At 44.7% G+C, this 220,000-nt stretch overlaps 6 protein-coding genes and 3 non-coding genes across 19 annotated transcripts in view; 3 read left to right on the forward strand and 6 right to left on the reverse strand.

The window, feature by feature from the left end:
* Positions 1 to 43,639: 43,639 nt before the first annotated feature.
* On the reverse strand, positions 43,640 to 65,883 carry LOC142467466 (PABIR family member 2-like). Of its 4 annotated transcripts, none has more exons than XM_075573184.1 (10): positions 65,362 to 65,883; positions 64,475 to 64,553; positions 62,389 to 62,445; positions 61,694 to 61,737; positions 61,341 to 61,395; positions 60,485 to 60,586; positions 59,838 to 59,926; positions 59,477 to 59,541; positions 58,096 to 58,192; positions 43,640 to 44,758 (listed from the first exon to the last, which is right to left on the reverse strand). In XM_075573184.1, the coding sequence occupies exons 1-10, from the start codon at positions 65,460 to 65,462 to the stop codon at positions 44,698 to 44,700; spliced, it is 750 nt and encodes a 249-aa protein (XP_075429299.1). In that variant the 5' UTR covers positions 65,463 to 65,883; the 3' UTR covers positions 43,640 to 44,697. The 4 variants fall into 4 exon arrangements, with proteins under 4 accessions (XP_075429299.1, XP_075429298.1, XP_075429297.1 ...); XM_075573183.1 differs by lacking the exon at positions 43,640 to 44,758 and adding an exon at positions 53,671 to 55,263 and having other exon boundaries at positions 59,477 to 59,538; positions 65,362 to 65,882; XM_075573182.1 differs by lacking the exon at positions 43,640 to 44,758 and adding an exon at positions 53,671 to 55,263 and having other exon boundaries at positions 65,362 to 65,882.
* LOC142467728 (small nucleolar RNA U109) lies at positions 59,048 to 59,192 on the reverse strand. Its single transcript, XR_012788501.1, has one exon. It is a non-coding gene; the product is annotated as a small nucleolar RNA U109 (small nucleolar RNA).
* LOC142467726 (small nucleolar RNA U109) lies at positions 60,156 to 60,299 on the reverse strand. The gene has a single exon (XR_012788499.1). It is a non-coding gene; the product is annotated as a small nucleolar RNA U109 (small nucleolar RNA).
* LOC142467727 (small nucleolar RNA U109) lies at positions 63,523 to 63,666 on the reverse strand. The gene has a single exon (XR_012788500.1). It is a non-coding gene; the product is annotated as a small nucleolar RNA U109 (small nucleolar RNA).
* Positions 65,884 to 80,346: 14,463 nt separating the features above from the next.
* Positions 80,347 to 97,259, forward strand: LOC142467467 (P2R1A-PPP2R2A-interacting phosphatase regulator 1-like). Of its 5 annotated transcripts, none has more exons than XM_075573188.1 (10): positions 80,349 to 80,842; positions 82,184 to 82,262; positions 91,371 to 91,427; positions 92,766 to 92,812; positions 92,898 to 92,952; positions 93,714 to 93,806; positions 94,803 to 94,891; positions 96,087 to 96,151; positions 96,301 to 96,397; positions 96,619 to 97,259. In XM_075573188.1, the coding sequence occupies exons 1-10, from the start codon at positions 80,742 to 80,744 to the stop codon at positions 96,764 to 96,766; spliced, it is 831 nt and encodes a 276-aa protein (XP_075429303.1). In that variant the 5' UTR covers positions 80,349 to 80,741; the 3' UTR covers positions 96,767 to 97,259. The 5 variants fall into 5 exon arrangements, with proteins under 5 accessions (XP_075429307.1, XP_075429303.1, XP_075429305.1 ...); XM_075573189.1 differs by having other exon boundaries at positions 80,350 to 80,842; positions 96,090 to 96,151; XM_075573192.1 differs by lacking the exon at positions 96,619 to 97,259 and having other exon boundaries at positions 80,347 to 80,842; positions 96,301 to 96,401.
* An 8,080-nt stretch (positions 97,260 to 105,339) lies between these two features.
* Positions 105,340 to 122,625, reverse strand: MOSPD1 (motile sperm domain containing 1). 3 transcript variants are annotated; one of them, XM_075573194.1, is made up of 7 exons: positions 122,447 to 122,625; positions 117,273 to 117,307; positions 113,847 to 114,104; positions 110,623 to 110,698; positions 109,479 to 109,702; positions 107,649 to 107,810; positions 105,340 to 105,682 (listed from the first exon to the last, which is right to left on the reverse strand). In XM_075573194.1, the coding sequence occupies exons 2-7, from the start codon at positions 117,292 to 117,294 to the stop codon at positions 105,651 to 105,653; spliced, it is 774 nt and encodes a 257-aa protein (XP_075429309.1). In that variant the 5' UTR covers positions 117,295 to 117,307; positions 122,447 to 122,625; the 3' UTR covers positions 105,340 to 105,650. The 3 variants fall into 3 exon arrangements, with proteins under 3 accessions (XP_075429309.1, XP_075429311.1, XP_075429312.1); XM_075573196.1 differs by lacking the exon at positions 122,447 to 122,625 and adding an exon at positions 118,229 to 118,323; XM_075573197.1 differs by lacking the exons at positions 117,273 to 117,307; positions 122,447 to 122,625 and adding an exon at positions 117,070 to 117,232.
* A 13,087-nt stretch (positions 122,626 to 135,712) lies between these two features.
* LOC142467470 (integrator complex subunit 6-like) lies at positions 135,713 to 175,871 on the forward strand. Of its 2 annotated transcripts, XR_012788399.1 has the most exons (19): positions 135,713 to 136,012; positions 136,247 to 136,324; positions 150,978 to 151,127; positions 153,190 to 153,279; positions 153,991 to 154,174; positions 156,015 to 156,143; positions 158,353 to 158,516; positions 158,958 to 159,110; positions 162,664 to 162,796; positions 163,336 to 163,430; positions 164,279 to 164,389; positions 165,107 to 165,322; positions 165,614 to 165,737; positions 167,273 to 167,415; positions 168,869 to 169,106; positions 171,638 to 172,039; positions 173,452 to 173,545; positions 175,053 to 175,412; positions 175,705 to 175,871. XR_012788399.1 is itself a non-coding variant. In XM_075573198.1 (18 exons), exons 1-18 carry the CDS (start codon positions 135,902 to 135,904, stop codon positions 175,150 to 175,152), a joined length of 2,715 nt encoding a protein of 904 aa, XP_075429313.1. In that variant the 5' UTR covers positions 135,713 to 135,901; the 3' UTR covers positions 175,153 to 175,871. The 2 variants fall into 2 exon arrangements, 1 of the variants encoding a protein (XP_075429313.1); XM_075573198.1 differs by having other exon boundaries at positions 175,053 to 175,871.
* A 5,891-nt stretch (positions 175,872 to 181,762) lies between these two features.
* On the reverse strand, positions 181,763 to 186,598 carry MMGT1 (membrane magnesium transporter 1). Its single transcript, XM_075573199.1, has 4 exons — positions 186,441 to 186,598; positions 184,977 to 185,029; positions 183,782 to 183,885; positions 181,763 to 182,193 (listed from the first exon to the last, which is right to left on the reverse strand). The coding sequence occupies exons 1-4, from the start codon at positions 186,517 to 186,519 to the stop codon at positions 182,031 to 182,033; spliced, it is 399 nt and encodes a 132-aa protein (XP_075429314.1). The 5' UTR covers positions 186,520 to 186,598; the 3' UTR covers positions 181,763 to 182,030.
* A 9,965-nt stretch (positions 186,599 to 196,563) lies between these two features.
* The window catches only part of SLC9A6 (solute carrier family 9 member A6), a 39,808-nt gene continuing 16,371 nt past the window's right edge, over positions 196,564 to 220,000 (forward strand). Inside the window, exons 1-10 of the mRNA XM_075573216.1 lie at positions 196,564 to 196,880; positions 203,420 to 203,619; positions 205,713 to 205,790; positions 206,560 to 206,636; positions 208,056 to 208,168; positions 214,055 to 214,160; positions 214,653 to 214,794; positions 217,146 to 217,251; positions 217,808 to 217,896; positions 218,499 to 218,612. Coding sequence (XP_075429331.1) covers positions 196,592 to 196,880; positions 203,420 to 203,619; positions 205,713 to 205,790; positions 206,560 to 206,636; positions 208,056 to 208,168; positions 214,055 to 214,160; positions 214,653 to 214,794; positions 217,146 to 217,251; positions 217,808 to 217,896; positions 218,499 to 218,612 — 1,314 coding nt within the window. The 5' untranslated portion in view covers positions 196,564 to 196,591. The remainder of the gene's footprint in view (positions 196,881 to 203,419; positions 203,620 to 205,712; positions 205,791 to 206,559; positions 206,637 to 208,055; positions 208,169 to 214,054; positions 214,161 to 214,652; positions 214,795 to 217,145; positions 217,252 to 217,807; positions 217,897 to 218,498; positions 218,613 to 220,000) is intronic.

A 220,000-nucleotide genomic window follows, 5' to 3' on the forward strand; every position in this document is an offset into this window, starting at 1 on the left:
AGGGAGCATGTGGGGGAGAAGCAGGTGAGGGAGCATGTGGGGGAGAAGCAGGTGAGGAGGAAGCATGTGGGGGAGAAGCAGGTGAGGAGGAAGCATGTGGGGGAGAAGCAGGTGAGGTGGGAGCATGTGGGGGAGAAGCAGGTGAGGAGGAAGCATGTGGGGGAGAAGCTGGTGAGGAAGGGAGCATGTGGGGGAGAAGCTGCTTTTCTCCTTACCTGGCTGTGGCAAAGGCCGAAGGGAACAGTAAATCATTCTGCGTCACAACAGAGAACATGTTAAATGAATGTAATATTTATTGATGTCAAATAGTTATACAAGCACATTTCCAGCACATATATGTAACTTGGATTTGGTCGGCATTTGCTATCAATAATAAAAGAACTATTGGCAAAACAGAGAACATATTTTTGTTGTTGCTGATCATTTATTAACCTGAGAAAGCTAGATCACACTGTGCGGGGCCTGCGTGTGTGATCTCGCCATGTCGTTTCAGAATGATGCAGGTCAGGGGGTAGCCAACTCCAGTACACAAGGACCGCCAACAGGTTAGGTTTTCAGGATATCCCTGCATCAGCACAGGTGGCTCAATCAGTGGCTCATTGAGCCACCTGTGCTGATGCAGGGATATCCGCAAACCCTGATCTGTTGGTGGCCCTTGTGGACTGGGGTTGACCAATCAACGTCTGAGCCACTGATTGAGCTACCTATGCTGAAGCAGGGATATCCTGAAAACCTTACCTGTTGGCATCCCTTGAGGACTGGAGTTGGCGACCGCTGATGTAGGTAGTGATGGAAAATGGTTGTATTTTATTACACGAATTGACATTTGATATTTTAGGAAAAAAGATCTTATACATCTTGATACAACGTGAAGTTTGGTATTAGGCATAGGGGCCTCATGCAGAGAGCAGCGCTTTTTAAAATTGGAGAGGGGTATAAAAAGTAGGTTTAATGGAGAGTTTTATTCTCCATATGCAGAAATGGGCGAAATCCGCTATTTTTAGCATTACTGCATGTGGAGAATTGTAAATGAGGAGATGCGCGCAGCTGAAAGGGAGAAAAAAAAATCGCGCATTTTTTTTTCTTCCCTATAGCCGGCGAGCTCCTGCTTCTTGCCAACTTTAGTTGGCGGAGAAAATTGGAGAAAATCGCGCCAAAAACAGCCGCTAGATGGCGAGCGCGCCTTTCTGAATTCGGATATTTTTCAGACTGGCGAGATGTAGGTTCTCGCCAGCCGCGCGGCGAGATTTTCAAATAGAAAAAAAAAATGGCGCTTTTTTCCTACCTCGCCATTTTCAGCTGTTTTTAGCGCGATTTTCTCTGGAAAATGGCGAGATTGTAAATAGCGCTGCTCTCTGCATGAGGCCCTTAGTGTTTTTATGGTATCATATTCCAAAATAAACACCGTGAGTGGGAGAGCAGAAAATAAGACAAGAAAATAAATATATAGTGTAGTACAGGGGTGGGCAATTATTTTGGCTGGGGGGACACTTCCTGAGCTTCGGTAAGTTTCACGGGACGTACACTTAATGTAGATTAAGTGTGTGGCCCCACATGTTCCCCTCCTCTCCAGCTTCTCCCCCACATGTTCACCTCCTCTCCAGCTTCTCCAACATACTCCCCTCCTCTCCAGCTTCCCCAACATGCTCCCCTCCACTCCAGCTTCTCCCCAGCATGCTCCCCTCCTCTCCAGCTTCTCTCCCACATGCTCCCCTCCTCTCCAGCTTCCCCAACATGCTCCCCTCCACTCCAGCTTCTCCCCAGCATGCTCCCCTCCTCTCCAGCTTCTCCAATATACTCCCCTCCTCTCCAGCTTCCCCAACATGCTCCCGTCCACTCCAGCTTCTCCCCAGCATGCTCCCCTCCTCTCCAGCTTCTCCAACATACTCCCCTCCTCTCCAGCTTCCCCAACATGCTCCCCTCCACTCCAGCTTCTCCCCAGCATGCTCCCCTCCTCTCCAGCTTCTCTCCCACATGCTCCCCTCCTCTCCAGCTTCCCCAACATGCTCCCCTCCACTCCAGCTTCTCCCCCAGCATGCTCCCCTCCTCTCCAGCTTCTCCAACATACTCCCCTCCTCTCCAGCTCCCCTCCCACATGCTCCCCTCCTCTCCAGCTTCCCCAACATGCTCCCCTCTACTCCAGCTTCTCCCCAGCATGCTCCCCTCCTCTCCAGCTTCTCTCCCACATGCTCCCCTCCTCTCCAGCTTACCCAACATTCTCCTCTCCACTCCAGCTTCTCCCCAGCATGCTCCCCTCCTCTCCAGCTTCTCCCCAGCATGCTCCCCTCCTCTCCAGCTTCTCCCCAACATGCTCCCCTCCACTCCAGATTCTCCCCAATATGCTCCTCTCTTCTCCAGCTTCTCCCCAACATGCTCCCCTCCACTCCAGCTTCTCCCTAATATGCTCCTCTCTTCAGCTTCTCCCCAACATGCTCCCCTCCACTCCAGCTTCTCCCCAATATGCTCCTCTCTTCTCCAGCTTCTCCCCAGCATGCTCCCCTCCTCTCCAGCTTCTCCCCAACATGCTCCCCTCCTCTCCAGCTTCTCCCCCACATGCTTCGCTCCTCACTAGCTACTCCCCCACATGCTCCCCTCCTTTCCAGCTTCTCCCCCACATGCTCCCTTCCTCGCCAGCTTCTCACCCACATGCTCCTCTCCTCTCCAGCTTCTCCCCCACATGTTCCCCTCCTTACCAGCTTCTCCCCTACATGCTCCCCTCCTCACCTACTTGTTCCCCACATGCTCCCCTTCTCACCAGCTTCTCCCCCACATGCTCTTCTCCTCTCCAGATTCTCCCCCACATGCTCCACTCCTCAGCAGCTTCTCCCCCACATGTTCCCCTCCTTACCAGCTTCTCCACCACATGCTCCCCTCCTGCTTCTCCCCAACATGCTCCCCTCCTCACATGCTTCTCTCCCACATGCTCCCCTTGTCACCAGCTTCTCTCCCACATGCTCCCCTTCTCACCAGCTTCTCCCCCACATGCTCTTCTCCTCTCCAGATTCTCCCCCACATGCTCCACTCCTCAGCAGCTTCTCCCCCACATGTTCCCCTCCTTACCAGCTTCTCCACCACATGCTCCCCTCCTGCTTCTCCCCAACATGCTCCCCTCCTCACATGCTTCTCTCCCACATGCTCCCCTTGTCACCAGCTTCTCCCCCACATGCTTCCCTCCTCACCAGATTTTCCCCACATGTTCTTCTCACCTGCATCTCCCCTACAACCTCTTCTCTTACTCCCTTCACTCTCCCCTCCTTCTTTCACTCTCCCACCCTCCTTTCTCTCCCTCTCCCCTCATTCTCTTTCCCATTTCACATCTCTTTCCCCCTTCTCTCTCCCCTCTTCCACCCTTCTCTCTCACTTATCTCTACCCCCCCCCTCCCATCTCGCTCTCACCCCTCATCTCAACCATTTCGGGGTCCTGTCTGAGGTGAGAGTGGTAATGTGGCAATTACAGAAGTTGCCGAAATTCCGTTGGGACCTAACTTCCATGTCAGGCCCCACCTAGGAGGGGGGTGGGCTGCCACAGCTCTCTCTTACCGCCACCACTGTCTCTTGTTGCTACCACCACTGTCTCTTGTTGCTACCACTGCTGTCTCTTTGTGCCACCGCTCTTACAGCTGAGGCGAGAGAGGATGGGCCGGAGAGAACGGTTCAGCGGGCCAGATGTGGGCTGAACTGTATTGTATCCAAACAGGATTTGGATCGAACCCACAACCTTTGTATTTGGATCGAACTGTATTTTGCCCACCCTTGGTGTAGTTTGAAGCTGAAATACTACATTACCCCCTTTTTAAATGTGTATTATGTGTATATGTAAAGCAATGTGATAATTCTACATTCTTACCTAAGCTGGCAATCGCTTGATGCTCCTGTTATAAATGTGTGAAAATCCCGATCGTGTGCCTAACATAATGGCTGCTTCAGTCAGCGTAATTCAGCAGCTACAATGTATCCTTATATTAGTATGGCAACATTATCTAATGTTGCAGTTTGCAGCTCAAACTGCTGGGAAATTTGGCAACAAATGATCACAAACAGGAAAGTGTTACAAAGATCTTGCACTGCTGGGGAGGTGCGCTAAACCTGCTATAGAAATCAAAGGATGCTCAGTGTGTTCAAACTCATTGAAAATGAAATTAAAGAGTTGAATAATTAAAATAAATGCAGTAAGTATTATCTAATACTACAGAACTGGTTTATTTTATATATATATGGTTTATTTTATATATATATATATATATATATATACGATTTCACATGTTTTACTGCTTTAAAATACATTGAAGGTTATGTGATAGTACACTCACTCACAAGTGTATGTCTCTGTGAAGATGTTGCACACACTGCATATCTCCTTTATCTTCTTATCAGCCTTGTTCCATAGATGCTCAAACAGAGATACAGACAGAAAAAATACCCTTATACGGTGGCACTCACAAACAAATATCTTTATTCTGTAGCGTGGAGAGCATTAACTTGTGAAGAACATCGACATGTATCCTTCTCAGTATCTACCTCACACCCTGGCTCTTACCCGCCTCTGATCTCATGCGCTCCTTCCAATAGCACCTCCTTCAAAGACCTCCCTATGCATTTCACGGATTCAGTCCTTCTTCAGGGGTCAGTAGTCACCTTATAAATACACCTTTGTCACCTCTCTTCACTGTGGTTTAGAGCCACAAAGCGGAGTAAGTTTGGGAGCATAACATGACATGAAGTAAAACAAGATTGTTCATTAAGTTCCCTGAGTTAATGTGGTATCTGCAAAGAAAATGATATCCCAAAACAATAGCAGGAAAACATTTCATTGGCATATGCTTAACCTCGCTTTATGTTAGGATAGTGTCGCGTTATCGTGACATTATGTCAGTCTTGCCATTAGTCCTTTCCAGACTCTAGGAGAATTGCAACGAGTTACAAAATCTCACAATGTCATGCTTAACCTTGAGTAAACACTGCAAAAGTCCTATTTGGGGTCTGGATGAGAGCAACATCAAGTTGGGGTGTGTTGTGAGAGTATCACTAATGTCCATTATAGTTAATTCTGTGCTCTTTTCAAGGAGCAGTCCAAGCAGGCACTTATTTTTTTATTGTACATAGGATTGAAGCAGGGGGTCTCCAGAGCTGAACCGCGTTAATTTGAGTTCCGGGGGACCCCCTGCTTCCCGAGATACTCACCTCCATATGGGGTGCCGTTAGCAGCTCCGGCTTGGGAGGCAAGGGGATATCGAAATGTCAGCTTAATTGTCCTGCGTCACGCAGGCCAATAGGTAGCCGTGATGCCATCCCTTGCAGCTTCCTACTGGGCCGCGTGACCAGGACCTTTAAACAGCACCGAGATCCCAGCACCCGCTACAGAGGTAAGTATCTTGGGATTATATGTTAACGTTCTGTTATTATGTTATTATGATACATTGTTATTCTTAACATGACGCTAAGTGAGGTTAATGTCCGTTAAGTAGCTTAACAGAGCTTTCTGGAACTGGGCCGACCTGAGAAATGTTTTTCGGTGGTCTCCTATTTGCACTCACTGCTGTGTATTACTGTACTTCCTCCTCACAGCAGCAAAAGATCCTCCTGACGAAGCATTGCTCTGAGGATCTAGGCTTGAATAATTTTTGTCTCCCTCTGTCGGTCTCGTCCCTTTTCCTTTAACTGAAATGATCCTACAAGTACAGTCCGCTGATCTGGAGAAAGTTATCATTATTTCACAAGCCTAAGATGGAATGCGTTGACTGAGAATGTCTGTACGTTTCCTAATTTTAAACCTATGACTTTCAGGATATACCTACGTCAGCACAGGTGGCTTAATCAGTGGCTCGACTGTGCCACTGATTGAGCCACCTGTGCAGAAGCAAGGATATCCTGAAAACCTGACCTGTTGATGGCCCTTGATGACTGCAGTTGCCCACCCCTGCTTTAAAGTGTGCTGTGGCAGAGGAGCTATCAAGCAGCTGGATTAGCTCGATGTTAGAGCTGCTGCCCTGAGTAGCGGAGGTTGTGGGTTCTGATCTTGCCTGGCCTGACATGCTGCAGCTGTTGCCCTCTTAAAGAACGGCGGCGTAAGCTGAGACTTCCCCCAGAAAAAGTCCTGCTGTGGTACACAACCCCACTGCACAAACACAGAAAAGGACATGAAAATAGTTCATCCTTAGCCCACAAATGAACCAAACCTGCACATAATGAAAGTTTGAGGTAGGTTCTGTTTCTTTGGGAGAAGTTTACCACCTTGTTCCAACTTCCGCTTTTCATATTTTTGATTCACAGCGCACGGCAGCGGCTTTCCTCTTCATTTGACACAAATCTGCCGAGTTTGACCGTGATTATGGTTAAAAAAAAATGATGACGAGTATGAACCTGGGAGTTAATTTTTAAAGAGCTGATGGGCCCACGGACGTGATGTTCTTCACCAAGGTTTCCGCTGCCAATATAAGTAGTAGTAGTAGTATGTCTTTATTTATATAGCGCTTCACAGTAGTAATACATGTTGTAATCATATAAATAACAAATAATATAAATAACAGGTCATGGGAATAAGTGCTTCAGACATAAGAGTAACATTAAGGAAGAGGAGTCCCTGCCCCGAGGAGCTTACAATCTAATCTATAAGTTACTGTACTTTAAGTTTGACGAGCACTGCCCAACAGTGTGTAGCAAAGTTAACCACATCAGATGCATACCCAAATAACAAAACATGTTTTTATACTCGGCATGTATCAGGAGACTGTAGACCAAGACTGGAAAAACCTGTGTAACCTGCTTATCTAAATGCATTTACAGAAGACAATAACAGAACATTGCAGTGATGTAAGCACAATCCTTAACAATAGTCTGCTAACAACGGAGTATCTGTTTGTGACTCATATTGAAGCCCTATTTCCTTCAGACGATGAGACAATCACCGTACTTTAGCAGAGGCTCCATGCTGTAAAACTAGAGCACAAAATAAAACGCTCCATATTTTTCAAAGCACAGAAGATCCGAGTTGAAAGCGATGGGTGAGGCGGGGGACCGTTAAGGTAAAGTCTTCTAGCTGCAAAATTGTGGCAGAACCAGTGCATAAAAACCACATCAGGTTTAAAAACAGCAATACGGGTTTTTTTTTTTTTTTTAACATTTTAACACAGGATTGAAGCAAAGGGTCTCCGCAGCTGAACCGCTTTCAGCTCTGGAGACCCCCTGCTTCCCGAGAGACGCACCTCTGTAGGTGCTGCCGGTATCTCTTTTCAGTTTTAAATGGCCCGGTCACGCGGGCCAATAGGAAGCTGCACCGGATGACATCACAGCTTCCTATTGGCCGAACGCGGGGGGAACATTTAAACGCCGCCATTAGGGTAGGCACACAGTTCACTGGCTGCAGATACCGGCAACCCCCTACGGAGGTCAGTATCTCTGGAAGCAGAGGGGTCCCCTGAGCGGAAATTAAAACAATTCAGCTCAGGAAACCCTCCCGTGATAATAAAAACAAAACAATAAATGAAACCTGTATTGCTGCGTAATTCACGGGCAATATTCCAATTGCTTTCACTGTTATTAAAACTGGAGCTGTTTTTGCGCTATTTGCACCAGGATTGCTCCAGGTTTGTAGCCTCCAGACTTTGGTAAGTAACCCCGGATTCACCAAATCTATGTTTGTTAATATGGTGAAGCAAAACAATCCTTTACGGTGAGTGAATGATAATGTGATTACATATAACACATACAGTACGTGCAAGGGCAATAAAGTCCCAATTAAGGTCAAAACGATTGGTTAATATGGTGGCTGTCTTTGAAACAGCAGTCCCCACTTTTTTTCCTTTACCTTACCTGAATAGAGGTGTCCCCCGGAGCTGATCCACTGACCCCTGACCTGTGGGGGCCCCTTTGGTTCCTGATGAGGTTGTAACTTTCTATTGACTGCTGGAGTTGGGCTAACCCCGGCGACAGGCCCTTCCCTAGGTTGTGTGCCGCCCTTAGGCCACGATTATAGTATGCGCCAGCGCGCATCCGTGCTCGCCCCCGAGTGTTGTGTGAACTTGGCTGCAGGAGATTGGGGAGGCGTGGCGGAAGCGTCACGAAGCTGGTTCGCCCTCATTGGTTGAACCGCTGACGTGACGCTGATGTCACGAGACCGCGCTTGAAAAGACAAATTTTTTGTCTTTTCAAAACGCGGCCCAGCGATCGAGCTCCGACGTGCGCAAGCACAAGGAGCGGCCGCATAGGGATTATGCCATTTGTGTTTGTCAAGCGTGCACCAGCACAGCACGCGGAGTATAATCTCAGCCTCACTAAGCTTTACACACTACATAAAGTTTAACAAGTGGACATAGAAGTAAGGTCGCGTTTATACTCCCGGCTACGGCGACAGCTGTGCGAATTCACGTCAAAGCAAGTCTATTTAATCTGTCGCGTGCGACTCCAATCTCTGAAGTCAATGAAAATTGATTTCTTTTCGGCAACTGCCGCGTGACGTCAGCAGCCACGTGAGCGGTTCAGCCAATGAGGGTGAACCGCTCATGGCCACGCCCCCCCGGTTGCTGTCTCTTGTCTCTAACACTACACACAATCGCTGCTGCAACGGCGACGGACGACGTCGTGCTGCCGCGTCGCCATACTGTAAGCGCGGGCTATTCGAACATGTAGTTGCAACCAACAAATTGTCAGGGCTGGGGTGGCCTGTTATTCCAAGTAGGACACTTATTTAAAATTGAAAGTCCCCTGGCAATGAGATGACAAGAGTGACAGTCATAATAAATCTAAGTGGGCATTGCTCATATTAGAGAAGACATTATATCAGTTATTAGAAATCAGTGCACGTAAATACGTGTCTGCTTTGTATATATAATAGTGACAACTGATAAATGCAAAAGAAATGTAGCTTTTGGGCCTGCCGATGGTAACCTCGCAGCTAAGATTACTTTTTTTTTCTCTTTTTCCGGAGACACCAGGTGTCTTGAAAGGGAAGTTGAGCAGCGCTGAGACGTGGGTGTGACAGCTATGTATCAGCATACCTATCTGCGACACAATCACGGGGAACCACATGTGCAAGAGATGTACGCCTTTCTCATACTTGAAATAGAGAGTTCATGTTACCTCTACAGATAAGTCGTTATGTTCTAAATAGTGAATGAAGAACATGGAACCCTTTACCAAGAAGCTCTGAGACCCAGCCAATGAGACACAGCAGTAAGAGGTTCTCCACCCAACAAAGGGACTTGTTCTATAGCCACCGAAGCGACCGATGGGGCCGTTTTCGGACGCAATCCCCCATTCATTGAGGAAATTCGGCCAAAAATGTCCCAATTGGCCGCCTCGGTGGATTTGACATATAACCGCTACATGTCCACAGCCAGTTTTGCCAGGAACATTACGCACGCCAGAACTGATTTAGAAATCGACGGGAAATTCTGCGACATAGAGATTAGAAAGATAAGGCACTCACTGTATATTTGTGATAGTTGTTCGGTTTGTGCCTGTAGGGTTAATTAAATAATGGTGCATCGCTAGCATTGTAAGGCTGCGCCCACGCTAGCGCTGAGCGCGCTTGGCATGCGGCGCTTGACGTCTTTACTTCTTTTAGTCGTTATCTTCACATCCCCGCTCACGCGGCGCGTGCATGTACGCTCTCCCAAGCTTGGTGCTTGGGGAGACAGTTACATTTGACTTTTGAGCGCAGAGCAGGGTCACATGACTGTTGTAGAACGCGTTGTCACTTTGGTTCACTGACATTTTTGTTAAAGCAGCAATACTACATTCTCTGACCTTTTTTTTTCTTTATTATTTTTTATATGTAAAGTCTGTGACAATGTATAATTCTATATTCTTTCCTAAACAGGCAATTGTTTGGTACTCCTGTTATAAATCTGTCAAAATCCTGATTGTGTGCCTAATGAAATGGCCGCCTTCTAACTTTGTGCTGCAGTCTGTGAAATGCTGCAGCTGATAAGTAACATTATATTACTAAGTATAACATTATTATTACAGCTTTGTCAGTAACAGTCTACTTTTTGGAACACAGCAACAGATGTTTGTGATACTTTGTTGCCAAAGGGCAGAGCTAAAAAAAAAAAAAGAGGTGGGTGTCAGAGCCTATTTCAAAAGAGAAAATGGGTGTGACTTTCTAAATGGTTGCTGTAGCAACCAAATGATGATTAGTACATTACAAAAATAATTAAAAAATGGCTTTAGGAGTTAAAAAAAAATGCAGACAGTATTATCTAATACTAACGAACTGATTTATTTAAAATAAACATGTAGGATGTTCCACGTTTTGCTGCTTTAAGCATCGCTATGCTCCAGTGGATGAGTTTGCTAAAGCAATACTGCTATACTCTATTCATGTCTAGACAGCAGAAGAGGTTTGTTACATGTTTTTGGAACTTATTTTTTATTTGTATTTCAAAAAACTTGGAAAGGATACTGAAAATAAAAAAGGGGGGGGGGAAGGGGGAAGGGGGTACCACAAAATACAACTGTGTCATATATATATATATATATATATATATATATATATATATATATATATATATATATATATATATATATATATATATATATATATATATATATACAGTATTCGACAAACCTATACATTTGCTCGCCCCGGGCGAGTGGATTTAACCCCCGGGCGAGTAAATATTGGCCCAAGCAGCACACGTTTGGTACTAGGTGGCGGTAGATTTTTTGGTGATTTGTCAACCACTGTATATATATATATATATATAATTACGCAATAACAAGAACCCGCATCGTAACGTAAGTCCGTTTCACTATCTCTCCCTGGCGTACCAGGGCTCCCATACTTTATGGACGATTACTGTTAAATATTCTTTTCCACGTGGGAGCCACGGGGGATCCGCCAGAGCTGGACCACGTTACTTTAGGATCCGGGCACACCATCTCCGGTTTCCGAGATACTTACAGGTGCAGTTACTGATGTCTCTGCTCCCTCCTGGAAAAGCCAAATCTTGCAGATAGATTGTTTTCCATGGACATTTTTTAAACAGCCACCCAGATGACGTTTCGGCGCCCAAATAATCTGCGGTACCCCAAAAGATTGGGTGGCCATTTTGAATTGTCAAAAGTGGGAGGGGAACACCTGTGAGTATCTCAGGAACGGTACCATAGAGCTAAAAATAACGCAATTAAGCTCTGGAGGACCACCTGGTTCCAATGCTGGCAATTTTCTTTACAGAATAGGGAATAATGTGTGTGTGTGCCATCCATTAATATGGAAGAAAACATCCGATTTGTTCTATTTTCTCAAGCAATCATGTCAAAAATTGTCTGAGAAAAACGATGAAGACGTGTTGCAATGCAGCTGGTGAAATCGGGCCCGTTCTGCAGGACATCATGACAAAGAGGCATTCAAGGACATTCAAGGACATTCAAGGACATTCAAGGACATTCAAGGACATTGTTGCTAAGCAGGGCTACACAATGAGACACCTTGCAGAACAGATTAGTAACGATGGCTCTTTACGGCAATGCTAATACCTAATATTACTATAAACCTCTGCTGTCTGCCTGTTGTTTTGATGGGTTATTGGCAGAGACAAAGAGGGGCAGGTACCATGTGAAATCAACGTGGTAGACGAGAAAGGGATAAAAGAGGCCCATAGTACTAGTAGTAATAGTACTAAGCAGTACTATTCCATTAGACACCTTACTGCGCTGTGACACCTTATGTCCCATTTATGTAAATGTTTGTAAGGTGACTTCTAGCACCGCTTAGTAAATACGCTCCAGAATCTTAGAACCCTAAACACTGCCAGACACTGCACACGTTTGTTAGGTTTCTAAATGATGTTGAATGCTATTATACTTGAACTACTGAAGTTGTACCCAGCATAGCATATGCTGATCTAGGAGATCTGAAAGGTTATTTGTATCGAAACCTGACTCTTTGTTTTGACCCCTCCCTTTAGTGCCTTGCTGTCTCTTGTTACCTTTTGCCCACCTTATTCTCTCCTACATCATGCGCTGCTCCTATTTGCACTCTCTCCTCCCCTCTCTTTGCACTCCCTGCTTTACTGTGTCTGCTCCCCTCTGTGCACACTACACTCCCTCCTCTCCTACTTCTCATCTGTCTCCTCCTCTCCTTGCTGTCTCTCTGTTTCCTCCTGTTACTCACCTTGCTTTCTCTCCTCCCCTCTCTTTGCACTCCCTCCTGCCTCACGTGCACATTGCTCCTCATTCCCTCCTCCTCTTCATCCTTCAGTCTCCTCTTCTTGCAGTCTCTTTGTCTCCTACTCTCCTTGCTATCTCTCTGTCTCCTCTCCCCTCCTTGCTGTCTCTCCTCTCCTCCCTCCTCCATCATTCCCTTCTCCTCTTTGCACTCTCTCCTCCCCTCTCTTTGCACTCCATGCCTTACTGTGTCTGTTCCTCTCTGTGCACACTACACTCACCCCTCTCATCTGTCTCTTCCTCTCCTTGCTGTCTCTCTGTTTCCTCCTACTACTAACCTTGCTGTCTCTCCTCCCCTCTCTTTACACTCTCTCCTGCCCCATGTGCACACTGCTCTCCATTCCATTCACAGAGGGGGAGGGATTTGCAGCCTCACTGGCTGTTCCTGGGTGAGTGACAGGCCATGCAGCCTCTCACAGAGGGATGTGCAGTCATCCTTAGAGTTTTATATATATATTATTATTATATATTGCCTTCTGCATAAGATAACTAACATTGAACTACAACCAGCATTCCAGCTCAGTAACTCTCCTTGTTGTTATTAACTAATGCCAAATTGGAGTATAACGTTTTGTTTTCGCTTTGCTCCTCCAGATCTCAGTCCCCAATTAGTCAGCAGCACTGCCCAAATTTGCTGTGTGTTAAGCTGCCTCTCCAGCAACACAGACAGGCAGATCTTAAAAAAATAATTTAAAAAAAAACAGATGCTGACAGGCTGATTGAAATGAACACAAGTCTCCTGAAAACCATATTTACCCGGGGAAAGTTTGCACCAAGATAAAGCCTAAATCTTTCTTCACCCATGCCAAGAATGTTTATATAGGATATGAAACCTTAGCAAACACTTTCACTACGCCTGTTAAACCATTTGGCAGCTGAATCCAAATAACTGCTGGTTTAAACATGCTATATTACCATTATATTCTTTACATGTTGTTTGCTAGCTCATTGATTGGTTATGGTCCAGTAAAATACAATACCTTAGCCATTAAGCATCTTTGAGATGATTGGTATACAGGTCCATATTTACTAAGCTGAATGGGCCATACAATGTCTGGGGGCTGGAAGGTGTCTTGTCACATAGCACCACTTAGTAAATCTGACCCAGAATCAGGAAATCACTTGATTTCATTGGTATCCCAGCACTGCCTGAAAGGAGAATGAAGTACTATGGTATTCAGCTCCGACTCCCTAGGCCAGGGGTGGCCAACTCCAGTTCTCAAGGGCCACCGACAGCTCCCGAAGACTGCACCACTGATTGAGCCACCTGCGCTGTAGCAGGGGTATCCGTAAAACCTGACATATCGGTGGCCCTTGAGGACTGGGGCTGGCCACTTTTGTCCTAGGTCCTAGAGAATGGACAGAGATCAGATGAGTGAATGTCAGTGTGTCAGCTCATGGGACATTCACGGAACAGTAATAGAGGCAGCAAAGCACTATGGGGGCTGGTGTATCAAGGCAAATGTGTGCAAAAGTGATGCAAATTGTGTAATTTTCATCTTGTGTGTTTATGCGTCAATGTTTCAAGGTAACTGTAATGGAGTCTTGTATTTTGGGAGGTGTAGTGGTGTCTGTATTTGGGGGGGGGGGTCGTGGTGTCTGCATTTGTGGGGGGTTGTGGTGTCTGAATTTGGGTTGGTGTAGGTGTCTGTATTTGGGGGTGGGGGTAGTGGTGTCTGTATTGGGGAGGTAATTATTTTGTGTGGGTGGGAATTGTGTGTGTGTGTGTGTGTGTCTGTGGCCAGGGAGGTGGGGGAAATGACTGTCAGGAGGGGGGTAATTGAGTGATAGTGGAGAGGGGTAGTGAGAGGAGAGAGGGGGAGTAAGAGAGGGAGGGGGCGGAGAGTGAGTGAGGAAGAAAGGGGAGAGAGAAATACAGGTGTGAAAGGGGAGGGCTCGCACGGTGCCTATACGGGGGTGGGCCTGACACCGTGGGGTGGGGGGTGCCGACAACAGGGGGGGTGAAGCACTGGTCCTGGGCCCTGGGAAATCTGTCAGTGGCCTTAATTCTGGTAGAGAGGGAGGCCAAAGGTCTGGTGCCTGAACAACGATTGTGAATTAAATACAGCACAGATTCTAAACGGAGCAACGGTAATGAGATTGTCCCCCTGAATTTGGGGAAGAAACTCCTGTGGGAGCAACGTAGCGGACGGATGTACATTCCCAGCACTCTCTGTGCTGACAGAGTAGATGATGTCTTGAGCACAAAGGCTGTGCTGATATCAAGACACCCGGAGGCCAGACCTATATTCCTGGACACAGAGGACCCAGGAACCTGCCAGAGGCGGGGCCCTCAAGGGAGCAGCAGGACTGCAACTCCTACATCTGAAGTTTGCCTGGAGAAACCGGAGACGCCGGACCAGTATACTCAGATAAGACTTTCATATACATTATGCCCTGATAGTATGTTATGTGTTTTGGACTGAGAACTGGCCTATCCAGCCAGTCAGATACCTAGGACCTGTACCGTTTATTTAGTCTCCCAAATGGAGTAGGCTTTCTTTTGTACGCTTTGCCTTGTTTAAAAGGGATAGGCTGAATAAAGCCATGTTTTAATTTCCCCATAACTGTCTCCTTGTGGGTACGTCTGCACCTGCCTCTTACAGGCGGCTATTAACTCATGCATGTCTGAAAATAATTTCTTACTTACTGCATATAAATAAACATTTATTAAAGTGAATCGATTCTGTTAACTCAGATATCATCATCCTTTGACTTCTGTCTAAGAGAAAATATTATAGAAATGAAGCAAAAAGAGTAGCAGTCCAAAACAGTGGTCAAGTGATTAGTATTTATTCATCCAAACTTTCGGTCCAACACAGCAGATCTTCCTCGAGGTGTTGTGTTGGACCGAAACATTGGATCAACAAATAATAAGTACTTGACCACTATTTTGAAATGCTACTGTTTTCGCTTCATTTCTATGGGATTTCACCACTGAGTTTCAGCACCCACAAGTATCTTTAATTTTTGAGGGGGGAACTACCATATGTGCAACCAGTTCAACTGCACCGGGACCCACCATCTTTGGGGACACATCCTCCACGCGTCGGAACACTGTCCCGGTACGTATTTTAGAAGCCGGAATAGTATTCCAGCATTTAGAAGGGCCCCACTCTCTCCACACCCCCTACCCGGACCCTACCTGCGGTGCGGGGACATACCCGGCGACACCTGAATACAATTTTAAAATGCTTGTTAACCAGAGACCATACCGATTCAACATACTTCCCCACAACTCCGAGAATAAGCAAATGATTGTTTCTTTGCAGAGGGCCTCCTATGTTCTCTAACTTATACACTTATAGTATAGTTAACAACGTATATTCATACGTATGGCCATCCTCTTAACGTTCCCTGTCTTTGTAAACCGTACTGTACCAAACTAGAGGGGGAAGACTAATTGAGCCTACCTGTGTCCGAACCAGTAAAGCAGGAGTGGCCAACTCCAGTCCTCAAGGGCCACCAACAGGGCAGGTATTAGGGATAACCCTGCTTCAGCACAGGTGGCTCAATCAGTGGCCCGCCTTCCTCTGCTGCCACCCTCCTCCTCCACCACCATTGCCACCCTACACATGTTTTTGGCCGCCCCCACATTTAGCAGCTCTAGGCCCCCGCCTAGTTTGCCTCGTTCTGAAACCGGCCCTGCCTGTATCAAATGTGAAAATCTCATGCTGCATGTTGGCAGGCACTTTGCTGGGGCAGCTAAAGCACCGTCGCTTAATCCGATACATCCCTTTAACGGTTATCGTTCTGAACTCATGGAAACTTTGTTTCCCAAATGGCCACGAACAGAAGAGAGGGCAGCACACAGCCTGGAGCTGCCAAGATACGCATTGTGCAGAATAAAAGAAAATCTTATCTTTCAGATTAGTGAAAAGGCCTTATAGTTTATATTGTGCAAGACCAACATTAATACTTTGTGTTGTTTTTTATGGGTATGACCCGATATGTTTAAAGTAATGGAAAAGGTTGTGTTAGATAATGATACTGGTTAATGGTTACAGCGTTGCCTTTTCACAGTGCTTGGTAACCGAGCCATGCTTACAGCACACCTTGCATTCCAATACAATGCTGCTCACCAATCCACGCCTTCTATTCGTGGAAATATATTTGTGGCTTTTCAACAAAAGGGACCAAGGAGTTGGCAACTTGGGTGTGTTATTGTGTGCAAAGTAAAAGAAAATGTGAACATTATTGTAATGAAAACACCGTGAAAATATTCAGTATTTTAATAAACTGGGGCACAAATCGTTAATGTGAGCGACAAGCTGTCTTAAAAATACAGAGAATTGGTTTTACAGCAGTTCAATCCATTGACCGTACCTTGTTTTTATGTGTTGTTTTTTTATAGGACTGAGGTTATCTCAGGCCAAGACCTGGCTTTAGGAATCTGGCGTCACGCTTCTTCTCTGACTGTCGCAGTGGAAATAAACGAAAAACCTCTTTTATGTATTGTAAAAAAGGGATTCCTGAAGGGGATCTGCAGAATACCAGGTGGTGTGGCCAGGAAGGTATATCAGAATACCAGAATGGTATAGTTATATCACCCTCTCTATCCACCTTTAAGACCAATCTTACAACACACCTCCTTAACGAAGCATATGTGTAGCTCTGTGGCTGATACTATACACCTCATATGTAGACCTTGGCCCCTTGCAGATGCACTTACCAAAACGCCCTCCTACTGTCTCAGTACATTCTTCCTACCTACCAATTAAATTGTAAGCTCTTCTGGGCAGGGACTCATTTTCCTAAATGTCACTTTTATGTTTGAAGCACTTCTTCCCATTATGTGTTATTTATATGATAATCAGGTGTATTACTGCTGTGAAGCGCTATGTACATTAATGGCGCTATGTACATAAAGATATACATACATACATATCATGGGTCTAACAATGATTTACGAGCATTACAGGTGGATCTTTGTAACATTTACGATCAGATGAATCAAATAATGCTTAACACTTCATGTTTATGTGGATGCAAAGGACAGCTATCCATTTGTCACTCAAACAGCACTAAAAGCACAACGTTTCATATGTACGCGTGAATGTTAATTATACAAACACAACCGTGAAGATGGCGTTCTTCTAAGTATTATAGGAATTGAAATATGGGATATTTTATATGTCCAGGCAGCTTTTTAAAGTTAATTTTTCCCCTTTAGCCATAAACATGTCACCCAGAGATTGGTGTGTGTGTGTGTGTGTGTGTGTGTGTGTGTGTGTGTGTGTGTGTGTGTGTGTGTGTGTGTGTGTGTGCGCGTGCATGTGTACATCTTGAAGATGGGCTTGTGTTGTTTTCAATGAAAGGAGTTTTAGGATAAAGACTCTGCAATTTAGTTATGAAATCCAAAATTCAACATAGAGGGGTGTGTTTCGTCAATTGCACACGTGGATTTCCATATTCTCAACTTCAAGCCCTCTCTGAAGTAATCTGATGCGGTGACGTAATTACACCTATTTTCCTCCCTTTTATTTGATGAAACTGTCTGCATTTATTGTACTCTATGTTTTTGTAATCTTTTTCCTTACAAAGCACTGTACTATTTTTTTGTATATTAAATCTAAACTTTATAAGTAAATCTTTGGGCTCTGATTGACCTATAAACACTTAGAAGAGAGTGATTATATTTTCTGCGGCATTTTTCTACAACAGATTTTTGCGTGTTAAGTGCATATTTTCTTTAGTAAACAGGGACCAAAGACTCTGCAAGTGATAACTTATAGCTCTTTAGTGGTGGCAGTGAGTAAAGAGATATATATATATATATATATAGATATATATATATATATATCTCTTTACTCACTGCCATATATATATATATATATATATATAGATATAGATATATACACTTAGTTAAGTTATGGTGGGTAAAAAAAGTGACAAAAACGCTCCTCAGTAAAGCATATAGCAAATGGAAATATTACTGTATGCTCATTTGCATGTCTTAGACAGGTCTGCAACCCCGCCTTTCACCATTATCACCCAGCACACAGCACTTCCACTGCAGCAAGGGATTCTGGGAAATGACATGCAAATGAGCACATGCGCAAAGCTGTGACCATGCAGCAAGCTTAAGCCTATAGGGAACCATGTTAATGGTTTTGAAGCAAAAGGTGGCACTGTGTGCTCATTTGCATGTCATTTCCCAGAATCCCTTGCTGCAGTGGAAGTGCTGGGTGATAATGGTGAAAGGTGGGGTTGCAGACGTGTCTAAGACATGCAAATGAGCATACAGTAATATTTTCATTTGCTATATATATATATATAATTAATTTGAGGGACCTTGCGTAGGTGAAAAATGTGTCCGCTAGATAGCTGTGTGCATTAACCCATGCCATATATACAAGTCACATGCTCACAGGTTTGCCATTCGTGACAATTATTATGGTCGCTGGTTGTGTGCATTATATTCTGTAAGACATCAAATAAAAATATCACTTGTGAGCACATTCATGTGTGTCAAGACAGGTCTGACTTACGCCATGATCTCTTTGCATACAATGCTTCCACTGCAGCAAGGGATTGTGGGTAATATTCTGTAAGACCGAATGTCAAGGGGTTTTTCGTTTTGCTTTTCGGCTGGTAAAAATGCTTCAATTGGAAACCAGCAGAAGAGCTGCAAGAAAAGTATAGGTTTGTGCTGTACTATTTAGACTTAAACTCACATATCACTTGTTCTGCATGGGAGCCCATATTTCCGTTGTTCTAGTAAGTGATGTGAAGTTGGTGGAACACGCGCTGTTGAGAGAGAGAGCCTCTATTGTCTTATTTTACATTATCTCCAGTACGGCGTTCTTGCGTCATGGATATTAATTATAGAATGAGTCAAATATTTAAAAAAAGGGAACAGCCGTTTTTGGGCAGCTACTAATTGTCATGCATAATAAATAAACCTAACCATATGTTAGTAATATATTTAAAAAAAAGAAAAAAAAAAAGAAGGGTTTGTGCCTTAAATACTTCCTCTATAAACCTGTTACCCTACACTTGGCATTGGTGTATGGGCATGCTTCACACTGGCAGGACTGGGTATCACTCTATCCCAGGGGTCTCCAAACTCGGTCCTCAAGAGCCGCCAACAGGCTGGCTTTTCTGGATATCCCTGCTTCAGCACAGGTGGCTCAATCAGTGGCTCAGTCTCTGACTGAGCCACTGATTGAGCCACCTGTGCTGAAGCAGGGATATCCATGAAAGCCCGCCTGTTGGCGGCTCTTGAGGACTGAGTTTGGAGGCCCCTGCCCTATCCAGTCAGGTGTAATAAACTAATTGAAAATGGGGATGTGCAAATTTTCGCTTAATTTTGCAAATCAGACACAATTTGCGAGGGGGGGAGGAGGGGAAGGTTACGCAATATATATATATATATATATATATATATATATATATTTCAAAACCAGTAGATTCACCATAAGGGTTTGCCTAGCATTAATGTCAATATGCAAGGTGCTGTGGCCCTGTATATACTGCCATTCACTGCAACGTTTGCGTAAAACTGAAATCATTATGTATGTAAATATATTCTCTTTCCCCTGCACCGACAAAATGAAGCATCATGTTATTTAGCCCTTTGAAATATTCCTCGTGGACTTTCTCAAGCATTAATAAGTGGATGTGGGTAGAGAAAATCTGAGAAATGCATTAATGATAAGCAAATAAAAATATCACTTGTGAGCACGTTCACATGTCTCCGACAGTTCGGCAACCCTGTCTTTCCCCATTATCTCTTAGTATACAATGTTTGCACTGCTGCCGGGGATTCTGGCTAGTGACATGCAAATGAGCATTCACGGTGTCACTTTTTTGCTTCTTGGCAATTTTAACATGGACCCCTATAAGCTTATGCCTGCCGTGTTACACAGCGTTTCAGCACAGCCTGGGTTAAAGAAGTGCAAAGCCAGTAACCCTACTCACAGACAGTTGTTTTTTTTGGGGGGGGGAGCCCAAGTGGGGCCTGTGTTCAAATTCCCATAGTGGCTTGGGTGCTCCTACTTGTGACTGCCTTTCCTGAGTCAGGCAAGTCCAGTTACTATCCCCGAAGCTCTTCAGCCATTGGGTCAAGAAGGTCTTCGGGGTCTTTGACGCCATCCTGCATCAGGAATCCGGACGCTCTCTTCTTTTCTTTCCTGCCGCCAAAAGGCCAGCAAGAAAGTCCAAGACTTTTGGCTTTCGGCCGAAGCCTAAATCACCCAGTTCTTTTACTCTCAGGGAGAGACGGCGACTAACCGCCAAAACGGGCAACCAAAACTGAAACATCCAAAACCCATTTGAAAGAAAAATAATCGCTGTGCAAGGGGGTGCACTGTTACAGGGATCATAACAGTGCACCAAATGCTCTGTGTCAGTGCATAAGCGCCCCGACCCAAAAAAAGAGCCGGGTGGGGTAAACATTTTTCGTGCCTCCTTAGCGCAAAGGCTCAGGGAGCGACGAAAGTGAGGACAATAAAGTCCATGGATTAACAAGTGTCCATGCTAGGAACGGTTTGAGGTGCCAGTGTGTAGCTATGCTCAGGGCTTCTTGCCCCCTTGGGTTCTTGCCCCCTTGGGGCTCTCCATGGCCGGCACCCTACTACCCAACCCCCAGCCCCTCTAGATTACAAGCTGGGGGGCACAGGCCACAACAAAAGCTCTCAGTCCCGCCTCTCGACCAGGCTAGAGGACCGCGTGTGTGCCAGTGCCCATCCTACCGCTGCCACGGGTAGGACGGACACAGACAGCTGGTTTGACTTTTTGGGATCTCTCCAGTGTGAGGCTGGTAATACTGGCTTGGGAATGTGACGTTGGAATAGGTTTCAACCCCACATTAAATAAGTTACAGAAAATAAAAAATACCCCTTGTGAGAATATTCACGCCTCAGACATGTCTGCAACCCTGCCCTTCCCTATTATCTCTTAGCATACGATGCTTCCTCTGCAGCCAGGGATTCTGGGAAATGACATGCAAATGAGCACCCAGTCTCACCTTTTGCTTCTTATCCATTTTAGCATGGCCCCCTATAAGCTTATGCATGCAGCATTACACAGCTTTTTCAGCACAGCCTGGGTTAAAGAAGTGCAGAGCTAGTAACCCTACTCATAGACAGCTAATAGAAGCTTTTGGGACTCTTCAGTGTGAGGCTAGTTTTAATGATAAGCAAATGCTATGTATATCATTGATTGAAATAAATATATCCAAACGTGTGCTGCCATGAGGTTTCCAATTCCTGATACTAGTCATTGTCACCTAAACAGAGGAGTTTACATATTTATTTTCTTTTGTCTCTTACTCTGACGATTCTTCCATCACGTATGTAACTAGGGTTGGCTTCTCCAAAAATACTGGACACAGTGGTGAAAGGTGCGACACAGACACGCACACACAGAAACACTCGGGACACACACACACCTCTCTCCACTCCATGCTGTTTCCTCCTCTCCTTGGCCCTTCCCTCAGGCTCCTGACACCATCTCTTGCTTGGCTGCAATAGTCTGCAGCAGCCAATCAGGATGGAGGAAGCTACCCTGCCCCCTAGCAACAGCCCTGCTCTTGCCATGCTCGGGTGAAATCCCGCGGCCCCTCCAAGCTGGTCAGGTTACTATGTCCAGAGAGGTCATATTGGACACATACATGTCCAGCATTCCCTCTAATTTTTTACTGGGCAGAGTGTCCAAATACAGGACAGTACGGTTCAATACCGGACACCTGGCAACCCTAACTGCTACGAAAACGCAATGAAGAAAAAAAAAAAAAAAACCCCTTGTAAACTGAAACAAAGACTGACCGTGCAATACAAGGACATTATACCTGACAGCTCCTGCGCTGCACACAGCACCTACAGCACCGCGGCTGTGATAGTACCTCACGGTAATTCCAATGTTGCCTGTAATCCTTCTAAGAAAGCATTTGGCATTTCACGGGCTCACCCACGCTACAGTAATAATATTTAAATGCTGCATCAGGTTGAACTTTGTAATCAGAAATATTTGCGTACAGAAATAAAAGGAGACTGTTTTGCTTGGCAAATGACATTCAGGTTTTTTTTTTCCCCCCCCTCCGCTCCTGACCACATCAGTGGAAGGAATTGTTCACTTTTAATCAATATGTCTGGTCTCAGATGACTAACTGCGATGAAAGAGACAGCACTTGTTTAGTATTCTTTTTTTAAGCCTCTAGCACTCGTGTTATCTTTGGCTTTTTTAGTGTAAAACTTAGTCAATCATTAGACACTAAGGATACCTTGTCAGGCTCAACCGAAGCACGGAAAAAAAATAGTTCAATAAATTTAATAAGACAAGTGTTATTTTTATCCCCTTCAAAGCATGCGTTGCATGTCCACCGGCATTGAAGTGGTTAGAACAGTAAGTGAATTGTGTTGCTGAGTAGGTAACACACCAAAAATAAAAATGACCACAATATTCAGTAAGCTGACGCGGTGCTATAGAAGCGTGCTATAAAGTAGCTCATTAGTCAAGTAGCAAACATTATTTTACTGCGTTTGTTTAAAGGTGTGTTGCTGGTAGCAGCCCGGTGGTTATAAGCAGGGCCCGACAAACTGGGCCAAAACCCACTCACCCCCCTCCCTAAAAGCCACTCGCCCACCTCAAAAAGTCACTTGGCCCCCCCTTCCCTCACGACACGTACCTGCAGCGGGGTCGGGTTGCGGGGTCCTGAAGGCGTCTCCCGGCCTTCTGCTGTCTTGCTGCCTTTAAAATCATGTTTTTCTCCTGCGGCACTTATCAAAATTGCTATGGCAACGGGACGTTGTGACGTCACGGCGTCACACAGTGTCCCTTTACCATGGCAACGCGGCGTGACGTCGCGCTGCCATTTTGAATGTGCTGCAGGAGAAAAACATGATTTTAAAAGATCAGGACGGAGAAGACCGGGGGACGCCGGGGGACACCGCTGCCGGTAAGCAGCGGCCACAATGCAGTTGCACCGGGCGACCGTGTTTGTCGAGCCCTGGTAGTAAGTAACCTTTAAACATGCATGAGATACCGGCCGCACCTTCTGCAGGTAAGTATCGCGGGAAGCAGGGGGTTCCCAGAGCTGAAATGTGTTCCCGTTCAATTGGTGTAGGGTCTGACAATTTTAGAATGACCATTTATCACTCTAAACAAACGTGATGTAGCCATGTTTTCTGCCTCGTAAGGCCGAGATTATAGTGGTTTTTGCGATGCGTGCAACGGCGCGCGCCGCCAAAACAAATACCTGTCTTCCGTTGTGTTGCTTATAGTTGGCGCGACTGCGACCAGGTGTAGGCGCGACGGGGGTGGCCGAATCCAGGAGAGACAAATTAATGTGTCTCTCCATGCGCTGGCCGCGTGACGTCAGCGTCACATGAAGCGGTTCAGCCAATGGACACTACCGGATTAAAATTCTCATTTACCTCTATATTTGGAGGGAGAATGATCACATTGGATCTGTCCAAACCCAACTACATGAAAAAGACCTGCTAACTTGGAAAGTGGGGAGGGACGAGCTTAAACCCTTGGGGGTAGGGTTAGGATCTGCTAATGGTCATGCCTTGATGTGGCTTGCAGGCTTATAACGCTTTGGCCAAAGGGTTTAACTAAATTACCCTTTAAAAAGAGAATACATAGGTATTTCACTGTGTATTTTTGTCATATTGGATGTAGCATTGGGCATTTCTGTCTTCTGTTGTATACATTTGACCACGCCCAGTAGCACTCCTGTTGACACATATACATATGTATATTATGCGGTATGTTTTGGGGTTTCCTGAGCTTGCAGGGATACTGTGTGTTTATAATATATAGACACATTATCGTACTTGCATTCTTAATACAGTCAAGATTATATACCATATTAGGTCAGACAAACATATCCTTTCACTTTAATCACAAAAAACCATAGTATAGTTTGTTACATGAACTTCATGACAGACTATCAGATGGATTCTTGATGTATTTCACATATTGATATGATCCATAATTTATACGTTTGTATGGCACATGTAATGAAAAGGTTAAGTCCTATACAGTCATTTGGGTATCACTTTAGATATCCTATTTGGCCCGGGCATTGGGTGGAAAAATTTTGGGGCGGCAAAAATTTCCGCCCCCATATGCTTCCGCTGCACTCTCGGGGCTACCGGACCTAATGGGAACGCACTTGCCTGTGTCGCCCGCCCTCCTGCTCCTTTGGAATCCCAGTGTCAAATGACGCTGAGGACGCCACACGGCATCTCGTTGCCATAGCAACGTGATGTTGCGACGTCAAATTACATCATGACGTCGCGTTTCCGTTTGTGACGCCCGGGGGCGTCATTAAGATGCTGCAATGCCAAAGAAGCACAAAGGCGGCAGCATGGAGGTGGCTAACACAGGTAAGTGCCCAGGCTTGTAGCTAATCCCAGAAATAACGCTATGATAATTAGGGTCTGGATGTGATAACGACAGGTTTTGAGGTGGCCTAATTATCGTAACGTTATTTTGCACGCACTAACAATCAGAGGTTTGTGGGTTTGCGATTATTAGGGTAACGGATAATTAGCATATGATTTGCATATGAGTAAGCAAGACACCCGTTAAAAATTAGCGGTGCGATAATTCTCTGGTAAACGTAAGGGCATCATAACCCTCATCGCGTTTGTGGACATGTGTTACGACTGTCGATACGTGAAATGGGGGTAAAATCCCGATAAAACATTTAACGGACCTCTGAAGATGTACCCCATATACCCCATACACAGGCTGAGAGATTCCAGCAGCTGCGTGTATGGTTGCTTGAAATGAGACAGAAACTAAGTAATGCAATGAGAACAAAAGCAGCACAATGAAATGTGTGACTCTGGCCAGTTTTTAAAGCAGCAGAACAGGCTGCATTGCATTTAAATTATTATCATTTTTTAACTACAGTTTTGAAGGGGGGGGGGGGGGGGGTCTCTGGAGCTGAACTGTGTTCGTTTCAGCTCCGGAGACCCACTGCGTCCAAAGTTACTTACCTCCGTATGGGGGGCTGGTATCCCTGTTAAGTTTAAATGTCCTGGTCATGCCAGCCAATAGGAAGCTGCAACGGATGACATCATAGCTTCCTATTGGCCCACGTGACGCAGGACATTTAAACGCGGCCATTATGTTAGGCACACAGTTCCCTGGCTGCATAAATACCGGCACCCTGTATGGCAGCCTGGGGGGCTCGGAGCTGCAGTTAACACAGTTCAGCTCCGAAGACCGCTCTGCTTCAACCCTGCGATTAAAAAAAAAAAACGCAATGCAGCCAATTCTGCTGCTTTAACTCTTTATAATTCCTATTGATTACGTAGAGATTCAAATAACACGTAGCTTCATGTTTAATTGCGTGAGGATCTCCTCCTCCGTCAAACCAATAACTTTCTTTGGTTGAGAGAATTTTCTTCATCACTTTTTGCTTCATACATGAAAATACAAGGCAAGCTCTCAAGGTTTGTTTGAGAATGAAGTCCCTGCCAACATACTCAACATACTCAATTTCACAAGGTGATTGTTAAAATTGAACGGCTGATTTAATTCAAGTGAACACTTCAATATTGTTTTTGGATGCTGAATATGTTTATGAAACGCCAACTCCCAAAACAGACACTTTACTTTTTCTACTGCTCAGTCTGCCCCGTGTGGGAGTATCAGCCCACGAAAGAACAGCAAACTCCCCATTTCTCTCTGCATATCGATGCACCAAAGGCTTGTGAAACCAGAGTGCAGTTTGTCTTCTAAAAACCACAACAGCAAGGGGGATGTTCTTGCCTTGAATATCTTTGAGTACTTATGAGCTAAATCAGAGGCGCGCAAACTTTCTCCGCTGCGCCCACTGCCTGCTCTCCCCCCCCCTGCTAGCGCCCCCTCTTTTGCCATGGCAACGTGACGTCACCCTGCGGCGCCATTTGATGACGCGTTGCCATGGCGATGCGTGCCGAAGACAAGGGTAAGGGACGTTGCAGAGGCCTCATGCTGTTTTTAACCCATTTAGTCACAACTTGTTGCAGCCGCCTCTACTAGTGGTGTTTCCTAAAGAAATAAAAAATATGCTTATTGAGGGTAGCGTGTTATAACCAGGTGCCATCTTACCTTCTCTCTCTGCTCCTCCTCTCTGGCATCCCTCCCATGTGACGACACGTTGCCGTGACAACGCGACGACATAACGTTACGACAATGTGATGTGACGTATCTCCGAGCTACGGGTTTGCCCGAAAAAATCTCCGGGCTGCGGCGCCAATGGCATCTCCCCAAGCAAATCCCGTCAACATGGCTCCCTGACGCCAAAGAGTGCCACGTTGTCATGACAACAGGACGCTATGTGAGGTCACTGCGCCACGCGGTGTCGGGTTGCCCCGACAACGGGATGCTACGGGACGTCCCGTGGCATCACATCGCCATGACAGCGGCGCGCACGTCGCCTCAGCACCATCACGCCTCAGCGCCATAAGACGTCACGTCGTCGTGGCAACGCAGCACCATTTGACGTCGCGGAGCCATGCCGACCGGGCCTTGCAGGGGGATATTCCACCGCCGCTGCCGGTAAGAGACATAAATATATAAACAAAATAAATAAATGTCAAAAAAATGTCATTGCAAAAAGTCTCTGGGTTAGCCTTCAATAGAAGGTGGCAACCATGCATCTCATCCCTGCACAGGGGTGTGCCAAGAAGTGTTTCTGTGCTACTAGTACTCAGGCTGTACTTGTAACGACAGCCACAGCAGTACAAAAGCAGCCCAGCACATTGCAGAATTTACTCGCACCACCTGTTTCCATGCCACTGGCTTGGCGATGGTATTTATATACTTTACAGGCTGGAAGATTTCGCTATGACAATAGGCGCGCTTGTTTGCTTTGTGTAGGGACCAAAAACAACCCCACAGGTGTGGGGTCAGGGCAGGACGTGTGCTCAACAGAGATCAGGAAATGGTGTTAACACCCTTCCACGGTTTCAGTGACATTAACGCTTCTATGCCCTACTTCCAGTTACCATCGCAGCTCATGTTCTGTACTGGCTGTCGGGCACATGTATGTCACATGTATGTCACTTGTTCACTGAGTGTTTTACATTTAGCGCAGATGCTCAAGGAGATAATAATTGCTATAGTGCAGGTGTGGTCAACTCCGGTCCGCAAGGGCCACCAACAGGTCAGGTTTTTAGGGTATCCCTGCTTCAGTCGGAGACTGAGCCACCTGTGCTACCGCAGGGATATCCTGAAAACCTGACCCGTTGGTGGCCCTTGAGGACTTGAGTTGGCCACCCTTGCTGTAGGGAGTTAAAAAAAAAACTAAAAGCACACTCCCTCAGTCCACTGTATATGTGTTTATAGTTGTGCGCCTTTACGGGGGGGGGGGGGTGAAGATGTCTGTATAAATGAATAAGCAAATTAGTGCTGTTCTGAAAAATTGGTACCTTAGTTACCAGATTATTATTATTATTATTTTTCCAACCTTACATTTTTTTTGGTAAGGAAGGGAAAAAGGAAATGACGCGGCGGTCACAGCTCCTCCAATCAGCCTCACGCAAGTGAAAAAATAAAAAACTTTATTAGTTATGCAACATGAACAACAGCAAGTGAACACTCTGACGCGTTTCGTCTGGGATCAGACTTTTGAAAAAGTCTGATCCCAGACGAAACGCGTCAGAGTGTTCACTTGCTGTTGTTCATGTTGCATAACTAATAAAGTTTTTTATTTTTTCACTTGCGTGAGGCTGATTGGAGGAGCTGTGACCGCCGCGTCATTTCCTTTTTCCCTTCCTTACCTGGCTTGTTACAAACGGCTGGAGCACGCCGACATCACCACGCCGACATCACCACGCAGCTGGACATCGTGCTGCATTATCCTCAGCTACATTGGCAGATCACGCAGGCAGATCGTGAGTACTGACCGCTGAACTTTTCACCGCTGGACACAGGGTGCAGGTGAGGTTGTATCGGACTGCATGGACTTACTTTTGGGCATTTCCTAGGAGGTGCCCAGCTGTACTTCTACCGAGTTATACCCCCCACCCTGTAGTAGTCTACAAATGGATGAAATTTATTGTTTATGTCTTAAGAAGTGATGTCTTCCTCCTCATGTTCTATGGACTGAAAAACAGCCTTGGTTTTAGTAGCCCCAGGGATACAAGGGGGTCATTCCCCAATATTTTTCTATTACATTTTTTTTGGCCCATGCCAAATGCATTCTCTGTGCTCTACTCTTCTCTATTCAAAACAAGAACTACAAGTCCCAGGATGCCTTGAATACAAGCTCTGCCTTGAACCTGCCTAAATTGACAGCGCTGCTTATTTGACCGTGTTTCCATCCTAATTATTGGTATGTGGAGAATACATGCTACTGTTGGCTTTTCACATCAAGTCTCCATGCACTTGTTAAGTGTTATGCCAAGGGGTTTAAGTAACTCCTATCATCTGAATTACAATATGTTTGTACAGGTGCTGTGGGGGAAAAAAGCCAGTACTGCATGAAGCTGTTGGGAGTTTAAACAGTCACCGGTAACCATATAATGCAACAAATAATACAACATGTATGTAAATATAAGATGCCTGTGATGTTGGGATAATTTAGAACTGGTGAGACATGCAAGCAATATTCTACATGTGTTTTTAATCAATCAGTTCTCTAGTATTAGATAATAGTTACTGCATTAAAAAAAAAACAATGATTCAACTCTTAATGACATTTTTAATGAGTTTATACATACTGAGCATCTTTTGATTTGTATAGCAGGCTTTGGCACACTTGCCCAGCAGTGCAATATCTTTGTTTGATCTTTTATATACTAAAGTCGCCAGGCTGGAAATTTGGTGCAAAACCAGTGCTAAAGAATTGCACAATAAGCAATTTGATAAATATGCCGTTTTTTCTGTATTGGTTTTACCCCAGTTTGCAGCCGGGAGATTTTAGTAGCTAAACCCCTGGGTTTCCACTCATGTAGATCTTGCAGATTAAATGAAGCAGACACAAAATGTGATTACTCTGATAGAAAAACACTGGAAAACTGAGACAGTATTGCTTCATGTAATCAGTCACCGCGATACAACGTTATCAGCTATTGTTTAATAGTGCAAACTCACATAGTTAACCATAAAAAAAAAAACAGTCTAACTGGCTTCCCTAAATAAATCTAACAATGCTAATAGCAAAGATTTGTCTTCTTTCATTTTCTTTTTAAATGAATTACAAGTTCAATTTCTCAGGGGCCTCTAAATGGGGAAGTGTTTGTCAACCAAGTGTAACAGGAATTCCCCCTACCCCAATCACAGATACAATGTATGTGAGGGGGAACCTATATGTTACCAGGTGTGGTGCGTATACCTGCAGGTTCACAGGAGGCCCGAGCCTCCGCTGATGGGAACCTGGGGTGAATCCTCTGGAACGATCTTCCTTACAGCGCCTCCACCTATGTAGGATTCTAGGAGTGTAGAATGTACCCCACACAGGACCCACATATATTAACCGCATACACCAAAGGTATATATAACTCAGGTTTACTATATGCAGATAACATCACACAATACACATGCATCTACCTCAATATCACCTTGTGACACTACTTCCCAGGGGTGATAACCCCACACCGTGTCCACAGTCCCCAATGTCATCCACTCCCACTTAGGAGTATATACCCTGGGCCCACCACCGTGTACCCCCACACCGTGTCCACAGTATACCCTTGTCCCGTGGTCAGCGCTGCCACTATGTGTGAGTACTCTGTTGGTGCACTTATAACGATACCTGCCCAGTGCGACGGCAACTGGGCTTTAAAAGATCTTCACAAAGGGTCCGCCGATCTCCTGCACGACGTCCTGGTTTCCCCCAGCGCGGGAATCCGTCAGGGGCGATCCCACCCTGGAGATAGTCCTGCTCTCTCAATGGAGTAGGCTTGAGCGCATGCCTCTTTGCGGGAAGCGCAGCATCCGCTGTGTCCCTAACTGCCAATATCACTAATGGGGCAGGATCCCTAACCTAGGGCCTGTCCCTGAAGCACAACAAGCTATACTGGGTGACTCAGGACCTCACTGGGGCCTAGGGGGGGCTGCTGGCTGGGGGGCTGCTGGCCTAATGCTAGCACTCACCTCCTACCACTAGCTCTTCCTGGTCTTGACTGACTAGCGTGGGCTGAGCGCGCGAAATGTATCTATCTCCTAGAGCAGGGAGATACTGCAGCAATATTGGCTCCCTGGTGTCAGGTGGGGCGCTCCTGAGGCTTATGGGACTTGTAGTCCCTGCTATAGCCTCCTTGCAATTGGCTGCCCTTCCGCGCATGTACTGCGCATGCGCGAACTAGCAGGGGCCTCCCGTCGCATCTTTACCCTGCGCATGCGCGAGGAATGAACATGGCAGCGCCCGGTGCTGTCGGGCCGCCGCAGAGCTTCCGGAGCACCGGAGCGCTCCCTGCTCGGCCCCCACCCTCCAGAAACTCCGGCGGGTCTGCCGCTTGGCCCCGGCAGCACTCACCATCGCTCCCGGCAGCGGAGGTAACGAGGGGGGGTCGCAGGGCACAAAGGAGCCCAGGTCTACACAAGCATCTTCATTTATCCCCACCCTGTCCTTATCAGAGAGCCAATAAAGATAAGGGGAGGGGGACACTGGCTGTACAAGCACTCGCTGATCACACAGTGACATCACACAGTGACATCACACAGTGACATCACACAGAAGGGAGGAGACAGAGGAAATCACACCCCTCCCAAGTCTCACTTTAATAAATACCTTACAAATACTCATACAGTAGATGTTGGATTTGGGTAACAAATGTATCACTACCCAGATGAAACCCCTTAAACATGGCACTGAAATGAATTCACTTTGGTCCTAGGAGGGATTGTCCCATATAAAGGCGGTTATCCCAAACTCCTTTTAACCTTCACTTTGGGAGCTCAACAATGCAAAGTTTTCTTGTTGTTGTGCGGTATTAACACTCTATTGGACTCCGCCCAGTTTTAGCATCGCGGGAGCACGCATTTAGCGCTTTTCGCGGTGCAATTTATCAACGGATCAAACCAGCTTGGTGTGTCGGGCGATCCTCCTGTCACTGCAGCATCCCAAAGTGCAGAGAAAAAGCCGTTGGCCAAGACAAACCCTGCAGGAAGGTTCCTCTGTGCAGACAGGTGGGGATTGGTTCAGGTTTCACAGTCTGCAGACTAATTTGAAAGCGCTCCGATGTGCCAAACTGATTCGGGAGAGTAATAAAAGCTGCTGCTGTGGTTGTTTAGCAGTAAAACTGTGAGATCATTTTTCTGTGTCTCTTGTGCAAATGAATTAATGCCAATGTTTACTCAGTCCAAGGCACCTGTCTCACGCACATGTCTGTTTTTTAATTTTTTTTGTTTAACTGGATCACTTTTCTCCGGCACTTAAAGCCCAAATTTGAATCTTTTTTTTTTTTTTTTTTTTACAATTTATGAAACCTTAGGCTGAGTTTATACAGGCTCCGCCCGTGCGGAGGCGTGCGCGTCCGTGACGTCACCCGCGTGAAGCGGTTGCATTTTTCGTATATGCTAGACGATAACGCTTTATTATGTTGTAGATGGATAGTGCCCTTTTTAAGTTGAGATCCCAGAAGAAGGCTGATGGAGTCCTGAATATCTTAGGGATAGGAAATATATATATATTTAGAATTCTATACCTTTCATTATATTTTTTTTCTATTGGTTAAGTGGGCTTTGCACACTTAAACATATACAATTCTTTCTGCTTCAGGACTACATTGCGAAACCCAACAGGATTAGTGAGTCAAAGCCTGCCGGAGACAATGTTCACACTAACGATAGTCTGGGTCTGACTGCAGCAACAGAGCGAACATTGTTCTGACCTATGAGTTGTCTGAATGCCAGTGTTGCAGTTTGCCACAAATATTCAAGATATTATGGATTCTACGCATCAGGCCATTCATGACTTAAGTCGAAAATAATCTACTGGTATGTCGCGTCATTCTCAAAAATTGCACTTAGCCTAATGCCTGGATGAAACAAAAGATGAGAGTGCAATGCGGTGCCCGCTCAATGTGCTGTGCCACACAGCTGGAAGCACGCAGGTAGTGTGGCGATACCCAGGAAAATACTGGCAGTTCATTGTTGAGCGTTGCCAGGAGGTGGCTGTGGAATCTTAACAGCAAGGTTTGGGATTTTGATGTGCCAAGGCCACGGAGAGGGGGCCTTTTATGTCAGACAGAAAGACTTCTGGTGTGACCGCAGGAGAGGCCGGAGAATTACAGAACGTTGACTCACGCAGCGTCTGCCCCATAAAGTCTGCAAAGGGGTTTTGAAGTTATGATAATGGGACAACCTCTTACAAGCGTTGTAATTATACCAAACAGGCTGTGAGCTACATACGGGACAGGCAGTAACTTTGCTAATCACTTATATTACATGACATTATACTTGATGATATTTTCCCAGCTGTGGATCTCTGTAAATTAAAATGGGTTACTGAGTTGTAGGGCCGGCCAGGGTAGAAAGGGCTGTGGAATAACAAAGCAGCAATGAGCCGTTCACACAAATGGCTTACAGTTTACGGGATCGCCTCTTTTTTTCATTGACTTGTCCCGGAAAGGTTTTGTCGGGACGCATCATTTTGCCGTATTTTAGCGTTTTGACGTGAAATGTCTGACCTTAAAATTATTGTAATTAAATCAGTCATAAAAACGTAATAGATTTATACGTGAGTGTAATAATTACCTTTTCCAATAGATGTTGCTTAATTAAATTATTAAAATGATAAAGTTAGGACACTGTCCGATCACCTCATAATACCATGACACCCGTCCCTATAGGCGTTACTTTAATACCATGACACCCGTCCCTATAGGCGTTACTTTAATACCATGACACCCGTCCCTATAGGCGTTACTTTTATACCATGACACCCACCCCTAAAGGTGTTACTTTTATACCATGACACCCACCCCTATAGGTGTTACTTTTATACCATGACACCCGCCCCTAAAGGTGTTACTTTTATACCATGACACCCGCCCCTAAAGGTGTTACTTTTATATCATGACACCCGTCCCTATAGGTGTTACTTTTATACCATGACACCCGCCCCTATAGGCGTTACTTTTATGCCATGACACCCACCCCTATAGGCGTTACTTTTATACCATGACACCCGCCCCTATAGGCGTTACTTTTATACCATGACACCCGTCCCTATAGGCGTTACTCAGTGTCTTTCCCTGAGCAGAGATGATGGAAACCAAAGAGTGTAGCGATCAAGTGGGAGACACCATTCATCTCGAAGCGTTTGCAAATCCTTCATCACTCATTATAATGTCGCACTTTCATACGGGATTTCGGCGTCCTGTATTATAAAAACTTAAACGGGGCAACCCTAACAATGAGCTGACGCCGAATCTCAGGACATTGCTCCAACTCAATCTCATCACGAGGCTCTGCAAAGGTCCATGGTCCATAGAAATTCAGCACTATTGTGGTAAAGCTTTCATGGCGATTAGAGTTAGGGAACAAGGACTAGGAAACCTCAGAAGTCTCCGGTTGACGATCCTCTTGGTGTCGTTGGTACATCAGGTTATGCTCACATGTGGTCTGTCTTTGAAGTGAAGCTACAATTCATAAGAGTGAGGCCGGTTCTATACTGCGCTCGTGCGCTACACCGTGTGCGCGCGCGGAAGTTTTAGTTGGCTGAGGTTAGTCAGCCATTCTATAATGGTGCCGCGCGCGCACAGCAGGGAGCGTGGAACCGGCCGACAGGGGGAAGATGAGAAAATAAAGAATTTGCGTCTCTACCGCCGCTGAAATGTGTATATGTGTGTGTGTCTGTGTGTGTGTGTGTCTCTGTGTGTGTGTGTGTCTGTGTGTGTGTATGTCTCTGTGTGTGTGTGTGTGTCTCTGTGTGTGTGTGTGTGTGTGTGTGTGTGTGTCTCTGTGTGTGTGTGTGTGTGTGTGTGTCTGTGTGTGTGTGTGTGTGTCTCTGTGTGTGTGTGTGTGTGTGTGTGTGTCTGTGTGTGTGTCTGTGTGTGTGTCTGTGTGTGTGTGTGTGTGTGTCTGTGTGTGTGTGTGTGTGTGTGTGTGTCTGTGTCTGTGTCTGTGTGTCTGTGTGTCTGTGTGTGTCTGTCTGTGTGTGTGTGTGTCTGTGTGTGTGTCTGTGTCTGTGTGTGTCTGTGTGTGTCTGTGTCTGTGTGTGTCTGTGTGTGTGTGTGTCTGTGTGTCTGTGTGTGTGTGTGTCTGTGTGTGTGTCTGTGTGTCTGTGTGTCTGTGTGTGTGTCTGTGTCTGTGTGTGTCTGTGTGTGTCTGTGTGTCTGTGTGTGTCAGTGTCTGTGTGTGTGTGTGTCTGTGTGTGTGTGTCTGTGTGTGTGTCTGTCTGTGTGTGTCTGTGTGTGTGTCTGTGTAATGTTAATAAAAAAATTAATTAAGTATTAATGAATTTATTTATTTCAAAACGTATTTAAACACATACATACACATGCATACACATGCATACAGTACCTCACTCGCGCACAGTATACAAACAAAAAGTGTGCGGCATGTGCACGCGCCTTCGCACAGGCACGCGCGCGTGCACGGTCGCACACACTATGTAACGTGCCTGAGACTGACATGTCTGCTAATGCTGGTCGGTTTTACAGATTGACCATCTTCTTCTCAAGAGGGAACGCGCGCTGACAGACGCTGTCCATGTACAAAGCTAGAAAAAGTACCGCGCTTCCTATTCTGGGTACAACGAGCAAAGTCATTACCAAGACAGAAAAAAAGGGAATATTTGACTGCTCTCAAATATGTGTATACGTAGTTAGTGATATTATCGAACGCCTTCTCTGGTCAGTGTCATTGTATTTAAGGAGGTTACTTATCAAATTTTTCCAGCTGCAAAACTGGGACAAAAATATGGCACCAGGTTTATCATTCCCATTTTGAACATTTCTAGTGCCGTATTTTTGCGACAGTTTTCAGCAATAACCCCCAATTATCAGGACAAACGCAGTGCACGCCTGGGGCAAAAAGAGAGGACAATCCTTTTCTTTAATGCATCTTGTGCAACCTTTCCCCCCCCTCGAGAATTAGTTACATAGTTACATAGTTACATAGTAGATGAAGTTGAAAAAAGACGTACGTCCATAAAGTTCAACCTATGCTAAATTTAGACGACTGATACTTTATCCTATATCCGTACTTACAGTATATTGATCCAGAGGAAGACAAACAAAAAACCCCAGTGAAATATCATCTAATGATATCTCATAAGGGGAAAAATAAATTCCTTCCTGACTCAAAGAATTGGCACATCCTTCCCATGTTTACTTATTTGGTATATCCCTGTATACATTTCCTTTCTAAAAAGATGTCCACCCTTTTTTTTTTAACATATCTATTGCATCTGCCATCACAGTCTCCATGGGTAATGAATTCCACATTTTAACTGCTCTTTCTGTGAAGCAGGGGTGCTCAACTCAACCTGAGCTGTTGGGGTTGGGAGGTTTTTTTTCAGTATATCCCTGCTTCAGCACAGGTGGCTCAATCAGAGGCTCAGTCTTCAACAGAGTTTGAATTAGAGGACCCTGGTTCAATTCCCAGTGTCAGCTCCTTGTGACCTTGTGCAAGTCACTTTATCTCCCTGTGTCTCAGGCACCAAAAATATAGATTGTAAGCTCACCTGGGCAGGGACTGTGTCTGTAACATTCCTGTGTGCTGCGTACCGCGCGCTATACTGTAATTGTGACGCGCTTTGTGTCCCATTGGGAGAAAAGCGCTATATGAAATAAAGTTATTGTTATTATAACAAGCAGTGAATGGCCATTTCCAACGAAAGGAAACAGCTGTGATTTTCTATCTCATGCTCTCATCCTTCTGTTATTGCTTACCATCTCGGACATTAGTCTCTCTAGATTTATACACGAGTCAGCAACTGATATAATGCAGTAATCATAATCACTCGTAAACATTACCTTCTCCAGGCATAACTACACCATCGCCAAACAATTCTTCCCTGGCCCAACTTAATGGATTTGGATTCGTAGACTGACCTTGTACTTTTCGTGGGTAGGGACAAGAAATGTTCGCACTGGCTATTTTTGCTCTGACCCGGCTAGAAATGTTTTCATATCAAGCTCTCATCGGCGAAGGTTATTTTTCCAAGCGTTTCATATCCTAAATCAACACTGAGCAGCCCATCTTTTTTACTGTTATTTTGCCTTGCAGTTTTCCACCCTTTTCTTGTAAATGACCTGATAGCAGAATAACCCACGCTCTTCGGAAAGAGTTTGCAGCGCTTTGCGGCATTCCCGAGATTAATGTATATGTTCTCATATGGCTCCAGCGTTTGCTATAAATCAAGAAGCTTAAGCATTAAAGATAACCATTTTCCAACAGTGTCACGGAAGTTTCCTTCTATTTAGCCATGGATATTTAGAATTAAATGTGCAGATAGATATAACCTGTGAGAGATTTATCTGCTGCTATCAAATAATGACAATGGATTTTTTTTTTTTTTTTTTAACATTTTGCCTTTTTTCTCTGATATAGGAAAATGTACACAGTGATCTCTTTTATACATTATATTCTTGGCAAATCAGCCAAAAAGGCAAAATAACATGTTTTCTTACAGAAAGGACCTCAGGGGACAGAAACCAGGAAACCCAGGGTAGTAACACTGTATCAGTGAGAGAACAATGGGCTGTACACAATGCTAAGCAGTATTGTGGACAGTGGTGGCTTCCTACTTTAGTAAGTCATGGAAACAAGAAAGCGTTCACTAAGCCTGCAGTCCCCTGTGACTTCAGCAGGCAGATTTCTTTGTGTGACCTTTTTAGCAATACCGTTCTTGTGTATTTTTACAGCGATCCCTTTTTCTTCTATCGTAGCTAAACCATCGATTCCCCCGGTACTGTCTAGTTTTGCCAGGTGTCCAGTATTGAACCGGACTGTCCTGTATTTGGACACTTTGTCCAGTAAACAATTATTTTGCAGACACTGTAAACTTGTCTTGTGTTTGCAGCACAAAAACAGCCATTTCACTCCAAACAAGCCAAAAGAATTCAAACTGCCATGTTGGCATAAAAATAGATTTATGGTGCAGGCTGGGATATCTTCATGAAATTTATGATCTAATGGTGTATATGACATTTGAAAACCGCAATCGCATTATTGTACAGCATAAGCAGACAAACAAACTCACAGGGAACTCACTAATGATATACAGGCATACCCCGGTTTAAGGACACTCACTTTAAGTACACTCGCGAGTAAGGACATATCGCCCAATAGGAAAATGGCAGCTCACGCATGCGCCTGTCAGCACGTCCTGAACAGCAGTTCCGGCTCCCTACCTGTACCGAAGCTGTGCGCAAGCGGGGAGACTATAGAGCCTGTTACAAATGCGTTATTTACATCAGTTATGCACGTATATGACGATTACAGTACAGTACATGCATCGATAAGTGGTGAAAAGGTTGTGTTTCACTTTAAGTACATACATGCTCCGGTCCCATTGCGTACGTTAATGCGGGGTATGCCTGTAGATCAGGCCTGTCCCAAGGCGGTAAGCAGGTAAGGCACTGCCCAGGGGCGGCAGGTCTTGGGGCGGCAAGAGGGAGAGAGTATTATAATACGTGCAGCACGGGGCTGAACCCCGTTAATTTCAGCTGAGATACTTACCTCCTTCGGGGGGTGACGGTATCTCCTGCTCAGGTTTAAAGCGCCCTGTCACATGGGCCAATAGGAAGCCGCATATGACATCACAGCTTCCTATTGGCTCATGTGATGGGACAGCTAACCCTAAGCAGGAGATACCGGCGCCCCTTACGGAGATAAGTATCTCAGGAAGCAGGGGGTCCCCGGAGCTGAAATGAATGGAGTTCAGCTCCGAAGACCCCCTGCTTCCTACCTAGGGGGGTATTTTTTTGGTAAAACATTTTTGTGGAAACATTTTTTTTGGGGGGGGGGGGGGGAGGGGCGGGAGGGATTGTTTTTGTTTTCTTTGGGGGAGGGCCTCCTTAATAGTGCTAACCTAATAGCCGCACCTACCCAAGGGACGGGCCTGGCACTACGGTTGTTAGTAGTGCATGTAAATGCAGAGAAAAGGTCACCTTTGCCCCCAAGTGCTGACTATTGGAGCGGGACACATAAAAACACTCTGAATAAATATAACTAGCGTATTAGGAATGTCAGCGCACAGCAAAGACGGTTAGCGCATTTGATGGTACGGAAGATGTAGTCATTAGTATTTCGTTGACGTTTATATGACTCCTTACCAGATTTCTGCCAGCGGAATCTCCAGCTTCTAATCAGTATTGTTCTTAACCTCGCTAGTAAAATGATGTATTGCTAAGCGTACTTTGCTTCAATTACCCAAATACCATATAGGAACAAAGGAGGCAGAGGGACTAGGGGGTTTGATACATTTTATTTGACCAACAAGTAGTTGACAAGCTTTCCAACCTCTCAGGGTTAGGGTTACCCAATGAAGGACCCTGAGAGGTTGGAAAGCCTCTCCAGGGGCCACCATGACATAGTGCCTGCGTCATGCGCAGGAAGAGCTGGGTTTTTTTCTGCGTAGACGGCATCCCGCTTTCCCGTGGCCGGCAGGATGCGATCTGCCCGGTGAGCAGAGCAGGACTCCTCCTCGTTCCGTTTTCCTGGAAAATGGCCGCCGCGGTCACGAGACCGCAATGTGCCGGAGAGGCCTTGGCACTTGGGTACCGCGACCCCTCCACCACTCAAAGGGTTAAATACCTCACCTCCAGCGTCCCCCAAATGAAATAAAAATAAGTCGGAATAATAGTACTGGCATTTTCCCAATGAACTCTTATACTATCCCTTCTTTTCGGCATCGTCCCCTGCTTTCCCTGGGGCGTCATCTAACGTAGGGAGTTGTTCAATAAACAGCGACAGTGTCCCAGCTGGCAAGATTGCAGCTTAACCCTTAAAGTGCCAGAATACCGTCTCTCAACCACGTGGTCGCCGGCTGTTGCGATCACGTGGTTCCCTCCGCCAGGGACCCGCGCAGAACGTGAGCGGAACCAGAGGGTGACTCCATTGACGTTCCCATCGACCTTCGTTTCTCCACCCTAGAAAATGTACATTTCATACGTGACGTGCCCCCGTCTGGTATGGGGACCCCCCGAGAGAACCCGTCCGCCCTTCGAAGGGTTAACGAATAACTTCTGCAGTCTGAATTCACGTGGGCCTCTTTACCATCCCACCAAGAAGTGGACTTCCAAGAAGCTGACGCAACAATATTTTCCTGCTTGTGATACATTTTGGTTTTGGGCAGTGGATGCCTGAGCTGACCAGTGAATACCATATTGCTGACATATGTGCACTGAGACCTACTGTGAAATAAATGACTAATATATTAGTCACAGAAATGCGCGGATTATATACACAGTATATCATCACATCGGTTCGTTGTTTTCAGTAAATCCTCAGATGCAACTTCCAGCGTACAGTGAGGCCATTCTGCGTGACGGGAATCGCGCTAAAATACACGCTTGAATTTGTTTTAGGAGAACAGAGGTGTTTCAGCGCAAGTTATTTAAAGTGCATGGGACGTGATTCAATAAATACATGATATAAGGGGTAAATGTAAAATGCGGGATGCCGCTCCAAAAAAACCTTCCCAGGGTCAAAAGGACCCAATGTAGGTCAGAACAGGAGCGTGGCTCTCGGGGGAAATACGTGGAGACAAAATAACCCAAAATAGTGCAGCACAGTACAGACGGTCCTCAGTTCTCCAACGGAATCCGCTCTGGGAAGTAGCGTTGGATAGTGACAGTGTTGTAACGTGAGTCCCATGTGAATCAGCGGTGGTGCGCGTCGGGTAAGGCATTTCGCCGTCGGAAAGTGGCCCCATAGGATTGCATTGTGACGCGTCGGATATGCCATCGTGAAATGAAATGACAGATAGCGAGGATCGTCTGTATATCCAAAAACTACAAAACCAGTCAACCAGCGTCAAGTGCACTCACACACGCCGAAATCTTTTCAGCATTAGGGGCCAATGGTGCATGCTCAGGTGATGAAGATGATGAATGGAACACAGGAAGCTACCTCCAGGGCAGGGGCAGATTTACCATTAGGCCCGGGCAAAAATTTGGTGGTGGCAGAATTTGTAGGCGGCGTGCGAGCCCGGCGCTTACGGATGCTCACGCGCAATCGCAGCCAATTGCACATGCACGGCCGGCAGTGTGGCGTCACGTTGCCATGGCATTGGGACGGTGTGGCGCTGTAAGAGAAGGGCGGCACCTATGGCGCCATTTTTTTTTTTAAATCCGCCACTGCTCCAGGGTATTTGTGTATGAAAAGAAAAAGATGCCAACACAGCGTAATCTTGTAAAATACTTTATATCGGCAGAAAAGGTCCAACCAATGAACTCACAAATTGTACATTGACAAAAAGCGCTGTGAGCTCACAGGCTCCAGCAACATGAGAACAATCAGTCCCCTTGCTTGGGTTCTAGGATTCGCTGGACTCTCACTCCAATCATACTCAGGGGATACAGGTTCCGCTGGAAGACACTCCCCAGGGGCTGCAACGATAAGAACGCCACCAGCCCCTTCTTTTCATGCCATAAATATTTTCCTAACCTTTGCCTGTACCATTCATCATCACCCGAACACCCTCCACTGGTCAGTAATTTGCGTGTGTGAGTGCCTTTGACGCTGGTTCACTGGTGTTGTCCTTTTTTGTTACACTGCACTATTTTGGGTTATTTTTTCTCTCCACATGTCTCCCGAGAGCTGCGTTCATGTTCTGTTGTATATTGTAAGTGTCTTTGACAGCAAATAAAAATACCACGAGAGCACATTCACGTCTCAGACAGGTCTGCAACCCTGCCCTTCCCCATTATCTCTTTGCATAAGTGCTTCCACCGCAGCTAGGGATTCTGGGTAATGATATGCACATGAGCACTCAGGGTGTCACTTTTTGCTTCTTGTCCATTCTAACATGGATCCCTATAAACGTATTACCTGCCGTATTACACAGATTGTTCAGCACAGCCTGGGTTAAAGAAGTGCAGAGCCACTAAACCTTCCCACACACAGCTGTTTTATTTGCTTTGATTGAATACACGTTTCCTAGAGGTCAGCCGTGAAAGAACGTGGCTGTATATTTTTAATAGTCACATATCAGTAGCAACACATAGTGTGGCCCAGATCCACAAAAGGGCGCTGATAACCCGCACGCTTTTATTCCCATGCAAATGAATGGGCCATGAGGCGTGCTAAAGTCTTGCACCCGTTTGGAGATCTGGGTCCATATCTGTACATGATTATTTAACCCTTTGTTCTAAATAACCACTGCATTTAAGCTGATATCTGCTATACATAATCGAATTGATGATACTTTTGCTGCAATAAAAGGCAACAAATGCTGTTCAGTGACAGGGTGCCAGGTGTCCGGTATTGAACCGGACTGTCCTGTATTTGGACACTCTGTCCAGTAAAAAATGAGAGGTAATACTGGACATGTAGGTGTATACTGGTATGACCTCTCTGGACATAGCGACCTGACCGGCTTGGGGGAGCTCTGGGATTTCCTCGAACAGGGAGAGAGCAGGGCTGTGGCTGGGCAGCTTCCTCCACCCTGATTGGCTGCTGCTGTGTAATGCAGCCAATCAGGAGGAGGGATCAGGAGCCTGAGGGTGGAGCCAAGGAGAGGAAGAAACAGCATGGAACAAAGAGGTAAGAGGGGTGTGCGTGTCTTGAGCGCACATATGTGTACCTTTTCGCCATTGCGTCCATTATTTTTGGAGACGCCACCTGGCAACCCTATCAGTGTATAAATTACATTGTTATTTATTGGAGTGAGAAAAAGATGGTTTCCTCCCTGAGTCCCCACCCTCCTGCTGATTGTAATTTCTGTACATTATACCAGGGAAGGAAAAAACAAGGGTGGGTACATTGCCTATGGATGGGAAGGGCAGGACCTACTCAACTTAAGGGAGGTGATAGGAAACTGCCATTGAAAGTGTATGTAAAACTGCTTGTCATCCCTTACACGTGTCATTGTCCTTGGTGCTAAGGACAGCGCCGTTTATATCAGCTTTGTGATGTGCATATATATCTATATTATGTTCCATGTGCTGTGTATCATTTCATAAGCCAACTGGAGAAAGAAAGGCAAATAAATTATATGGTTCCAGTAAGAATTTCAGCTAAAATACACAGAAATTGTGCAAAAATGCAATTCCCCTAACAGCTTGAATTGGAAAGTCAATATCATTTTCAAGTTAAATTCTACCAGTGAAAAGCTCCGCCCTTGGGTTCCTGCCACTGCGCTCAGCCTGCGTCCCACAGGAATCTAAACCAATTAAACCAATTCCCACTGACATACTGGGAGCCAGCTCTCTTCCAGACTTTACTCGAGCGCACTAACAGCAGTGTGTTGACAATGGCGAATTAACAATAAAGACGGAGAAGCAATATACAAGAGCAGGGGCGCTCAACTGCAGTCCTCAAGCCCCCCCTCCCCCCCAAACAGGTCAGGTTTTCAGGATATCCCAGCTTCAGCACAGGTGGCTCAATCAGAGGCTCAGTCTTCGACTGAGCCTCTGATTGAGCCACCTGTGCTGAAGCAGGGACTGATTGTGTCACCTGTGTTGAAGCAGGGATATCCTGAAAACCTGACCTGTTTGGGGGGAGGCTTGAGGACTGGAGTTGAGCATGCCTGCACAAGTACACTGATCCCTGTTGCTGTGAAGCTTGCAAGAACATACACCCTGACATGAATCGGCCCCAATGACACGTTTTAGTATAATGAAATGGGGAATGACGCCTATGTATCTTATGGATGAAAATGCTATAGATCTGTTCTCAAGCAATACGCTGAAAGCTTCCCCGAGCTGGGAAGAGGTTAAGAAAATTGTCTATACAATAATCCTCATCTCTCTACCCCATCTGTTTGCAGATACAGATAATAAAAATACCCTTTGTGAGCACATCCCCCACGTCTCTGCAATCCTGCCTTTCCCCATTATCTCTTAGCATACCATGCGCCCACTGCAGCCAGGGATTCTGGGTAATGACATGCAAATGAGCACACCTTTTGCTTCTAATCCATTTTAACATGGAACCCTGAAGCTTATGCCTGCTTATAAGCTTATCCTACAAAGAGCTTAAGGCTCGGGCCATGGTGCCTTCGCCCGTGCGGAGGGGTGCGCAGACGTGACGTCACCGGCTTGAAGTGGGTGCGTTTTTTCGGCCATGGTACGCGCGCCATACATGGGTGTGTCTAGGGGCGTGCCACATTGGGCGAACCGCTCTCGTGACCGGCCTGTCTTGCCAAGAAATCCACGCCGCATGGACGCGAACACTGCCTTAAGGCAGCCTGTTTGCTCAGCCGCACGGTCTGCGGTACCATGGCCCCAGCCTAACCCTGGTAGGGCCCCCCTGCTCCCCCTCCAGCCCTATACCCATTCACCAGAAGGAACACAACACCCAAAGTAGACACGAAGCAGCGAGGTGGTGGAGCAGGCCACATCGATGATTGATTTTAATATAATTAAACAACTTTATTTCAAACCAAAAGCAAAGATTAAACCCAGGGACCTCACCAGACGGAAAAAAAAAACCTAAACCGATCCCCCTGCCTCTCAGCCAAGAGTTCTTCAAAAGTTCCAGGGAGCGCCAGTGTTCACATCGACGTCATGAAAGAAACAATAGAAACAACATAGTGTGGTACAATTTCAACCAGATTAATTGTTGTTTAAGTGAAAAATAGTTCCACTCACACTTTTTAATAAAGCAGTACAGAGACACTCTTCTCGCTCTGAATAGAGCAACGGATCAGGAACTCCGCATATGAAACCCCTTTGATAGTGAATCCTTCCCATCCGGGGTTTGTGTACCCAGGAAAATAACGGAAAATGCTAATTGCGCAGAATATCTCGAATTGTATTAAAAAATAGAACAATAAAAACATATGGATGTGCACTCACATTTAGTACATAACATCAATTCGTGGTGCGAAATCCCGACTTTCCTCTGTACGTATTAGACCGGCGAAGCTCACTTCCGTGGCTCGGCTCTCGTCTACGTCACCGCCGGTTGGGTGAAGTTGAGGGCGGAAGAGCTGTGTGGACGGATCTCCGGCTGCCAGGACTTCGCGTCACGAATGAACGCCGATTCAACGCGTTTCGTCGGCACGACTTCTTCAGGGATCTTTCTTTGGTTCTCTCAGCCAAGAGACAGATTCAAGTTAAAGCCAAATAAAAACATTAGGCATTGCTTTTCAGACAAGTGTCTTTGGTAGACTGAGCCACCTGTGCTGAAGCAGGGATATTCTAAAAACCTGATCTGTTAGTGGGCCTGGAGGACTGAAGTTGCCCAGCCCTGGTCTAGGGACTTACCTATGACCAGAGCGCTAGGAAAACCCCATAGCTAATTATTCTACAAATGAACTAACGTTTTTAAATAAACCCAAATCGTTTCCTCCTTCAGGAACCAACAAAACTAAACGATCCAAAGAAAAGGCTCCTCGCCGGAGGAACTCTGGCAAAACTAAATCCCACTCTAACCCCTTAGAACCTAATCACAACTTTTACAAGGTCACAAAGCAACTCAAGGTGACGTCCAAAAGAACGATCGGCACCTCTTCTTTCAGTCCAGTGTATAAAAGAATGTCCCAACATCCAGATGTCCCTCGCAGCTGAACAGGGACCTATAACAACGAAAAGAAACCAAACACATCATAACAAGTCTAATCTGACATAAGAACTGAAGTGGTTTTTATAAACAGATGGGCCCAAGCCTGGTCCAGCCTCCTCTCTGGCAGTTCAAACATCTCTTGGCTTGAAACCCAAACGTACAATGCAAAAAAAGCTGCTAAAAACTGAGAGAGAGAGGGTGATAATTATAGGGTTGGCAGGTGTCCAGTATTGAACCGGACTGTCCTGTATTTGGACGCGATGTCCAGTAAATAATTAGAGATAATACTGGACAAGTATGTGCCACCTGGCAACCCTAGAGCTAAACCATTTCTATATGTTAAAATAGGATCACTTTGAAAATTTGAAACGGGCTCATTGTTTCTAATATAAATGTTTTATTGTCCGACAAAAGCTTTGGTTTGTAAATAAGTCATTAGGAATACTCCGTAGAAGCCCCTCACATCACTTAAGGAGTCCCCCGAAAAAAAAGACTCCAAAATTGACTTCATGTCTGCCAGACAGATTGTTTGATAATACTGCATAACAGTAGCCAAAATATGTACAATGACTGCAAAATGTACACTTCCTGTAGGTAACAGGAAGCAAATGAAAGCACCTCAAACATAGACGTGCTAAAAAAATAAACTCTCGGCCAACTGAAGACTTGAAGCTTCAGTATGTTGCCTTTTAAGAGGTCCTGAAATTCACAGAGAATAACCCGGTGGAGATATTCGTGATGTCATTGTTTTACAATTCCTTTGCTCAGAGACAACTGTCGATTGTGAACATGGCTGTCCAGAAACAAAGATATTAAGCATTCTTTGTGGGGTTGAAGTCTTTCGAGCCTCTGTATGAATTGTGTCAGGGGGTTGGAGATCGAATGCAGAGGTTGTCTGACTTGAGCAGAGGAAAGCAGGTAGTCTTCAAACATGAAGAAATGGCTGCCGTTCTGTGGTTGCACCTTGACTCCAGAGAACTGAAAACAGGCCCGACTCCTCCATTCTTTTTGTATTTGGGATTTTTTAAAAGCCCAAACTGCTTCAAACGGTTATTGCGGCCTTCAGTTTTATTTCAGCAGCCTTACAAAAGTTCAGGTTTTAGAACCTCCCAAAAGCGTACACTGAGTCTGGATCTGAACCTTCTGTAGACTCCTAAGGGACTATTGCACTGCATTCATCTTGACTCCTATCGGTTTTATATTTATGACATCTATGTTGAATCTTGTGCAGTGTCATATTGACAATAATTTGCCATTGAATTAGGCTGAACTGAAATCGTGATTCACTATCAAAGATGAAGCTCAATGTTCTATTGTTAATTATTTCAGTGCCTGTACTGAAGATATCAACTTTGCTGCTTCCAGATCTGCCTGCAAACCATTTCTGGTCCCTGTCACAACGGTTCCCAATCTTTTTTTATATTGCGCTCCCCCCTGCTAGCGAATATGTGTTCCGTGAACCTCAAACTAAGTCTTACTGCCTACTCATCAGATTATTGCTAACAAAAACATCTTAACTGATACCAGGCAGTATAGTCCTGAGCTGGTGGAGGGAGCACACGCTTATTAAGGCCCCAAAACTGCCCCTCGTTGTGTGCAGGCAGCATGGGTGGAATAGCGGTCCATCATTGCGGGAGTCAAAAAGAAGTCAAGTCACACCCCATAATGCCTTGATGCTGTAGAACCAAAGCATTGTGGGGAGCAACTTTGAAAGCTCCTGCTGTAACTGACAGCTATACCACCCACGCTTAAGGCTTGTCCAGGCTGAGTGCGAGCACACATGCATGCGATCAAACACATTGCAACAATGTGTTTGACCAGCATGCTTGCATGCCGTGAGCGCATGGCGCTCAGCTTTTTGGCAACACAAAGATTTTGCCACTCGCTGGCGCGTCTCGTGGGCCGTTCAGGCCAATGAGGGCGAACCAGCTCCGTGACATAGCCACACCCCCCCCCGACACACACGCAACTAGTTAGCCAGGAATCGCCCGGGCAACCTGAGCGCCTGACGCCACAGCGCTCGAGGCCAGCGCACACGGTTGCACCCTGGCTGCGGTCCAAGGTGCAGTTTGGGGCCTCACTATATGCACAGCCCATCCCGTGCTCAGGAACACCCTATACCGCCTGGAATCCATCATTACTTTGTTTTTTTTGGGGCTGCAAACAGCTCGGAGACAGTTCCCAAACCCCGTTGGGAATTACTGCTCTAGCAGAAAAGCGTTCAGTAAAATGTGAAAGATAAGTGATACCATTTTTTTCCACTTGTTATAGTGTGTACTGAAAATAGCATAGAAGTTATAGTGTGTTCACTTACCTGCCATAGTTATTTGTATGATAAGATCAGGAGGGGATGCTGCTCAGGTGTACTTTTCATTTTATGAATTCAAAATTAATTCCAATGACAAGCAAACAAACAATGTTCTTCTGCACAGTGTTGTATCAGCTGCAATGATTTCTTTATGCATTTAAAACAGATTATAATTCTGAACCCCCTAGACTGGGAGTATTAAACACCCCTAATTGCCTGTAAATACAGAGCTGTCTGGAACCTGTGTAATATCTTACTGGCAGATATTGTGCACATTATACGTCTGTGGATCCTATTTTTATACATGCAAATTTGCCAAGAGAAAATGTTTGCTTTGCCAATTGTCAGCAAACCTTTGCTCACTGCAAGGGACATGGAATTGAATCACTGGAGTCTGCAATTTTTTTTTTTAATTTTACAATGGGATATTAACTTTGTATATATCAATTTCTGGATTTTATGGTAGCAATTAATCTTTAGTGTTCGAAAATAATGAAGGCTCAGGATTTTTTTTATATATATATCCCTACACATCCTTGTCCCTTGTCTTGAATTTTCCACCACATGTGAATATTTGATTGTGAGTGCATATTTGACCAAGAAGTTGGATAACTTGGAATGCAATTTATATACTACAGCGGTTTTAGGATGACCCCGACACACACCTCAGTGACACATTTGTGACAACTTTAATAATATCTGCTGTGGTTTTTATATATATAACTAGCTGATATACCCGGCGTTGCCCGGGCGTGGAAGGGCAGGGGGCATGGAGTGGAAGGGGGGGGGGGGCAAAGGGCAGGGAGGGGGGGGGGGGCAAAGGGCAGGGAGGGGGGGGGGCAAAGGGCAGGGAGGGGGGGGGGGCAAAGGGCAGGGAGGGGGGGGCAAAGGGCAGGGAGGGGGGGACTCAATCCCCCCCCCACACACACACACACAATCCCCCCCCCACACACACACACACAATCCCCCCCACACACACACACACACACTCAATCCCCCCCACCCCACACCCCCCCCACTCAATCCCCCCACACACACACTCAATCACTCCCCCCCCACCACCACCACCAACACACACTTAATCAGTCCACAATTTCACCTGGGGGGGGCGACATGCTCCGATCCCCCAACCCCCCATGCTGCTGAAAACGGGAAGCAGACAGGAAGAGAAGGAGGGCTTGTCTGTGTGCAGAGAGAAGCCCCGCCCCCTCTGCAAGACAGACAGAAGCAGCAGCACGGATCTTCTGGCCCCGCCCCCTCTGCAAGACACAGACAGAAGCAGCAGCACGGATCTTCTGGCCCCGCCCCCTCTGCAGGCCCCGCCCCCTCTGCAGGCCCCGCCCCCTCTGCAAGACAGACAGAAGCAGCAGCACGGAGATTCTGGCCCCGCCCCCTCTGCAGGCCCCGCCCCCTCTGCAAGACAGACATAGAAGCAGCAGCACGGATCTTCTGGCCCCGCCCCCTCTGCAGGCCCCGCCCCCTCTGCAAGACAGACATAGAAGCAGCAGCAGAGCTTCTGGCCCCGCCCCCTCTGCAGGCCCCGCCCCCTCTGCAAGACACAGACATAGAAGCAGTAGCACGGAGCGCCCCCAGGTTTCCCTGCAAGCTGCTCGCGCCCCCCCTACATAATCGTGGGGGGCGCGCCCCTAGCTAATGTATGTAACATCCCCCCTACCGCGTGCGTGTGTGTGGCCCGTCACTCCGCCTCAGGCCAATGAGAGGTGTGCGGGGGCGGGAGGCCCAAGGTACAAATGAGATTTCCCCTAGGGACACCGGACATCCAGACAGGCATACAGTGCTTTCACTAATATAGTATATAAGATGAATACTCCTATGCACAGTAGGAGTTGTTACCGTGAGGCTAGGTCCCCAGTGTAGCCGATGGCGCGCACAAGTCCCTTACCTCCTCCCTGGCTGTCCGCAGTTCCCCGTCGCTTCCTGGCTCACTGCGACGCGTCAGCCAGCTGGGGCTACAACAGGATTGTGTTCCAGTGCAGCGACGCGTCACATGGTGTGCCAGGGAGCCAATCAGAGAGGTGGTTTGCTCCTGCCCCTCCCATCGCCATCCACTTTGAATCCTCTTCAGCCCGGTGATCTCTGATGCAGTGGCTTTTCCACAGCCCCTCGTACAGCATTTTCAGGTTTTTCATTTCGGGGAGGGGGGGGAAGCGAGCCGTGGGGGAGGGGAGCGAGCCGTGGGGGACTTTAGTTACTTTTTTTTTTTTTTTTTTAACAAAAGCCGTCATGTCCGTGCCCACCCGCCCTGTTTTGGCCACGCCCCCCACACCCGAGAACCCTGCCAGCAGACCGCAGTCTAGCACTGTGCACCCGCCGCCAGGCGCACGTAAAGCAGCCTCCAGCAGCACCTCAGGCTGCGGTCCCAGTACAGCCTGTGCGCACGGCGCGGCGTGCACTGTGCGTGTAAGCACCGCCCCTCAATGGGGCTGGGCCCACTACGCACGGCCACGCAGACGGTGCAGTCGCGCCGTGCTGCAGGGTTTTTCCCAACTCAATAAAATTGAGTTTACTCCTAGCGACGGAGGCGTGGCCACGCCCCCACCGGCAGTTCACCCAATGACGGCGAACCAGCGCGTGACGTAGTGGACACGCCCCCGCAAATCCCCGACCACGCCCCCTCCCGTCGCAAGATTCTCCTCACAGATCGCAGATCGCGGTTAGCACTGTGACACGCGCCGCCCCCCCCGCCGGGCGCGCGTGTCACAGACATTACTGGGACTGCAGCCTTAGCCTGATACAGCTTGTCAGCACTTCCAGTAATACATTGTTACCCAGCTCTACTTACAAAGGAAGTCTCCCTCTCATACAGTAATAGAATTGTATTTAACAGCCAGTAATGATCTGTGTGTGTGTGTGTAGCGTCAACACCAGATCTCGTTAGGAAACAACTTGCTTAGCTCCACAATGACATCTACAGGTACAGGTCTTTTGGCTAAAAGTTGCCTACTGTATGCAATGACAGAAATGTCAATAAACGACAATTTAAAAAAGGAAGGAAAATGAAGCATACTTTTGTGAGTTCGAGCGGGGAGAGAGGGGATTTGCAAACTATTATAAGTCGGGTATATAAAAATAAGTATTTCTCTACTAAAAAAACAATTTTAAGTATTGTATGACTGCATAAAGCAAGATTAAATATTTAAACATTACTAGTCTATTATGCATAATTCTTATGTCGTTTTAAATGTCATTTTACAAAACCCAATAAAAGAAATTCACACCAAAGAAAAGTAATTGTGACTTTCCTTTAATGGGAACTGCTTATAATAGGGTCATTGAGGTTTTATTTGTCATGGTATTGGAAAGGAAGCATCTCGTCAGGTACATACAGACACATTTATGGAGGTTCCGGTACAGGGTTATCGCACCTCTTCCGGTGTTAACTGCCGTTAACGTCATTGTGAGTTACCACCAGAACAGACGCAATAACCCGTACAGCACTTGATACATGTACCCCATACAATTCTAAATAATTTGTGAATAAACCTAAAATATGCATGTCATAGACCCTGAACATGTAGAGATAATTGAAAAAATATATAAAATCCCTCCCCCTTTTTTTTTTAAACGCTGCAAGTGTACAGAAAACACAGCCCAGTTAAACCTGTCCTTACATCCATCAAAAAGGATTTTTTCCAATAGGTTAGAAGAGGCCGGGTATAACTAACCACAGGCTGGTTCAACAGCGCTCAAAAGGGAACATGAAAAAATAATTACAGGTACATATTTTATACCATATAGACAACCCACATACAAGTGCCTAACACAGTTTCACTGCCAGGGGGTTCGCTTGGCAGCACAAGGTTAAATATATTTTGGTCTACAAGGCCGTTGCTAACTGTTCATGCAATGCTGGGTCAAAACAGTATTCTAAATAACACAATTCAAGTTGCAAGGTTAGTACACCTGAAATGTATTCATAACATATATAAATCAGGGTGAAGCACTGATCTTAAAAAACAAAAACAAATACTAAAAGAATAGTCACACAATGTTAAATATATCCAGCTATTTATTGTACAAGCAGAAAACTGCTCGAGAACAGATCTGTACATTCCCCCCCCCCCCCATCCCCCCCCCAAGTACACACAAACAATACAGAACAGTATACAGCTCGATTCCTTCACACGACACAACGGGTTGATATTTTACTATATACATTTATTCAAAAAGCAGGAGAAAGGCTATGAACATTACACATGTAAAAATAATGCAGATAAACAGCACTTGTTGCCCATAACTGTGGTTATGGAAAAAAGATGTTGCGAAAAGCGGTGCAGTTCTTGGTCACTTACACCTTAAACCAGCGGTGGCCAACTCCAGTCCTCAAGAGCCTATGTATTAGGGATATCCTTAAAACCTGACCTGTTGGTTGCTCTTGAGGACTGGAGTTGGCCACCCTGACCTTAAACGGTTAATAACCACTTGCTACTTCATTCTTTCACATCCTCCCCGATGACGCATTTCATTGTAAAATCATCCACTTAAATATCCCAAATAATTATTTTTTTTATACATTTTTTTTTGTTTTTTTAAATACAAAATAATATTTGCAGGGCTCACTAAAAAAAGGATGGCCACTACTTTCGAGCTACTTTATAAATGTGTGTTTCTAAATCAAAATCGCTGGATCATTCTTCCCTTTTCATCTGCGAGTTCGGTTAGGCCTCACACACAGCGGAAAAGGTTTGCAACCAGTGTGGTTAGTGGTAATCATACTCATGTAGTGCCTTAACCCTCAAATGTAGTCGTATGTTAAAATCGATATATCTCAAGCAAAACCGCAGCCATCATTTACAAATCGTGCCTTTGAAGGACACACGTTGCACGCAAGATTAAAGATTCAATAAGGCACTGCAGGAGTTAGCATTAAAGACTAGCAGGGAGAAGAATACTGGTGGCAATTCCATTGCAGTACATTTTCCTGCCACACGAGTAGCTATTAGGCGTAAGCTTGGGACAGTACATGCTGCATGACTGACTGCACACAGCAGTTCCATGTTGTAACATAGCTGAAAGCTACTATATACAGGTATGCGAATCGCACTTTCAGAAACTTCGGTTTCCATTTCTAAAGCTCTTAAAATACCTCCACACCTCACCTTTACAGATGTGTCAAATTGCAAAAAAGCACAAATAAAAAAACTATAGATTTGTATTTTTCTATACATAAAAATAAGAGATGCTGGGTATATATACACACAAGGTCACTAAGTGCAGGGGTGGGCAACTACAGTCCTCAAGGGCCACCAACAAAGTAAGGTTTTCAGGATATCCCCGCTTCAGCACAGGTGGCTCGCAGGCCAAGTCGAAGCCACCTGCGCTAAAGCAGGGATATCCTGACCTGTTGGTGGACCTGGAGGACTGCAGTTGCCCATCCCTGCACTAGTGCATTACATTTCTGACGTCTTCAAAAAGGCCCACACACCTTTACTGTGAAACAAAGCTTCAAGCGCGCGTGAAACAAAGCTTCAAGCGCGCGTGAAACCGCGTCACTTAAAGAAAACGAAATGAACAGTTGCAACTTTAAGCAGTCGGCGGCTGCGAAATGTGACAAATGCGCACACCAGTTGCATCACGACAGACGAAATCTGTGTAACGCGGAGATTATGCAGCGATTGTCACAAGGCCTTGTACTTCTGAACTACCACTTAACATAGACAACCATAAAAAGCGACAAAACATGCGTGGTACGCTGAAGTTCGGTATGAGAAGACGACGAGAGCGACGACGAACTCACGTGCTATGCAAGCCGCAGAACATTTTCGTTGTTTTGTTTTTTTTTAATCCGTAAATTACATCGCTTTTAATAATCGTGCGCAAGAACATTCAAATTTTCATAAATCGTAGGCCTCACAAGTAAGATAAGTCACAATGACGGTCGTACTTTTTTTGCCGCCTGTAGGCTTGGGGGGGGGGGAGGGAAGGGGGTTGAAGGGAAGCGGCCCTACTCCCTAGCGTAGTGACGTCACGACGGCAAGTGACACCATGTCATGGCAACGTGGCGTTGGGTCGCCATGACATGGCAGGAGGTGGCCCGCTCCGGAAAAGGTAAGACACTTCCTCTGCAAAAACTGCCACTAAAGACGACTCAACCTGATGGGAAATCCAACCCTGGAGTCACATATGGTTTAATAAGCGAGTCCGTATGGAAGACTGACATACTATATGTTGACCTTGCACGGTATATTGAAAGTACGTTATAGGACCTGCTGCTTGTGTGCGTTTTTTCGGCAGCAGGTGGTCAGCAGAATGTTCCAAGGGCAAAGTGTTCCATTGCATCTATCCTGCTCCTAATGGCTGAAAAGTGGGAGTGTCAGATAATGGTTACAATGAAAGGTTTTAGATTAAGGCCAGAACTTTTACCACCGCCCGTTTTGTGATAAATTACGTTCGGCGATACATAGCTTTCGAAAACTGTTACCTAGGCTACAGGTAGGGTGATAAATTCAGTATCTACCACGTGCATACATTGATTTATGCATACGTCATTGGCCCACAGCCGCTGCAGGTGGAAGCTGTAACCAATACGAGGAAGAGACAGGACTATTAGCGCTTCAGATTTTGCCAACAAGCAGCTGAGAAAATACACAAAAGGAGCAGTTCTTACCCGATTTTTTATTTTACCCGATTTTTTTTTTTTTACTAATAGGGTGCGAACCAAGGAGAAACAAAATGTCTGCCAAACCTCAGCCCATTAGGAAGCTGCATCATCATCGGTTGCGGCTTCCTATTGAATAGCCATTTAAATCCCCTTTAAAAACCAAGTATCTCTGGAACCAGGGCGTTCAAGAGCTGAAAATAGTGCAATCCAGCTCTGCATAGTGCAGTTCAGCCCTCTCCCCCCAAATCCTGTTAGGTTAGTTAGGATAGATTTCTCTTGAATGAGTGCGCCTCTCTCTTTGGATGCAAATAGTTTGCTCTTTTAAAAACTGAAAGTACAAAAACCAAAGAGACAAATTGCTTAATGCCTTAGCTGCCACCGAACGGCAATGCATTGCCGATCTTCTGGCAGGAATGGGGTGAAGCAATAGAAAGTGGAGGGGTGCCCTTTAAGACTACCTGTCTGATCACACATGGGCCAGCGCTCAGTGTTTCAGGATACACTAATAACAATCCAAGACACACAGGGGCCTATTCTAGATCCGTTGAGGCAACTGATCAAATGGGGGTATTGACTTCAATGTGGAATTTCAGCCGAAAAGGCCCTGTCGGCATCTATAGAACAAGCCATGGTGAGGATTTGGTTTTCTGGACATTAGCAGCCGATACGTGGAAAGTCAAATTCATAGTGACTTACTAAACCAGGGCTGGGCAACTCCAGCCCTCAAGGGTCACCAAACGGGTCAGGTTTTAAGGCTATCCCTGCTTCAGCGCAGGTAAAGTCTGAGCCATTTGTGCTGAAGCAGGGATATCCTTAAAACCTAACCTGTTGGTGGCCCTTGAGGACTGGAGTTGCCCACCCCTGTACTAAACTAAATCAAAGCCAGCAAACCCGACATCAAAAGACGGCAAATGCAAGTAAGATTTGCCACATGGAAAAGGAAGACATCTCTTATATGTTAGAGGGTGCGGGGCGGGGAAGAACTAACATATCCAACAGCACCAACAGAATTTCATGTTAACATTACAGCATAATCTATCTTTTTTTTTTACAATAAAACAAAATTTGATATGAAAAAGGAAATTACATTCTTAGTCCATGATTGTAGACATTATACAATTCTGGAAAACAAATAAATAGTACATAATTCAGTTTCAACGTCGACTTGCCACAAAAAAAATACCTGGAAAACGCAGGCAAAAAGTTGAGTTTCGCCGATGCGTTCATTGCGGCAGTACGCATATTACATCGAGATGTAATCAGACCATTTCCCGCTCCAGTGTTTAGGAGGCCTGCAACCGTCCTCCAGCACGGAGTAGTATTAAAAAAACAGCAAAAAAAAAAAGGAAGATATTTGGCCATTTTGCAACATGTATTTGTCCTTCCCACTCCCAAGGTCAGCTATTGGTGGAAAGCGATGACCCGCAGCGCCTGGAGTCACTTGGGTGACAGATCATCCAAGGAGATGAATGAAGAGCAGGAGTTGGAACACATCACTGGGGATTCGGTCATGGCGCTCCCTTTCGCCATGGAATCTGCGGAAGAGCCCACGCTGCTGCTGCTGCCGTCAAGGATATCCGAAGATAGGCTGCAAAAAAGGTACCAAGGAAGACAACTGATGTTCTGAAACTAGGAAGGCGAGCGACTAGGTCAGGGGTGGGCAACTCTAGTCCTCAAGGGCCCCTCTAACAGGTCAGGTTTTCAGGATATCCCAGCTCCAGCACAGGTGGCTCAATCAAAGACTGAGACACCTGTGCTGAAGCAGGGACTGATTTAGCTACCTGTGCTGAAGCAGGGAAATCCTTAAAACCTGACCTGTTGGTGACCCTTGGGGACCGAGTTGCCCACCCCTGCAGAAGACAGGTACTCAAACATTTCCTTTCCACCGACCACTTCAATCTTATTATTTTGGGGAACGACAAAGTCTCTTCAACAGTTTACATTAGGGGTGCGCAAAATGTGGGGCGCAACATTGTATGGGGGGGGGGGGCACGGCCCTTACAGAGGCCCGCATTCTTCCCCACAACATTTAAATGAAATGCCGGGGTAGTGCGCGATGCCTCCAAGTTCCCTTACCTTGTCTCCGGCGGCTTCTGGCGAACCGTCGTCACATGACATCAGAAACACCGGAGACAAGGTAAGGGGGTTGGGGTGGGCACGAGTGGGGGGCAGGCGGGGCAGACAAAAAAAGTTTGTGCAAACCTGGTTTACATAAAACAAATGCCAAACCGCCTGTGTGAGGTACGGCACATTATTTTCTCTGTAGACCGAAGTGCGAATCAAGTACGGAAAAGCAGCGACCTGGTCGTACAGCTAGAAAACTAGGAGCAGAGAATTGATTTACACTCCTGCTGATATCATTAACATTACTCTATGTATAAGTGGCTGAATACAGAGATTAGGCCATTTGGGTTTATTACTAACCATGTAAATACATTGTGATTGCTTAAAATGTGAGAAATATAAAATAAATATAAATAATGGGGAAGGGCAGTGTCGTAGAACGGTCAGGCGCGGGAGTGCGCGCACAAGCGGGATTTTTATTATCCACTGTACGGTGGAGGGCTTGTCACTTATTTACCCACGGTAACCCAAAATGTCGACAGAGCTCTGAGTAGGCTGCACTGGCTCTGCACTTCTTTAACCCCGCCTGTGCTGAAAAGCTGTGCATAAGCTCATAGGTGGCCATGTTAAAATGGATAAGAAGCAAAAGGTGACAGTGTGTGCTCATTTGCATGTCACTACCCAGAATCCCTGGCTGCAGTGAAAGCACGGTATGCTAAGAGATAATGGGGAAAGGCAGAGCTGCAGACATGTCTGAGACGTGAATGAGCTCACAAGTGAGATTTTTATTAGGAATATAAAATAAACAGCGTCATTTATTTTGATTGAAAGCCAAAAGCACCCAGTGAGCACCACCGGCACCCATAAAAAGGAGTCTACACTTGATTTCATTATACAAATTTCCAAAGGCGAAACAAATAAACACACCCCCTGGATCCCTGTACACCTGCAGCCTGCCAAAGCTGTCTGCTTATATAGCACACCCTTCCAACAACGCGTGTGTAATATTGGGAATATCAAGACAGCGGTTGTAATATTTCAACTTATTTGACCAGCACACACCACTAACACATACAACATAAACAGGGAGCCAAATATATGGTCAGTCGATCAAAACATCGCTTTCTGAAGAATACCCGGAACTATTAACAATTGGAATATTTCCACTAGGTGGCAGCAACAGCTGACCAGGCCAAGTTGGTTAATGTTTCACCATGGTTCCTCAAACACAGGATTCCTTAAACGGAAACATCACTGCTTCCCCACCGTTAATGACTTATGTCTGCTTCCTTTTGTATCTTTGTGTACCCTCCCCAGCCCTGCTTAGACAGCCGAGTTTCCTATTGTTTGATATATGTGAGAGCAAACTACATTACTACATATTATTTATTTTACCAGGAAATACATTGAGAGTTACCGCTTGTTTTCAAGGCTGTCCTGGGCACAGAGTTATGGTGACGATACATGGTTACATTACATGGATAGAGGTTATGCATTCAATTTCGAGACAGTTCATGGACAGTTAGCAATAATATAAGTTTATGGGCGTATATAACAGAGCAGATTAAAATGTGGGACAGCTGAAGTCTTGAAAGAACTTAAACTGGAGGCGGAACCTTCATTCAAAGTATTTTCCCGATGTACGAGAACTATAGTACAACCCCGGCTTTGATGGTTAGGCTGGTGGCCGTGAGAACCAAGTTCCATGTGTCGGAACAGCAAACTTTGACACGGTTAAAGCTGCAGACCAAGCAAGATCTTACATGTTATTTTTAATAATAATAAATCAGTTCTGTACAATGAGAAAATACTTGTAGCATTTTTTTTTAACAACTCTGAATGACATTTTTAATATATTATAATGTAACAAGCATTTTTGGTTTCTATAGCAACCATTTACAAAGTCACATCCTCTTCTGAAACAGGCTCTGGCACACCCCTTTTTGAGCCCTGCCCTCTCTCTAGCAGTGCACCAATAGTATCTAGTGACTGCCTGGTCACACGATCTTCCCTACAGAACTTTGCATCTTTGTTCCTCTTCTGCTGCACTGGCAGCCATTTAGTGAACACTCAATCCGAATCTTCGCCGACGATCACAGGAGAACGGATCGATCGGCAACTTAGCTAATTAATTACTCATCATTGTGTAGATTGTATTGATGAACATATTAAATGGGAGGGAAAAAAAAAGGCAGCTTGGACAGGCTTCAAAAAAACATCAATAAAATAAAAAGCATGAATTGCTCCTTTAAGAACCACTGGTGTAAAACATATGGGACGAGGTCAGAGAGCGCTTTTAACTTCCCCACTGCTTAGTAATCCAACAGCCTTCCTTACGCAGGGACAGCTTTCTTACCAAGAACTGAAGTCTGACAGGTGCGTAACATCAGGAGAGAGCATGTTGGTGATTCCTTGAAAAAGTCTCTTTGGTTGACTTTCTATTTCCATCTCACCTAAAAAAAAAAAAAAATAATTTAAAAGACAAAGAAAGTAAAATCCCGGTGAAAACATGATCGCCGGACCAAAAACAGGTTACCATTAAATACAATACATGTCACATGCCGCTAAAATAAATAAGCCAGACTCTGCCCGTGTTATTTATATGGGCAGGTTATTATTCGCATACTATGTTGACCATGGCATGCACGCCAAAAAAGAGCAACTCATTCATTCTGGTGTGAGGCAACTTCCCAGTGGTGACGTAGAAGAGTACAACGCCGTTCAAATAAACACAACCGCAAGCTTCTCCAGCACACGGAATTACTCCCTAAAGAATACCCAACAGTTTGTATAACCCTATAACCAGGGGTGAGAAAGGGGTCCCCTGGGAAGAGCTCATCTCAAGCCCCCGGGACCAGCCGTACACAATATATTTGCAGCTTTGTTTGTGCCGGGGTTGACCCAGACTACAAACACGGCTGGGGGGGGTTTCGCCAAGAGAAAGTTGCGGCGTCACCTCCTGACCCTGCCATTTTATATTAGCTGCAGGAGCGGAGCTGCGGACTCTGCAACCATTGTGGACAAAGCCGTTCAGAGAAGTTTAGGAAAAGAAGAAAAACAAAAAAAGCTGCAAGCAACATGCAACTTTAAGGCCAACTCCAGTCCTCAAGAGCCACTAACTGGTCAGGTTTTCAGGATATCCCTGCTTCAGCACAGGTGGCTTAATCTTCAGAGCCACCTGTGCTGAAGCAGGGATATCCTGAAAACCTGGCCAGTTGGTGGCCCTCGAGGACAGGATTTGGCCCCTGCTGCAGGTTCCTGTAACACAAACACTAAAGTGATTAATGATCACACGGTGAACAGCTTCCCTTTGTAGGAGCGATATACTACCGCTCAGTCTGTACTTCACGACTGGCAGCCCTGAGAACTCCTTAGGGTTTTTCTATAGCATGCTTTGGATATATTAATGCCCCACGGGAAAGATGGCACACAATACCAATAGCGGTCATGCATAACAAGAACACGTTTGCAGAAGATTTAACTGCGAAAGAGACCGCACACTGTGGCGCTTATTTAGGCCATTGCGTAATCATTTTTAAAGGAAAATATATAGCCAACCAACAATATCTGCATCCACCCACACAAAACACTGTGACAAAAGTACTTCGGTATGGCACTGCGAGTAAAAGCAATGCTGCAAAAATGTATGCACTTAAAAGTATATAATACATGGCAAAAAGCACCAATTGGATGAATATTGAAATATCAGACACACAGCATGAGAAATCACTCTGTACCTTTCCGTTTCATGGGTCCAAGAACACTTGGCCTTATGCAGTTGATTGGACTCTGACTCCTTCTGCTAAGAAAAAGTATAAACACTAGTATCAGAAAGGAAAGGTAGGGGGGGGGGTGGTGTGTGTGTATGTGTGTATTTAAATATATAGTGACAAAAATAAGGATACGCCAAGGAAGAGACAATATTGCCCATGGCCACTTTTCGCACCAAAATTCCCCTGTGTGCGATTGACAATATAAATATTATATAGAAAAAATCAAGTCCCCCCAAAAAATTGTTAACCTTTCCGCTGGTCACCTTGCCCCCTCCTCGTATGGTGGTTTATTAAAACGTTACAGAAGTCAGACAGACACACTTACGTCGTGAAACGCCTTGTTGGGCTGGGGATGGGACTCGGGGGCAAACCGCTGCTGCTCACAAACATTTGTAAAGATGGAGAGAAGCATTGCTGGGGAAGAAATCCAGACACGGTTACTCCGAAGATTCCTGACTTCATTTCCTCGTGTGCAGTTTTTGCCAGAGGTTTAGTACTGTTTAGTACAGTTGGCCTTAAAGTACTCAATATTTCACATCCACGTAGAGTATTATGTTAGCTGTTTGAAGGCAAAACCATCAATTCTAATCCTTACAAACCATCAGCAGAGATCTAGAGCAAATGTAAATGTATTTTATATAGTTAATGTAGGAGTTTTATACTACCACTCAGCCTGTACTCCAAGACTGGCAGCCCTGAGAACTCCTCACGGTTGTTATTTTGCATATACTGGATTTATTAATGTCCCATGGCAAGTAGGGACACAATGCTAAAATCCATCATGCATGATAGTGATGCCTGACAAGCCTTTGTCTTAGCGTCCTGATTATAGTCCAAGTGATTGATTATTAGAGGGGTAATCAAGCTCCTGCAGGCAAAGATTAAAATACTCACTGGCGACAACAATAAGTGTAAAAAGAACCCGCTTTATTCTACGTACTAACTGGTTAAATGCACAGTTGTCTATATTACCTTGCCTATTCCTCTGGTAGGTGACGGATCTGGGGACACAGGGATAAAGTCAATTCGCTTTGGAGATGAAGATTTTTCTGATCGGTCAAAATCATTATCACTCTGTGAATACAAAAATGACATCCGTGGTTTATATAAAGTGCCGTGTGGTGACTGCACCCCATGTTGTCACTTCTGTTGGCTGTCTTTTTTTTTGCACTGTTCCACTCTTAGTAAAAAGCAACACAGATTTACCTTCCCGAGCCCAATGGGTGACCTTTTTTGAATTACATTTGTAGGATTTTAGTGTTAAGAGACGGTTACAGCATTAATGATACATACAAGTGTCAAATGACCATTCCAAAACCTTCCAATGTACATCTTTCCAAAATGTAATGCCCACGTTTAGATTGTGGACAGTCAATTTTTTTTTTTTAGAACAGGGATGGCAAACGCCAGTCCTCAGGGGCCACCAACAGGTCAGATTTTTAAGATACCCCTGCATCAGCACAGTTTGCTCAATCAGTGGCTCAGTTTTAAACTGAAGCAGGGATATCCCAAAAACCTGACCTGATGGTGGCCATTGAGGACGAGAGTTGACCATCCCTGTTTTAGCACAGTGAAATAATCCTCATGCTGTTTTTTTCCGGCAGAGCGTCAGTAAAACAGGCCAGGTTTTCTAGGATTCTAAAATATAGGATAATAGGCCTCATTAACATTCACCTAGGTTGGCGTTGACTTGAACTGGACCATCACAAATTAACTCAGATCTGTTGGGGGGAGGGGGCGGGGGAAGTCACTTGATTAGTGGCGAGTTGCACGCAATTGCTTCAGCGGCTATACTGGTACATACAGCAAATAGTAATAGGAATATTACCAAGCTCAAACTTTCCTCCCAAGACTGGCTCATCTGCATCGCTGACTGCACCTCCCTTCGAGAAAAAGACAACACCATCATAAATGAATAGTATTCAAACTAACTGCCATTGTCACCTTCTTTGCTAACTGTACGTGAAAGTTACATGCAGCACTATCTATGCTAGGACAGTAACTTCATAAATACCCTACGAAGGTCAACATCCTTATGGAAAGTGGAGTACTCTGGGTCACCACGGAGCTGCTGCCATGCACGATCTAAATCCTTATTAAAAAATCACAGACTCCCCCCCCAAGCCTCTCTCCTGCCCACAGCTTTCTGGGCCCCGTTTAAATGTCAGTTTAAACTCTTACCGTTCGTGCGCTGCTTCTCTGTTCATCAAGCCCACTCCTTCCTCCTACAGAGCACAAGAAAATGAAAAACCTCATCTTGGCAAGGAAGTCATTTATGGAAAAAATAACCAGTTTATTTTTAAAGCTAAATACCGTACTAACAAGTGTTTCTAACAAGCTCTTAAAACAGCCCAATGAGCCGCTTCGGTGGATATAGAATAATCCCTTAAAATGTTACAAAGACAAGACACTAAGGGGGTGGGGGGTCTCAAGACCACCCAACAGGTCAGGTTTTAAGGATATCCCTGCTTCAGCACAGGTGGCTGACAGCCACCTGTGCTGAAGCAGGGATATCCTTAAATCCTGACCTGTTGAGAGGGGGGGGAGGGGCGCGCTTGAGTACTGGAGTTGAGAACCCCTGCACCAAGGAGTGGAGGCCTACAATACATATCAAACTCGCACCACCTGCTGGTTACGCAAATGTTGACTGCATATTACCATTAAAAGCAGCATGTCTAGAAACTGTATTTCTAAATCGTTTAAATAGGCTATTTAATGAAACTTAAAGATCAACCAAAATATGGCCACAGACATTCCAGCAGCATTAAAAAACAAAGTACTGAATATGTTTAGGGCTGCTCTGCTGAAAAAATGTCTTTACGGCAGTTTCTTGTAAACTCAGCCAACTAACACAAGGAGAAGCAAATATCTGTTACCCTTTTAAGTTGATAAAGTCTGCTGCTGGGAATGCGGATAGGAGAGGATGATGGTAACTGTGAAGGGAACACACAAAAAAAAAAAAAATGAGTAAGGGCCAAGGCTCAATCACCATGTACCTGATGTAGGCAGATAGCCACTTGTGGGGCTGTAAAGTGCTGCAAAGATGTGAAAAATGTAGGCAATGGAGTGCCCAATTAGTTTGGAAGCTTTGTACCATGCTTGGTCCAACCCTAAGGCCTCGTTCAGGGTGGCAGCGACAGGAGGTGGAGGGCGCGCGTCCGCGCGTCAGTCTGCTGGGCGATGTGTGCACATCATCCCCAGCAGACCTTTGCTAGTGTTGAGGAGGCGGGGCTACAGACCTGAGGTTAGGGATCGGTGTTGCTCTGTTCAAATCATTTTCAAGAATGATTTGATTGGCTGCCGAAGTACCAGTGACGCTGCTGCAACATGAAAAAAAACTTGAGTTGTTTGTGCAAAGTGCAGCAGCGTCAACTCCGTACTTCGGCGACAAGGGTAGCTGCAACCCTGACAACCGCTATTGAGTTTAAACACTGTGTTTCGGACGTGCGTGTGCACGTTGTGAAGCAGGCACCCTGAACGAGGCAGCAATCCTGCCTTCTGTTAATAAGGGGGGGGGGGGGGAGGGGGGAAGTTTGAACCGGTGAGGGGTGAGAACCCCCCCAGAGATAAAAATAACAATATTTATCTAAGTGGAAACTCCCCGGTCCCAAGGTATATACCGGCTTAGTTCATGGTGTCTTCCTCCCCGGTCTAATTTTTACTCTTGTGCAGTTGTTTATCATTTGTCTGCAAAACAAGACGTTATTCTTAAGGAGACAAATCACCAGAGAGCTATGTCAAATAGTTACGCCTTTAAAGTGCCGGAGATCCGACATGTCTAGAGTCACGTGCTTGCATGACGCAACCAGGCGCCGGATGCCAGAATTGGATGGGCAGGGGGCTCAATATCCGTATGGATCAGGTTAGCGCTTCCGTTGGAGCCCGATACCCCCCTACGAAATTGAGCAAGAGACCAAGACATCAGGGACATCATTAGGGCACTGTGTAAGTTAATGAACACGGTCACTGCAGAAAAGTGCGTACAAAGCACTGCAGGGTTTTTATATAGTTAATGTAGGAGTTTTATACTACCACTCAGTCTGTACTCCAAGACTGGCAGCCCTGAGAACTCCTCACGGTTGTTATTTTGCATATACTGGATTTATTAATGTTCCATGGCACGTAGGGACACAATGCTAAAATCCATCATGCGTAATAGTAATGTCTAAGAAGCCCTTGCCCACGCATTCTGATTATAGACTAAGTCAGTGGTTTCCAAATTTTTGGGGGTTTAGGAGCCTATGTGGAATTCTGAGGAACCCCTATCCTCTCGAATAGCTCGCCCGAGATCTGATGCATTGTAAGGAAACCCCAAACTTCTCTAATAGCGCGTCTGAGATCAGATGCATTGTAAATTCATCTGTATTTGGTACAATTTTCAAATGACTTGAAGATTGCAAGGAACCCTTTAGGGATGTCCAGGCAACCCAAGGGTTCCTAGGAACCCCTGTTGAAAAACACTGAGCTTAGTGATCTCTGAGAGGGCCATTACTTGATAGTAATCAAGCTTGGGATCATGTTGCCGGTTCCTATTGGATGAATGTTTAAATGGAAGCAACACAGGCATCTTAACTGTTGGGTCTCAAGAACGAGTTGGTCACCCGTAGCTAAAAAAAAATAGCACAGTTCAGCCCTGAAGGACCCCAGTTAAAAATATGTAGGAACAATAACATTGGGCAGGATTGCTGCTTCAATTGCTTCAAGTTTGATATGGGGAAAAATAAAAATGTGTGCAACTCAAATAAGCAGTACTTGTAACTAGCACATTGTAGGGTACACTTTATGCGTTTGTTTTCCAAGATAAATGATCATGTTAAAATGTGTAGTACAAAGCAGGGTGAATATGTGATGTATTAACTCTTCTCAGATCATGCAGTAGAACGCCCTATAGCATGGCAATATGTGAACACCCCCCAAAATGTTTCATTGCTTTGTGTAGTTTGTATTTCCCCCGCTTCTTACCATACTATGGCGGTTCATTACTGTAGTGCTGTTTCGGCGCGTTCGTAATACGTAGGGCTGAAAAACCTGCGTGTTATCACTAAAAGAATACAGGAGAAGAAAAAACAAAAAAAGGATTTGTAAATATGGGAGGAAATTAGGATTTTCTGTATAAAAACACACAAGTAAATGCACACTAAGAAAACAGCTTGCAGCTCATACGCTAATGTCTCCAATGCTCTAAAATGATAAAGAGATATAGATAGATATATATGTAGAGGTATCTGTAACATGTTAGCCAAGCTTAAAAAAAAAGGAATAGATTCAGAGGTCCTTGTGCTTGGAGAACAGAAAAACCCTTAGCTGAACTTCTATAGATCTCAATAGTTACTTGATAAGCCAGGACTACAAATATCTTTAGTACACTTTATATTTTATTCTGGAGCTTATCTGACGTATGACCCCAACGCATTCATAAATGGCATCTTTTAGTTTAATACACAATAAGTACCAATGAAGAAGTAGTTAAACGGTGGAAATAAACAATAGTCAGCTTATTAGCATGATGCATTCACTCATTGTTTTAACCTGGCTTATAAACATGTTAAAAATGCTCTAGTTCATGCCCCATCCTGTAGCTTTTACCACCACAACTCCCCAGCTCTTGCCACCTCTCCCCCATCACAAATAACTCTTGCTCCCCCATACAGACAGACATACACATGGACCCCACCCCATACCCCTCTTTCTCTTGCCCCCTCCACCCAATCCTCCTTGCCCATGGCTGCAAACGCATGCCGCCCCCCCCCCCCCAATAACCCTCCCTCATCCCCCAAACTTTAGTTCTAGTTTATCCCTATAGCTTTCTCCCGCACACATGTGCCCTCGCCCCACACCCATGCCCTTACCTGAGCCCGTTGATGAGGGGGGCGCTGTTGGATCTCCTCAGGGTCCCATCACCCGGGGGTCCCGGGATCTCCAGATCCAGCTCCATTTTCTCCTGAGCCATCCTGGTGTGTCCTCCCCGGGGAGGGGGGTCCTGTGTGTGAGGGGAGCTGGCTCCGGGCCTCCTCTGTCCCCCCTCACAGGCTCATGCTGAAGCCCCCTCTCTCCCCCCTTCCCCGGGTGTCCCCTCTCGCTCACCCCTTCCCCGGGGCTCTCAACCCCTTCCCCGGGGGTCCCCGCTTTAGGCCCCAGTCACTACACCCGCAGGGGGAGGAGGAGACCCCGGAGCGGTCCCAGTCAGGCCGCCCCCCATAGCCCAGGGGGGGAGACGGATGGTGCTGCCCCCGGCTCCCTCCGGCCTCTGTGTGTGTCTCCGGCGCCCGAACCCGCTCAGGCCGAATCCTGCAGCGAACACTCGGGCTCAGTCTCAGCTGCGGCTCCGGCACATGCGCAGTGTCACCGAGGCTCCGGCACATGCGCATTGTTACCGTGGCTCAGGCACATGCGCAGTCTCACCCAGGCTCCGGCACATGCGCAGTCTCACCGAGGCTCCGGCACATGCGCAGTCTCACCGAGGCTCCGGCACATGCGCAGAGTGTGTGTGAGTGTGTGTAGAGTACTCTCAACCAATTCTAGCTCTACTCCTCCCTGCATTATGCACAGATGGGCTGGCTGGGGTAACAGAGACACAGATAATACTAGCAAAGTGTCTATATATCATATTTAGTGTGTGGGGAAAAAAATGGAGGAAAATAGGTGTATAGATATATAAACAAATAAAACCTGTAATAATTTTAGAAACATTTTCTATAAATAAAACTTAATATTTAATAGAACTATAATAAAACGGTGCAGGAAACAAAAAAGAGAAATATAATTTCTCAACTAGAGACGACTTTTTCTCTATGAATGCAGAGGGGCCTGCCTCAGTCTGCTGGACGCTGCTATTGCGCACTGACGCAAAATACACACATGCAAAACGATAAAGTAAATCGCCTCACTGAATCTGGCCTGTGTGATCTCCAACGTGAGTCCTGGACTCCCAGTGATAAACAAGGAGTGCACGTTGAAAAATCTGTCATGTGTAGTGTGTGTGTGAGAAATGTCTGAAATCTCACCTTAGCCAGGCATTTGGTCGATTTAGACCTGTGAGTACTCCTCGCACTACTGGTGCACTTACTCGCCCCTTCAAATATGTTTTATACTGCACTTGTTCCCATTGTATTCTGTATATCTCATTTTATTCCGATTAGACCAGGAGTGGCCAATTCTTGCCCTCAAGGGCCACCAACAGGTCAGGTTTTAAGGATATCCCTGCTTCAGCACAGGTGGCTCAATCAGTGGCTCAGTCAAAGACTGAGCCACTGATTAAGCCACCTGTGCTGAAGCAGAGATATCCTTAGAACCTGACCTGTTGGTGGCCCTTGAGTGCAGGAGTTGGCCACTCCTGGTTTAGATTGTAGGCTCTGTATGGTAGGGGCTCCATATTTCCCATTGTTAACTTCCTGGGTAATGATAAAGATAGTGACACTTTTTCATACACACGGGAGTCCTTTACATGTGTTGTACATTTCTTTTACAGGCTGCAAAAATTCAATTTTCAGGGTAGTAACAGCAACAGGTGAAACGGCTAGTGAGCTCGCAAAAGTGAATGTGCAAAATATGTCAGCATAATTCTATATATCGTTACCCTGACAGGGTCACATCACAGGGAACACAAGGACAGTTACACTGGGCCTCACCAATATATATGGAGTTTGGGGCAATGCTTTAATTTATGGAGGGAGGACATGGGATAAAAGGAGATCTATGATGGGTTGGTGAATAGGAATTCCATGGGTTGACTTGGCTTAGAGCAGCCACTAATAAAAAGTTGTGACAACCTCCAACATGTTTAGAACTCTTCAATCAAATCAAAATGCCAAGGAGAAACAACTCTATTCCATTCCACTCTTCTTGTCTTCTTGAGCTAAGCTTTTACCTCCCCCTTGATTAATTGGACAAACTCTGACACATTTACAGATCATTAACAGAACAATGTAGCAGACAACAACTCTTGTATCAATGCAGGATGATGTGTTTTAGAAAGCTATCTCTGCCCCATTCACTGAATAAAGTGAGAAAACTTATGCCATGTAGGTGCAGTCCCAGAGCCGTTACTGTTAAGTATTGCAAATTCTCTTAATAGGATTATATAAGGACACACCTGTTTTAGTGATCGGGAATAAACCCACCGCTCACATGGATTTTAAGAACAGTAGAGCAGCTAAGTGTAGTTATTGCCTTAGAAAAGTATATCATGGCTTGTTCAACCCGTTTAAAACCCCTATAGATCCTTTAGTGGAAGATAAAAAACATATGGAGCTTGCGAAGTCTGGAAATCTCACTGTATACACCCCACCTATATTAAAAAAATGTATCATGTTGGTTTAGAAGTTAGCACTGTGGCAGTCAAAAAAATCTAGTTCTCTATGAAAAATGCCATATACAGTATGCTTACTTCAAATACTCCCTACTTAAAGCTGCAGTTCAGGCTCCAGTTTATTTTAATTTTTTTCTTTACTTCAATAGTTTCAGTTGTGCAATCTCTACTTACCTAAAGAACTGCATAGCTGCCGGTCAATTCGTTCTCCGTCTATTGATTGGCAAAGTTTGGCGACATCTTTAAATATGGGGAATGTAAATCGTTGCTATAGGAACAAGCATGCTTGTTAAAATAGAATACAAGAAAATTGGTCTTTCAAAGTTGTTTTTTTTTAAACAGAAAATGCTAAAAGTATTTTTTCTTACTACAGAACTGATTTATTAAAAAAAAAAACACACATGCAGGATATTGCCTGAACTGCAGCTTTAAATGGCCATAAATGTATAAATCTATTCTTAAATCATGGAGTATGCTAAATGCATACTAATGCGAAGACAATTATTCCCAACTAAATTATCTTCAATGTATTACTGTGTACAACCATAAATATTTAACCTGTGCAATAAATATTTAACCTGTGCAATATTTGCGCTGCAGGCTCGCAATGGCCCTTATTCTGTAAACTGCGATGGCGCCAATGTTTTTGAGCACGATATCACCGAATGGCATTAATGTATTTTACATAATAGGGGCCAATGTCTGCTAAAGGGAATGCTTTCGGGGGGTCATTTATAACAGTCTCTGAGCTGCAAAACGGGTGTAAAAAAACACTACACTTGATTCATCAGTCAAGAGAATCCTACTGGTGTTTCTTTTCCATTTAGGAATCTGACGCAGTTTCTTCGTACCAGTTTTGCAGCTGGGAGACCACGGCAGATCCACAACACCCGCTTCTGCCGTTCACCCACCACCAGGGGGTGTCAGCAACTTGCTTCACCATGACAGAGGAACAAAGGGAACCATATGCCAAGCAGGCACGCCAGTGGGCTTTGCAAGAGTGTGAGTCGTGTTTTAATCAAGGATGGATGTTTTAGCCTTAGGCCGCGTTTAGTGCCGGCGACGTCGCCCAAAAACAAATACATTGCCGCCGCCGCGTGCGCTTATAGTGCACGCGACGGCAACAAGCGACGGAGCGACGTCGCGGAAACTTGGCAACTTGGCCGGCAAAATTTGATTTTTCAAGGGCCGTCGCGTCACGTGGCGGCCCTTGAACAAATCAAATTTTGCCGGAATCCCGCAACCCCGCCGAAACATAACTTTCGCCGGTGGCGACGGGTGACGTCACCCGCCGTGTCGCCGTCGCCAACGACGGCACTATAGGCACGGCCTTAGGCTGCGGACATGGTAAGTGCAGCCGTGCGGGTGCGGAGGCTGAGGGAAAGCGGGTGCTTTCCCTTGCCATGGTACGCGCGCCGTCCGTGGGCGTGTCTGGGGGCGTGCCAGTGATGTCACGGAGCTGGTTCGCACTCATTGGGCGAACCGCTCACGTGACCGGCCTGTCGCGCAAGAAATCAGTTTCAACTGATTTCTTGCGCAACGCGCGCCCCCTCCCACTTGCACGCGCCCGGATGCCGCAAAGACGCAAACACTGCCTTTAGGCAGTCTGTTCGCTCAGTGTGCGGACGCGTCCGCGCGGTCTGCCATACCATAGACATAGCCTTAGGCCGCATCCATGCTGAGTGAGACAGTGTGGGCGATCGCTCGCGTGATCAAACACATTGAAGTCTACGGGAACGTCCACAGTGCGTGCGTGCGCGCGCGACGGCTTTTTTTTTTCTTTTTTTTTTTTAGAGCGAACCAGCTCCGTGACGTCATCGACATGCATCATGAACTAGGCCTTATTTAGGACTTATCAAGACCAGGACTAGAAGAACCAGGAACAAAACAACACACTTTGGAAAAGACCGCTTTCTCAGTTGAAACCCTCTCTGCTTCTGGAGCCTTGTGCACCGATGGCAAAAATGATAACAGAAAATGATTAAGAATCAATATGTCTCAGCAGAAAAAAAAAAGTGTTTTTAAACAAGTACCAAAAATGGAAATTATAAACTTCCTGCTATGTATAGCAAATAAAAATACCACTTGGGGCGCATTCACATGTCTCAGACAGGTCTGCAACCCTGTCTTTCCCCATTACTGCTTAACAAACAGTGCTTCCACTGCAGCCAGGGATTCTGGGTAATGACATGCACATGAGCACAGTGTGTCACCCTTTACTCTTTGCTGTGTATACAAAGTTTAACTCCCTTACATCCCATTGTAAAGCAGCAATCCTGCCCAAAATAATTGTATTTTTAACTTTACCTGAACAGGTCATTCCCCCTCCCCCCTCCCCTCGCCGAGTTAATGCATGGGCCCCCAACCTCCAGGGACCCCCTGATTCTCAAGATATTTGTAGTTTTAGTGCCGGTATTAACACAAAGATGACTGCCAACATGGGTCACTAACAGGGTTGCCACCACTCCGGGGTTTGACCCGGAGACTATGTTTTGGCCACAAGTTTACCTTGTAAACCTCCGGGTGGCATCGTTCGGCGGCGGCATCTCCCGGCATCCTCCCCCTGCAACCCCTGTCAATATGGCTGCGTGGCGTAAAATGGCGCCGCGATGGCATGACAATGGGAAAGCTACGTGACGCCTGTTGCCATGACAACTGGATTCTACGTGACATCGCCGGGCGCTGTGTTGCCATGACAACGTGACGCCTCGCCCCCGTATGGCATTCCGTTGTCATGGCAACTTGACGCTATGTGACGTCACGTAGCGTCCTGTTGTCATAGCAACATGGCGCCAATTTGACGCTGTGCAGCCATATTGACAGGAGTTGCAGTGGGAGATGCCGGGAGGATGCCGGGTGCCGCCGAAGGTAAAAATGTTATCTCCGATTCAGCTTTCAGTAGAAGGTAGTAACGCTGGTCACAAATAGAAATTTACACCATTGGGGTAACTTTCTGTCGGCCACCAGAGGGAGCCCTGTAGATAACCTGCCATCGCTCTGAAATCGGGCGCTCCCCAGATGTTGGGGAGGGGGGTGGGTCGTGGATTAGGTAAGTAAAAAACAAAATGGAAGCAGACGGCTGCTTTAATAGGTACATTGAATCCTATGAAGGGTAAGCCCCTATTTATATGCTCTCTAAATCTACACCATCAGGGTTAAAACTTCACTCTTCTAATAAACTAAATGACACTGCAAACACTAATAGAAAAATAAAATTGTGCATAGAGAAATACTGAGCACAAATTCAAAAACTCCTAATAACGAATAAAGAATATCTTACAATACTGTAGGTGCAGTGTTGTTTTCCCCTCATCCTGCACCCACTGTAGGATATTAATTACCGGGCACCTCAAATAGATTGTAAGCTCATCTGGGCAGGGACTGTGTCTGTAACAATCCCCTGCTCTGCGTACCGCGCGCTGTGCTGCACTTTGAGTCCCATTGAGAATAAAGCACCACATGAAATAAAGTTATTCGCATTATTTATCTACATAGGATTTTATTTTTCTATCAGTGTGGACAGTGTCATTTAGTTTATTAGAAGTAAAAGTTACGTTTGAACCATTATTATGTAGATTTAGTGTGCAGATAAATAGGGTCTTTGTTCTATTCTTTCTTTAGTACCTTGTACAATACGGTACCTCCCTCACTGCTCCTAATCGGTTATCATTGTTAGGTTGAGCGAGTACATTCTTTGTGCTGGGCTGGCATTGAAGCCTACTGTATGCTAAAAATAGGTGCAAGAAACCTATGCTAAAAATCCCTCTTGAAATCACAATTTCCTTTTTTCACAATGTCACATACATGCCTACACTCCCTGTGTAATGTGCAATATATGAAAGGTAGGCTGCGTCCTACGGCTTGGTCCGCGGTGGCTACGTCTGCGCCGCACACAAGATGTAAGGGTGTACTTAGTTTTTCACACATAGCTTCTCCATTTTGCCTTTATTTTTGTTAAATAAATCATGACACGGTGTAATATGTCATGTGCTGTTGTTCATCTGAGGTTGTATTTACCTAATTTTAAGACCTGCTAAGAAACAGATGATTGTTATTATGTCCTGATATCTAAAACCATAGAATTCAAAGAGGGTGTACTTTCTTTTTCACATGACTGTATATGTAAATGCCGGGGGTAGCGGCAAAGGCTTCTGCGAACCTCACTAACGTTGGCTCAGGCGGCTTCTGGAGACGCATCGCCATGGCAACGCGACGTCAAATGACACCGTGGAGTAACGGGGCGCGCCATGGCAACGTGACGTCGAGATGTCAAAACACCGGAGCCATGGTAAGGAGGGGGGGGGGGGGTGAGGAGGTGGGGAGAGCCGGCAGGGGGGGGCACGGGAAAAAGATTGCGCACCCCTGGACTTGAGTCAGGGTAGAACGGAAACAGAAAAGGGATTTAAGTCAGATTATTAACTAGCTACATGAACGAGCTTTAATAAGAGAATGTCAGACTTCTGGGTCCTCTCCGATTTGGCAAACCTGACGGTACATATCGTTGGACGATTGATTACCGTAAACTCAATGAATCTGCATCTCGTACAGCTCCTTTCGTTGCATCTTATCCAGAATTGATGGGTAAATGAACCCCAGATAAGGTTCGGTTGAGTGTTTTCATTTGGTGGTTGCCAATATTGTTGGACTGCTTTGCCACAAGGTTACTGTGACAGCCCTGCTATATTCCATAAAATGATGGCAGATATCTTCAAAACGGAGGGACTGCAACATAAAGTTATTCAGTATGTGGATGACATGCTCATTCCGACTGCGACCAGGCAAGAGAATATTGCAATGTTAAACAGGTTTTTATTACAACAACAGGTTGCTATTTAGGGCTTAGTTTAGGTTCAGGAGGGAATTCCATTACACAAGACAGGATACAACAAAAGATTTGGGGACTTACTGGTTTCTGTAGAGAAAGTATCCCTAACGATGCTGAGATAACAGAACCCCTGTATGAGTGTTTGACAGGACAGATAATCAAACACAGGCATTTCAAACATTGAAAGATGCCCTGGCTTGTGCTCCTGTGCTATGCACCCAGATATAGACAAACCTGTCATAGTTTACCCAGGTGCTAATGATACAGCAACCATAGCATCTCTGATTGCACAAGAGGTGGGAGGAAAGTTACAACCTGTTGCTTACCTCAGTCGTAAATTTGAGTCCCGAGAAAGAAAATCTGGTAGATGTGTTAAGATTACCTTTGCATCCTCCTGGACAATTCAGCGTATGAAATATTTGTTGGGGGTACAAGACATTATTTTGAGATTGCATCACAATCCTCTATTGTTACTGAGCAAACACAATGTGGCACTAGGCCAGGGGTCTCCAAACTCAGTCCTCAAGAGTCGCCAACAGGCCAGCTTTTAAGGATATCCCTGTTTCAACACAGGTGGCTCAATCAGTGATTTTGTTTCAATCAGTGGCTCAGTCAAAATCTGAGCCACTGATTGAGCCTCCTGTGCTGAAACAGGGATATCCATAAAAGCTGGCCTGTCTCGTGTCTTGAGGACTGAGTTTGGAGACCCCTGCCCTAGGCAATGTCAGGAATGAGAGCAGTGGGATGGATGATCACACGGCTCACAGACATCACAGTGGAGCTGTTAAAAGAACCAAATAATTAATACTAGGATTCATGATTTCAGGTAAAGCACATGAATGTTTACCCCCCAGAATAGAACCTTCTCCTCCCTATGTATAGCAGTATGCATGCAGCAGTGGCCGGAGTGTAATACTTGCTCATCCACCCATGTCCCATATAATAGGTAATCCCATAGGTGGGTTACAATACATTTTAGGATATTTTTCTATAAGGACTGATCCTGCACTTTTCTTTTCAGGTCTTCAGCATACTTTTCAGAGAAGGTCCAAAGTTCGAAATAGTGGAGTGAGAGTGGAGATTTCAATGGCCAATGGAAACAGCACCTGCGGCGCTCATACCCACCAACAGTTCCCACAGCCGGCCAGATATCTCCCGCAGAGATAAGCGCCCAGTGTCTGAGGTGGACAAAGGCTCCACTCTTCGAGCCCACGTCTCCTACACCTGAGGGACCCCCATTCCCACAATGTTCTCAAGCACTGCACCTCTCCCCCCATGTTTAATACAAACCCGGATTTCTTGGTGTGAAGCCTGGGTAAGTGAATGACCAGCCTGGCACATGAAGGAGACACCGAAACATACACATCACATTTTACATTCAATAAAGGGTTTCATACACATTATTACAGTACATTTTGGTCATTGTAACCAGAATACGACGGATATACAGGGGGAATCCTGTGTATCCATCTAGAAGGATAGGGGCAATGTCTGGGCTTAATCTTTAATATGCGATCCACATTGTCCCTACTATCACAGTCCCCATGCCTTATAAAATATTTAGCGGGTTTTCAAGTAGCGTACAATGTTACGCACATAAAACATTTTTATTCAGAGAATATGGCTGTAAGCAAATTCTGGTTATACCAAGTAATCTCTTTAATTACTTAACACCAAACCCTCCCCCGACCGATCTTGTTTTGTGCACTGAAGTTGCATAGAGTCAGAGAAAGGTGTTAGGCGTGTGCGCGCGCGTCAATTATAATTGGCTGTGTTAACCAGACGTTTCTGTACTAGGGACAAGCGCGCACACGGCCGTGAGCGGTGGCGCGGCAGACCAGGGAAATGACAATAAAATTGTATTTTCGCGCTGCTGCCGCGCCGCAGACCAATCACAGCGCGGCCTAACACTGTGATGTTAGAGTCACGCCCCCTAACCGCGAGTGTCACCGCTTGCACCCTGACAACTAAACGCGCACGCCACGTGCATGCGCAACGTCGGGCGCGCACCAGCGCCTACTATATAACAAGCCTTACAAAGCACTGCTGACCTTTTACCATCGCCTGTGGGCAGCAATCCTGTACGTGAGAAATGAAGAGATTAAGGTTTTAGATTTTCGACAGTTACAGTGTAAAGAACTGTTTCACTGTGCTGCCTGGAAAATAATACAGTACAGTAGTGTGATTTAACTCAGGCCAGATTTAAAGATGCTACAGTACATGTAAGTGCATATGGCAGTCTTTATACTCAAACTGTGCAATGGAACCAACCCACACTTCAGCTCACATTTTACCCAGTACCCATCCTAGCAGTCTTTTTTTTGTTCCTGTTCGAGCAGTTTGTTATTGTATGTATATCTTTATTTATATAGCGCCATTCATGTACCTAGCGCTTCACAGCAGTAATACACGTGACAATCATAAAAATAACAAATAATACAAATAACATGGGAAGAAGTGCTTCAGACATAAAAGTAACATTTCAGAAGAGGAGTCCCTGCTCAGAAGAGCTTACAATCTAATTGTAATTGATTTAGTAAATCACAAAAGAATCCATCTTTCTCCACATAATTAGATTACAATGAAAGACCAGCACTTGTGCAATGGGCCTGTGTTTAAAAGCAGCAATCTCCTCCCCCACTTTTCAAGCTTGTGCAGTGATTGACATAGGCACTGCAACACTGAGTTTGTCTAGCACCACAGTCTATCAAATTTCTGTTAATAATTACATAGCTGTTAAATATCACTAACTGACTACTAGTACAATTAATGCTCCTGCCTGCACTTGCCCTATTAAAAAACTTGACATATTATCAATATTATTATCTATGTTGTAGAGTACATTTAATATGAAATAAGAGTCAAATTAGCACCAATGCAGTATATTAGCTGCTCCATCCCGGCTCTCTTCTCATTGTTCAGATTCTGCTGACTTGGGAGATTTGCTCTAGTCTCCCTGGCACGACGCTCATCGTTCTCTCCACTTAGTTCACCCACTAGATTCTTCACAAACCCGCAGATACAGTTAAAGCACCAACAGAAACTGTCAGGCATACATAGCAAAAATGATGGAAAGGACAACAGCTTATAAGGAGGAGGGAGAAGGAGCGGCTCTGTGAGTAAAGACACTGACTGTAAACAAATACACTGAGTTTGAAGCAGGTTCACTACTCAATAAAAAACAATAGGTAGCGCTAATAATAATATTAACAATACACATGCAATAAAAATAAATAAAATTAAATAAATAAATAAAGTGTAGCAGCCTAGATACACCTCTGACCCCTAGTCAGACAAGAGTAATGGTACTGGATTGGTATCAATGGCGCTGAACACAATAGAACGATAAATAAATAAATATACAACCAGATGGAATTGAGGGTTGATCTCAGCCAGCGTTGATCAAACATGAAATAAGAAAAAGAAATACATAGTGTAATACTGTTAAGACACTAAAACAACAGACAAACAAAAACTGGCAATGTTGCTGAACCACACAGTAGACTAAAAAAGATGAATTTAATACATTATAAAAACATACAGTACAATTAAGCAAAATTAAAGGACCCGAACGATATCTTTCCGAATTGCCCGCTTACCGAAGCCAAGATGTTAAACCGCAGTGGATATTTTAGAGAGTATCCCCTCGCACAGTGGCTGGCACAGCTCCCAGATCGATTTCCGATATTCGCCACGTGTTAGAGTTGTTGGCAATGGAGGACGCGTTCATTCACGCTGTCGCAGGGGCAGGAAAACACTGTCTGGATGTTTGGCAGTACGGACATGCGCAGACGCGCCCGACACAGTGTAGATGGTGCCACAAACTCCCCTACTCCTCGCGGTCAATTTACCCCTGAGGAAGGAGGCAGTAGCTTCCGAAACGCGTTGGGTGGTCCCCGATATCCCTGCGTTGCCATCAGCTGCCGTTACCCATTGCCAGCCCTGCCGTGCGGCTCTGTGACTCAGAAGCATCTTTTGAATTTGCCGCCATTGGAGCACACGCGACCGCGAGGAGTAGGGGAGTTTGTGGCACCATCTACACTGTGTCGGGCGCCTCTGCGCATGTCCGTACTGCCAAACATCCAGACAGTGTTTTCCTGCCCCTGCGACAGCGTGGATGAACGCGTCCTCCATTGCCAACAACTCTAACACGCGGCGAATACCGGAAATCGATCTGGGAGCTGTGCCAGCCACTGTGAGAGGGGATACTCTCTAAAATATCCACTGCGGTTTAACATCTTGGCTTCGGTAAGCGGGCAATTCGGACAGATATCGTTCGGGTCCTTTAATTTTGCTTAATTGTACTGTATGTTTTTATAATGTATTAAATTCATATTTTTTAGTCTACTGTGTGGTTCAGCAACATTGCCAGTTTTTGTTTGTCTGTTGTTTTAGTGTCTTAACAGTATTACACTATGTATTTCTTTTTCTTATTTCATGTTTGATCAACGCTGGCTGAGATCAACCCTCAATTCCATCTGGTTGTATATCCATACTATTACACAAATTAATCGTTCCTGGCGCTGTGAATAAAGTCCAAAAATACCGTGAACCAACAAGGCAGTCTCTAGTATAGGCTTCCTTAGGCAGGTTGATGGTCTTGATAGTGATATTTCAGACAGGGGAGTTGTAGTCCTTATGAATGATGTTCAGCTGTTTCTGAAATAACAGAAAAGACAACAGGGCACACCAATTGCGTAGTGTGTTTCTTCAATTGTCTCCCTATCTAAAATCCTAGAATCCTACTTACAGGATATGGGCTAGCAACATTCAGTTGAGAGAATCTGTGACATCCGTCCCTTTCCTTCAGATCATCTCACGGATCCCACGTGGTCTGGTCTGCTGGAATCTCCCTCACTCAGTGTCGATTTTTCACTCCAACACTCCCACAGGTTCAAGAGTGGGAGGGGGGGGGGGGAGGGGGTGGAAATTAAAATTGTTTACGAGAGGGCCAGGAATTTAAAATCCACCCTTTCTCCCAGTTGTCCCATTGATGGCCTTAGAGATCGCCATGTGACATGGTTGAATGGTCTTAAGGGCTATTACACGTGCACAAATTGCATTGGATGTAAACATAGTAAAAAAAACAAAAATTTTAAATCCAATGTAACAGGGGTCAGTTTTGATATTAGAACCTTTATCAATTGTAGGACCAATTTTTGTGTGTATTTATTAGAATGTCCATGCGGCCTGCAATATGTAGGCCGGACAGGGAGACCCCTCAAAAGACGGTTCGCAGAACACGTCTATAACATCAAGAGGGGCCTCGAGACCCACAGTGTCTCCAATCATTTTAAAATACACCATGGTCAGAATCCAGAAGGTCTGGTATGTGTAGGAATCGACAATCCTAAAGGTAGCTGGCGTGGGGGAGACAGACTAAATCTGGTATCCAAAAAAGAAAGTTATTGGATTTATGTCCTTAAAACATTGTCCCCTCACGGCCTGAATATCGATTTTGACTTAGCGGCTTTTTTAAAAGATTCCTAAAACCAGGCCATTAATAATGTTTTAGCGATTTACTGGTGTCTTTTAACCTTTTCCACAACCTTTGTAAATGTCTTAGTATATAGGTAATAGTGTACAATTCCATATAACTGTTTTTGATTTGTTTAAATGTTATTAACAGTAATGTACAATTCTCCATATCTACATTCAATATTATCAATTAATTTTTAATTTTTCTATATATATGTAATGTTTTAATTTAGTTGATATATTTGTCCAAATTAAGTGTAACTTTTTAATTATTCATTTTAAAGGCTACAGGAGTAATTTAAGGTATCCCTCCTTAATATTCTTCCCCCTTTTGTTTATACTATTGATGAATTTTAGGTATAGTAGTTGTAGGCACCATTATTTGATCCCGTTTTACTTTTTAATCAATTGTAGAGTCATATAGTGTACAGCTTTAAATGCCTAGCCCATCCCTTTATAGGAAGGTCCTTCCATTTAGGATTGTATATAAAAAACCTATCCACTAAGCTCCATTAACCCCTGACGAAGTGACAACGGGTCACGAAACGCGTAGGGAGGAGGAGCTTAGTGATTTGGAACGTCTGAGCACCCGTAGTTCCTGACGCGAGGAGAGTTCCGGTTTCCAGTTTCCGGTTTGCGGCATCGCTGACGTCACTCGAGGTTCCGGTATCGAGTGTAGCGTGCGGCGATTCTCTCCTCGGCAGTCTATAGGAGCAGTGCAGGTTGCGGACGGCAGTTTGTGCGGTATTTGATACCCTGTATTTATGTAAGTGTGATTTTAACATTTTTTCTTGAGCTATTAAATCCTGTACGATATCACACTAGTATTGTTTAATTTCCACCCCCTCCCCCCCCCCCCCCCTCCCACTCTTGAACCTGTGGGAGTGTTGGAGTGAAAAATCGACACTGAGTGAGGGAGATTCCAGCAGACCAGACCACGTGGGATCCGTGAGATGATCTGAAGGAAAGGGACGGATGTCACAGATTCTCTCAACTGAATGTTGCTAGCCCATATCCTGTAAGTAGGATTCTAGGATTTTAGATAGGGAGACAATTGAAGAAACACACTACGCAATTGGTGTGCCCTGTTGTCTTTTCTGTTATTTCAGAAACAGCTGAACATCATTCATAAGGACTACAACTCCCCTGTCTGAAATATCACTATCAAGACCATCAACCTGCCTAAGGAAGCCTATACTAGAGACTGCCTTGTTGGTTCACGGTATTTTTGGACTTTATTCACAGCGCCAGGAACGATTAATTTGTGTAATAGTATTGTTTGTACAGATTTGGAATAATCTGCTGTTTTTTTGTTCCTTAGGCTGCTTTATATTTGTATTTATATCACATTATTGTCAATCACATTTTTTGATATAACCACCTTCACTTTAATTAGTGTGTAGGCCAGCGCTTTTTAGAGGGCTTATATTGATTTGTTTGTTTGGTTGTATATCCAGGTTCACTACTCAACATGGATACACTTGACTTAGGGTGTTGGATTAAGCGGCTGGGCGATAAGGTAGCAAGGATGTATAAAAATGGGCGCCAGGAACTTTTGTAGTACAACTGTCATTTATTAGTGTCCCCAAGCACAAGGAACGCTCATATACTGTACATATTGACATCGTTGCACTGTATTTTATAGCAGACATACATGAATACGGCTCTTCCATCAGTGCCCACTCTTAAGACTCGAATGGAGGTATAGTGACTTAGTGGCTCTGAGTTGATGTGGGGTTCGGCCCCCTTGTTGCTTCGTTATTATCGGTATTAATCCGATTACTCTAGGCCCCTACGGGAATCCTGGTGGGCCTTCCTTATGTGACTCAATACCTTTGGCCTGTTTGGAAACTACCACTTCCATACAGACTGATGAGGAATATGCCCCGTGCCCACGGACTTAGTATAAAACCATCCTTATGTTATTAGAGCTCTAGAAAGTAACATCTCATTTTATTAGATATTCAGAATATGCATTCTTATTGTACTAGATTGGGAAATATAACTTCATGCTGTATTTTATTAGACTTTACAAAAAAAAAAAAAAAAACGTTCAAATAAAAATCTAAATGAGATAGCAAAAGTAATTGTTTTTTTTTTTTTTACATCCAGAGTGTGTAGAGGGAATGATGCTTATGCTCCTGAGACACTGCGCATGCGCGGGAGCACCGGGCGCTTCTTGAGACACTGCGCATGCGCGGGAGCATTGGCTGCTTCTTGAGACTGCGCATGTGCCAGAACCTCGGTGACACTGCGCATGTGCCGGAGCCGCAGCTGAGACTGAGCCCGAGTGTTCGCTGCAGGATTCGGCCTGAGCGGGTTCGGGCGCCGGAGACACACAGAGGCCGGAGGGAGCCGGGGGCAGCACCATCCGTCTCCCCCCTGGGCTATGGGGGGCGGCCTGGCTGGGACCGCTCCGGGGTCTCCTCCTCCCCCTGCGGGTGTAGTGACTGGGGCCTAAAGCGGGGACCCCCGGGGAAGGGGGTGAGAGAGGGGACCCCCGAGGAAGGAGTGACAGAGGGGAGAGAGAGAGGGGGCCTCAGCATGAGCCTGTGAGGGGGGAGAGAGGAGGCCAGGAGCCAGCTCCCATCACACACAGGAGAGGGGGAGACACCAGGATGGCTCAGGAGAAAATGGAGCTGGATCTGGAGATCCCGGGCCCCCCGAGTGATGGGACCCTGAGGAGATCCAACAGCGCCCCCCTCATCAACGGGCTCAGGTAAGGGTCGCAGGGGCATGAGAGGAGTGCAAGAGGTATTGGGGGAAGGGCATGGGAGTGGGGCAAGAGCGAGGGCCCATGTGTAGGAATTGGGATGAACTAAGGTTTGGGGGACGAGGGGGGGTCATTGGGGGGGGGGGGGTCAGAGGCACGAGTTTGCAGCCATGGGCAAGGAGGATTGGGGGGAGGGAGCAAGAGAGAAGGGTATTGGTGGGGGGCTGTAAAATGCCAGGAACATGATTTGGGACCTGGAGGGGGTGATCCCAGGGTTATAAGGAAAGGAAGAGGGTCTCTGAGGGTACTGGAGCAGACAAGAGATGAGGAGAGAACGAGCTGCATAAGTGAGGGAGGGGGCTAAATCTAGGGTGACTTTGTGCCCCAATCATTGTTGAGTGACAGGAGAAAGGTGCCCCCCCCCCCCTAGAGCATGGCACACACAGGTTGGATTGGGCTACATCAGGGGTAGCCAACTCCAGATTTCAAGGGCCACCAACAGGTTAGGTTTTCAGGAGGTCCCTGCTTCAGCACAGATGGTTCAATCAGTGGCTCAGTCTTTGACTCTGCCATGGATTGAGCCACCTGTGCTGAAGCAGGGATATCCTGAAAGCCTAACCTGTTGGTGGCCCTTCAGAACTGGAGTTGGCTACCCCTGTGCTACATGAACAACATACAGCAATAGTATGGGGGATGTGTAGAATGTGCCTCTTATGAAGGTCTGGGATCTTGTTGATGAGAGAAGAATCCAGCTGTCAGAGAGCCAGATGTGAAACCACATTTGACTGATTCCTTTAAACAGTCTTAACTCGCAGTTGCATTTTTAAAACCCCCAAATAAATTCTTAAAATAGCCACTTCGTGGCTTTTACAGCTTGTTTATTTAGCTAGGTGCAACTTTCTGAAGAAGTTTGCTCATTTGGTTTTACAGTTGGTTGCTGTGGGTACATACCTTTTTACTTGCATTGCCTCATTTTTTTTTTTTTTTTTATTTTTTTTATATAGAATCTGTGAATCACATGGCATCTAAATTAAACAGTATTCTGCCTCTAGGAATGCAATGCAGTCATCATTTGTTTATTTATTTTTTTCAAAATTACAAAAAGTTGTATTGCCTGCAATATGTTCTACAATTTTGGGAATATTCCCAAATGTCTGAAAATTACTAAACATCTGGTAGAAACTTTTCATAAACTTCATCTAGGAAGAGTGTGTGTTAGCTCTAAAATTGCTGTTAAACGTTGTAAACCGAATACAGAATAGCCCTTCCAATCAATTCATATTATGATTATTTTTCTATATATACCACTAAATTTCTATTGTTTCTGACAATGTTTTTGTTCCTCAGTGACAATTCACAGGTGTTCCAGCCAGATGTTATGAGAGCACGCAGGAACAGTACAACAGTAGTGAATCGTCAAAGCCTGGTAAGGCATGCCTTAATTTGCAACATCTGCTTTACATTTCCCTGAAGCACTGTCTTGGAAAATACGAATATCATTTGCAATTTATGGTAATAAAAGGTTTAACCCTTTTAGTGCCGAGCGAGCAAGGAACGCTTTGGAATATGTTTTCCTGGCTGCAGTGCTGGAGCAAAGCAAAAGGCTGATTTATCAAAATAAGCATCCTATAAAGTGGTGGGATATTTTCTTTGATACAATCTTGTCTTTTTACAAACCGTTTTGCCTCGGTATGTTGCTTAAACCCATGCAGGCATACCCCGCTTTAAGGACACTCACTTTAAGTACACTCGCGGGTAAGGACATATCGCCCAATAGGCAAATGGCAGCTCGCACATGCGCCTGTCAGCACGTCCTGAACAGCAATACCGGCTCCCTACCTGTACCGAAGCTGTGGGCAAGCAGGGAGACTATAGAGCCTGTTACAAATGCGTTATTTACATCAGTTATGCACGTATATGACGATTGCAGTACATACAGTACATGCATCCATAAGTGGGGAAAAAGGGAGTGCTTCACTTTAAGTACATTTTTGCTTTACATACATGCTCCGGTCCCATTGCGTACGTTAATGCGGGGTATGCCTGTACTTTCTTCTGATGATATCCACAGACCAGTTCAGCACCGAAGAGGCCGGCCTATTTTCTGCAATATGTATGCAGGGTGTAGGCAACAGGAAATTACTGTTTATGCCAGGAGTGTCCAACTCCAGTCCTCGAGGGTCAGGTTTTCAGTATATCCCTGCTTTAGCACAGGTTGACTGAGCCACTAATTGAGTTGCCTGTGCTGAAGCAGGGATATCCTGAAAACCTGACCAGTTGGTGGGCCTGGAGTTGGCCACTCGTGGTTTTTGCAGTAGGAGAAAACAGACATATTTGCTGAATGGAGCCTGCATTGTTTTACTTGTAGGTTTTAAGAAATGGTTGGATGTGCTGCAGTTGTTAAATATAGCTGTTAGGCGGTCCTAATAACGTGCCCTGTACACCAGGTTTCTTCCACTTGTGTCCCAAATGTGTTCCTTTATATGTCTGTCCATGCTAATTTCATATTCGTTAGGCAGCGTGTAATTTTCACACCGTAAATCGCTTATAAGTTAAATTCTTGCAAAATGTTGATATATAATCATTTATATGCCTTTTAATGTTAATAAACACACAATCCCAGCAAGCTCTAACCTCAGAACCCACCACATTATAGAGATATATCTATATATCTATCAGTGTTACTGAGCGTGGCCAAATGTATACAACAAAAGACAAAAATATCCAATGTGACAAAATACATACTTAAATACTTAAATGTTAGTATTCTCATGAATAAGGACAATTTAGTTAAACCCAAAGCGTTATAAGCCTGCAGCCACGTCACAGCATGACCAGTATGCAGGTCCTAACACTACCTGTGAAACGTCTCATTTACCTCTGCAGTGGAGGGAGAATAGCCTCAATATTCATCTAAAATGACATTGCATAAGCTTGTACGCCTCAATATTTTGTGCTCGGATCCCTTTGGAGAACTAGTTGAATAGCCCTACAGGGATACAGGCGTACGTCATGCTATAAATGGCTTTTTCTTTGGGGGCAAATCACGATTACTGCTCCATCCTAATGGTGAACACGATTGGAAAGGAATCACCTTCATTTTCATTCACTTCACCGGGGGGCGGGTTATGGCCACGTGATTGCTCCCCAAATTGGCCACGTGGTCACAATCCTGGACTACGAGCGGCACTCGGGATAAATGACATGAAAACAGATAAATGATGTATATACTACTTAAAACCGCAATTCCTCCCCTTACAAATCCTCCTTTATTTTACAGGATGGGGTCACGCTATTTTCGGTTCTGGGGTGCCCCCGGTTCTTGAGATACTGGTGAAGTTACTGGTGTCACTTCCTAGTTTCACAGGGGGATTTAAAGTGGCTGTCCAGTAGAAAGCTGCAACCAATAACATTGCAGCTTCATATTTACCGGCGGTTTGGAGCCCCCTTGTGTTTCCACCATGGAAGGAGATTTAAACCCGGTAACTTCACCGGTAAGTATCTCCGCAGCTGGTTGGTTCCAGAAGCACGGTTTAGCTCCGAGAGATTCCCCAGTTCCTTTGATGGAGAGGGTGAATTTCTGCCTTAAATGTGTTGATACGCTAAGTGTAAATTACCGTTTTTAATTGGACCTCTAACTGGGAAAAACAACCTGTCTTGCAGAAGAAAACTGAAGTCTGTAAAATGTAGTTTAGCAGATTGGGGCAAATTACTGTTATCGGGTTAATATCTTTGTTTATGCAAGAAATTGCAATGCACATATTTATGCCCGACTCCTTTTTGTGTATGTTATTTATAACATTTTTACCAGGAAGTATGTCCTGGGCATAGAGTTATGATGACAAATTCATGGTTACATCAGGTGAACGGGGTTGTACGTTTATGTAACAGTTTAACATATTTTATCTTTTAGGCGTTATTTGTATCCCTATTTTACCTTTCAGGGGTGCACAACTCCCAGAGATTGCGAACTCGGATTGCTGGGAAAGCTGCTGGCGTGGCCATATTCTGCCATCTATCCAACCCCCTTGATGACGTAGATCAGGGGTGTGCAAACTAGGGAAGGGTTGCAAGACTTTCCAGGGGGGCATGGCGGTTACCGAGGCCCCGCGCTCTTCCCCAAAGCATTGAATTGAAATGCTGGGGGATTGCGCAAAGCCTCTGCAACTTCCCTTACCTTGTCTTCGGCAACGCAGCGGAAAATGACGCCTTGGGGTCACGTGACCCTGCGGCGTCATTTGACGCTGGAGACAAGGTGAGGGGGTGAAAGAGAAGGCAGGGGGGCGCAGACTGAAAAGTTAGCACACCTCTGACATAGATGGCCAACTATGGTTATCTAGTATTCCCCCTCATGATGTAGATACCCATATTCTACCATCTACATCTTCGCTGGTTTTTAAAAGTCCTTAGCCCTCAGCTGGTCTGGGACTCCCTTTTTTGACTCCAGAATGGTTTCTTTCGACTTTACTGAGAGTGATATAAATATTAGAGGGCATTGTGCTATTTGGATTCTGAATCTCCGTCCTAAATATTTAATAAGTACATATTCATTTTTTTTATTATGATATATTAAAGCAAGCAGGGTTAGTTCACATCCAGGTATAACTTTGGCATATTAATATATTCAATATCTCTGGTGTTTACTTGTTCCATTTTAACACTAAAAAAAAAAAACTTTTCAGACTCGAGTGGCATTTTTACCACATGTTAATATTCCAATGTTCTCTGTATTTTAAGGCTAAATGGACAACCTTTTGAATATGTATCTATTCTAAAAGTTCACAACTATATGCAATCCCCAAGAACGTTTTTGAGAGGATTGTAAAATACGCCATATTTTTTTTTCTCCACACATGCTGTTCTTTCCGTAGTGGTTTTTTTTTTTTTTTTTTTTTAAATAAACATTCTTCGCATTTAATTTGCTAGGTTGCAAAGCGATTATTTTCCAAGAGCACGAAGGGCAAACATTAATGTCATTAGACAAAAATGCAAGCAACAATCTTGACATTGATACACCCGAAATTAAATTTGAAGAGTAACCTAACGAGAAAAAGTGTTTAACAATAATTCAGAGTACTGTGGATTAAATCTTGAATTACAACGGGCACTAATATGACATGAATTCCCCTCGTACTTGAGCGAGTTAACTGTGGAACGGAGTTTGCAAATGAAGCCAAATGTTCTCTCGCAGTTTTGTAACGATGCTGTCAAATTGCTCCTTGTTAATCTGGTTTTTGTTGAGTTAGGCTGAGGCTAAACTGTGGAAAATAACGCTGCCTCTTATTGAGTTAGCGGGCGCGGCCCATCCTGGGTTTACAGATGACTGTATGTTAAAGATTTTCTAAACTTGGAATACAGAACAATAGCAGAGTGACTTAAACAGAGTGCCACCCCAGGCACTGAATGGGTTAGTGGTTCGAGTGATTCACCTGTAGTTGGCAACACGTTCACAAATGAGTAACCTTTTTATGAGCCAAAGCGCCACAGCAACTCCAGCACTCGCTTTGTAAGATTGTGCTCCTCTTCCTGTAAGATCACAGGAGCGCGTAACTAGATCTACAAAAACGAGCAAGTGGATTATAATTTAGCTACTATTTTTAGGGGCTCCTGTGATGCCAGACCCCATTACCTAGTAGCTATGTCCTATGGCAACCAAAGGGTTAAAGGTTCTAATAAATGATAATGTGGTGGTTGTTACAATCAGTAATAAACATTCAGGAGCTATCACATTACACGGCGGTTCGGTGGCACCATATCTATGGCACTGTAAATATGGATGTTTCGAATGTTAATGAATCCCTTCACTTTTCAGTGAAGTTCTCACAATTGTGTTAAGTACAACGCTGTTTTCCTGATTACTTTAAAGCAGAAGGCCAAGCTGCTGTTTTTTCCATTATTTTTTTTGTTTTCCCTTTAATATGTGCATCAATACAATCCACACAATAAGTCATTAGCTAAGTTGCCGATCGATCCGTTCTCCTGTGATCGATTGGCAAAGATTCGGCTCAGGGGTTTAACTAAATGGCTGTCAGTGCAGCAGAAGAGAAGTTCTGTATGGGAAGATCATGTGACCATACAGTTGCTAGATACAATTGGTGCACTGCTAGAGAGCGGGTAGGGCTCAAAAGGGGATGTGCCAGTCTGTTTCAGAAGAGGAAGGGGATGTGACTTTGTAAATGGATGCAATAGAAACCAAAAAGGCTGGTTACATTATAATACATAAAAAATGTCATTCAGAGTTGTTGTGTTTTTTTTTTTTTTTTTTTTTATATTCTGCAAATATTTTCTCATAGTACAGAACTGATCTATTAAAAAAAACACATGTAGGCTATTGCTTGGACTACAGCTTTAAGAAACACTGGGAGTCATTTAAATATTTCAGGAACATGTTGAACCCATTCTAAGCCTCACATTTGGGTGAGAGAGAAGAGGTACACCAGGGATGCTCAACTCCCAGTCCTCATGCCTCCCTTCCCCTCCCCCAAAACAGGTAAGGTTATCGGATATCCCAGCTTCAGCACAGGTGGCCCAATCATATGCTCAGTTGATTGAGCCACCTGTGCTGAAGCTGGGCTATCCTTAAAACCTGGGGGGAGGTTGGAGTTCATCACCTCTAGGTTACACTGCTACATATATCAACCTTTTTGCCGTTCGTGGTTATTTCCAGCTCCCTGCTGCGCAGTGAAAGGTTTAAGGACGCTTCTGTCATTGCCTACCTTTTACATTCCGTTTCATCATCGCATGAACTTTCTATGCAGTCATTAACACTGTTTGGCCAGTTATACCATGGTAGTATTTTATTATACTACTTCATTTTGGTTTGCTTAAATAAAATATTGTACATGTAGTTTACCATTATGTAAGTTATTACAGCTGTCATATGATCAAAAGTGGAATGGGTTTTAATATCAAGTGCATAGTCAATTTGTTCTGCAAAAATGTCAGTTAAACAAGCATTGTGTAAAACAGAATTCCACTGCCAGGCTAGATGAAAGAGGGCCATTAAGCATTAACTAATGGCAGGAGAATTGACAAGAACTTGCATTTAATTTATCATCCAACTCTGAGCTATGCCTGCAACAGTTCTATGGGAACAAACTGTAAAAGAGATTGGCAGTATTCGCTTTAGTGCGAGTTGAGCAAAAGAGAAAAGCGCTATGAACACCATACGCTATTCTTTATACAAGCAAATGGAAAGCTCCATTTCAACCTCCCGGACACTTAATTATTTCAAAGGCGTACATCGCATTTGATTACCTTTAATGAAAACGAATTGTTCAAGCTGCCACTAGATTATTTCTCCCGTGATCGATCAGCAAAGATCCTGCTTCCCAGGGTTCACGAAATGGCTGCCTTTCAGTTCCAATCAAGCCTTCAGTCAGTGTAAGGCTAGGTCCCCAGTGCAGCCGGCGGCGCACGCGCGCGCCTCTCACCAGCGCCATACCTCCTCCCTAGCTGTCCCCAGTGCCCCCTCGCTTCCTGGCTCGTGTCACATGATGTGCCAGGGAGCCAATCAGAAAGGCGGTTTGCTCCTGCTCCGGCCCTGCCCATCCCATCACCGTCCACTTTGAATCCTCCTCTTCAGCTTCTTTGCACGGTGATCTTTGACACACGGCCCCTCGTGCAGCATTTGCGGGGGAGAGCGAGCAGTGCGGGACGTTATTTACTTTTTTTTTTTTTTAACATAAAAGCCGTCATGTTCGCGCCCACTCGCCCCGTTTTGGCCACACACCCCGCGCCTGAACTCTGCCTGCAGATTGCAGTCTAGCGCTGTGCACGCCCCGCCAGGACGCCAGGCGCACGTGCAGCAGCCTCCAGTGGGAGGACCTTAGCCTAACTCAGCAGCTACAATGTATTCTTATATTACTAAAGTAAAATTATCTATTGTTGCCGTTTGCAGCTCAAACTGCTGGAAATATTAGCAGCAAATGATCACAAACAGGAAAGTGTTGCAAAGATCTTGCACTGCTGGGGAGGTGGCCTAAAACCTGCTGTAGAAATTAAAAGATGCTGAGTATATTAAAACTATTTTAAAAATGTCAGAGTTGAATTTGAAATATAGTAAGTATCTAATACTACAGCATTGATTTTATTTATTTTTTAAAAACACGTAGGATATTGCTTGGATTGCTCCTTTTTAAAGTGAGTGATAAAAAAATAAAATGCAAACAAAAAAAGGTGAATAGCATGGACTGCAGCTTTAAAAGGGAGTAACGAGTACATTGTCACATTAAAATTCCAAAGCCATATATAGATCTAATCTAACCCTGCTTGCTTTGATAGGTCATAAATATAAAATATTAGACTACTGCCAACCACTGCTGCTCGCTAGCTCTTGTGTGGGCATAACACACTGCTGCATTATCACCCTGTGCAGTACATTATTGCAGCTGGCTTCCTTCAGTTAAACGTACTCTGACTCTGTAACTGAAAAATACAACTGATCTGTGAAGGAGGTGCGAGTTAGAGCAGGGGTGCTCAACTCAGTCCTCAAGCCCCCCCTCCCCCCCAACAGGTCAGGTTTTCAAGCTATCCCAGCTTCAGCACAGGTGCAGGGACTGATTGAGCCACCTGTGCTGAAGCAGGGATATCTGGAAGACCTGACCTGTTGGGAGGGACTTGAGGACTGGAGTTAAGCACCCCTGACTTAGGCTGCGCTTACGTATAATGTATTGCCGCCGTCGCGTACGCTTATAGTAAGCGCGGAGCGACGCTGGTGGCGCGAATTTCTGAAGCCGGTCAAATTTGATTTTTCAGTGGCTGTCGCCACGTGACAGCCTCTGAACCAAAGACCTGGTCGCCCGCGACGTTGCCGGAAAGCGAATTACAACTTTCGCTAGCAGCGACGGGTGACGTCACTATAAGCTCGGCTTTAGTCCTAGCAGCTGGTGAGGGCTTCAATACTTCCCAGTAATGTAGTATTCACTCCGTTACGTTCTGGTGCTGCAAATGTGGAGCAATCGAAGCAATATCCTACACGTGTGTGTTTTTCTTTTAAATAAATCAGTTCTGTAGTGTTGGATAATACTTGCTGCCTTTTGATTCAACTCAATGTTATGTTTAATATACTGATAATCCTTTTGATTTTCTTTAGAAGTTTTTTTAACTGTTTCCCAGCAGTGCAAGATCTTTTGTAACACTTTTTTCCTGTTGGTGATCATTTTGTTGCCAATATTCACCAGCAGTTTGAGCTGCAAACTGCAACAATAGATAATGTTGCCTTTTGTAATATACGAATACATTGTAGCTGCTGAGTTACACTGACTGAAGGATTGATTGCAACTGAATGGCAGCCATTTAGTGACCCCTGGGAAGCTGGGTCTTTGATCGATCACAGGAGAATTAATCGATCGGCAGCTTAGGTAATTACCGTAGTGGCACATAATACAACCCCTACAGTTTTGAAGGTGTTATACATGACAAATAAAAGGTGTTAGGCTGTGCATATAATACGAGTACGAGTTTTTGGAACGACATTTTTAGCAAAAAAACATAGCACTATATTCAGGCCAATACGGTACTTTCCAATAAAGGTAATCAACGGCTGCCTATATTACAAAAGATGCTTGGATTGCCTCTTTTATGCAACTCCTCTGCTGACTTTGTCATCAACTACTTTATAAAATCTTTCATCTTTATTTTTTATTGGCATACCTAAAAATGGAATTTACACATTACAAAAATAGCGATACAATAATCTCTAAACAAGGGTATGCTAGATTATAAAGGTTTACTGGAATGTTGCTACAAATTATCAATAATGTACATGGACACGTTAAAAGCGGGAAAAAAATGAAATCTGAAACAAATTAATTTTGATTTCCTCATGTCAGGAGGTGATTATATAGGGAGGGTCCTGTTATTTATACCATGGAGAATATGGGGAGGCTGAAGGGCCCTGATTTGTAACTGTTGTCTTCAGCATCTCTCCAAACAGCGCTAACATACCCTCCTACCCCCACTCCCTTCTTTGTGTTACTGTGTGTGCCACATGGCAGCACTGAGGAATAGAACCGTGCTGTTCCAGGAGAACCAGAACCCAGTGTATCGTCCGCGTTACTTCACACTCCGACATTTGCGTCAGGAGCTAATCAGCTCTGATTTGCAATCTCATTCATTGCACCAGGAGTGGCCGACGCCAGTCCTCAAGGGCCACCAACAGGTCAGGTTTTCAAGAAATCCCTGCTTCAGCACAGGTGGCACCATCAGTCAAAGCTTCAGCACAGCCACCGTGTGCTGAATCGGGGTTATCCTGAAAACCTGACCTGTTGGTGGCCCTTGAGGATTGGAGTTGGTTGCCCCTGCATTACACTGCCTGTTTCATTTTACATAGCTCATCTACTGCTTTCAAATAACCAATTGTGATGTGTAATTTGCTTATTACAACAAAGAAATGATCCACTGTCGGTTTTTATTTTTGCTCAAATTCAGCAGTATTTAAATGTTTTGTTGGTGAAACCCCCTGTATCAGCCTATATCTGTCTCTTGCGTTTGTCAGATGAACTTTATAATCCCTTGTTTCTTCGTCTTTCAGGTCGTGCCCTCCTCTCCTATACGTATCTCAAGCAGCCGTCTTCTCCAGATTAAACAGGTTAGCTGCGGCCTGCAGAATTACTGCTTAAAGGACCAATTCATGCAATATCCTTCATTTTTTATTTATTTATTTTAATAAATAAGTTATGTAGTACTAGATCAGGGGTGCACAAACCGGGGAGGGGGTGCAAGATTTTTTCAGGAGCGGCGGTTGCAGCGGTAGCGACAGCAGCAGTTGAGCATACCATGCAAATTGTACCTTACTTCCTCTGTGTTAAGCCAGGGGATCCCAACTCCAAGCTTCAAGGACCACGGACGGTGCAAGTTTTAAGGCTGTCCTCTCATTAGCACAGGTCACGGAATTTATTTTGACTGAACCACCTGTGCTCAAGCAGGGGTATACGTAACCTGCACCGTTTGTGGTCCCTGAGGACTGGGAGATGGGAACGGTTTAATGTGCCATGGATCTTATTCTGTGTTCCCCCTGACAGGCACACTGAGTGTATTCTACAATCTCTCAATTTAATCATCTCTTTAACCGCGGGTGCCGAACTGAGGCTTTTTGAAAGTGTCGAAACATTGGCCCTTGACTGTGATAGTGCCTATTGGGTGCGATCACATGGAAAGCCCCATTGACTTCAATAGGTCTTTCCAATCTGGCACTATCACAGTGTACAGAATAAGGGATGTAATACAGTGTCGACCTGCATTTTTACAGGTTTGTTTCACAGGAGTCTCTGTACCAATTAGCAAGGACTTCCGAAATAAAGCAGTGTGGCCCTACTTACTGTGCTAAATACATAGAGCATAGGAAAAAAATGTAGCCCTGATCTCAGGACATGACTAGATTCTGAGGTTAGACCCCAGGCATTTGCACTCTGTGACCTCCAAGCTAACACTAGATCTGACTGCATATGTATTTGAGCAAAAATACTCCACTTTTAACATTTCTAGGTCAAGTTAAAACAGTCAACTATTTGTACTACTGATAGATTTAGCATACATCTTTGAATAGCAAATGGCCCAGATACATCACCCAGTGCTTAGGAAAACTGGAGGCGTTATCTCCAAAAATTAGTACTTTTTTGCATGCAAGTTGACCAAAAATGAACTAATTTTTGGAGATGACATCTGCCGTTTTTCCTTACCACTGCGTGATGTATCGGGGCCTTTATTCCTTGTGTTAAGTGCTCAAGTCAAAAAAGAATATGCAAATGTCCCGTTTTATTTTGAGCGACTGACACCTTTTTTGGTAAGCATTTTGATAGACTGATTATAACCAAACGGTACTTGTTCTTGTGTTTTTTATATTTTACGGTCTACTTGGAGCCTACATGTGTGTGTAAATGTAAACATAATACTTGATTAGATTCTAACGAACTGTAAATCGTTTTAGGAAGAAGGAGTGGACCTAATGATTAACAGGGAAACGGCACACGAACGGTCAGTGTTATGGGGGGGAGAATAAAATCAATAAGTACAAAGCTGCTTCTATATTGATTCTTACTGTGTGGTTTTTCTTTTGTAGGGAAGTGCAAGTGGCAATGCAGATGAGCCAGTCCTGGGAGGAAAGCTTGAGTCTGGTAAAGGGTTCCAGCCTGTATTATTATTATTATTATTTTTTATATATATATATATATATTTATATATATATATATATATATATACACACACTTTATTAGTAGTAGGAAGTTGATCACTTATATAGTTTTTCTTTCTCATGTTCTATTTTAATCACCGTAGACCATTTCAGACACCCACATACAAGCAGAACCAACGCAAGGAGAGTATAGATAACCTGCATTTAAGGGAAACGCATGTGTTCCCATTCGGTGTACAGAAGGTTAGCATAAATGTGGGAGAAAGTTAAAGCACCAGTGCAATATAATGACATACAGGGGGAAATATTCAACAAACCCCAAACCTTGCTTGTTAAGATTTTTAATTCTAAACAAAACATGACTGATACTTGAGGTTTAATAGCACACCTAGTTTAGTACAAGTTTTCCTGCGGTTATTCCAATACAGGAAATATAGGCAATGACGGCTGTTTAAGAGTTAATGTAATAGAGCTGTGGTGGGCAAGTCCAGTCCTCAAGGGTCACCAACAGGTCAGGTTTTCAGGGTATTCCAGCTTCAGCACAGGTGTCTTGCACAGTCTTCGACTGAGCCTCTGATCCACCTGTGCTGAAGCTGGGACTGATGGAGCCACCTGTGCTGAAGCACGGATATCCTGAAAACCTGACCTGTTGGTGGTCCTTGAGTTGCCCACCCCTGCTATTAATGTGACCGCTTGTATGCTGCCCCCTGGAGTTTATTGATCGGGCATATTGCACTTCTACAGAGCGACAATGATTTGGACAAATCGTGTTCCCCAAAGCGGATCGACTTTGTCCCGGTTTCTCCAGCTCCTTCTCCCACCAGAGGAATTGGGAAGGTAACAGGCCGCTGCTCAGTTAGTAGTAGAGTTTGTGTTTTCCGCCATTGAAAATGCCTTATCAACCCTTTTAGTGCCTTTAGAGGGCGCCACAGACCCTCCCAGACCCATTGCGATCGCGGCCTCACCGGTGACGGGAATGGAAGGGGAGGAGTTCTCGCCTTCCGTTTCCCCCCCCCCTGCTAGATCTCCCCCTCGAAAAGGCGCAAGAAAGCCCATGTCGTAGTCACTATGGTGATGTGGTAGCTGCATCCAATGGGTTTCTTCTGATGAGTAGAGACCGCTCCTCAGCTGTCCTCTTGAATATGAGTGTGATGGTCCTATATGTTTTCTCTCTCTCTCTCTCTCTGTCTCCTACGTGTGAATTCACACCGTTTGTGTGCTTTTTAGTTTTGAATTTTGCAGCAAGAAAAACATCATTTAATTCTGCCGGCAAGCGCAGAATCAAGACTCACAATAGTTTATACAGCACTTTTTGCTGACTTTTGATATACTTGTTACACTTTTAACCACAATTTACATTTAACACACACACACACACACACACACACACACACACACACACACACACACACACACACACACACACACACACACACACACACACACACACACACACACACACCATTGTATAAACCTGATCTGACTTAATTTACACTTTTTGTGAGGTTGCTTTCTGCACTGAGATTTTTGTTATTATTATTACCACACCTTTGTGACTTCTAAGTATGTATGCATGTCCCAAATTGACCCTCGCTATGCCAATACAAGATTTTACATTCATGTTCATTTAATCTTACTATATGCATCCCAATGACATTTTTGACCTTGTTGCCACATTATTAAGCCTCCTCCATTTTGCATTTGAAATATCATCAAAAACAAGAAAATAACCAAAAGGGAAAAGCCGCGTGATTTCAGTGAGCGTGAAAAGACCCAGATAATGTGGGTGACCCTGTTTTGTCTCTGAAATGCCCCTTTTCTCTCGGCCCCCAGCAATGCTTTTCGCCATCGCTACAAATTTTCGTCAGTAGTAATGGTTTGCCTCCGAGCCCCACTCCCAGTCCCACAAGACGCTTCGCAACGTAAGTATTATATAGATGTCCCCTATACGGGTTTCAGATGCATTCCTAAAACTGTCCATGCTTCGGAACCGCATTATATCTCCCATATGCCCCTCACTTGCACTAATTAATGAGTTAGCCCAAGGGTGCGCAAACTCTTCTCCCTGCGCCCCCCTGCCTGTTCTCACCACCTGCTCGTGCCCCCCGTCTCGGCATCAAATGACACCACGGGGTCGTGATCTCACGTTGCCATGGCGACGTGACGCTGGAAAGTTAAGGCGAGGAAAGGTACAGAGGCCTCGCGCGTTCCCCAGCACTTAATTGAAATGCCTTCGGGGAAGCGTGCTGTAACTGCCGCGCACCCCCCCCCCCCAGAATATCTCACGCCCACAGTTTGCGCACCCCTGAGTTAGCCGATAGGAATTAACATCGCTGTCATGCATCGAGGGGTTCAATGCAATGCTTTGAAGCAGCTGTGACCGTGGCTATGTTAAAAATATACTTTCTACAGAGCATAATCCTTCAAAAAAGCTTTTGATTTCCTTCTGTATTGGTTCATAGCTTTCTCTGTCCCATTTGTAATTGTCTTTAATAGTCGACCTTAAAAATAATGATTTTTGCAGCAAGTTATTATGCATGTAAGCCGATTTTTGAGCTGTCCCGGTTTTTGGTTGACAAAATATTTACCTTCATATTCCATCTTTCGGCAACTAAAGATAACGCCTGCAACATAATTGCTAATTTAAAAAGTGAGTGTGTGTCTCTGTAATGCGGCAGACATACGCTGTGTGTTAAAATGGATAAGAAGCAAAAAGTGACAGTGTACTCATTTGCATGTCATTACCCAGACTCCTTTGCTGCATGGGGAAGCACCGTATGCTGTGCGATTTTATAGGGTATGGCAGGGTCGCAGACCTGTATGAGACATGAGTGCTATTTTTCTTATTGACTGTACACAGTCCGGCGTCTTTGTCGCTTTTACTCACCATAACATTTGTACCTATTATATATTCTGTAATGTTTAGTTTTTATCCATTTTTGGCTCCGTGGCTGGACTTTGAAAAACGTAACTTTACATTTTTGAAGCGGCTACAAAAAAAAAATTGGAAAATGTTTTATATGATTTAGTGCTTTCATTTTGGAGCTCCAATCTACACTGCTGGGTGGGACTGCAGCTTTAATATTCCAAGTGATTGATTAGTGTCCTTTATTTAAGCAGGAGGAGTCAGAGTCCCATTAACTGCATCCGACCCAGTTCTCTTGGACCCCTTAAAAGAAAAGGTACGACGGGCTCATTCTGAAATGTCCATGTTTCCACTTGAACAGAAAACCCCTTTGCCAAGACGCGTCTTATCTTGCACACATCGTAAAACTTAACACACACATGACCTGTTTTTTCTTGTGTACTGATTAGTAATTGTTCTTTTAAGGTGATATGGAAATTGAAAGTCAGCCAAAAAGACTTTTCCAAGGAATTACAACCATACTTTCCCCGGATGTCACACATTTCACAGATCTGGCTTCCTGGTAAGTATTTATGTCCATTCATATGTCTAAATTTATTTGCTAGTCCAGGGGTGGCCTGCCTGTATATATATTTTTATTAATATATATATATATATATATATATATATATATATATATATATATATATATATATATATATATATATATATATATATATATATATATAAAAAAAATATAAAATATAAATATTAAAAAAAATATATATATTTTTTTTTTATTAGCCTTTCTTCAGATAATCTGGACGGAAGTAGCAGCAGCCTGAGCTCCTCCTGTGACTCTCCCGCTAAAAACATCCTGACCGAATCTCCACCGTCCTCTTCCGACTCCTGCTCACTCTTTATCCCGGTCAACCGCCTGTCGTCTAAATGATGCGACAGGGCGTCCGGCTCCCGCTTTTATTTTTTGTTCCATGAAAGAAACTAGAAGTGGGGGGGGGGGGGGGGGGGATGGAGACGGGCAAAGAAAAAGACATTTGAGGTCCGTTATATGAGCATAATATTTTAGCGAGTCCTGATTCTCTGCATGAATTGCTCAAATGTGCTGCGGTAAGATACTGCACCTGAACATATTTTTATTAGAGATTTTACAGAGGTGTTGAAATGGCAAACATGCTGTTTGTGAGCTGCTGACAAGTTTGTCCCCTGACACTAAAACAAGGACCTATTTATTTATGGGGGGGGATGGGGGACAGTGACTGAAAAAGGTGTAGTACTGTAATATATCACTACTGTTGGATTACCCTGTGCTGGAACCTTGTATTTTAGTATTTGTATCATTTGGAAGTCTCTTGAAGTTGTGTCCTGGATAACGATTTTTAATCGCCTGCCTTCTATGTTTTTAATAAAATTACCCTCATGGTAAACGGGTTTGCGCATGTATTTTGTAATCCAGACCGTTGAAAAGAAAGCTGTACTGCAACATAACATTACATCTCTTAAAATGGAAGCCAGTGTATCACCTTTTTTTTTTAAATTTTAATTTTTGTATATATTCCCTGATCTGACCAGTTTACAAGTGATTCTTCTTTACAACGGATTAAAAAAATTCAAGGCGGCATTACAATGTTTCAACTGGGATCATGTTATTAGAGTTTACCCACATCCTTCCTGCCGTTGGATAAAGTATCTGAAATGTTACCAGTGATAAGGAGGTGGGCACAGTAATGTGAGTGCCCGTGCAACTACACTTACAAATGGTTCTGATATGTGAGACTTTAATATGACTGACTGAGGCAGATCTCTGCCTCCTGTATCTATGCCAGAACCTCCCACCGTGTGCGTGTGCGTGTGCGTGTGCGTGTGCGTGTGCGTGTGTATGTACACGGCTCGACAAATGATAATAAAATGCAACCCGGTAGAAAAAAAAGTCACTTTTCCCCCGCTGCAAGCGAGTCTTGGCGACAGGGTGGTGCGCTTGTCATGGCAACGTGATGCCGCGTCCCGTTGTCGTGGCAACGCGACATCATTTTACACCGTGCAGCCATGTTCAGGTGAGTGCATTTGTCGAGCCCTGAATATGTGTGTATATATATATATATCCCTTTCTAACCTTGGCACAAGCTATTGCAAAGTGAGTACACAACTGACTTCCTTCACTACAAATGTTTCCTATCCAGTTTCAACTCTGCGCCCTCCCAGGCGAAACAAACCTACTTTTCGTCACTAATCAACACTCGCAAGTTTAACCCACGCTGCCCCTTCTCTGTCTTTGACTCTCTACTCAGACCACCGTCTGTTACCTGTTCTTCCTCCATTTCACCTCAGGACCATTTCAAGACAAAGGTGTATTGCATTAGTTAAGACATCCCCTCTGTTTCCTCCTCGCATTCTACGCCTCTGTCTAACTATCCTCCTGCCTTCCTTTTACTTTTTTTGTGTTGCTGTTGGTATCCTCTTCCCCCTCTACCACTTGCCCTCTTGACCCCATTCCCTCCCATCTCACCTCTCGCTCCTACTCGAATCCCTACATTCACACATTTTCAATTCCTCAATCTATTCTGGTACCTTTCCCACCTCCTTCAAGCACGCAACAGTTATACCTTTACTCATAAACGGCAAGCTTGACCTTACCAGTCTCTCTATCGCCCTGTCTCCCTCCTGCCTTTTGCCTGTAAACTCTTTGAACACCTTGTATTCTCTCGCTTGCTCTGTTTTCTCACCTCCTTTTCTCTCATAGATCCTCAACAATCTCTGGGTTCCGCACTGCTCACTCCACTGAAACAACACTCATTAAAATAACTAATGCCCTTATGTTATCAGATTTTGGGTTTAGATATCACCTCTATGTTGATGACACACAAATTTACCTTTCAACCCCTGCTGAAGCGACCAAAGTCTCTGAATGTCTCTGCTAGATTATCCTGGATGGCCCTCCGCTGACTCAAACTTAACATTTCGAAGATCTGAGCTCCTCATACTTCCTCACAAGCCTGGCCTACTGCCCCCTTCTACATTACTGTTGGAAGCACTATCGTACACCCTATCCCGTACGGCACACCTGTGAGTACGTGACCTGCTTACGGGACAAGGGTTAATACTTCGCTTGCAAGCGGTCCCACTTTTCACCTCTGCAAAAGTACCTCCAATGAGTTGATATTAACCCCTTATGATTGCAATTGGGTATCTATACGCTGCCACCACTGGAGAAATGCAAATAAAAATAAGATGTAGAATAAATAATTAATATATTTGCCTAATATCTCATGACATTATCATGACACACCCACTATCACAAGCACGTGTGCCTAGGTGTCAAATTTGACTCCTCCCTCACATTCTCCTCACATTCACAATGTAGCTAAAACCTGTGGTTTTCCCCCCTGTAACATTGCATAGATACGCCCTTTCCTCTCTCGTTCTACTGTTAAAAGTCTTAACCTTTTACTGTCCAGCCTTCCTGCCTCTCACCTGTCTCCCCTACAATCTATCCTAAACGCTGCTGCTAGAATCACTTTACTCTCTCCTAAATCTGTCTCGGCATCTCTCCTGCTGACGTCCCTCTCCTGGCTTCCTATTTTAATACTTAATTACTCGCAAAATCCTCCTCACTTTTAAGGCTACACACTCTTCTGCCGCTCGCATCTCTGCCCTCATTTCTCGCTATACACCTGCTTGCGTTCTGCTCAAGGATGTCTTCTGTCTACCCCCTTTTAGATCTAAAGCCCCCTCCCGCCTCAAACCTTTCTCACTCGCTATCCTAAACCTCTAGAATGCCCTTCCTCTCAATATTAGACTGGCACCCTCTCTCCACATTGTAGAACCTTTCTTAAAAACACACCTCTTTAATAACGAAGCATATGTGTAGCTCCGCTTGTTCATGCTATACATACAATATCACTGACCTTGGCCGCTTGAAGACACACCAGAACACCCTCCTGTCTTTAAGTTCTTACCACTTAGATTGTAAGCTCTTCGGGCGGGACAGGGACTCCTTTTCCTATTGTTTTTGTCTGGAGCTTATCCCCACTGTATTCTAATACTTATGTGTAAAGCGCTATGTACCTGGCTGACGCTATATAAAGATCTACATACATACAACTGTATTTCCTTACTCATCAAAATGAACAGAGGGGGGGTGAGAGCGGACCTCCTGTTCTTGCTGCTCAACAGCAGCAGAGCACTGCAGCAGTTGTTCTATCATTTACATGACTGGCGGGCTATGTTCTGGGTTTCTGTGATGCATCTTTCCCATGCACTATAAAATATTGTTCTTCACCGAGAACCCGCCTGGTGGTGGCAATTACAAAAGAAAACAACCCAATTTGGAGGAGATTGCTGCTTCAAGATGACAAACATGCAGTTCTGCTATACAAATATATTCCGTACAATCTGCGCTCGTTCTATCCGAGCTGCGGGGCTTATGATATCATTTATCTTCGGTACACCGCGAAACGAAGTGATCTATTTCATTGCCCATCTTCTAAATTGTTCAAAGTCGGTGAGCCGAAAACATTTTGCCAAAACATACCCTGTGTGTGATTGTTAAAGGTCTTGTGCTCTGTAAATGTCAAGCACACCTTCAATCGTGATATCGTAACTCTCTGAGTGCTGGGGGACTCTGGAGACTTTCTTCAGCAGTTCATGGAATGCTGTAGAACAGGGGGGCGCGAGATATTCTGGGGAGGGGGGGGGGGCGTGGCAGTTAGATGCCCCGTGCCCTTCCCCGAAGCATTTCAATTAAATGCCGGGGGAGGCGAGGGGCCTCGAAGTCTCTCTTACCTGGTTTCGTCTGCCTCTTCGGCGACGCATCGCCATGACAACGCGGTGTCAAATGGCAATGCAACATCACATGTCGTCGTATGATGCTGCCATGCCAACGAAGGCGGGGAGAAGACGGGGGCGCAACTTCCCCCCCGGCAGCCCTGCTAGTGCAACTACCCATTCCACATCGAGGTTGGGCGAGTATCACTCTGTCATACAACCTGTATAGCCAATAGGGACAGTTTCAAATGGAATAAACCTTAAATATATTTTATTGATGCAGAAATGTGATCCTACTCTGCTTTGTGTCCTTGCAAAGTCTTCAAGCTGCCAAGAGGTTAATAGCAATAACATATTCACTATATACAAGTTGTGTATCTCGCTGGTGATTTTTGTTGAGCCTAAACGCAATAAATAATGGCCCGAAATGTACTGGTCTAATACAGGGGTCCTTAACTGCAGTCCACATGGGTTTCAGGATATCCCTGTTTCAGCACAGGTAGTTCAATCAGTCCCTGCTTCGGCACGGGTGGCTCAACTAGCTCTGATTGAGCTGCCTGTGCTGAAGCTGGGATATCCTGAAAACCTGACCTGTTGGGCGGGGCTTGAGAACTGGAGTTGAACAGCCGTGGTCTAACAGATATATCATGATGGCTGCAGAAATAATGATGGCTTTTTAGTTAGCATTTATATGATGATGTTATTCTATGAACATCTACACTGCCTTGGAAGAACAACCTATAAACAACCTATACAATGTCTGCATTTAATCTAGAGTAGACATGCAGCTGACAAAGTGAAAAAGAGTCTATGTAATTATGAAACATAACGCGTGTATTTATTGCTCCATATTTCCTTTACACCAGTGCATAAATTCATATGATTTAGGATGGTTACACATTTTACATGCTGGCAGTATATAAGCAGAGTTTATTTAGAAATATTTGCTGTATCTGCTTCTTTGGCCCCAAACGGGTTGTCTTTAAATTCTTAACTTTTTTTTTTTCATCCTCTTTGCATACTTTCTTGTAAAATCATCTAGTGCATAGGAGGGCAACTCCAGTCCTCAGGGGCCACCAACAGGTCAGGTTTTCAGGATATCCCTGCTTCAGCACAGGTGGCTCAATCAAAGGCTCAGCCACCTGTACTGAAGCTGGGGCTGATTGAGACACCTGTGCTAAAGCAGGGATAGCCTGAAAACCTGACCTGTTGGCCCTTGAGGACTGGCGTTGGCCACACATGCCCTAATAGTTTTCTATTTTGGATAAAAATTTTAAAATATGGCGTTTGGATTCTTTTAAAACTGCTGTATAACACCGTCCAGATCACAATGCCTTTGGAATTTCTGCAGAATTGCATCTCGGGCATACATTAACATTGAACACATTTTACACGATTACACATAAAATTGTGTAGTGAATGTGTCTCCCTTTGGTACCTGTATATATTGTGTGCCAAGAGGCATGCAGCATGAAATACAATTTTTTTTTTGTGGTGCTTAAGGAGCCGTCATTGTAATGAGTATACTAGATTTCAAAGGTCACTTTAAAATGTCAGACACTTCACGTGGTATACGGGAGTCACCATTATGTCAAATGATTCAGACAATCACTTCTGTCATTTTTCCCATTTGCTTTCAAATATTTCATATATAGGTGCTAGGGTTGCCAGGTGTCCAGTATTGGACTGGACTGTCCTGTATTTGGACACTGTCCAGTAAAATATTAGAGGTAATACTGGACATGTATGTGTATACCGGTATTACCTCTCTGGACATAGTGGCCTGACCGGCTTGGGGGGCCGCAGGATTTCCCCATGTAGGGAGCGAGCAGGGCTGTTGTTAGGGAGCTGGGCAGCTTCCTCCATCCTAATTGGTTGCATTACCCAGCAGCAGCCAATCAGGAGGTGGTGTCAGGAGCCTGGGGGTGGGCCAAGGAGAGGAGGAAACAGCATGGAGCGGAAAGGTGTGGGTGTCGGGTGCGTTGCACCTTTCACCATTGTGCCCAGTATTTTTGGAGAAGCCACCTGACAACCCTATAAATTAGGCCTGAAAGACAAGCTTTAAAAATGAACTCGTTTAATACAATTATACAGCTAGTTAATGAGTTCATAATTATCTTTCACATGGGGAGTAGCAGTACTTTTTGAATACAGCTTTTAAATAGGTAGAGTCATTTGTCAAATTCCACTTGACCATTCTAAACTCCCAAGTACATACCCTGAATGTCCTTTATTAGGTATGTACTGACTTCTGACATGGCAATACCAGTGCCAACTCATACATTGTAGGCAGGCAAATTTTGTTCTACAAAAACAGTGTTGTAATCTAATAAAGTGCCAATTCCTTCAGGTTATTACTTTACCCCTTTTTACATGGGTGATAAGCAGGGGTCTCCAAAGCTGAGCCGCATTAATTTGGTCTCCGGCAACCCCTAAATATACATAAGGTGCCTCTAAGGGGCGGATCCCAGGCAGTATAGCGGGTTCCTGAGCCCGTGTGGGGACTGCACACTTAGTAAGGCTCAACTGATACATAAACCTTGGCCCCTTGCAGACGCACTTACCAGAACACCCTCCTACTGTCTCTGTACGTTCTTCCTACCAATTAGATTGTTAGCTCTTCGGAGCAAGTACTCCTTTTCCGAAATGTTACTTTTATGTCTGAAGCACTTATTCCCATGATCTGTTAGTTGTATTATTTGTTATTTATATGATTGTCGTGTGTATTACTACTGTGAAGCGTATATAAATAAAGACATGCATACATACATACAAAAATGCACCTTAGCATGGGTGGTATAGCTGTCACTCACAGCAGGAGCTTCCAAAGTCGATCCCTACAATGCTTTGCATCTACAGCGGCAAGGCATTGTGGGGCGTGACTTTGGAAGCTCCGGCAGTAATTGACAGCTATACCCACCCCCATGCTGTCGGCACACACTGAGGGGCAATTTGAGGTCTTATAAAGCAGCGTGTTTGCCTGAGATTAGTCAATCATTTTCTTCAGCAATAGACTGATGAGTAGGTAGTAAGATGTTTGCGCAACAAATATCTTCTAGCAGGGAGTGCACAGTATATAAAAGGTTGGGAACCGCTGCTCCAAGTCATCCCTGAAAAGCACATTTGACATGCAAGCGGAATGATGACCTAATAGCAGAGCAGGATTCCTTTCCCTGGGATTCATTCTAATAAGTACTGGAGGTCACATGTGGATGCAATGAGAATGCGGCTGCTCCCTAAGGAATGCAGTTTCATTCATTGTTAATTGGCCTCATGTCTTTGCAATTATAAAGCAGAGAAGAACTCAGCTAGTTACAAGTGATGTGTTGCAGCTTGGCTAATTGGTACACGTGATGGGTAAGGTGACCATATTTTTAAAGTGATAATCCGGGACAATATACAAAATGATTTATTAATCATCTCTCACTCACCCCCCTCTACCACTTACCCCCAACTCTCCCCCCCTCCCACCTCCATCCCCTTTCACTTACTTAATGCCCTTTTCACACACCTCCCCCCAAGAATCACACACAGCCCCCCCTCCCAAGACACACACACTCCCCTCTCCCCAAGACAAACACACAGCTCCCCCTGAAGACACACACAGCTGCCCTCCAAGAATCATATACACACAGCTCCCCCCAGAAAACACACACCGCTCCCAAGAAAACACATACACTGCTCCCCCCCCAAGACACACACTTCCCACCTCCCTCAAAATACACACACCACCACAAGAATCATACACAACACAAGACACACACAAATTTTACAGAATGCCCTTCTACTGTCTCTTCTGTACGTTCTTCCTACCTACCAATTAGATTGTAAGCTCTTTGGAGCAGGGACTCCTCTTCCTAAATGTTACTTGCTTCTTCCCATTGTGTTATTGATATTATTTGTTATTTATATGATTGTTATGTGTATTACTGTTGTGAAGCGCTATGTACAATAATGGCGCTATAGAAATAAAGACATACATACCTGGGGGGGGGGGGGGGGGTTGGGAAGGCCTCTTGGGTCCCGTGGGCGGATGAGGATGAAGAGCCCAACATCCGGCGGCAGAGGAGGTTGCAGAAGAAGCCAGGCCGTGGCTGGGGCTAAAACGTCTCATATGTTCGGGTTTTTAAATTGCCGCTCCAAGAGATTTAGAACGGCAATTACCAAACCGATACAAATAAGAGGTTTTACTCGCCCTTTCGGGACACCGGGACAACCACTCAAAAACTGCTACTGCCCCGGTCAAACCGGTACATATGGTCACTTTAGTGATGGGCTTCATTTTATAAAATGGTGTGGCCGCTGCTTATACTTAATGCGGTTTACCACACGCCGCGGCTAAAGCCGATTTATTAATGTCCAAGTTGCATTTTACAAATACTTTGAATAATTTCCAACCTGGGTAAGAATTTAGAAACAAACAAGCAAAAAATAAAAATAATCATCTAACATTTTTTTCCCCCCCAAAATAAAGTGATTAATAAAAGTTGATTCTGGAATTTGAAGAAGAAGAAAAATAAAATGGGGTTTGGACTAAGGTTTTGTAAAAAAATAAAATAATAATTTTAGATGGAAGTACTTTCTGGAAGGTTCTGCAACCCGGTAAATGGGGTAAAAGCCGTATAAAAATGATCACGGAATGAACACCGATCGGGTGGGACACAAATGATTTCGTACAGACCCAGCTAATTTGTATGCGAGTTTCAGGACATTAAAAAAAAGAAAATGAAAACGCACAAAACATTTAAAATGTCGATTACTTTTTCAATAAAAGTCTTTTATAGGCGTACATATAAAATGCAGTGCTTCAGATTCATTTCACAGACGTCATTAAACAAAGATTCTTGGTTGTCTGTAACAGGTTCACCAGTAATGCGCTTTCAGCCATTCAATTACAGTAATAATACATACGAGTTAAAATATATTATTTTTGCATTATTTTAACCACTGTGAAGTCTTTCTGTAGGGCACAGGTGTGCCAAACAGGCGTAAAAGGCAGTCCACATTCATGATGAAGTGAGTATACACGGTTAATGTCTCATTGAAAACCACCTTCATGTTCGCAGAATGACCATTGTTATAAGACCTGCAAGACAAGAAGCAGGTGAGAGGCCAATGATTATTTGCACGGCAGCAACCTGACATGCAGAAAGTATATATAGAAAAGGTATACTGTTAAAAGACGATCTCTACAGTCTGTCACTCTGCAGACCAGTGAGGCCTGCAGCTCTACAAGTTGCAATGCATTCCAAACATGCCCTTCTTAACAGAAAGGGCTAGGTCCACAAAACGGTGCTAAGCGGTTAGCACACCTTTACTCCTATTCATATGGGAGAAAGGTTTGCTAAAGCCTAGCACCCCTATGTGGACCTTGGCCTAAGTGCCTAAATACACCAACGAAGAAGCAAAACATTTTCAACGGTGCCGAGGTATACTGAATGGCATTCAACACGTAATTACACTGAGACTGTTACTTGAGCATCAAAACCAGAATGCTAAACTTGCCAAGCAAGTGACTGTAACAGGGACTTATCTCTATTAAAGCAACTTGCCTCTAATCCAACGGTGTGCTGGTTAATTGCTGGTGTGCAATTAACCAACTCCACCTGGCTGATTAGAGCTCTCTCAGAAATAGCCTGTTCTGAGACAGGAAGAATTCCTGAGCTCACAATTGGAGCTGACCTAGGAAAGACAGACCAGAGGATTTCCTTAGTGGACACTAGACTGACCAGAGGACAGATGTCTTGAGCTGCAAAGAGACTGCAGGGTGACAGCAAGACAAAGGGGAGCAGACTATACCTGGACAGACATTGCCTTAGCACACAAGGGTGCTGACCCAGGAGAGCAGAGAGGCTTCCCCTACAGCTACAAGAAACAGATAAGACTTTCTTATGGGACTGTTATATATCTGTATATATGTTTATATATTTGGGTGGGTAATTAGCTTAGCTAACCACCCAGTTAGAGAGGGCTGGACTACATGTGTCGATATTCTCCAAAACGGAGCACGTTTTTCTTTGGCTTATTTTGAATGTTCTGCTGTGTTAAAGGGACAGGCGTAATAAAGCCTAATTTTAGTTTCACTTTAAACGGTCTCCATTGCGTACCTCTGAACACGTCTCTTACAGTGACCTTATCACACTTTGGGGAGAAAGCAATATATATCTTATTTTCTCATCAAACAATCAAGAGGGGATTTGCCTCTCTCTGTTGGCCTTTGTTCATTTGAGTCTTGAGAACATGCAGGTGATAGACCTCGTGCCTAGTGTGCCTACAGCAGGGGGTGGGCCACCCCAGTCTTCAAGGGCCAACAGCAGATCAGGTTTTAAGGATGTCCCTGCTTCAGCACAGGTGGCCCAGTCTTCGACTGAGCCACCTGTGCTGAAGCAGGGATATCCTGAAACAATGACCTGTTGGTGGCCTTTGAGGAATGGAGTTGCCCACCCCTGACCTGCAGCTATGTAGAGGTTGTAACTAGTGGCCTGGGCACCATGGGAAGGCGGCATAAGGATTGTGAAACCGACTATCGGCATGACCGGGCAGGTTAGTGAACATGGGTCTAACAATAAGTCAATACATCTACCTCTGTTTTATTACTCGCATCAGCCAAGAGAAACCACAGTGAGACTTTCATCCAGTACCAATTGGGAATCACTCGAGATCAATCACTCAGATTCAAGCGCCCCTCTACATTCTCCGTACCCGCTCTAGCACGCGCTTGCACCGTTTGCATACACTGTTATTTTGTCAGCATGGTTTACTAAGGACGGATACCTTCTCAAGACATGCAGAATGAATCTGGATGTTAAACAGCATGTGAAAAAAAAAAAAAAAAAAGATATTTAAGGTATATTACTAGGATTGAATAAATATGGCTGGCACTAATGGATAAATCCTCAGATTTTAAAATATATATTTAACATAAGTGTATAACCGTGGGGCACTGCCTCCAACTTATTGATATCTCTGATGAATAGGACATTAAAGTGCGGCTTTTGGCCTGAGAAATGGCACCAAGGTAAGCGAGAATGCCAAGCGAAAAACTCATTTACCTAAAACATAGGCCGCCACTAGTTTTTGATTTACACTTAAGTGGAGGTAGAGAGGCACCATGGATTCCATTTCCCCTAGGGTTGGCATCATCAGTGCGGCAACGCAGACCATCCCAACGAAAACCATCAGCAGACTAGGTCCCGAGGAAGAACTTCTGATATCTGCAAGAGGGAAACAGAACGATCGTGTAAAAGGTGCAGGGTTGCTTCCGGAGATAGACCCCTCCATAGGGGGTGCCGGTAGCCTCTCCGCGTGGCAAGCAGGGATCACGTAATGACGGAGTTCCAAAGCTCCTACGCCCTACGCGCCAATAGGAAGCCGTGACATCATCAGATTCGGCTTCCTATTGGCCAACGTAACGCGGAAGCTTTAAACTTTAAAACCCGGCACCCCCTACGGAGGTAAGCATCTCTGGATGCAGGGGGTCCCTGGAGCTGAAATTAATGGGGTTCAGCTCCAGAACCGCCCTGCTTCAAACCTGTGTTAAAAAAATAAGTGGACGGCATGTTTAATCGTGCTGTATTATCCTGTAATCAATCGCAGTTCCCATTTCTAAAGATACTCGAAAGGGATACATTAAAAAATAACAAAAACCAGAGAAAAAGCAAAACACTTGTTTTCCCCTCATGGGTTGGCCAATGGTTACAGAGCATAATAATAATCATTTTATAAAAAATGTGTCCAAGATTCAGGATAAAAGTGTTTTCCATCCAAACTTCACCTGGACTTGAGTAGGCTCATATAGAGACTACATAAAGCCGCAATACCGCCTGAGCGTTGTCGTGTTTTTATCTGGATTCTAACCGGGGGGACTTCTGGAGCTAAACTGCTCTACGGTCAGCTCCAGGGACACCCTCCGTTCTTGAGATACTTACCTTTGACGTTTCCAGTTATAAACCCCATTCCAAGGGGAAACAAAATGGCCGCCAAATCTCAGCCCAGCAAGAAGGTGCAACGTCATCGTCTGCAGCTTCCTTTTGGAAAGCCATTTTCATCCTCTGAATAAATATGGGTCACGTCACCGGCGTGTATCTCGGGAGTCTCCCAAGCTAAAAAATAGAGCAGTCGAGCTCTGAGGGAGCCCCCCTCCCCCACCGAGGGAGCCCCCCCCTCCCCCACCCAGGGAGCCCCCCCCCCCCCTACCCCCAGTTCGAATCCTGTTAAACAAAAGAAAAAATACATTTTTGGTGGGGGTGCTGCTTCAAATCAGGAGCACGGCAGCTGCAGGCGCGGATAATCAGACAGTCCAAGCACCTCTAAGTATCCCAATGTGAAAGCGGGATGTTCATTACATGCTAACTAGATGTATACATGTGTTTTAGGGGACAAAGAGGCCTGTTGTGTACCATTAGACTTGGTTGCTAATCACAGGCATAACCCTTACTTTGCACGCTCGAGATGCTTTAGTGAGTAATAAGGTACTTCACGCATTTGGTTACCATAGGTCAAGGGGGTGCTCAACTCCAGTCCGCAAGCCCCCTCACCTCCCCCCCAACAGGTCAGGTTTTCAGGATATCTCAGCTTCAGTGCAGGTGGCTCAATGAGAGGCTCAGTGGAAGACTGAGCCTCTGATTGAGCCACCTGTGCTGAAGCAGGGACGGATTGAGCCACCTGTGCTGAAGCGGAGATATCCTGAAAACCTGACCTGTTGGGGGGGGGCTTGAGGACTGGAGTTGAGCACCTCTGCCCTGGAATGTTGCTGTTTTTTATGGGCCAAATTCCTGCTGTGCCACATGACCTACCTACGAAATGTATATGACCCTTTCATGAAGTTATAAAGACTTGCTATAGGGGGTGTGGCGGGACCGTCCGTTTAAGAGTATACAAACCTGGCTGACAAGGCGCCTGTTCGAAAAACACACTTTCTGCTAAATGTTCCTTCATTCGTTTCTCCTCCTCATCCTTGTGCTGTTGCTCCTTGGCGGACGGAAGAAGTGTGGCTATTACCTCTTTACGCCCCAAAGCCTTCCTCTGGCTTTGTTCGGAAACTTGTAGACGGAACTTGTCAATGACCCCAAAGTGGCTGGCTCGGACATCTTTGTGTCGAATAACGCTGAGGTGCAAGAGAACAAAATGGAAAAAGGACATTGATTTCCCCCAGCACATATCTTCCTAATACATTTGCTGATCATTTCCACTCTTCTGTGTGGCCGTGTACCGACCAGGGGTGGCCAACTCCAGTCCTCAAGGGCCACCAACAGGTCAGAGTGTAAGGATGCCCCTGCCTCAGCACAGATGGCTTAGTCCATTATTGAGCCACCTGTGCTGAAGCAGGGATATCCTGAAAATCTGACCTGTTGGTGTCTGGGAGGTCAATATGGCCACCGGGTTGGCCTTCCCCAAAAACGACAAAACATGGCTGCTGGGGTTACCAATAGAAAGCTGCGGGGGGGAGAGGGGGGTCGCCGTAGCTGGGAGTATCACGTTGAGCTTCGCAGGGACCCCCATGGATCTTTCAATATAAAAGTGCTATTTCCATACTATGAGATACCCAGCAATAAACAATCTTCAGCAAGAACAGTAAACAACATGTGGTGGGAATTAGATACTCTGCTAACATGAAGTAACAGAGGAGGGACAGGGAGGGAGTAGGGGTATGATACCTTTTATTGGGCCAACAAGTAGCTGATGTGTTACAAGCTTTCCAACCAAAGAAAAGCTGAAGCAAACACAAGTAATATTTTCTGCGCTAGTTTTAACATTTATCGCGTTAATCAAGAAGTGCTGAACCGCTTTTTAAATTATAATTAGAAAGCCAATCTACGGCTCTATGGCAATTTAGTCCGAATGTCAGCTCTTCTCCCCAATGTTTACTTGTATGTTTTACACACTTATTTGTATTATTTTTTTTCTCCACTATAATGTCCACTAAAAGCGTTGGGTCAGCAAGATTGAGCCTTACATGCTTATGACACCCAAGCCTGCATTAAAGGGAATGCAGATTGACTGGAATGAAAGATTGCGTATACTTACATATCAACACAACACTGAGGTTTCACTGCCCCCGCAGCGTCTACGACAGCGTATCTATTGGGGGACGTACACAGAACTGGAAAAGGAAGTTGTGTGCAGAAAATAGTGTCAAACATTTGGCAATTTTAGTTCGCACTTGTACGTAATGTAAAGAATTTAGTTTTTCTTAAATGTAAGATATGCTGCTATTTGCAAGGCTACATTATGTATCCATCCGTCCGTCCGTCCATCTATCTACTATCCATCCGTCCATCCATCCATCCATCGCAATGTCTCGTATAGCGCTTACACAGAGTGAGTCCGGCTCCTATGTAGCGTTACAGCTGATGCCAGATAATGGGCATCACTAGATATTTTAGAAACAGAGCGTTTGACGGCAGATAGGAAGGAACCCCTTGGACCTCCATGTCTGCCCATTTCCCTGCCTGCCGTAAAGCCTCAGACCGGACTTGATCCGTGGTTTTTTTCATATTTAGGATGGCCGTATGTCTATCCCAAGCGTGTCTGACTTCCCTTACTGGATGAGCCCCTACCACTTCTAGGAGGCCATTCCACAAACCTACCACCCTTTCAGTGACCCCTCCATGACCTCTTGTTCTAGAACTTCTCTCTCTCTGAAATATCCTTTGCTTCTGTACTTTGAAACATTCAAACACATGAAGGGTTTCAACATTCATATCCTCAAACTCTCCCTTTGATCCTCTAAATCAGGGGCGGCCAACTCCAGTCCTCAAGGGCCTCCAACAGGCCGGGTATTAGGGATATCCCTGCGTCAGCCCAGGTGGCTCAGTCATTCGGACTGAACCATTAATTGAAACATGTGCTGAAGCAGAGATATGCTTAAAACCTGACCTGTTGGTGGCCCTTGATGTCTGGAGCTGGCCACCACTGATCTAAACTGACATACTAAGGTCCTTTAAGTCTTGCCTGATAAGTCTTATGTTGTAGATCAGCGGTGCTCAACTCCTGTCCCCAAGCCCCCCTCCCCACCAATAGGGGAAGTCCCTACTTCAGCACAAGTCTCAATCAGAGACTGGGATACCCTAAAAACCTGACCTGTTGGGGGGGGGGCTTGAGCACCCCTGGAATAGAGCATGCACCTTTTTTATGTTCATATAATATGTTCTACATGTTTGGCTCCTCTGTGAAATAAACATGCTGCGATTCACAGCAACAGTTAGAGAGCAGTGGGGGGGGGGGGGGGAGGGGAGTGGAGGAGTACGGGGGGGGGGGGGGGTAACAGTACTGAAGCCCTATTGTAATTCCAACCGGCTTCCACTACCGCCCACTGCTAATATGGTCGGACCCCCAACAAACTCAAAATGACTCTCCTGTTGGTGGTCTTTATGTTTGGTTAGGAGACAGCGCTATACAAACTCAGTGCAGCAGACCTGGCAAGGGGCTGTATAACAGGGCAACTTTAACTTGTAACAACTTTAATGTTTAGTCCAGTGTTTCTGAACCTTTTTTTTCTACCGGGCGCGACCCCTATTGAGATGATCCCATTTGTGGGGTAAACCCTTCATGTTATACATTGTCTCACTTATTTAAGCACCGATAAAACTGGAAACTGAAAACAAGTATTTATTTACCATATAAGTTTGACCCCCGAAATGACCGTGTTATTCTAACTGCTGTGTGTGAATGTAATTACCTCTACCCTCACCGCTTCCTTAAGTCTCTCCAAAACCCTCCAAAAAGTACCCCTCCTCACCGATCCAATTGCCTCCACTGTCCCCACTGTCAGATCCATCACCATGCCACGACAAGACTAAATCCAGAGACCTGACCCCAACCCCTGCCCACCAAGCAAGCAAAACTCTCCACTCGACTAACCCAGGGGTGCGCAAACTGGGGGGGGCGTGGGCGGTTGCAGAGGCCCCGCGCTTTTCCCCAAGGCATTTAATTTAATGCCAGGGATCGCTTGAGGCCTCTGCAAATCTCAACTTATCGGGATTCAGAAGCATGGCGATGCGTCGCCATGGCAACGCGGCGGCAAATGACATCACATGACCTGTTGCCATGGCAACACGGCGACAAATAACGTTGCGGGGTCACGGTGTGACGTCACATGTCCCCACGGCGTCATTTGACGCCGGAAAACAAGATAAGGGTGGCTGGCGCGAGCACCGGTGGGAGCAGGCAGGGGGGGGGGGGGGGCGCAGCGCCAATAATTTGCGCACCCCATGCCTAACCCATAGCACGACCATAATGTTCCCAACACTGCCCACCACAATGACATCTTAACAATTACTTTATAATATAATCTATATGTAACCACAACATTGTTTTACTAACTAATGTACAGCGCCCTGGAAAAGGGTGCTATATAAATATTGTTATAAATAAAAAAAAGTTATGCATTTGTCAATGTCATCGTAAAAATTCAGGTTTTCTACCATTTTAAAAAAAATGCTCTTATTGGCCCTCGTTGCTAGTGGGGCAGCAACACATTGCAGTATTAGGAGTCGTACACTGAAAGAACATTCGTTTTTTCCATAGGGCACCATTAAGGTTAGTCTGGGGTCACCACTGGGTGACAGGGCAGCCTGGTCGAGAAACTGTGGGTGGGTCGTTTTCTGTGAGATAAGGGGTGAAAGCAAATACATATACTCCATCTACTACTCCAGTGGTTTCCAACCTTTCTTTGGTTATGGAACTCTACGTGAAATTCTGAGGAACCCCAACCCTCTAATAGCGCGTCTGAGATCAGATGCATGGTAAGGAACCCCAACCCTCTCTAATAGCGCGTCTGACATAAGATGCATTGTAAGGAACCCCAACCCTCTCTAATAGCGTGTCTCAGATCAGATGCATTGTAAGGAACCCCAACCCTCTCTAATAGCGCGTCTGAGATCAGATGCGTTGTAAGGAACCCCAACCCTCTCTAATAGCGCGTCTCAGATCAGATGCATTGTAAATTCTTCTGTATTTAACACAATTTTCAAATTAGCAGAAGATTGCAGGGATCCCTTTAGGGATATCCCGGGGAACCCCAGGCTTCCTAGGAACCCTGCTTGTAAAACACTGCACTACACAATACACGACACAGTAGACACCCTTCTGATATGAAAACAGTTGGCTACGCCGACTTCAACTTCTTGCAACCTAAATTCCTTCAAGGCCACAGGTGCCGATGGTTCATTACCCATCTACACGTACCTCAAGGCTACTGGCGACTGGCAATATTGTGTTTAAAACAAGACAGCTGGTGAGAAACGTACCTTTAAATTTGAGGGCGAACTCGTACGGGTTATACAAAGTCAAGACCTGCTTGTGCGTCGACTGATCGTCGGCATAAAATATAAGTTCCGTTGGAAAAACAAACACCGGAAGGTTCCCTTCCACTAACTCTGGCTGCCTTTTTTGCTGCTGCATTGGCACGGAACCCTTATTTCCTCCTTGGCTGCTCCTTCTGTCGTCTGCGTCTTCCAGATTTCTCCTTCTGATCCCGTGATGACCTCTAGTGCATCTTGGCAGTCCTGCAGGCGAGAGATAACGTTTAAAGGTGCAGTCCCACCTAGGGCTACCATGTCCGACTAGCTGGGATGTGTTTAATGAGTTAGATCTAGGTGATTGACACTTTGCTTTTTGTTTGTTTTTTACAGAAAATCTTACAATATTAAGTATTTTTAATAGAGGTCGAGTAAACATTTATGTGGCAAGTACTCCCCTGCTCGCAGGGCCCCACAAAATGTAAATTCTTCTTTATTGTATGTATATCTTTATTTATATAGCGCCCCCAGCTGTACTTAGCACTTAACAAGAGAGACAATACAGTGCAGGGAATTATAATGCCATAAGTGCAACAAATAATATCAGATTATAGGAAATTAAATCCCTGCCCCAGAGAGCTTGCAATCTACGTGGTATGATGGGAAACTTACAGAGACAGCAGGTGAGGGAATAAGTGCAGTAGATGGCAGTGCTTGGTAGGAGTAACTGTGGGTGTGGGACAGTAGCCATGTGTCTATGCTATTGGGGGGCTTCATTTAAGAGGTGAGTTTTAAGGTTTGTTTTACAGGTGGGCAGCAGGGAGATTATTCCCAAAGAAGCCAAACGATTGCTTTAAATATACTCCTGTATATTAACATAGCCTGCTCTGTAAACTCTGTATATGCGGTGAACCCCTATATAAATACAGAGGTCATTCTTACTGTAAGAGCGTATATGATGGTACTAAGCACATATCTTAAAGCTGCAGTTCAGTCAATATCCTGCATGTATGGGTTTTTTAATAAATCAGTTCTGTAGTAAGAAAAAATACTTTTAGCATTTTCTGTTTTTAAAAAAACAACTTTGAAAGACCAATTTTCTTGTATTCTATCTTAACAACCATTTGCTAAGGCACTGCCCCTTCATGTCCTGTCACAAGCCCTGGCACACCCCTTTGTCAGCCATGCCCTCCCTCTAGCACATGTCAGTGCAGGAGTGCTCATGAATATTCATGAGCTTCCACTGAGTGACAGAAGCAGAAGAAAAACATATCCCTTCACTAATGATGTCACCAAATTTCGCCGATCAATACATGGAGAACGAATTGACCTGTAGCTATACAGTTCTTTAGGTAATTAGAGATTGCCCACATGAAACTATTGAAGTAAAAAAATGAATTAAAAAAAAAAAAAAGACTGAACTGCAGCTTTAATCTTTACAAGGAAGATGATGAAAATAATTCTAAGGGCTGTTCTATAGTGCGCTTGCTTGCTACGCTGTGCGCGCGTCCTCATATCAATTGTTAGTCCAAATAAAAAAGGTATCACCTAATACTGAAGTACTCATTTATTTAAAGGGAAACCCACTGGAGCAATATTCTACTATCTTTCTTAACCTCTTGGACAATATTTTAGCTTCTTTTATCCTTATTTATAATATATGCTGTTATAATTAATATTTAATAGGGTGAATACATAAATGCATGACACAATATGTAATATAATCTGCCGAGAACTACAATGTACGTTATTTATTACTTTGATATGATATGTATAAATATGTGAAATGTTTCATTTATGTTCCTATCCTGGGCTCTAAAATGATGCCAAGAGTGTCATAAGTTTACTTTAAATAAATGAGTCCTTTTTTATATTGAATATATATTTCACATGTACAACTTTCCTATTTAATACAACGCCCCAAATCATTAGAGACGCGCTATCTTTTATTCATAATATTCATTAAACCCTCCATAGTTGGTATTTAATCAGTGACTCAATATAATACAAACAGAGCCACCGATCGGGGGAAAGCCGGGATAAATGTGGGGGGGGGGGGGCCCAGAGGCTGTGGGGGGGGCCCGGCCGCGCCCAACTTCTGCATCCAGCTGCCGGGCCCCCCGGCTCTCTGCAGCTGCTGCCTGCCTCTTCCCACGCCGGAGCCCGGAAATCGGGCCAAGGGCAAGCCTTTTCTGTGTCTGTATCAGGGGGGTTAGGTATCTGGGGGGAGTGGTCGCGGGGGGGGGGGGGGTAGTGGTTTCTGTATTTGGGGGGGGGTTGTGTTTTGTATTGGGAGGGGCTATTGTGTGTGTATGGGGGTTGGGGTAATTATTGTGAGTGGGGGGAATTGTGTGTGGCCAAGGGAGGAGGGGGAAATGAGTGTGAGAAGGGAGGGGGGGGGGGAATTGAGGGAGCGGAATGGAGGGGAGAAGGGGTAATTGAATGATAGCGAAGAGGGGGTGAGTGAAAGGAGAGAGGGTGTAAAAGAGGGAGGGGGCGAGTGAGGAAGAGAGGAGAAGAGTGAGAGACAGAGGTGGTAGAGAAATACAGGTGTGAAAGAGGGAGAGTGAGGAAGAGAGAGGAGAAGAGTGAGAGACAGAGGTGGTAGAGAAATACAGGTGTGAAAGAGGGAGGGGCTCGCAAGGCCCCGGGAAATTCTGTAGGCAGCTCTGCATACAAATGTAATGAGTGTAGTACACAGGAAACTTTAAATTACCTGACCGCCCTTGCAACAGGTTGATAAAATACATGTACTAGGGTTGCTTTGACTCTTCTTCCTGCTACTGTTAATGACTGGCTACATAGTCCAGGAATATATAACCAGTTTCCTGAACTAGAAAAACTGAATTCCTTCTGGATGAGTTTGTACACAGTAAACAAAATATCCCTAGGAGAGGAGCTCACTGTTGTGGACGGTATTAATAATTATAATTATAATTGCTGGGGTGGACAACGCCAGGCCTGAATGGCCACAAACAAGGTAAACTTTTCAGGATATCCCTGCTTCAGCACAGGTGGCTCAGTCGAAGACTGAGGACCCTCCTTACCTCCTGTAACTATGTATGTTAATGTTTGTTATTTATTGTTTTCTTCCTTCAACCCTATTGTACTGTGTTACGGCATATGTTAGCACATTATAAATAAATTATAATAACATACAGCAAGGAGCTGTTTAGCTCTGGTACAGATGTTAGAATAAAATAAAAAATGACAAGGCTGTGAAATAGTTTACCTTTGGTGTTCAACTGTGTTGAATCGGATTAAAAAGGCATCACTCAAGGCAACCCTTTGATATATTTAATCTAAAAACCTCATTCGAGGGGCCTGTTCTGTGTTGGCCTTAAACGTGTGAAGCGTTGGTATGATGGAAACCTTAAAATAGGAGCTGGGTCTCCCGACGGAGATAATATCCGAGATAGGCGGTGCGGCCCTTACCTGTTATAACACTGTGTTCCATTCCATCGTTCAGCCTGGAAAAGATCAAAAGAACGTATTCAAATCACCAGCAGGGTTTCTCTCAATTAAATCCCAATATAAAGTGGTGAATCACGCAGCACACTTCAGGGAGGCGGCTGGGCTGGGGAGGACTTCCTGCAGCCCGTTGCCAAAATTAAACATGGCAGACACTCCAAACGTGGTATGCTACCTACACAATGGCTTTATATTCATGGGATTGTTGGCTGGATAGTGAAATGGATTATACCGGCTGCGATTATTTCCTTCCTAATTACCCGATTGCTTTGTGGTCGCTGTTCCCCCAGTAACGCCCCCCCCTCCCTGGTTGATGATCATTGAAGAAATATAAAAACAATGGCTCAGCCATATGTATTTTCTTTGGAATACTTGCCGCTCTCATCTAACCACGTGGCCTGTTTGCCATATTACACCCCTTTTTAAGAGAAAGGTGCGTGGTAAAATAATACCCGGATCTAATCTGTTGTTTCGAGACGTATACTACCACTCATTATTACTGTAGTGTTAATACTGCCGGCGTATTAAGCAGTCTGCGACTAGATAGACAGATCTGACATATTTAGCCCCACCTGCCCTCATACACACAAGACTCTATAGACCAGGGGGTGGCCAATTCCAGTCCTCAACAGCTCAGGTTTTCAGGCTATCCCCCGCTTCAGCACAGCTCGTGCAGTCGAAGACTGAGCCACCTGTGCTGAAGCTGGGATATCCTGAAAACCTGACCTGTTGGTGGTCCTTGAGGACTGCAGTTGGCCACCCCTACTCTAGACAAAATGGCCCCCTATTCTATATGCTGTCCTTTCTTTGCTGGGAAGATTTCAGCTCTGTCCTTATGAATCTTCCTGTGCACGGGGAAGACTGCTTCACAGCACACTGAATGGCTGCCTCTAATACCCTCTCTTCTCAATGTTTGTTACCCTGCAATCTCCACATCACGGTGCTCTTCTCTATGCTCTTTTGTTCTTCAACTCCCCTCCCAACCCCCTCCCCCACCCCCAGCAAGACTCCTTCCTCTGACAAAACAATTCCCAACCTCTTTCACAATCCTCCTCTTGTGTATAATGCCTGGCTCTCCTCCCCCACTCCCATTCACTGTCCTCCCTCCCTCCTCCACCCCCCACCCCCCCCCCCTCCATGCTCAGCTCTGGCTCCACGTGGCTAGTCACGTGGCAACCGTGTTTACAGAGACTTTCTGCAGTCTGTCACGGCACAGGGCCATAATGTCAAGCGGTTTCAGCAGCCAGCCTGACCAATCAACGCCCTTCGTTGTGCCACAAACATGCTGACGTCCCCCGCTATCCCAGGCCCAGAAGCTGACACCACTGAAGGACGGGGCCCGCCCAGCATCAGGAAAAACAAGAACAAAGGGTCCTGTCCCAGTCCTCCCAATAATGATATTAAAAAATGTAATGCAATAGCAATATTTAGCGTGATATATGCCTGTTCAATGAGGGAAAAACATAAAAAAAATTTAAATTAAAGTAAATATATATATATATATATATATATATGTATGTATGGGTATCTGTACCGTGTTAGCCGAGCTTAATAATCAAAAACAAATAGACGATACCGTTCTGTGGCTTTTCTTGATTTATCCATTGTAACACCGCCGGAAGAAGAGATCAGCGTATCTCGAAAGCTCGCAGAAATGAAAGCATTTCGTTAGCCACAGAACGGTATCGTCTATTAGTTTTTGATTTTATATATATATATATATATTTTGGAAGGCGTTTAGTTTTAATGTTTATTACAAGTTAAAGATATTCTAAAATAAATTATATTTTAAAATATGTAATGTCGTCTTTTTACTTCCGCCTACCACTGAACATCAGGGCTGTTGGGTATGGAAGGTATTAAGAGAAAAGGGGGGCGCTTCGATCATTGAGGATCCCTTTTACATGGGCAGATCTGTCTTCTATGAGGATAATAATAATAATTATTATTATTTATTTAATATAGTGCTTTTCTCCCGATGGGAATCAAAGCGCGTCACAATTACAGTATAGTGTGCGGTAAACAGCATGGGACACACGATTGTTACAGAACCGTCCCTGCGCCGTAGAGCTTACAATCTATGTTTTTGATTCCCAGAATAAAGTGACTTGCTCAAGGTCACAAGGAGTTAACACCGGGATTGTTACAGACACAGCCCCTGCCCAGAAGATTTTATAATCTATAATTGTGGGGCCTGAGGCACAGGGAGATAAAGAGATTTTCCCAGGGTCACAAGGAGCTGACACCGGGAATTAAACCAACTTCCTCTGATTCAAACACTTTTGTTTCCATTCAGCGTCTTTACTCGCTGAGCCGCTCCTACAGCCACATCTTAAAACTTCATATCCCATAACGTCAATGACAATAATAAAAAAAATCTCAATATCTACTTATCGACATTTGTTATGGTATGATATTGGCATATCGCCAAACTCTGGTACCAGTACAGAGAACAAAGAAGAGGCCATATTTTTTTTTTCCGTGTAGTCTACCCATATGGGGTATTTAACTGATGTTGCATGAAATGCATCCAGCCCTTAATCAGGGTTTTTTGACACACAAACAAACAAAAAAATAAATAAATAAAGCATTTATTTGTAAAGCAGATTTTTCCAGTGTGTTGTAATATGGTAACATTCAAAATGAAATAGCTGGGGGGGGGGGGGGAATAAAAACATGGCGCATTGTAAATATGGACCAGCGGACACCGAAGTACCTGTCCGTTGCACCCGAACTTTGACATTTCTGCTACTACAATCACCTCGAAGTAATTAACCTTCCAACCGCAAGTTGTATTACCGATTTTATGTTTGAGGTTTGCAGGTAAACACCTCATATCACCCCCCCACTGCCCCCTGCCCCCACCGCCTTGACTCAAAGACGAGAGACCTTGAGGTAAACAAAAATAAATACTGGTCTTTGGAGTGGAAGAATCTGTTTTTGAAATGGAGGAACTGAAATATTAGTGCAAGACACAGTGGAAGCAGTAACTTAGATTGTCAGCTAATTAGGGCCGAATTTAGGTTTGTCTGCAAATACAACTATGTATGATGCAACGCCTGATGCAGAATACAGCACATGCTTTTCCCTGACAAATCATACCACCCTCTCACCTCCCCCCCAAGACACATTATACTTGAGAGAACTCACAATAAACCCCCCCCTCCACACCCAGGACAACAGCTGCCATATGGCTGAGGATGTGATGCGGCTAATACGTATGAATGGTGTATTTAAGTATCTTCTCGTGTATTTATTTATAGATATGTGACAGGTACAAATAGTGTGTTTATGTAACTGTAATTATGTATGAATGGAGTGTGTGTATTTATGTACATATAAGCATGTGTTTACGGGGTTTATTAATGTAACTACAAGTATCTGATGGTATGTATATTTAAATATAGATAGTGTATTATGGTACAGCTTGTATGTATGATGGATTTATTATAGTATGGTGCATATATAACTTTGTTTCTACATTCATAATAATACATTTATTTCATATAGCGCTTTTCTCCCAATGGGACACAAAGTGCTTCACAATTACAGTAAAGTGCCTGCCCAGATGAGCTTACAATCTATGTTTTGGGTGGCTGACACACAGGGCGACTTGCCCAAGGTCACAAGGAGCCAACACGAGGAATTGAATCAGGTTCCCCTGATTTAAACTCAGTGACAGCCAGTGTCTCTACTCACTGAGCCGCTCCATCTTCATGTTGAGTGCATTTAAGCAAAGTTATGTATTGTGCATAGTCTGAATATAAATAGCCCTTATGTGTGGGTCTGTATATGTAGTACTGCACAACGTGTTTATTGTGTGTGTATGTGAATATTCTGTAATATGGCGTCAGTACACTGTGTACATGTATATATGGTACACATATTTGAATGTACCTTAGCATCTATATTATGTATGTATTATTTATGGAGATAAACACAAGGGAACCCTACAGAGGAAGGAAGTTTCAAGTAAAGGAGACAGGTTCTGTAGCAATAGTATGTGTGTTTGTGTATTTATATAGTACGGTATAAATGTATGATATGTCTACTAGTATATATGTAGTATTGGATGTGTGGCGTGTATATATATATATATATAAAACAAAAGACAGGGATATATATATATATATATATATATACTGTATATATACACATATATATATATATATATATATATATATATATATGGGTGTATAGAGTATGTGTATTTATGTAGTATGATTGTTAGACGTGTGTCCATATACTTGTATATAGAATGCATGTATACTGTATACGTCTATGTATATATAGTGTGTGTAATATGTATATAGTCAATATATAACAGTGTACTTACTGTATGTATAGTTTGTGTATAATGTGTGTGTATATCCTGTGTGTATTTCTATATAGTCAGTATATACAGTGTATGTAGAATATGTGTGTATATTTCCTGAGTGCATGTATTTCTAGTCAGTATATGCAGAGTGTGTATAGTTCCTGTCTATGTATTGTGTATACATATCCTGTGTACACAGGTCAGATGAGGATCTCAGCTAGGGAATGATCACAGGGTGACAGCTCTCCCTCCTCACACTTACCTCTCTTCCCCCCCTCCCCGTACCTCTCTTCCCCCCCCCCCCGTACCTCTCTCCTCCCCCCCCCGTACCTCTCTCCTCCCCCCCCCCCGTACCTCTCTCCTCCCCCCCCCCCGTACCTCTCTCCTCCCCCCCCCTCACTCCCTTCCCCCCCCCCCTCACTCCCTTCCCCCCGGTACCCCTCACTACCTTCCCCCCGGTACCCCTCACTCCCTTCCCCCCCGGTACCCCTCTCTCCCTTCCCCCCCGGTACCCCTCTCTCCCGTCCCCCCCGGTACCCCTCTCTCCCGTCCCCCCCTGTACCCCTCTCTCCCCCCCTCACACTTACCTCCCCCCCTCACACTTACCTCCCCCCTCCCTGTACGCCTACCCTCTCTCTCCCCCGGTGCCCCTCTCTCTCCCCCGGTGCCCCTCTCTCTCTCCCCCGGTGCCCCTCTCTCTCTCCCCCGGTGCCCCTCTCTCTCTCCCCCGGTGCCCCTCTCTCTCTCCCCCGGTGCCCCTCTCTCTCTCCCTCCTTTCCGCCCGCCACGTACCCCTTCCCTCTCTCTCCCTCTCCCGTACCTCTCTCTCCCTCCCGAGCTCCGCCGCTTCTCTCCCTCCTTGTGAGCCGCCGCAGTGCCGCCCCTGAACCCGGCGGGAGGGGGCGCTGTGACGTCAGAGCGGCTGGGAGGGAGGATGCAGCGTGTATGACGTCACGGGATGCGATGTGCGTGACGTCACGGGTGTGAGCTGCATGCGCTGACATCTGTGTCACATGTGTGAGCTGTGGACTCTCTGACCTGGGAGCTGCTGTTACCTCCTCCAGCCCCTCCTCCCCACAGACACATCACATGCACATATGTGTCAGGGCAAAAGTGGGACAAACACACATCTACCCTATGTGTATCAAAGAAATCACCCTATATGTATCAAAGAAATCACCCTATATGTATCAAAGAAATCACCCTATGTGTATCAAAGAAATCACCCTATATGTATCAAAGAAATTACCCTATATGTATCAAAGAAATCACCCTATATGTATCAAAGAAATCACCCTATGTGTATCAAAGAAATCACCCTATGTGTATCAAAGAAATCACCCTATATGTTTCAAAGAAATCACCCTATGTGTATCAAAGAAATCACCCTATGTGTATCAAAGAAATCACCCTATGTGTATCAAAGAAATCACCCTATGTGTATCAAAGAAATCACCCTATGTGTATCAAAGAAATCACCCTGTGTGTATCAAAGAAATCACCCTGTGTGTATCAAAGAAATCACCCTGTATGTATCAAAGAAATCACCCTATGTGTATCAAAGAAATCACCCTATGTGTATCAAAGAAATCACCCTATGTGTATCAAAGAAATCACCCTATGTGTATCAAAGAAACCACCCTATGTGTATCAAAGAAATCACCCTATGTGTATCAAAGAAATCACCCTATGTGTATCAAAGAAATCACCCTATGTGTATCAAAGAAATCACCCTATGTGTATCAAAGAAATCACCCTATGTGTATCAAAGAAATCACCCTATGTGTATCAAAGAAATCACCCTATGTGTATCAAAGAAATCAATCCAGCTGAAAGCGATAGGATTATTTATTTCACACGCCTGGTTCAGAATTGACCACATTTACAATGTAAGCTCTTCGGGGCAGGGACCCCTCTTACTAAATTTCACTTTTATGTCTGAGGCACTTATTCCCATGATGTGTTATCTGTATTATTTGTTATTTATATGATTGTCACGTGTATTACTGCGGTGAAGCGCTATGCACACTAATGGCGCTATATAGATAAAGATATGCATACACTTTTTGTCTTGACACATACTGTATGTCCTGCGCACCCCGCATCAGCTCCTGTCTGCTTCCCTCTCCTGCTCCCCCAAAAGAGAGCCTTCCCGGAGGCCCGTGCAATAGTGCCCGATTATCACCGTTTAATGAATAACCCCCTTACAAATGCACGGGCGCTGAACACGGAAATAAGCCACAGGAACCCCTTACCACAGCTCTTTAGGGCCCAGGTCCACAAAAGGGTGCTAAACTCCAGCACACCTTTACTCCCATTGAATGGGTGATACATTTAGCCTAAGCTTAAGCTGGGCCTAAGGCCTCGTCCAGGGTGGAAACAGGTGCGCTGGCGCTCCAGCGCTGCGCCCTGCTCGGCCGGGCGATTCCTGGCCGGCTAGGTGCGTGCGTTACTGGGGGCGCGGCCATGGCGTCACGGAGCTGGTTCGCCCTCATTGGGCAAACCGCTCACGTGATGTGCTTGCGAGCAGTAAAATCAATTTTGCTTGCTCGGCAAGCGGCTGCGCGCCGAGCAGGCGCGCCCTCCCGCTCACGCAGGCCACGTGCATTGTCGCAACGTGTCCAGCGTGAGCGCGCCCGCCCGCTCAGCACCACCCTGGACGAGGCCTAAGAAAGGTAAGGTGAGATGTTACATGGGGCCTTCTGGGTGTAGGAGAAGCTCCATACACTTATAATTGCATCTGTGAATAACTCTCGTGTTGGTCCATGAAAGTTCTTGTACATCTTGAAAAGTACTGCTCCCTGTAAATAAAGTAGCACCCCCAGGAGCCTCTGCATTCATTTATTATAAAACATACACACAAAGAATATAGTGGAATAGTCAGGATCCTGCGGTCAGATATGATCTATTTAAAGGGTCCATGTATAATGGCGTATTTTGGCGTGATTTAATCCGTCCAATAATGCACCTTGCTCAAATTTTACCCACCAGCTTTCAATGTGGTGAGCCCCAACAGGAGGCGTTTCGGTGACGTTGCCTGGAGGCGCATATGATAATTAAATGTAAACATATTTTGCACCTCTGCGTCATTCTCTCTCCCCAAACAATGACACATTTCCCTAACTAACAATCTGCATCCCACGTAAGAAAGAAGCGTTCGACGTCAAGTAGCGCTGTAGTGCGCCAAAACACCGTCCTATTTGCATTGATACAGACCACCCTATTTAATAAAGTGTCATGCAGGGTATGATAGCGTTGTTGATGCATCAACTTTTATTCATTTGCATGGAAGTGAAAGCGTCATTAAATGTGAATGACATTAATTCTCATTATAAGAGACGGGGACATTGATTTTTTTGGGGGGGGCTGTTTCTTTTAAATACCATCATCATTTTTAAATCAAAACGCCGTGACTTGTTCATATCTGTTTGAAAGCAGTTTTCCCCCCCCCCATACCTTATGTATTCACAGGTATCTCTGCGTCTTACAGCAGAAAAACTAGAAAAGAGCCAGCAGTGCAGCAGCACTGACACATATGTGAGTCTTGGTGATTTAAAGCAACAAAATGTGACATCTTATGTTTATTTTTTTTAACAAATCTGTTCTGTAGTATTGGAGAACTGTGTTTTATTATTATTATTATTATTATTATTATTATTATTATTCTCTTAATGCCATTTTTAATGCGTTTTAATATACGGACCATCCTTTGATTTCTATAGCAGGATGTATCCCACCTCCCCAGCAGTGCAAGATCTCTGCAACACTTTCCTGTTTGTGCTAATTTGTTGCCAATGTTCCCAGCCGTTTGCGCTGCAAACTGTAACAATAGATAATGTCACCTTAGTAATTCCCGGATACATTGTAGCTGCTGAATCACACTGACTGAATGATACATTGAAACTGAAAGACAGCCTTTATGTTAGGCACAAAAGCAGGATTTTGACACATTTATAACAGGAGCACCAAACGATTGCCAGCTTAGGTAAGAATGTAGATTTATACATTGGCACATGCTTTACATATACAAATAAGAAAAGAAAATAGGGGGAATATAGTATTGCCGCTTTAAGCTGGTACACTGGCAGGTTTTAGGATTTTTATGCTAATAGAGGCTCAAGCAAGACATGTCATGTTTAAAAAGGATATCAGCTCTGCAGCCCTGACCTGAGAATACAGGGTGTATATTGTTTTAGACTTTTGCTCTTGCCTAACAGAGATATTTGCAATGCAAAATTCCAGTAAAGGCAGCCAACGCTAGCTGCTTCTTCAGTTTGCAGACCGTTTCATTTTGCCTGAAATGAATCCTTTTTTCAATTAACACGGAGCATTTCCTTTTTTATTAATAGCCTTTGAACTGGGGGTTCCCTCAACAACCTGCTTTCAATACACCGTGACAATATCTTCCCTGTCTTTAACATTTAAACAACTTAATCCATTCCCATGAATGGGACGACAAATTATAATCTGAGTTTACTGCTTCACAGTATATTGAAAAGAAATGGAACAGACAAGCACAGCCAGTATGAGTAAGTGTGTTGAACACCAAAAATAAAACAATAATTGCTCACTTACATGTGAGTGTAGGGCTACGCTTATAGTGCTGGCGATGTAACGGTGACGTCACGCTGCGGTCGCTGGAAAACTCAAATTGAGATGACTTCCAGCGATCGCGACCAAGCCGTCACATCGCACATACTATAAACGCGCGCGACGGCGAATATGCATTTGTTTTGACGCGACGTTGCTGTCACCGGCACTATAAGCGCAGCCTAGTGGAGCGCAGGCACTGGCACTTCCGCGGTGAGCTGTTTCTCCGGTGAGTTGGATCGTTTCGCTTCTCAGTATCTCCCTGGCCGGCGTCCTGCACCAGATCCCGGAAGTCCCGATGTCTCGCGAGATTTCACCTCCGTCACTTCCGGATTGCTGTTCTGGTCTCCACCTCTCCTCCGCGTCCGCCGCCGGAGTGAAAAAGCGGGCTCCCTTCGGGTGTTTGGCTCAATACTCTGTGCTCTTCCAACAATCATTAACCCTACGCGTTTCTCTCTTTATGGGCAATGTATGAGCCAAACATGCTTACCTCCAAGCACCCAAATATAGTGTTCTGTACCATAAATATTGGATTTTAATGCAAAACAAAATCTACTGTAAGTACTATTGTTGAAATGCCATATAAATTGTACTGCTTATGCTATCAGTCCAGTGAGACACGCATGATATCATTGACTCTCTAAAGATATATATAGAGAAAAAATAAAATATATGCTGGTTACTGAGCCAATTAGAAACGCTGAGGATGTTGGACTACGATGGTACAGGGAGTCCTCATTATCCAACGTTTCACTTTACAACATATGGCATATGCGACGCTTTACAATGCAACCCTATGGGCCGTTTTTCGACGCATGAATGCGTTATCCGACACTCACCGCCACCCATTAACATGGGACTCACTTTACAACGGTTTCACTATCCAACGCTACTTCCAGAACGGATAACGTTGGATAAACGAGGACCGCCTGTATTTGGACATTTGCCCATTAACAAGTACCAGTGATGTCACAGTTACCGGGTAACTCCCGGGTACAGGGATTGCCACCAGCCGCCTGAAATGCGGAACAATGCCATTTTCCAGTTCCCGAGATACTTACCGTTTTAATTGCCATTGTTTTCTGCTAAATCTTACGGGCCAAAAGAAAACCGTAATGTTATTTGGGGTATAGTGTTGCGGCTTCCAATTGGACACATGTTCAGGAAGTAACACCTGCAACTAAAATCATCTCTGAAATCAGGGGGTCCCCGGAGCTAAATGTTGCTACAGAGGACCCCCCTAGTTTGAATGAAATAATAATTAAAAAAAAGCAATATTGAAATTCGGTGGGGCTACAGCTTTAAATAGGAAAGCATATCCATAATAAACTATGGTATAAAAACAACAACTGCATTTCCTTTGAGGTATGGCCGATGAGGTCATGGATTGTGAGATTGTGAGTCATTGTGGTTTCAAATCTATGAACTAAGAATGATATGTAACTACTTTTAAAACAGAGGTAAAAAAAAAAAAGCTAAGCAAATATCTCCAAGGCTCAAGGGCCTTCCCAGAGTTCTGCACCGGTGTTCTATATTGCAAGTAAAAAAACATTGTTATGAAATACTGTGACTTGATTTATTCAATGTGAAATAAACAGAATTAAAAGTTATCTGGTAAATGTTGGTAGTGTTTATGACTTTAATGATCTCTAGCTGATCACATATTTGTCTTTTTCGTGTGATGCACAGGGAGGAACGTAAAAAGATTGCATTTTTTTTCCAGCTGCTCCCAAAAGAAATCATTGTTTTAATGCACGATGATTACGTTTCAGAATCAGCTATCTGGCATTAAAGTGGTTGAGCATGTTGGCTTCCCACTTAACAGGTCCAACAATTTACCAAACTGCCCTCAGCTTTTCCTTCCCCATCAGTGTGACATACACTGAGAATTCTCCTTCTCTCCATTAAGGCTAAACACTCCTCTCCTTACATCTCTCCCTAATCTCTCACTATACCCTTCTCTGCCCCTCCTTACATCTCACCCTAATCTCTAACTATGCCCTCCTCGGCCTCTCCTTACATCTCACCCTAATCCCTCACTATACACTCCTCTGCCCCTCCTTACATCTCACCCTAATCTCTCACTATACCCTCCTCGGCCTCTCCTTACATCTCACCCTAATCCCTCACTATACACTCCTCTGCCCCTCCTTACATCTCACCCCAATCTCTCACTATACACTCCTCTGCCCCTCCTTACATCTCACCCTAATCTCTCACTATACACTCCTCTGCCCCTCCTTACATCTCACCCTAATCTCTCACTATACACTCCTCTCTGCCCCTCCTTACATCTCACCCTAATCTCTCACTATACCCTCCTCAGCCTCTCCTTACATCTCACCCTAATCTCTCACTATACACTCCTCTGCCCCTCCTTACATCTCACCATGCACTATCCCGACTCTTGCGTTCTGCTCAAGGATGTCTTCTGCCTGCCCCTTTTGTGTTTAAAGCCCTCTCCCACCTTAAACCTTTCTCACTGCCTGCCCCGCACCTCTGGAATGCTCTTCCCCTCAATATCCGACTGGCACCCTCTCTATCCACCTTTAAAACCTATCTAAAAACCCACCTCTTTAATGAAGCATATCTCCACAGGCTGATACTATACAACCCATATGCACTAACCTCGACCCCTTGCACTTACCAGAACACACTCCTCCTGTGTCTGTAAGCGCTCCCCACTTACCACTTAGATTGTAAGCTCTTCAGGGCAGGGACTCCTTTTCCCAATCTCTACTTTTATGTATGAAGCGCTTGTTCCTATTATGCCCAGTGTGTTACTGCTGTAGAGCGCTGTGCACATGGCTGGCGGTATATTTAAAAGCTATACTTACGTACATTCTCCACAAGGTTTCCATTTTCTGAAGAAATATTAATATTGTTGTGTGTGTGGGAAAACGTTCAAATATCGACCATCAAAAAACGCTTTACAGCTCAATGTAAAATAACTGCAGCATCATTTCTTTATATCGGTAGCAGCCAATAATAATAACGGTTTGGTGTATTATCTGATACTTCTTATGATACTTCTCAAGACTTTTCAGGCCATGCTAAAATGCCACCAGTGTTTGTGTCACTCCTGCATGATAATAACCACCATTGTTTTCTAGGTGTCCAGTGATGGAGGAAGACATCTGGTGCCACGAGTTCGGGTATTGGTCTGCAGCTGTAGTGCTGCTCCGGCTGTGATCCTGTTGCGTGGCACAGTGGGTGAATCTCTGCGGCTTATTGCTTGTTATACTGTGTGTTTTCAGCTGGGACTGCATGTACTCTTCAAGTATTGCCAAGAAACTTTGGCTGGGTTGGTTAACAATGGTGGAAGTTCTATCTGTACACAAACTAAGAAGTTGCTTGTGTCAGTGGCTTTCAATTTTTTTTGGTTTAGGAACCCTATAATTATATTGTGAAATTCTGAGGAACCCCAACCCTCTCTAATAGCGCGTCTGGCATCAGATGCACTGTATGGAACCCCCCAACCCTTTGTAATAGCGCGTCTGAGATCAGATGCATTGTAAGGAACTCCAACCCTCTCTAATACCGCGTCTGAGATCAGATGCATTGTAAGGAGCCCAAACCCTCTCTAATACCGCGTCTGAGATCAGATGCATTGTAAGGAGCCCCAACCCTGTGTAATAGCGCGTCTGAGATCAGATACATTGTAAGGAACCTTAACCCTCTCTAATAGTGCGTCTGAGATCAGATACATTGTAAGGAACCTCAACCCTCTCTAATAGTGCGTCTGAGATCAGATACATTGTAAGGAACCTCAACCCTCTCTAATAGCGCGTCTGTGATCAGATGCATTGTAAGGAACCCCAACCCTCTCTAATAGCGCGTCTGTGATCAGATGCCTTGTAAGGAACTCCAACCCTCTCTAATAGCGCGTCTGTGATTAGATGCATTGTAAGGAACCCCAACCCTCTCTAATAGCGCGTCTGTGATCAGATGCATTGTAAGGAACTCCAACCCTCTCTAATAGCGCGTCTGTGATCAGATGCATTGTAAGGAACTCCAACCCGCTCTAATAGCGCGTCTGTGATCAGATGCATTGTAAGGAACCCCAACCCTCTCTAATAGCACGTCTGAGATCAGATGCATTGTAAATTCTTCTGTATTTGATACAATTACCAGAAAATTGGCGGCAAGGTAAAGCAGTTTAGCAGGTTGGCAGCTTGAATCATGTTTTTATCAAAAGATGCAACCTAATGTCTCCTTTGTCACACAGATTAGGTTCTAAATGTAAACATGTCACTAGTATATTTGAGCCCAATTGGTAGGAGCGCAGGATCTGTTCTTTGTTTTCCATAAATGCAAGGCCAATCCTTTTACCAGCTGCATACTTCACAAAGGGAGGCGCGCAGGTAATATGTACAGTATTTGTTTTCCATAAACGTTAGGCCAATTCTTTGCCAGGCTGCATTCTCCATAAGGGCATTTAATTCTAGTGTTACTGATATATTCCACCATAGGGGTAGATTTTGGCTCACATGGTATCTGTTTTACTTAACCGGTCCTTGGAGGTGTGTGGTTCCTCCCTTCAGGACAGAGCCCCTACCAATTCTCCAATTAGTATAAAGGTATAATACACCTCATTGTCCGTCTACATATCACCCTCCACTGAAGAGTAGGTGCGTGTTTATGGCTGACAGAAAGAAGAGATGTGTAAGTATTAATATTTCACACTAGGGCATTTGTGCACTCACAGTTTACCTTTATAATAAGGGATCTTTGTTACTGACTTTGGACAGGTTTTAACCGCACCAAATCACAAATAAGGATATGCTTAATGTATTTAACCCCTTCAGGGCACTTTCACATACTTGACAAAGTTTAGTCCATAGGACAATAAGAAATAGTATATATTCAGTGTAGGTACTTTACCTGCTAAACAGAGGTTACCTTGATGAGGTTTGCAGGCTTGAATCATGTTTTCATCAAAAGATGCAACCAAATGTCTCCTTTGTTACACAGACTTACACACACAGTGATACCCGCCTCCCAAGCGCTTGCTGTCTCCTTTGCCAGGACAGCAAAAAGCTCCTGGTAGAGCGAGCGGCAGCAAGCAAGAGCGAGCAGCAGCACCTAAGCGCTTACTATGTCCGAGGCCTTAGGTTGTAAATGTAAAAATGTCACTAAGTGACACACACACAAGTGCATTAACTCAACAGCTAGGTGGGAGGGAATAGAGAGCTAGTGACAGGCACTCATATGACAGCTGGCAAATAGAGTTTAAACAGGAAACTTTAATGAATATCAGAGCTGATAAAAAAAGACTGAGGCTTCTATGTTCCTGGGTCCTTGTGGCTACTTCATCCCGGGCGTGATCCAGCTGCTTCTTCTGAGGCCGAGCTCCTGGGTGGGCGCCATCGCACGCACTCCTGCAGCCCCAGCTATGTGTGCACTAGGCTGCAGGAGATTGGGGAGGCGGGGGGAACGTATCACGGAGCTGGTTCACCCTCATTGGCTGAACCAGCTCACGTGAGGCTGACGTCACGCGACTGCAGCCCGAAATCTCAAATTGAGTTTGTCTCGGCAAAATGTAGCAGTGTCGACACGGGCACTGGAGGAACTACCATAGGCAATCCGGTAAGCGTCCCAGAAGTGCTAGCGGACGCAAGCGCACGCACATGCCGCCACCATGAGCGCGGCCTTAAGACTAGCAACCGAGAGGCAGAGCAGAGATTCAACCTACCACCTCCATAGAGGTGCCTGTCTGCTCAAGCACCTGGTCTTCCCTGGACTGCAGGAGCTAAGTAGGATTCCACCAACATCACACACTATTCTTGCCCTCAATACAGGTGCAGGAGTATAAGGATGTACCATCTGACGCGGTAGCAGAGAATAACATTCACTTGGTGACCTCACCAACTCTTTTGGCCTTGGATATTATCTCTATACAGATAATATGCAGATAAACCAATCCACCGCTACCCTCACTCCTGCAATTCCGTCCCAAGTCTCTTGATTGTCTCCTGGCTATATCCTTGTGGATGGTGCTTCACCTCCTTAAACTTAATATGGCTAAAACTAAGCTCATACTTCCCCCTAAACCTGGCCCAACATCACCTTTTATCCATCACCGTAAACTGTTCTACCATCTATCCTGTCGCTAAAGCAGGCCTGCACAACTCCAGTCCTCAAGGGCCGCAAACAGGCCAGGTTTTGAGGATATCCCTACTTCAGCACAGCTGGCTCAATTAGTGGCTCAGTCATACTTCTCCATTCACGACATGACTAAAACTTGCAGCTTCTTCCTTCGCAATATTCCCAAGATCCGCCATTTCCTTTGTCGCGCTACTGCTAGCTAAAACTCTAATGCCGGCCCTTATCCTCTCCCTTCCAGATTATTGTAACTTACTGCCAATAGGTCTTCCTGCCTCACAACTTTCTCCTTTGCAATCTATCCAAAATTGAGCGGCTACAATTAATTCACTTTCTCCCAATACAGTCTCTGCTCATCTCCTCCTTAAATCCCTCTCCTGGCTTCCCATTGAGTTTCAGATCACTCACAAAGTTCTCCTCCTTGCCTTCAAGGCTCTTCACTTATTTGCCCTTCCCTACATATCAGTGCTGATCTCTTGCTATGCCCCTGCGTTTCACCCACAACTGTTTTCTCGCCTTAAACCTTTTCCCCTCACCACCCCTTACCTGTGGAATGTGAAACTCCCAAACACTCTATATATGCCAAGCACCTTCTCTCCCAACCTGGAAGAGAAACCTTAAAACTCACCTCTTAAATGAAGCCCTCAAATAACCTACACTTGTGGCTACTGTCCCACACCCACTCCTACCAATAATTGCCACCTACTGCACTTATTTCCTCACCCTTGGTCTCTGTAAGTTTCCCATCATACCACTTAGATTGTAAGCTCTCCGGGGCAGGGATTTCCTGTCCTATTGTCTGATCTTATTGTACTATAATTCCCTGTACTGTATTCTCTCGTGAAGTACAGTTGTCTGCGCTATATAAAGAAATACATACATAATACAGCTCTATATATTAAAGCCCTGGCCAGCTGAAGCCAAATTAAAAGAACTCCCTGTTGGAAAGGTTTAGCGTCTTGTTCCACACTTGGAGAAGTAGGGTTGGGACTGAGTAAATGTATTGGGACCTTATTCTATATGCACTGATGCAGCCGGCTAACACCAATGAGGATTTGCGTCCGAAAATTGCCACTTCGGACTATATAGAGTAAGGCCCTTGGTCCTAACACCATACAACACCCCGGAATAGGAATGAAGGATAGGGAACATTTGGATCAAACTCTCATTCCACCTTCTAATGTTTAGGAATATTTATTCTGGCTGATATTAATTATAGATGTTTTCTAAGCATTCTATTACTGTGCAATAAAAATCAATCTTTATTAGTCATATTTCTGTCTCTGCATCCCGGGAACCAGCTCCCTGTGAGTGAAGTAAGGAAAACTAGGTGGTCTGGGTGCTTGAAACTCAGGATAGGGCAGCAGGGCCCTTCTTATATGGGTTACTAGTGCAAACAAATCCAACACTAACATCTTCGAGTGCGCTACCACCACACACCAGTCACCATTGGTCCCGTGCACTCCATTACTACATACCGCTAACATTGCACCAAAGCAGCAGGCAGACAATTCAAGTCCAGTTGGTCTCTACCAAATAATATTTTGGTAAGAGAGGCATCAGCAGAATTATTATTCTTAATAAAGTGAAATATGCTTTTATTAAAACGACCAATATAAAGTTTACATTTATTCTTCCATATACAAGATTGTACTTTCTTCATCACTGTGAAAACACAATAGTGAAAAGTATGCAAGAACTTGTAGGGGAACCATAACATCAGAATATCATCGCAACTGTCATCAGTAACCAATTTTGGATCATTATTGTACAGCGGTTTACATACAGTATGTTGGAGCACTTAGGAATAGTTGCTGGTACACGTCATGACATTGTTTTATTACAATTATACTAACCAAGAAGAACAACTCTTTGCTTTAAATTTCTTTTAAGGCTGTACACTAATATTTGAATTCTTAAACATGAATCAAAACATTGTCTGTATGGTTGTATGTACTTGGCCTAACCAGTCCCTTTACATATACCATCATAATCACAGTGTAGTTCTGTCAGTGCACCAAACTGTCCTATAGGTTATAATAATTACTTTAAATCACATCAGTCATCTGATAGCGATTAGCTAGGCTATACTTTTTAGAAGGTTAATGTTTGCAACTCCTTTTCAAAGACAAAAATCCCCCATCCAATGTTTCTTTTTAACATTTATCTTCTACATGAAAGTCTAAATAACTTAATTTTCATTAAGTAAGACAAAGGTTTAATTTTCTTACCCCCCCCTGCCCCAAAAAATTATATTCACACACCACATATACCTTTTTGATATAATGTGTTTTGAAAAAGTGTGTGAAATGTGGTGTGTGATATATCACACAACACATTAACCTTATGCATTAAGCTGCTTTTCTAAAATAAAGCTTATAAAGTTTAAGCCTTTTCCCCCACTCAACTAAATCATGATGTGCAAATATTGTTATTCTGCAACCCCCAGAAAAATCACACAAGTAGCAGAACACACTTAGCTGCTGAGATCTGTGTGGTGTTATAATAGGTATATTTTCAGATGTAGCTGCTCATAAATGTGTTAGCGTGTGTAAGCACTTTGCCAGTCCCCACAGGTTTTTTTTGCAAGGTGCTGGGTGCAGTGGGGGTGGTTTTGTGCCAAATAGCACAGCACTGTGGTTACAAACACACAGTACAGAGGATCTAGTGCGGATTTCATCTATGCTTTATCCTCCACTTTTTTCCTTTACGAGCTCTGCAGAGACATGTATCAACTGCAAAATAAAACATGGAAAAGATGAGCAGCAGGAAGACAATACTTGCATGGTTCTGAGTAATGATTCAACAAGGAGACAGGGGAAACTTGCAAATGGCAGAAAAGATCAGTGCTGCTAAGAAGAACAGCATGGATTTATTCACTGCTACTGCCAGCCACGTACCCTTTATTTATAAAATATTTTACCAGGAAGTAATACATTGAGCATTACCTCCCGTTTTCAGGTATGTCCTGGGCAATAATACATGGTTACAAATACAGTTGCATAAGTGACCATGATTATACATTATATACAAGACATTGCATGCACAGTTAGAGATAATAAATATTCCCTCTTACAAATAATAATAAATGGATTGTTATGGGGTTTGATGATTTGCAACTCCTTAGTCCAAGAGGGGTAATCACTACCCAGTACACCCATTGTTGCAAGGTGATTAAAAAGCATAGACCCTCAAATCCTGAAAGAGATCAGCAAGCATGCAGGGTTTAATGAACAAAAGACTACATCTCCCATGAAGCCACGCGGTACCCGGCACCGCCCCCTTTCATGAATATGCAAATCATGGGGACCGAGGTGGGCCAGCCAATGGCGTGCCGGGCGGTCACATGGTGCGGTGGTTCGGTTAGGGAAGGAGAAGTTATCTGTGAACACACAGTAAAGAGACACAGAGCTCAAGTGAGCGGGTTAGAGAGGGGTGGCCCGTCCTGGGGCCGGGGACACCAACCTCACGTCTTCCCCATCCCCTCTCCCCCCCCACCCCCAAACACACGTCCCCCCCCGATACAAGCGATAATAAAGGCGATAACCCCCCCCGCAGCCACACATAGCATGCGCTGAAAATGCCTATTTTACTTTTCCTCATAGACACGTCCGCCTCTATGAACCAGCGGACTTACTTGGGTACGACGTATTTGGATATTGCCAAAGGCGCGGTTGAGATATTTATGAAGGTAACAGCAATGATTTGTATTTTGGTGTCACCCCCCCCCCCCCTCCAGCATTGTAATAGCAGCCCCCTCTCCCCGGGATTGGTGTCACCCCCCCCCCCTGGGCCCTGGGATTGGCGTCACCCCCCTCCCCCGCATTGTAATAGCAGCCCCCCCCCGGTGTAGGAAATAGGAGTTTTATTTGGTTTTTTTTTAATCTTTTATTTTTTCATCTCCCCCACCCCTCCCTCTCCGCAGCTGCGTGCCCGGGATCCCGCTAGCAGGGGCGACAGGTACATGCTGGTTACATTTGACGAGCCACCATACTGCATCAAGGTAATGGCATTTTTACTGCTCTTCTCCCCACCTCACACCTTGCGCCGGGCGGGGAAGGCCTGGGGGGTCAAGTCAGGCTCCCAACCGCCTCTTCCCGGGCCCTCCCCATCCTGCACCGAGGAAGCGGGCAGGCCCCGGGGAGCGGTGAGTGTGGGGGGTCCATGCAGAGACCCCGGGAACGCAGCCTGTGAAGATGGCGGACATCTTGCTTTTGTATGAGGCTGAGGCGCTGAGATGGAGGCGGGGGTGGGGGGTGGCTGCTGACGTCAGCAATCGTCCGCTGATTGGCTGGCTGGGGGAGGGCCCCAGGCCTGGCCCCTTCCTGTGGAGCTGAGATGGAGGGGAGGAGGGGTGACGTAGCCAGGCGGGCGCTGATTGGTTGGCTGGGGGAGGGCCCTAAGCCTGGCCCCTTCCTGTGGAGCTGAGATGCTGCGCAGTGAGAAACAAGGGCAGAGCTGGGGCCTGGTGGTGTGCTAACTCAGTGCCACTTCACCTAATCTAAGTACCCTGTGTGCTGGCCTCTCACCCTGTGTGCTGGCCTCTCACCCTGTGTGCTGGCCTCTCACCCTGTGTGCTGGCCTCTCACCCTGTGTGCTGGCCTCTCAGCGTGTTATTATTGCGCCTCAACACTTAAACTACGCTTATAGTGCCGGAGACGGCAGGCTGCGGTCGCTGGAAAAATCAAATTGAGATGACTTCCAGTGATCGCGACCAAGCCGTCGCTCCGCGCTTACTATAAGCGCAAGCGACGGCGGTAATACATTTGTTTTGATGCGCCGTCGCTGGCACTATTAGCGCAGCCTAATAGTGCTGAAAAGTAGCAAAAAAATAACCCCACATAAAACGCACGCTGTCATGTGATGTTATCTACGCGGCGCACAATGCGTCACTGAATGAGTGCCGATGCGCTCCGCGCCGTGTTGCGTATAATTTGTGGTGTTTTTTTGTTTGTTTTTTTTTTTAGGTGAAAACAGTTGGCTTTCAAATGTTATTTATTATTATTTCTTTACGATAAGGGTTGGTAAATAGAAATTAGTGTCATGAAACTTCCGCGCAGCGTAGAATATCTTGGGGCTCTCGCATAGCTACTTTATTCTGCGCCTACGATATAAACAGACTTGTTAGGGTTTACGGAAAGTTGAACTCGGTGGTTGATTTGACGCACTTTTTTTGGGTGGGGTGAGAGGTGGGGTCTGTTTTAAAAATGTTTATAACATTTTATGTCTGCGCGCCAAGCACAATCCATTTCTGAGTGCCCAGAAAAATGTCATTTGGTTTACACTAATTGCCCCCTTTTGGAGACATTTCAGGTTGGCACAATGGCACACACGAGCGCAACTTAAATTGGATTTCCGTGTGCCAAAAATAGTTTGCGGCATTCAGTAAATAGGCTCCTAATATCACATCTTTTGACCTCCTGCGTGCTCCTCCTGTTCCGAAATAAAACCTACTTCGGTATTGGGCATTTGCTTTTCCTTTGGACTAGTAATTGATCTATCGTTCTGATACTCCCCTCTTCAATGCAAGAGTACAGTATATTCATTTGGTCACGTTGGAAAAACTTCTTTGTGGTCTGGAAATCAACTTTGCAGTAGTTGGAGAAACCTTTTTTTTTATTTTTTATTATTATACAGATGCATTTCATTAAACTTCTAAAATAAATAAGGAAGTTAAAAACGATGTCTGGCAGCCTTGTGCAGCTCAGTTAGAACACAACCCCACATTTTTTTATTTTTTTTAATAATTGACGCTTATTTTCTAAAGTAACTTTTTTACTTTTTCGGGGTCCATATTAAAAATTGATATGTGATATATGAGACGTTTATGTCAATAATATTATTGTGTGGTAGTATAATCTATATAATATGATCAAACAACCCAAAACAATGGTTGTCTATAACCAGCCCACCCCCCAAATGTGTAAAATGATAACTTAATAAAGGCAATAAATAGAAATGAATAATAATATAGGTGGGACACTTTGGTCCTTCAGGAAAGTCTTTTATTTAGGAGACTATTTATATTCACATTCTGCAATGTTTGTCATGCGAGGAAAGGGGTAAGCATCAAATAATTCAGTTTCCACCAAAGAAATGTAAAATGTTTTATCTTTGAGCAAATTGTATTTACATTGTTTTGTGGGGAAATTGTGGATCCCCAATAACCGGTATCAGAGCCTGATGTTAACTGGCATTCAAGTCACTTGCTGTTAATGCTGATCAAGCTGTTCTCTTAGCCCTGTGATCCACCCCTTTTTATTTTTAATAGGGAAGCCAGGTGTATGTTTTATTTATTTATAAAGAAAATTACCACGAAGTAATACATTGAGTTACCTCACGTTTTCAAGTATTTCCTGGGCACAGAGTTATAACAATACATGGTTACATTAAAAGAACAGCGGTTATACAGACATTTCATGGACAGATAGTTGGAAAATTGGGTACAGGGGATAAAGGCCTGGTGAATGTGGTGTGCATTGTCTTTTTAAATATATGGACTATTTAAATCCTAAAGGTTTCAAAGCAAAAATAAAATCGGCATGACATACATTTATTTGAGGATTTTTCTTCTAGAGTCAGGTATAATACATCGCTATAATATATTGTTCATAAAATTAAAATCTAACAGGATTTTCCTTTAAAAGTCTGCACATCCCTTATAATTACATATTTTTCTTAGCCACACTGTATACAGTATTTGGTAGTGATTCAGTAAAAGGCCGCCTTTGCAACCTCTGATTCAAAATGATGATAATCTACATAATTCCATTTCAGACCGAGAAATGTAATGTGTGTGCGTGTGTGCGAGTGCGCGCGCATCCACCCTAAAGTGACATTCCAAAGTAAGCAGATGATGGTACTGCAATTTAATTAAATCAACTGGAACATTGCCACTGTCAGAATGAGGTCTGATCATTGACCTTCCTGAAAAATATTTTAAATAATCCATATGCATAAAACTTTGAAATGTTGGCCAAATTGGTATTTTGTCACTTCTATTATCTGCCTGGAGTGGTATTTTTTTGGGGGGGGGGGGGGGGGGGGTGGCTGAAATCTCTTCTCCTCCTCTACCCCCCCCCCCCCCCCCCACACACTTTTGTATTCATCCCATTATATAGAAATACAGCAACTACCTGCTACACTATCCTGGAATTCTAATTACAGAGAAACGCTTCCAGAAACCAGAAAGTTAATTGCTCCAACAAGAAAGATTGGTACTAATCAGTATATTTGATTAGAACTTTTTCCTGCTAATGTTGTGTATGGGGAGAACTCCAAGTACTTGTTTGTGTACAAAAAACAGTGTTTCCAAATTAATCCAAACAAAATGTAAATGTCAATGTCTGGCCCAAGTGCTTCTACATCTCCTGTTAAATACATGGCCAGTAAACCTATGCACGTCTTTAACCCAGGCTGTGCTGAAACAGATGTGTAATACGGCAGGATTAGGTTTATACGGTTCCATGTTAAAATGCTCATTTGTGTGTCCTTACCCAGAATCCCTTGCTGCAGTGGAAGCACTGTATGCTAAGTCTGCGCTTATAGTACTGGCTACGGCGCTGTCGCAAGTACTTGAAGTCCGTCGTGGGCGCGACACAGCGACCAAAATCGCCGTAGTAGAAGAATTTTGACTTTGGCCATCGACGGCCGCGTCGTGAGCAGTTCAGCCAATGAGGGCAAACCGCTCGCGTGACATCTCGGGCCACGCCCCCTGTCGCCCTCTCGACGTCTCCTGCACCTAGTGCAACAATCGCTATGGCGACGTGACGTCACTCGGTCGCGTTGCCGTAGCAATTACTATAAGCACAGCCTAAGAGATAATGGGGAAAGGCAGGGTGGCAGTCCTGTCTGAGATGTGGATGTGCTCACAGGTGATGTTTTTATTTGCTATACACAGTACGTGAAGGGTCACTTTTTTTAACCACCATAACTAATTTTTGTCTGGTTCATGAATTACGCAATCAAGAAATGTTCGACTATTTTCTAAAACAGTAATTTTTTTATTTATTTTGTACTTCTCGTGTTACTTTTTTTTTTTCACTTGCAATCTTTATCCAACAGATTAAAATGTTTTTAAGCTCTTTTCACAAAGGTGCAGTAGCAAAGTGAGACAAAGTCATGCTTGAAATTATGACAATTTTCTAAAAAAAATAAAAAAATCCTCTTTGAAAGTTAATCCAGTACATTGTAGATGCTCTAACTGGAGGGTTCTCAAATGCAGTCCTCAACCCCCCAACCGGTCAAATTTTCAGGATATCTCTGCTTCAGTCTGTGACTGAGCCACCTCACCTGTGCTGTAGCTTTCTCTGAGTGAGCCCCCTGTGCTGAAATAGGGATATCCTTAAAACCTGACCTGTTGTGGGGGGGGGGGGGGCTCTTGAGGACTGGGGTTGAGATCCTTGCTGTAACCTAAATCTTACTTAGGCTGCGCTTCTAGTGCCGGCAACAGAGATGCGACGATGATGTCACACTGCGGGCGTTGGAAAGATAAAATTGACTTTACTTTCAGCGTCGCTACTAATATAAGTTCACGTGACGGCGGCAATACATTTGTGTTGCCGCGATGTCGCCGGCACTATAAGCGCAGCCTTAAATCTCGGATATCCTGTCTCCACCAATGGGGTTTTTTTTTTTTTTCTTAAACAACAAAATCCTGTGAGTGTGAGTGTGCACACCCACACACACATTTGGTGATTACCATTTCCATTCTTTATACTACATACCGCTCTACAAGAGACCATGCCTTTTGAAATACAGACAGTCCTCGCTTTTCCGACAGAATGCATCCCGCAAACCCGCGTCGAATAAGGGACAGTCGGAAAGCGAGACCCATGTTAACCGGCGTCGGTTTCCGCCGAATATGTGAAAACGGCGACGGATAATGCGTTTTTGGACGGCATTATGTGCCGTCAGAAAACGCATTCGGCGGAACGTTGTAAAGCGAGGACTACCTGTAGTCTCACTTATATGTGGAGAGCATGTTCAGCCATGGTGTCGTGTCCGCTGTGCGCTTGTCAAATGAAGATGAAATGTCAACAAGGTACATTGTTGAGTTGCAAGAATTGCTGTTTTCAGTGTGATGCTGCAGAGCACGGTCAGAAATGTGACACAATGCAATCATTCAATGTTATTAAAGATAGATGCCTCCGACTACAATAATTAGGGCCTTTACATTATACATTGCTTTACCTGTCTAAAACCCTTTTTAAATGGGTACATCAAATAGATGGGAAGCTGTAATTTGTTATGTACACAGTTGATCCAGCTTTTTGTGCACACAATAAATTAAGTATTTGCAGCCCGTTGTTTACAGCACTGAAACGCAAGACCTTTTATAGTGACTTAAATCCTGGTGCGGCGTGCATTCAGATTCATTGTGTTTCAGACCCATTAAGCAATTGAAAGCTGACATTTTTTTTTAAATTGGCTATTATTTGAATGTTGCAAAATAAATATTCATTTTGTTTGCATGTGGAATAATTTTTGAGAAGCTGTAAACTGAAACTACGTCATGTAATAAATGCCAGAAATGTTTAAATGGAGACCTAGATAATTGTTGAAAATGTTGAAAACCCACCTCTTTAAATGAAGCATATGAGTAGCTCCTCAGGGGGATACGAAATATCTCATATGCACTGACCGTGGCCCCTTGCAGACGCACTTACCAGAACACCCTCCTACTGTCTCTGTAAGGCTGCTGCCAGGGTGGCGCTAAGCGGGCGGGTGCGCTCATGCTGGCCGCGGTTAAACACATTGCGGCAATGTGTGTGGCCAGCGTGAGTGAGTGCTTGAGCATGCGCAAATTTGAATTTGCTGCTTGCTTGCGCTGCCACAATTGCACGCTCAGCGCCACCCTGGCCGCAGCCTAAGTTCTCCCTACTTACTAATTAGATTGTAAGCGCTTTGGGGCAGGGACTCTTTTTCCTAATATTTTATATTTGGCGCGCTTATTCTCATTGTGGTATATTATTATGTCACGTGCATTACTGCTGTAATACACTACCTGGATAGCGCTATATAACTAATGATATACATACACCCAGCTGAGTGGTGACAGGAAAAACAAAAGTCATGCCCCATAATGCCTTGCTGCTGTGGATGCAAAGCATTGTGGGAAGCTACTTTGGAACTGTGAGTGACGGCTATACCAGCCACACGAAGGTGCAGTTTGGGGCCTCACTACGTGCACAGTCCCCACACAAGCTCAGGAACCCGCTATACTGTCTGGGATCAGGCCTGAATTATATAATGGGCACAATGGGTACAGTACTCGGGCCTACGAAGCTCCCAAGGGCCTGCAAAATAGTTTTAGGCTCCAAAAATTCTCGGATGCCTCAAAAATGAGAAAAGAACATTGCTAAATCAAACTTAATCATTTGCTTTAATTGAATTACTTTACAAAACCTTTTATTATAATACATCTACAAATGTTGAAGTGTATATGTGAGATCGTGGCCTCACCGATCATTAGAGGTGGCCAGTTACATATAAGGCAATACCGCTAACAGTATTATAGACAAAATATCAGAATTATATAGATTTATGATTATATAATGGGACCTATATATTGTATACAATGCAAATATTTATCGATCTTCCTTGGGGGACTGATTATGCGCACCCAGGGCCTACAAAGACTTTAATCCGGCCCTGCCTGGGATCCTCCATCACATTTTTATTTTTGGGTACGAAGCCCATGGAGGTACGTCACGAACGGTCTAGGATGTTCGTCCATGACGAAAACGCTGTCGGCGTTCCGTCGTCGGGACACTGGGTCGCTGGACATTTCGCTGTGATGTCCGTCCCCGTGCCTGACCGCTTTCCGCCACACACCCGACGAGCCAGTTCTGCAGCACCCCGCTCCGACAACTGCATGTTTAAATATCCTGCATGAGACATGTAGCGGTCCCGCGCAGGACATTTAACATGGAGTTGTCGGAGCGGCAGACTTGACTTAGCTTGGGTAAGGCGCGTGGCGGACAGCAGGCAGTCGGACGCAGGAGCAGACATCGCGGGCGAGATCCCACGCAACAAATTGTCCCAGCGTCCGATTCCGCGTCAAGAACCCCTAGAGATTCGCAAACGCCCTGTTGGGAATCACTGCTGAATGTTTGGGTTGCCAAAATCCAAATTCTTAGGTCAACTATCCGTTCAAACATTAGTTTGCACCGCGGCAGGTGAGAACAACGCGGGCCACCTTGTTTGCCCATTTTCCTAGGATAGCCTTGTGTTTATCTCAAGCATTTTTGTAATCCCTTCTGTATTAATCTGTAACCACCTCTGCTGGGAGGCTGATCTACAAATCCATCATCCTTCCAGTACTTCCTGGCATTTCCCCTGAGCCTGCCGCCCTCCAGGCACTAGTTGCACTAGTTTTCGGATTGATGACACTTCTCTGGCGTTCAAAATGTCAAAATTGTGATATTTTTTCCCCCCCAACTGCTGGAGTGTTTTATTTCTTATTGAACTTTTATTGGCCTGTGTAACGCTGCTTATGAAGCACATCTGCGCACCAGGAATTGAGATATATATATATATATATATATATATATATATATATATATTTCAGAGAAATAAGGCATATAGCGGCTAAACTGGAAATCTCAGGTGGACATGACCGTATATGGCATGGATGTACAGGCGGTCTTCGGTTATCTGCTGGAATCCGTCCGGCAAACCGTCTGATTGCGGATCCAATGTTTATCCGCGGCGCTGAGCGGCGGATAAACCGTTCCGATGTTGGATAATGCGTTCGGCGGAATGCTTGATTTAGCGACGGATTACAGAACGTTGTATAGCGAGGACCACCTGTACATGGATAATTTAACCTTTACAGTGCCATGGGGTCTGGCAGCAACAGAGCAGTCGCATGATGTGAGCCGGGTTGTAGATGCTGGAATCTGATCTGGTTTTTGGGTACAAAAACTCCCCCCCCCCCCCCCCACCTCCCATTCCTCGGTTTGTTCACTGAGCAATTTATCTTAAACAACAAAATGTTTGAGGTTTGGCTTCATCTTGTCCTTTTATCAATCCTTTTATCCTTTTATCAATCTTAATTATTACTCTTATTAGCAAAAGTCCAGATCCTTAAAAGTCTTATTAGCAAAAGTCCAGATCCCTCTAACTAGAACTATTTTATTAGTGTGTGCAATTTAGCTTGCAACATACCACATTCAGTGACGCTAAACTAATAATGGTAATGAGATCTCATCTTTTTTTCCCATTGAAAGGGTACACCGCAGTTTCCTTACAATTGGACAGAATACTCCTATGAATTTACAATCTAATTTTATGGTGGCAGAGAGAGGTTACAGGATGTAGGCAAACAGGGTTTGATCTTCCAAAGCTAATGTACATACCACAAGATCACCCAGCCTTCCAGTGATCCGCATTGTTATTTGCACATATATATATTCAGATGTATATTGGGAGAATTTTTTTATTTTTACTGCTAACAATTATATATGGGAGATAAGAGAAGCATATAATTTTTATTTATAAAAATGTTTTACGAGGAAGTAATACAGGCATACCCCGCTTTAAGGACACTCACTTTAAGTACACTCGCGAGTAAGTACATGTCGCCCAATAGGCAAACGGCAGCTCGCGCATGCGCCTGTCAGCACGTCCTGAACAGCAATACCGGCTCCCTACCTGTACCGAAGCTGTGCACAAGCGGGGAGACTATAGAGCCTGTTACAAATGCGTTATTTACATCAGTTGCGCACGTATATGATGATTGCAGTAAGGTACATGCATCGATAAGTGGGAAAAGGTAGTGCTTCACTTTAAGTACATTTTCACTTTACATACATGCTCCGGTCCCATTGCGTACGTTAATGCGGGGTATGCCTGTACTTGAAAACGAGGAGGTAACTCTCAATGTATGTCCTGGGCACAGAGTTCTGACAATACATGGTGACATTAAATGAACATGGGTATAAGGTCAATTCACAGACATTTCATGGACAGTTAGTGTTGGAAAATTGGGTGCAGGGGATAAAAGGGCTGGTGAGTTTCAGATTGAAATAGAGCAGCTTTAACATCAGTGAACAGCAGCAATCGGCTCACACCCTTTAGCTGCCCTTCGACTGCACCAAAGGCTGTCTGCCCAACTCCAGTCCTCAAAGGTCACCAACAGGTCAGGTTTTCAGGATACCCCCGCTTCAGCACAGGTGGCTGTCAGTGACAGGGGTGGGGGGACGCGGGCAGTTGCAGAGGTCCAGCGCTCTTCCCCCAGGCATTTAAATTAAATGCCGGGGGATCGTGTGAGGCCTCTGCAACAGTAAAACTTTCCGGGGTTCAGACGCTGTGATGCGCCTCCATGGCAATGCGGCGTCAAGTGACGCCACGGTTCACGTGACCCTGGAGTGTCATTTGACGCAGCTGCCAGGAAGGGGGGGTTGGCCGCGATCTCCGGAACAGGCAGATGGGAGCGCAGCAGGAAAAGTTTGCGTTCCCCTGGTCCAATGCAAAAAGGTTTGGCTTTCATCAACGATTTAGGATTTACTACTAAAAATGTAATGAGTTGCTTTACCCAACTGCTACACTGGAGGGCGCTGTAACGCTCGCCCCTCCAGAGATGAAGGATGACATGTGCAACCTGTCTTTGGAAGGATGGGCTCATTTATAAGATTGGTCACTTTTCTTCTGTGTATCTGTCACAAAAGGCCCCTTAGGGACTATTGTATATTTATCCCTTTGCACCTGGCTTTTATTCTTTGTATACGGATTTAAGCGATATTTTACCATCAGTGTTTGCACTTATTTATAAGAGGCAGCGCTTCCAGATCTAGTCCACACCTGGGGTGCTCTGCAGCACGAATTATGCTCTGTACTTAACCAGAGGCGGGAAGGTGAAGGATAACAGAATTATACAATTACATACTGCGTGCTTGCACATCCGCTGCTAGTGTTTAAGTTTCAATGTGTGTGTGTGTGTATCGGGGACTCTGGATCAATAGATATAGGGGGGAGGGGAAAGGATTTATTTGATCAGGATCAACGTTTCGGTCTTGAGAAAAGTGCTTGAAAGGACCGGAATGTAGATATGTTCAAATAAACACCCTCTTTCTAGATCTATTTATCCTGCACATACCTGATTTTCTACATTTTTATATATAATTTCTCTCCGTGCACCCAGGTAGGCTAGCCCATTGAATACGTGAGTGCCACTATATATATCTCAAATGGAAATATTACTGTATGCTCATTTTGCATGTCTTAGACAGGTCTGCAACCCTGCCTTTCACCATTATCACCCACCATACACAGTGCTTCCACTGCAGCAAGGGATTCTGGGAAATGACATGCAAATGAGCACACAGTGCCACCTGTTGCTTCAAATAATTTTGACATGGATCCCTGTGTGTGTGTGTGTGTGTGTGTGTGTGTCCCCGTCAGGGCTTTGTCTAAATGTACAGCAGTGTAGAAGAGTTCAAATGAAAACACAGCGTTCAAACATTTTCCAATGATGCAACATATTTGACACAATTTGTAGGACGGCTGGAAAAGCCCGTTCTGTACTATAAATCACAGGCTATTAAGTTGTCATCGGTGGGCTGCGAATGTCCGTGATGTAAAGGGAAATACCTGACTGTCTTTGTGAATGAATTGCTCTTCCTCCTCCACTATTCCTCTTAACTTCGTTGATGAGATTCCATTCCCTTAAGATTTCTACTAAATATATGTATATAGCAAATGGAAATATTACTGTGGGCTCATTGGCATGTGTTACATATACATATATCTATACCAGACATACCCCGGTTTAAGGACACTCACTTTAAGTACACTCGCGAGTAAGGACAAATCGCCCAATAGGCAAACGGCAGCTCGCGCATGCGCCTGTCAGCACGTCCTGAACAGCAATACCGCCTCCCTACCTGTACCGAAGCTGTGCGCAAGCGGGGAGACTATAGAGCCTGTTACACATGCGTTATTTACATCAGTTATGCACGTATATGATGATTGCAGTACAGTACATACATCGATAAGTGGAAAAAAGGTAGTGCTTCACTTTAAGTACATTTTCGCTTTACATACATGCTCCGGTCCCATTGCGTACGTTAATGCGAGGTATGCCTGTATACCCTTAAAAAAATTTTTTTTTTTACGCACTTAGTAATTTGGACTGGTGTATTGCTCTGCAGAGCGTTGCCCTATCCTCAGGCAGCAGAGCGGTTAAGTACCGGAGAAAGCCGTGTAGACAATCATTAAACATAATCCTTCCAGCTCGGTTTTGAACAGTAATCATTTTCTCCCACTCGGGTACGAGGTCAGTGGGATATATCCGCTTTGGCACCATCATTTCATATAATCGGATGTGGAGACAGGTTAACATGGCACCCCTGCCCACTCTCCCCCCACCTCCCCCAGCCTCAATGTTCTTGTAGTTTTTAAGTTTATGTAAAAAAAAAATGACAAATATGGTCACGAATAGAAAGTGGCAACGTTCCCATTTCCTAACATTGCAACTTTCTCTTGGCTGCCAATGCGAACCTGACCCAGCTGCCATTTTGTGTCCCCTGGGCAAGGAACCAGAGGTTTGGAGTTGGGAGGGGGGGGGGGGGGAAGCAGATAGCGGATTTCATCACAGGACTATTTTACACTATGGGGCAATTTATGGGGGGGGCGGAGACAGATGTCCTAACTAAATCCATGCCTACAGTATTCACTGCCACCACAGTTCAATAGATAAATAAAAGATTGAAAACATAAATGAAACAACAAAGGTGTATTTGCTCTGAACCATAAATGACATTGATTTTTCAAGCGAGCGTGCTGCCGGTAGAGAGACTCGTTGGCACAAACATTTAAATCTTCGATTTTTTTTTTAATGCAAGATTAATAATTCATTATGGTTACACCTATTTCCGAACCTTCCTCCCGCTGTCACTTCTTCAGCTGTTTTCTTGCACTTCTAGTTTGGATGTATTAGTGCAGGGATGGTTAACTCCAGTCCTCAAGGGCCACCAACAGGTCAGCAGGATATCCCTGCTTCAGCACAGGGGGCTTTGAGCCACCTATGCTGAAGCAGGGATATCCTGAAAACCTGACCTGTTGGCGGCCCATGAGGACTGGAGTTGGCCACACCTGGTCTAGATCAGGGGTGCGCAAACTTTCCCCCTGCGCCCTCCTGCCCTCTCTCTCTCCCCCCCCCTGCTTGTCCCCCTCCTTACCTTGTCACCGGCGTTCTGATGCTGCATTGCCGTGGCGATTAAGCCGCCGGACACAAGGTACGGGACCTTACAGAGGCCTCGCACACTACCCGGCATTTAATTTGAATGCTTTGGGGAAGAGCGGGGTGCCTCTGTAAGCCCCGCACCCCCCACCCAGAAAATCGGGTGCCCCCCAGTTTGTACACCTCTGTGCTAGGTGGTAATATTTGTGTCTGTGACATAGGTTTAGCACAAGTTGAACTTGATAGACGGAAGTCTTTTTTCAACCTCATCTACTATGTAACTATGTAAGATAAAGGGTCCCTCCCGCTGCATTTAGTCTCCATCCTGCAAACGGATAGAAACCATGACTATTGCCTAAAAAGCCACGTAGCTTATAACTACCCGCAAGCTTTATAGCGTAAGGCAGCGGTGCGCAAACTGGGGGGGCGGGAGATTTGTTTGGGGGGCGCAGGCGTTTGCAGAGGTCCCGCGCTCTTCCCACAGGCATTTTAAATTAAATGCCGGGGGAATCGCGTGAGGCCCCTGCAACAACGAAAAAACCGTACCTGGAATCAGACGCGGTGACGTGTCTCCATGGCAACGCCGGTCCAGATGAAGCCGCACGGTCATGTGACGTCACAGGCGTCAAATGACGCAGTGGTAAAAGTAGGAGGGGGGGGTCGCGAGCTCTGGAGCAGGCAGAAAGGGTGGCGCAGCCGTAAAAGTTTGCGCTCCCCTGGCGTAAGGAATAGGAAGCCTTCCTCCCCCTGGGACTGAAACGTTGGGATTTGTTTACGTGATGGATCAATAAATCGTCTTTTTTTTTTTTTTGCATTAACCCCATGTCTAGCTGGTATTTTGGGTGGGGGTGGGGTGGGGTGTGTGTGTGTGTGTGTGTGTGTGTGTGTGTGTGTGTGTGCGCGTGCGCGCTCTATGTGCCAAGAAGCTGGTCTGAAAGCGCCATTATGGATCAGGGCTGAAAAACTCTGACCTTTAATTATGAAAGCAGACGTCCTGTGGCGCATGGATAAGAACGAGGGAAAACAATAGTGTAATACTGTGAAAAAAGAGTTAAAATAACAGTGGCGGGGGAATGCACTTATTAAACTGGCATTGAATATATATGTTTTGGATTCTTCGTTTCCTGCATGTCCTGCTATAAACCTCGTCGCACAGGGATACGACCTTTTTGTTGTGTGAAAAAGATGGAAACTAACATAGCAAAATGCCGTATTTTTATAAAAGTAAGAAGTAGGAGTAGTGTCACTGAAACAGGACTATTTTTTTTTTTTACCCAGGATGAAAGTAGGGGATTTCATTAATCGGGGGTCTCTGAACCCCATTAATTTCAGCTCCGGGGACCTCCTGCTTCCGGAAATACCTCCATAGTAGGTGCCGGTAGCCGCTCTGCCACCAGGGATCGCGCAATGGCTGCTGTTCAGTGCTCCCGCGCCCTACGGACCAATGGGAAGCTGCGACGTCATCAGGTTTGGCTTCCTATTGGCCTGCGTGACGTGAGAGCTTTAGACTAGGTCCCCGGTGCCTGCTGCAGCGCGCTATGGCGTGCGCTGCACGAACAAGAACCGCCCTTCAACGGGGCCGGGCCCGCTAGCTACCTTGGCCGCCGCGTTGCACGACCGACATTTTTCGGAAGACAGTAAAACTGTCTTCAGAAATGGCTACCGAGCGCTGGCCATGCCCCCTCATGCCAATGAGGGTGAACCTGCTGGGTGACATCATGGCTGCGCCCCCGCCTCCTCCCTCCCCCCCCCCCCCTTTCGCAATCTCCTGTGGCTCAGCCACAGACCGGAGATCACAGCTGCACGCGCCACCAGCATGCCAGGCCCGTGTGCAGCCGAGTTCCCCGGTCTGCAGTGAGCTATGGGGGCGGCCATGACGTCACCCGGCAGGTTTGCCCTCATTGGCTGAACTGCTGGGGGCGTGGCCTAGCGCTCTGTCGCTAGGATTGATCGCAATTTTCCTGTGCAGCGCGGCAGCCATCTCCTCGCAGTGGGCCCGGCCCAACTGAGGGGCGGTTCGTGTCCTTGCGGCGCCCGCCACAGCGGGGACCTGGCCTTAAACCTTAAAGCCAAGCTAGCTCAGCCGGAGCGGCTACCGGCACCCCTCACGGAGGTAAGTATCTCCGGAAGCAAGGGGTCCCCGAAGCTGAAAGTAATGGGGTTCAGACCCGGAGACCCCCTGCTTCAATCCCAGGTAAAATAAATAAAAAAGGTGCTTGGAATTCTCCTTTAACGATGTCTGTATTTCCTTAATGCAATGTCATTACAAAACCGCACGAAACCAGGAGTCTGAGCGAGGGGAACACGCTTCCCGGAGCCACTACATGGGCCGGTGGATAATATGGGGGGTAATTGTATTCAGCGGAACGTGGCAGCGTTTCCGTGCCCAATAGACTTGATTCTCTTTGTTGTTGAATGATGTGTCCGGCACTTCCAGTAACACCGTTTAATTTGGTTCTGTTTCCAAAAGGCCGGCTGGAAAGAAAATCATGCAACTTTTATGACCGAGCTGAAGAACCTTCAAGCCTCCGGGCTCACTACACTTGGTCAGGCACTGCGATCATCTTTTGATTTGCTCAATTTGAACAGATTGGTGTCGGGAATTGACAATTATGGACAGGTAAGAATTGTGACTGTGTTGCACTAGGGCAGGGGTGGGCAACTCCGACCCTCCAGGTGCACCAACAGGTCAGGTTTTCAGGATACCCCTGCTTCAAATAAAGAAAGAACGCTCGCTCTACCCAGGATATAGAAGCTTACTAGGAAGCTTGGTAAGCACACAAAACATAGGGGAATTGGGGAAGGGGAAGGAGAGAAATGTCCTTTGGATGGGGGCACTCCTACAAATTCCCAAATGACAACTGGTTAGCTAACAATATGCGCCCCAGCTACGGTATCACTTTGTACAGTTAACCAGTATTCCTAAGGATTAACAATGATGAGACTGGTTAATGATGGGTACAGTTTGGGAGGAAACCAATATCTGGATGCATAGGATATTAGTAAAATCACATATAGACCAAATTAAAATTATTTTAACACATCAAATAATTATAAACCATTAAAAAGTGAAGGTGATGATTGGCTGTAACACGGCTAATATAAACACTAATAACAGTGAATGTACATGAAATCCTCCATCCAAACTTAACTGGCTAAATGCCGATCGTGGTAATGACTAAAACTCAATGCACTGGCAGAAAAGGGAGACCTTGGTATACTTCTCGCTTTTACCTATAGATGCCTAATGCTGATAGGTTAATAAATTATCAGCACCTATATATGGCTAGGTAATACAGAAAGTATATCACAAAACTATTCCTGAGTAACAAACATCTATATGTCTCTTCAAAGAGACTTTCCTTTAGAATGATGATGCATTCCTATACTCTAAACCAGTGTTTCCCAACTCCAGTCCTCAGGAAACCCCAACAGGACAGGTCTTAAGGATGACCCACCTGTGCTGGATCAGGGGTATCTTTAAGACCTGACCTGTTTGGGGTTCCCTGAGGGCTGGAGTTGGGAAACACTGCTCTAAACTCAAATCAATAAAGTGGCAGAACTGGCAAAAGTGTGAAACAGCCAGTCTGTGCCTATTGCAAATACTAAGCAAAAGGCACTAATACAAGCTTAATGTTATCAGAAAGAGATCGTTTGTCTCCATTGATATGCTGTGTCCACTATAAACAATATACACAATGCTGGCCTCTTATTTGTATCTTAAGAGATACTGCTGGATATTTATTTGCTTCCACCTTTTTTTAAGAATGACCAAAGAGTATTCTGTCTTTTGAGGGGTGTGAATCACACTTCCCGTGCTTGTTATTGCACAGACGGATGATTCTGATTGCCCCCAGCAAATGTTCTCCATAGAGTTGTATGTTAGGCTTGTTATATAGTAGGTACTGGGGTGCACGCCCGGCATTGCGCATGCGCGTTTAGTTAGGGTGCAAGCGGTGACACGCACGGTTGGGGGGCGTGACTCTGATGTCACACCGTTAGGGCCACGCTGTGATTGGTTCGCGGCGTGGCAGCTGCGCGAAAATAAAAGGTTATTGTATTTTCCCTGGTCTGCCGCACCACTGCTCACGGCCGTGTGTGTGCGCGTCCCTAATATAGGAACATCTGGCTAACACAGCCAATTATAATTGACGCGCGCGCACTATATTACACGCCTTACATAGTGAGTTTTGTAGGATAATCTTTGACTCTAAAATGGTTTGCATACAATCTCCAGATAGTCGGTCTCCAAGGGCTATGAATCCCAATGACAGTACATAGTATAGTACAGACAATAGATTCTAATTGCCCCCCGGTTAGATCCTCATATAAAGTTTGCTTCCTCTATAGACCGCTGTGAATACGTCTGTCATTGGTAAATAGCATGCGACCAAACTACCTCTGCTGTCTTCGGCTGAGCCACCTGCGCTGAAGCAGGGATATCCTGAAACCGTGACCTGTTGTATACAGTATCGTTAATATTACATATAGCGTATGATGTCCAGTTGAACTTGATGGTTTTTTTTTTCCCATATAGGAAACTCCCAGAAATAAGCCATGTGTTAATGTAATTCTGATGATTTACTGTGACCTCAGTTTTATTTAACGTTAAAAAAATAATAATTTCGTTTTATAATTGAGATTAAAATACCTCTGCTAAATTATTCATCTTTTTCTTTAAGGGGAGAAATCCATTCTTTTTGGAGCCCTCAATTTTAATTACCATCACTGACGGCAACAAGCTTACGGTTTCTTCAGGTGTTCAAGAGGAGGTGAGTATTCTGCAAGGGGTGGCCAACGCCAGCCCTCCAGGGCCACCAACAGGTCAGGTTTTCAGGATATCCCTGCTTCAGCACAGGCGGCAGTCTTTGACTGATCCACCTGTGCTGAAGCAGGGATATCCTGTACCAAATATAGAAGAATTTACAATGCATCTGATCTCAGACGCGCTATTAGAGAGGGTTGGGGTTCCTTACAATACATCTGATCACAGACGCGCTATTACAGAGGGTTGGGGTTCCTTGCAATGCATCTGATCTCGGACGCGCTACTAGAGAGAGCTGGGTTCCTTACAACTCTGAATTACATTTGTAATGTATTATAATGTAACAAGCCTTTTTTGTTTCTATAGCAACCATTTACAAAGTCACATCCCCCTTCCTCTTCTGAAACAGACTCTGGCACACCCCTTTTTGAGCCCTGCCCTCTCTCTAGCAGTGCACCAATTTGGTGAACCCCCGAGCCGAATCTTTGCCGATCGATGGGCAACTTAGCTAATTACTTCTCATTGTGTGTGTATTGTATTGATGCACATATTAAAGGGGGGAAAAATACAATGTAAAAAACAAAACCGTTAGCTTGGATTTACTGCTTTCAGAGTCTTGGCAAATCTTTGCCGTTCTAGTCCGTCAAAAGCACTTCCGAAGACTATTCCTGTATTGTGGTTTTTCCCACAACTTGGATCTCCTGTTCTTTCTGTCCAGCTTCACCTCCCTCTGAATTCCCCCCTGCCTGGAAGTGAACTGACCAAAGAGCCATTCCGTTGGGATCAGAGACTGTTTGCTCTCGCGCTTCGCCTGGCCGGAGCTTCGTCGGTGGAGCCTGAGCAACTGGGGAGCGTTCCATCGGACGAGTCGCCCATCACCCAGATGTGTGAGGTCACAGGAGGTACCGGAAGCATCACCAATATGGCCAACATCCAAATGGATGCCACCTTAGTGCTAAAAAGCAATGCTGAAGATGTTTTTTTTTCTTCTTTATAAGCATGTATATTTGTAAACTTTCTGTCTGAGAGGTACATGCATGCTCATATAAATTACAAATGATGTGTAATAAAGATGTTATGTGGTCACTTGTACCGTAATATCAGCTAATGCAGAGAGCGAATATACTGGGCTACGCACGGCCGGTGGGACATAATGCGGTGCTGAGTGACCCAAAGTGGTCATTCCAACCTCTATGGGCCACGTTATCCCCTTTTACCAGAGTTAAAATGCTATATTGTTCCCAAAGTCATATCTACCATAAATATTATCTAACATTAGTATGCTAAGGCAGGGGCACGCCCCCCAGGGGAGTACGCAAGATTTTATGGGGGGGGGGGGTGGGCGGTTACAGAGGCCTTGCTCTCTTCCCCAAGGCATTTAAATGAAATGCCGGGGAGCGCGTGCGAGGACTCTGTAACTTTCCTTCCCTGGTCTCCGGCGGCTTCCAGCGACGTGACGCAGTGTCCAATGGCACCGGGCTCTCTCTCTCTCTCTCATTCTCTGTGTTTCTCTCTTTCTGTGCTTCTCTCTTTCTGTGCTTCTCTCTTTCTGTGTTTCTCTCTTTCTGTGTTTCTCTCTCTGTGTTTCTCTCTTTCTCTGTGTTTCTCTCTTTCTCTGTGTTTCTCTCTCTCTCTGTGTTTCTCTCTCTCTCTGTGTTTCTCTCTCTCTCTGTGTTTCTCTCTCTCTCTGTGTTTCTCTCTTTCTCTGTGTTTCTCTCTTTCTCTGTGTTTCTCTCTCTCTCTGTGTTTCTCTCTCTCTCTGTGTTTCTCTCTCTCTGTGTTTCTCTCTTTCTCTGTGTTTCTCTCTTTCTCTGTGTTTCTCTCTTTCTCTGTGTTTCTCTCTTTCTCTGTGTTTCTGTGTTTCTCTCTTTCTCTGTGTTTCTCTGTGTTTCTCTCTCTCTCTCTCTCTCTCTCTGTGTTCTCTCTCTTCTCTTTCTCTCTCTTCTCTCTCTTCTCTCTCTTTCTCTCTCTCTGTGTTTCTCTGTTTCTGTCTCTCTCTCTCTCTTTCTCTCTCTCTCTCTCTCTCTCTCTCTCTCTCTCTCTCTCTCTCTCTCTCTCTCTCTCTCTCTCTCTCTCTCTCTCTCTCTCTCTCTCTCTCTCTCTCTCTCTCTTTCTCTTTCTCTTTCTCTCTGTTGCCTCCCCACCCATGTTTTGATTGTTCCTTAATGTCTTGAATCCTGAAATCACCGCACATTGCCCTACACACCAACAACAATGGTTAACACACAATGAGACATGTGAGTGGGATGTATGCAATATTAATATTGGATTGACCAGAAAATAAAGAATTTGGAGGGGGAAAAAAAATATATATTTTTATATTTGTAACCAGGCTGGAATGATACCATGCAGAACATAGGCTGCAGATTACCCATCACTGGCCAAGAATTAGACTCTGTAGCATGAATATAAGCAATGCAGTAAAACAGGAGGGGGATAGGGCCTGCAAATCCACTCTCATACCTGTAAGATTCAGGCAGGCAACCCCTTTCTTGGTGATAGGTCAGGAACCCGGATCCTTTCCTCTGATCGGTGCTTGGATGGCTAGTAACGCACCGAAGGCTGACAATGTCAATGTTCTTGTTTGTTCTACCATTGAGCCTTCTTTTGGGCTGTTATAATAATGTTCTAGCTTTTATCAAAGATAGATAGTCCAACCTCGCCCCCCCCACTCCCCCCATGTGTTGTCTTGCATTATCAGGGTATTCATTTTTTTAACTCTTCCTCTCTGCTGTTTCCTAGGTCGTTCTTACTGTGTCCGGACACAGAGAATGTTAAACCAATGCTTAGAGTCTCTGGCTCAGAAAGTTCAGAGCGGAGTTGTGATTAACTTTGAAAAAACAGGCCCCGACCCGGCTCCGAACGGAGAAGGTAATTATCACCCATACTGTTTGTTTTCCTGCCTTTTTCACCCGATCATCCCTATAGTTTAGAAATTAAAGATGCATGCACCAAATATCAAAGTGTTATAGGGGATTACTAGGCGTTTGTGTTGCTGCTCTACAAGCCAAGAAACGGACACGAGAATTGTTTGCCATGTATTTTATTTATGAAGTAGGAGATGGGCGTTTGATCTAAAATTGTTCCGCAATTTGCATCTCTACTTGGCTAAAATGAATTATATACAGCTCTAAAAAGGATCTGTTAAAGTCTGGATGGATTTTTATTTCCGCTGTGCTTTGTATGATATGTATGAAGGTATGCTGGATATATATATAGATATAGATATATAAACCAGAAAATAGCCGTGTTTGTCCAGTTGCGATAGTGCAGAATAAATGAGTTCTTCAGTATTAGGTGATACCTTTTTTATTGGACTAACAATTTATGTCATAGGACAAGCTTTCAAGAGTATATCAGTATTGCCGACCTGAAGAAGAGAGGATAACTCCCGAAAGCTTGTCCTATGACATAAATTGTTAGTCCAATAAAAAAGGTATCACCGAATACTGAAGAACTCATTTATTCTGCACTATAGATATTTATATATATATTTATATATATATCTCTTCATTGGCTAGTTTGTAACCTGTCGGCTATGTTATGGACGTGGATTGGGCCATATTGAGGAGCCGTGGTAGATTTGGTGACTCTGGAAGGCTCCTTTAGCTTTCTGCTGGTTCTTCCAGGCTCGGCTGGAGATGGGGGGTACAATGGAACAATGAGCCCTTTCCTTCAGATATGAACTAATTTCTGATGATTTTTAAGTCTTTGGTGTCTAATAATGTAATGATCTTAAGACTGTTGATATTCTATAAAGGTTCAGAAGCTGCATCTGTGATGTTTTAACCGAAAGCATGTTACGCAGGTTAAAATAACTTGGCTTGTGTGTATATTTGACTGCATTTTAGTACAGAGTTTTCCTGGTGAGTAAGTAGCGTGTTTGAAATTAATAAATACATTTCTAGTTGTGGGTGTAGCACTGAACGGGTACATTGCAGCACACGGCCGGGGCGATTGTTGTATCATTTTTGAGCACCCAACATATGGTTATGAAAATCTGATGACGTTGATCCTACATGAGGCCTGCCAGATTTGCAGTTTTGCAAGAGGACTGAACTTGCCTAACTTGCATGCCAGCTTCAAGCTGAGCAACCTTGTAAAACTGCTGCGTGGATATATCATTTATTCTTACTACGCAGCAACCGGTATTACTGAATCATAATAAATAATTACTGTACTCTTATCTGGAACCTCTCTGCATGTTCAGTTTCTCTGTTCCGAGGCAGCCATAACTGCTCAGTGTAAGTTGCAACAATGTAGCCCTCCCATTGCCTTCTAGCCAGTTGCCTTGGCAATGCCCCTCTTTTCCCAGTAACATGGTTTGCCCATACTCCCCTGCCATTGTTTTAGTACAACGGTGTGCAAACTGGGGGGCGCGAGATTGTCTGTCTGCGGGGGAGCGCGGGGTTTCCAGAGGCCCCGCACGCTTCCCGATGGCACTTAAATTAAGTGCCGGGGAAGAGGTGAAGGCCTCTGTAAACTGCACTTACCTTGCTTCTGGAAACGCGTCGCCATGGCAACACGGTGTCAAATGACGCAGCGAGGTCATGTGATGTCACGTTGCCATGGCAACGTGACATCATTGCGCCGGGGACAAGGTAAGAGGGGGGGCGGGTGGCGTGGAGAGGGGACCAGGGGGGCCGCAGGGAAAAAAGATTGCGCTCCCCTGTTTTAGTATTTGGTAAACTCCTGTCTGTACAGGAACATGTTCTTTCCCGTGGATCTTGCAGTCTGTGAGTACATGCCTTTTATCTGCCTCTCCCCGAAACAAGGCATTCATAATTTACCTTCCCCTCACAAGTGCCACCTCCCCCCCCCCCAAGTTATTTTTATGTTCCTGTACACTTTTGCAATAAAGCTGCAGAAAATAGAAAGACATTGTGTGTTTTAAACCTGCCTGACCCTACCTCTTTACTACAGGGAGCTGGAGGGCCAGAACAGCAATCGTATTTTTAAGAACACACTTTTTGGATAAGTTCAGAGTAAAAGCAAAGTAACACGGTCTTGTACTGTAATTGACACTGGTCTTTCTCTGAAATGATTATTTTTTTGTGTGCTTTTTTAAAATCTCTTTTAGATGGACTCATAGATTCACTCAGGCCCATTAATTCTTTAGCTCCGCCAGCCTGGCATAGCTGTCATAAGCTTATCTACGTGAGGCCTAATCCGAAAACTGGGGTTCCCGTTGGACATTGGCCAATTCCCGAGTCCTTCTGGCCCGATCAGAATTCGCCCACACTGGTAAGTTTATTTTCAAAGTCAAACTAATTGGACTTGGAGCTCTTCGCCTTGGCAGCGGCCTGCAACGAGTGGGGAGGGGAGATCCTTCCAGTTTCCGAGGGGTGCTCAGAACAAGCGAACGCTGGTATCCGCTGCAGTATAGAGTGGTAACCAGTTACGAGGGACTAGATCAAATGGGATCTCGTTGTACCGCAAGGCCTCGCACATCATCTCTTGTTTGTTAATGCCCGCCTGTTTCTGTCATTTTAAGCAGTGGTACAACGATCTTAATTTAGTCACCGCTACAATCCATCAAGAGTATGATATTGGCTGTTTGATCTATTCTATATACTGAAACGGCACAAGCGAGGTGTTTACTTTGTGGCTACCGAGCAGTGCCTCTGACACCGACTCTGTAGCCGCAGTTGTCACGTGTGGCGTAACGTTGTTTTTCTCCCGCAGCCCCCTCGCATGTCTCATCCCGTGGTGAGATTCTCGTGTGCGGACTGCGAGCCTATGGTCATTGACAAGCTACCTTTTGACAAATACGAGCTTGAGCCGTCTCCTTTAACTCAGTACATCTTGGAACGGAAGTCTCCTCATATCTGCTGGCAGGTAGGCGCCAACCACACCAATTGACCAGTTTCTCTCGGTTACCGTGGCTAGTGTTCGAAGGGGAGATCGGGCTGATGAGCAAACAGTCTGATCCAGACGGACCCCAATGTTTCTGGCATCCAGGGTCTTGGTGCGTCACGTGACCGCGTCATGTGATCGCTCCAGGAACGATCTCCTGACGTGGAAGTGCTGACACTATAACGGTTAATCCCTGGGGTTCTCAAGTCCAGTCCTCAAGGGTCACCACCAGGTCAGGTATTGAGGATATCCCTGCTTGAGCACAGGTGGCGGGACTAAATACCAAGACGTTTGGCCAAACGCCCGCTTCACAACCTCTTTGTCCCTGTCTGGTTACATTTCAATAAAGGGATCTCCAAGCATTTTTTCAAAACAGAAAACAGCTGGGGCATATGTTACATGTGATGAGAAAGGTGAAATAACCACAATTGTTGCATAGAAATAAAGAGGGAGAAGTCCTCCTTTTGGGTCGGCCTCAAAATCTACCTAAAACATCACTGGGGGGAAAAGGAGAATGAGCGCAAAGGAACCACCAACGGTGAATGTAATTAAAATGACGTGATTAAGGTCCCTAGAAAAGGACAAAAGTGATCAAAAATGGATAATTATTCAAAAAAAGCTTGTGCAAGATGCAAGGATGCTTCCCAACATCCACAGGGTAAGGTAACCGCAAATAACGCAAACTTTAGCGCAAGGTACAAGTAAAATAAACACTGAAGAAAACACATAGTTCAATAATGCTAGAAAAATATAAAAGTGTTGGTAAAGTCTGTAGATGTTCAGCGCTCGTGATGTGAGATCAAAACGAGTGGTTTTATCACAAGGTGATATCTCCAAGTGCATCTCGGAGGTGGCTGTGGTACGTTTCAGAGGTCCGTGGAATGAGAAGGCCAGGACGTAGTGCAAATGCAGCTTTCTGTAAGATAGAACATAGAGCCATGCAAGACCAAACTCGCAGGCTCCCAGACAAATTAGAGGGGTCAAATTGCTTTTATTTGTCTGGGAGCACTATGGTTTTTCTTCTGTGTTTATTTTCACATGTACCTGGAGATAAAGTTTGCATGTCGTATTTGCTGTTATCTAAAACATCGCTACCCACTGCACTCTTTCCAGAAGATAACTCCTCCTTTCCAGAAAAATAATAATAATCATTACTTCAGAATAAAATTCCAGAAATCGAACAGATCTGCTGAAAATGCAATTATTTGCAGGCTGTTCTACCCTTGTCATTGCCATAAAGGTGGTGATACACACCTACATTGTTAATGCCGCCTTTAGAGACCATGCTGGTTTCAAACTCACATAGAATTGCAACGTATAATTCTTTGTTGTGTTGGTCCAATTATAATCTATCACAACCTGCCAAGTTATTTAAAATGTGCCTCTGTAAACGTGTCATTCTTGCCCCTTTCTGACAATAAACGTTGGCAGACCTGGCAGTTCACACTAGATAAGTATACTACAGTAGTGGGGTTGAAATAAAAAACCTAACACCCAATAATTAAACATCAAACAGATGTGTAGAGGCCAGTCTCGTAATTACACGTAAACACGCGGTCTCCCATATCAGAACGACAACCCCGTTATTACCAACTCCACTTTATATGCGCGGGGAAAGCTTTGTTTGCATGAAGAAGATGACTGCCTTTTGGTTCACTGGTGTTCACATTTTAGAAATCGAATAATTCGGTACTCCAAGAAAAGCCGTTACAGGCTTTGCTGACCCAAAATGAAACATTAAGGAGAAGGGCCACAAGCGGCTTATATACATTTTAAAGCAGCGATACAGGTTCACTTTAAAAAAAAAATATATATATATTTGTTTTATTACAGGATTGAAGCAGGGGGTCTCCGGAGCTGAACTGTGTTCGTTTCAGCTCCGGGGACCCCCTGATTCCAGAGATGCTTACCTCTGTAGCGGTGCTCGTATCCCTGCAGGCAGAGAAACTGTGTTCCTTAATCCAGCGGTGCGCAAACTGGGGGCGCAAAATTTGTCTGGGGGGGGGGTGGCGGTTGCAGAGGCCCCACACTCTTCCCCAAGGCATTGAAATGAAATGCCGGGGGATCGCGTGAGGCCTCTGCAACTTCCCTTACCTTGTCTTCGGCGATGCGTCAAATGACGCTGTGGGGTCACGTGACGTCGCCATGGCAAAGTGATGTCACATGACCCCACAGTCATTTTGATGCTGAAGTAAGGAGTGGGGTGCGTGAAGGGGGGGGGGGGGACAGCAGACTGGTTTCGGAGACTGAAATGTTTGCGCACCCCTGCCTTAAATCTAATGATGGTTTAAATGTCCCGCATGCCAATAGGAAGCCATGACATCATCCATTCCTATAGGCCCACGTTTGTACTCTCCTTAAAACACTATATATATATGACAAGCAAAAAAAAAGGAAAAAAGCAGCGCCTCTATTAAGCCAAATCAGTAAAGTGCATAAACTAAATAAAATATTATAAAATTAATGGTAAATAAACAATATAAACTATATGGTGAAAAAATATTAAGTAGCACAAATCAATAAAACTGTAAACCATAAACATATAAGATGAATGTATAAATACACAACATATATATCTAAAACAAAAGAAAAGAGAGTATAAAAACCAGTCCTCAAAAATAAGTCCAATATTGATGTGGGTTCCGGTATGGAGGGTCTCCGGCAGCTCTCAGTGTGGACAAACCACGTCCACAGCTCTCAGTGTGGACAAACCACGTCCACAGTGAATCTAGGGGAAAAAAAGGAAGAGAGAGCGCACGCCCATAGCGTAAAATTGTATTTTAATGAGGGGAGGGGGAAAGGGGGGTAAAAAATGCACTCACAAGGGTACAATAAAATCAAGCATTGTGTGATATAATCACAACCATCCGGTAAATGTCTGCAGCGTCTTGGGGCAGTCCCAGTCTTGCAGTATCAGGATCGTAGTCCCAACAGATGTCCAGGGCAGATGGTATTCATTACTGTTGTATTAGAGTCCTGGAAGATGGCTCCGTGTAGTAGGGGCTTCTGCAGCAGTTGCGCATGGATCAGTCCGTTCCAGCGCTCGGTGATGACGTCAGTGTCAATGCGTCTGACATAATGATGCTCCCTGACGCGTTTCGTCACTCTCGGGTAACTTTCTCTATAAATAGGTGCTTGTCCCATACAGGAAGTATGTAAAAATAGACTCCTTACCAGGCAGATCCAGAATCCCAGGGCCACAAAGCAAGGAAGAGACAGCACACTCAGTAGTATCAAGAAAAATGTGTATTAGAAGAAAATCAGGCACAATCGCCGACGTTTCGGTCCTAGACACAGGACCTTTCTCAAGGGAGTGCCTAGGACCGAAACGTTGGTGATTGTGCCCGATTTTCTTCTAATACACATTTTTCTTGATACTACTGAGTGTGCTGTCTCTTCCTTGCTTTGTGGCCCTGGGATTCTGGATCTGCCTGGTAAGGAGTCTATTTTTATGTGTATATGTATAAATTATATGTATATATTATATGTATATGTGATGAACAATGGTGACTTTGTCATTTTGTCTTTTTCGTAGGTATTTGTGAGCAATAGTGGGAAATACAGTGAGATTGGCCAACCCTTTGGTTATTTAAAAGCCAGCACCACTTTAACCTGTGTGAACCTCTTTGTGATGCCTTACAACTACCCCGTTTTACTTCCATTGCTCGGTAAGTAAAGCCCTTTTCTAGATACGAACAACACCATAAGGTGCATAATACCACCATGGATTTGGTATCCTGGTCTCTAGATAACTATGCATCATTTTAATTAATTTACTCTGAAAACGGAGTCTCTCTCTCAGTAATATAATGTATCTGCTCGATTCAAGAAAGTGACGCAGGACTGGCTGACACGTAACCTTCGTTTGACAATGAAACCAGAAAACTTTTATAACGCGGCACATCTCCTGTCCTCCAGATGATGATATATATTTTTGTGGTGCTCCTCAGATTGAACGGGCGCTTCTTGTGCTTACATTTCTCTTTCCCTGCGTGGCCTAAGAAAGGGAATAATCTAACATAAGTGTTTTGACAAGGGAAATGAGCTTGCATTTTCTTGTTGAGTTCTGAGCCACGGTTAAAGCCAGGATGTCTCCTGCCCGTGTTCCAGATGCTGGGACATATGATGAGATATCTAGGTTCTGTGCTCGTAGTCTTTGTTTGGGATGCATTGCATGCCATTTTCATGTCCTGTTTTTCTCTTGCAGATGACTTGTTCAAGGTTCACAAACTTAAGCTGAATCTTAAATGGCGTCAGTCCTTCGACAACTACTTGAAAACGATGCCCCCGTACTTTTTGTTGGTAATGTGCTTTTCATACTACTACTACTACTAATAACTTTATTTCATATAGTGCTTTTCTCCCAAAGTTCTTCACAGTTACAGTATAGCGCGTGGTACTATACATAGGATTGTTACAGACACCGTCACTGACCCATGGAGCTTACAATCTGTTTTTGGTGCCTGAGGCACAGGGAGATAAAGTGACAAGGTCACAAGGAGCCGACACCGGGATTTGAACCAGGTTCCCCTGCGTCACGCTCCGTGTCATTGTTTTACAGTCGGTGCCTTTACTTCTTCAGTCCATCATGGGTTCTATCACTAGCTACATTAAAGGGGCCGGTAACAATGGAGCAAAGGCGGTGTCACATGTGGAGAGCGGCGCACCCAGGGAAAGCAGGAAAGTACTTTTTTAAAACAATGAAAGGATAGAAGGTACATGGAACAGCCTCTCAGCAGAGGTGGTAGTATCAAATACACTAAAGGACTTGGGGGGGGGGGGGGAAGTTGTAGGTTTAAGGAACCAGAAGCAATGAAAGTGAGGGGGAAAAAATGAGATGTGGGGGAGGCTTGAGTACTCTGTGTGTGTGTGTATACGCACACATGCGCGCGCGCACACATACATACTGTGTATGTATATATAATATATATTATTTTTTCCCCGGAATCTGGCGTAGGTAATATAAACCATTTATTATTTCTACATTTTTAACAGAAACATTGCAAATATCTAAAATAACCAGACTAGCAGAGGGTGGTTTGTAAACAAAAAAAACACAAGTTTCTGTTTAGATCTAAATAACTACTCCGTTATTCCCTACATGAGGTACAGGGTGATCTTAAAATTCCTTTTGCATTTTTTTTTTTTAGCCATTAAAGAAAGCCCTACGTATGATGGGAGCACCAAATTTCATATCGGAAACTTTGGATTGTGGACTTAGTTACAGTGTTATTTCCTATCTGAAAAAGCTCAGCCAACAGGTAAGTGAAGAACAAATATGGATCAGTATTTTTATGTGGTTTAAAATGAGCCTTTATTCAGAATTGTTTTGCTCTCCTAATCTCAATCTGTAGAATTGTATATCCTGTTTTGTACAAGGAAAACAGATCTGGTACATGCTAAATAAATAAAGTGTATATACCCATGTATTGTGTACTTTTTTTCTGTGTGTGATGCATTGTTAATATGAATCAGGGAAGGAGGATGTCACATCAGGTTTACATTTGTCCATACACACTGTAGTTCTGGATGGGGCATTGCTCCGGTTTAACACCGCTGGAGAGACCTGGAGAATTAATGGCAAAGCTTTTGAATAATTCCTTGGAACCAGTTTTCCGGACTCCAGAACCACTGCTGTGTTGTGCGTGGTCAACATCATTTTGGGGAGATGTTCGACCTGCCCAGTGGCTATCTTGGAAGGAGACAAAAGCCCTCATTGACAATCCTGTGTAACCAGAGGGCTCCGTGTATACGCCTACCCCAGTACACTTTGAGGCGCCCCGACGGGTTTAGCCTCCAACAATATAGGGTGTCAAGGGAGGGAATTGCTACTTTTCGGATTATTCTGAGTATTAAGCACGCCCTTGACATTGTGTGTTTGGCAGTAGAGTCCTGTAAGAAAAGCTTTGGTTGTGAAGGCGTTATTACATCCTCGTCTTCTCGCTTCCAACACCGTCTTTTCTTTTTATTTGTTTCAGACGAAAATAGAGTCGGAAAGAATAATCGTATCGGTGGGAAAGAAGGCCCCCCAGGAGACGGGCATTAAAGTGCGAAACAGCTCGGCCGGAAAGTCTTTGGTTCACAACCGAGACTTTAAACAGCTGCTGCAGGGGGTCAGCGGGGAAACGGCCATGCGGATGTCCGACGTAAACGTCAAGGAGTTTTCCGGCTTCCAAGTGGGACTTTTAAATAAGGTGTGTAACCCACCGCAAAAGATGTATACATCAGGGGTGGGCAACGCCAGTCCTCAAGGGACACCAACAGGTCAGGTTTTCAGGATATCCCTGCTTCAGCACAGGTGGCTCAGTTTTCGACCGAGCCACCCGTGCTGAAGCAGGGATATCCTGAAAACCTGACCTGTTGGTTGCCGTTTTGGAGTTGCCCCCCCCCCTGATGTACACAGACATTAAACAAGTGATCTGTGTGCACCCTCTTTAACGCGTGAACGGACTTTATTTTAATCCAATCCTTTTGTTTAATACTAGGATCTGAAGCCCCAGGCATACAGGAATGCCTACGACATCCCACGTCGAAATCTTTTAGATCAGCTGACCAGGATGAGGACCAATTTGCTGAAAACTCATACACTTATCGTCGGGCAGGATGAAGGTAAATGTGATTGCAGTTACTTTGTGTCGGCTGCTTATCTCACCTGTTGCATAACAAAAGCTATCAAAATGCATGGAAACCAGCGATTATGCTCTAATAATAATATGGTTTGTGTGACAGAAATCTATCATTTGTGAATACCATTTACATTCTAATCATCTTGACCACACAGACAAGACTATGGAACTGTGTCTTTGTAAGGCCGCGATTATAGTCCTGGTGACGACGCGGCAAAACAAATGAATGCAATCTGTTGTGTGTGCAACCGAGACGCCGCGACACGCCGACCAAAATCGCTGAAGTCCATGAAAATTGATTATTTAAAAAAAAAAATTCTAATTTTTTGCCGCATGACGTCAGAGGGCAAGTGAGCGGTTCAGCCAATGAAAGCGAACCGCTCACGGCCACACCCCATGGTCGTGTCTCTTGTCTCCTACACGATAGGCATAAATCGCTATGGCGACGGATGACGTCGCATCGCCGTAACCGGAACTATAAGCTTAGCATTAGAATGATCTGTCAGGGCTTCTGATATTTGTGTGGCCAGAATTCTAAATTAAATTAAACAGTCCCGCACAGAAGTTTTGGGTAAAATTAAATACAAAATGTATATCTGTATATCTGTGTATATGTCAAACTATTTAAAAGAAAAAAATCTATATCTTTTTCTCTATGATAAAGAACACTTCTGAGCACATTCACATGTCCGACGGGTTCCCCACCCTGCCTTACCCCATAAACCCACAGCATATAGTGCTCGCACTGCAGCAAAGGATTCTGGGTAATGACATGCAAATGAACACACTTCTCATTTTAACATGTATCCCCTATAAGGCCTTGGATATAGTAGGAGCGCATGGCGTCGCGTGCTTGCTGCAGAGGCGATCCGTGGCCTGTGGGATGTGGAGGAGACGCGACGGGGAGACATGCTGGAGCCATGACGTCACGTGAGCGGTACGCCCTCATTGGCTGAACCGCGCACGTGACCCGGCTGTGGCGCTACAAAATAAAGAAAATGTGTCGCGAAAAATCTGTGGCGCGCTCTAAGGCCGTCCTCATTGAGGTACGGCCTTTGTAGCGTGGTCTATGGACGCGGCCTAAGCTTGAGCCTGCCAAATTACACTGCTTTTCAGCACAGCCTGGGTTAAAGAAGTGCAGAGCCAGTAACCCTACTCACAGACAGCTTGCCTTTTGGATCGGGGTGAGGATGGTTACTGCCCGCGTCTCTCACACACGTAAAAGAAAATATCAAATCTGTTTATTTAGTAACAAAAATACAAATCCGTTAAATCATGCAGATCAGGGGGGGCGTAAACGTTTTTTTTTTTTTTCCTGTGCCCCCTCCCCCCTGCTAGCGGTCACCTCGGGGTATCTGTCTCGTCAATTTTGTCAGACATCTAATGACCCAATTACAATAATACAGTAATTTTTGTCTCGCTTGTGCAAAGCTGCATTACTGAACTGTAATGTGCCCATTTAATTCATCTCTTCCCGTGTTCTTCCTCCATCTGGATTACTTGTCCGCTCTCTTCCAGACTGTCTCCACAGTGTTCCTGTCGCTCAGATGGGTAATTACCAAGAGTACTTGAAGCTGATGCCTGCTCCTCTTCGCGAGCTTGATCCAGATCAACCGAAAAGGCTTCACACCTTTGGCAATCCATTTAAGCAGGATAAGAAGGTACAAGGACATGAGATTCAGTCCCAATTGGGCCTTCTACACTTTCTGTAACCTTCAACATAAACATAAAGAGCATCTCCAATCAGTTGTCCCTTTAAAGGAACGGCTGGTAATGACGTTGCCCCGCCAGCTTATACTTGATTTAAAGCAGCAGAATATGCTGCATTGCGTATTTATTTCTTTTTTTAATTACAGGATTGGAGCAGGGGGTCTCTGGGCTGAACCCCATTAATTTCAGCTCCGGGGACCCCCTGCTTCCAGAGATACTTGCCTCCCATAGTGGATGGCGGTATCTCAGAGAAACTGTGTGCCTAACATAATGGCGGCTTTAAATGTCCTGCCAGCCAATAGGACGCAGTGTTGCAGATTCCTGTTGGTCTGCGCGACCGGGACATTTAACCTGCACAGGGACACTATGTAGGAGGTCAGTATCTCGGGAATCAGGGGGTGCCCTGAGCTGAAATGATGGGGTTCAGCTCCAGAGACCCCCTGCTCCAACCATACAATAACAAAGTTTAAACGTAATGCAGCCTGTTCTGTAGCTTTAAGCCGTCTCTGGTGACAGCCTCTGGGCATTTTTATTTATAAACAATACATTGAGTTATCTCTTGTTTTTTCAAGTATGTCCTGGGTACAAAATAATAATTTGAGAACGTACGTTACGGTTACAAACATGTTTAAAGTAGGAAACAGCTGAAGTGTTGAAAGACTTTAGACATGAGGCAGATTTGAGAGACTCAGGTAAATTGTTCCAGAAGTGGGGTGTCCGGTGAGAGAAGGAAGAGCAAAGGGATTCTTTGTTGAACCCTGGAACTATAATTGGTCTCTGGAGGCAGATCTAAGGAGATAAGTGCAGTGTACAGTAAGGTTGAGAAGCCTGCCCAGATAATTGGGTAACTTGTGCAGAAAATATTTGAGAATTTGGGTTGTATGCTTCTGGACTCGAGGGATAGTCCAATTAAGATATCGCAATAGTGGGTGTTGTAGCGGCATGATGAGACAAAACGGCATATTGAGTTGTAAAGAACGTCAAGTTTGGAGTGCTAATACACTATAGAAATACACATTCTGCCTTCATAACAATTACTACAGTTAATAATCAGATTTGGGTAACATTGTCGATCAGGAGTGTCCAACTCCAGTCCTCAAGGGCCACCAACCGGTTTTAAGGATACCCCTGCTTCAACACAGGTGTCTCGGTCGAAGTTGAAAATGACTGCTTTGAGGGGGTAGTTCTATATCCACAGAAGAGGCAGCGTCAGAGCTGCTTCTGGCCGAAAATCTCAGCTGACTTAATTAGTCCAGAAACGGACAAAACAGCCGGTTCTGTGGATCTAGATTAACGGCCATCATGTAACCTCTGGCGTTCTGACCGCCAGATTACAGACAGCCTGTGTCTTACTCAGCACTAACAGACTAGTGTTCTGACCGCATCTTTTCCCTTCATTCCCAGGGGATGATGATCGATGAAGCCGACGAGTTTGTCGCCGGGCCTCAGAATAAAATCAAGCGACCTGGAGAACCGAACACCCCGGCTTCTCTGAAGAGAAGACGCAGCATGTCCCCTCTCCTGCTCAGGAGGCCCCAGACGCCGCCCATCATAACCAATCACGTTGGAGGAAAGGGACCTCTAGCCGCGCCAGGCAGCCCAGCTCCACACAACCTGATCAAGCCAATTCCGATACACAAAGGTACTTGTAGGGTACCAAGACTTGGCTGTCCAGTAATAGACTCTGTGAACCATAATAACCCACTGACTGAACGAGCAACATAGCAGCCTTTTAAAAAATATATTTTATAGCACTAGGCGTAGTTAAAAATCAATAAATAAATGAAATCCAAACTCTAAACCACCTTATCTGATACTATTTTCTTTTGTTAAACGATGGCCGTTTGTATGCTTCCTTTTTTTTATTTTGCATAGGAGATGAGGTTGAAAAAAGACATGTCCATCGAGTGCGACCTATGTTAAATGTAATGATGAAGATCCTCCTATATTTGTACTTGCAGTATAATGATCCTGAGGAAGGCAAACCAAAAACCCCAGTGAAACATTATCCAATTAGGTCTCATAAGGGGAAAAACAAATTTTGTTCCTGAATCCAATTATGGCAAAATATGTCCCTGGATCAACATCCTTCCCGTGTTTACTTACTTGGTATATCCCTATATACCTTTCCTTTTTTTAAAGAGATATCTAACCTTTTCTTAAAGATATCATATCTGCCATCCCAGTCTCCGTGGGTAATACATTCCACATTATAACTGCCCTTACTGTAAAGAACCCTTTGCTTTGCTGCTGGTGACATCTCATTTCCTCCAATCTCAACGGATGACCCCGAGTCGTTTGTACTGCCCTTGTGATGAATAGTTCTCTTGCAAGTTCTGTGTATTGACCCTGAATATATTTATATATTATCATATCCCCTCGTGGATGCTTCTTTTCACTGCAAAACAAATCTAATTTAGCTAGTCTTTCCTCATAAATCAGGCCTTCCATAACCTTTACTCATTTGGTGACTCCTCTCACTTTTCCGTTCCATAATGTATTTTTAAAGGAGTGGTGCCCAAAACTATGCTCCATATTGAAGGTGTGGTCTTAGTAAGGATTTATAAAGTGGCAAAATGATGCTGTCTTTACATCCATCCAAGATCTTATTTGCCTTTGCAGCTACTGCCTGACATTGAGCACTATTGTTATTCTTCCAATCTACAAGCACTCCTAAATACTTATCCATCAAGTATTGACCTCGTTTTGTCCCATTTATTTGTGTGTAGCCTGTTTATTCTTGCTTCCCAAATGCATAAACGTACATTTATATGTATTAAACCTCATCTACCATTTACCTGCCCAAGTTTCCAGTCTATCCAAGTCTTTATGGAGAGAAATTGCTCTGATTTTACGATCTTACACACATTTTGTGTCATCAGCAAAGGTGGCGACTTTGCTCTCCCTGCCAACCTCAAAGTCCTTAATAAACAAGTTAAAAAGTAGGGGTCCCAGTACCGATCCTTGAGGTACTCCACTCAACTTTAGCCCAATCTGAAAAGGTTCGATTTTTGGCAACTCCGTCTATCCTTCAACCAGATTTCAATCCAGGTGCAAATATTTTCACCCAGACCAATTTCCTTTATTTTGTACACTTAATGAACCGTATCAAAAGCTTTTTCAGAATTAAGTAGACAACATCAACTGCGTTGCCCTGGTGTAAATTCCTTCCTACCTCCTCAAAGAAACAAATATGGTTAGTTTGGCACAACCTATCCTTCATAAATCCATGCTGACCATTACTAAATCATTTTTTTTTGGTCTGTCAGCTACAGCAAACTCCGATCTATTTTTTATAGAGATAGGAGATTTAAGATCCTGCATTAGCTGAAGCTTCACAGGATGACTAACACCAGTTTGTCACTTCTGGACTTTATTCCAAAATGTCCTTTAATCCTTTTGCTGTGTCGCAGACCATTTTGTCTGTAAAAGGGTTAATTTTGAGACACACACCCACCACACTATTGGATTCACAGGTGGCTTACCGCTTGTCATTTTGGCGGTGAGAGGTCAACAAGAATTAAGCTGAATATTATGGATTCATCTAAATTAGTTTTATTTGTGTTGGAGAATACCAAAGTAGAAAATCCAGAATAGTAATCGTGTCACTGAGCTATTCTAACATTTATACAGAATCCCCAGCTATAACAAGCTTCCCTAACACATCTAACGTAGAAACTTTGCAATACTGAGCTCTACAGAGGACTTTTTTTTGTGGTGTTCTGTAGCAATTTGATGATCTAAAGCGGTTAAAAGCACGGTGAGTATCTCTGGGACCCAGGAGCTAAAAACGGAGCGGTTCTGCTTCGGAGGAACCTTCGATTCCCATGGGGGGAGGGGGAGGAATTACTGCTGCGTTTTTGTTGGCATACATGTCTCCATTTTGTCCAGTGTAATCCTGATTTACGCCTTCTAACTGTCCCAATGCCAGTAGTGTCACAACCACCAGTTTGTAAATCCTCATTGCCGAAATGTATCAATAGGGTCCTCGTATACTTGCATCTGACTTTTGCCAGGCAACACTTCATTTTACCACGGGGGTAGTACAGATTGCAACAGAGCAGCGTGGGATATTGTGACTTTTTTTGACGTCTTTTTCGACATTTTGCATTTATGTTTTTTTTTTTTTTTGACGTTTCACAAGACTTGTTTTTTGTCGCTTTTAATTCCTAGATGCCAATAACACGATCACTCCAGATGGCAACGGAGAAACGGCAGAAAACTGTCAGCCTGGGGAAAAACAAGTGGACGATGGCTTGTCCTCCCTAATGGTCCCTGCCACCCTGGTTGATGATGATGATGATGATGATGACGTGCTGCCTAATGACTTCGACTCTGTGTCCGATGAACTCCATTGCTTACATGAGGATAGCTTGGACCTGGAGCCTGTTAATAACGCACTTGGGAGAGGGCTTGTGGAAATGTATGTGCCTATGGAAGATGCTGCAGAAACCCAGGAATGCCCTTCTGGAATGCCCGTGCCAAACGCTTTCAAAGAAATACAAAGTATGATAGACGGATCCAACGCCGATATTAAAATTAAAGTCATGAAAGAGGTTCGCAAGCCAGGAAGAAGTAAGTACCCTCAATGCGTTTCTTGACGTGTGTGTGTGTGTCTGAAGAGAGGGCAAGATTTACTGAGTGGTGCTAAGCCCTGTCATACGATAGTGCGTGTTTCGGTGAGTAGGCCACGCAGTAATCCAGCCACACCTCAGGGGGCCACCGACCACACCAGGTTTTAGGACTAACCGATGCGTGTGCACACAGGTTAAAGGACCTAACTTGCTCAGAAATAGGATGGTTGTCCCAAAATCCTGGGGGGGAGGGAGGGGGGCAGGTGCGTAAAGACCAGTGAAATAGGCACCAGGTGAATGAAGACTTGGCACCGTTTAGTAAACCTGGTCCTGAATATGAAAAACGTGATTGATTGATTACCAGCTCTACAATGATGTCCAGAGCTGCAGCTTTTACTGGTGAACCATTTTATGTAATCTTTGTTTTCATTGATGTGGCGTCTTTTTATACTTGGTGTCTGACGATCTGGTTTGTCTTCACACATAATTAGGTGATGGAATAGAACATGACAAAGTGATGTCAGTGTGGCCCCTATTGGCTCTTACCATCTCTATATGGGATACGGTGACATTCATGCTCTGTTGCTGTCACAAAATATCACTTTGTGCCACACCCAATTCCCTATGAATGACATAAGCAGTGTTTTGTGTGCTACCCTTTCCAGGTCCACCCTATTATTGTCTAATGTGTATATGTAAAGCATGTGCCCATGTATAATTCTACATTCTTACCTAAGCTGGCAATCGTTTGCTGCTCCTGTTATAAATGTGTCAAAATCCTGATTGTGTGCCTAGAGTAATGTCTGAAGGATTGATTGAAACTGAAAGGCAGTCAGTGTAACTCAGCAGCTACAATGTATCCTTATATTATTGTTACAGATTGCAGCTCAAACAGTGGGCAACAAATTATCACTAACAGGAAAGTTACAAATATGTTGCACTGCTGGGGAGGTGCCCTAAAGCCTGCTATAGAAAATCAAAGGATGCTCATTATATTAAAATTAATTTAACAGAAAAACCCCACAAGATCTCACGTTTTGCTGCTTCACGTTCGAGGCAGGAGCGCGACCGACATTGCTTGCGCAGTTCAGTAACTAAAATGTAACAATATGACCCAAGAAAACCACGAAGGCCATAAAGCCTGTTCTTGTTTGCGCCATTTTTGAGCGCAGTAAAGCCCGGCGCATGTATCTGCAGAGCCACTTCCTGCGTTTTTGTTGCTGGTGCAATCCTGTACGTCATCACTTACACATGGAATCTTCCCTGTGCTTTCATACCCTGACACCGCGGGGATTCTTTGTTACTCGACTTTAATGAACATTTGTATTGTAATCTGAATGCACTTTTATTTATTTCAAATGTAACAATTTTCTGTGTTGAGTGAATTGTTTTTTTGGTATTTTTATTTCCCAGATTATGAAAAGATCTTCGCTCTTCTTGAGGAAATAGAAGGTCCGTTTGAAGTGCAGAAAACCTTCATTGAATTTACTATCAAAGAAGCAGCAAGGTTGGTGAAAGGCCAGTGATATGCATTATTAGCCATCAGCCTGGTTCCGGAGATTCTTACCTCCGCAGTAAGTGCCGGTAGCCGCACTGGCTGTGCTGCCTGGGCTTTAAAGTTTAAAGCTCCCACGTCACGCAGACCAATAGGAAGCCGCACTGATGACGTCACAGCTTCCTATTGGCCCGCAGAGTTCGGGAGCTTTGACCAGTGACCATTACGTGATCCCTGGTAACCATGCAGAGTGGCTATCTGCACCTACTACAGAGGTAAGTATCTGGAACAGTCTGCCTCGTACAGTCCGAGAGGCCCCCCTCTCTGGGAGTCTATAAAAACCGGCTCAAGCCTTACCTGTTTATCCAGGCATTTAATTACTGACCCACAACCTGTCCGGCACCTAACAGCTACAGTACCGTCCCACCCTGTATTGCATCTTTCCTTGTGTTTGGTCTCTTTTATAACCTTAAATGTTTGCTTCTTTTTTCCTTTCTGTAACTGTGAAGCGCTTTGAGTCCCGTTGGGAGAAACGCGCTATATAAATAAAGATAGTTATTATTTTATTAGTTCTCCGGAAGCAGGCTGTGGCCGGAGCTGAAATTAATAGGGTTCTGCTCCAGGGGACCCGCTGCATCAACGCTATATAAAAAAAACTGCTGCCATGGATTGCCACTTTATAGCAGCAGCCTGAGCTGATCTGTGTGTGTGTGTGTGTGTGTGTGTGTGTGTGTGTGTGTGTGTGTGTGTGTGTGTGTGTCTCCTTGCCTTTACAATGCCACTTTGTATTTTAAAATCTGATACTCTGGCAGGTATTGTATGAGGTTGACATATTAAGTGTCTCCGGGAGGTTAGTGCAGTGTAAAGGTTACTACGGTAGCTAGAGATTGCAAAAGTCGTGATTTGTAAGACTTGGAACAAGAGCAGGACATGCTCGGGAGGCAGGAATACAAACATATAAAGGGGCTGCACTGCAGGCTTCTGGGGAGGAGTGCTGGTTTAATGCTGGGATGCAGATCTGTCTGCAAGTAAACGGGTTAGTTTACAAAAATACCAATTCAATTATATAGCAAAAGTAAATTGGTGGGTAACAAGCATGTCCTTTTGAAACTAGCCATTTGTGTATGTGACAAGATAAAAGACAAGCACAGCCTTCCTTTTTCCTTTCGTCTTCTCGTCTTTCATGTATTTGGACGGCCCCCGGTAGGACCCAGAAGATCCGAGGAACCCGGCCGTAGAAGACAAAGCACTGCGACTTTTTAATTTTTTTTACTTTTAATTATATCTGGGACTTCAAGTTGGGCACGGAATTGTATATGTTCAGTTGTGTATATGTTTTGCTCCCAGGTGAAAGAGCGACAATAATAGTAGGCAAGTGCAAGAATCCAAAATTAAAGGGCTAGAGTGCAAAAATTAAGTTTAAAACTTAATTTATTCAGCACATGTAGAAAAATGGACAGAGGCAGGTAGTTTTCTAACGCGTTTCGCGCCTGCGTTGGCGCTCTATTTTGCTCCACAGGTTTAAAAAACGAGTCTTAATACAGCACCTAGAAAGAGTGCTATCCGAGTTGGATTCCAACAGTTTGCCGAACAGCGTGAATCACGTCAACAGTAGATAACGGCGCATCAGAAAGACGCAGAGGATCCAGGGATGCGTTGCGGTCGCAGAAGAAAGCGGACACGGCGACCTCCTGCAAGACCTTGCACGCCGGGGCACTTTCTGCCCAGCGTCAGAGCAGGCGGGGGGATCCGTAAGGTCGGAGGAGACGGAGCCGCTAGCTTCCCGGACTTGCTATGAACTGTGCGGGTTTTTCCCTGTGCGGAGGGCGCTGCCCGCTGAACAGGCTGGAGACAATAACCGCTGGTGCTCCTCCTACAGGTGATAAGAGCTTCCTCATTTGTCAGTATAGACCATTCCTATGCTATAGAGGGAGCGAGAGCAAAACCATGTCGGAAAGTCAGTGTGCAGCGGGAGATGGGGACGTCTGCATGTTGCATCGGCGGGTACACGAGGTAGCTTGTCCCAAGCCTATGACCTTTTTCATTCCCAGAATAGGTTGTATGAGACACTTAAGAGGAAAGTGCTATTCTGTGTTGAGGAAAGCGAAAGGCAGCCCTTCCAATGAGTCACTAAGCAATCTACCTCAGACTCTCTTCTGTTTTGTCTACAGACATTAAGAAAGTGCACCCGAGACTCCCCAGGTCCCCGACTTCTTCCATCCTGAGGAGGACGGAGACTCTTCAGGGGGAATTGCACTCGCTGTGCTTTGGAAGCACTAAAAAGGAAACTTTCTTTTTAAATAATAATAAAAAAAAAAAAAAGTGTATTTACTTTTAATGTTCATACAAAAGAAAATTTTATTTTGAACAGTATTGTTATGAGCAGTCATTTTGTGATATTTTAACTTGTATAAAGAGGTTTTGGAACGTGTACATAAATATATTAATATACGTAAATATATATAATAAAATGTTTTTTTATTAATTTTTAATTGGTGCATAATCTCAATAAGGAAACCCTAGGGGTGTGTATGGTCCATGCACATGTTATCATAGAGGGAAATTAATGGGTTAGGGTGAAATTCTTAACAAACATTCTTTTCTATAGACGCAATATAAAAATCTGCTTTTCCAGCAGAAGCATGATATGCTGATAAGTTACCGCAGGACGACAGAATGAAGATGGTAAGTTGGTATCTGTGTGGTGCAGTGTAAATACAGGGGTGGCCAACTCCAGTCCTCAAGGGCCACCAACAGGTCAGGTTTTCAGGATATCGCTACTTCAGTACTGGTGGCTCAAAGACTGAGCCACCTGTGCTGAAGCAGGGATATCCTGAAAACCTGACCTGTTGGTGGCCCTCGGACTGGAGATGGCCACCCCTGTAGTAAAGATAACGGTGAATTAACTCATATGCAAGCTCCACTCCTTTAATTCCCACTTCATCACATGAAGTGTCCTAGCTTTTGTAATATTTACTGTCCCAAGACCTGTGGCAGCAAAATGGTTAATGGAAACCCCCTTTAATGGTCACATCAGATGCTGATCCAACATCCGTTTCCTTTCATGCAGCAGGGAATGTTCCTTTTACAAGACTGCTTATTAAGTAATTCCGTGATAATCTGGTTGTTTGACAGATGGAAACGTGATGAAAGCAACTATTACATACATAATCCATATACTGATATACTGTGTGCGTAGTGGCTCCAGTGCTATTCATTTCTGTCCCTCACAAAATACAGCCTTCCAATCACTGATTTGTAAAATGTATGCTACATTTACCTAGAAAGCTTCTGTGTTACCAAGCAGGAAATGAACAGATTTAAGTAACATCTTGGTGCCCTAAAATTCAGAAAGCAAGTGACTGTAAGGGAGCCACTGCACACACACTAAAACTTTGCTTTTGTTCAACATTCATATTAAATCATGCTTCATAGGATGAAGGGAAAACAAAGCTACACAAGGTAACACATTTGATATTCTTTAGTAATCATTAATTTGACACGGAGTGGGAAAAAAACATATACTACGATTCTGTAGTTCATTTTTCTCTGAATTACTGCAGGGGTGCTAAACTCCGGTCTCTAAGCGCTCCCCCCCCCCCCCCCCCCGGTCAGGTTTTCCAGATATCCCTGCTTCAGCACAGGTGGCTCAGTGTTCGATTGAGCCACCTGTGCTGAAGCTGGGATATCTTGAAAGTCTGACCTTGATGATAAACAGTTGCCGGTCATACCCCATATTGTGCAGCTGGCGAAAGAAACTGGTTGCCAGCTGGCACCACTGCGGAGACGGATCTGCGAATAGGTATCTCTGCAGGTATGTGAGGCGGAAAGTGTGTATCTGGGAGCGGGCCCACACCACACTGTTTTTTCCCCCCCAACCAAAATCGGTGTTGATCTTTCGTCAGAATACCCACTTGATTAGTTACCAAAGTCAAGCAATGATTAACATATGGTGCCAAGAACAGAAGTAACCGCTTATTTTAATTTTAGGACAGCTATTTAAAGCATTTGTAATTGAAAAGTGTTAACCTATAAAAAAAAAAAAAAAAACTAGCCTAATATTTGTGTTGCCCCAGAAATGCAAACTATTACAAACTAATGCACGTTACCCCCCGCAACAGGTCAGGTTTCCCGGATATCCCTGTTTCAGCACAGGTGGCTCAATCAGTCGCATCTTCAGCACAGGTGGCTCAGTGCTCGAGTGGGGTGGCCAGTGTTTATTTACTACAGGGGTGGCCATCTCCAGTCCGAGGGCCACCAACAGGTCAGGTTTTAAGGATATCCCTGCTCCAGCACAGGTGGCTCAGTCTTTGGGGGGGTGCACATTAGTTTGTAATGGTTTGCATTTCTGGGGCAACACAAATATTAGGCTAGTTTTTAAAAAACAAAATTTTTTTAGGTTAACACTTTTCAATTACAAATGCTTTAAATAGCTGTCCTTAAAATAAGCAGTTACTTCTGTTCTTGGCACCATATGTTAATCATTGCTTGACTTTGGTAATTAATCAAGTTGGTATTCTGACGAAAGATCAATGCCGATTTTTTGGTGGGGGGAAAAAAAACAGTGTGGTGTGGGCCCGCTCCCAGATACACACTTTCCGCCTCACATACCTGCAGAGATACCTATTCGCAGATCCGTCTCCGCAGTGGTGCCAGCTGGCAACCAGTTTCTTTCGCCAGCTGCACAATATGGGGTATGACTGGCAACTGTTTATCATCAAGCCAGAGGGGTTAGGTAGAGACTTCTCGGTGCTGCCAGCATACTACTGGGACTTACTAAGGGCCTGGAGCCAGGTCTCCGTAACCAGGAAAGGACAGGCGGTGGCGGTTGGTTTCCTTGCCGAGCCCCTTCTGTTTAATCCAGCGAGGGCTCGAATGTTAGCTTCACCCTATATCTGCCGCCAACTAATCTTGGCGCGGGTGACCAGAGTCGGGAATCTCCTGGACTACAAACGATGGGACTGGGTGAGGGCAGAGGTGCTCGTGCACTGTATGGGTCTGCCTACGTCGTCTGACCCAGGAGATTAAAGATGCCATCCACCCAGACTCGGCACCTTCATCGAGGGGGTATTGCAGAGCGGAGAGCCCTGCCCACCTATCACCCCCAGCTCTCTGGATCTTTGCGTGGGACCAAAGCCACGGCAACCCCTAGACTCCTCTCGTCCCCAACCTCAGCAGGTTGGGGGACATGTCCCCGGCATGCATGCCGAGGAAAGGCTTGTACTCTCTCATGCTCCATACAGTGCACTACCTCGCCCTTGTCGCCTGCCACGATACCATCTGGAGGCGGGTACTTCCTGCAAACGAGGGCGAGAGGCCCCGGTGGAGGGAACTCTATTCAGTTTGTTCCCTGTCCTGCCGGGGATTTGAGTTGGAGAGTCCTCCATGGTGCACTGAGCACGGGAGAGTACTTGGCCCATTTCACGGATCTCCCGCCACCTGCCCCTTCTATTGCGAACGGGAGTCTGTGTACCATATTTATTTTAGCTGTGCCAGACTGCAGCCTCTCTTATCCACCTTGAAGGGCCTTCTCCTGCAGTTCTGGCTGCACTTTTCCCCTCACCTTTTTATTTTTGGGTGCCCAGTGTCCCGGGACAATAAGCCTAGGTATCTCCTCATCACCCTGCTTCTGGCATTGGCTAAGCTAGCCATTTATAAGACCAGGAAGCAGTGTCTGGAGAGGGAGGTCCCAACAAACATCGCAGCCATGTTCCAGCCACTGGTGCGCCCCCGTATCCAGGCAGAGTACACGTACGCAGTCCACAGGGACGGTTTCAGAGTTTGCCTCCCAGTGGGCGTCAGGCGGGGTGCTCTGCGCAGTATCCCCCACTCTGGATTATTTTGTACTAACCCTTCTGTTTGGCTGTTTTTTCTTTGTTCCACTTGGTTTCCAAGTAGAATTGCTGTTCAACTGATTTGGCCGGCTTTGCAAAACCAGATCAAAGTTAATGTCCATGTTAACAAATGCCCCTTCTGAATATCTACTTGCTCTAGCAGCAGGGCGCTTACAGCTCAGGCTATACTGATGACAGGCACAGGCACAGACTTGTACACGAGATCTTTAGGCTAAGCTTATGGTACCTGCGTGCTTCCGTGCGCACTCCTGCAGCCCCAGCGATCTGTGCACTTGGCTGCAGGAGATTGTGGAGGCGATCAGGGGCGTGTCGGACACGTCACAAAGCTGGTTCGCCCTGATTGGCTGAACCAGCTCGCGTGATGTTGACGTCACACGACTGCAGCCTGAGAAGACAAATTTACTTCTCACCAAACTGCAGCAGTGTCGATGTGCTACATCGCCGCCAGTACTATGCTACCGTCAAGAGAAGCATAGAAGAGTTCTGAACGTGCGCACGTAGCGAAGCCGCCACCATCAGTGCACCCTTAGTTTGATTGTGGGCCGTGCCCTACAACTTTCCATGCTGCAGCATAAAGCAGTGCTGAGCATGCACGCATAATGCCAACAGCAAAGCTTCATTGTGAGTGCAGAGGTTCAAACACAATCTTTAGAAAGGACCAACACATTTTTAGGCTGCGCTTATAGTCCTTGCGACGGTGACGTCATCCGTCGTCGCAGCGTTTTGTGCCCATAGTGTAGGAGGCAAGAGATGGTGACTGGGGGGCGTGGCCGTGAGCGGCTCACCCTTATTGGCTGAACCACTCACGTGACGCCGAAAAATCACATTTCATTGACTTCCAGCGATCGCGGCTACTATAAGCGCATGCGACTGATTCAATACATTTGTTTTGCCGGGACTATAAGTGCGGCCTTATGTGTGTGGTGTTTTCCACGGGGGGAAGATACGGTCACCCTGTGCAAGAAGGCCCTACACAACATTGCAGTTGGGTTTGAGCTCTTGAACGAAGTAATTCAAAAAACTTTAATTTAGTGCAGGCCACTGAATATCAATGTATTAGAAGTCTTGATGTCTGCGGAGAGGGTGGAAGTGGTTATAAGCCGTACAAAATAATCAACTAAGGGAAAGGACATTACTTTCAGAGAGGATTAAATCATAAGCAAATAAATTATTTGGTGCTAATTATGGAGTTTGTGGGCCAGGCTCAACTAACTAAACCCATCTTTGCCAACCCCAATTCTCACATCTCCCCTTGTTCGCTGTGGGCAAGATGCAATAATTCTTTATAGGTATTAGTAACTTATGATCATGCAATTGAGCTAGTTGGTCTACATTTTTGCAGCAGGTGTAACCGTTACTGTGATATTTAAATGACCCAACACTAATTGATACATAGTCACATCCTTTTATGCAAACGAGTAGTTATATTATCTTCGAGCAGGTGTGGCCAACTCCAATTATCAAGGGCCACCAACAGGTCAGGTTTTAAGGATATCCATGCTTCATGCACAGGTAGCTCAGTCAATGACAGCCACCGGTGCGGTGCTGAAACAGGGGTATCCTTTATACCTGACCTGTTTGTGGCCCTTGAGGATTGGTCCAGAACTTTTGTCAGAATTCCACCTTCAACGTATAACTGCAATGAGCACTTTGCTCCTCCTGTGGAAGAAATATATTACAAAAGTATTCTAAAACAAAAAAACAACAAACACTGCTAAATAAATAGCAAAGGCAACATCAATTAGATGCTCACATAATGAATCCTACCCATGCTAGGAGAATGGGATGGATCAGCAGGACCAATCCTTCGTCGAGTGATACACCAATGCTTTCACGTTCACAATTGTTACAGAAGAAATAAGACTAGGAATGTGGTAATCAGATAATACTACGTAGGTGTCTTACGATTAGAGTTGGAATGCCTTTGCAGTTGGAAAACAGGGTTGACACTGCACATGTACAACAGCAAAATGCAGTGGGAAAGAATGACTGAAGCAGCAGTGCAGGTTCTGCAGAAACTGCAATCATTGGCAGGAAGCAGTAATGTGCAACACCCTATGCCAGGAGTGGCCAACTCCAGTCCTCAAGGGCCACGTTTTAAGAATATCCCCACTGCTTGAGCACAGGTAGCTCAGTCATTGACAGCCACCTGTGCTGAAGCAGGGCTGTCCTTAAAACCTGACCTGCTGGTGGCCCTTGAGGACTGGAGTTAGCAATGTTAGTATGCTCTTGTTTAAACGGTTCATACGCTGTATAGGTTTATAGCTTGTAAAATTCAGTGGAGTGTCCTAAACCTGATTGACCGGATTCTGTCTCATCCCATCAAAAACAGACAATTAATGACGTAAACTTTGGTACTCGGGGGGGGGAAAAATTTCAGTTGCAGCATTTTTTAATGTTTCAAAAGGTAAAAGACATCTTTCACAGCATAATTGTAGCAATAAGTTACACTGCATTGCTAATTCACAATACAGTTATTTTCATTAACAGCGTACAAAGAAAGTTCTTGGTTATATTTTATAAAGTCTGGAAGATCAATATAAATACTGCTCCAGGAAATAAAATGGAAAACAAAAGTGTTTACATCCCCCCCACCTCCAGTTTTATTACAGTGTCCTGTTCTATCGTCATCTGTAGAAATGTTAACGCCGCTGGGGTTCTACTTTTCGTAGCTTCAGTGAAGCATTGGATGTGAACGTCGATTGATTCGAACTAGAATCTTCCGAATCGGGGGATTGAAACAGCACCCGGCCGCGATGATTAAAAACATAAAATGAAGGGTGGTTCCTTAATGTGTCAAATGTCCTTTAAAGAAAAGAAAAAAAAACGAAAATAAATATTAGGGCAAAACATTACGGTACTGACATGTTTCAAGCTACTGCGGTAATAGTGAAAGAAAGTAAAGGTTGATTCAGAGGACTATTGAACTATACTATTCTTTATCTCCTAATATTAAAGTGACACACCCTCCACCAGTACATAAAAAAATACCACTTGTGCATTCACATGTCTCAGACAGATCTGCAACCCTGCCTTTCCCCATTATCTCTTAGCATATACAATGCTTCCTCTTCAAGTCGAAGTTTATGGCCTCGGCCCCAGTGTCTACTGCTGCACTCGCTACGGCGTGCGCTGCAGGAACAAGTTCCACCCCTCAAAGGGGCCAGTCCCAGTAGCTGCCTGCGCGCACATGTAGCGATCCGCGACCAGATTTTCTGCCGACAACATTTTTGTGTTTCTTGTGGCGACGGAGTGCTGGCCACGTCACGGCGGCGGTTCAGCCAATGAGGGTGAACCAGCCGCGTGACGTCATAGCCGCGCTCCCGCCGTCAGATCTGCTCCTCACTGAAAGCTCAGAGACCGCGGCTTTCACACAAAGCCGCGCGTGCAGTAGTGTACACTGAGCCGTAGCCCAAGTCTGATTCTGAACAGCACAAACGCATCCAAAGTATATATAAAAAGAAAATGCTTTCATTAGGTGCAAAGTAGTTGAACAATAGATGAAAAAGAGAAGCGCAATACTAAAACAAAAAGGAGCCTCTGTGCAGCTTTAAATAAACGATATCTAGAATAACGTACAAGTGTTAATGTGAAAAATGAAAGCGCAATAGACTGCTAACCACACTAAACCTCAAACCAAGATGTACCCAGTTATAAGTGGATCCACAACCCCTGAGGAAGCCAAACTGGATAGTAGGCGAAATGCGTAGGGTTTTTGGCCCTCTGAAGACTCCGTAGCTGGTGAGGACAAGTCCAGTCCCTCGTGAGCCACCGTACCCTGCTGCGTGCGCAGGCGCGGAAATGCCGACGGCCGCCATTGAATATCATGGATCGGAGTATACAGGCGGCAGGCGGGGACCTACATCGAGACTCTACCAGTCCCTGAGTGGCGAGAGTGTGCCCTTAAAGCACTCATTGCGATTAATCATTTGGGAGAATGAGAGTGTGTCCTTCCACCCTTTGAAATCCATATGTTTGTGCATTAAATTGTATTATGCTATGTACTCCTCTTGAATTTCTTAAGAGAGAGTCACGCGTGATCAGACCACTTCCCTGCAGACATCATGTGAGTGAATTGTTCACTTAATCACCATCACACCACTTATAACTGGGTACATCTTGGTTTGAGTTTAGTTTTAGCACTCTATTGCGCTTTCATTTTTCACATTAGCAAAGTAGTTGAAGAATGCTGCAACATTTTGAGTTACTAAGGCTTAGAAAAGTCACTCATTGACATTAAGTATCTACAATGGAAAAAAATATCATAATGAAGTCTGCTACCAAATGAAAAAAGGTTACAACTAATATGGAAATAAACTAGACTTTGTAAATTAAATGCTTGAATCAATGTTTTTGATAAAGTAGATTCATGTTCATAAAATGTGAGACATACTTATTCTTTAACTCTGAAGTGGCATCCATGTCTTTAAATTCTCCTGCAATATGTGCGATTCCATAGCAGGTTAATACAAACGCCAACAGGGTTTGGAGAACTATCTGCAAATAAATAAATAAATAGCTTTATAAAAGGCTAAAGAGATGATATTACCGCCTCAACAACCTAAAGCAGAGTTCTGCACTTATATAGTTCACTAAACAGAAAATACAGATGATATTATTTAACACAAAGGATTAGGCTGTGTTTATAGTAACCGCGACGGTATGCGCGCCGCGAGAACAAATCTGTGGAAGTCAATGAGGACGGCCATAGTGCACAAGAGCGCGTGCCCAATGCAGAGCGAACGCGCGGCAGAATTTTCAAGCAGCAAATGATTGTTTTTTCGTGCAGCGATCGCGGCACCTAAGCGGTTCAGCCAATGAGGGCAGTTCAGCCAAAGAGGGCGTACCTGCCTGGTGACGCGTCCGCAACGCCTCCCCAATCGCTCCACCCATCGCTCGGGCGCGCGACCTCTGAACGCGGCCTAACAGGCATACAGAATAAGCAGACGATAGTCTTGCTTTTATATCGATAAATACAATTTGTTAACGCGGGCCAAAGTTCTTTCTAATGCAGATATAGGAGCCTCTATTTGCGTCCAGATGATCCTGCAACACTTTGCATGGTGCTGGCAGCAGAAGGGTAACATTTTATTATAGAATGTGTGGAACTATTGCATTACAAAATAAATGTTTCAACTCCCCTCTTATGAGAACTCAGTCATTCTAGACACCATTAAAGCAGCAGTTTACCTGAACCAGGGGGTCCCCCGAACCTCATCTGTGACCTGCCCGAGATACTTGTCATTTTGTAGTGACAGTTTTGACACACACACACACACCACGTGGTCATGAATAGAAAGTCACAATATCATATCACGATGATGTTGCAACTTTCTATTAACAGCAGCAGTGAGCCTGATGCAGAGACCATCGTGTCAAACTTGCAAGCAATCTCGCCCGACCGATAAACCTGCCAATCGCTCAGGAACAAAGGGGCCCCCGGTTCATCTCCCACTTCAGCCACATAAAAGTATTAAAAATAGCGAGTAGGCAGGGCTGCTGGTTTAAGGTCAAGTTATAAAACCTTTAAAAAATAAAAATAAAAAAGCCTCAAACAGTTAAGCATATTTCAATCAAATCCTACTTACATCTATTGGTAATGTTTCATCTTCCTTTTCAGTCAATCGCATATAAGAACGATCTGTAAATCAAGGCAGGTACATTAAGAATAGGCAACCCTTGTTAGATAAGTGTGTACCCAGAATAGCAGATTGTAAACTAACAAATAAAACCAGAAAATTATGGAATAATTATTAAAACCAGCAACTCTACTGTCTACCTTGGATCAGTAAATAGGAATATCTGCAGGACCATACAAACATTAAACACTGATCCCAAGACATTTGTGATGTAATCATACAGCAGCGGGAGACTGGTTTGTGAATGTTGGGCCTTTTGTAAGCACTAATCTCCCCATGACAAAGGTTTTAACCAAATATACGTCACGAACGTAGGAACCCTCAAGGTTAAATATTTGGGGTCTTAATTTTGCATTGTTTTCAGATATCAGATTATTAGAAACAAAAGACCCCCCAAGCCCGTAACGTGTGTGTATATGTGGCAACCCCAACAATCAAGATACCTTCACAGCAGAGATAGAGAAATCAGAGATGGAGATAATGTAGGACCAAACACTTCTGATTACTGGAAGTAAAATTGCAAGCTTCCAGAAATATGGAAGATAGGTGGCATGAAGGGGGAAATTCAAGTAAAGCTTCGAGGTATTGCAAATCGGAAGCCTTTGTATCGTATGTTAACTGGGTAACATCCTGCACATCACGCTATATTATTCTTACCCCCACTGTACGACATAATATATGTCTGCCGTATTGGGGGGGAATGGGGACGGGTGTGTGTGTGCGCGCACGCACGCACACACACACACACACACACGTGTGTGATTATGGATACATATTGGTGCCAGCTACACATATGCAGGGATATATATAGATGGGGATATAGAGCTATATAGATAGACTATATAAATGCCTAAATAAACACATATGTGACTTCAGCCACTTTGGGTCTGGGTCTCCCACTGCCCAGCACCCAGCCTCCCTCACAGACCTCGCTGGGGTTGGTACTGGGGGTAAACAATGGGCACGTTAACCCTTTCGCTTTACATGCCTTTAGGGCATGCAAGGCATTGCAGCGAAACGTTTAATCCCCCCCCCCTTTATTTTAGGGGGGGGTGCTTTCCTCCCCCCCGGGTGGCACCGTGAAGAGCCCGCTCTCCTCGGGGCCTGTCACAGGGAGCCCGGTCTCCTCAGGGCCTGTCACAGGGAGCCCGCTCTCCTCAGGGCCTGTCACAGGGAGCCCGGTCTCCTCAGGGCCTGTCACAGGGAGCCCGGTCTCCTCAGGGCCTGTCACAGGGAGCCCGCTCTCCTCAGGTCCTGTCACAGGGAGCCCGGTCTCCTCAGGGCCTGTCACAGGGAGCCCGGTCTCCTCAGGGCCTGTCACAGGGAGCCCGGTCTCCTCAGGGCCTGTCACAGGGAGGCCGCCTAGAAAGACCTTCCCGCCTCCGGCCCGGGGGAAGCCTCGGTGTAACTTACGCTGAGCCGCGGAAAAGGCCGCGTGTGCCAAGGCGAACAAGCCGATCCCCACCAGCCCTTTCCACATCGAAGACGCCATGACTCCGGAGCGCCTCCCCCGCCGCCGCCTCGGTGCTGCAACAAACGGCCGAAGTCCGACGGGATTGGCGGCGCTTGATGACGGCAGACGCTTTGCCAACCAAAAAGCTCAGCCATTGCATCGCATTGAGGAGCAGCCATTTTGTGGTTGGCAGGTCCCTTGCTGTTGCTGGGGGTGAAGATGCTCTCATGGAGTTTGATGCTTATGGCTGTGAGGTGCTGTGTGGACCTCATTGTCAACCAAAAACCGATTGTCATTATATTTGGAAACTTCTGCAGTGGTTAAAGATAAACACATGCTCAAAAGACACTAGTAGGGATGTGGGGATGATATGTTTCCAGGCATAAAATGCACAATAATCAGGGGAATTGGGTAGGGGAAAAGAAAAATATCCTTTAACTAGCTGATATACCCGGCGTTGCCCGGGATTACAGGGGCGGAGGGGGACAGGGAGGGGCGGGGGAGGGCGAAGGGCAGTGCGATGGGCAGGGATTTGCGGGGGGGGGGTGCGCGATGGGCAGGGAGGTGTGGGGGTGGGCGCAAAGGGCGGGGGGGCAAAGGGCGGGGAGGAGTTGGGGGGGCAAAGGGCGGGGAGAGGTGGGGGGGGCAAAGGGCGGGGAGAGGTGGGGGGGGCAAAGGGCGGGGAGGGGGTGGGGGGGCAAAGGGCAGGGAGGGGGTGGGGGGCAAAGGGCAGGGAGGGGGTGGGGGGCAAAGGGCAGGGAGGGGGTGGGGGGCAAAGGGCAGGGAGGAGGGGGGAGAGAGTCAGGGACGCGTGAAAGAATCCATTCCTCTGTTTCCTCACTTTGCACCCGGCCGCGCTCCTCCTCTTCCTCCAGGTAGCGGCCGCCCTCCTCCTCCACCTCGGCTCCTCAGCGGTGTCCGTGACCCCCGGCGAGGCTGAGACGCTCCGGTGAGGAGGTGCTGTGCCCCGCCGTTGAACATGTCCTTCACGGGAGAGGCGGAGAGAGCCGGAGGAGCGCTCTCGGGGATGGTGGAGCTGGGGGAGCGGCCTGTGTGAAGTGAGAGCCGCAGAGAGCGTGCTCTGTGTGGGGGGGGGGGGGGGCGGGGATTTGGAGTGGGAGGGATAGCGCCGGGGAAGGGTGAGAGCCGGGGGAAGGGAACGGCCTGTGGGAGGAGAGAGCCGGGGGAAGGGTGAGAGCTGGGGAAGGGAGCGGCCTGTGGGGCCAATGAGAGCCGTGGGGAGGCGGGACACAGGGGGGGGGGGCAGACACACCGGCCAATGAGAGCCGTGGGAGGGCGGGTGGACCGACGGACCAATCAAATAGTCTCCAGACACTCACATCCAAGATTTTCAAAATTATATATATAGATGGGGGCACTCCTACACAAACCACAATTGGAGCTGGTAAGCTGACAATAAGCGTCCCAGCTAAGGTATCATTTTATGCAGTAAACCAGTATATCTGGAACTACCTATAGAGAAACTGGTTGATGATGGGTACAGTGTTCGAGAGCACCAACATCTGGATGTATAAGATATTGGTTGGATCACATACATTAAAATTAATTTTAATACATCAAATGGTAATTACACTCAAAACTTTAAAATACTATTAAAATGTGAGGGTGCTAATACAACATAACACGCCTAATACAACCACTAATGACAGTGAATATAAATGGTGACCTCAATCCAAACTTAACTGGCTAAGTGCCGATCCAGGTAATGTCTAGAACTCCACTCACTGGTGAAGAATATAGACCTTGATATACTCATCATAAAATGCACAGTATGAAGTGCAAAGGATGTCCCATCATTCATTACATAGAAATCATTTAAGTGTAAAGGTCAATTCAGACCTCCGGGCCCCACGTTTTCATGGTTCGAACAGACCCTTCAACAGGTAAACTATTGTTTCCCCTAAAAAATAATGCAGTTCCAAGGGTTTAGGCTTTAACTGTTGTGTACGTCGCTTTAAATGGCAAGAATGGAAAATATTTGAATTCCAAATGATAATGCTGTTTGACTCTAAGAAAAAGAGGACTTAATGCTGATATGTGCTTTTTTTACGCACTATCGTGGTGGTGAAAATCAGGGTTGTAGACCTGTCTGAATCATGTTAATGTGCTCACGATTATATTTTTATTTGCTGTCTTACACAATCTTTTGTAATGTTTCTTCTGCTTCTGTTAATTTTACAATTCAACCCCATATGTGATATCCCACTGGTAATAAAACACAATGTTGGTTCTATTTTTGTGATTTGACAATTCCCTAATATCCACCTTTGGAGCTTGATCATGGTGGCAAATATGGAGATTGTGTTATCATGACTACATTGAAGGCACCGTACAAGGCAGTTAAAGCCTAAACCGGAACTTGGACCTGAATTAGTTTTCAGGGGGGAAAGTATTTTACCTTAATAAGGGCCTCTTTGTACCCCAAACTACTAATAAATGGTCCGATAAGAGGGGGGGGGGGAGCCGGTATAAATTACCGGGGGCCGACTATGTTGCATACGTTTTTGTCTTTCTCGGTAGTATCATTATGTGTCGATTGTTTTTGACATCCATTGTAAAAATCGGTGCGTTTCAAAGAAAATAATAATGATATACTAAATTGTCAGTTATCGCCCAATATAGACTAATCAACCAACGAACTACTAATTCTACATTAAGAACAGAATATAATTATATTTTAATGTAATTCTTAGCAAAATATATATTTAATGTTCAATGCACGCACAATTCTGAATAACGGCTTACGAACTTGTGCCGTGAACCGAGCATGTCCGACCCTATCCGAACATTCGCTTCTGCGCTTTGACAGTATGACAGCGCAGTCTCATCCTATTATGCGCAGTCGCATTTGTATGTTGTCGTAATACAACAAAGTTGTTGTGTGACACATACAAGTTTAAAGTGTATGGTTAGTTCCGTGTATGCTTATATTAGTGATATTTGTCATTAGGATCTTAATATTCTCAACAGGTACATATATTATCATATTTATTATTAACATAAAAATTTCAATTCTTACCAAGGATTATCATCACAAATCTGGTGCAAAAAAACAGAAAGAACAAAAAGGAAAAAAAAGAACGAGAGGAAAGAGCTGCTGTAGGTGGAAGAAGTCTTGAATGTCTTGGGCCGTGCATATAGATAGTTATTTATACCTAGTTTGACTGAGATATAACTACTTTGAACAGTCACCTATCTAGCCACTTCCATAGGGGGTCATTTTAATGTATGAATGAAGTTATGTGTTTTTAATCAAATATTGGAATTAATAAAGCGTTATTATTTTTTTTGGTCTTTTCGGGTACTATGGGTCTAAAGACCCACACAGTAATTATCTGTTGGATCAATGTTATCCGTTCACTAGAACCCAGCCTTGAGTGCTATGTATAGAGGAAACCTTTTTTGATCCCCCTTTGGATCAACCCTGCTATTATAAATCTCTTTTTTCCTCTGAGCACCTGCTCATTATTACTTGTACATACACATATGGGATGAGCGGTCTCAACTCCTGTATTTTTTAAACAAGTTGAACTTCAGGAAGCTGATTCATTCAGTGAAACGCGTTGAGCTATTTACAGTCTGTTGGAGACGCCAGGAGGATTCACTTACCAGCCACATCACAATCATTTACGGTCTTTATTCATTGGATGTGACGTCAGCCCACCTGGAAGTGATGCGGACTACACAGCCGAGGTAGCCGGAACCAACACAGAGGGACAGAGGACGGCTAGAAATTCCTCCACGGCGTGCGATTGCAGGCGTCCAACAAACCATTATGTGTATATGCCTAATGTACACAATGTGAGTACATAGGTCATTTATCCTGTACATTTGCTGCTATTTTTTGGAAGATAAATTCCATACTGGTCTGCACTATTGTTTGTTTTTTCTCATTCCGAGATATTCATGCATTCTGCCACATACCTGATCAAGAAAGACTGAGATACCACTTGCCACTGGCTATCTGCATTGTTTATTCAGTAACACCGGTGATTTAGAGAGACGCTCCCTCTGGATTCTGGAATAAGGTGTTTGCTAAAGGGAATTCAAGCAAATTCCCACTAGAGGTCCTGAGATTTCACCAATCACCAAGATAACTTCTAAACATTGTTTATCACGTTTTATATCATTAGATTGATACCACTTTTTGTCACAGGCAGTATTCATTTTTGTTACTGCACATTTAAGTGTATATTCACCTGAATCACTAAATTATATTTATAACTTCACTTGTGTATTTAAGCGCCTTCACCAATCACTTTTGGATATTTGAGCTTACATGGATAGCCAGTAGATTAAAAACGCACCTATGCGTTTCGAGCCGTAGCTCTTTATCAAGTGTATATTTTTCGTAGTTTGTATATTGAGCGCATCATTTTTTCAGAACACGTTTTGTGCTGCAATTCTTGCGTGGTACTTTTTGTTGATATTGTATATCAGGTTCTGTTTGGTGCACCGCTGTCTACACTTTTGGTCAGACCTCTGTGCAACCAGTTATTAATGTTATTAATATTAGCAAGTTATTAATGTTCTGTTTTTTTGTATGCTAATAGAATAGAAGAAGTGCCAGTGATGTTAAAACTCACACATAATGATGATAATAATAATGATTGTCACATATGGCACACCTGTAAGCACGTGACCTGTATATGGGACAAGGGTTAATACACAGCTATAGCTGATCCACTTTCCACATTTTTCAAAGGTCCCTCAAATGAACAATATCTCCCCGTAAATCCGTCCCAATATACCACCTGTCACGGACAGCACTCTTGTGAGCATGGGACTTAGATATGCAACCAGGGTTAATACACACGGCTATACTAACCAATTCACCTTCCGCCTCCGCAAGGTACTTCAAATTATTTAATATTTACCCATTACTCGATTGCAATCTATATCTATCTATCTGCTGCCATCACCGAAGAAATATGCAAATAAGATATGTATCTATCTGCCAGGGTCTAAGGTCCCTGTTTATTAAAGAAAAAAACTATGTACTTAACACACTAAAATCTGTTGTAGCAAAATGTGTTTGAAAATGTACTTTACTCTATACAAAGGGTGCAAACAGTTCATTCAGAGCCCAAAGCATTGCTTATATAAATTTTGACTTTAATATACAAAACGACAAGTGCTCAGGTTACGGAAATGATTATTACAAGAACATACAGTTACAATAAATGCAGACGAGTTTCTTAAAATACAAGGAGAAAACAGAAATCCCCTATACAGTACGTTACCATATGTCATAGGTCCTTTCCCAGAGAGGTCACAGGAGTAGAAGAGACTTCACGGGTTCTGTTCCCAAACACACCTCTGTTGAATTTTGATTTTCTATTCACATTATGCCCAGGCCCTCTTGCATTGAAACACACATGAAACCAACCCCTGTTATAAATCAGCTACTGGGTTGACAGTTTTATGACTTAAAAGAAAAAACTCCTTTCTTGATGTTTAAATGTCTGAATATATAAAAGGCCTCATAACTTTGAGGTCATAATACTTAGACACGTGAGTCATCTCGATAGGTTCAGGCGAGTTTGCTAAATGTAACATTACAAATGTTGACCGGCTTTCTCCTAAATTTGATCGCCAAATGGGTGCCTGTCCCTTGCCACCTCCTAAACCTCACGTTTGGCCTTATTGTCTCCGTCTTTTTGCAACGGTTACAAATATGTAAATGTTATTCTTCAGAATAGATGTCATCCCATGATATCCTTATTTTTAATAAAGTCCTCCAACTAAGTGGTGACCTGTGTGTCACCTCTCTCTCACAGGGGATATTTCAAGAATGTTAAGGTTTTCTTTAAGGCTGACAGCCCAAGATCTGGCTATCGTCCACAGCCTTCTAACCTGTATATATTTCACTTTTAGTGGGCAATCAGTGATAACCCCCAGGCTAAGCTCCCTTTTCTAGATCAACACAGACAGTCTTGACAAGTCATAAAAACAATTGTTGTATTTTTAATACTATTTCTAACCAACATTAACCCCTGAAGTGCCAGATTGATTAAAATACTTATTATATCATGATAATGATAATAATAATGCTCTGTGGGTGGCCTATACACCAGGTCCCCCCCACGCCCCCAGCCTGCCATGTAATAATAATAATACTATTAATGCTGAGTGTATTAGTGTATGTCCCCATGAGGCCGTACATATACAATACAGACCGGCGCCGTAATAGTCCAAAAGGTGAAGCAAAGTCCAATGATGACAATGTCTCTTTAACTTCTATCTGCAGAAGTACTGGGATGCTCCAAATTTCTTAAAGATGTTACTCCACATGTATATCAGGGAGAAAAACAAAGAAAACACATCATAGTGCAACACAGCTGATACTATCAGTTAGAGTATACCAACAGAACACACAAACAATACAAACACTACATATAACAAGTAAGGCTGACTGAAATAAAAAAAGAGAATTTATTAACACATATATAAATGTGGCAGATGCGGGATCCGGTGTGTAAAAACCAGAATCCTACTTACAGGACTGCCACAGATCATACGCAGAGGTTAAGGGTATATCTTGTCTTTGCTGCTGCTCCGTCGGAACACGTGACCTCCCAGGGGTTCCTTTCTTTGGCGACCGGAACTGCATCACTCTCCGCGACACCGGGACTTCCGGGGGCTCGAGCCCTCTCTTTCTCGGCAATTACCTCCGAATTCGCCTTTCTGGGAGCATCAAACAAGCACCCAAAGCTTCCTCTGCAAGTAGAGTCTGTGTCCCACGTCCTGCCAAGTCTCTGCCACACTGCACAATAAAATCTACCAAACGGCCCAACGCGTTTCTTGCGCATGCGCACTTCTTCAGGGGTTACATCACTACTGGCTTGATAACCTTATATACCGACGGAATGAAGTCTATTGGTTATAGTAAACTCACATCAGCCTATACAGTTGATCTATCAATCAAGCCTAATGAACAAACAGCCTTACTAAACAACACTAAACATACAAATACACTTAGACTAATTACCTAACTATAATGTTATATACAAAAAACTGAAATGTTAAATGCTCTATCAATAATACATTAACCTCGAACTCATATTCATAAGATATGGCAATATCTGACCCTCACTCAAATTCATACTAATAAAGTGACCAAGTGCTGACATAAATTTTTTTTTATGGTTAAAACATATATTGATATTATAAAATTAATAAATACTTATTATTTTAAAATATTAAAAATTTATTTTAAAAAGACTCCCAATTCAAAATCGATATTTAAACCATTTGGAGAGAGGGTCTTCAGCTCATAGATCCAATAAGCTTCACGCCTACTGATCTGTTTGAGCTGATCACCCCCTCTCCAATTGGCCTGCACTGTCTCAATGGCTTGACATTTTAATCCAACTGGATTCTGGTTATGATGGACCAGAAAATGATGTGATACACTATGTGTTATGAGACCTCTTTTAATGTTGTAAATGTGCTCATAAATTCTTCTCTGATAGCGTCTCCCTGTACGGCCCACATATTGGAGCCCACAGGGGCACTGAAGTAAGTATATCACAAACTCCGTGTGACAATTAATAAATGAATTTATGTTATAAATCCTTGAAGTCACATTTGATTTAAATGTTTTTGTAGTTTGACTCAATGAACAAGCAGTGCATTTATTACATTTAAAAAAGCCCTTGCTTACATTTTTGGACCCTGGTTTGGGTTGTCCCAATGGACAACTGGGTGCCAGACGTGACTTTATGTTCGCCGCTTTTGTAAAAATAATATTTGGTTTAGCTGGAAGACAATGTGCTAAAGTGTTGTCACACAACAGAATCGGCCAATGTTTATTCAGCACCTGGCGTATTTTTGGGGCCATTTCATTATATTGCGTTATGAATGCCAGATCACCATTATTTCCCTTATCTTTTGCATGTTTTTTATATTCCAAAAGGGTTGCTCTGTCTATTTGATCTACTTGGTTAGCAGCTTCTGCAAGTAATCTCTCTGGATATTTCCTAGCCTTAAATTTATCTTTCAGCTCATTCGCCTGAATTGCAAACTCATCCTGATTGGAGCAATTGCGCTTCAGGCGAATGAGTTGTCCCTTTGGGATATTACGTATCCAGGACGGGTTATGCTGGCTATCTGCCCTTAAATAGTTGTTGGCCTGTACTGATTTAAAGTATGTTTTAGTCTGAATTTTATTATTGGTATCTACAGATATATTCAGATCCAAAAATTCTATGTGTTGACTGTTACAATTAAATGTGAAGGACAAATCCCTATTATTATTATTTAAATAGATAAAAAAGAGATCTAACTGTTCCTGGCTGCCTGACCACACAAAAAGGATATCGTCTATGAAACAGCGCCAGAGTACCAGGTGAGCCCCAAATGGACAGTTGTTCCAGACATAGTCTTCTTCCCAACTGTCCATAAATAAGTTTGCGTAACTAGGGGCAAACCTGGTACCCATTGCCGTTCCACAGATCTGTAAAAAGAATTGTGAATTAAATTGAAAATAATTATGGGTTAAAATAAACTCTATACTGTCTAATAAAAATGTTTTACGTGCTAATGGAATGGTGGAATCCAGTTCTAACCTGCGTGACACAGCTTGACAGCCCTTTCCATGGTCAATAGTTGTGTAAAGAGATGTTACATCCGCAGTTACCCATATGTACTCAGGCTGCCACTCCAGGTCCCTCAGGATCTGAAGAACATGAGTTGTGTCACGCAGGTAGGACTTAACCTGTTGGACCATGGGTTGCAGGTGGTGATCTATAAATTGGGACAAATTAGAAGTGAGGGATGATATTCCTGAAATGATAGGCCTGCCAGGTGGACATCTAATATCTTTATGGATTTTAGGGATAAAATAAAATATAGGTGTACGTGCAAAAGGTGAAAATAAAAACTCTGACTCATCATCATTTATAGCTCCTCCTTCTAGGCCCCTACTTAACAGTACCTTGAATTCTGTCTCGTATTGGCCCAGGGGGTCGCTTGCAAGGCGGAGGTAGGTGGCGTTGTCACCAAGCAATCTCATTGCTTCTTTAATATAATATTCGGTGTCCATCACCACTATACCCCCCCCCCTTGTCAGCAGGTTTTATTACAATAAATTTATTGTCTTCTAGTTGGCGTAAAGCAAGCTTTTCTTGTTGATCTAGGTTATCTCTTTGTATCTTATACGTCTTGCTTGAATTTTCTAATTCCTTAGTTACCATGTCCACAAATGTATTTACCAAATGGCCCTGTGCGAACTTAGGGTAAAAAGTGGATTTCTTTTTAAAATTTTTTGTTTGTTCTGAATTGGTTTCTGCCTCACTTGGCCTTGAATTCATTTGACTAGTAATGGGATCCTTCAAGAAATACTTCTTTAGTGCTAGTTTGCGCGCAAACTTATGTACGTCTATATGTAGATTGAAGCTGTTTGGTCCGCAAATGGGTGCAAAGGTGAGACCTTTGCCTAACACTTTCTTTTCAATACTGGTAAGTTGATGTTGACTAATATTGAAAATGTTTTGATATGAACTTCCAGTTTTTAGTTTATGTCTATTAACACCTCCCCTTCTTCCTCTGGTGCATTTTTTCTTTTTTTGTAATTCACCAGAGGCTGGAGGTTTGTGTGAGTTTTTATCTCCACCTGTGGGAATATGTGTTCCCTTTCTTTTCTCCACTCTAAAAAAGAAAAGCTCGTTTTGGCTCCTTGAGTTGGTAGTGGGGTGAAAGAAACATGAGGCCGTGCTATAGTTATAAAAGTATTAATGCTAATTGTATGTCCCCAGCAGGCAGTGTAATAGTAATAATAATAATAGTATTAATGCTGAGTGCATGTCCCCAGTCGGCAGTGTAGTAATAATAATACTGTAGTAGTATTAATGCTGCCCCCCAGCCGGCACTGTAGTAATATTAATAATAGTAATATTAATAATAGTAGTATTAATGCTGCCCCCCCCCCCCCCCCCCCCAGCCGGCACTAATAATAGCAGCAGCATTAATGCTGTCCCCAAGCCGGCAATGTAGTAGTAATACTAGCAGTATTAATGCTGCCACCAGCCGGCCGGCAGCGCAGCAGTTAATGGCGGGCCCGCCTCCCTGGGCGGGAGCAGGGCCTGTCATGGCGCTCAGCGGTGGCAGCAGGAGGGTGAGCTCGGGCTGCGGGTCCCGGGGCCGCGGGGTGTCCCTGCTGCTGCTGTCAGTGCTGGGGGTGTGCGGGGCGGCGGCGCAGGACAGCGCCATGGAGGAGGAGATCGTAACAGAGAAGCAGGCGGAGGCCAGTCACCGGAAGGACAGCGCCAACCTGCTCATCTTCATCCTGCTGCTTACCCTCACCATCCTCACCATCTGGCTCTTCAAGCACCGCAGGGCCCGCTTTCTGCATGAGACTGGCCTGGCCATGATCTATGGTGAGTGAGTGGGGAGGGGAGGAGGGGGCTGCCGTGGACATGTGCGGTGACCAAGAGCCTGCAACCCATGGCAGAGCATAGGGGGGGAAGGGGTTACTGGGGAGAGTGTGACTTTAGTGAGTGAGGTCTGGTGTGTGTGTGTGTGTGTGTGTGTGTGTGTGTGTGTGTGTGTGTGTGTGTGTGTGTGTGTGTGTGTGTGTGTGTGTGTGTGTGTGTGTGTGTGTGTGTGTGTGTGTGTGTGTGTGTGTGTGTGTGTGTGTCTTCAGTGAGGTCTGGTCTGGTGTGTCTTCAGTGAGGTGAGGTCTGGTCTGGTGTGTCTTCAGTGAGGTGAGGTCTGGTCTGGTGTGACTTAAGTGAGTGAGGACTGGTGTGAGTGTGACTTTAGTGAGTGAGGACTGGTGTGAGTGTGACTTTAGTGAGTGAGGACTGGTGCGAGTGTGACTTCAGTGAGTGAGGACTGGTGTGTGTGTGTGTGTGTGACATCAGTGAGTGAGGTCTGGTGTGACTTCAGTGAGCAAGGCTTGCTTTGAGTGTGACTTCAGTGAGTGAGGCTGGTTTGCAGGGGGTGGGTGGGTGGGGGGGGGGGTGAAAGGCAAGTGAAACTGAGTGAGACATGACAGTCCTGCATTGTAATCTATAATGCCTTCAGTTTTGAGGATGAATTGGACATTGGGTGTTATTGCAGAGCCCAGAGACATTAGCAGAAGGTTCTGACTGCTCCTGAGATTGAGTGGAAGTGTCTCATAGTGAGTGAGCTATGCATCTCAGTCTGTACAGCCATTTGTCCTGAAAATAAGTGTGGTGTGCTTCATTACCCCCGTTTTGACAGGTCTGCATTTAGGTATGTAAGGTCAGAAGTCTACCATTGGGTGAGATTTGACAGATCTGCATCAAAGTCTGACAGTGTTTTCCAACCTTGTTTTGGTCAAGGAACCCTAAGTGAAATTCAGAGGAACCCTGAACCATCTCTAATAACAACTCTGTGATCCCATTGCATTGTACATTCGTCTGTATTTCATACAATTTTCAAATGACCAGAAAATTGCAGGGAACCCTTTAAGGTTGCCCGGGGAACCCAAAGGTTCCAAGGCACTTTGGTTGAAAAACACTGGTCTATGAGGCCATTGGTTCTGTTGATAAGACTTGAGGGATTTGATATCTGTTTATAGTTAATTACTATTGTTTGTAAAGCACCCAAATATTCTGCGCGTGGTACAAGATGTAATAATTCCATAAACAGAATTATATACAAATAAGGGCACATGTACAAACAGATACAGAAAAGGCTATGAGGGCCTACTCATCAGAGTTTACAATCTAGAGCGAATGAGTGACAATGATGAAACAAAAATGTTCACAAAGCTGCTCATTGTGGGATGGAGTATACCTCTGGTTGGAGTATGGTCCAGCTGCACAGCTGATCCCATTAAGGTTTTGGGGTGACGATGTCAGGGGGTGTTACATTACGTTGAGGTTAGTTCATGACATAAAGAGTGGATGGTTTACAGTTAGACTTGAAAATGTTACATTCATATCTATGACTGAGGACTTTGGTCCTAAATGTGACTGAGATGGATTTACAGCGAGACTTTAACACATCTCTCAAAACGCTCCAGGATAATGTCATCATTGCCTTTAATGTGATCTTCTGGTGAGGTGGGACTTCATAATCCTTGATTCTGTATCTACTAGTCTGTTAGGCCATTGTTTCAGAGTGGAACTGCCTTCCAACGAAAGAGATCTGACTTGCTCGAACTCAACTAATATTTTAAGTCAAGATCTAAGAACCTACAGTAAATGCGTAACATCTGTGTGATTTGGACCATAACATGGCAAGGTCATTTTCATAGCATATTCCGATTTCTGGACTCTGTCTCTGGGTGTTCGTAAGACATTCAAAGCTTTTAGGCCTTGGTTCCAATGTAACTTATGGAATGACCAGAATAAGTCCTGATGATTCAGAACTCCTTTTTGAAGTCTGAAGTCGTAGGAATGAGTGAGTCTGCGTTTCAGCGAGTGTGACTTTCGTTCTGTGCTCCATTGAATCCTATGAGGCCACTGTATATCCTCACTTTTTTTTTTAATGGAAATGCGTGTACAGTGCTTTTTCAACGCTTTTTTTTATTTACAATTGATTTATTGATTCACTTAGGCACTGCAGCATAACAGTCCTTGGTGCCTACCATTGAAAAACTTAAACAGGGTGTCCCTCCAACACCCCCAAAAGGCCTGGATTAATTATTTTTAGTAGACATAACCCTTAATGTAATATCCTAATGATAGAAGTGCTAATAAGTAACAACACCGCAGTACAAAAGTAACCACAGTAAAAAAAAAAAAAGGAATATTATTTTGAAAGGATGGGAATATCGGAGCAGGGCGGCCCTATTTTCAGCTCCGCGGGCCCAACGGGTCCTGAGATACTTACCAGTAAAGTTACTGGGTATAAATCTGCATCTATGGTTAAGAAAATAGCCCCCAAACCGCTGACCAATAGGAAGCCACGACATCACAGACGGCTGCTTCCTATTGGACAGGCAGTTGAATCCTCCTGCGAAACCAGTAAGTATCTCAAGAACGGGGCGAGGTCCCGAGAGCTGAAAATATCCCCGGTCAGGTCTAGGGGACCCCCTGCTTCCCATCCTATAAATAAAAAAAGCGGGGTGGGGGGGGATAATGAGATATCTGCTGTCTGTTTGCTTGGGCAGGCACCACAGCTGCTTTATTTAGCATGTGATCACTACTTTTCCAAGATACTCGGTCACAACATGTGGCCGTTGGTGAGCAGCAGCACTTTTATTTTTAGATCTGATGAAACCTCTTGAAACGGTTCCTGTGTGGGGCTAGTCGCACGTGGAAAAGCATACATCGGCATGTTTAACTTTCCGAATGAGGTCATGTGTTTGTGAAACGGCTTATCACCAAGTAAGTGCCTGTCTGAGAACCTAGTGACACAACTACAGCGCTCTCTGCTAGGTAAGACGAGGCGCTATGCAAGACTTGGTTCAATACTCCCATAGGACAGAACAAGGTTCCAGCCCAATTTATACTATACACCAGCAAGTGGGCAACTCCAGGGCCACCAACAGGTCGGGCTTTAAGGATACCCCTGCTTCAGCACAGGTCAATGACTGAGCCCCTTGTGCTGAAGTAGGGATATCATTAAAACCTGACCCGTTGATGGCCCTTGAGGACTGGAGTTGAGCACCCCTGTTTTAATCCATATATGCCACAGGACTGTAGAGCTGCAAAACATTGTACCTGATTTACCCCAGTTATCCTATTTGGGAGACTTTCCTTATGTGCAGATTTTGTCGCCGTCGAGGCACTGTTGTAGACACTAAATCGGACGTGGCCAACGCCAATCCTCAAGGGTCAACGGGCCAGCTGTTAAGGCTATCCGAGCTTCAGCACAGGTGGCTCAATCATCATGATTGAGCCACCTGTGCTGAAGCAGGGATATCCTGTAAACCTGACCTGTTGGTGGCAGTTGAGGACTGGAGTTGGCCACCCCTGCGCTAAAGCTCCCTGCCCTCTGCTAATTGAACAAACTGGACCGATTTAACTTCAGCCTTAACAATGCAGGCAGCCCTCAGAAACCCTCGCTGCCTTAAGCGCCTGTCTGAGTGATCAATGTCCCAGGAAATGTAACTGCAGTCTGTGATTACGGGGAGGCGAAACTTAGAGCCACCTTTTGCTTTTTTCTGCGTAGCTCTAGAGAAGGGGTCATTTAGTAGTTGCTCTGTTTGACCGGGACGGTTTTCCCAGTGGCTGCACGGACTGGCCCGCTGTTTATACAGCTGGTAAAATATCGCAGGAATAAACAGTGAATTAAAATGTAGCGAGGAAAATCGCAGCCACCATGCTTCTTTTTTTTTTTGGTCTATGCCGATTCTATTCACTAACCATCAAAACACAGGAACTGACAACAGATAATAAATATCTGAATATTTTCTGCCAAAGGCGTCCCGCACAGTCCAGGCCGCATGTATAGGATAAGGCCTCTTTTTTTGTTTTAATCGCTCTGTTGATTGCAGGCATGTTGAGTTGTGTTACCTTGCAACGCTCCCAATAGTATAGTTCTTGAAATAGTAGAGGAACCAAGTGTGAGGAATACAGATTTTTGTGTGGTCACAATAAAAATGGCTCCTCTTACGGTGTTAAAGGGTTTGTGTGGAGCAGAACACATCCCGAACAGCAGGGGTAGCCATCTCCAGTCTTCAAGACCACCCCTCCCCCCCACCCAACAGGTCAGGTTTTGAGGATATCCCTGCTTCAGCACAGGTGAGCCACTGATTGAGCTACCTGTGCTGAAGCAGAGATCCTGAAAACCTGACACACACGCACACCTTAAATGGAATGCCCCCCCCCATCTCACCCTAGTGTCAGAAATTCAATCGCTGCAAAAATGTGTGTTAATGAAATCCCTCATAAGATAAGGGGAGTTATTGCATGTCGGGGCAGGGTCCTAGGATATCTTGGAGATTATTTTGATTGGGGAGCCTTATTTGGAAAGCCTGAAATAGATATATAGATATCTATATCTACGATGGAGATCGAGATATTTGAGAGAGATTATAGAGATACTGTATTTATGATATATATTTCAGTGAGGTTATGCATTGCAGAGATGGTTGGCAAAACAAATGCTTAATTTACAGTGAATGCACCTTTTTAACTGTCATCAGTAATGAAGGGAAGCGAGTTTCCTGTTTACTCTAACATCCTGCCTGGTATTTGGTGAGTGGCACTTTGACATTGTAAAGTGGTATGAAGTCGTGATGAAATGACGATCCTCCAATCAACAAACGTTGTGTTTATCGTCTTGTTCCATAATCCGAGTAAAGTCCGGGCTCAAATGACCACTAATCATTGATGTTTTCCAGAGATAAAGTAATCACATGCATGGGAGCTGGGTGATGTACTTAAAGAGCCAATCCAAGCGGGTGAATTTGGTTGCGGGTGTTTCCCCCCCCCCTCTCTCCATAGGATTGAAGCAGGGTTTTTCTCCAGAGCTGAACCCCATTAATTTGAGCCGCAAGGACCCCCTGCAGCCGGAGATACTTGCCTTCGTATGGAGTGCCGGTAGCTGCTCCAATCAGCCAACAGGGATCGCATAATGGCCGCTTTTCAACGCTCCCGCTCCCTGTTGGCCAATAGGAAGTCGTGACGCCATCCAGTGCAGTTTCCTATTGGGCAGTGTCAGGCGGGAATTGTTAAAAGCAGTGATACCGGCACTCCCTTCGGGGGTTTGTATCTCGGAAAGCAGGGAGTCTCCAGCTGAAATTGATGGGGTTCAGCTCCGGAGGCCCCCTGCTTCAAACTTATGGTAAACAAAACAAAAAAGCCCGAAAATGTGCCCAATTGGATTGCCCCTTTAATGCGCCTTCTTTAGTGTTAATGCAGTAACAGTGCGCTACAGGTCAGCATAGATGAGGTTAATGAAGCATGTGCTCTCTGCCAGAACATGAGCGTGTTCGTTACATTGCATAGTTCTTTTACCTTCCTGTGCTTATCTGTAAATCTGTTCTGTGCTAGCTTGTGCATGGAATGTTGCATGTTCGTATTGTAACCGTGTTATGATCTGTACATTCCATCTTTGGGGAACCTTCTGCAGAGGTCAAGGGGCAGCTGTGCCCCAGAAATACTTGAACAGATGGTAAAAGGCGGCGGCTGTAAATTAAAATGGCCTCCGGTAGCCACTGTCCATTTCCTTGCCTGACACGGGTGTATTATGAATGGTACATGGGGCACAGAGTTCAGTTAAAGCAGCATTGAATGTTTTAACATAGACTGAGTTATAAACAGATTGTATGGCCTATGATATACCCCGATATGTACGCCATGAACCACTTGTCCGAGGTTATAAGTCACAATTGCACCAGCTAGCATACCATAGCTAGCCAGAGACAAGCTACCTACCCAACTGAAAAGTGTGCGCTCATCCCAGTGTTGGAAGATCAAGAATTTCAAATGTCGATGTGGCCTTAATCCTGCTCCCTTCCACTATCAGCACAGGAAACTAGAGGTCGTGTTCTGTCCTCCACCTACTGTACCCTTTATTCCCTGTACGAGTAACTGCAGAGGTATATTCAGGGGTTTTAAATAATACAATGTTTTATGTCTGCATATAATGATGGGAGGCTTCTATTAACACACTTTGTGTTGGGCACTTGTCCACACCGCTGCAGTATCTTTTCACACCGCTGCAGTATCTTTTCACACCGCTGCAGTATCTTTTCACACCGCTGCTGTATTTTTTCACACCGCTGCAGTATCTTTTCACACCGCTGCTGTATTTTTTCACACCGCTGCAGTATCTTTTCACACCGCTGCAGTATCTTTTCACACCGCTGCAGTATCTTTTCACACCGCTGCAGTATCTTTTCAGCTCTTTGTTGAAAATAGTTGTGAGGAACAGTTCCAAACATAAACAAGGCAATAACACATTTTATTTTTTAATTTATAAAATGTTTTACGAGGAAGTCCTCTAGACGCAGGTGGTTAATGTGCCGCTTCAATGCCCTGCTGTGTTTTAGGGCTCATTGTTGGCGTGGTTTTACGATACGGAATTCACGTCCCCAGCGACGTTAACAACGTGACACTGAGCTGCGAGCAGCAAACCAGCCCGGCCACGCTGCTGGTCAACGTGAGCGGCAAGTTTTACGAGTACACCCTGAAAGGCCAAATTAGTCCTCAGGAACTGAACAATGATCAAGATAATGAAATGCTCCGGAAGGTAAGATATACGTTTTATGCCGACATAGGAATCTGGGGATATATCGACGACACATTCTTTCTCTTTGGATATAAAATGGGCAGCAAAAAGGGCCCAAGGCCACAGGGTTGAGGAACTGTCCGATTTGTCCCCTAATGTTAAAGGCACCATCCCATTTTGGCTTTCTCAGGACCACACATTCACAAGACCTTGTTGTTCAGTGACACATTTTGAGGATGGTGTGGGTTTTTTATTTTTTACAGCATTGGGCGCCAGAAGGTCCTCTGTACCCGAGCTGCACTTTTCAGCTCTGGGGAATCCGCCATGTTCCAGAGATGCTTCCCGGTGACGTTACTAGTATGACTTCCTAGTTCTTAAAGCAATTTAATTTGGCCATCCAATAGGAAGCCGCGTCCTTTTTGCCCGCGGGTTACCCGTCTGTTTTGTTGCCCCCTGGAAGCAGGTTTTTAAACCAGGAAGTTTATCGGGATCCCGGAGGCTCCCTGGAGCTGTTAATAGCACGGTTCAGCTCCGGATAAACACCTCACTTCCCAAGCTGTCATTTTTAAATAAAGGAAGGAGAGAGAAAAAAGAGCAAGCGGGATTGCGGCTTCAGGCAACGGGTTTATTTATGTGTATTGACAGAAATTAGATGCCGCGTATATATTCGTTTGTTGAGGTTGTAAAGAGCAAATAGCACTGGCTGTGTCCTGTTCATAAATGTGTATATAGCTAGAAGAAAAGTTAATACGCCAATTGTGGATCCATGGCTGAACAGATCATTATATTCTCATATATGAAAGTAATCCATTAAATGATCAACCTCCCCATCACTATAATAAGAAATGAAAAAATTTAAGCGATTCTGCTTGGTGTCTAGTATTAATAGTATGAGTATATAGTGGTAATGTTAAATATTGTATAGTACACAACCTCTTGACTTAGAGAATGTTTTTAATGTAAATACTGCAAGGAATATTCTTTCTTGGCACGGGTTTTTAGTATATGCTTGGACATTATAATATGTGAAAGCGAAAAAAAAATGTATAATATACAATAGTGCAGTGTTAACAAATAATGTTATACACAAAAATAGTGAAAGGTACAAGCAAAATATTCTTATATTTCAATTACTATCAATACTTATTAATAGTCGGTGCAACTACAATAGTGCAGCAAAATAACGTGAACAGTATAAATGATTACTCATTACCAGGGAATAAACCTTTTAATTAACTCAAAGTTATGTGAAGGAGGCCAGCAATGAATAATCACACTGGGCACATAAAGATAGTTTTATGCCGTGAGTGACGCACACACCAAAAATTTGCTGCACTATTGTAGTTGCACCGACTATTAATAATTATTAATCGTAATTGAAATAATAAGAATATTTTGCGTGTACCTTTCACTATTTTTGTGTATAACATTATTTGTTGACACTGCCCTACTGCATATTATACACTATTGTTTTTTTTCTCTTTTTATATATTCACATTATATGTCCGAGCAAACCCTGAAACCTGCGCCAAGAAGGACTATTCGTTTCATCTATTGATTGAAGGATGTGAACGGTCCGTGAGTTTTACTGGCAGCAGGACTGTTATTCGGACTATCATATTTCCATCCGTATTCTGATCTGCTGGAGTTTAACATTTATTTTAATCCACGCTATTCTATGTATGAGATAATTCCTTTATTTTTTCAATTGGTAGAGCGCTGAAATGTGTGTTGTATGCTGATGGAATATTCTTGACTTTTTTTTAGTACAGGGTTGTGTTTAATATTCGTAAGTTAAAACATATTAGGCCCCTTATTCTGTAACGTGTGATAAGCACAGATGATGTGATATTGCATGAAAGCCCAATGCAAGTCCCCCCCCCCCCTGCGATAGCACGTCACCTGTGCTTATCACACCTTACAGAATAAGGGCCGTAGCATACTCTGTATATCTTTATATAGCGCCGTCCAGGTACATAGAGCGTCACAGCAGTAATATACGTGATTTATAATATAATACATAATGGGAACAAGGGCTTGAGACATCAAGTAACATTAGGAACAAAGTAGTTATATAAAATGTTCTACTACCCATTGGTTTTTCTAATCTTCAGGTTACGTTTGACACAGAAGTTTTCTTCAATATTCTGCTTCCACCGATCATATTTTACGCAGGATACAGCTTAAAAAGGGTAAGTTACACAGCGAGGTTTTGATCTCAGGTTAGTTTGGGCTAGAAAGAGGGGAACACGTATAACCAGTGTCTCCCGCATGCTTTTGGACAGTGATAATATATGATGTGGTTTCAAATTCCAGAGAGATCCTCTCAACTAGTAGGACACAGACTAAGGGCCCATATATAATTACTAAGCGGTGATCTTGGAGTGTGGGTTGTGTCTGCCTGCTCCCAGGATGCTGGTATTTTTGAAGTTAGGGTATGAAGTGTGTTTACCATTCAGGTTCCCCCGTGCCGGTCAGTCTTGTCGCCACCCAAAATGCCCAACCGTCTGCCCTGGCACTGCAGGGTTGTGCCATTTCATCAGCTTGGTGCTGTATTTTTATTGAACGTATTTCAGACCGGGTTGAACTTGTGCTGAATAGATCCTTCGGAAGATACATTGGTGTGAGTCTCGCACACCTTGCTCTTAATAAACGCTCCATGGCTCCGTTTTTGTACAGGTGTTGGGTGCTGTTAATCGGCACCTGCTGATCGTAAAACCTCGAAGATAACGCACTACAGACTTACTAATAAATAAAAATAGTTTTATTAAAGTTAACAAAGGTGGGGTTATAGCACCGAAACGTTGGCTTCAGTACAACTATTTGTATTTTTTAGTAAGGTTTTACGGATAGATCCTTTTGGGTCCCATCCAGGGGACGACCTACACCCATTGATGTTAATGCATGTCACACACTGCGTTCTAGCTGCCGTTGTCATGCAGTCATTGTTTTATCTTCTAGAGACATTTCTTCAGAAATTTGGGCTCAATCCTGGCTTATGCGTTTTTTGGAACAGTGATTTCCTGTTTTGTTATAGGGTAAGTATTCCCATACGTCTTCGCTTTACCATACGGCCACATCATCGCTTCCACAATAGTGTATGTCCACGCACTCCTTTCACATTTGTGCCACGTATTGTGTGAATAGGATGACTTTTAGGAAAGGGGGTGTAATGCCAAAAGTAACCTGCACGTTGAATAAAAAAAACATATATATTAGAAAAGCTGTTTCCATTCCAGTAAGTTTAACTCTTCAATGTAATTGATTTAAACAACAAACACAACGGAAAGGCATTTGGAAATGTCATCACTCATTGAGATGTTCACTTAACACATTTTAAAATGTTAAGCCTAGAGTTCATTAGCTTAGTCCTTTACAACCGGAAGACCCGCACCTAATATTGTGATTATCTATTGTACAGGCATACCCCGGTTTAAGGACACTCACTTTAAGTACACTCGCGAGTAAGGACATATCGTCCAATAGGCAAACGGCAGCTCGCGCATACGCCTGTCAGCACGTCCTGAACAGCAATACCGGCTCCCTACCTGTACCGAAGCTGTGCGCAAGCGGGGAGACTATAGAGCCTGTTACAAATGCGTTATTTACATCAGTTATGCACGTATATGACGATTGCAGTACAGTACATGCATCGATAAGTGGGAAAAAAGGTAGTGCTTCACTTTAAGTACATTTTCGCATTACATATATGCTCCAGTCCCATTGCGTGCGTTAATGCGGGATATGTCTGTAGTGGTTTTTGAACCATAGACTCACCAGATTTGAGCAACATGAGAATGCACTTGGATTCGATACAGAAAAAGTATTGCTTGGCTGTCCCGAATACATGACTTTCTGTGTTTACTCAAGTACAGGGTTTCAAACCACTGGTCTATGGTAATCCAGAATCCTTTTGTGTTCTATGGTATTTCTAGTTGAATCCTTTTGGGTCTTCATCGGAACCATGGGGATAACCTATAAATGGTACTGGTCAGCAGATGTTGGCTTTGCAGTGGGACCGCTGTCCTCATTTCCGCTACAGAACCTTCCAACTATGTTTAGAGGTTACAAATAAGACTCCCAGAATCGTGGCCCATCCACAGTCCTTTTTAATGTGGTGCTGAATGCTTTATTTTGGGAACAGAGTGGCCCATTCAGCATTGGCGAAGAAGCCCAAATGGTAGGGAAATGGAGTGGCACCTTGTCCGTGTGCAAAACGTGCTGGGATAAGTTGGCAGAAGGAGTTGGTCATGTTTTATCTGCGCAGAACAGGTTAGTATGGCTGCACACAGCATACTCCTAGCCCCCACATTGAAAATACCTTGCTATATATCTACAAGGAGAGGACGGAAAAGACCAAGTGTATGGAGACTCAAAGCCCAGCATGTTGTGGGTGAAACTCAATATGCCTGTTGGCCATACTTGTTCATCATATGCCGTCTTGTCTTGCCTCTCAGCGCTCTCCTATATGCCTGTGTGACACTGATGAAGTTGATGGGTGCACTTGGAGGAGATTTCTTCTTTACCGACTGCCTCTTTTTTGGGGCCATCTTGTCTGCAACTGATCCGGGTACGTCTTAACTTGCTGTCCCTACACTTGTTGGTATAGTAGATGGACAACTAACAAGAGTTAATTCTCTTAAATCAGTGTACTGGTTTATAGTAACCTTTTCTGACATGAGTTCATAAGTGAATAATCCTTTTTCCTGCCGGGAGATGGACCTTCTCTCGTGTTCCAGAGTTTGCAGCTGGTTCTAGCTTCTGTATAAGGGAGAGGGGGGCAGTGGGGGGAATGACATTTTGTTTGCGACTAAAGTTCTGAAACAGTAGTGATTGTTAATAGTACTAATTTTGTGGGGGGAGGAGGGGTGTTAGCTGTCAATGGCTTAGTGATGCTTGGTTTTGACTGTTGTTTTTTTGGGGTCTCTAATGTAGAGTATACTTGAAAACTGCCTGACAGGAGAGTACATAAAATATGTCACTTACATTTGTAAATGGCAACTGTTTTATATTGCAATAAGCATTTAAAAATAACTGCAAATGATTAAATTCAATGTTTCATCATCTTGCAATGAGCCCAACTTTGTAAAGCTTTGAACTATTTATATTTGCTGTGACTTTGCTTCTTCTCAAATTATGCACTTCTTTTTACCAGCCTCAGTATGTCTCTAACTCTATTCATATATCTCCATCTCTCCTTCCTTCACCACTTCTCTGTTCACATAAACTCCTTTCTTACCTGCGTCCTCTGACACCACACAGCTATATCCCTGCACTAAAAAACACCCCTACAAATCATCCTTACACATCCTCTTTCTATCCATGCTTCTCCTTGCTTCTGGGGATATCTCTCCCAATCCTCGTCCCTGCCTTATTCCTACATGCGCTCGTCCTCGCCTGCCAATTGCAACCTCTACTCCTTCTGGTGGCAACCCCTGCAACCTCATTCCCATCCCCTGCCACCCTCCCTCCTCTCTCCCTTTCTCCTGTGCCCTTTGGAATGCTCGCTCCCTTTCTAACAAGTGCCTCTCTGTACATGACTTTTTTCTCTCTCACTCTATGCTCCTATTTGCTATAACTGAGACCTGGCTCACTCAGTCTGACTCTGCTCTGGAAGCTGCCCTCTCTTATGGTGGCCTTTCCTTCTCCCACACTCCGCGCCCTGATGGCAGGGGTGGAGGCGTGTGGCTCCTGCTCTCATCTCTCTGCCGTTACCGAACCCTTCCTATTCCCCCCTCTCTTGCTTTTCCCTCCTTTGAGCCTCACACTGTCCAGATCTTCTCTCCTCTCCCTGTCCATGTGGCTGTCATGTATCGCCCACCTACCTCTTCTCAGCCCCCTTCTGCCTTTCTCTCTCTCACTTTGAATCCTGGCTCTCTTTCTTTCTCTCCTCAGACTCCCCTGTTCTTCTCCTTGGGGTCTTCAATTGCCACATTGATGACCCCTCTCTCCCTTGGGCTTCCCGATTTCTCTCTCTAACCTCTTCTTTTTGCCTTCAACAGTGGACTGCAGCCAGCACCCACAAGGATGGCACAACTTAGACCTGGTTTTCACTAAAAACTTCTCTCTCTCCGATTTCTCCATTTCCCCTTTTCCTCTCTCTAACCATCACCTCATCTCATTCTCTCTATCTCGCTTCTCCCCTTCTCCACCTCCATCTACCCCCCGGTTCTTCAGAAAGCTGCGCTCTATTCACTTACCTGACTTTGAGTCCACTTTAAGCTCCTCCCTCTCCTCTCTCAGCTCTGCTACAGACCCTGACAACCTGGTCAGGAACTAAAACTCAGCCTTGTCCTCCTCTCTTGATCTACATGCCCCGCTTTCTCTCTGCCGCCCTCGCCCTTCTAACCCTGGCTAAATTCCCACACGCGCATGCTGCGTTCCTCCACTCGTTCCTCTGAACGCCTCTGGAGGAAATCTCATACTCTCGCAGACTTCCTTCACTACAAATTTATGCTATCCTGTTTCAACTCTGCCCTCTCGCAAGCTAAACAAGCCTACTTTTCTTCACTAATCAACATGCACAAGTCTAACCCACGCCGACTGTTCTCTGTCTTTGATACTCCACTCAAACCACCCTCAGCTGCCTCTCCTTCCTCCATCTCCGCTCAGGACTTTGCTGACTATTTTAAGGAAAAGGTGGAATCCATACGTCAGAACATCCCCTCTGTTTCTTCCTCCCATCCTACACTTCTTCCTAACTCTCCTCCTGCCTTCCTTGACTCTTTTTCCCCTGTCTCAGAGGAGGATGTGTCGCTGTTGATCGCCTCTTCTCCCTCTACCACTTGCCCTCTTGACCCCATTCCCTCCCATCTCCTAAAACCTCTTGGTCCTACTATAATCCCTACGCTCACACACATTTTTAACTCCTCCCTCTGCTCTGGAACCTTTCCATTCTCCTTCAAACATGCAACAGTTATACCATTACTCAAAAACAGCAAGCTTGACCCTACCTGTCTTTCTAACTATCGACCTGTCTCCCTCCTGCCTTTTGCCTCTAAACTCCTTGAACGTCTTGTATTCTCTCGCTTGTTCCATTTTCTCAACACCTATTCTCTCCTAGACCCTCTACAATCTGGCTTCCGCACTGCTCACTCCACAGAAACAGCCCTCACTAAAATAACTGATGACCTCCATGCTGCCAAAGACAGAGGTCATTACACTCTGCTCATATTACTCGACCTCTCTGCAGCATTTGACACCGTGGACCACCCTCTTCTCCTTCACATTCTCCATACTCTTGGTATTCGGAACAAAGCTCTATCCTAGATCTCATCCTACCTCTCCCATCGTACTTTCAGTGTCTTCTGCTAACACCTCCTCCTCCTCTATTGATCTCTCTGTGGAGGTAACCCAGGGCTCTGTCCTGGGACCTCTTCTCTTTTCTCTGTACACACTCTCTCTATGTGACATAATAACATCTTTTGGGTTTAAATATCACCTCTATGCTGACGACACACAGATGTACTGTTCAACACCTGACATTACACCTGCTGTACAAACCAAAGTTTCTGAATGTCTCTGCTATATCATCCTGGATGACCCTCCGCCGCCTTAAACTCAACATGGCTAAAACAGAGCTCCTCATACTGCCTCCAAAACCTGGCCCTACTACCTCCTTCCACATTACTGTTGGAACTATGATCATTCACCCAGTAGCCCAAGCACGCTGCCTAGGGGTCATACTCGACTCCTCTCTCACATTCGCCCCTCCCATTCAAAACATATCTAAAACCTGTCGCTTTTTCCTCCACAATATAACAAAGATACGCCCTTTCCTCTGTTACTCGACTGCTAAAACTCTGACTCAGGCCCTCATTCTCTCCCGTCTTGATTACTGTAACCTCCTGCTGTCCAGCCTTCCTGCCTCTCACCTGTTTCCCCTACAATCTATCCTAAACGCTGCTGCCAGAATCACTCTACTCTTTCCTAAATCTGTCTCAGCATCTCCCCTCATGAAATCCCTCTCCTGGCTTCCGATCAAATCCCGCATCTCACACTCCATTCTTCTCCTCACTTTTAAAGCTTTACACTCTTCTGCCCCTCCTTACATCTCAGCCCTAATTTCTCGTTATGCACCATCCAGACTCTTGCTTTCTTCTCAAAGATGTCTTCTTTCTACCCCCTTTGTATCTAAAGCCCTCTTCCGCCTCAAACCTTTCTCACTGACTGCCCCACACCTCTGGAATGCCCTTCCCCTCAGTACCCGACTAGCACCCTCTCTATCCACCTTTAAGACCCACCTTAAAATACACTTGCTTAAAGAAGCATATGAATAGCACTGTGGATATTCTGAACACATGATACATAAAGCTTGGCCCCCTGCAGACGCACTTACCAGAAATCCCTCCTATTGTCTCTGTACGTTGTCCCTACCTACCAATTAGACTGTAAGCTCCTCGGGGCAGGGACTCACTCCTCTTCCTTAATGTTACTTTTATGTCTGAAGCACTTATTCCCATGACCTGTTATTTATATTATCTGTTATTTATTTGATTACCACATGTATTACTACTGTGAAGCGCTATGTACATTAATGGCGCTATATAAATAAAGACATACAATACAATACAACTACACTGCCCTTGAGTTAGGCCCTGTTATGACTAATGGAGAAGGAGCATCAGTGAAGACACTGACTGACTGGTATCGACGACACTGAGTTTGACAAGGGGAGCCTGGTTCAATTCCCGATGTCGGCTCCTTGTGACCTTGGGCAGGTAACTTTACCTCCCTGTGCCTCAAGCACCAAAAACATAGATTGTAAGCGCTACAGAACTTTCGGGGGACTCTACGGGACTAACAATTCGTATGTGCTGCATTCTGTGCACTATACCAGGGGTGCGCACACTGGGGGGCGTGAGAGTCTCCAGGGGGGCGCAGCGGTTACAGAGGTCCCATGCTCATTCCTGAGGCATTTAAATGAAATCCCGGGGGACCGTGCAAGGGCTCTGCAACTCGCTTACCGTGGCTTCCAGCGGGTGACGTCACGTTACCATGGCAATGTGACGTCATTTGACGCCGGAGCTAAGGTAAGTGGGGGCGCGAGCAAGGGGGGACACCATGCAGGTGGAAAAGTTTGCACACCCCTGCGTTCTGCTGTAATTGTCGTGCGCTTTGAGTCCCATTGGGAAAAAAGTGCTATACTGTATGAAATAAAGTTATTAATGCATGGTGAAAACATTGCTGTGTTATCATGGGTCTCAGCACAGGCCGCCTGCGAGCTTTACATAGATTTATTGTGTATTTAAGCACTTTGGACTCCAAGCAAATGTGCAAGAATTTGGTGTCATATTTCCCAGGTGCATAAATTCCTTAACATTAAGCTAGAATGTGGGACTGCTTTGTAGGTATGTTATCACTGCCTCAAAATCCTTGGTGTTCTCAAGATAAGGCTGGATATACGTGGCCCCACATATAGCCAGGTTCGGTTACTTTACGGGTGCTATGAGATTACTTTGGCACCTCCTACTGGCCGTTAATATGAGTACAGAAGACAGCTAGGGCACATGTACTGTATAAATCTTTTATGTTCAGAATGGCTGTGGAGCTTGAGGTTGGCAGTACCGGAAAACCTGCAGAAATGATTCAGCAATTCAGCTGGGCTTGCAGGGTTAGCTGGAATCTGCACTTCATGCAAAGTGACTAACGTACTGACTTTTGGTTTCCACCATGTCCTGTTGTTCAATGTTCTGAGAATCGTCCTTTTAATTTAGACGTCCGACTCATGTTTTATCTGATAGGGAGTTATGTTAGATGGGTATGCTGCTCTTAGCTCACTGAAATGTCAGGAACCGAAGAAAACTATTTCTGTACATAATATGTAATGCTGTTTTTTTGTGTGTCGATAATTTAAAAAAAAAAAAAAAAAAATCAGCTCCATAGCAGAGTTAAAATAAATAAATACGTTTGTTGCATGCCTGCCTTGAAATATTATTTATATACGGATTATAAAGCCAAGTGTATTCTTAAAAAAGCAATCCTGCTGCTTTAAACATTTTTTCTTTTTAATATATATATATTTTTTTACACGGGTTTGAAGCAGGGGGTCTCTGGAACTGGACCCCATTAATTTCAGCTCTGGGGTCCCCCTGCTTCTGGAGATACCTGCTTTGGGGGGTGCCGTTAGCTGCTTCAGCAAAGCTAGCTGGGGTTTAAAGATTTAAAGATACCGCGTCACGTCAGCCAATAGGAAGCTGTTTGACGTCATGACCTCCTGTTGGGCATGGGAGCTTTGAAACTTTGCCATAATGGGAAGCCTGGTAGCCGCGTGGCTACCGGCACCCCCTACAGAAGTATCTGCGGAAGCAGGTGGTCGCCAAAGCAGAAATTAACGGGGTTTAGCTCCGGAGATCCCATGCTTTAATTTTGTTTTTAAAAAATAACTAAAATGTGCGGATCGCCGCTTTCATGGGCTAAATCTTTCATCTTTTGCTCTCTGCTTTCATCCTTTCAGTGACTATCCTTGCCATATTTCATGAGCTGCAAGTGGATGTTGAACTCTACGCCCTTCTTTTCGGAGAAAGTGTCCTGAATGATGCAGTTGCCATCGTGTTGTCTTCGTAAGTGGTTTTCTTCATCCTAATGCATGAACGCATTTCCAAAGTCGCCCAGTAGAACAGAATCTCACATTTTCCCCTTGAAACCTTTCCATTAACCCAATGCAAAAGTTATACGGCGATATCTCACACAAGCTTGCAAACCACCCAGGAGCCCTGGGAATAATGTTCTCTTTGGCATGTTGCACGCTATGGCAGTGTCATGGGCCTATTCAGCAAAAATACATATGTACATCTACATATCAGCTTCTTTAGGAGTCATCGAAGTGCGACGAAGGCTATGGCGCCCGAACGGGGGGTTAACTGGCATTCAAGTATCCATCGTGCTTTGATGGATCTTGGGCTTTAGGGGTGGCCACTGCAATGTCCTTTACAACACATTGGGTTACACCATTTGTTTTGCCAGTGAGACGTATTGTCATGGAACTTGTAGGATGAGGAAACGGGAAACGCGTTGACCGCATGTTCATCTAAGTTTGTGTCTTCTCCGTCCAGATCGATTCTAGCATACCAGCCGGCAGGAGACAACAGCCACACATTTGACATCGCTGCAATGTTTAAGTCCATTGGAGTTTTCCTGGGTATATTCAGTGGATCCTTTGCAATGGGAGCAGCCACTGGAGCAGTCACCGCATTAATATCCTTGTAAAGAGACCACCGTCCCGACAACGTAGAATTTGACGGCAGCTGAGAACCACATGGCCCACCTTGCCTGCCCATTCTCCCATCTGCCTCGTACCCTATTCGATCCGTGGCTTTCTTTCGTAGTTACGATAGCCTTATGGCTATCCCCACGCATGTGTGACTTCCCTTACTGGATGAGCCCCTACCACCAGTGTTGGGAAGCTATTCCATGAATCTACCGCCCTTTCTATGAAGAAGTACCACCTCACATTTACCCTTGGTCAGCCAGCCACACTCCCAATTCAGGGCATGACCACTTGTTCTAGCACTTAAATTGCTCGGAAATAGGCTTCCTTCCTGTACTTTTGTTGAAATACTTTATGTATTTGAAAGTTTCAATCATATTCCCCTCTCTCCCTTCTTTCCACCAAACTGCACATGTTGCGGTAATTTAGTCTTTAGTCCTTTAGCACATTAACATTTTTGTGTACACCGCTAATTGCTCTTCACTTGTTCATCATACATAGCGTTGGGCTACCTGGCTTAGACTCAGAATGGGAGACCCACAAGTAGCCTACAGTCTTCTGCTGACATTCAAAATATATAAGCCATTGGAATAGTTCAGGGGTGGCAAACTCCAGTCCTCCACCTGACCTATTGGTGACCCTTTTCAGGATGTTCCTGCTTCAGCACAGGTGGCTCAATCAGTGACTCAGTCTGACCTGTTATGTTGGTGGCCCTTGTATAGTTTACAAGTCTGTTCCTACGTTAATAAGTTGAATTTATTTATTTATTTATTTATTTATTTATTTATAAAATATTTTACCAGGAAGTAATACATTGAGAGTTACCTCTCGTTTTCAAGTATGTCCTGGGCACAGAGTAAAACAAATAATACATGGTTACAAATACAGTTACATAAATGAACAAGGTATACATTTATATACAAGACATTGCATGCACAGTTAAAGAAAATATATATTATGAGCTTATGAAACAGTTACAGACCAGATTAAAGTGTGAGACAGCCTTAGATTTGAAAGAACTTAAGCTGGTGGTGGATATGAGAGTCTCTGGTAGGTTGTTCCAGTTTTGGGGTGCACGGAAGGAGAAGGAGGAACGTCCGGATACTTTGTTGAGTCTTGGGACCATGAATAGTCTTTTGGAGTCTGATCTCAGGTGATAGGTACTGCATGTGGTAGGGGTGAGGAGCTTGTTCAGGTAGCTGGGTAGCTTGCCCAGAAAGTATTTGAGGGTGAGACAGGAAAGGTGAACTTTGCGCCTAGACTCTAGTGATGACCAATCTAGTTCTTTGAGCATTCCATATGTATTGGAATGGTAGGAAAGCATATATATGTATTGGAATTCATATTCATCCTACGCGTTTCGGTTCCAGCTGGGACTCAAAAGCGTAGGATGAATATGTAATCCAATAGAGAAATCTTTTTTTCTTCAACTTTGAGTGCCCGCTGCTTTCCTACCATTGAATTTATTAATCACATTGGGGTGTACTACATCAGGGGTGCGCAAACTGGGGGGCGATTTTTCTGGGGGGGCGCGGGTAGTTGCAGAGGCCCTACGCTGTTTCCCAAGGCATTTAAGTTAAATGCCAGGGGGATCGCGTAAGGCCTCTAACTTACACCGAGCCTCTGAATCCCTGTAAGTGACGCGTCGCCATTGCAACACGGCATCAAATGCCGCCGCAGGGTCATGTGACGTCAAAGACCCAGCGGCGTCATTTCATGTCGCGTTGCCATGGCGACGTGACGTCACAAGACCCCAGCAAAAGCGTTAAGGGGGGCACAGCTCAAATAGTTTGAGCACCCCTGTACTACAGGATCAGACAGACCCCAGACTGCATGTGGGACACCACTACTAAATGTTCCCGTACCATTTTTTTTCAATTCCTGTTTTAGTATTAATACAGCTGCTAAGCCGCTCTCACGTAGGGGCACCTTTATTACGTGCCGGTATGGGCGGTCGCACCCGTTACGGTGTTAACGCCCTTTGACTTCAGCGGGTGCGGGGAACCCCTATACTGGCACTTGATAAATATGCCCATTGGTGACATTAGTAGATCTCATTATCTGAGAAGATTAAGATGACAACAAGAGCCTGATGGTGTGTTTATATACAGGCATGAAATACGCGAGGCCCCTTGCAGAATTTGAGTGCAGTGATCTGTAGGATCAGATTATGCATATCCCAGCATTGCTCTCTTCTCACATATGACTCTCCTCCCTCCAATAACTGCTGGAACTATATTCATACAGGATACATCTCTTTTTAATGTCTGTCTGTGTGGGTCTGTCTGACTGCATTGTCACATTTATATTCCTAATAAGAACCTTAACACACATTCACGTCACTAAGTTCACCAAACTTCGTGAGTTCCATCTGCTGGAGACTGGCCTGTTTTTCTTGATGTCCTGGAGTACGTTTCTTCTTGCTGAAGCTTGCGGTTTTACAGGTCAGTTGGGGTTGATGCCTTGGTCAGTACTATGCAGATTTAGTTATCCCCTGTTGGTGGGATGTGGGCTGCAGGACTCTAGTACAGCAAGGGTGACGAAACTTGATGTATTGATTGACCCCTTCTCCCCCCCCCCCCATGTTCACAAGATACCAATAAGGGTACCAGCGTTTTTTGCTGGGTTTTAACTCCCACTTCAGATGGACCATTTGTGTTACCCCTGAAGGTGACTGGAACATTGTACCTTTTACCTGTAAGTATCTCCGGGACCAGGGAGTCCCCAGTGCTGAAAATAACTCTGCTCCGCTCTGGTGACCCCCAGGTACCCATCATGTAAAAATAAATGAAAACGGGGGTACAAAATATGTCCTATAAACAAAACAGTAAGGGAAAAAAAGGAAAGTGTGTTTATTGCCAGGTACATTTTTGAAGCACGAAGGAGAAGGTTTTTTTTGTATTATTTTTCTAGCTTTATCCAGTGATTTATACAAAGGGTAAAAGGAGATAATGAGACGAAACAAAACAAGTGGGTTAAAGCTGTCCTTTTGTTTTGCAGGCGTTGTTGCCGTCTTGTTTTGCGGTATCACACAAGCTCATTATACCTATAACAACCTGTCTCCGGAGTCCCAACTACGGACAAAGCAGGTACGTACCTCAGTCCTGAGTCCGTCCCCCACCCGTGCCGCCCCTTCCCCCCCACCCCCCCGATGTCCATGCCCAACGTCCCGTGTATAAGATACACAGTAGTAGGAAAGGCACATAACCCCTCAGTCTTCCGTTGATTTGCTTTGATTAAGGGACTTTTTTTTTTCCCTACTCATTTGCGTATGTGTCGTCATATATAGATATCGTTACAGCGCCCTCCATGTGCATAGCGCGTCACAGCAGTGATACATGTGACATAATAATATAACACATAATGGGAATAAGCACTTCAGGCATAAAAGTAACATTAGGAAAAGGAGTCTCTGCCCCGAAGAGCTTACAATCTGTTTGTGTACATTTCATTTGTTACCATATTGTGAGACTAATTGTATTATTCTTATAATGCCCAAATATTAAATAAAAATAAAAAATGTCTGTGAAAATATCGGAATAGAAGCCCCTGCGTAGCGCCTCCTGGACAGCTAGTTGCTGCTGCAATGGTACAATTCAGCTTTTAGGGATCGGTATGCTAAGTACAGATAACAGGAGGGAGATGTTGGGTGTTGCACCCACTCATTGTTTTCTTTTGTGTGTTCCCTTAGTTGTTTGAGCTCTTGAACTTCTTGGCAGAAAACTTCATCTTTTCCTACATGGGTCTGGCATTATTCACCTTCAAGAATCACATCTTTAACCCCTGGTTTGTAGTGGGGGCTTTTGTATCCTTTTTCCTGAACGTGACCGTAAGTGGGCAAAAGCAACTGTTTTTCCTCTTTACCCATTGTGCTGCATATATTAGGGTTTCTTAACTACAGGAATTACAGACCTCTAAGGCCTTGACCCCGCTGCCTACTACAGCGTCCGCCAAAGCGAGAGCCCTCCCCTCAATGGCGCCGGGCCCGCTGCGAGGGGGGGCCGCAGCGCTGGGGCGAGAGTTGCTCCTGGTCTCAATAGAATTGAGAGCAGGACTCGCGACGAGCGATATGGCACGCCCCCTGGCGGTTCAGCCAATGAGGGCGAACCTGCCGGGTGATTTCATGGCCGCGCCCCGTCTCTCTTCCTGCAGTGAGCTGCAGACCAGGGAATCAGCTGCACGCGCTGCCAATCTCGCGGGCGCGCGTTGCAGCTGAGTTACCGGGGCCTTATCCTTAGCCTGACATCAATAGTGGGGAAGCTACTTGAAGGTTTAGTACGGGATAATATTCAGGAATAACTAATGGGAAACAAAATCATTAGTAATAGTCAGCATGGATTTATTAAGGCTAGATCATGCCAAACTAACCTTTATTAGTTTCTTTGAGGAGGTTAGTAGGAATTTAGACCAGGGTAATGCAGTTGATTCCAGCTTTTAATACGGTTCCACACAAGAGGTTAGTGTAAAAAATAAACGAAATTGGATAGACAACTGGTGTCATAAATGGAACTTTTTCAGATTGGGCTAAAGTTTTGAGTGGAGTACTGTTACGCCGGTGCTGCCCGCAGACCAGACCCGTCCCCTGAGCTGAAGGGGGAAGTGGTAATACACGCACCCGCAGCAAAGGGAGCGTGTCCGGAGTGTGGTATGAAGCGTTGCCAGGCCAGGTGTAATAAGGTAGACAATACTTGCCGGTACCGGTTGTAGAGATAGAGTGATGAATGCCTTGCTGAGGTCAGGGAGTGGAGATAGGTCGTAGTTCAAGCCGTGTTCAAGGGGTTACCAGAGTGAGCGTTGTCCAAGGAGTGCCGAGATCGAGAGCAAGAGGGGGTAGTCGTACGAGCCGCGTCAGAACCTGTGAAAACACTGAGAGAATCCAGAAGTACTTCCATACAGAGACTATGTCGAGCAAAGACTGAGAGCAGAGAGGAGCTAGATAAAGCAGGAAGGTCCAATTAGGAACGGAGGCGGGACAGGAAGAGCTACAGGGAGACACTGCAGATTGATGCAGGCATAACAGGCCAGGTGAGTCTTGTTGGTAACCTGAGTATGCCCGTGCGGGGGCGGAGCCTGAGGTCCGGGGGACGGGAAGAAGAGTGTGCAGACTGAGCGTGCTCCGTAACTCGTGTACGCGCGTGAACCGAGCCAGTGGATGGTGCAGGTGTGCGTGCAGGAGGGCGTGGGCGGCGCTGT

This window comes from Ascaphus truei, chromosome 16, assembly GCF_040206685.1.
Source record: "Ascaphus truei isolate aAscTru1 chromosome 16, aAscTru1.hap1, whole genome shotgun sequence".
Lineage (NCBI taxonomy): Eukaryota > Metazoa > Chordata > Amphibia > Anura > Ascaphidae > Ascaphus > Ascaphus truei.

What these genes read in the sequence shown, in the direction of transcription:
- MMGT1 (XM_075573199.1), bottom strand. Translation starts at nt 186,519, where the DNA reads ATGGCGTCTTCGATGTGGAAAGGGCTGGTGGGGATCGGCTTGTTCGCC. An exon ending in ATGAAACATTACCAATAGAT is followed by an intron (nt 183,886 to 184,976) that starts GTAAGTAGGATT and finishes ATTTATTTGCAG; the next exon opens with ATAGTTCTCCAAACCCTGTT. An exon ending in ACTTCAGAGTTAAAGAATAA is followed by an intron (nt 182,194 to 183,781) that starts GTATGTCTCACA and finishes TTTTCTTTAAAG; the next exon opens with GACATTTGACACATTAAGGA.
- LOC142467466 (XM_075573182.1), bottom strand. Translation starts at nt 65,462, where the DNA reads ATGGCTCAGGAGAAAATGGAGCTGGATCTGGAGATCCCGGGACCCCCG. An exon ending in CCCCTCATCAACGGGCTCAG is followed by an intron (nt 64,554 to 65,361) that starts GTAAGGGCATGG and finishes GTATTCTTTTAG; the next exon opens with TGATAACACGCAGGTTTTTC. An exon ending in GACTTTATCAACTTAAAAGG is followed by an intron (nt 61,738 to 62,388) that starts GTAACAGATATT and finishes TGTGCTCTGTAG; the next exon opens with GAGGAAGGAGTGGGCTTGAT.
- MOSPD1 (XM_075573194.1), bottom strand. Translation starts at nt 117,294, where the DNA reads ATGGAACACAGTGTTATAACAG. An exon ending in GGAACACAGTGTTATAACAG is followed by an intron (nt 114,105 to 117,272) that starts GTAAGGGCCGCA and finishes TCTCGCCTGCAG; the next exon opens with GACTGCCAAGATGCACTAGA. An exon ending in CCTCAGTGTTGTGTTGATAT is followed by an intron (nt 109,703 to 110,622) that starts GTAAGTATACGC and finishes CTTGCACCTCAG; the next exon opens with CGTTATTCGACACAAAGATG.
- LOC142467467 (XM_075573188.1), top strand. Translation starts at nt 80,742, where the DNA reads ATGGCTCAGGAGAAAATGGAGCTGGATCTGGAGATCCCGGGCCCCCCG. An exon ending in TAGTGAATCGTCAAAGCCTG is followed by an intron (nt 82,263 to 91,370) that starts GTAAGGCATGCC and finishes TTCGTCTTTCAG; the next exon opens with GTCGTGCCCTCCTCTCCTAT. An exon ending in TGGACCCCTTAAAAGAAAAG is followed by an intron (nt 96,152 to 96,300) that starts GTACGACGGGCT and finishes TGTTCTTTTAAG; the next exon opens with GTGATATGGAAATTGAAAGT.
- LOC142467470 (XM_075573198.1), top strand. Translation starts at nt 135,902, where the DNA reads ATGCCTATTTTACTTTTCCTCATAGACACGTCCGCCTCTATGAACCAG. An exon ending in GATGTGTGAGGTCACAGGAG is followed by an intron (nt 154,175 to 156,014) that starts GTACCGGAAGCA and finishes GCTGTTTCCTAG; the next exon opens with GTCGTTCTTACTGTGTCCGG. An exon ending in CGTTTTACTTCCATTGCTCG is followed by an intron (nt 162,797 to 163,335) that starts GTAAGTAAAGCC and finishes TTTCTCTTGCAG; the next exon opens with ATGACTTGTTCAAGGTTCAC.